This window comes from Hippocampus bargibanti, linkage group LG08 (assembly GCF_051943395.1).
Source record: "Hippocampus bargibanti isolate YZ-2025 linkage group LG08, ASM5194339v1, whole genome shotgun sequence".
Taxonomy (NCBI): domain Eukaryota; kingdom Metazoa; phylum Chordata; class Actinopteri; order Syngnathiformes; family Syngnathidae; genus Hippocampus; species Hippocampus bargibanti.
The window spans coordinates 1196740-1485097 of record NC_142741.1 but is presented as its reverse complement, the minus strand read 5'-3'; the positions used below and the strand labels follow the sequence as shown (position 1 = coordinate 1485097).

General features: G+C 38.9%; 13 protein-coding genes and 1 long non-coding RNA gene across 30 annotated transcripts in view; 6 read left to right on the top strand and 8 right to left on the bottom strand.

Moving 5' to 3' along the window:
- Nucleotides 1-29403, bottom strand: part of kcnj3a (potassium inwardly rectifying channel subfamily J member 3a) — a 52292-nt gene extending 22889 nt beyond the window's left edge. Inside the window, exons 1-8 of one of the 5 annotated variants that reach the window (XM_089002520.1) lie at nt 29314-29403; nt 28010-28108; nt 27777-27911; nt 11529-11812; nt 9229-9420; nt 8772-8833; nt 724-829; nt 71-603 (exon numbers count right to left, since the gene is read on the bottom strand). The gene's annotated coding sequence lies outside the window, so the exon portion shown is untranslated. Of the gene's footprint in view, nt 1-70; nt 604-723; nt 1081-8771; nt 9079-9228; nt 9421-11528; nt 11813-27776; nt 27912-28009; nt 28109-29313 lie in introns of those variants that run through there. The other 4 variants (XM_089002519.1, XM_089002521.1, XM_089002518.1 and 1 more) reach the window with 4 other exon arrangements.
- Nucleotides 29404-30130: 727 nt separating this feature from the next.
- On the bottom strand, nt 30131-32406 carry gdf3 (growth differentiation factor 3). The gene is made up of 2 exons (XM_089002758.1): nt 32095-32406; nt 30131-31195 (listed from the first exon to the last, which is right to left on the bottom strand). The coding sequence occupies exons 1-2, from the start codon at nt 32357-32359 to the stop codon at nt 30360-30362; spliced, it is 1101 nt and encodes a 366-aa protein (XP_088858884.1). The 5' UTR covers nt 32360-32406; the 3' UTR covers nt 30131-30359.
- A 16673-nt stretch (nt 32407-49079) lies between these two features.
- LOC148894245 (uncharacterized) lies at nt 49080-61505 on the top strand. Its single transcript, XR_016115871.1, has 2 exons — nt 49080-49315; nt 61140-61505. It is a non-coding gene; the product is annotated as an uncharacterized LOC148894245 (long non-coding RNA).
- Nucleotides 61506-66555: 5050 nt separating this feature from the next.
- Nucleotides 66556-69991, top strand: LOC148894244 (SPRY domain-containing protein 7-like). Its single transcript, XM_089002551.1, has 5 exons — nt 66556-66699; nt 67634-67750; nt 67905-68071; nt 68654-68756; nt 69127-69991. The coding sequence occupies exons 1-5, from the start codon at nt 66594-66596 to the stop codon at nt 69222-69224; spliced, it is 591 nt and encodes a 196-aa protein (XP_088858677.1). The 5' UTR covers nt 66556-66593; the 3' UTR covers nt 69225-69991.
- Nucleotides 69992-71240: 1249 nt separating this feature from the next.
- On the top strand, nt 71241-90816 carry kpna3 (karyopherin alpha 3 (importin alpha 4)). Its single transcript, XM_089002552.1, has 17 exons — nt 71241-71459; nt 76620-76664; nt 77666-77755; nt 78190-78219; nt 78957-79009; nt 79096-79191; nt 80351-80436; nt 80755-80841; nt 81596-81765; nt 81886-81930; nt 83178-83309; nt 83395-83523; nt 84686-84790; nt 84981-85052; nt 85820-85982; nt 86049-86143; nt 87506-90816. Exons 1-17 carry the CDS (start codon nt 71391-71393, stop codon nt 87602-87604), a joined length of 1566 nt encoding a protein of 521 aa, XP_088858678.1. The 5' UTR covers nt 71241-71390; the 3' UTR covers nt 87605-90816.
- A 2387-nt stretch (nt 90817-93203) lies between these two features.
- Nucleotides 93204-101726, top strand: LOC148894242 (RCC1 and BTB domain-containing protein 1-like). Of its 2 annotated transcripts, none has more exons than XM_089003075.1 (12): nt 93204-93360; nt 94318-94489; nt 95523-95673; nt 95750-95916; nt 96898-97056; nt 97124-97231; nt 97301-97443; nt 98805-98995; nt 99146-99272; nt 100241-100392; nt 101123-101253; nt 101327-101726. In XM_089003075.1, exons 2-12 carry the CDS (start codon nt 94364-94366, stop codon nt 101465-101467), a joined length of 1596 nt encoding a protein of 531 aa, XP_088859201.1. In that variant the 5' UTR covers nt 93204-93360; nt 94318-94363; the 3' UTR covers nt 101468-101726. The 2 variants fall into 2 exon arrangements, with proteins under 2 accessions (XP_088859201.1, XP_088859200.1); XM_089003074.1 differs by having other exon boundaries at nt 94305-94489.
- A 12506-nt stretch (nt 101727-114232) lies between these two features.
- On the bottom strand, nt 114233-146020 carry LOC148894241 (guanine nucleotide exchange factor DBS-like). Of its 4 annotated transcripts, none has more exons than XM_089002691.1 (33): nt 145584-145813; nt 136821-136904; nt 135962-136076; nt 133242-133332; nt 131606-131725; nt 131410-131526; nt 129660-129809; nt 129455-129579; nt 128492-128606; nt 128292-128411; nt 127258-127449; nt 126981-127172; nt 125994-126153; nt 125816-125874; nt 125644-125729; nt 125438-125504; nt 124969-125084; nt 123952-124021; nt 123803-123895; nt 123648-123740; nt 123450-123575; nt 121904-122125; nt 121721-121813; nt 120725-120803; nt 119633-119705; nt 119456-119568; nt 119175-119264; nt 117848-117907; nt 117639-117704; nt 116332-116441; nt 115752-115864; nt 115563-115666; nt 114233-114993 (listed from the first exon to the last, which is right to left on the bottom strand). In XM_089002691.1, exons 1-33 carry the CDS (start codon nt 145660-145662, stop codon nt 114914-114916), a joined length of 3573 nt encoding a protein of 1190 aa, XP_088858817.1. In that variant the 5' UTR covers nt 145663-145813; the 3' UTR covers nt 114233-114913. The 4 variants fall into 4 exon arrangements, with proteins under 4 accessions (XP_088858817.1, XP_088858816.1, XP_088858818.1 ...); XM_089002690.1 differs by lacking the exon at nt 145584-145813 and adding an exon at nt 139093-139399; XM_089002692.1 differs by lacking the exons at nt 117848-117907; nt 145584-145813 and adding an exon at nt 139093-139399.
- Nucleotides 146021-147033: 1013 nt separating this feature from the next.
- znf148 (zinc finger protein 148) lies at nt 147034-250629 on the bottom strand. 5 transcript variants are annotated; one of them, XM_089002107.1, is made up of 13 exons: nt 207514-207684; nt 207027-207144; nt 200382-201196; nt 196625-196763; nt 195815-195922; nt 186636-186744; nt 161205-161517; nt 156616-156957; nt 156107-156232; nt 155072-155195; nt 154910-154993; nt 154663-154781; nt 147034-153994 (listed from the first exon to the last, which is right to left on the bottom strand). In XM_089002107.1, exons 7-13 carry the CDS (start codon nt 161436-161438, stop codon nt 152450-152452), a joined length of 2574 nt encoding a protein of 857 aa, XP_088858233.1. In that variant the 5' UTR covers nt 161439-161517; nt 186636-186744; nt 195815-195922; nt 196625-196763; nt 200382-201196; nt 207027-207144; nt 207514-207684; the 3' UTR covers nt 147034-152449. The 5 variants fall into 5 exon arrangements, with proteins under 5 accessions (XP_088858233.1, XP_088858235.1, XP_088858236.1 ...); XM_089002109.1 differs by lacking the exon at nt 196625-196763; XM_089002110.1 differs by lacking the exons at nt 196625-196763; nt 200382-201196.
- LOC148894240 (polyprenol dehydrogenase-like) lies at nt 170663-186987 on the top strand. The gene is made up of 6 exons (XM_089002149.1): nt 170663-170720; nt 171314-171421; nt 172821-172889; nt 180529-180736; nt 181728-181937; nt 184845-186987. Exons 1-6 carry the CDS (start codon nt 170663-170665, stop codon nt 184957-184959), a joined length of 768 nt encoding a protein of 255 aa, XP_088858275.1. The 3' UTR covers nt 184960-186987.
- On the bottom strand, nt 207947-221955 carry asmt (acetylserotonin O-methyltransferase). The gene is made up of 8 exons (XM_089002769.1): nt 221711-221955; nt 220975-221149; nt 220012-220141; nt 218813-218881; nt 216113-216231; nt 212260-212400; nt 210757-210879; nt 207947-210361 (listed from the first exon to the last, which is right to left on the bottom strand). Exons 1-8 carry the CDS (start codon nt 221816-221818, stop codon nt 210144-210146), a joined length of 1083 nt encoding a protein of 360 aa, XP_088858895.1. The 5' UTR covers nt 221819-221955; the 3' UTR covers nt 207947-210143.
- On the bottom strand, nt 222091-228535 carry akap17a (A-kinase anchoring protein 17A). 3 transcript variants are annotated; one of them, XM_089002768.1, is made up of 9 exons: nt 228371-228535; nt 228111-228161; nt 227647-227812; nt 227464-227556; nt 227132-227350; nt 226785-226997; nt 225702-225850; nt 225374-225614; nt 222091-224908 (listed from the first exon to the last, which is right to left on the bottom strand). In XM_089002768.1, exons 2-9 carry the CDS (start codon nt 228140-228142, stop codon nt 224111-224113), a joined length of 1911 nt encoding a protein of 636 aa, XP_088858894.1. In that variant the 5' UTR covers nt 228143-228161; nt 228371-228535; the 3' UTR covers nt 222091-224110. The 3 variants fall into 3 exon arrangements, with proteins under 3 accessions (XP_088858894.1, XP_088858892.1, XP_088858893.1); XM_089002766.1 differs by having other exon boundaries at nt 222092-224908; nt 227464-227812; XM_089002767.1 differs by lacking the exon at nt 228111-228161 and having other exon boundaries at nt 222093-224908; nt 227464-227812.
- sowahca (sosondowah ankyrin repeat domain family Ca) lies at nt 229874-236418 on the bottom strand. Its single transcript, XM_089002590.1, has 4 exons — nt 235934-236418; nt 235189-235547; nt 233447-233836; nt 229874-232493 (listed from the first exon to the last, which is right to left on the bottom strand). Exons 1-4 carry the CDS (start codon nt 236274-236276, stop codon nt 232050-232052), a joined length of 1536 nt encoding a protein of 511 aa, XP_088858716.1. The 5' UTR covers nt 236277-236418; the 3' UTR covers nt 229874-232049.
- Nucleotides 236915-246811, top strand: septin10 (septin 10). 2 transcript variants are annotated; one of them, XM_089002698.1, is made up of 10 exons: nt 236915-237073; nt 237737-237851; nt 239068-239263; nt 239331-239517; nt 241774-241935; nt 242018-242114; nt 243110-243278; nt 243353-243485; nt 244471-244649; nt 245670-246811. In XM_089002698.1, the coding sequence occupies exons 1-10, from the start codon at nt 237044-237046 to the stop codon at nt 245683-245685; spliced, it is 1284 nt and encodes a 427-aa protein (XP_088858824.1). In that variant the 5' UTR covers nt 236915-237043; the 3' UTR covers nt 245686-246811. The 2 variants fall into 2 exon arrangements, with proteins under 2 accessions (XP_088858824.1, XP_088858825.1); XM_089002699.1 differs by lacking the exon at nt 245670-246811 and having other exon boundaries at nt 244471-244653.
- sh3rf3 (SH3 domain containing ring finger 3) lies at nt 248990-288151 on the bottom strand. Of its 2 annotated transcripts, none has more exons than XM_089002114.1 (10): nt 287412-288151; nt 268265-268540; nt 263637-263732; nt 262903-263214; nt 261734-261849; nt 258933-259103; nt 256570-256814; nt 254865-255193; nt 250811-251145; nt 248990-249821 (listed from the first exon to the last, which is right to left on the bottom strand). In XM_089002114.1, exons 1-10 carry the CDS (start codon nt 287799-287801, stop codon nt 249653-249655), a joined length of 2439 nt encoding a protein of 812 aa, XP_088858240.1. In that variant the 5' UTR covers nt 287802-288151; the 3' UTR covers nt 248990-249652. The 2 variants fall into 2 exon arrangements, with proteins under 2 accessions (XP_088858240.1, XP_088858239.1); XM_089002113.1 differs by having other exon boundaries at nt 250811-251142; nt 287412-287940.
- Between the last annotated feature and the right edge of the window lie 207 nt (nt 288152-288358).

Below are 288358 nucleotides of genomic sequence, written 5' to 3'. Positions count from 1 at the left end.
GTGCAAGTATCAAGAAAGGTATATTAAAGGAGAGAAAGAAAGAGAAAAAAAAGTACGCCGCCTCACTTGCCTTCTGCTCACACCGTCCTTTTTCTCCACGCACGACTCCCGCTGCGCCCCACAGCCATGAAATAATCAGCAGGGCGCGTGTACTTGTACAAGCCAGCCCAAGGAAGCCATACGAGACACCAAAAGGAGAAAGGAGAAAATGGAGGGGGGTGGGGGGGGGGGGGAAACAACAAAATAAAAACAACGGGGCTAATGTGTCCACTTTGTCATCACGGGACAAAAAGCTCCACAATCCAAATCCAAGCGTATCAATTTCCAGGCTTTGAGATGCTTCGGCGCTCAATATCTTTCGTCCCTTTTTAAGCAGTTCCGCTTTGGAGTGAGTCAAATGAAGGGATCCAAATGGTTGTTAGTCCACTTTTACTCTTTTTTTTTTTTTTTTTTAAATTTTTATTCTCCGCTTTGTGTGTGAAACGGCGAGCGGAGCTTCATGATTGCCGTCCTCCTCCTACCTCCTGCTTCTTTTCCATCTGACTTCCCCGCGAGAGGCTCCTGCGCATTCGCGCACGCTGCCGGTGATGCGTTCACTTGCTTCTGGCGAGGCGGCACAATGACAGGCGGCGAGAAAGGGGGCGGGGGAGGAAAGAAAAAAAAAAACGCAGTCACGAGGAATCGGGTGTGATTCGGCGTTTAGTGTTAATCAAGTGAGATTACCGGTAACGGGGTGAGGAGATGTTTTGGCTTTTTGGTAGATGAGGGCGGATCTGCGGGGTGGAGGGCTGCGCAGTTGTGGGAGTGAGCTCAGTGTGTTTCACTTCCCCTGTTGAAGGAAAAAAAGAAAACCAAACAAACTGCTCAGTTCCTATAATTTACTACTATGAATACTACTAATTTTAGTTTTTTTTTACTTTGTTACTTCCGGGTTGAGTGAACGCTGGCACGTGCGGCTGCCGCTGCTCACCCGTAGAAAAAATATGCGGTGACTGTAAAGTGTCCTTGAGAGTTTTGAAAGGCGCTTATAAATGAAATGTATTATTATTATTATATACTACTACTACTACTACTACTGATAATAATAATAATAATAATAATAATAATAATAATAATAATAATAATAATAATAATAATGCCACTACTACTACTAATAATAATAATAATTATTATTATAATACTATGAATGCTACTAATACTAATACTACTCATACTAATACTGTTACTTCCGGGTTGAGTGAACGCTGGCGGGTGTGGCTGCCGCTACTCACCCGCAGAAAAAAAATATCCTGTGACTGTAAAGTGACCTTGAGAGTTTTGAAAGGCGCTTAGAAATGTAATGTATTATTATTATATTATTATTATTATATTATATACTACGACTACTACTACTACTACTAACAATAATACTAATACTACGACTACTAATAATAATTCTACTCCTAATACAAATACAAATATTAATACTAATACTACTAATAATACCAATACTACTACTACTAATAATAATAAGAATAATACTAATATGAAGACTGTTACTTCCGTGTTGAGTGAACGCTGGCGCGTGTGGCTGCCGCTGCTCACCCGCACAAAAAAATATCCTGTGACTGTAATGTGACCTTGAGAGTTTTGAAAGGCGCTTAGAAATGAAATGTATTATTATGATTATAATTTGCTGAGAAGTAAAAATAATACTAATCAGCATATTATTCCCTATTTTTGACACACGTGGGCCGTTTTAACTCTTAACCCGCAGGCCGTATGTTTGCCACCCCTACACTAGAACGTCTACGGTAGTAGTTACCGTCATCTCCGGTTACAAACGCATCCTGTTTACAGCTGCTATTGGGTCACCTGTCCGAAACAAGCTCGAATAATGACCCCTCGGGCCCTCCTTCTCCAATCCCATGGGAGCGTGCACGGCCATTATTCCATTAAGCTTTCACGCAAGGTCCCGGTAGAGCACTTTGAGCGAAAGGCAGCTGACAAAAAAAAATAAAAATACTCGACAAGATCTCTGGAGACAAGGTGCCAAATGCAACAGTGACAAAGGCAAACAGGCCGCCGCGCTAAAAGTGGACTTTGGATCAATTCACACCAACAAATCTTCAAGCTTAAACATGGAGGGGCGAAGTTATCTCTGCGCTACAACGGGGATGCTCATAACTCGCCACTGACTTCAATCACATCCAAACAAATTGTTTAATTTCATTCGCTTTAACTCATTCACTGCCAGACGATGTGCAAAAATGTGTCCACTCCAGTGCCAGGGTTTTTGTCATTTTCAATCAAATTCCAGGACCCACAGAATATTGTGATTTAGGACGACATAAATATTCAATTCTCCACTGTGAGACTAATAAAGGCATATCCAATCCAATCCAATCCAAACCTGATAGAGATTAGACAAAATAAAAAGTTAGCATATTTAAAAGTGTCATGCTGTAATATGCTTAGTCAACATGTGTTACTCGAATACACAATTGAAGCACAGACAACCTGGGGTCAATCTGAGGTCAACAGACACAGCAAGTTAAACAGTCATCTTCATCTAAGAGATCTGGCCTTGGACAGAATTTAGGACTTGGGAAACTCAGTTATCACCGAAGCAATTTACGACTTGAAACGCCTTCACAGGAAGAGCTCATTAGCCAGGTTACAAATTTATCAGTTCATGGAAGAGACAATGTTTTATTGCCCAGAGGTGTGGTATTCTAATCAAGAAAACTATGTTTTACTAATGTATCACTTTAATTTGCATATACTCTGAATAAATAGCTTGGCAGAGGGCTGCAGAATTCAAGCGTCTGTCATGAATGGCTGCGTCTCCTGCCGGCAGTAAAGACAATCTTTCTGGGTTCGAGTCTTTGTCCACAGTGTCCGATCGAACATCTCTGACAAAACCTTCTTTCATCAGAAAAAAAAGTTAATTCCTAAATTACATGGGTCTGGAGTTATTTGAGGTTGAAATGGGGGCAGCTGTACTAAATACAATGCAATACATACATATTGTTTTAAAAACCCAGCGTAACAAACCTTAGACTCTCTTCTTCAGAAAAAAATGAGTTAATTCCTAAGTTGTATGGATCTATTATTAAAATACAATACATATTGGTTTATATAGCGCTTTAACAACAGCTGAAGGTGAAACAAAGCGCTAACATAGACAAAAGGGAAATAATGCCACCTTGTGGAAAAGAAATAAACATTGCCAGAGGCTATGGCCAGTGCTTTATCTGCACCCCTTAAAAGAAAAAAACTATTAAAAACCCGAAAAAAATTCAGGAATGGCGCTCCACGTCACACTTTTCAATTCCCGAATAAATTCGAGAATGGCAGCGAATGAGTTAAATGGGACAAGCATGCGTTGAAAGACACAATCCATATTTCAATTTCGCCCTGTCAAAGACAAAAATCCAGATTTGGGTGCGATATCACACGACAGTGTTTTGGCAGCGTTGCTCTTTTGCAAACATCATTATCATCAATACATCAATGACGACGACCGCTTAGATAGTCAACAAGAAAGCAGTTGCTATGGCGATATAAGGGTAAAGAAAAAAAGCCATTCTAGTCTCATTAGATTATGAAATCAATAAACAATCAAAGTGACTTACAGACAAGGGCGGGGGTGTGGGGGGAGATGGGGGGGTCTTTGCTCGAATGAGAAAATGAGCTACCGGTGCGTCTTGGCGTTGTTTATTTTGTTAAATGTCATTCCCGATAGGTTGATTTTTCTGCCTATTTTTAAAACAATATTTGGATCGGTCGTGTGGCGATCGATAGCCAGACAAATCTTCCTATTACTGCTGATTTATTTATTTTTAATCTACAGTGATACCTCGGTTTACGAACCCCTTGGCTTACGAACTTTTCGGTTTACGAACGTTACATTTATGAAAATTTTACTTTGTCATACAAACTATTTTTTGGGATACACACAGAGCGCCACAATGAGTGATGTGTCGTTGGTGAACGAGCCTGTTCTCCTAACAAGAAAATGGCAGCCGACTGTTTTTGTCCTCCATTCCCCGCCCCCAGTCTTCGGTTAAAGCCGCATGATTGGTCAAGAACGCAGCATTGAGGGGAGGTGGTTTAAACATTAAAGAGACAGGCAGACGACAAAGAGAGTGATGAAATGGATAGAAAACAGTGAAATTTGGACTCGTTTCAACTTTGATAGTTCAAAAGTAGAGTGTGGACTGAAAGGTTAAAATATCCCATCAATCAGGCTCCACAAATAACCCGCACAAGCCACCTGTACACTTGATGCAAAAAGCTATCAACCCCTAAACAGAACACAACTGATGAGGAACACAACTGATGAGGAACTAGGTAAAATGATGGCAGAGAAAGCACCGACAAGGGATCATTCCTTAAGATGGTGAAAGAAGAAGGCTGCGTTCCTCATCAAGTGTTTAAAGCTGATGAAAGCGGCCACTCCATTCCATCAAGCCATCAACGACCATCACAAAGGTCAATAAAATGAGTTTATTATATAGTACAGTTTATTTCTTTAATTATAATACCATAGCACATTTATTATACATGAAATAAGGTGTAGTTTTAAGGCTTATAAAATTAGAAAGTAGAAAATTATGTTTTATAGGGACCTGGGAACGGATTATTCTCATTTTAATGGTTTCCTATGGGAAATTAATTTTTGGGATACACGCTTTTCGCCTTACACACTTTGTCTGGGAACCAATTACATTCGTAAGCCAAGGTATCACTGTATTTTCTAGTCTGAAACCAAAACAATCCAAATGGGGAGTTTGGAGAGCCAGATAAATGATAGCGTGGTAGGTTTGTGGAAAATGTTGATGCACTTTTTCCAGACAGCAGGTCATGCTAATTGCCAGGTGAATGTTACAGTCCAGCGCAACGTTTTTCTATAATGAGTTGCGAAGGGGAGGAGAGGGTCATCCGGCAAGCATTGTGGAGGGGGTGGGGGTCACGGGGGTGGCGGTCTACACATATTTGCGCAGCAAAAAATAGGGCTATTAGTCTGGACTGGCCAACGGGCAGTCTGCGCTATCAGTTCTGCGCTAGGCTCATTCCATGTGACTTGCAACTAATTGTCTTATCCGATGTGAACACTGCTGTGAAGAATGCAATTAGTGCAAGCGGACAGACGGTCAACGGCGCAATCTCGCAACTATGCGATCATAATAACAATCCCGATAAATATTATTTTTGGTTCATTCTTTTGACCTGATATACAATGTTAAGAATGACAACAATCCATAAATTCGAGAAGGAAATGGCAACTGAGAAGTTTGGGTTCACATGTCTGATTTGAAGAGTGCAAAATACATATTTTTCAAGTTCGAAAGGAGATTTTTATAATAAAAAAAAAAAAAGAATGTTATAATAATGTGACTCGGGCAAAAGTGAAAAGGTGTCATCCAAATATATTGCTTGAGCAAACAAATGTTCGGAGAAACTGGTCGGTAACAGCCGGTTTTATTGATATTTTAAATGACCTAATAATCTAAAAATGTGCATATTCAACCACATATTCAAACACATACACACACACATGTGTGTATATATATATATACAGTAAAGTCTCATTATATCGATATTCAAGGGAGTCCGAAAAAATATCGATATAACCGGGACTATCGATATATCCGATATCGATATAACGAGACTTTACTATATATATATATATATATATATATATATATATATATATATATATATACTGTACACACAGTGATACCTTGGCTTACGAAATTAATTGGTTCCCAGAAAGTGTGTGTAAGGCGAAAAGTGTGTATTCCAAACATTAATTTCCAACAGGAGACCATTAAAAAGAAAATAATCCGTTCCCAGGTCCCCATAAAACATACATTTCTAATTTTCTAAGCCTTAAACCTATACACAACATACCTTATTTCATGTATAATAAATGTTCTATGGTATTGTAATTAAAGAAATAAACTGTACTTTATAATAAAGTCGTTTTATTTACCTTTGTGATGGTTGTTGATGGCTTGATGGAATGGAGTGGCCGGTTTCATCAGCATTAAACACTTGATGAGGAACGTAGCCTTCTTCTTTCCACCATCTTGAGGAAAGATTCCTTGTAAGCTTTGGCAGCTTTATCGTCATAACTGGCTGCCTCACCATGACGAATGACACTACGAATCCATGTACGGCGCTTAAAGTTCTCGAAACATCCGTAGCTAGCCTAGAAATCATCTATGGATGCCGAACTTCCAGGTCGCCTCTTGACGATATCCGAGTGAAGTTGCAGTGCTTTCGCTGCGATAATTTTACCTCGTTTACCTAGTACCTAATAATGGTGTGCTTTAACACGTTATTGGTAAACAAGACATTTTAATGATTATTGATTGAGTTGCTCTATCTATGCCGGCAACATATACTGACTGGGAGAACCAGTAAATGGACATATGAAGCGGCTGTGATGGAAAAAAATAGCTCAACTACAAATTTAACTGAGGGTTAAAAAAAAAAAAAGACATGAAATGATTGGACGTCAAAAAAGAAATAAATAGCAACGTGGCTTTTGAGGCAAAGCACTTCTTGGCCCATTATTGATTATGAAACAATTACGGCTGAAAGCAAAAAGGCCCCGCAATCCAATCATTGCTTTTTGTCACCAAATGGAGATGCTTATAAGGGCCACATTCAGCCTCCAAATCAACAACACGAAGCACGTAGCAGAAAATGCTACGTGGGCTTGGCGCGGATCCTTGAGGAACGCCCGAATATTGTCAACAAGAACCCAAAGCATCGATGCAACCCCAAAAACAATTAGTTGCAAGATGTTGGCGGCGGAGCGAAAAGGGGAGGGAAAAAAAAGCCGCTGAGTGTTTGATTACACCCCCCCCCCCAACCGCCTCATCACATAATGGTAATCACTTAGTGGATGCATCCTATTCTATTGCAGCTGCATGCTATACAATCAAGCGCATCAAAGATGATTGTTGAGACGGGTACAAAAATGTACGGTGAGTCAAGGCACAAAATGGATGAAATGGGGCTCGGCACTGTAAATTGTCATTGGTTGCTGATAGAGATTAGACAGAATAAGAAGTTATCATATTTCATGTTGTTATATGCTTAGCCAACATGTGTGACTCAAATACACAATTGAAGCACAGACAACCTGGGGTCAATCAGGTCAACAGACACAGCAAGTTTACAGCACAGAATTTAGTACTTGGGATACTCCTTTATCACCGAAGCAATTTACGACTTGAAACTCCTTCACAGGAAGAGCTCATTAGCCAGTAACAAGAAAGCATCTTCTCCGTATCTGATTCCATTGTTTAGATTCTGGAGCAAGGCAGTTTGTGACATGGCGTGACATCATGAACAAGGCGGCAGGATTGTGTTAATATCCACAGTTCCGAGCTCATTTTGTGGCAGTTTTGGGCCACTTTAAGTCAGTTTTATCGGTGTTTTGCATTTGACTAAAAATATCAGCCTATGTGCTTTGGGTATTTTAGATGCTATAAAACGTTTTTCTGATGTCAGTTAGGAAAAAAAATGGCGTCGGTTATCCTTTAAGCCCTCGTTCCACGAGACAAATCCAATGAGGTCGTTAGCTGTTGACGTTCTAAAATCGCAGAAGCTATACACCCCCTTCCCTTTTCAAATATGAGCTTTATATAACAGAGAAGCGCTAAGTCACCACGGTGAGGACGCCGGGATCATGTTTCACCCTGGCGAGAGCCAAACTCAATCCAAGATAAGACCTCCATTAGGGCTATTATTTCAAAAGGATGGCACTCTTAATGGACTCCCCCGGTTCAGACCACGGAGCCGCTCTATCTTATCCTGGAAGGCCTAGTTAACCAGCCCGGTTGGGTTTTTGCTTCCTACGGGGTGTGAGGCTGTTTGAAGCCGCAACAAGAGCAAGCGCCTGTCGGAGAGAGGTGAGGCACGGATGTGCTGTCAGCTCTGCGGCCAACTATTAATAGTTGCGCAGTAGCGCCCGCTTTGTAAAGTGGAAGAGGTTATTCGCGTGATGGGGAAAGAGTCAAAATGCGGCCTACTTTTCAAAGAAACAAAAGCGCTCAACGTTGGGGTACCATTCGAAAAAAGCAATTACAGTGATACCTCGGTTTGCAAACCCCTTGGCTTACGAACTTTTCGGTTTACGAACAAGTTTTACCTTGGCTCCACACATAACCTGCACAAGCAATCTGTACACCTGATGCAAAAATCTATCAACCCAGCTAAACAGAACGCAATTGATGAGGAACTAGGTAAAATGATGGCAGAGAAAGCACCTACAAGGGATCATTCCTCAAGATGGTGAAAGAAGAAGGCTACGTTCCTCATCAAGTATTTAATGCTGATGAAACCGGCCACTCCATTCCATCAAGCCATCAACGACCATCACAAAGGTCAATAAAACCACTTTATTATACAGTACAGTTTATTTCTTTAATTATAATACCATAGCACATTTATTATGAATAAAATAAGGTATATTTTGTGTAGTTTTAAGGCGTAGAAAATTAGAAAATTATGTTTTATGGGGACCTGGGAACGGATTATACTCATTTTAATGGTTTCCTATAGGAAATGAATTTTTGGGATAGACACTTTTCATCTTACACACTCTCTCTGGGAACCAATTAAGTTCGTACGCCACGGTATCACTGTATTTTCCAGTCTGACACCAAAACAATCCAAATTGAGAGTTTGGAGAGCCATATAAATGATTGTGTCGTAGGTTTGTGGGAAATATTTGAATTTTAGTTTGAAATGGAGGTTGAAATATTTACCTGCAGCAGGTTGATTCTCTTCTTCACTGTCCACTTGGTCCCCTTCTTCTTGATCAATGTTCCTAGTACAGTTAGAGAGTCCCACTGACACCTTTTCTTTGAATTATCAGGAGTTAACATGGCTGAAGTTTTATACAACCGCACACGATATCACCATTGTACTAAAATGCAAAGACTTTCATTCATCAAAAGTGAAAATGAAACGCATAAGCTACATATATCAATATACCTTTCTTGATATTTGCATTTTTTACAGTTTTTTTTATGAAACGGTTTTGCACATTTACAGTATACAGTTGACATTTTTATTTCACTATGCTTAGAATATCTTGTTTTCTATCCTTTCACCCCCCTCCCCTCCAACCACATCCCCTTTCAAATTGCTGCTGTCGACTGCAAATTTCCCCATTGTGGGACGAATAAAGGTTTTCTGATTCTGATGTATACTTATACTCACAGTAATCCTCTGACACAATGACTCCAGAACCAATTCACCACATCAACCTTCCAAGTGGAGATACTTGAAGTGAGGCAATGAGATGCCCCTCCCCCCTGACATCTCCTTCCCTTCAGTCCTCCAAGGCCACAAACTGACGGCTGAACTCACCCCCTCAAGCGCTGTCGCACTTCCAGCTTGCACATTCGACACCTGCACATCACAGTCACTCACACACACACACACACACACACACACACACACACACAAAAAACACCTCGCTTACTTCCACACAAATCCTGAAATAAATCATTTTATATCACATTAACAATATACCATGCCCTATTTTTTTTGCAAAAAAACAACAAAATGATACAACACAATATGACTGATTATGCTTTCTCCTTTTATTTTGAAGTGACTTTCAACAGGGACCCAATCCAGATCCATGCATCCAATGGTGTTTCCATATATATTTTTTAATTAAATATCTAGTTACATATTAAACAAATCGCCACGGTGGGGTGAGGTTCAATTTGGATCGTTCGTACAACAGAGTTCTTAGGCAACATAGGCTTAGTTATGCTGATGAGGTGATACCAGCGCAAATGGGGCAATCAGGACAGTTGCGGACCTCATACTCAGGCAGGACAATATAAGTAATCAGTCAGGACAATAGAAGTACTCAGTGTTCCTGCAGGGAGTAGTCCTCTGCTCCCCCCAAACTGAGAGCAGGGACCAATCATGGGCACTGCCACGTCTGGACAGTAGGGAGAAGCTTTGGCCACATCAAATCAAACATTGTTAATAATAATAATAATAATAATAATAATAATAATAATAATAATAAATTTCATTGGACGCAGTTTTGCTCCGGATGACAAACAACATCATGGCAGCTGTGTGGCCTAAGATTGATTGATAAGTGGAAGCTTTGGCCACATCAAATCAAACATTGTTAATAAATAATAATAATAATAATAATAATAATTCATATCACTTTGTCGCAGTTTTGCTCCGGATGACAAATAATAGGCGACATGCGCGTGGAAAAAGGACACGATAGAATCTTTTCTCTCGTCTTTGTTATATCGTCTTGTCGCTCGGTTCTAATCCACACTCACACTGACACTCGTGTTCACCTGGTGCGGCAAGGTCGACTGGCAGGTGTCCCTGAAAGCTTTCAGCTGCCACGACACCTGCCAGACTATTCCAGTTCCGTTTTTTTTTTTTTTGCTAAACCCGTCCTGTACTTGTTTTTTTTCCCCTCCGCTTTAACCCCTCACTGTATGTCTGCCATTTTTTGTAGCTTAGAGGGGGGGGGGGGGCATGCCTGATCGGACCTGTCATGAACTCACTCGCTTCCATTCCTGAATTTATTTGATAATTGAAAAGCATGATGTGGAGTGGCATTCCTGAATAAAGCACTAGTCAGACCTCTGGCAATGTTCATACAATAGCCTGCTTAAGCAACACAGGTTATGCAACATTCGTAATGCTGGTGAGGTGATACCGGTGGGAGTGGGGCAAATAGGCCAGTCGTTAGTCAGGAATGTAGGAACAATCAGTGGGGCCACAGGGAGTGGTCCTCTGCTCCCCCCAACCTGAGCGTATCATAGCTGTGTCCGGCGCCGCCATGTCTGGACATTAGGGATATATAAATAGGGCCGATACGACCAGTCAGACTTTAGTTCGCTGACGAAGCCTCTTGGATAGGAGGCGAAACGTCCGAAACCTTCAAAAAGTACAGATGACGGCTGAAGAAACCTTCTCATCGATGGACCACTCCTGTACGACTGAGAGCTTACACAGAATTACCTTTGTGATGGCCGTTGATGGCTTGATGGAATGGAGTGGTCGGTTTCATCAGCATTAAACTGTTGATGAGGAACGTAGCCTTCTTCTTTCACCATCTTGAGGAGTGATCCCTTGTAGGTGCTTTCTCTGCCATAATTTTACCTAGTTCCTCATCAACTGTGTTCTGTTTAGCTGGGTTGATAGCTTTTTGCATCAAGTGCGGGTTATTTGTGGAGCCTGATTGAATGGAATTTTGACCTTGCAGTCTACACCTTTGATAGTTCAAAGGCAGAGTCATTTAAATTTTCATAAATTTAACATTTGTAAACCGAACAATTCGTAAGTCAAGGGGTTCGTAAACCGAGGTATCACTGTATTTATGTATTTTTATTATTTTTGTTTTGTCAGTGTTTGCCTCGCAACGACGCAGTGCTTTGCCTACCGGCATTTATACACCGAGCCGCAAATTTAATGAGCAGTTCAGCATCTTATTATGTCACCACCAAGGGCAGCAGCTCTCGAACCTGAAGTGATCTGGAGATGGAAAATCCTCCAGAGTTCAAGGTGACCTGGTACGACGGAAGGGGAGTTGTCCTCTCGAAATGATGTCGATGACGAAGACGATTAGCAAAGCGGCGTAAAGGCTGATGGCGAGACGGCGGAGGAATCAGAGACTCAGGGTCATGTTGCGTAGCAGCCATTGCTGCGAGCGGCTTCCGTTGCAATCCCTCAGAGTGGGGACCATCTTGTCCTCCTCCAAGGGCATGTCCAAACATTGGTTGCTGTTCACATGCAGCACGGTGAGTCTCTGGAGAAACAAGTAAATTTAGCCCGCTTATCAATATTTAACTCATTCACTGCTGTTTTTCTACTTCTTTCTTTCCTTTCATAACTCTGCTGCTGTGACATGTAAATTTCTCCACTGCGAGACGAATAAAAGTACAGTGAGACCTCAACTTACAAACACCTTTCATCTTACAAACGTCAAATTTATGAAAATGAAACCTTATAATAAGCACTATTTTCATAATACACACCCACCACAGCTGGCGGAGTGATCTTCGGCGGAAGCACACGACCGAACAGCACCAGAGGTTAAGTTACCAACAGTCCTTATGGAAGGTGACTCTCCTTCCATTACAGTCCTCATGTAATGTGCCTCTCTTTCTAAACAGCAATTCCCTTTGACCTGCAACGCCATTCCATCAAGCCATATATGACCATCACAAATGTAAATAAAGTGACTTTATGATACAATGCAGTGTAAAAGTTGAAAAGTATATTTTATGGAAACCCGGGAACGGATTATTTCCATTTTAATGGTTTCCTATGGGAACATGTTTTTTAAGATACACACTTTTCGCCTTACACACTCTCTCTGGGAACCAATTAAGTTCGCAAGTTGAGGTCTCACTGTACATCCAATCCAATTTATTGGAGAATTGATAATTTGGCATAGAGCGCCATTCGGGTTTATTTTTTTTTCATACTTGGGTGACGATAAAGCGTTGGCCATGGCCTCTGGCAGTGTTTTTCCCTTCCGCGAAGGGGTAGCATTAGCCTTTTTTCCATGTTAGCGCTTTGTTCCAGCTGTTGTTAAAGCGCTATATAAACCAATGTGTATGTATTACATTGTATATTGGACAGCCACCCCCATTTCAAGCTTATATAACTCCAGACCCATATAACTTAGGAATTAACTGTTTTTTCTGATAAAACAAGAGTGTCTAAGGTTTCTAACGCTATATTGAATGTTTATGTAGTCCTAAAACTCAATATACAGTGGTTCCTGGAATTCGAGTGACAATGACAAAAACCCTGGCACTGGAGTGGAGACATTTTGTACATGTCTGGCAATAAATGGGTGTCTTTGTGTTGTCATATTATTTATTTGCTATTTTAATTTTTTTACTTTAAGAGAGAGTGGCTGCCTTTACAGCAGCTTCTGTATTTTGTTTATTATTATTATTATTATTATTATTATTATTATATTTAATTATTTATTCTTATTTTTTTCATTTGTCCGCCACGTCTGGACAGTAGGGATATGTATAAGGCCAGCAAAAGATTTTAGTTCGCTGACGAAGCTTCTTAGATAAGAAGCAAAACGTCCGACACCTTAAAAGAAGTACAGATGATGGCTGATGAAGAAACCTTTTCATCGATGGACCACTCCTGTACGACCGAGAGCTTAGACAGACGTTTGTTTTTTTTTTTTTTTTTTTTACAAACTCCGATCTTGACTCTTCATTCCAAGCAATGCCGCCGCCGTGGCTTTGATATTGTCATTAAAGTGAAATTGTGTTTGAACCGTCGGGAGATAATGTGCACACAGAGACACTTGGGCTATGTTTGCACTTGGGTCATAAAGCACAAGAGCCCCAACCTTGGCTACCCGGGATAAAAAAGAAGAAGAAGAACACACACACACACACACACACACGATGAAAGTTGGCAGGATGGAGCTTTTTAACAGCGTGTCTTTTGTTCAAACGGAGGAAGAAAGAGAGCAGGTGTTGTTCAACATCACGCCGCTTTCAAAATGGCTACCCCACCACCTCCTCCTCCCTTAGAAACTCGAAAATCACTCAGTCCAACGCATATCCCATTTAACTCATTCACTGCCATTCACAAATTTATTCGGTTTTTTTTTTTTTTGGGTGCCGATAAAGGGCTGGCCATGACATCTGGCAATTTTTTTCCCTTCCACAAGGGGGCAACATTTGCCTTTTGTCCATGTTAGCACTTTGTTACAGCTCCAGCTGTTGTTAAAGCGCTGTATACAATGTAATGCATTGTATTTTGGACAGCTGCCCCCATTTCAAGCTCATATAACTTGGGAATTAACTCAGTGGGGTGAAACACAGAAAAAAATATCCTGTGACTGTAAAGTGACCTTTAGAGTTTTGAAAGGCGCTTATAAATAAAATGTATTATTTATTATTATTATTATTATTATCTATTTGCTATCTATCTATCTAGCTGGCTATCTAGCTAGCTATTTATCTAGCTATCTATTAGCTATACAGGTGTCTAGCGAGCTATCTAGTTAACTTGCTATTAGCTATCTATTAGCTAGCTAGTTATCTAGCTTTCTATGTATTTGAATTACTTCCGGGTTGAGTGAACGCTGGCGCGTGTGACTGCCGCTGCTCACCCACGGAAAAAAATAGCCTGTGACTGTAAAGTGACCTTGAGAGTTTTGAATGGCGCTTATAAAAAAAATGTATTTATTATCATCTATCTATCTAGCTAGCTAGCTAGCTAGCTATCCATTAGCTATAAAGCTATTTAGCTAGCTATTTCTTAGCTTTCTATCTATTTGAATTATTATTATTATTATTATTATTATTATTATTATTATTATTATTATTATTATGGTACAACAGCGAAAAGCAATTCAGGCCATCAAACAGCAGGTTTACTTCACCACTGATTGTGAAACACACTAGCAGCCATTGGGAGATCTTTGCCCATATTTATCCAGCCTGGACAACAACAACAGAAACGATGAAATTGCTCTTTCCATCTTTCCAGTTTCATTTAACAGCGCAACAAAACATCATTCACACTGGCGCTAACACAGCAGGGGGTAAACGGAGCCGGGAGAGGCACCTGGTCGGAAAGACAAAAAAAAAAATGCTGCATGTAAATGAGCAAATAGACTAAATGTGCTTGTTGGGTTTTATAACATGCACACGGCGGCGTACAGTGTGCACAGCTGCCAACGAGCCAACTCCAACAAAAGGCGCGCTTGAAAATGAAGGATCACTTCAAAAGAACTTGCAAAACAATGGTCAGCCGGCCCTCTTTTCAATCAAGCTCGCGCACGCAAACAATAATGAGCTAAAAATAAACACGCCCTCCACCGACGCGGCCGAGCGAATTTATCAACGTTCAATATTTATGATGGGAAAACAAATGTCAAACGGCATCTAATTTGGGCGCCGAGAACCAACAGTGAACATGTGGCTGCCGCTGCTCACCCACAGAAAAAAACTGATCCTGTGACTGTAAAGTGACCTTGAGAGTTTTGAAAGGCGCTTTCAAATTAAATGTATTATCATTTATTATGATAATAGCATAATCTGTAACAAGATTTTTGCGTTAGTTTTGCTGCTAACGAGTAACAAAAAAAAACTCAGAAATAAAATATTTACACTCAAAATTCTTTTCAATAGTGATTGCAAAAAAATAAAATAAATAAATAAGTGGATAAATAAATAGATAGATGAATAAATATGTTAATGAATGAATGAATGGCAAAATAAAATTAAATAAATAAGTGGATGAATAAATAAATAAGTGGATAAATAGAGACATAAATAAACAAATACATCAATACATACACAAATAAAATGAATAAATAAACAAATCAATCAATAAATAAATAAATAAATAAATAAATAACCACAAAACCTTCCGTTACGGACCACAAATTTTTATTTTAAAAGCTTTTTTTTTGTATTTTAATCATAGCTTTCTTCGCCAAAGAACACCAATGTCGGAGCCGTTGCGAGTTAACGTGTTGGTGATGCGAATCTGCACTCGACTGGGGTTAATTGGAAGGACCGGCGTGTCATTGAAATGCCATTTGGAAATAATTGTATGCACTGAACTGTTGGATGGAAGCCCCCCCCCCCCCTTTGCAAGTCGCAGACCTTCCAGGGATGAGGTTGTCTTCATATCTACGAGCTTGGGAAATCCCTCCCTTGATTTATGTATTAATATATCTTAATAATGACTTTTACCCACATAAAAAGAAGCTTGCGGATGGATGGATATATCATTGCATTTCCTGTTAACTGCTACATGGTATGTACCCTGGTTACAATACAAACAACATCCGACTTACGGACCGAGTTCCATTTCCGACCAAACGGTCGTAAGTCAAAATGGTCGTAAGTTGAAATCTATTCAAAATGTTGAATAGAGACTCGGAGGCTATATGACTCGCAAACACCCCCCTTTTGGTGCCATCGCGCGGTCGATTGCTGTGTGTGTGTGTGAGATGCTGGCTGGCGGGCCAAAATTGTTGTACGCGTTGCCGGCCTGCTAGCGCGTTGCGGTGCCAGGCGTAGAATTTTAATTTTAAAAAATAGGCCTTGGAGGTCATGGTCGTAAGTATGGGCGGTCGTAAATCGAGCCGGTCGTAAGTCAGATGATACCTGTATATGGAATGCAAATCTGGCGTTGGAAGCTAAATTAAAAAAGAGGATTATGGATATTTCACGTTTTAAGACTCGCGCTGAATATTCAGGAAGTCTTGTTTTTGAGTTGATGACCATGCCTGACGTGACGTCACTGAAGGAACGCCCCTGACCGAGAAAGCGACACACAATGCATTTTGGGTACTTTGTTTGGTCTGAAAACTTCATGTTGATCCATATTCGACACAATATCTGGTTTGATCAAGTCCTCCCTCCCCACGGTGTGCAAAATATCAACATTCTAGTGGGATTTCTTCCATCTTTCTCCATTTTGTTTTTGTTTTGTTGGACGGCACGCTGTGAGACTTTTCCCATCAAGGTTAGCCAACGCCGCTCGGTCCGAATATCCGATGGCGCGCATCCAAAACATTCTTGCTTTTGTTCCCTCATCTGTTTTGTATTCAAAGGCCCGCGCCGACCTTGATGAGCGGACTCGTTTATGATCTTTACTGAGGTCATACGTCTGTCTCCAAGTCAACAACAAATAAATGGATTACAGTATGATTTAATATGGAAGAAGGCGGCGGGAGGAGGAGGAGGAGGGACGCAGACAATTTGTCCTTTCAGGACAACCGACGTCACGGGACAAGTTGTGTCCTTAGACTCTCTTCTTTTATCAGAAAAAAAGAGTTAATTCCTAATTTATATGGGTGTGGAGTTATCTGAGGTTGAAATGGGGGGCGGTTGTACTAAATACAATGCAATACATACATATTTGTTTGAAAAACCCAGCATAACAAACCTTAGACTCTCTTCTTCAGGTAAAAATGAGTTAATTCCTAAGTTATATGGATCTTGAGTTATCTTTTTTTTTTTTTTTTTTTTTTTTTTTTTTTTTTTTTTTTTTTTTTTTTTTTTTTTTTTTTTTTTTTTTTTTTTTTTTTTTTTTTTTTTTTTTTTTTTTTTTTTTTTTTTTTTTTTTTTTTTTTTTTTTTTTTTTTTTTTTTTTTTTTTTTTTTTTTTTTTTTTTTTTTTTTTTTTTTTTTTTTTTTTTTTTTTTTTTTTTTTTTTTTTTTTTTTTTTTTTTTTTTTTTTTTTTTTTTTTTTTTTTTTTTTTTTTTTTTTTTTTTTTTTTTTTTTTTTTTTTTTTTTTTTTTTTTTTTTTTTTTTTTTTTTTTTTTTTTTTTTTTTTTTTTTTTTTTTTTTTTTTTTTTTTTTTTTTTTTTTTTTTTTTTTTTTTTTTTTTTTTTTTTTTTTTTTTTTTTTTTTTTTTTTTTTTTTTTTTTTTTTTTTTTTTTTTTTTTTTTTTTTTTTTTTTTTTTTTTTTTTTTTTTTTTTTTTTTTTTTTTTTTTTTTTTTTTTTTTTTTTTTTTTTTTTTTTTTTTTTTTTTTTTTTTTTTTTTTTTTTTTTTTTTTTTTTTTTTTTTTTTTTTTTTTTTTTTTTTTTTTTTTTTTTTTTTTTTTTTTTTTTTTTTTTTTTTTTTTTTTTTTTTTTTTTTTTTTTTTTTTTTTTTTTTTTTTTTTTTTTTTTTTTTTTTTTTTTTTTTTTTTTTTTTTTTTTTTTTTTTTTTTTTTTTTTTTTTTTTTTTTTTTTTTTTTTTTTTTTTTTTTTTTTTTTTTTTTTTTTTTTTTTTTTTTTTTTTTTTTTTTTTTTTTTTTTTTTTTTTTTTTTTTTTTTTTTTTTTTTTTTTTTTTTTTTTTTTTTTTTTTTTTTTTTTTTTTTTTTTTTTTTTTTTTTTTTTTTTTTTTTTTTTTTTTTTTTTTTTTTTTTTTTTTTTTTTTTTTTTTTTTTTTTTTTTTTTTTTTTTTTTTTTTTTTTTTTTTTTTTTTTTTTTTTTTTTTTTTTTTTTTTTTTTTTTTTTTTTTTTTTTTTTTTTTTTTTTTTTTTTTTTTTTTTTTTTTTTTTTTTTTTTTTTTTTTTTTTTTTTTTTTTTTTTTTTTTTTTTTTTTTTTTTTTTTTTTTTTTTTTTTTTTTTTTTTTTTTTTTTTTTTTTTTTTTTTTTTTTTTTTTTTTTTTTTTTTTTTTTTTTTTTTTTTTTTTTTTTTTTTTTTTTTTTTTTTTTTTTTTTTTTTTTTTTTTTTTTTTTTTTTTTTTTTTTTTTTTTTTTTTTTTTTTTTTTTTTTTTTTTTTTTTTTTTTTTTTTTTTTTTTTTTTTTTTTTTTTTTTTTTTTTTTTTTTTTTTTTTTTTTTTTTTTTTTTTTTTTTTTTTTTTTTTTTTTTTTTTTTTTTTTTTTTTTTTTTTTTTTTTTTTTTTTTTTTTTTTTTTTTTTTTTTTTTTTTTTTTTTTTTTTTTTTTTTTTTTTTTTTTTTTTTTTTTTTTTTTTTTTTTTTTTTTTTTTTTTTTTTTTTTTTTTTTTTTTTTTTTTTTTTTTTTTTTTTTTTTTTTTTTTTTTTTTTTTTTTTTTTTTTTTTTTTTTTTTTTTTTTTTTTTTTTTTTTTTTTTTTTTTTTTTTTTTTTTTTTTTTTTTTTTTTTTTTTTTTTTTTTTTTTTTTTTTTTTTTTTTTTTTTTTTTTTTTTTTTTTTTTTTTTTTTTTTTTTTTTTTTTTTTTTTTTTTTTTTTTTTTTTTTTTTTTTTTTTTTTTTTTTTTTTTTTTTTTTTTTTTTTTTTTTTTTTTTTTTTTTTTTTTTTTTTTTTTTTTTTTTTTTTTTTTTTTTTTTTTTTTTTTTTTTTTTTTTTTTTTTTTTTTTTTTTTTTTTTTTTTTTTTTTTTTTTTTTTTTTTTTTTTTTTTTTTTTTTTTTTTTTTTTTTTTTTTTTTTTTTTTTTTTTTTTTTTTTTTTTTTTTTTTTTTTTTTTTTTTTTTTTTTTTTTTTTTTTTTTTTTTTTTTTTTTTTTTTTTTTTTTTTTTTTTTTTTTTTTTTTTTTTTTTTTTTTTTTTTTTTTTTTTTTTTTTTTTTTTTTTTTTTTTTTTTTTTTTTTTTTTTTTTTTTTTTTTTTTTTTTTTTTTTTTTTTTTTTTTTTTTTTTTTTTTTTTTTTTTTTTTTTTTTTTTTTTTTTTTTTTTTTTTTTTTTTTTTTTTTTTTTTTTTTTTTTTTTTTTTTTTTTTTTTTTTTTTTTTTTTTTTTTTTTTTTTTTTTTTTTTTTTTTTTTTTTTTTTTTTTTTTTTTTTTTTTTTTTTTTTTTTTTTTTTTTTTTTTTTTTTTTTTTTTTTTTTTTTTTTTTTTTTTTTTTTTTTTTTTTTTTTTTTTTTTTTTTTTTTTTTTTTTTTTTTTTTTTTTTTTTTTTTTTTTTTTTTTTTTTTTTTTTTTTTTTTTTTTTTTTTTTTTTTTTTTTTTTTTTTTTTTTTTTTTTTTTTTTTTTTTTTTTTTTTTTTTTTTTTTTTTTTTTTTTTTTTTTTTTTTTTTTTTTTTTTTTTTTTTTTTTTTTTTTTTTTTTTTTTTTTTTTTTTTTTTTTTTTTTTTTTTTTTTTTTTTTTTTTTTTTTTTTTTTTTTTTTTTTTTTTTTTTTTTTTTTTTTTTTTTTTTTTTTTTTTTTTTTTTTTTTTTTTTTTTTTTTTTTTTTTTTTTTTTTTTTTTTTTTTTTTTTTTTTTTTTTTTTTTTTTTTTTTTTTTTTTTTTTTTTTTTTTTTTTTTTTTTTTTTTTTTTTTTTTTTTTTTTTTTTTTTTTTTTTTTTTTTTTTTTTTTTTTTTTTTTTTTTTTTTTTTTTTTTTTTTTTTTTTTTTTTTTTTTTTTTTTTTTTTTTTTTTTTTTTTTTTTTTTTTTTTTTTTTTTTTTTTTTTTTTTTTTTTTTTTTTTTTTTTTTTTTTTTTTTTTTTTTTTTTTTTTTTTTTTTTTTTTTTTTTTTTTTTTTTTTTTTTTTTTTTTTTTTTTTTTTTTTTTTTTTTTTTTTTTTTTTTTTTTTTTTTTTTTTTTTTTTTTTTTTTTTTTTTTTTTTTTTTTTTTTTTTTTTTTTTTTTTTTTTTTTTTTTTTTTTTTTTTTTTTTTTTTTTTTTTTTTTTTTTTTTTTTTTTTTTTTTTTTTTTTTTTTTTTTTTTTTTTTTTTTTTTTTTTTTTTTTTTTTTTTTTTTTTTTTTTTTTTTTTTTTTTTTTTTTTTTTTTTTTTTTTTTTTTTTTTTTTTTTTTTTTTTTTTTTTTTTTTTTTTTTTTTTTTTTTTTTTTTTTTTTTTTTTTTTTTTTTTTTTTTTTTTTTTTTTTTTTTTTTTTTTTTTTTTTTTTTTTTTTTTTTTTTTTTTTTTTTTTTTTTTTTTTTTTTTTTTTTTTTTTTTTTTTTTTTTTTTTTTTTTTTTTTTTTTTTTTTTTTTTTTTTTTTTTTTTTTTTTTTTTTTTTTTTTTTTTTTTTTTTTTTTTTTTTTTTTTTTTTTTTTTTTTTTTTTTTTTTTTTTTTTTTTTTTTTTTTTTTTTTTTTTTTTTTTTTTTTTTTTTTTTTTTTTTTTTTTTTTTTTTTTTTTTTTTTTTTTTTTTTTTTTTTTTTTTTTTTTTTTTTTTTTTTTTTTTTTTTTTTTTTTTTTTTTTTTTTTTTTTTTTTTTTTTTTTTTTTTTTTTTTTTTTTTTTTTTTTTTTTTTTTTTTTTTTTTTTTTTTTTTTTTTTTTTTTTTTTTTTTTTTTTTTTTTTTTTTTTTTTTTTTTTTTTTTTTTTTTTTTTTTTTTTTTTTTTTTTTTTTTTTTTTTTTTTTTTTTTTTTTTTTTTTTTTTTTTTTTTTTTTTTTTTTTTTTTTTTTTTTTTTTTTTTTTTTTTTTTTTTTTTTTTTTTTTTTTTTTTTTTTTTTTTTTTTTTTTTTTTTTTTTTTTTTTTTTTTTTTTTTTTTTTTTTTTTTTTTTTTTTTTTTTTTTTTTTTTTTTTTTTTTTTTTTTTTTTTTTTTTTTTTTTTTTTTTTTTTTTTTTTTTTTTTTTTTTTTTTTTTTTTTTTTTTTTTTTTTTTTTTTTTTTTTTTTTTTTTTTTTTTTTTTTTTTTTTTTTTTTTTTTTTTTTTTTTTTTTTTTTTTTTTTTTTTTTTTTTTTTTTTTTTTTTTTTTTTTTTTTTTTTTTTTTTTTTTTTTTTTTTTTTTTTTTTTTTTTTTTTTTTTTTTTTTTTTTTTTTTTTTTTTTTTTTTTTTTTTTTTTTTTTTTTTTTTTTTTTTTTTTTTTTTTTTTTTTTTTTTTTTTTTTTTTTTTTTTTTTTTTTTTTTTTTTTTTTTTTTTTTTTTTTTTTTTTTTTTTTTTTTTTTTTTTTTTTTTTTTTTTTTTTTTTTTTTTTTTTTTTTTTTTTTTTTTTTTTTTTTTTTTTTTTTTTTTTTTTTTTTTTTTTTTTTTTTTTTTTTTTTTTTTTTTTTTTTTTTTTTTTTTTTTTTTTTTTTTTTTTTTTTTTTTTTTTTTTTTTTTTTTTTTTTTTTTTTTTTTTTTTTTTTTTTTTTTTTTTTTTTTTTTTTTTTTTTTTTTTTTTTTTTTTTTTTTTTTTTTTTTTTTTTTTTTTTTTTTTTTTTTTTTTTTTTTTTTTTTTTTTTTTTTTTTTTTTTTTTTTTTTTTTTTTTTTTTTTTTTTTTTTTTTTTTTTTTTTTTTTTTTTTTTTTTTTTTTTTTTTTTTTTTTTTTTTTTTTTTTTTTTTTTTTTTTTTTTTTTTTTTTTTTTTTTTTTTTTTTTTTTTTTTTTTTTTTTTTTTTTTTTTTTTTTTTTTTTTTTTTTTTTTTTTTTTTTTTTTTTTTTTTTTTTTTTTTTTTTTTTTTTTTTTTTTTTTTTTTTTTTTTTTTTTTTTTTTTTTTTTTTTTTTTTTTTTTTTTTTTTTTTTTTTTTTTTTTTTTTTTTTTTTTTTTTTTTTTTTTTTTTTTTTTTTTTTTTTTTTTTTTTTTTTTTTTTTTTTTTTTTTTTTTTTTTTTTTTTTTTTTTTTTTTTTTTTTTTTTTTTTTTTTTTTTTTTTTTTTTTTTTTTTTTTTTTTTTTTTTTTTTTTTTTTTTTTTTTTTTTTTTTTTTTTTTTTTTTTTTTTTTTTTTTTTTTTTTTTTTTTTTTTTTTTTTTTTTTTTTTTTTTTTTTTTTTTTTTTTTTTTTTTTTTTTTTTTTTTTTTTTTTTTTTTTTTTTTTTTTTTTTTTTTTTTTTTTTTTTTTTTTTTTTTTTTTTTTTTTTTTTTTTTTTTTTTTTTTTTTTTTTTTTTTTTTTTTTTTTTTTTTTTTTTTTTTTTTTTTTTTTTTTTTTTTTTTTTTTTTTTTTTTTTTTTTTTTTTTTTTTTTTTTTTTTTTTTTTTTTTTTTTTTTTTTTTTTTTTTTTTTTTTTTTTTTTTTTTTTTTTTTTTTTTTTTTTTTTTTTTTTTTTTTTTTTTTTTTTTTTTTTTTTTTTTTTTTTTTTTTTTTTTTTTTTTTTTTTTTTTTTTTTTTTTTTTTTTTTTTTTTTTTTTTTTTTTTTTTTTTTTTTTTTTTTTTTTTTTTTTTTTTTTTTTTTTTTTTTTTTTTTTTTTTTTTTTTTTTTTTTTTTTTTTTTTTTTTTTTTTTTTTTTTTTTTTTTTTTTTTTTTTTTTTTTTTTTTTTTTTTTTTTTTTTTTTTTTTTTTTTTTTTTTTTTTTTTTTTTTTTTTTTTTTTTTTTTTTTTTTTTTTTTTTTTTTTTTTTTTTTTTTTTTTTTTTTTTTTTTTTTTTTTTTTTTTTTTTTTTTTTTTTTTTTTTTTTTTTTTTTTTTTTTTTTTTTTTTTTTTTTTTTTTTTTTTTTTTTTTTTTTTTTTTTTTTTTTTTTTTTTTTTTTTTTTTTTTTTTTTTTTTTTTTTTTTTTTTTTTTTTTTTTTTTTTTTTTTTTTTTTTTTTTTTTTTTTTTTTTTTTTTTTTTTTTTTTTTTTTTTTTTTTTTTTTTTTTTTTTTTTTTTTTTTTTTTTTTTTTTTTTTTTTTTTTTTTTTTTTTTTTTTTTTTTTTTTTTTTTTTTTTTTTTTTTTTTTTTTTTTTTTTTTTTTTTTTTTTTTTTTTTTTTTTTTTTTTTTTTTTTTTTTTTTTTTTTTTTTTTTTTTTTTTTTTTTTTTTTTTTTTTTTTTTTTTTTTTTTTTTTTTTTTTTTTTTTTTTTTTTTTTTTTTTTTTTTTTTTTTTTTTTTTTTTTTTTTTTTTTTTTTTTTTTTTTTTTTTTTTTTTTTTTTTTTTTTTTTTTTTTTTTTTTTTTTTTTTTTTTTTTTTTTTTTTTTTTTTTTTTTTTTTTTTTTTTTTTTTTTTTTTTTTTTTTTTTTTTTTTTTTTTTTTTTTTTTTTTTTTTTTTTTTTTTTTTTTTTTTTTTTTTTTTTTTTTTTTTTTTTTTTTTTTTTTTTTTTTTTTTTTTTTTTTTTTTTTTTTTTTTTTTTTTTTTTTTTTTTTTTTTTTTTTTTTTTTTTTTTTTTTTTTTTTTTTTTTTTTTTTTTTTTTTTTTTTTTTTTTTTTTTTTTTTTTTTTTTTTTTTTTTTTTTTTTTTTTTTTTTTTTTTTTTTTTTTTTTTTTTTTTTTTTTTTTTTTTTTTTTTTTTTTTTTTTTTTTTTTTTTTTTTTTTTTTTTTTTTTTTTTTTTTTTTTTTTTTTTTTTTTTTTTTTTTTTTTTTTTTTTTTTTTTTTTTTTTTTTTTTTTTTTTTTTTTTTTTTTTTTTTTTTTTTTTTTTTTTTTTTTTTTTTTTTTTTTTTTTTTTTTTTTTTTTTTTTTTTTTTTTTTTTTTTTTTTTTTTTTTTTTTTTTTTTTTTTTTTTTTTTTTTTTTTTTTTTTTTTTTTTTTTTTTTTTTTTTTTTTTTTTTTTTTTTTTTTTTTTTTTTTTTTTTTTTTTTTTTTTTTTTTTTTTTTTTTTTTTTTTTTTTTTTTTTTTTTTTTTTTTTTTTTTTTTTTTTTTTTTTTTTTTTTTTTTTTTTTTTTTTTTTTTTTTTTTTTTTTTTTTTTTTTTTTTTTTTTTTTTTTTTTTTTTTTTTTTTTTTTTTTTTTTTTTTTTTTTTTTTTTTTTTTTTTTTTTTTTTTTTTTTTTTTTTTTTTTTTTTTTTTTTTTTTTTTTTTTTTTTTTTTTTTTTTTTTTTTTTTTTTTTTTTTTTTTTTTTTTTTTTTTTTTTTTTTTTTTTTTTTTTTTTTTTTTTTTTTTTTTTTTTTTTTTTTTTTTTTTTTTTTTTTTTTTTTTTTTTTTTTTTTTTTTTTTTTTTTTTTTTTTTTTTTTTTTTTTTTTTTTTTTTTTTTTTTTTTTTTTTTTTTTTTTTTTTTTTTTTTTTTTTTTTTTTTTTTTTTTTTTTTTTTTTTTTTTTTTTTTTTTTTTTTTTTTTTTTTTTTTTTTTTTTTTTTTTTTTTTTTTTTTTTTTTTTTTTTTTTTTTTTTTTTTTTTTTTTTTTTTTTTTTTTTTTTTTTTTTTTTTTTTTTTTTTTTTTTTTTTTTTTTTTTTTTTTTTTTTTTTTTTTTTTTTTTTTTTTTTTTTTTTTTTTTTTTTTTTTTTTTTTTTTTTTTTTTTTTTTTTTTTTTTTTTTTTTTTTTTTTTTTTTTTTTTTTTTTTTTTTTTTTTTTTTTTTTTTTTTTTTTTTTTTTTTTTTTTTTTTTTTTTTTTTTTTTTTTTTTTTTTTTTTTTTTTTTTTTTTTTTTTTTTTTTTTTTTTTTTTTTTTTTTTTTTTTTTTTTTTTTTTTTTTTTTTTTTTTTTTTTTTTTTTTTTTTTTTTTTTTTTTTTTTTTTTTTTTTTTTTTTTTTTTTTTTTTTTTTTTTTTTTTTTTTTTTTTTTTTTTTTTTTTTTTTTTTTTTTTTTTTTTTTTTTTTTTTTTTTTTTTTTTTTTTTTTTTTTTTTTTTTTTTTTTTTTTTTTTTTTTTTTTTTTTTTTTTTTTTTTTTTTTTTTTTTTTTTTTTTTTTTTTTTTTTTTTTTTTTTTTTTTTTTTTTTTTTTTTTTTTTTTTTTTTTTTTTTTTTTTTTTTTTTTTTTTTTTTTTTTTTTTTTTTTTTTTTTTTTTTTTTTTTTTTTTTTTTTTTTTTTTTTTTTTTTTTTTTTTTTTTTTTTTTTTTTTTTTTTTTTTTTTTTTTTTTTTTTTTTTTTTTTTTTTTTTTTTTTTTTTTTTTTTTTTTTTTTTTTTTTTTTTTTTTTTTTTTTTTTTTTTTTTTTTTTTTTTTTTTTTTTTTTTTTTTTTTTTTTTTTTTTTTTTTTTTTTTTTTTTTTTTTTTTTTTTTTTTTTTTTTTTTTTTTTTTTTTTTTTTTTTTTTTTTTTTTTTTTTTTTTTTTTTTTTTTTTTTTTTTTTTTTTTTTTTTTTTTTTTTTTTTTTTTTTTTTTTTTTTTTTTTTTTTTTTTTTTTTTTTTTTTTTTTTTTTTTTTTTTTTTTTTTTTTTTTTTTTTTTTTTTTTTTTTTTTTTTTTTTTTTTTTTTTTTTTTTTTTTTTTTTTTTTTTTTTTTTTTTTTTTTTTTTTTTTTTTTTTTTTTTTTTTTTTTTTTTTTTTTTTTTTTTTTTTTTTTTTTTTTTTTTTTTTTTTTTTTTTTTTTTTTTTTTTTTTTTTTTTTTTTTTTTTTTTTTTTTTTTTTTTTTTTTTTTTTTTTTTTTTTTTTTTTTTTTTTTTTTTTTTTTTTTTTTTTTTTTTTTTTTTTTTTTTTTTTTTTTTTTTTTTTTTTTTTTTTTTTTTTTTTTTTTTTTTTTTTTTTTTTTTTTTTTTTTTTTTTTTTTTTTTTTTTTTTTTTTTTTTTTTTTTTTTTTTTTTTTTTTTTTTTTTTTTTTTTTTTTTTTTTTTTTTTTTTTTTTTTTTTTTTTTTTTTTTTTTTTTTTTTTTTTTTTTTTTTTTTTTTTTTTTTTTTTTTTTTTTTTTTTTTTTTTTTTTTTTTTTTTTTTTTTTTTTTTTTTTTTTTTTTTTTTTTTTTTTTTTTTTTTTTTTTTTTTTTTTTTTTTTTTTTTTTTTTTTTTTTTTTTTTTTTTTTTTTTTTTTTTTTTTTTTTTTTTTTTTTTTTTTTTTTTTTTTTTTTTTTTTTTTTTTTTTTTTTTTTTTTTTTTTTTTTTTTTTTTTTTTTTTTTTTTTTTTTTTTTTTTTTTTTTTTTTTTTTTTTTTTTTTTTTTTTTTTTTTTTTTTTTTTTTTTTTTTTTTTTTTTTTTTTTTTTTTTTTTTTTTTTTTTTTTTTTTTTTTTTTTTTTTTTTTTTTTTTTTTTTTTTTTTTTTTTTTTTTTTTTTTTTTTTTTTTTTTTTTTTTTTTTTTTTTTTTTTTTTTTTTTTTTTTTTTTTTTTTTTTTTTTTTTTTTTTTTTTTTTTTTTTTTTTTTTTTTTTTTTTTTTTTTTTTTTTTTTTTTTTTTTTTTTTTTTTTTTTTTTTTTTTTTTTTTTTTTTTTTTTTTTTTTTTTTTTTTTTTTTTTTTTTTTTTTTTTTTTTTTTTTTTTTTTTTTTTTTTTTTTTTTTTTTTTTTTTTTTTTTTTTTTTTTTTTTTTTTTTTTTTTTTTTTTTTTTTTTTTTTTTTTTTTTTTTTTTTTTTTTTTTTTTTTTTTTTTTTTTTTTTTTTTTTTTTTTTTTTTTTTTTTTTTTTTTTTTTTTTTTTTTTTTTTTTTTTTTTTTTTTTTTTTTTTTTTTTTTTTTTTTTTTTTTTTTTTTTTTTTTTTTTTTTTTTTTTTTTTTTTTTTTTTTTTTTTTTTTTTTTTTTTTTTTTTTTTTTTTTTTTTTTTTTTTTTTTTTTTTTTTTTTTTTTTTTTTTTTTTTTTTTTTTTTTTTTTTTTTTTTTTTTTTTTTTTTTTTTTTTTTTTTTTTTTTTTTTTTTTTTTTTTTTTTTTTTTTTTTTTTTTTTTTTTTTTTTTTTTTTTTTTTTTTTTTTTTTTTTTTTTTTTTTTTTTTTTTTTTTTTTTTTTTTTTTTTTTTTTTTTTTTTTTTTTTTTTTTTTTTTTTTTTTTTTTTTTTTTTTTTTTTTTTTTTTTTTTTTTTTTTTTTTTTTTTTTTTTTTTTTTTTTTTTTTTTTTTTTTTTTTTTTTTTTTTTTTTTTTTTTTTTTTTTTTTTTTTTTTTTTTTTTTTTTTTTTTTTTTTTTTTTTTTTTTTTTTTTTTTTTTTTTTTTTTTTTTTTTTTTTTTTTTTTTTTTTTTTTTTTTTTTTTTTTTTTTTTTTTTTTTTTTTTTTTTTTTTTTTTTTTTTTTTTTTTTTTTTTTTTTTTTTTTTTTTTTTTTTTTTTTTTTTTTTTTTTTTTTTTTTTTTTTTTTTTTTTTTTTTTTTTTTTTTTTTTTTTTTTTTTTTTTTTTTTTTTTTTTTTTTTTTTTTTTTTTTTTTTTTTTTTTTTTTTTTTTTTTTTTTTTTTTTTTTTTTTTTTTTTTTTTTTTTTTTTTTTTTTTTTTTTTTTTTTTTTTTTTTTTTTTTTTTTTTTTTTTTTTTTTTTTTTTTTTTTTTTTTTTTTTTTTTTTTTTTTTTTTTTTTTTTTTTTTTTTTTTTTTTTTTTTTTTTTTTTTTTTTTTTTTTTTTTTTTTTTTTTTTTTTTTTTTTTTTTTTTTTTTTTTTTTTTTTTTTTTTTTTTTTTTTTTTTTTTTTTTTTTTTTTTTTTTTTTTTTTTTTTTTTTTTTAAATGGAATTCATTGTGAAATGGCGTCATACCGCTTGAACTAAACTCATTAACTGTCAAATCCAGTGCCAGGGTTTTTGTCATTTTCACTCGAGTTAAAGCCGACTTTTCACCTTACACACTGTCTGGGAAGCAATTAAGTTCGTAAGCCAAGGTATCACTGCACTAATATTTTTCTAATTAACATTTAGCACCACCTAGTGGCCACTTCCTCAAACTAATCCTATTTTCATGTCAGTCATAAATTTCTTACCTCGGCATCATATTGATTGCCCCTCATGTGGTGACACTTGAGCATGACGACAGGCCCGTTGAGGCGAGATACGTCCAAGCAGAGGTCGTCCTTACGAATTTCTTTGTCCGCCGTGTATGAGAACACCTGTTAACACTCAAAAAAAGCAGCGGAAGAGTCACTTTCATTTGTTTTTGCACGTGTGTTTTCATCACTGCTCACTAAAGCTGTGGAAAAGGTCCTCTCCAACTCACCTGGTTGCCACCCATGCCGTGGCAGTCGAAGAAGCCAACGTTCTCATTTTCCTTTCTTCCCATATTATCTACGCATTGATTGGTCTCAACGTTCCTGATCTGTAAACGCAGTCACAAAATGAGTCATTTGTGACACTTGACACATCGAACTTGCATCTAAAAATCGCATTTGTTCTGCATTGGACGCACTGTGCACAATGAAAAAGAAGAGAAAAGTCCACTGACTGGGATCATTTTAAGCAGATCTCTCCTAGAAAAAAGGTAAATATACTGTATGAAATAATAATAATATAATATTACATTTCATTTATAAGCGCCTTTCAAAACTCTCAAGGTCACTTTATAGTCACAGGATAAGTTTTTCCATGGGTGAGCAGCGGCAGCCACACGCGCCAGCGTTCACTCAACCTCATAAGTAACCCAAATAGATAGAAAGCGAGCTAGCTAGCCAATAGATAGCTCTTCACAAGCTCAACAGTTGCGTGGAGGAAAAAGTTCTGCTTGGCCGACATGGTCAACGAGATCAACCGGGCCAACGGCAAAGTAAGAAATAGGCGTCCAAATTAGTGATGGGAATTCCGGCTCTTTTCTTTTGGCTCGGCTCACTAAAAAGATCCGGCTCTTTTGGCTCCCAAATGGCTCCTCAGTCTGTTTGTTTTTTTTTTTTTGCTTAAATTAACTAACGAGCAAAAATCATGTCAATCATCAATTATGTGAAAAACGAATTACTCATGTAAAAAATACACTACATCAAATATTTTTTTATATGGCTTGATTTATATGTGCACAGAGAGCATCCTCCATTTGGGAGCCATAAGAGCCAGATCTTTTTAGTGAGCCGAGCCAAAAGGACCGGCCCTCCAAAAAAGAGCTGGAATTCCCATCACTAAGACATACATACTACTGTTTTTTTTTTTTAATGGCGGCCATGATAAATTGTATAAGGAGCAATACTGTCACCTAGTGGCCCTTTACGAGTATTGCTGGTATTAACTCACTCCCGCGGACGTTTCCATTCGTCCTTACAATTTCACCAGAGCAAATTACATTGCAAATCAATTTGGATGAAAGCCGCGAAAGCTACTCTTTTTTTTTATTTTAGTCCCCAGGCTTTCACATTTCAGAAAAAGAGAACGTTTCCTCTCTCTTTCTCAATCTGCATCGCATGTCGAGCATGATGAAGAGTCTCTTTTGATCGCAAAATCACCAGCGCGGCGCAGGGACCAAACTCACACACATATTCACACACAATATTCTCACATCATTCCCCACACACACACACACAGATTTAGATGCACAATTACCTCGGAAGAAGTCGTCAGTGGTTGCTTGGACTGCTAATGAACAAATCCTCCCGTGTGGTGTGAAAAGCAGACGAAGAAGAAGAAGAAGCAGACGAAGAAGAAGAAGAATTTATTATTTTACAGTAAAATAATAATACCCGTCAACCTTTGCTAATAGCTGCCCTTATAAATGATTACAATTCCCGTATAAAAGTTGAAGTTAGCCGTACCTTATTTGAAATTAAAAAAATACGCTAACAAGCGGAAATGCAAGCTGCCTACCGCGCATGCGCACGTTATGCTTTCATTAATACGACCGTATAATAATAATAATACATTACATTTATATAACATCGAAAGTATAAAAAGTATGTACGATTTAGGATTACTTTTGCTGGTTTGCTGTGATCGGTGGCAACATTGTCGTTGGCTACCAGCAGTTTTGACGAACTGGATTTGAGCCAAAATAATTGTTGTAAGATTGGTCCAGGTTTTTTTTCCCCGTATAAAAGTTGTAGTACGCCGTACATTATTTGAAATTAATACAAAATACCTTTACAATACGGTGAAAATGTATAAATTGACAGGTAAATAACTGAATGCAATTCGAAATGTCAATTCCTATCGTGTCCACTAGATGGAGACAAATTCAATCTTATTTTGGAACAGGACATCTTTGTTGATTCAGCAAAATAACCACTGACTCGGTAGAAATTCCAGATAACGGATTTGGATGTAAATTCGTGTCACGTTTTCACAGCACAAAATAAACCTAGATGTATTTTTAAAGGGCACAGTTCGACAAACAAATGAACAATGCGTATTGTATCAAAATCCATTTATTAGGGAGGATGGGAGAACTAGTTTGAACAAAAAAACGATACAAAATGCTTTATTTCGCAATATATCCGACTTTAAAAATAATCAGGAAAAATATAACCCAATTTTCCTGCCTGTTGTCTACTCGACAATTCACATTTTTGATTCAAAACTTTATTTGCCTCATTTAAAAATTGTCAGGGCTGCGCAGCCTGGGAGTGAGTAGGTGGCGCAGAATGGATCTTCAATCATCTGCAACCGCATTCATCCACCACCATGTCTTGGTAGTGGCGCAGGACTACGTTGTCGTTGTTGTCATAATACAGCATGGAGATTGGCGAAAAGCGGACGGGCACGCAGCAGGGTTGAGGGGTGCTTCCCGGATCCAGCGAATGAACCAAAGTCTGTAGGATGGCGTGGTTGGTGCTGTTCAAACTGTCACTGAGTGGGAAGGGGCACTCACCGTGGCAATAGTTTGCCATATAACCCTGCGGTGCGATGATCCAATTCTGCCAGCCGACGTCCTTGAAGTCCACATAAAGCCTGCGAGCCTTGCAAATGTTGCTGGGGGAAACAGGGGGAAGGTCGCGGGCAGAGGTGCTCCTCCGTTTCCGGGAACGGCACTGCTGCGGGTGGAGCGACACCGCCACCAGCGAGGCCTGCACAGATGGCGCTAACCAGAACTGATCCGGGTCAGCATGAAGAGGCCGGAGTTCCAAAAGCAGACCATAATTGTGCGCTGGGTCTCTCCAGGACTCGGCCAGCGATGTGATGTCTAAGGTGACCGACACCCCCCCAAGGCCAAACTGGACTGACTGGGACAGCAGAAGGCGGCGGTTGGCCCGAGGGTTGGCACCTTTCAGCGTGGGCCGGACTATTTTATACAGAACGGCAGTGAATGTGGGACCGCGTCGCAGGAGGGCTGCCATGCTAGCAGAGCCTCCGGGCCTGGATCTCCACAGGAAGTGGATGTGCAACTGAGCCAGAGATAAGACCTCCAAGGACTCCAAGGCCGCAAGATTGAAAAAGAGATGCTGGTCCACACAGCCTAGGCATGGTACACCAGAACCGGGAACAACATTGCCTAAACGCACAACAACAACAAAAACACAAATTGACACTTTCAAACACAGGAATGGACACAGACAGTCAAACATGGGTGGACAGACGCATGTACGTTATAGACATGTGTTATTCACATTACTTCACCCACATACAAAAACAGTCAAACAAATACCTGTGTGCTCACATAAAGTAATCCCTTACTACTTCGCAGTAGCAGTTGATGACAAGATGGTCAGAGCTGTCGATTTCAGTCATTATGTTGAGGGGATACATCTTTGCTCAAAAGAAAAGAACATTATCAACAATCACCTATCACAATGTTCCTCACCGGTACTAAATCATCAATCCGAGCCTTCTACAGGACCCTAGACGCGTTCTGAAACTTAACTTGTACAGTAGTGTACCTGTAAATAGTATTTTGTACTGTACTACAAACATTTACTGAGCTTCTTTGTGCATGTCCTGTACTGGGTTCCACTAAATTTGGCCTTATAAATATTTGTCTGTACTCACGCACTCTTAAATTTACCAATTCATGTCGGGTTTGCTACATCGCGGATTTTCATCTATCGCACGTGGTCCCTGTCCGCAATATCGTGATAAACGAGGGATTACTGTGATGGCACAGATCTGCGTGTAGAAAAAAACCAAGGCCACACACATAAATAGACATGTATACGCACACACAAAAAACGGAGACATGCACGTGTGCACACATGCACATTCACACAGAGACACACAAACGCAGGTATACATATTTAGCAAATTACAAACAGACAAACAGATACACGTGGGTATTTACGATTACACATACGGAAACAAACACGTACATTCAAACGCACTTTCACACACGGATACAAAGGCATATTTTGTGGAGCCACACGCCTCGTCCTATGGCTTTAATTGCCACTACAGTACCTTGGTCTTGCACATAGCGAATGATGTTGCCACGGACGCCATACTCGGGCACCATGCACGGTTCGTCTTCGTCGACCTGGGCACGCTGCGACCTCGAGAACATCTTCCAGAGGGCCTTTGGGACGTCTTGGCGCGGAGATCGGGACCTCGGGCCGCCATCGTGGGCCGACGGGGGCTCGGAGAGGCCAAGGGCGCTGAGCAGGAGCCGCTCCGAGGGGGCAGACTGCACGCCAACCAGGACGGAAAGGAGCAGGAGGGCCAGCATGTTGTTCTTCGCCCAGACGACTTCTTGGCAGCAGCGCCCCGGGTGTTTGATTTATACGGCGCGACCTCCCGGAGTGATTGATAAGAGGGCACGGGGAAGGGGGCGGGGAAGCTCTTTGTGTGCTTAACTTTTTTTTATCGGTTCTTCAGACTCAGCTTTAGAGAACGAACAAAAATTACATGACTAAGGTCATTACAGATCAGCTCTGTTTTGGGCATATGTCTCTGAGCCCAAGAGCCACACTTGATTTTTAAAACATTGTTTAACCGTGCAACACAGCAGTGCTTATGCAAATAAAGTTGGGGGGGGGGGGGGGCAGTGAAATACCGGAAATGGGCTATCACCAAACAATTGTCACTTTTCTATGCGTTTCTGACAGTCTGGGTGCAAAGTCGAGTATGCAAGAGAAAGAAAGAAAGAGAAGACGTTGAGTGTAAGTCATACTCAGTCTTAAGTCACTAAAGTTTTACTACTTGACAAAACTTGTCCTTCGTGATGTGCTCGCATGCAAGCGAACAAATTACATATAGTATCCGTAAAGTGTCTTAACATGGCGGATGGCACCGTGCTTAGATAAAGTTTTTAAATTTCAACAAAAACATGATCAGCCTGTTATTGTTACGCACACAAGGGATTCGCTTTGTGAAACTTTGTTTTATTCAACGTTAAAAACGAACAAAATCAAGCGACCGTAAAAGTCCGTGTTGAAACTACAGTAATTCATAAAAGGCGCTTCGCTCCCAGCAACCGCCATTTCGTCACGGTAGGGGGGGGTAGAAATCGCCAGTTTCGGCTTTATGACATTTCTTTTTCCGTTTTTGATAACTTTGAATAATGTTCATTTTAATGTGGTTTAAGTATGTGTTTTACATCAATTCATTTCGATAAAATTGCAAAAAAGTACACAATCTAGTCGTTGCCGCATTCCCCCCTCTGTCATAAAGTGGTATATGCAGGCGTGACGTCAGGTTTCATGTAGTTCTTCCACACAGACGCTAGAGGTCACCAAAGTCCATCGACAAACATTTGGCCCACGTGATAGAAAACAGTGAAATGTCATATTTTATTGAATGTTATAACTTTTAGGTGTCAATGTTTTTGGGGACGTTTCTCTTCGTGGCTCTGTCAATTCAGAATGGTCAATCACCAGAATGTAAATTAATCTCTTATCTGAACCATTTTGTTCTTGTCATAGCTTGATTTGACATATTCCAGTGTCTTCCGACAGTTGGCAGAGTACACTCTGAACTGGTTGTAAGTCAAACGGAAATCACACGTAGACAAAGTGTCACGCTCAGAATCACATTCAAATCAAGTTCGACCAAGAAATGGCCTTGTACGTTCTTTTGTCATGAAATTCAGGGCAGTTTTGCTAATTGTCAATAGAGGGCAGGGCATTAACACGACTGTTATGACTTTTGATCATCTTATGGGTGCTTACGCTCTCATTCATCCCAGGAGATGACTGTTAGTTCCCGGTTGGTTTTCTGTGGATCAAATGAGTCACTTGTTTTTTTCTTCTCTTCCTCATCTTCTCCCAGCTGCTCCATTCATTTGTTTCAGTGTGTGCTCCACTGAGGATGCGTAGGTTGCATGTTGTGTGTTTTCCTGCCTAATAGATGACTGCAAGCTGTGTCACGCCTTTTATATAATCCTGCGGGGGTCCTTTGGACTGTTTTAGCTTCATAGGGCTTCTCTTGCGCCATAGGTCGGGCCTACACAAAGTTCTACATTAATACACCATATCTTCAGAATCAGAATCATCTTTATTGCCAAGTACTGTATGTATTTGTAAAATCACTTCAAATGACTTCTACTGAGCGTATATTATAAAGATTCCACTGCATATAGCTATATTTTACGTTTTAAGACTCGCGCTGATTATTCAGGAAGTCTTGTTTTCGAATTGATGACGATGCCTGAAGTGACGTCACTGAAGGAACGCCCCTGACTGAGAAAGTGACACACAATGCATTTTGGGTACTTTGTTTGGTCTGAAAACTTTGTGTTGATTCGTGTTGATGGCGAAATAGAAGGAAAACACACAAATAACGCGATGGTGAATCGTTGTGTGTTGCACCAAGACTACTATTTGATACTAGTTGAGACAAATTCCCAGCAGACAAATCAGCCCATTTCCAACGGAGCTTGGGCGCCATCTTGTGCATTTTCTGGGACGCTACATTGGAGTCCGGACGGCTCGAATTGATACGTAAGGACTTCTTGAATCGATTGCAAACATGTTATGCTTTCCTCTTCAGAACTATTTGAATCATATTCATAACTGGAGGCGTAACAAGAAAGCATCTTCTCCCAATCTGAAGCCATTGTTTTGTTTCTAGAGCAAGGCAAGACGTCCTGGCGTGACGTAAAGAACAAGGGGGTGGGACCTTCTGAAACTTGCCATTTCCGGCGTCATCTTGAAGTAGTTTTGGGACACTTTTCCTTTTTATTGGTGTTTTGCATTTGACTAAAAATATCAGCCTGCGTGTTTTGGGTATTTTAGATGCTATAAAACGTTTTTCTGATGTCAGTTAGGAAACAAACAAAATGGTGTCGGTTGTCCTTTAAAGTCCAATGCTGAGGTGCATGTGATAGGCTTAAAAAGACATCCCTGCACTGAAAACAGATGTAGAGTGAATTCCCATTGGCAGCCGAGGCCTTTGAGTCATCAGCTGGGATTCCCTTCCTCGCACTTCCAAATATGGGTGGGATTGTGAGCAAGCGGCAGGCAGAATGTACAAAGCAGAGTGGAACCCCCGGGTGATGTCAGAGTATTGGAACAGCATTCCACGCCGCTGACTGGAAATGCAGCGGCGAGGAATGTCGGGAATGCAAAACTCTGTCATGCCATTCGCTCAGTTGGAAGAGGTTGCGCTTCATGTTTGCAGACACCCGCGTTTAGTTTTTTTTCCCGCAATCGCTCTTGGGAGACCCTTCTTCCCGAAAATCTTGAATCCACACACCCCTTTAGACATCAACCCGAAAGTGGTGACTCCAAATTCCCAGCATCAGTTGCTCCGTGGGTGGCCTGGTTCAGACGAATGCTATTTCCTTTACGCTAGTGTCTGATGCCAATACTCCACTCACCTTTTCCTTTTTTTTTTTTTGCTGGCCTGATCAGGATTTGGGAATTGATGGCAAATCATTTCAGAATCAGAATCAGAAAACCTTTAAAGAACAACCGACGCCTTCGGACAAGTTGTGTCCATAATTTGTAAAATGGCTTCAAATGACTTCTACTGAGCGTATTTTACAAAGATTCCACCACGTAACTACAGACGCATATAATTTAGGAATTAACTTTTTTCCAGACCCAAGAAGAGAGTCCAAAGTTTCTAACCATATATTGAATGGTTATGTAGTTCTACAACTCAATATTCTGTAGGTCCTACAATTTGAGTGACAGTGACAAAAACCCTGGCACTGGAGTGGACACATTTTTACACATCATCTGGCAGTGAATTAAAAAATCTGCAACTTGACACAACCCCCTTTTTCTTTGGGTACTGCATCTCCATTGAAAAGGTAGGAGCGACTCTGCCTCAGATGCGCTTACCCCCTTTGTATCAATAAAAGCTGCAAAAGGAGCCACATGAGGCTTGGGTGACATCATAAACATTTTGGCTAGCATCGATCGCTAGGTGGCTAACGTTTGCAAAAAAGGCTTGCGGTACGTTAGAGCCCATGAAGCAAATTCAGCATGTTTTTAACCCGATATCCTACGGCTGAAGAGAAACCTCTGCAACATGTCAAGGGCGTCGTGTCCTGTGTCCTATCTTTCATCACACCGGCCTTTCCTTTTCCGTTCCGCTTTATTATGCACCACTGAGTAGAGACCCTCACCCCCCCCCCTCCCCAATACTGTGTCTACGAGCCTAATTATTGTTTACCAAGATCAATCTCCCCTTTCCTCGCTGCCTCCCTACTCTTACTCTAGGCTCGTACCGACCATAGATGATGCAGTAATTATATCTGTCCGACTGTCGGTTGGCCGCAGACGTCTTTGCGAGTTTCTCTGCTCGGGGGGAGAAATTAGAGACTGCTCAGCACATGTATAGGGCTGTAATTAGAAATAAGGACTTTTGTGTATGAAACGTGTTTATATGTTTGTTTAAGAGACAGTTTATCTCTATCTCTGATCTGTAAGGTTCCGTCAAGGTGGGAAACTTTCAGCAGAAGTTGTTAGGCACTACGGAAAGTATGTGATTTAAGCGGTAGGTCTTCCAGGACATGATATTGACGGTATCAGCGTCTCACCCTTTAGATCGGGTGACTGACAGACTGTTGACACACATGTTGAGCTGTGATTCTGACTGTTTTAACCTCCTCTGGAAGCAGTCCAGAGCTTGTCGGACGTCTAGTCTACAAATGATAGAGTCCAATCATCTGTAAAACTCATCACAAACCCATAGAGAGTCTGACGAGACTATCTAAAACAAGGGTGTCAGACTCATTTTATTGTCGCGGGCCACGTTGTAGTTACGATTTTCCATCGGGGGGGTGTTATGAATTTGGGGAAACCATATGATTGTTTAATGCCCTCCACATATTATATCTAGAGCGGACGACAAATTCATGAACTTGACGTGCTTTGTTTACTTTTTCTACTTTTTCTTACCATTCGCGTGGAACAATCTGGATTTTATCCTGGTCAATAAAATCTTTAATCAGAAATTGCTAACTGGCACGCCATCCATCACAGAGCTGAGAGAAAGGTAGAGAGATGGAGATTCGTCAGCAAACATTTACCTTAGTCTCCAAGAATGGATACACTAAACATGAAAAAAGATAAACAAATACATAAATAAAGGAACACTTAAAACATTAAATAAGTAGATAAATAAACACATTAATAAATACAAAAACAGACAAATATATATATATATATATATATATATATATATATATATATATATATATATATATATATATATATATATATATATAACTGAATGAATTAATTAATAAATACATGAGTAGATAAATACAGATATAAATAAAATAAATAAATAGATACATAAATGAATGAATCAAGTAATTCATAAATACATCAACAGATAAATAAATGTACATAAATAAATTAATGAATCGATGAATAAATGAATTAATAAATACATGCACAGAAAAATAAACGTCTCTTAATGAATAAAATAATTACATTGATAAGTAAATGAATGAATACATTAATAAATACAAAAAACAGGTAAATAAATGTATAAATAAATACATAGAGAAATAAATGAATCAATAGTGTAAATACATAAATAAATTAATTAATTAAAAATAATGAATGGGGTCGCCATCCAGGTGTAGTCACCATTTGAACAAGGCAGATCAAACGAAAAAAAAAATATATTAAAAACAATCATACAATGAGCGCACACAATCAGAAAATAACTAAATGAGATGGTCTGATCTCGAGACGCGTCTGCATTTTGTCCTTGGCTTTTCCAAAGGCAAACGGTCTTGTCGCAAATTGTCCTATATTTAGGTGGAGGGGAGGGTAAGCCCGTCTGCGAATCTGCTCATGTGATGTCATCACTATGAGACACTGGTGTGATATCATGACGGTGAGGTAATGGCAGGAGGGGGTTGCAAGTTTATGACTTTGGCACACGGTTAGTTTGACTTCTGCAGACTGCAAGTTTTTTTTTTTTTTTTTTTTTAATGAGAATAGATGATCTGCTTCAAGCGATTCGTGTGTGTGAATGAGAGAACACATGTTCAAGCAGAGGCATTGATGGATGACACGAAGTGATTCAAATCACATATACAGGTATGGTCAAAGGACCAATGTATTATCTGTCAGGTCTTGCACCCGTGCTTGAAACTGGGGTTTAACATGGCCTCAATTATTTGTTGGGCCAGAGTCTGGCAACAATGACGTCAGTTGGTAGTAGGCGGTGGGCGGGGTTATCATGACGGTTACATATGTCGAGAAATGAGTCACTGGACGCATGAAAGGTTTGCACAAAGTGCTTGTGTGGTGAACTTGGTCACAATTGTGTCCCACCAGATGGACAGTTGGTTGGAGGGTGGATGCTAGGCTAAGTCTAAGCTAACTATGTGGATTGGATTTGCCTTTATTGGTCTCACTGTGGAGAAATTTACATTTTACTGCAGAAAAGTGATGAAAGCACGATGAAATGAAACAGTGAAATTTGGACTGGTTTCAACTTTGATAGTTCAAAGCCAGAGTGTAGACTGCAAGGTTAAAATATCCCATCAATCAGGCTCCACAAATAACCCCCACAAGCCATCTGTACACTTGATGCAAAAAGCTATCAATCCAACTAAACAGAACACAACTTGTGAGGAACTAGGTAAGATTATCGCAGAGAAAGCACCTGCAAGGTATCATTTGTGGTAGGTACTTCCTTAATTTAAAAAATCCTTTATACTTTGCAACAATGTTTTTTTTTAATTTCGTCGTCTTATTGTGTTTCAAGTTGTGAAAAATGGGGCAGGCAACTTTATGGGTGGGCAGGCAACTTTTCAGAGTTCCGCTAACTTTTTGTCATGAGTTTCCGACACTACTAATAATACCTTTACATATTATCAAGGTGATATTCATATACAGGTAAACAAAACTGTCGAAAAAGACACGATCAAACAAGAGCAAAAATACACATACTAATTAAAGCACGAAAACAGGCTTGTGATTGGCTGTCGTGCAGAGTATGCTAATTGCCAAACGAACGTTCGTTTGGCAATTTGCATTTGCCTGCTTCGTGCTTCGGACTATACCGTGACTGTAAAGTGTACTTGAAAGTTTTGAAAGCCGCTTAGAAAGAGGAGTCCACGTGGCTTGTAGCGGTTTGCTTGTAGCTTTTGCTTTATTGAATGAAACAAACGTTTGATTTGAAAATAATCGTTTTTTTATTGTTATTTTTCTTGAAGAAGTTGTCGGCCACCCGGGCTGTGACGTTTTGAAAGTTGTATGCCCGATGTAAAAGTTGTACCCTCCGGGCAGACGTTATTTCAAACACTGTTATTAGCTTGTAATATTTTAATGTTGTAACGGTACCTAACACCTGTCACACACCGGTAAATGGGACAACCTGAATGGCCGCTTTCGAAATGATCACGCCGTCATCCCTCCACTAATAATGAGCGGCTGAGCTGTTGTCATTTAGGAAACTGCATATTGAAGCGAAAATGTGATCTCACCAGCTAGCCTCACATGTGCCAAAGTCACCCTGAAAAAAAAAAATGACATCATAGACAATGATGTCATCCCATCATTCCAGACCCTCTGCCATTCCCGCTTAAACGCTTTTAGGCTTGAATACACGTACACACACACACACACACACAAGACGCTGGAGTAGTGATATAAACAAGACAAATATACAACAGATGCGATAAGGATCTCATTTGCCCTCAGAACAAATAAAACAAGCAAGTCTCTCTCCCAAACACACACATACACACGCCACGTCGAAGTAAATACGTCCAATAGTGCGCTTGTAAACACTGTGACAGAAGCCAGGCCGCAGTTTCTCCTATTAGACCATGCCAGGGAAACATGTAACGTTCAATTAGAAGTGAAATATAATCATATTCAACTTATTTTAAAAGTAGCTCACCGTGTTAATTTTTCTGTGGTTTAAAGTACGCAGGTTTTAATCAGTAAGCGTTTCTCTGAAAGCATGGCCATATGTGTTGACGAAGTCTTGTCGGCCATTAAAAAAAAGGGAGTACTGCTATAAAAACACTGACATCTGGAAGTATAATGTAGGAAGTATCATCAGAACTAAACGAGGTTAACAGATTGTACTTTTAAATGTTTCATGAAAAATGTGTCAGGTTGCAAGAATTTATTTGTGTGATTATAAAGGGAATGGAAACGTTACGGGATCAAAGGAATGATATTACAACCTCTTTCTTGATGAAATTGTAAAATCAAGACATGTTACCAGTTCTAATAATTGAGTTGTAACATAAAAAAGTGCAAATTGTTTGAGAGTCAAAGTTGTGCAATTTGAAAAAAAAGTTGATAGATACTGATGGATGGATAGATAGTACTGTAGATACTGTAGATAGATAGGTAGATAGATACTGTCGATAGGTAGGTAGATACTGTTGATAGGTAGATAGATAGATAGATAGATACCTTTCGATAGATAGGTAGGTGGGTAGGTAGATGGATAGGTGGATAGATAGATAGATAGATGGATCGATACTGTCGATAAAGAGATACTGTCGATAGATAGCTAGGTAGGTAGGTAGGTGGATAGATGGATAAGTGGATAGATAGGTAGATGGATAGATACTGTCAATAGGTAGCTGGATAGATACTGTCGATAGATACTGTCGATAGAGACTGTCGATAGAGAGATACTGTCGATAGATAGGTACTGTCGATAGATAGCTAGGTAGGTAGGTAGGTGGATAGATAGGTAGCTGGATAGATACTGTCGATAGAGAGATGCTGTCGATAGATAGCTAGGTACTGACGATAAATAAATAAATAGCCAAACCAATAAATAATGCTTCCTGTATGGTGTACAAGGACCTATACCCAGCGCATACATAACTACACCTTATTTTCAGTGTGTAGAAGTGCAGACATTTTGTTCATGTACCCCCCGTACCCTCCTTATGCCCCAACAATCTGGATAATCACTGTTTTTTTTTGCGGATGAGCTTCTCTGGTCATCTAAATGTATTCCCCCTCGCCTCCCACCTCCTCTGGAGGGGAGAGCAGGTGGAAATGACAGGGGTCCTGCCTTGCATTCATTGGGCAGATGGGTGAACTCCATGACCAATGCTGCAAAGCTCAACGGCACATATTGACATCCCCCAACTCTGCGCAGCATCCGCCGTGAAAACCTGGAATCATGCCTCAAGATTTTCAGACTTTCAAAATGTCATTTAGGACCATCGTCCCAGTAAACAGTACCAAACTTATTGTTCCCAGACAGTGTGTAGCGAAAAGTGTGTATCTAAAATAATTTCCCATAGTCATTTTATTGACTAATTTTCTAATTTTGTAAGCCTTAAAACTACACAAAAGATACCTTATTTTATGTATAATAAGTGTGCTATGGTATTATAATTAAAGAAATAAACTGTACTATGTAATAAAGTCATTTTATTGAGCTTTGTGATGGTCGTTGATGGCTTGATGGAATGGAGTAGCCGGTTTCATCAGCGTTAAACACTTGATGAGGAACGCAGCCTTCTTCTTTCTCCATCTTGAGTGAATGATCCCTTGTAGGTGCTTTCTCTGCTATCATTTTACCTTGTTCCTCATCAATTGTGTTCTGTTTAGATGGTCTGATAGCTTTTTGCATCAAGTGTACAGATGGCTTGTGCGGTTATTTGTGGAGCCTGATTGATGGGAATTTTAACCTTGCAGTCGACACTCTGCCTTTGAACTATCAAAGTTGAAACGAGTCCAAATGTCACTGTTTTCTATCCATTTTGTCACTCTCTCTCTGTCGTCTGCCTGTGTCTTTATTGTTTAAACAACCTCCCCTCACTGCTGCGTTCCTGACCAATCACGTGGCTTTGACTGACGACTGGGGGCGGGGAATAGAGGACCAAAACAAGCCAGCTGCCATTTTCTTGTTAGGAGAACGGGCTCGTTCGCGAACGACACATCACTCATTGTGTGCAGCTCTGTGTGTATCCCGAAAAATAGTTCGTATGCCAAGGTAAAATGTTCTTAAATGTAAAGTTCATAAACCGAAGAGTTCGTAAGCCAAGGGGTTAGTAAACCGAGGTATCACTGCATCTACGCCTGCCTGTCTTTCATTTTGCCGATCCTCATGTCACTTAGGCCCGGATCCTCAACCCAGATGACATCATCAAATGCCGGAGTGCCAAGTGTGTACGCCATAAAGCCCCGAGCATGTTTCAGGAGTGAGGGAGGACCTCTGCTGCGTTGAGACGAGAGGGTGAGGAAGACCTTTCTACTAAATTAGTCATGACACAAATGTAATGGTGATGCCGGGCAGTGCTCTTCAACGGGTTGCTCTCAATGAAATTGGATCACCCCACAAAAACAAAAACAAACAAATGAAAAATAAAATCACTTGATGATGCTCTTAACTCATTCACTGCCATTCCCGAATGTAAAATGCTGGCAGTCAATGTATCTAGCTGGCTAGCTAGCTAGCTAGCTAGCTATTACCTAGCTAACTAGCTATCTATTAGCCATTTCCGAATGTAAAACGCTGGCAGTCAATGTATCTAGCTGGCTAGCTAGCTATCTAGCTATTAGCTATCGATTACCTAGCTAACTAGCTATCTATTAGCCATTTCCGAATGTAAAACGCTGGCAGTGAATGTATCTAGCTAGCTAGCTATCTATTAGCATTGCCGAATGTAAAACGCTGGCAGTGAATGTATCTAGCTGGCTCTCTAGCTAGCTATCTATTAGCTATCTATTATTATTATTATTATTATTATTATTATTATTATTATTATAAAAAAGACCTTGACAAACCACTTTTTGAAAGCCTAATTTGCCTATCGTAATTCGACACTAGACAGACTAGCGCCTCGCAAATAGAAGCATGTTAAACAACGTCCCGGTTTGAATCTTAATGACAGTGTGTGCTTTGTGGTCGTATGGTTTCCACCGGCGTTGTGTAATTAGATTAACATGTACCCTCTGTACCACCACCCAAACCCGCCTCTCGTAGTCTTTCACCACACCTCTTTTGTGTGTGTGTGTGTGTTTGTCTGACTAGTCTTGTGAGGACCACTAACATTTTATACCATACATAGTGAGGACATTTTTGACAAGGAATGGTCCTCACAAGTTTTTCATTCTAAAGGCTTCTAGAGGGTCTATATATGCATCTGTTAAAGTTTCAGAAAGGTCCTCTTAAATTCACCCAAAATGATTTTTTTGGTGTGTATTTTCATTTCACTTGGATACACACATTTTTTACTCACTGTGTTTGTTTATGTGTAGGTGTGTGCGTGGTTACTGAGAGGAAAAAGTTCATACCACAAAAAGTAAAATGATATTTTAACCAAATTCACTACAGCGGTGAGGACTTTGAATGCAGCCATTCAGAAACCTCACTCCTGCTGTTATTTCAGTTTCAAGTCCACTTTTTATTTCTTTGTTTTTAAAGTAGTTCAAGTGGGAAATGGGGTGACATTTAGTCTTCAAATGTAACACTGGGTCTTCTCTAAACTTATCAGCAACGGTGCTCCTCACTCCTTATCTGGAGTTATCCGGACCCCACAAAACCATTGAAACAGGAAGGTGTGTGTGTGTGTGTGTGTGTGTGTGTGTGTGTGTGTGTGTGTGTGTGTGTGTGTGTGTGTGTGTGTGTGTGTGTGTGTGTGTGTGTGTGTGTGTGTGTGTGTGTGTGTGTGTGTGTGTGTGTCGTCTCAATCCAAGTACTTGTGCTAACAAGGCAGTTTGGCTTGTGGTATCACGGGTGTGTGTCAAACAGAACCTTCCCTCTCAAGGAAGGTGGGAGGGGGGCAGTGTGTGTGTGTGTGTGTGTGTGTGTGTGTGTGTGTGTGTGTGTGTGTGTGTGTGTGTGTGTGTGTGTGTGTGTGTGTGTGTGTGTGTGTGTGTGTGTGTGTGTGTGTGTGTGTGTGCCATGGTGATGTCATCTACAATGACATCATCCCACGGAATGGAGCCAAGAGACCTGATGGTTGAGCATCCTCCAGTGAGTAAAGGAAGGGAGGTGGGGAGTGGGGCAATAAAGGGAATGAATGGTTAGAAAAGGTGACTTTTAACGGCGGATTTTCCCGCTCTTTTGTTCGCTAGACAGGCCGGTTTGCCCTGTTTGTTCTTTTGACAAGCGTACTTATTCCATTTGGCGCTGGCATTTCCTAAGGGAAGTACGCTAGAGTGCAAGAGAATCAATAGCGGCGGCTCTCGGCGCAATACATCATGAAGTCCTATCACATGATCCGCCTCACACGTAGGCAGACGCCATGGCGTGAATTTTGTATGCGACAGGCGTGGTTGGCGGAGTTTAAAGGACAACAGACACTATTTTTTTTTCCTAACTGACATCAGAAAAAACGTTTTGTAGCATCTAAAATAGCCAAAACACGCAGGATGATATTTTTAGTCAAATGAAAAACACCAATAAAAATTAATTCGTCTCCCAAAATTACTTCAAAATGACCTCAGAAAGTTTCAGTTTCAGAAGGTCCCGCCCCCTTTTTCTTGACTACTACTACTACATACATTTCATTTCTAAGCGCCTTTCAAAACTCTCAAGGTCACTTTACAGTCACAGGATAAGTTTTTCTGCGGATGAGCAGCGGCAGCCACATGCGCCAGCGTTCACTCAACCCGGAAGTAACTCAAATACACAGAAAGTGAGCTAGCTAGCTAATAGATAGCTAATAGATAACTAGCTAGATAGGTAGATAGCTGTTACGCTAAGGTCGTCATGCCTTGCTCTAGAATCAAAACAATGGCTTCAGATTGGGAAAAGATGCTTTCTTGTTACTCATCCAGTTATGAATATGATTCAAATAGTTCTGAAGAGGAAAGCATAAATGTTTGCAATCGATTAAAAAAGTCTTTCCGGGTCATTTTGAGGCGTCAGGACTGATGTGTAGCACCCAGAACATGCACAAGATGGCGCCCAAACTCCGTTGGAAATGGGTTGATTTGTCTGCTGGGAATTTGTGTCAACTAGTATCAAATAGTAGTCTTGGTGCAACACACAACGATTCACCATCACATTCTTTATGTAGTTTTCCTTGTAATTTCGCCATTGACGCGGTGTTCTCGAATGAAAAAAAGTACCCAAAATGCATTGTGTGTCGCTTTCTCAATCAGGGGCGTTCCTTCAGTGACGTAGGGTGAGGACTCGTCAGCAACTCGAAAAAAAGACTTCCTGAATATTCAGCGCGAGTCTTAAAAGGTAAAATATAGCTATATGCGGTGGAATCTTTGTAAAATACGCTCAGTAGAAGTCATTTGAAGCCATTTTACAAATTATGGAAACAACTTGTCCGGAGGCGTCGGTTGTCCTTTAAGGGGCCTCGCTCAAGCGTCCGAAACGGAAAAGAAAAATATCAAGATGGTTGTGGATTTTGGTTGTCAGTATAGGAACACCCTGCATGCTTCCATTATTGTCCACTTGGCTGTGCTGTGCTCCACACTGTGCTGCCGCCATTTTCTCCCCCCTCTTTTCACCTCTTAGGGAGATGTTTAGTTCATTTCACTCAACATACGTTTATTTTCCGTAAACAGACAGAATGTGTCTTTTTTTTTATTTTTAACCAGGGTGATTCAGTGTTTCTTATCGCCATGTTGCATGACCGTCAGTGTCAAACTGACTCAACAATAAAAATAGAGAAGCATTGCAGTGTGGGACACAAGGAAGTAATGATCAAAGATAGGAAGGGAATGAGGGAGGAATCATGTGTCGGTGTTGCAGATTAAATTTATGCCCAGCGTGTTCATATGAACATAGACAAATTCATTAAAAAAAAATCTAAATAAAATCAAAACAAAGTATCAAATAAATTCAAATGGAGTATATAATTAACAATGATATAATAATATATAAATAACTCATTCACTGCCATACACAAATGTATCCAGGAATTGAAAATATGACATAGAGCGTAATTCCCGAATTTGCTCAGGTTTTTTTTTTTTTCATGCTTGGGTGCCAATAAAGGGCTGGTCAGACCTCTGGCAATGTGTTTTTTCCCCCTTCCACGAGGGGGCAGCATTTGTCTTTTTTCCCATGTTAGCACTTTGCTCCAGTTGCTGTTAAAGCGCTATATAAACCAATATGTATGGATTGCATTGTATTTTGTACAGACATTTGTACATTTTAAGTTCAGATAACTCCAGACCCATAGAATTTAGGAATTGAATGTTTATGTAGTCCTAAAACATTTCCAACGGAGCTTGTGCGCCATCTTGTGCATTTTCTAAGCGCTACATTGGAGTCCAGACGGCTCGAATTGATACGGAAGGACTTCTTTAATCGATTGCAAACATTTATGCTTTCCACTTCAGAACTATTTGAATCATATTCATAACTGGATGAGTAACAAGAAAGCATATTCTCCGAATCTGAACTCTCTGAAGCCATTGTTTTGATTCTGGAGCAAGGCAGTTTGTGAAGGAGTTTCCTGATGTGACATCACTAATTGGGGGCGGGACTTTCTGAATCCAGTTTTGAGCTTATTAATGGCAGTTTTGGGACACTTGAAGTCATTTTTATTGGTGTTTTGCATTTGACTAAAAATATCAGCCTGCGGATATTTTAGATACTATAAAATGTTTTTCTGATGTCATTTAGGAAACAAAAAAAAAATGGTGTCGGTTGTCCTTGAAAGGTTCGAGAGCATACCGAATACGTTTTTTTTTTTTTTTTTTTTTGAAAAATCGACTCTGCTGACGAAAAGAGGCTGCTCTGGTGCATGTTAGGTTTCATTGTGGGACCAGGCAGTTATCACAAGACCATGTGGAGAGCGAGCCATAAGTGCCTTGTAAATGCGGGCCTCTTTTTGTGCATATACTATTGTGCAGTGAGTGAGCAATGCATGTGTTGTCAGCTTATCCGCTTGATGTGCGACGGTAACGTGTGATGTAAGATAGCGCCACGCATTCATTTTGTTTCCTTCAATACAATCTCCTCCGCTTTCCATTTTGACCCTGGTGTTAAGTGTTCAATCGAACTCCAATGGTTTGCAGAGCTTGCGTTTCTGAATTGGAAACATGAAAATATAGCTTTTTTTTTAAAGGACAACCTCCGGACAAGTTGTGTCCATAATTTGTAAAATGGCTTCAAATGATTTCTACGGAGCGTACAAGACAAAGATTTCACCGCATATAGCTATATTTTAAGACTCGCGCTGAATATTCCGGAAGTCTTGTTTTTGGAGTTGGTGACGAGCACTCACCCTACGTCACTGAAGGAACGCCCCTGACCGAAAAAAGGAAACATTGTAGCAGTCCTTCCATCACGTCAATGCATTTTGCTGTACTTTGGTCTGAAAACTTTGTGTTGCACCAAAAAGACGCAGAAGAGGGCGACAAAGCTCCATGTAAGGAATTAATCAGCCTGATTAATTCCTGACACGGCTTTGTAGCCATTTTCTGCCTTTTTTGGGTGCGACATTTCCTCTTCCTTTCATAACTTTGCTGCTGTGTTACTTCCGGGTAGAGTGAACACTGGCGCGAATGGCTGCCGCTGCTCACGCGCACACAAAAAATCCTGTGACTTTAAAGTGTCCTTGAGAGTTTTGAAAGGCGCTGAGAAATTAAATGTATTATTATTATTATTATTATTATTATTATTAAACTCAATATTCTGTAGGCTATGGAATTTAAAGGACAACCGACACCATTTTTTTGTTTCCTAGCTGACATCAGAAAAACGTTTTATAGCATCTAAAATGCCCAAAACAAATTCCCAGCAGACAAATCGGCCCATTTCCAACGGAGCTTGAGTGCCATCTTATGCATTTTTTGGGACGCTACATTTGAGTCCTGATGGCTCGAATTGATACGCAAGTACTTCTTTAATTGATTGCAAACATTTATGCTTTCCCCTTCAGAACTATTTGAATCATATTCTTTACTGGATGAGTAACAAGAAAGCATCTTCTCCGAATCTGAACTCTCTGAAGCCATTGTTTTCATTCTGGAGCAAGGCAAAGATGTCTTGGCGTGATGACACGAACAAGGGGGGCGGGACCTTCTGAAACTTGCAATTTCCGGGGCCATTTTGTAGTACTTTTAGGACACTTTAACTCATTTTTATTGGTGTTTTTCATTTGACTAAAAATATCAGCCTTAGGTATCAGTAATATCCGTTTTGGCTATTTTAGATGCTATAAAACGTTTTTCTGATGTCGGTTGGCAAACAAAAAAAATGGTGTCGGTTGTCCTTTAATCGTTTCTTTCTAGACGTGCTCAATGAAAATCACGTCTTCGTTATTCATCGCAATCTTATGTTTGCATCGTAATTGATGCTGTGTTAGTGCACCACAATAGGCATCGGAAGACTTGAGTTTTATGTCTTGATGGCAAGTGACCTCAGTGACTCCAGCAACTTCCTGACGCAACGCTACTAGAAGACTATATGGACGAGGGAAGGGGGTTTAAGGGGGGTCGGGCGTCTCAACGTTTTATCCGATGAACTCACATGATCCTATTTATGCTTTATAAGCCGCCTCTGTTCACCTTGTGCGGATGTCAGTGTGCGTGTATAGAGAATCCCGGAAATACGCGTTTGTTATTGTATCCTGAGTGACGCTTCAAATTAGAATTGTCCCAATGAAACTAAAGTGCAGATAACAAAAGTTGTTTGACGAGTAGGGGTGGGGGGTCATGAATGCAACACCGACGAAAATTAGGAAATGCATTTTTTTCCCGTCTTTTGACTTCTCCATGTGAGAACGCCTCGTTTAGGGAAGTGAAGGCAACGCGTTTCATGGGAATGTGCATCCTACTATTATTATTTTATCAGTCCTAAAGTTTTGTTGGAGTAACCCAAATTGGCTACGGTGTTGCGTTCAGTGTCAGTTACCGCGCAAACCGGCACCTTGCCCTTCGTATTTCCACGCATGCGCACAACGTTCGTTGAAATGATAAAGGTAAGGTGTTGCGTTCATGTGTACTCGTGTTGTTTTCTTTTTTCGTGTGCTTCTTACACGCAGGCAAAAGCTAGGGAGGGGAGGTGTCACCGTCGTCCCCCCCCACCCCCAGCATCATCACCCCCTCCCTCCTCTTCCTCCTCCACCCCCACCCTCCTCTCTCTTTTTTTCGCAATATTGACGCAAGGCAAAATAGTGGAACAAAAGAAACAACTTCCTCGAAGCTTTTGCTGAAGCTGCACTTGGCCGTCAGTCAGCAAAATGGCAGCGTGTTGTCAACTCAACTTGCCGGGTAGAAGGCGGTGAGCGGTCGGCGGTGGTTTGGAGGGTGTCACCCCAGCAGAGAAGAGGCAAAGATGCGGACCGACTACTCCAACCAAAGCTTGAGTAAGTCATATTCATATTATTGTTGTTAAACGGAACTTTTTCAAGTGTCGATTTGAGGATGAAGTCGATGACAACTACGCGCATAGAATGACAACTTGCATCGTTTTTTTAATAACAATTTCGCATTTATTTCATTTCATTTTTTATATCAATTGGTTTCGCACCACACACAACAGCGAATGAGTGTCCAAACAAGTTGCGCTACTAGTTAAACTGCAGTTGTTTTCGTTTGTTATTGTCAGTCCCGCCAAGCAGCATTCGCCGGCTCACAAACGGTCACCGTCGCGAGCTTGAACATCGACACGCGACAAAACGAGGCTTTTTTAAAAAAATGATTTCCCCCCCACATTGTTCGTGATTCAAAACTTTACGGTGCCAGTCGGTAAGTACGTCGTGTCGGTGCTTTCGCGAACAAAGAAAGGGGCTTTGCGAGTAGTCGGCGACGCGGAGCGTCGGTGGAAGGGAGAGGAGCACTAGAGCGGGGCTGTTTACAATAATAACACGGCTGAGGTGACGTCACTGGATTGACAGACGCCACGACCAATAGCGGTACTCGATAGCTAACGGCAACACGCTATATTTGGAAATGGGGTTACATCATCCAGGTACTGCTTTGGCAAATAGAGGGAGGGACTTCCGCAGCGGCTCTCAATTTGTCGTCCGGGAAAAAAAGACAATGAATGGATCATTAGATGAATGTTTTTCAAGCTTTTTTTTGAGTCAGGGCACGTTTTTTTACATTGGAAAAAATAGCGACACACCACTAACCCAAAAATGTTATAAGATGACACGGAATAGTATATTTAATTACACTATAATGTCTCCATTTATTTATATTCAGTCAGTGTGAAACCTGGGCCTGTTTATATAAACACAAGGGCCTTCATCCGAGTCAGAATCTTCTTATACAGAGCCTAATTCGGAGTTTGCAGTTGCCCTTTTTAAAAACTTCTCCATGACTGTCACCACCACCTCTCACGTGTATCAAGTCTCTCATAGGAACGAGGCAATCAGTTACGTGTTGCCCCACGGACCAATATTAAATTACCCTCCCAGTCTCGACAGCACGGACGGACACCAGACACACATATATTTGCAGAAAATGATAAATAAATGTTTTGTAACATTTTTAAATAAAAAAAGTGACATTTGATGATTTCTCACGGCACACCTGACGATCTCTAACGGTACATTAGTGTCTAATCATTAGATTGTTCACACTGAGGGGGCGAATTACTGCATTGAAAAAAATTTTAAGTAGTGTATCATTTTAAAAGCATTTTACAATTACTGGAAATGTCCCAATTCGAGTAATCAATATTTTATCAGCATTAACAAAGGAAGTGTGAAATTCAATGCACTTTTCTTTTAAACCAGAAAGTGTCATTATGATGTCAGTATTGTACATAAGTGTAAAAAAGATCAATTAATATATAATTAACAATTTATATTCTCCAAAATGACAAGAATCTGTTGTTCTGTAATATTTGAACAAGGCGCAGCATGTGACTTGCGTTGAGTCGCACCCTGACTTGACGCTAGGCTGTGTATTCGTCACGAGATACAATGAAAGCAGCTTTTTGTTTCACTGATTATTTATTTATTTATTTATTTCCAATATGTGGTTGACTTAACCCCCCCCCCCCCTCCTCCTCTACACCCCCCCTCCCACCCATAGGCCCACCTTGCGGCCATCTTACTTAAAAGAGGTCAAAAGCCCATGTAGTATGTTCAGACTGACCTGCTCGCGACTATTAGCCATTGATGAATGTATGTCCCACAAGTGTGCAGGCTGTACCTCACCAAAGCGGGGGGGGGGGGTCATAGCACGGCCCGCTTTAACCTCCCAGACAACCCCACCTCCACTAGACACACACACACACACACACACACACACACACACACACACACACACACACACACACACACACACACACACATTCCTGTTTCATGGTTTTGTGAAGTCCGGATAACTCTAGATAAGGAGTGAGGACCACTCTTGCTGATAAGTTTAGAAAAGACCCAGTGTTAAAAGTGTGTGTATCCCAGTAAAATGAAAATACACACACACAAAAATCATTTTGGGTGAATTTGTGAGGACCTCTATGAAACTTTAACAGATGCAAATATAGACCCTCTCGAAGCCTTTAGAATGAAAAACTTGTGAAGATTGGCCAAAAGGTCCTCACTTGTCACAAATGTCCTCACTTGCGGTATAAAATCTTAGTGGTCCTCACAAGACTAGTCATACACACACACACACACATACACGCTGGCCTGCTGACAGGAGCACAAGGGGGCAGCTGCTACAGATGTCTCAGAGAATTAGGCGGAGGGGAGGGGGAGCCTCGTAGACATCAATGGAGAGTCTCACTAAAGTCCTCAGCGGGGCTCTTTGTGTCCTCTAAAGACCTAAAAAAGGGTGTATAGCTGCGCTAATGTGTTGCTCATTTGCGGTGAATAATTAGCAGTGTTGCCACAAGTGGGCCGGCCGACTGGCTTTTGAGCCACGGCACGCCAGGAGAAATTCCACGAGAAACCGTAAAAAAAAAAAAAAAAAGTGGCGGCAAACGTTAGCTGTTTCGTCATGATTGAGAAAGAAATTTCCTCGAGAGGAACCATTAGCTAACATTCATTTCTTCGGGAATTAAAAATATGACGTAGAGCGCGATTCCCGAATGTGTTCATATTTTGTTTTTTCATGCTTGGGTGCTGATAAAGCGCTGGCCGTGGCGTCTGACAATTGTTTTTTTCTTTTCCACAAGTTGGCAGCAGTTTGCTGTTTTCCATGTGAACACTTTGTTACAGCTTCAGCTGTTTTAAAGCGCTATATGTATCGCATTGTATTTTGTACAGTTGCCCGCATTTCAAGCTCAGATAAGTCCAGACCGATATAATTTAGGAATTAACTCATTTTTCGGATGAAAGAAGGCCGTCTAAATTTTCTTACGTTGCATTGAATGTTTATGTATTCCTAAAACTCAATATTCTGTGTCCATCGTGCAACTTGAGTGAAAATGACAAAAACCCTGGCACTTGAGTGGACACAATTTTGCATATCGTCTGGTAGTGAATGAGTTAACTGGCTCAAGAAGCATGTTTTTTTTTTTTACGTGGAACTTAACAAGCGAGCAAGAAGACACCATGTAAACTTCGTACAGGAAGTCCCCATATGAAAAAGTGTATGTGTATGTGTGTATTTCATGAAAAAAAACTGAAGTACAAAAAATGAAGTACCCCCCAAAAATGTTTTTTGTCATTGTCACTTGAATTCCATGACCCACAGAATATTGCCTTTTAGGACTACAGAAAGATTCAATACAGTGTTAGAAACCTTGGACTCTCTTCTTTAATTTTCGTTAATTCCTAAATTATACGGGTCTGGAGTTATATGAGCTTGAAATGAGGGTGGCTGTCCAAAATACAATGCAAAACATACATATTGGTTTATATAGCGCTTTAACAACTGCTGAAGCTGGAACATAGCACTAAAATGGAAGAAAGTGACATGCTGCCCCCTTGTGGAGAAGAAGAAACATTGCCAGAGGCCATCTTCATCGCTTTAATGGCACCCAAGCATGAAAAAAAAAATCCTAACAAATTCGTGAATGGCGCTCTCTACGTCATATTTTAAATTCCCGAATAAATTTGTGAATGGCAGTGAACGAGTCAATATTAAAAAAAAAGCATAAAAGTGCGACACCCGAACACACAAGTCAAACTTATGACACAAATGTCATTATATGCAACTCAGAATTTCCCTTTGCATGATGACTTTGTGGCTCGACGCCACAGTCAAAACACAATACACTGGCTCCTTTCAGGCTCACTCTGAGTCGGAGACAAGGAACACGGGTGATGCGTTTTTGTCGATGTTGTTGTTTGTGCCGGCAAAATACAGTGATACCTCGGTTTACGAACCACTTTGGCTTACAAACTTTTCGGTTTACGAACGTTACATTTCTTAAATTTTTTACCTTGGCATACCAACTATTTTTCGGGATACACACGGAGCGCCACAATGAGTGATGCGTCGTTCGCGAACGAGCCCGTTCTCCTAACATGAATATGGCAGCCGACTTGTTTTGTCCTCTATTCCCCGCCCCCGGTCTTCGGTTAAAGCCACGTGATTGGTCAATAACGCAGCAGTGAGCGGGTGGTAGGGGGTTTAAACATTGAAAGAGGCAGGCACAGATAGAGAGTGATAAAATGGATAGAAAACAGTGACTTTTGGACTCGTTTCAACTTTGAAAGCAGAGTGTAGACTGCAAGGTTAAAATATTCCATCAATCAGGCTCCACAAATAACCCGCACAAGCCACCTGTACACTTGATGCAAAAAGCTATCAACCCCTAAACAGAACACAACTGATGAGGAACACAATTGATGAGGAACAAGGTAAAATTATGGCAGAGAAAGCACCGACAAGGGATCATTCCTCAAGATGATGAAAGAAGAAGGTTACGTTCCTCATCAAGTGTTTCATGCTGATGAAAGCGGCCACTCCATTCCAACAAACCATCAACAACCATCACAAAGTTCAATAAAATGACTTTATTATACTGTACAGGTTATTTCTTTAATTATAAAACCATACCACATTTATGATACATAAAATAAGGTATACAGTATTTTGTGTAGTTTTACGGCTTAGAAAATTAGAAAGTAGAAAATTATGTTTTATGGGGACCTGGGAACGGATTATTCTCATTTTAATGGTTTCCTATGGGAAATTACTTTTTGGGATACACACTTTTCGCCTTACACACTCTGTCTGGGAACCATTTAAGTTCGTAAGCCAAAGTATTACTGTAGCAGCAATGGATAAAGCACGCCGTCTCGAGTAGCAGTAGTAGGTTTGTGTAGTGGCATGTGACTTGTGTTTTGGTGAGTCATAAGGATCTCCTGCCCTAATGGAAGGCGGTGTGCACTCATGTGATGCTGACACAATGCGCGACCGATTGTGTGGCAGTCGTGTTCGCTCTGCTTGGTTGACTGTCAGGGCACCCGCGACCTCTAGGTTCTTTTACGTTTTGGTTGGACTGGATTTTTATGTGGCTGCCGCTGCCCACCCACAAAAAAAACTGATCCTGTGACTGTAAAGTGACATGGAGAGTTTTTGAAGGCGCTTAGAAATGAAATTGATTATTGTTATTATTATTATTATTATTAGCTTTCTATCAGCTAGCCAGCTATCTATCTATTAGCTATCTATCTATTAGCTAGCTAGGTTGGGGGGAGCAGAGGACTACTCCCCACGGCTACACTGATTACTTCTATTGTCCTGCCTGAGTATGAGGTCTACGACTGGCCTGATTGCCCCATTTGATCTGGTATCACCTCATCAGCATAACTAAGCCTATGTTGCCCCAAGAAGTCGGTTGTAGGAACGAGCCAAGTTGAACCTCATCCCATCATGGCGATTTAGTGAATGGTTTTGCTGTTTTACGAAAATAGCTTCTTTTACTCTCCTTTCAAACCATCTATTTTCTAGGATTTTAACCTCATTGTCATCAAATGAGTGGTTGCTAGCTTTTAGGTGCATATGTACTGCAGATTTGGCACTTGTAGTTTTGGCCAACAGTTTTTTTGCGTTTCTGGCATTACCTGGTGCTTTAAACGGGTTGTCAGATACATATGCAGAACACTTCCTATCCACCTTAAATTCGGTCGGTTGTAGGAATGAGCCAAATTGAACCTCGCCCCACCATGGCGATTTAGTGAAGGGTTTTGCGGTTTTATGAAAATAGCTTCTTTAATAGTAATTCAAGTGAAAAAAAATGTGGATTTGATTATGTGACGCCAGGCGCATGTAATGTAGAGCACGTGTTTATCTATCTGCGTGTGTGTATCGTCGTACTTCCGTATGCTGTTTTCTGCTAGCTCATCGCTGCCTCTCCACATGCCTGTTTAACAACACGGAGCTCCTCCTTGCTGACTTCCTGTGCGTGCTGAGTTTATCTGTAAACAATTGTCTGCCCCACCCCCACCCCCCGCCCACCTCATCATCCTATTCTTCATACTACAACAAAATACACACATATACACACATTATGGGTAACCTATTACTTCTTGTCTGGTTTTATAATTCCAGTTTTATTTCTGGTTTAACTTATTCACTGCCATTCCCGGATGTATTTGGGTTTTATTTTTCCTTACGAGGAGTACTAGATAGCGAATAGATAGCTAATAGCCAGCGAATAGATAGCTAAGCCCATGGCTTTATTGCTTCAACTTTTCAAGTTTTATTAAACATGATGCACTTTGTGAGCATGAGACTCATATCAATAAATAGAGTAAATAGATCAATCAAATCAATCGCTCAAAAAAAATCACAATTAAAGCCAACTAACTGACCAAAATTATGCTTTTTTTTCAACCCGGAATAACTCAAATAGATAGAAAGCAAGCTAGCTAGCTAATAAATAGCTTATAGATCGCAAGCTAGCTAGATAGCTAATATGTTTCCTGATTCAAATAGCTAGCTAGCTAGCTAGCTATATAGATTGGCCGTCTATTTTCTAAGCCCCGCCCACCATCACATCCCCACGTGAAAAGACAGGGGGTGCTGGGCAGGGCTCCGTGATCCACCGAAACTGCAACAACCGCGAAGTAGCGAGGGATCACTGTAAGGGCATTTCCATACGTTTCAAAAGGAAAAGATGACTTGTGCTCTCCCACTGTAGTCTGTATAAACAAAACAAAAAAGCGCCATCTTGTGGTCACTGGATCTTTATGCCCTTAGTCTCTGTATGTTCATTTTTTTCCCAGTGATAATTTCCCTTTGTTAATTATTGACGTTAACAAGAGATAAAGAAAAGTGGTGCCACGAGTGGTGGGTCGGTGTCTTTTCTCCCTTTTCTTTTGTTTAGTTAGTCGAATTGCAGTTTTTTACTCAAAATAAAACGTCAGTGGCTATGGTCCTGTGTATGGACACGCATTTATTTGGATTCGTGCATAAATCGTTCGGGCTCATGAAGGGTTAATATATTTGGTCTCTCTCGCTGTCTCTCGGTGTCTCTCTCTCACTCTCTCTCTCTCTCTCTCTCTCTCTCTCTCTCTCTCTCTCACCCCCTCCCTCGCGCTTCAGCTGGTTGGCCTGCAGAGTACGTTGAAAGATGACCAATCAGCGACGAGCGCTGCCGCCCGCCGCCAGCCAATAGGAGGGCCGGCAGCCTCTGTCGAATTTGAATGAGGACAGTATCTTTCGGCGCCATTTTCGAGTGAGCGGCGGTCGCTCGAGCAGCTGCTGTGTTTTCCATGCTGCGGACGTAAAGAAACGGAGAATACACACAACACTAACCCTTCTCTTGGCATCTTGGATGGACGATAAAATAGTTTTTTTGACATGGCAAAGAGGAGAAGATGGAGAATACAGAAGGAGAGAAAGGTATTTGGCACGGCCCGACGTTTTAATGTTGACGGAGAAGGGTGGGGGGTGTTGGAACCTAGAGAGCAACCGCGCTGGACGAGACGTTAGTCTTTTTTGGGCCAATACTAGCTCGTTAGCTTAGTATATTAGCATCCACCGGAGGGGGTGTGAGGGGCGGGGCTGGAACCCGCAAAACACAGCGCTCTATTTTCCACCGTTTTTTTTTTCATCTGCGAATTGCGGGTGTGGTTGCGTGTATTCGGCGGGGAGGTGTAGAGTATTCGTGAAAGTTTTAAATCAAAAGTTAGGCCAATCCCCCCCCAATGTTTCTCTCTTTTTTTGGGATTCAATTTGAGCGGGAGGTGCAAGCAGCTGCCAGACTCGCTCGCACGGAGCTGCGCAGTGTCAACAAACGCACCCGGAAACCTCAGCTCACTTTTAGGAGGGAAAACGCACAACCGCAAACTGAGACAACTTAAAGTATCATTTCTTTTCAAATACCCCACCGCCCTTAATATAACATTTTTAATGCGTCAGAAATGTGATTTTAAATTTCATTCTGATAGTCCGAATGTGTTGTTGCAACAATCGGTGACCAACCGATGGCTCGAGGGCCCATACACGGCCCACCGAGCATACATTTAATCAAGAAACACTTTAATTTGTTGAATTAATTTTAGAGCTGTTTGATTAGATGTGTAATTTATTTGTTAGAAAATAATTCAGGGTTCAAAAAAAAAACGAAACCATAAGGGGGAAAACATTTTTTTGTATCTCGGTGAAGATTTGTTTTCAAATAATATCGCAACAGTCTCTTATATGAATTTTGATTTTAAAATACGAATAATAATACATTTTATTTATAATACCTCGGTTTACGAACCCCTTGGCTTACAAACTTCTTGGTTTACGAATGTTAAATGTATGAAAATTTTACCTTGGCGTTCGAACTTTCTTCGTACACGGGGTTGCCTCAATGAGTGATGCGTTGTTCGCGAACGAGCCTGTTTTTCTAACAACAAAATGGCAGCCGACTGTTTTTGTCCTCTGTTCCCCGCCCCCAGTCTTCGGTTAAAGCCGCGTGATTGGTCAAGAACGCACCAGTGAGGGGAGGTGGTTTAAACATTAAAGAGACAGGCAGACGACAGAGAGAGAGAGAGCGATAACATGGATAGAAAACAGTGAAATTTGGACTTGTTTCAACTATGATAGTTCAAAGGGAGTGTGTAGACTGCAAGGTTAAAATATCCCATCAATCAGGCTCCACCAACAACCCGCACGAGCCCGTTCAGCTTTATGCAATCTACATGTACAGTACACATTCAAATATTTTTGTATTTCTCTCCAAGTGCTTTATTTGTTCATCCAAATGGCTTCTAACAATTGCGTTTAAAACTCCCTGACATCCACTCAAGCATTCACAGTAAAATAAAATAAAAATAAATAATTTGTCCACAATGAAACCGAGTAATTGGCTGCTGTGTAAATGTCACTTGGATGCCGTAAACATCTTCTAGTAATTCTAATTATATGCCCACACCCTCCTTTTTTTACCGTCCTTCCTATCAGCAGTCATTTTAGTTTTTTTTCTGGCATAAATGAGCTCATATTCATTCTGTTTATGCGAGATGCTTTTTTTTTTTTTTAATCTGGTGCTAATCTTTTTTTTATATTTAATCATTTGTTGAATAGCAGAATGGGCCAGATTAAATACTCCGGTGTGGCCTTTATGGCCCTGTAGATTTTTGTTTGTGTCCCTGCGTCGAAACCAAGATCGGTTTAACATTGTTACGTCATTGTAGGGCTTCCTGTCTTTTTATGGCATTTGAATAGATTCGGTGGTTGGTATTATCAGTCTACACAGAAAATAGTTATGGCATAATATTTTGCTTCTGTGTAAATTTAAAACATTTTTTTTGTGAGGTGTATTCTATAATGTACTGAAAATGACTCGTCATGTCATTTTTAATGCATATTTTGAAACACACATTGAATATCATGCGCAGCAAATGAATCTGATCCAGAATCAGTCGCCATCGTAGACTTGTATTAACTTTGCACAGACGTTTTATCTTAATTCCTCAGCGTCATACAAGGGCCAATTCATTTGTCCCAAGTTCAAACTGTCACCACTGTAAAAAAAATGAAAGGGAGCGGATGTTTTAGCATTTACTATAACGTAGAACTACCGACTCTTTGATGACACGTATTATGTATATGTATTCATAATAATTATAATAATAATACATGACATTTTAAGCGCCTTTCAAAGGTGTCAAGGACACTTTACAGACACACAAAATAAATAAAATACAATCACAAATAGAATACAATAAATAAAATACAATTATAAATAGAAACAAGAGAACTACATAGAAAATGCAATTTTAAAGGACAACCGACGTCACTTTTTTGTTTCCTAACTGACATCAGAAAAACGTTTCATAGCATCTAAAATACCCAAAACACACAGTATGATATTTTTATCCAAATGCAAAACAATAAAAATGACTTCAAGTGTCCAAAATCTGCAAAAAAATTGAACTGTGAATCTGGCATTTGCAGAAAGTCCCACCCCAAACTTCAGATTCTGAGAATATGCTTTCTTGTTACACATCCAGTTATGAATATGATTCAAATAGTTCTGAAGAGGAAAGCATACATGTTTGCAATCAATTAAATAATTTATTCCGTGCCATTTTGAGGCAACATTGGGGGAAATGGATCACCAAAAAAGAGGCAGAAAATGGCGACCGAGCTCCTGTGAGGAATTTCTCAGCCCGTTTCCACAGGCTGATAAATTCCTTATATGGAGCTTGGTCGCCCTCTTCTGGCTCTTTTTGGTGCAACGTGACGGTTTCAGACCAAACAAGCACAGAAAAATGCATTGACGTGATGGAAGGACTGCTACAATGTGTCCTTTTTTCGGTCAGGGGCGTTCCTTTAGTGACGTCACCTACGGGCTCGTCACCAAGTCAAAAACAAGACTTCAGGAATATTCAGCGCGAGTGAAATACGCTCAGTAGAAGTCATTTGAAGCCATTTTACAAATTATGGACCCAACTTGTCCGGAGACGTCGGTTGTCCTTTAAATAGGTGGGTTTACTCAAATATACTTGCTGAAAATGGGTAGTCACATTAATTCCCTTCTGTGGTTTAATTTATGTATTTATTTATTTGCATTTTCCTCTTTTGACCATCACTTTGCAGAAGAAAATAACCCTCGTCGGGGGGGGGGGGGGGTCACTTTTGAAGTTACTCTTAAGCTGATGATTGTTTGACCTTCAAATTTTATTTGGCTTTTGGGTGTGTCTCCATGTAAATAGATGATAATTATTCTTGTAGTTAAACGACTATTATAACTGTGGCCTTAGTATTCCGGTTTGGCTACCTGTTCTGTCATTTATTATTATTTTATTTAACAAGACTCTTTGTCGAGCGTCGTCAGTCGTTGTGCCATTTTAGACCGTGTGACAATCTGTGACTCATCACTCTTGTCTTTTTTCTCCCCTGATTCCCTCCAGCAAAATGGACTCCCACCTCCCCCCTACACCGCAAACCCCTCAATTATCAGTGCGTCTTGTCTTCTTCCCTGTCTTCCACGCTCGCATATGTACCCTCTCCTCCCCCCCTTTAACCTTCAAAGAACAACCGACTTCTCCGGACAAGTTGTGTCCATAATTTGTAAAATGGCTTCAAATGACTTCTACTGAGCGTTTTTTAATACGATTCCACCACATATAGCTATATTTTACATTTTAAGATTCGCGCTGAATCTTGTTTTTGAGTTGGTGCCGAGTCCGTACGTGACGTCACTGAAGGAACGCCCCTGACTGAAAAAAGGACACATTGTATCCATCACGTCAATGCATTTTGCTGTGCTTGTTTGGTCTGAAACAGTCACGTTGCACCAAAAAGAGCCAGAAGAGGGCGACCAAGCTCCATGTAAGGAATTAATCAGCCTGTGGAAACGGGCTGATTAATTGTGTGTGTGTGTGTGTGTGTGTGTGTGTGTGTGTGTGTGTGTGTGTGTGTGTGTGTGTGTGTGTGTGTGTGTGTGTGTGTGTGTGTGTGTGTGTGTGTGTGTGTGTACGTATGTGTGTGTATACGTATGTATGTGTGTATACATATGTGTGTGCGTGTATAATTCAAAACCTTTGTTCCTTTCATATTAGACAAGGCTATGTCCTTAATAAATGAAGCTCCTTCACCTCATTTCAACATAGTTATTTGACATAGGATGACATCAAAACGATCTTGTGCTTTTGTTATACTTGTCATTGACAAAAGTGGCCACCAGGTGACTATTTCTACAAATAAATAACAGAAAGGGCGCTTAGAAATTAGCCACGGCCGAGTTATGAATATACAACGTGAATTCACGACGCTATCCCGCGTTTAAATGCTGCCCGTTTCTCACTAACGTCCTTTTTGCCAATTTGTGTTTTTCAGGCTTCCACATCCGATGAGAAGACGAGCAAAGTCATCCATCCAGCGGCGAAATGACCTGTTGTGGCAGTGCCGTAGCAGCACGGAATGGTTTGTGGGTTACACTGAGATGCAGGCCATACCGTGCTGCCACAGTGAAGCCCGACCCGCTCTTCCCAACGCCCGCCATCCCATAATTTTACTTGTTAGCGTATCGTCATCGTCATCTCAGGTCACTTGACTGTAGCAGCACGTAAATATTGGAGTGGATTCTCTCAGCCCAAACCTCCAGTATTGATCGTGCTGCTGAAGCAAAGATGACCAAACGCATCCAAACAAAAAAAAAAAGATGTCTTTTTGTTACCGTCAATAAACATGCTGCAAAAATTAGATTTTATTTTCCTGTTTTGTCTTCCGGGTTGAGAGAGTAGCGCGAGTGGCTGCCGCTGCTCACCCACAGAAAAACTGATACTGTGACTGTATAGTAGTGACGGGAATCCCTGCTCTTTTCAGGGAGTCGGTTCTTTTGCCAGCTAGCTAGCTTTCTATCTATTTGAGTTACTTCCGGGTTGAGTGAACGCTGGCGCGTGTGGCTGCCGCTGCTCACCAACCGAAAAACTTAGCCTGTGACTGTAAAGTGACCTTGAGAGTTTTGAAAGGCACTTATAAATGAAATGAATTATTATTATTATTATTATTATTATTATTATTATTATTATTCATGAGTGGCTCCTTAGTTGTTTTTTTTTTTGTTGCTTAAATTAATTAGCTAGCAAAATCATGTCAAATTATGTGAAAAATGAATTACTCATGTAAATAAAATACACAATATCAAATATTTTTATTGATATGTGCACAGAGAGCATCCACTAACTTTCATTTTCTCTGTGGTTACTCTGGTCTGATGATCAGCTGTCACTCATTTACTTTTCATATTAATAATGCTATCATACCAACGAGTAAAAATATAATTGAATAATAATGTCACGAACAAGGGGGCGGGACCTTCTGGAACTGGCCATTTCCGGGTTCATTTTGAAGTACTTTTGGGACACTTTAACTCATTTTTATTGGTGTTTTGCATTTGACCAAAAATATCAGCCTGCGTGTTTTGGCTATTTTAGATGCTATAAAACGTTTTTCTGATGTCAGTTAGGAAACAAAAAAAAAAGGTGTCGGTTGTCCTTTAATATATACAGTACAATACATATTACTTCTATAGCCCTTTAACAACAGCTGAAACTAATAAAGCGCTTAACATGGACAGCTATCATATACAACCACAAAGATAAAGCAGTCACAAGGATAGTAGAAAGATCAAGACATGAGTCAAGAAGTTCTGCCGTCGAAAGTGGCCATTTTTTAAAATGATCTGACGGGGAACTGTTGCCTTAACTTGCAATTTACAAATATTCATAATACGTCGTAAAGAGCTTTTGAGTATTGATTGTTTTTTTCTTCGTCGATTTATTGATCGATGGAGTTGATAAAAAACCTAAAATGCCCCCCAGTCAGCGAAAATGTCCCCCTTATCTACTCTTGAACTATCTAAACGTTCTATTTTCGCATTATTATGCAGAGCTTGTCTGGGATTGAGTTTTTTTAATGCTTTTTACACTTTTTATGATTTTTATTTCACGCTCGTTAAGTACATTGATTCATTTTAAGTGTTCGCCATTTTTCTTTTTCATTACGTGACGTCTTTTTGCCGCATTCGGCTTTCCTCTTTTTTTTATTAACCAGACGTCAAACATTTTGTTTTTTGAACCAAAATAAGAAGATTAATAATTAAGATAACCATTTTTTTTTCGTGTGGATGACCACAAGCAACGAATTGCGCGTGTTTTTAATGCATTTTTCAGCTCAACGGGCCTCACGTTTTGGCCTTTAACAAAAATAATTTATAAAATTGCTCGTAGCTGAGATTTTTTCTTCTTCAGGATTTCATCTAAATTAGGTAGGTCTGCATACATATTTTTTTGGTGTGTTAATGTCATTTTAAACGTCGCGTACTTTAAAATACATCGCGATTATAATGTGCAATTTAAGATATTGCATTACCGTTAAAAAACACATTTTTAAGAAAGAAACAAGATACGTGCTAACTACATGTATTGCAAAACGTTATTTCAGATGATAAATCACAGTATACGGAGATTCGTAATGAGTTTTTTTTTCAGTGGTGGGGGGTTAAATGCGCCGTAATGCGTGCATTTTATCATTTAAATAGTGATCTTATCTGTAAAAAAAAAGTTTATTTAAAAGATTAATATTTATATTAAATAGATTTGACGTGTTTTTAGGGACACAATGGCAAACTGTTAATATGCATTGTTGTGTGTGTTTTGATCGTTAGAGACCAGCTAAAATATGACATGCGTGTATTTTCAAGCTATAATTGCATATTTATATAGTATATAGTTTTGTGTCTGGGAGTTACTGCTGACATCACGTAACTCGAGTTAAATATAAAATCTAGCGTTAGATAACATAAATTGCTGATATTTTTGTCGTCGTCAAGCCCCCCCCCTCTCCACACACACACACACACACACACACACACACACACACACACACACACACACACACACACACACACACACACACACATAAAAGGTCAAGCCCTTCAAAATAATGCACGACAAAATAGACCAGCTAATTTTTCATCACTTGTAATATTTTTCCTCTTTATAAATAAATGACACATCTTCTTTTTGAAGAAAGCTGCCATTTTTCTGCTTTAACGCCTTTTTTTCCTGAATATTTCAAGCAGGCCTTGTTATGAAACAACCTTAAAGAGACCTGACAGGATAAAGACAGGTTTTAATCAAATGTGGATTTAATTCAAACAAGTATAGGAAACGATGGTCTGTTTTTATTTGGAAAAACCTTTCAGAAAATGAGATATTTAACAAGGTTGTGTATATATGGGATTAATATACCCATTTTACTACACCCGCAGGCTGCAGAAATTAAAGGTGATCCGGAAGAAGAAATGATATTCCCTTGTCTCAAATCAACGCAGTCTGTGAAATTGCCCACGACCTGCGTGGACGCCCCAGCCTTCTCTTCCGCCTTCTTCGCCTTCAGGGCCGCTAATGTTTAACATCGCGGAATGCATCGGCCAGCCCTTCGGAAGACATGTTGAGTAGTGGACCCCGCACGCCCGTCTTGGGCGCCATTTTGAGCCGGGTGTTTTTCCCCACGACGCCGGGTTGTTGGCGCCGTTATACGGGCTCTCCCGGAGTGGGTCGGGGGTGTCCAGCCAGGAGAGTTTCGAGGCACTTCCGACAGAGAACCTGGCGTGGGGTCCTCCAAGAGTCCACAGCAATATCGGGCACGTCAATTCCTCTTCCAGCTACTCAATGTCGGGCTCCTGTCAACACACAAATCGAGGAAGGGAGAAAAAAAACGGCGTCTCGTCGAAGCATCCTCGCAATACATTTGCATGGCGTGACATGTCACCTCCTCGGGGACGATGTCGAACACCACGTAACATTAGTTCAAAATGAAAGTTTGATATATCAAAAATAGATTCATATGAACCGAAAATGACGTCGAGTCCCGAAAAGTATCGCCGTCAACGGTGAACGGACGCTCGCTGTCACGAAGCCCGCCTCGGTCTCACATGTGACACATTCAGCTGGCGCATGAGTGATGTGGCGTTCGCGAACGACCCGGTTCTTAGAGGTGAACTAAGAGAGTCGGCTCCCATTAAGGAGCCGGGAATGGGAGCCGATTATTTTGTCCTCTATTCCTCGCCCCCAGTGTTCGGTTAAAGCCGCACGTGATTGGTCTATATCCGTGGTAGAGGAGGGAGGGGAAAATTACAGAAACACGGAGGAATGAGAAGAACGCGGGGGGGGGGGGGGGGTTAAGGTAGACAGGTGGACAAATGGTATTACATTATGCTGTTATTATTATTCAATTATTATATTTTTTACTAGTTAGCATGATATCATTATTAATATGAAAATCAAATTAGTGACAGCTGATCATCAGACCAGAGTAACCAACCAGAAGAGCCAGATATTGTAAGTGAGCCAAGCCAAAAGAACCGGCTCTCTGGAAGGAGCCGGAATTCCCATCACTATGGCGCATAGTAACAAGCGGGGTAAAAAAAACGACCCGCTCAATTACCAGCAGCTGGGAAGACGTTGTTGCCAAGCAGACTTCATCAACCTACTTCCGGGTTCAAGTTCAACCCCCTCAACGCCGGAATTGGTGAAAAATAATACAATTTAACAAAGTCGTCGACAGTAAAATAATGAGTAAACACAATAAGGCTAATGTGTAGATGTTGTGTGCAGCAACTCATTATTTTTGACTAACATTCACATGCAATTAGAACCATTTTGCGTTTTTACCGATTAAGATTTTAGTTGATGGTCTCTATGTGACGTAGAGGGGCGGTAAGTGCTGTTGTCATGCAAAACACCATAGCGTGGAAAAAACGGTCAACTTGGTTTTAAGCCTGCTTGTGAGTCGCGCACACTTTCACGCTGTCCTACTTCTGTCATTCCGTGTGTGTTAATGTGCTACATCGTGATTAAATATGCAAATTAACCTAACAATACTTCGAGGCTCACCTGTGACAATATTGCATACATTCTGATTTAAAGGACAACCGACGCCCCCTGACAAGTTGTGTCCATAATTTGTAAAATCACTTTCAAATGACTTCTACTGAGCGTATTTTACAACGATTCCACGGCATTTAGCTATATTTTACCTTTAAAGACTCACGCTGAATATTCAGGAAGTGTTGTTTTTGAGTTGGTAACGAATCCTCACATGACGTCACTGAAGGAACGCCCCTGACCGAAAAAAAGGACACATTGTAGCAGTCCTTCCATCACGTCAATGCATTTTGCTCTACTTCTTTGGTCTGAAAACTTCGTGTTGCACCAAAAAGAGGCAGAAGATGGCGACAAAGCTCCGTGTAAGGAATTAATCGGCCTGTGGAAATGGGCTGATTAACACACAGAGAACCATTCATTCTTAAGTAATTTCTGTACCCTCTTTGTTACATGAAGCAGTTCTAGATGAAAGAGGATGATGTCGGTTGTCCTTGAAAGCCCTTTTGTTTCCCCTGTAACCATTTGTATATGACAGTCCATATCCATGGTATATCTATTGTGCAAGTTCTGCTATTTGGCACAGAGAATAATTCCCATTTCATCAATCTTAGTAATCTATATCTGCACATAACTTCTAGACTTATTTTGTATTCCACTCGTGATTATGTAACAGGGATATCCAATTGTCACGTGTGTTGACCCTGATTTTTTTTCTCCCTTCTTCCCTTGTTTCCATGCCATCAGGAGCAACCGTCTGTCGTTGGCACCGTGATTGGATGGGCGCTAAGTTGATGTCATTCTGGTATCCGCCTCTGGGTGTCGCTGTAGTTTAAAAAGGCTTCAAGTAGAGTACGTATTATTTCCGGAAGTGGTGGTGTTGTGCGTTCTTTGCTGGAAGATGGCGGCGATGTTTACGTGTTGCCTAAACTGCTGCGGAGATGGAGGATCGGGACATATCCAACTTAAAGAAATGCCCAATCTTCAGTTAGACACTCATCGCATGGGTAAATTATATTTTCCTTTACCTTGTGGAGTTATATAAAGACGTTTTAATCATGAAATTTGTTTCGTGTGCGTTTTGCTTTTCAGCTGTGGGCGAACTTGCGCCTAACTGCATTCTGTTCGTATTTGATGCTTTCACCGTTAAGTGTTGCATTCAATATTAAATTATCTATCCATCAGTTATCTTATGCTACTTAAAGGACAACCGACACCGGACAAGTTGCGTCCATAATTTGTAAAATCACTTCAAATGACTTCTACTGATCGCATTTTACAAAGATTCCACCGCATGTTGCTATATTTTACGTTTTAAGACTCGCGTTGTGTGTCGCAGCCAATTGCCAGTTGACCCAAATTCCTAGCGGACAAATCAGCCCATTTCCAACGGAGCTTGTGCGCCATCTTGTGCATTTTCTGGCCGCTACATCGGAGTCCAGACGGCTCGAATTGATACGGAAGGACTTCTTTAATCAATTGCAAACATTTATGCTTTCCCCTTCAGAACTATTTGAATCATATTCATAACTGGATGAGTAACAAGAAAGCATCTTCTCCGAATATGAACTCTCTGGAGCTTTGTTTTGATTCTGGAGCAAGGCAGTTTGTGAAGAAGTATCCTGATGTGATGTCATAAACAAGGGGGCAGGACTTTCTGAATCTCCCCGGTTCCGAGCTCATTTTGTGGCAGTTTTGGGACACTTTAAGTCATTTTTATTGGTGTTTTGCATTTGACTAAAAATATCAGCCTGCGTGTTTTGGCTATTTTAGATGCTATAAAATGTTTTTCTGACGTCAGTTAGGACACTAAAAAAATGATGTCGGTTGTCCTTTAACCATCACGTAAGGTCACGGAAGTGCTGGATTCTTTCGTAGCTGACTCTTTAATTTTGCATTTGTTTCATTGCTTTTCAAATGACTGCCTTTTTTGTAACCCAGGCACAGATGTTGTCATAGTGAAGAGTGGCCATAGGATATGCGGCACAGGGGCGTGCCTGGCCAACGCTCCTCTCCACCAGAATAAAAGTTATTTTGAGTTCAAAATCCAGTCCACCGGTAAGTCCTTACCTGCTAATGTCAGTCATTTTTTTCTCCTTCTTGTGGAACCTTTGAGGTTAACCATAATCCTTTCATCCCTTCTGGTCATTCTAATGATTCCTTATGTACGACCAATTCAAACATTGTTTTCACAATGTATATGTGTGAAAAGGTGTGTGGGGAGTCGGTGTGGCCACGCAGAAAGTCAATCTCAATCAAGTGCCTTTAGGCCGAGACTCCAACAGCCTCGTCCTGAGACATGACGGTTGTGTGGTCTACAACGGCGAAGAGAAGAACCGCCTGCCTGCCAACAATCTCCCTCAGGAGGGCGACATTGTGGTGAGTGCCCTTTTGGAATTAGTTTTGTGGGTCACTGCAAATATTACCAGAAATTAAAATGTCATCATTTTCATACATTTCATTAGTAAACCTGCAAACCCCACACACAACGAACTAACCTACGTAAATGTATTTATAGAATAAGGTATATTTTGTGTAGTTTTGAGGCTTAGAAATTTAGAAAATTATGTTTTATGGGGACCTAGGAACGGATTATTCTCATTTTAATGGTTTCCTATGTGAGATTAATTTTTGGGATACACACTTTTCGCCTTACACACTCTGTCTGATAACAAATTAAGTTTGTAAGCTAAGGTATCACTGTATAAGGCAAGTGACCCTTTAACAACCAGCAGAGGGAGCCACAGTTTAAACATTAAAAAAATCGACAGCTTTTTTTTTGCAATAATCAGTGACTTAAAATATTTCCACCGGAGTTATTTGTTTTCTGCTAACTGTGGAAATGATAACGGAATGTCTTATATGAATTCAGCTTCCTTTGATCATGACACTTAGTATCTTTTGCTGCCTTCACAAACGCTATCTAATGGCTAAAAATCACCACCATCCATCAATCCGCAGGGCATCACATATGATCATGTGGAGATGAACTTGTTTCTGAATGGAAAGAACATGCATTGTCCTGCATCGGGCATACGAGGCACTGTTCACCCCGTTGTTTATGGTAAGTGCTTTTGTTATGAATGACATATTTAATTCTTTTCTGTTCACATTCTAGATTGAATTACCGATGTGAAATATTTGTCAAATACGTTTCAATTATTTCATAAACATTTTTCACCATGAAAAAATGTTTTTTTTTTCAGTAGTTGCACTCACAAAATTGGCTCCTCTCTCTCCCGGCAAATTGGCGTTTTCGTGTTTATTATGTTTGTCAAAGTCATCATAAGTGCCTCGCACGCTGTGTCCAATAAAGGACAGTAATTTCATATGTGCTGTATGTCATGCATATTAGCATATTTGACAATAAAGCTGACTTTGAATTATTAATGTGATTTCTCACTGTTTTTTTTTTTGTTTGTTTGCCAATCTAGTGGACGACAGCGCCATCTTAGACTGCCAGTTTAGTGACTTCTACCACACGCCTCCACAAGGATTTGAGAAAATTCTCTTTGAACAACAAATCTTCTAAACCAGCGCCTTTCTTATCGTTGTCATTGTCGCTCTGACATACTGTCTCAGTCATATACGGTATCATGTTTTCATTGTGATCGGCTAATTTGGCCAATCACTCCCAAATGATCTTATGAGTGTCCACAAAGAATGTGGATTTGTTAGGTTTTTCCATGTGTACAAAAACTATTAATTATGGTGAGAATAATCCATTCTGGATCCCCCAAAAATGGTTGCTTCCAGGATCGAAAAAAAATATTTTTCCCCACCCGTATGTTCTTGAATGTGTAGTGGTTTAAAGACGCCCGCACTGACATGTAATTATATTTATTTTATTCACAGATCAAACGATCGAGTCCTTTTTGTTTTTATTTTTTTATTTTTTTTTTTGGATTGATTAATTTTGTTATTGCCTGAGTCCATAAGATTCATCATTCAAACTGGGAGTGGAGCAATTTGTCTTGGTCACTTTGTTTTGAAACTGACAAAAAAAAAACGTACATAGTGATATTGGAATTGTAAATCCTTAATACAAACACCTTCTTAATCCCTGCTCCTTATATATACATCTTCAAATAATGTGTTGTATTTATTCTTAATTACGAATATATTAATTGATGGCGCCGCTTGGCTCTGAAAATGACATTCTGTGTGTTTCATATCAATTACTGTACGTACTTGTCTTTGCACTAACCATGTGATTGTACAAGCAAATCCAAATACTGTTGAATAATTAAACATGCATGTCTGCAGGAATCTTTATTCCTCATTTTATTTTATTTTATTTTAATAAGTCTCCAAACTGGACCGTCCCACTAAGTGTTTTTTTCGTGTTCTTGTTTTAAGTGAGTAAACTAGCTAGCTATTAGCTATAGAGCGATCTAGGTGGCTAGCAAGCTATCTAGCTATCTATCTATTAGCTGGCTAGTTAGCTTTCTATCTAATAACTTCCGGGTTGAGTGAACGCTGGCGCGTGTGGCTGCCGCTGCTCACCCACAGAAAAGCTTACCTGTGACTGTAAAGTGACCTTGAGAGTTTTGAAAGGCGCTTAGAAATTAAATGTATGATTATTAATAATTAATATTTTGCTTATTCAATGCCTGCAGAGCATGAATAATATGTGTGGATATATTAAAAAAAAAACACCCAAAAGCATCTAGATATGAATGAATGAAATATTAAATATTTTGTTCTTTATATAGTGGAATCCGATGACAACAAAATCACTCAAATTATCAATGGAAATCAAATTTATCAACGCAAAGAGTGCTGGATTTGGAATTATATTCAAAATAAAAGTGAAAAAAACAAGTCAAAATAAGGCATGAGAACGTTTAATAAAAAAAAAATCAAAGTGCACGTTGACCTGCTGCCACTGAGGCAAATACACACAGTAGCTGGCTATCTAGCTAGCTATCTATTGGCTAACTAGCTGGCTATCTCATGTATATCTAGCTGCCTAGCTAGCTACCTAGCTAGCTGGGTGGCTGGCTATCTAACTAGCTGGCTAGTTGGGTAGCTGGCTATCTGACTAGCTAGCTGGTAGATAGCGGGCTGTCTCTTGGCTATCTGGCTAGCTTTCTATCTATTTGAGTTATTCCGGGTTGAGTAAATGCTGCCGTGTGTGGCTGCCGCTGCTCACCCACAGAAAAAAAACTCATCCCGTGACTGTAAAGTGACCTTGAGAGTTTTGAAAGGCGCTTATAAATGAACGGTATTATCATTATTATTAAAAGGTAAATTATTAAAATTGAATGTGTATAGTGATCCTTTGCTATTTCGCACTTTGATTATCGCACTCTTGAGGCGTTGCATTTTTTTTTTTTTTTTTTTTTGCAAAGTACTGTTTTCAATGAAAAAAAATGCCGAATAACTCATATTTTGTAAATATATTTTTTAATCACCCACTGAATTTGTCCAATAATGTTATTTCTTTTTACATGGTAGCGTTTGAAAGCATCGAGGCGTTAAACTAACCCCTCCCACTTCCGCCCTGTCACTCGTTACGTCACCACCCGCCCTGCACCCTGGAAGCCCGGCAGCAGCAGCAGCAGCAGCAGGAGCATCAGCAGGACACGAGCTGCGGTTCCTGAGCCTCATCTCTCAAGGAGGAGATCCCACCAACCGGAGTAACAGAAGACAACTCCCCACCCATCCCAGCTTCTACGCTAAAACGCACACAGCCATGGCAGACAACGCCGGCTTGGAAAACCACCGCATCAAGAGCTTTAAGAACAAGGGGCGCGATGTCGAGGTGAGCCGGCGAACCCGTGCGACGACTTCATGGGTCATTTGGGTCGTTTATTTTTTGTATTTTTTGAGCCGTTCTCTTTGGGCCTCGCTCTGTGGAGAATGACGGGCAGGACATGAACGAAGAGCAACAGAAGCTGCAGTAGAAGTAGCTAAAGTAGCAGAAACAACAGCAACAGCAATGGCAGCAGCCTGGCCCCGGCTACAACTCCAAGCTAGCTAATCTCTGCTAACATGTGGAGTTCGCTGTCAAAAGTCATCCCACTTGGAGAGTTTTACGCCATTACACCGATGAGGATGATCGTTATCGAGTTGCTAGTGTTGATACTGAGTGGAAATAGCGACATATTTAGATGTATTTGAGCAAATGTTTGCTTTTGGCGATATGGGTAGCTGTCAGTGGCGGCTAACGCTGCTGGCTAGGAGGCTGGACACCGGCGGCTCGGTCGAAGGGCGGGCCTGGGCCGGTGTAATGTTCTTAAAACTCGCCTCGTTTACTTCTAAATCGCTCGATTTTCTAACATTTAATCGGAATGCGTGTATATATTACACGTAGGAGCTGGTCGAGTTGCAAAAATCCTATTGGACAAAATCCTAAAGCTCGTTTTGAGTTAGCCAGGTGAGCTAGCTAAAGGCTCGGGATTAAGCATTAATCACATGTTGTGACGCTACGGTTACATTCACACTCATGTTTTTTTAGATTACGTATGATAATATACCAATAATAAATAGCGAATATTACAAATAACACATAAATATATGATAACAATTTCGAAGATACATAAGTGGATTTCGAAGGTATTGTAACTCCTGGATGTAACATTCTTGTGGGACAAATATTAAGAACATGCCAAGTTAATGGCGGTTTCTAGTTTAGGGTGCGACCATATTTTTGGTGTATCGGATTTACACTTTTATTGTCCTTCATTCAAAGTATTTTAAAAACAACCATATATAATACTACAGAAGAAAATAAAACACAATAGTAATAATAATGAAGTCAAAATAATTACAGAAAAGTAAAGTTCCAAGTTTACAAAATACTGGTAAAGACCCAATAAGCGTTTACAGATGGCATTCAGGAGATGTTTGATTTAGAGCACAAACATGCATTAAAAATCAGTAAGAGATAAGAAAAAAAAACAATCTTGTAATATAAAATTTAAGAATAAAATTACATACACAAGTCTCGCGATTTGGTCGAGAGACTCCCGATTTTGGCCACAAAACTCACTTTATAAAGTACAGACATTTGTGAGGTGAAACAAAAGAAAATATCATTTTTATATACTAATTCAATGTATAAATAAACAAAGAAAGCATTTTTGTGTTTTATTTACTTCTGATTTACACTTTTGTAACACTCACATTTCAAGTACGAATATCTCTCATGTATGCAATTATCTACAATCAACCTTTTTCCTCCAGGTTCGTATTTTGTTGGAAGAGTAAAAAAAACGTAACATAACTCAACATGTATTGACATTGAGTGATAAGAAATGCAATACTTATTGTGATACACCTTTTCACTGTCAAACCAAGTTCTATACACATAAATAAGTGTAGCACATTTGGGGAATATTTGTACTTCATTAAATTAGTAAGAGAAGCAAAATATGTGACATAATGGCACTTCAGAGTAATATTGTATTTACAGTGGCAAATAAAACAAAAAAAAAAACGTGCGCGAGGATCGTCTGAATACAAATTTACATCATATTCGGCAGATACTTACAAAACAATGAGATTTTCAAATATTAACTGCATACACACTTTAGGGTTTCTAGTAGGATACACAATAATGAATATGATATATCAAAATGTAAATATCTATGAGGAAATGGTACCGTTTCTTCCTGATCTATTAGTAATCCTGAGATAATACTTGCGCAGGATAGCATATACAAAACTAGCCTTCAGTGAGGCGAGGACTGGCAGTTCAACGTCCACTCGGTGCTTGTTTTGAACGTGTTTGGAAGTCGGGTGGAACGAGCACATGGCCGCTCTGACAGATGGACTTTGCCAACGCATTCTTGATGCTATTTCAGGCATCTTGGATGTGTAGCTTCTCCGTAGCAGCATGTTTGCTTGCACCTTTTGTTCCTATGTTTTGAGGAACTTTAAAAAAAAAAGAGAGTTCTTTCGATGACGAGGTTTCTTCAGCCGTCATCTGTACTTCTTTGAAGGTGTCGGACGTTTCGCTTCTTATCCAAGAAGCTTCGTCAGTTTGACTTTAGTTTGCTGACAAAGCTTTTTGGATAAGAAGCGAAACGTCCGACACCTTCAAAGAAGTACAGATGATGGCTGAAGAAACCTTTTCATCGATGGACCACTCCTGTATGACTGAGAGCTTACACAGATAGTTCCTCTTAATTTTGTCTTTTTAGAATTGTAACATTTAGACAGATCAACCGAATTAAAGGGATGACTCAGGTTAGGGCCAGATAAAATAGTAAGATGATATCTATTTATAATAATAATAATAATAATACGTTACATTTTAAGCGCCTTTCAAAGCTCTCAAGGACAATTTAGAGTCACAGAAAAGCATTGGTACTATAATAAATAACATACAATCACAAATAGAATGCAATCAATAAAATGCAGTTATAAATAGAAACAAGAGAAAGAGCTACACGAAAAATGCGATTTTAAATAGTAAGGAGAATCGATGTTACGAATGTTGAATATTTATTTATTTACACATAGGCTTATCTGACCTAAACTTTTACATGATTATTCAGAGATAGCAATATATACATACCATATGTTCCGGTGTATAAAGCGCACCCAAACGCCTTGATTTTCTTCAAAAGATTACCCTGTTCCTTATACGCAGGTGCGCCTGTATACGTGAAGTCATATGTCAAGAAAAAAATGTATATATTTAGATAATAGTGTAAGTCATCAAACAAATAAAAATAAAGTCATGGTAGTTTTTTTGATGTTTTTTTAAGCTCTGCTAGAAACTATTGTTGTGCGACTGGAAGTTTGGCTGACGCGTATAATAATGGCTGAACTATGCCCCTTTTGCCCTTCTAGATCCGGACGTGATGACAAATGTGTGTTGCTTTATTAAAATGTACATTTCATGGTTTTTTTCTTGCCTTAAACTGCCGTTGGTATCAAATTTGCTCATATGCTACCTAGCTATCTATTAGCTATCTGGCTAGCAGGGGGAATATCTCGCTAGCTATCCATTAGGTGTCTGGCTATCTAGCTACGACTCGGAATCGACTCCCAATTGATACTGAAATGACACCAAATTGACCTAAAACGACTCAGAATCAATGCCAAATCGACTCAGAATTGACTCTGAATCAACTACAAATTTATACTGAATTGACACCAAATTGACTCTAAATCGACTCAGAATCAACACCAAATCGACTCCGAATTGATACTGAATTGACTCAAAATTGACTCTGAATCAACTCCAAAATGATACTGAATTGACACCGAATCGACTCTGAATCGACTCAGAATCAACACCAAATCGACTCCGAATAGATACTGAATTGACTCAAAATTTACTATGAATCGACTCCAAATTGATACTGAATTGACACCGAATTGACTCTTAATCGACTCCGAAGTGATACTGAATTGACTCAAAATTTACTCTGAAATGACTCCAAATTGTGTTGTCATATTAAATATTTATTATTCTATATATTTTTACTTTGTTACTTCCGGCTGGCCACACGCGCCCGGAAAAAATAGCTAGCAGGCTAATTGATAGCTAGCTAGATAGTTGAACCAAAGACGTTGCAGAATCAAGCTGAATGCTATTATAATAATGTGAAATTATGTTTTATTTCAATTTTATGTTAAATTGACAGATTTTGAGCAAACTACCGTATTTTCCGGACTATAAAGCGCACCCGAAAACCTTCATTTTCTTCAAAAGATGACCCAGCGCCTTATATGCCGGCGCGCCTTATATATGGAAAATACAGTAATTGAATAAGATCCGTGGTCGGAATATTGATGAGTTGTTTACATTTTATCCCCCGTAAACAATTAATTGACTCTCATTCTGCATTGGTTTGTGGTTAAACACCTCAATTGCCCGCCTTTAACTTCCACAAGGGGCACATTATGCAAGCGGCTATTTGGGAAAGCAACATGAACCCTATGAAAGAGTCACAAGATCCCAAACGGTAACCGCCAATAGATGCACAAATAGAGCAATTACTCCCAACTCGTCTCTCTTCTCTTCTGTTCTATAAAGAGTTCTCACGTGTTTGGTTCAAGGGCCTCTCAGCGATAAATTGAATTGATGACTCAGAAGAATCCTCAAACTATACTGTTCGGCTCTACGTTCGCCATAAAAATATTTGAAGCATTTCTCAGCCGCAATATTTAACGACGCCAAATTGTTTTAAATGTATGTAAAATTGTGGTTTATTCATGACAGCTATCTTTGTTCATCTATACGTCTGTGTAAGCTCTGTCGTACGGGAGTGGTCCATCGATGAGAAGATTTTCTTCAGCCGTCATCTGTACTTCTTTGAAGGTGTCGGATGTTTCGCTTCTTATCTAAGAGGCTTCGTCAGCTAACTAAAATCTTTTGCTGGTAGTTTTGGCCCTATATATATATATATATATATATATACTGTCCAGACGTGGCGTTGCCAGACTCTTCTATGATTGGTCCCTGCTCTCAGGTTGGGGGTAGCAGAGGACTACTCCCTGCGGGTCCACTGATTACTTCTATTGTCCTGACTGACGACTGGCCTGATTGGCCAATTTGTCCTGGTATCACCTTATCAGCATAACTAAGCCTATGTTGCCTAAGAAATCGGTTGTCGGAACGATCCAAATTGAACCTCACCCCACCATAGCGATTTAGTGAAGGGTTTTGCTGTTTTATGAAAATAGCTTCTTTTACTCCCCTTTCAAACTATCTATTTTCTTTCGCTAAGATTTTAACCTCATTGTCGTCAAATGAGTGGTTGCTAGCTTTTAGGTGCATATGTACTGGAGATTTGGCACTCATAGTTTTGGCCAACACCTGGTTAGTTTTTTTTTTTTTTGTGTTTCTGGTTAAACGGGTTGTCAGATACATATGCAGAGCACTTCCTATCCACTTTAAAGTCACTTCAAGTTAATTTTTTTTCACCCCTGCTCCTCCTAAACCTTTTTCCCCCTTTCATTACAGACTATGCGAAGGCATCGGAATGAGGTGACGGTGGAGCTGAGAAAGGTGAGACACACACACACACACACACACACACACACATGAATGACCAAAGAAGGTAAAGATGTCAATATCTGCATGTTCACAGCATGTTCGCACTTAAAGGACAACCGACACCTCGGGACAAGTTGTGTTCATAATTTGTAAAATCACCTTAAGTGACTTCTACGGAGCGCATTTTACAAATATTTAGCTATATTTTACGTTTTTAGACTCGCGCTGAATATTCAGGAAGTCTTGTTATCGAGTTGATGAAGTGACGTCACGGAGGGAACGCCCCTGACCGAGAAAGCGACACGCAATGCATTTTGGGCTCTTCAGAACTATTTGAATCATATTCATAACTGGATGAGTAACAAGAAAGCATCTTCTCCGAATCTGAAGCCATTGTTTTGATTCTACAACAAGGCAAGACGTCTTGGTGTGACGTCACCAACAAGGGGGCGCGACCATCTGTAACTCACCATTTCTGGGATCATTTTGAAGTAGTTTTGGGACTTTGACTAAAAATATCAGCCTGTGTGTTTTGGCTATTTTAGATGCTATAAAACATTTTTCTGCTGTCAGTTAGGAAACAAAAAAATGGTGTCGGTTGTCCTTTAAACGTAACTTATAACGGGCAATAAGCCGCAACGTTAAAGCGCCACGGGCGAGCTGTGCTGTGGTGGTCTGGCATCTGGCACATTCCACCGAGCCTGATCGGGTCAGGAGCAAAACTGTGCAGTGGGCTGATTAGTCATCACTGACGCACAGCGGCGTGATGCTGGCGAATGTAGGCCAAGGGAATCTCCTCCTACCAATTTTGTGTGTGTGTGTGTGTGTGTACATTGACAGTCAGCGTGTGTTGCTTTAAATGCAGGCTCATATTTTTGCAACTTCCAATAGGGATGCCTCGTGTACCCCAAAAGGAAAAAACATATTTAGGGATAGCCTGTGTTTTCATTATGGCTTTAAAAAATAAAAGATGAATTCCGCCTTTCCATGACTTGTTCTACTCCCTTCTCCAGAACAAACGAGACGAACACCTACTGAAGAAAAGAAACGTCCCACAGGAGGAGAGTCTGGAGGACTCTGACGTGGACTCGGATTTCAAAGGGGTAAAAACCATCAACTGATATCGGTGATATGGAATTCATTGTTGGCGAGTTGCCTCGCAAAGTTGTTGTTGATTCCGAGTTTGCCCGTTTACTAACGATGACCATGAAAGCGCGTGACATTTTTATAGCCCATCCAAAAAAAAGAGGAAAAGGAGTTAATAACATTTCATACCACATTACAAATAAAAATGATGCCCAATCGGGGCAGGGAAAAACATTGCCAGAGGTCTGACCGAAGCTTGAAACGCACACCCAAGAAAAAACAAAATCCGAAGAAATTCGGGAACGGCGCTTCATGTCATGTTTTTCAATTCCCGAATAAATTCAGGAATGGCAGTGAATGAGTTCATAGCGAGTGTATGTAACACTGCTTTAACACCACACTGCTCTAATATATATATTTTTTTGTCCCCCTCTCCCTTTTTATTTTTCAGCAAAATGTGACGCTTGATGCCATCTTACAGGTAAAGTACACCCGACTTTAAAGGACAACCGACACCGTTTTTTTTGTTTCCTAACTGACATCAGTTTTATGGCATCCAAACAAACACGTAGGTTGATATTTTTAGTCAAATGCAAAACACCAATAACAATGACTTAAAGTGCCCCAAAACTGCCACAAAATAAGCGTGGAACTGGGCAGATTCAGAAAGTCCCGCCCCCTTGTTCGTGACATCATGCCAAGATACTCCTTCACAAACTGCCTTGTTCCAGAATCAAAACAATGGCTTCAGAAAGTTCAGATTTGGAAAACTATCCTTTCTTGTTCCTCATCCAGTTATGAATATGATTCAAATAGTTCTGAAGAGGAAAACATAAATGTTTGCAATCGATTCAAGAAGTCCTCCCGTATCAATTCGAGTCATCTAGACTCCAGTGTAGCGCCCAGAAAATGCACAAGATGGCGCACAAGCACTGTTGTTAATTGGTTGATTTGTCCGATGGGAATTTGTGTCAACTTACACCTTCTTTATGTGTGTTACCGCAATTGAATGCGACACACAATGATTCACCATCGCGTTATTTATGTCGTTTTCCTTCTAATTTCGCGATCAACACAGTGTTTTCAGATGAAAAAAAATGTTTTTACGAATTATGGATGCCACTAGTCCGCAGGTGTCGGTTATCCTTTAATCGCAACTGTACACGTGCGAAGCCCTGAGCTTTCAGTGACGTTGCTTTTCTTTCGTCTCACCTTCAGAACGCCACCAGTGACAATGCTGTCATCCAGCTCAGCGCCGTCCAGGCGGCGAGGTGACAAACTCTCTCACGCATAGATGTAGGAATGCATGTTGTGATCCAAGTTCATTTTTAACACCGTCGTGTTTCTCGTTTGTCAGGAAATTGCTCTCCAGCGACAGGAACCCCCCCATCGATGACTTGATCAAATCCGGCATCCTGCCCATTTTAGTTAATTGCCTGGAAAGAGATGACAAGTGAGTTTTGATAACGTTCACTCAATTTTAGCTTTTACCGTACAGTAATACCTTGGCTTACGAACTTAATTGCTTCCCAGACAGTGTGTAAGGCGAAAAGTGTGTATCCCAAAAATTTATTTCCCATCAAAAATCATTAAAATGAGAATAATCCGTTCCCAGGGCCCCATAAAACATAATTTTCTAATTTCCTAAGCCTTAAAATTACACAAAATAGACCTTATTTTATGTATAATAAATGTGTTATGGTATTATAATTAAAGAAATAAACTACTGTATAATAAAGTCATTTATTGACCTTTGTGATGGTTGTTGATGGCTTGATGGAATGGAGCGGCCGATTTCATCAGCATTCAACACTTGATGAGGAACGTAGCCTTCTTCTTTCACCATCTTGAGGAATGATCCCTTGTAGGTGCTTTCTCTGCAATAATTTTACCTAGTTCCTCATCAATTGTGTTCTGTTTAGCTGGGTTGATAGCTTTTTGCATCAAGTGTACAGATGGCTTGTGTGGGTTATTTGTGGAGCCTGATTGAAGGGAATTTTAACCTTGCAGTCTACACTATGCCTTTGAACTATCAAAGTTGAGAAGCAAGTCCAAATGTCACTGTTTTCTATCCATTTTCTCACTCTCTCTCTGTCGTCTCCCTGTCTCTTTAATGTTTAAACCATCTCCCCTCACTGCTGCGTTCTTGACCAATCACGCGGCTTTAACCGACGACTGGGTGTGGGGAATAGAGGACCAAAACAAGCCAGCTGCCATTTTAGTTTGTATGCCAAGGTAAAATGTTCATAAATTTAACCTTCGTAAACCGAAAAGTTCGTAAGCCAAGAGTTTCGTGAACCGAGTTAGCACTGTATATGTGAGTGGTGAGGGAAACACGGCGGCCATTTTGGTAGGGTCAAGCCAAATATAACAGCATTCCTGCTTCTCGGAGCTCCAAAATTCCCAGGACCTCGTGTACGCTGTTGCTGAACGGATGAATTTGCTGGACTGGAGGAATTTGGAGTGGGGGGGGTGTCATGTTACCCCGTTGCTGTTATTTTAGTCGATGCAAGGATTGCTTGTTTGCATATCACAACACTTTTGGCACCCTACTCTGCTTTTTGTCTCTGTCTCCCTCCTTTTACTGTAACTCTTTTCTCCATGTCCCACAGCCCCTCTCTTCAATTCGAGGCAGCTTGGGCCCTGACAAACATTGCCTCCGGGACGTCAGCGCAGACTCAAGCTGTGGTTAAATCTAGTAAGTTGACCCCCAAGCCACCCCTCCGTGTGTTCCCCATCTATTTGTGTTTGCCCGCAGACTACCCGGCAAGCTTACATTTTGTATTTTACACATGTTTATATTGTAGAATTTGTTCAACAAGAACCTCTTTGCATTAAAGTCACAAGAAGACACTGCCGTAGACAATATATGCGGTCGCACACACCTAATAATAAATAAATAGCCTGGTGGATTTCTGTGCTTTTATCTCGTGTTTGTGTTTTTCTTCTTTTTATTTTGGCCGCTGTGAGATGAAAGCTAATTTTTTTTTGTCATGCGTGTCATGTTTATTTTCAGATGCAGTACCGTTATTCTTGCGACTGCTCCGCTCTCATCATCAGAACGTATGTGAACAAGCTGTTTGGGCCCTGGGGAACATTATAGGTCAGTGGATTTATTGCACGTGCAAAAAATTAAGAGTTTTTGACTAGTATTTATCTGTCTGTCTAGCTATCCACTCTATCTACTCCAGCTAGCTAGCAAGCTATCTAGCTACCGTATCTAGCTATCTACTGTATCTAGCTAGCTATCTGCTGTATCTACCTATATACTGTAGCTAGCTAGCTAGCGAGCTACCTCGCTGGCTATCTACTGTATCTAGCTGGCTAGCTACTGTATCTAGATAGCTAGCTACTGCATCTAGCTTGCTCGCTATCTACTGTATCTAGTTAGCTGTCTACTGTATCTAGCTGTATATAGATAGCTATCTACTGTATCTAGCTAGCTTTCTACTGTATCGAGATAGATAGCTATCTGCTGTAGCTACCTCGCTAGCTAGCTACTGTATATACCTATATACTGTATCTAGCTAGCTATCTACTGTATCGACCTCACTAGCTACATACTGTAGCTAGATATCTACTGTATCTAGATAGCTATCTACTGTATCTAGTTAGCTAGCTATCTACTGTATCTAGCTAGCATCATTTAATACTTATTTTGTATTACACATTCACATTTCAAAACTATTTGTAGGTCATCGTGTTTATGTAGCACATTTTTCATACTTTGTGCAAACTTTTTGAATGAGTGTATCAAGTGCAAAAGTTCTTAAAAGTGCCTTCTTATATCACAAATAGCGCTACGGCATCGTTTTGTCGTTGTTTGAACTTGACATTGAGTGACCTTCACCACCCAGGTGATGGGCCACAATGCCGGGACTATGTCATCTCCTTGGGCGTGGTCAAACCGCTGCTGTCTTTCATTGACCCGTCCATCCCCATCACCTTTCTGCGCAACGTCACGTGGGTCATCGTCAACCTCTGCCGCAATAAGGACCCGCCCCCTCCCATGGAGACGGTGCAAGAGGTAAAAAAGAAACAAACTTGAGTCTGCCATCTTGAACAGCGACGTCTTCTTTTGCTGTGACGATTCCTTCATCGAGCCAACGCCTAACTTGCTTTTCTTTCTCTCCCCCGTCCCACATAGATTTTGCCTGCCCTCTGTGTGCTGATCCATCACACAGATATAAATGTAAGTATTAAGCAAAGTGTGCTTACATTCCAACGTCCCGATAATAATAATAATAATAATCCATTTAATTTCTCTGCGTCTTTCAAAACTCTCACGGTCACTTTACAGTCACAGAATCGGTTTTTCTGCCGTTGAGAAGCTCAAATAGATAGAAAGCTAGCTAACAGATGGCTAATAGATAGCCAGCTAGACAGTTGGCTAACTAGCTAGATAGCCATATAGCTTATAAATACCCAGCTTCATAGCTAGCTAGCCAGATAGCTAATAATAATAATAATAATCAGAATCAGAATAATAATAATAATAATAATAATACATTTCATTTCTAAGCGCCTTTCAAAACTGTCAAGATAGCAAATGGATAGCAAATAGATAGCCAGCTAGGTTGCTAGCTAATAGATAGCAAATATATTGCCAGCTAGGTAGCTAGCTAATAGATAGAAAATGACGAGCAAATAGTTAGCCAGCGACACAGATAGCTACTAAAAAGCAAATCTATAGCAAAATGGTAGCTAGTTAATAGATAGCAAATGGATAGCAAATTTATATCACATGACCTGAAATACAATTTTTCTGCCATATGAGCTCTCATTGGGATGTTTTTTCTTCATTTATTTTTCCAGAAATCACAATGCATGCTTTTTTTTTTTAACGATTTATTTGCTTGCTCACGCACCCGAAATTTGCAAATTTGTATTTTTATTTATGTTTGTTTATTTATAATATTAATACATTTCATTTATCATCGCCTTTCAAAACTCTCAAGGTCACTTTACAGTCACATGATGGTTTTTTTTTTTTTTTTTTTTTTTTTTTTTTTTTTTTTTTTTTTTTTTTTTTTTTTTGTGGATAAGCAGTGGCACCCACACGCGCCAGCGTTCACTCAACCCAGAATAACTCAAATAGATAGAAAGCTAGCTAGCTAATAGATAGCTAATCAATATCGAGCTAGATAGGCTGACACAGAGCGCCTCTGCGGTATTGAAAGCACTTTATACCGTCATTTACCTTCTGATGATCTAACATCAGGAGCGGGCGATTCAGTATTTTGCTCAAGGACACTACAACCAGGGATTAAAACCCCCAACCTCTGAGTACGAAGTTATCTCTCTCTCACAATGAAAACGTCACTCGAACATCTGAATGAATGCTAACTGAAGCAGCGTTTCTGCGGGTGTTTTTCATGTATTTGTGATTGATTGATGGACCTTATCCCAGTTGCTAAATTTTTGATGTTGTGCATTTAGATTCTGGTTGACACAGTTTGGGCTTTGTCCTACCTAACGGACGGTGGAAACGAGCAGATCCAGATGGTCATCGACTCGGGTGTGGTTCCACTTCTTGTGCCTCTCCTCAGCCACCAGGAAGTGAAAGTGCAGGTGAGACTCTGGACTCGGATGAGCAAATAAATCTCCCTGATAACGTCATTGATAAATATCGCCCTTGTTTTATCCCAACACGTAGACGGCGGCTCTGCGAGCAGTTGGAAACATCGTCACCGGCACTGACGAGCAGACGCAAGTTGTTCTCAACTGCGAAGTCTTGAGATATTTCCCAAATTTGCTCACACACCCGAAAGAAAAAATCAACAAGGTACCACAAGCACCCACACCAGATGTGCTTTTTATACTCATTGTTAACGTGTCGTTCATTGTAGTTGTTTGAATACAAATTTCCAGATGCTAAATTAAAATCTGTTATAATTAATTTATTCGCTGCCATTCCCGAATGTATTTGGGTATTGAAAAGTATGACGTGGAGCGCCGTTCCCGAATTTGTTCGGGTTTTGTTTTGTCATGATTGGGTGCTAATAAAGCGCTGGCCAGAGCTCTGGCCAAGTTATTGCCCCTTCCACAAGGGGACAGCATTTCCCATGTTAGCGCTTTCTTCCAGCTTCAGCTTTATAAACAAAATGTATGTATTGGATTGTATTTTGGACAGCCGCCTTCATTTTCTATCCATTAGCTAGCTAGCTAGCTAATACCTCTCTAGCTGACTGGCTGTAAGCTGTCTAGCTGGCAAGCTGTTGGCTATCTCCCTATCTATCAGCTATTTATTTGCTATCCATTAGCTAGATAGCTCTTAGCTGTCTAGCTGTTGGCTATCTGGCTATCCATTAGCTCTTTATTTGCGATCCATTAGCTAGCTAGCTCTTAGCTGTCTATCTGACTGGCTATAAGCTGTCTGGATGGCAAGCTCTTGGCTATCTATTTGCTATTCGTTTGCTATCCATTAGCTAGCTAGCTTTCTATCTATTTGAGTTACTTCGGGGTTGAGTGAACGTCGGCGCATGTGGCTGCCGCTGCTCACCCACAGAAAAACTATCCTGTGACTGTAAAGTGACCTTGAAAGTTTTGAAAGGCGCTTATAAATGAAATGTCTTCTTCTTCTTCTTCTTCTTCTTCTTCTTCTTCTTCTTCTTCTTCTTCTTCTTCTTATTATTATTATTATTATTATTATTATTATTATTATTATTATTATTATTATTTCAAGCTCATATAACTCCAGACGCATATAATTTAGGAAATAACTTTTTTTTCTGATGAAACAAGTGAGTCTAAGGTTTCATACACTGCAGTGAATGTTTGTCGTCCTAAAACTCAATATTTTCCGGGTCTTGGAATTTGAGTGACAATGACAAAAACCCTGGCACTGGAGTGGACACATTTTTGCACATTGTCTGGCAGTGAATGAGTTAAAACTCTTTCTCTTTAACCCTTTAATTTTTTTTGTATTTATTTCTTGTGATTTGTAGGAAGCTGTGTGGTTCCTGTCCAACATTACAGCCGGAAACCAGCAACAGGTCCAAGCTGTGATTGATGCTGAACTCATCCCAATGATCATTGACCAACTGGCTAAGGTTTTTTATTTGTTTTATTTTTCCTATTACAAATTCCTTCATAAGATGGTCCAAAAGATTTCTATATCGTACCGATAGCCCTGCCCCCTCTGTCAAGTGGGCCTGGGACCTTTTTGACATCAATAAAGGGTATTTTTTGCTGTCAATAGATAAATTTATGCATCAAAAGTGACCTCTTGCATTTCTGCAGGGGGACTTTGGCACTCAGAAGGAGGCAGCGTGGGCCATCAGCAACCTCACCATCAGTGGAAGGAAAGACCAGGTGAGCTCTTTTCTCATCACCATGTCATCGTGGAAGGAAATACTCCTCTACTTACGAACATTCAAGTTACCAACAATGGTACATATGAACATTTGTGCGGGTATGTTGAAAAATGTTCGCACAGAGATGCTGTAAGTTAGATTTTGGATTCTGAAGTTCAACTTTATTTCATTTATCTTATCACGCACATGTACACACTTTGTGTGTGTGTGTGTGTGTGTGTTGTCTCTCCCTCTCAATTACATTCAGTATGTAGTATTACATGTTGTACATGTACATATAATAATAATGATGGTGATGATGACAATAATGATGGTGATGATGACAATAATGATAATAATAATAAACATTTTTGCGGGTATGTCGAAAAATGTTGGTTAGATTTTGTATTGTGAAGTTAAACTTCATTTTATTTATTTTATTACGTACATGTACATACTGTGTATCTCTCGCTTACATATGTACAATTCTCTGCAGTTGTACATGTACATATCTTCATAGAGCATATATTCTATTAAATGTTTATTTTTCAATACAAATCAATACAGTTTACTGATACAAACCTTAAACATACTTATATAACCCTTAAACATACATTCCTTACAAAATATAGCACCTTATAAAGTCACCTTCCTTAGGACCGTTCGGAATGCATCTCGTTCATAAGTTGGGGAGTGTCTGTAACAGGTTTTTTTTGCCAGACCTTGCAGCTCTTGTAAGCAACTTGAGGTGTCATTCTTCATACGGCTGTGGTGTGTTTGTGGTAGGTGGAGTACCTGGTGGAGAAAAACGTCATCCCCCCGTTCTGTAACCTGATGCTGGTGAAGGACCCCCAAGTCGTGCAGGTTGTCCTTGACGGCCTCAAGAACATTCTCATCATGGCGGGCGAGGAAGCCAGCAGCATCGCCGAGATCATCGAGGAATGCGGGGGTGCGTGGGGTGGCATTGTTTTACGTTTTCCTTGCGCTATTTTTCACTTATATCTCTCTATTTTAGGGTTGGAGAAGATTGAAAACTTGCAGCAACATGAAAACGAGGATATCTACAAACTGGCCTTTGAGATTATTGATCAGTACTTTTCAGGAGATGACGTAAGTTCACGCCAAGCCGTCGGAATCCACAGACGCAAACTGGATCTGATCCGTGTTTCTGACGCGCCGCTCAATACGCCAGCGGCATAAAATCCATGATATAATGCAAGGGTGTCAACCTGTTATGAATTATGGGAAGCCATCCCCTCCACATATTACATAAAGAGCGCACAACAAATTAATGAAAAAAAATAGTTGTCAAATTTGAAGGAAAAATAATGACTTATTGTGGTTTACATGGAACAATTTGAAAATTTGGTTTGGACTTGAAATTTCACAGTTTGATTGGCCGAACAAATATGTGGCGGGCAAGATTTGGCCCCCGGGCCTTGACTTTGACACCTGTCACATAATGTTTAGCTCGCCAGTGAATGAATGAAATTTATACACCTTTATAGTCCACTTTACTTTTTATTCCCTTTTTCTTTCTCTGATCAATGATCACAATTGCATCGTTGCTCCTAACGAAATGAAAATAATAGTAATAATAATAATAATAATCATTGGATTGGATTGGATTTGCCTTTATTAGTCTCGCAGTGGAGAAATTTACATTTCACAGCAGCAAAATGATGAAAGGAATGAAAGTAGAAAAACAAAACTAATAATAATAATACATTTCATTCATAAGCGCCTTTCAAAACTCTCAAGGACATAGCAATTTTTCTGCGGGTGAGCAGCGGCAGCCAGGCGCGTCACACAACACAAAAGCTCCACCAAAACGAACAAAAAAATATCTGACTTACTAAATATGTAAAAATAAATAAATACATGCAAAAGAAGGACATGTTTTTAAATACAAAACAAAAATGAAAAAAAGACAACTATTTGCATGAAAAAGATTTGATTAAAATATATAAAAACAGCTTAAAAAATGCAAAATGCGAAAACATTTTTAAGTGTGACTGAGCAAATTGTTCAATGTGTCCTCATGTACAAAATACTTTTTAACTACAGATATCAGAGTTTAAAATGTATTATTATTATGATTATTATTATTATTAGTAGTAGTAGTAGTAGTATTGTTTTAGTTTTATTATTATTATTGTTATTATTATTATTAATCACGAGGGTGAAGAAGCTGTTTAAATGTCTGCTAGATTTTATGCGCAAGGATCAGTACGTGAGGGAAGTAGCTGGAAAAGGTGGTGTGCATGGTGTGGAGGGTCCAGTTGGATTTTCCGCACTTAACAAATTTCCCCAATCTGAGACTCTCAAATCACACTACTTTTTTCAATACTACCCCAACATAAAAAGTATTATTTTGTGACAAGTGTAAACCAGAATTTTAGCCAATAAACCCCCCCCGCCCACCCTTCACATGGAAGTTCATCATGACATTTCCCTCTCCTCTTTTTTCAGATCGACGAAGATTCCACCTTGATCCCAGAGAGCACTCAAGGAGGAACCTTCAACTTTGACCCCGCTTCCAACATGCAAACAAAGGAGTTTAATTTCTAAGGAGAAAAAAAACAACAACAACAACAAAAACCAGGATGTTTGCTTCAACCAGCTGCACGGGTACTCTTTAATCTCCCTCCACTCCCTTCCTTTCTTCTCAAACCTGATATGGAAGGAAAAAAATGACTTTGATATGGATACATATTCAAAATGGCCACTGAGAGATGTACAGTATGCCCCTCCACCATCACCACATCTGCACTGTGGAGATTTTTGTTACCCCTCACCACTATTTTGCCCCCCCACCCTGCTGCATCACAACAATTTTTGCTTTGACATATCGCAGGAAACACCACGGACTAAATGTACACTAGCACATTTTTGTTAGTAGTCTTACGCTCTCACACACTCTTTCACACACACACACACATATTTGGAATATTAGTGTGCATACTTCAATTTGGAATCCATCATATCACACACAAATGTTGCGGATTTTGTGTTTTGTCCCCACGTTATCTTCCGTCACCCCCCCTGACTGACCCCCAAGTACCACCCCCTTCCCCGCTAACACCATTCTCCTCTTCACTAAGGGTGAAAGGGCTCAAACGGTGGCAGAAAGACTTGACATGACTTTATGATGTCACATCTTTTTTTTACGTGACCTCAATTGAATTATTCAAAACTGCCATTTTTTTTATTTCTTCCTGTTAACGACATGCTGGGAAGGATTTGGCAGAGGAAGGAAAAAGAGGTCATTGGGAATTGCAGAGACTTTCAGTGTCCACGGTAGCGTACCCCCCACCCTCACCCACCACACACCCCACCATACTGCTGGACGTCCTTTTCGCTCATGATTCCCCTTTAATGTGAAATGTATTAAGTTGGGGGAGGTGACGCTAACACCAAAATTTGCTCAAAGCGACCTGAATTTAATCGTGTGCGTGTTTAAAACATTTTTTTCCCCCTCAGTTTTATCTCATGGTGTAATTTTACTTCTAGTTGGAGCTTCCGATTGAATTTTGTTTGGAGCTACACCGTGTTTCAGTTTTATGAGTAGGACGGAGCGTTCGGACCATCGAGTAAAAAAAAAAGAAAATATTTGAAGAGAATGTCACAAGAAATGGGAGTTAAAAGAGAAACAAAAAAAAAAAACTGCCAGAAAATTAAGGTTTCCCCAATTCAGTGAAAATGTTATGCGGAAAAAGTTAAGCTTTCTACTAGTAAATTTTTCTTTGTCGTAGCTTTTAGTGTTGCAAGTTTTTTTTCTTGTATGATGACAATATTTTTTTTGTTTTTTAATTTTAATTTTATTTTTTTTTAATTCATGAGAAAAAAGAATTTTGTATTTTTTTGTAGTTTTTTTAGTTTTTACTTTTTTAGTTTTTTTGTTTTTTTTTTCATAATAGTTATTTTTATTTTGTATTTTTTATTTCTTTGTTGTTGTTTTTTTTAATTTTTTTTTTAATTCATGAGAAAAAAGAGAGCAACAATCCATGTCACTTTTTGCTTAATGTGACGACTTAAAGTTAATAATGAGAGGAATAAGTAAAACGTAGGCAATATTGTTTCGTTAAAAGAAACCATTTGATTAAATATATAATTTGCAAAAATGTTATGCAGGGAAAAAGAAATTGTTTTTCGTAATCCAACTTTTTACTGTATTTTTTTTTTTTTACATTAAAACTGAAAACTGTTATTTCGATGTTTTTTTTCCGTGTAACATTTGTGTCAAAACAATAATTTGATCGTATTGGAAAAGAAAAAAAAATGGCTTGAAGCCTGAATGTAATTTTGGTATGTTAGAGTGGGCCAAGTGTTGCAACAAAAAACAACGTCGCAATCGGGGGTGGGGCTGTAATGTCTTTGCTACAAAAAAAAATTGTGAAAAACTCGCAATATAACAACATATCTCCAGTGTTATTTCCCCGCGCAGCAGTCGAGGTTTTTCAAAGAAAAGTGTCATTTATCCGCGGCTGTTCAGAAAATAACAGCTTATTGCTCATTATATTTTGACTCACTCACAACCGTGACTTCATTTTTTGGAAGACTATTTTGTTTCTCTTAAAGGACAACCGACACCTCCGGACAAGTTGTGTCCATAATTTGTAAAATGGCTTGAAATGACTTCTACTGAGCGTATTTTACAAAGATTCCACCGCATATAGCTATATTTTACCTTTTAAGACTTGCGCTGAATATTCAGGAAGTTTTGTTTTCGAGTTTGTGACGATTCCTCACGTGACATCACTGAAGGAATGCCCCCTGACCGAGAAAGCAACACACGATGCATTTTGGGTACTTTGTTTGGTCTGAAAACTTCGTGTTGATGGCGAAATTAGAAGGAAAACACAAATAACGCGATGGTGAATTGTGTGTTGCACCAAGACTACTATTTGATACTAGTTGACACAAATTCCCAGCAGGCAAATCAGCCCATTTCCAACGCAGCTTGGGCGCCATCTTGTGCATTTTCTGGGACGCTACATTGGAGTCCACATGCCTTAAAATGACACGGAAGGACTTCTTGAATCGATTGCAAACATTTATGCTTTCCTCTTCAGAACTATTTGAATCATATTCATAACTGGATGAGTAACAAGAAAGCATCTTCTCCCAATCTGAAGCCATTGTTTTGATTCTAGAGCAAGGCGAAGATGTCCTGGCGTGACATCACGAACAAGGGGGCGGGACCTTCTGAAACTCACCATCTCCGAGGTCATTTTGAAGTAGTTTTAGGACACATTAATTCATTTTATTGGTGTTTTCCATTTGACTGAAAATATCAGCCTGCGTGTTTTGGGTATTTTAGATGCGATAAAACGTTTTTCTGATGTCAGGAAACAAAAAAAATGGTGTCGGTTCTCCTTTAATTTACAATACATATTGACTTATGTAGCGCTTTAACAACAGTTGAAACGAACAAAGGCACACCTTCACCGATCTTCATCACAAGACCTCACGTACTTGATTTGAACAGTTGTATTAAAAAATGTGATGTGTATCTCTCCCTGAATATAAATATCTTATATGGACATGAAGCCTGTAAAAAGCTACCGCCGCTAACGCGTTGTTGAATGGATGACAACAATGAGGACTTCGTTGTCTCCAAATGGCAGCCGAAGCAGTTTTTTTTTCTTCTCTCTTGTTGAAGCAATATTTCTTTTTTTTGTTATTATATTTGACTTGCATCTGTATTGTCATGTTGGTTAGTAATAATTGAAAGCGTTTTTTTTCCCCTTTTTTTGTAGTGGTGTCGGGGTGATGTGCTTTCTCTCTTCCCCCCCCCCCCCCCCCCCCCCCCCCCCCCCCAGACTTTAAAGGACAACCGACATCTCCGGACAAGTTGTGTCCATAATTTGTCAAATGGCTTCAAATGACTTGTACTGAGCGTATTTGACGAAGATTCCACCGCATCTAGCTATAATTTACGTTTTATGACTCGCACTGAATATTCCGGAAGTGTTGTTTTTGAGTTGGTGACGAGTCCGTACGTTACGTCACAGAAGGAACGCCCCTGACCGAAAAAAAGCACACATTGTAGCAGTCCTTCCATTGCGTCAATGCATTTTGCTGGACTTGTTTGGTCTGAAAACTTCGTGTTGCATCAAAAAGAGGCAGAAGAGGGCGAGAAAGCTCCGTGTAAGGAATTAATCAGCCTGTGGAAACGGGCTGATTAATTCCTTACACGGAGCTTTGTCGCCATTTTCTGCCTGTTTTTGGTGCTGCATTTCCCGCCCCCAGATACCTCAAAATGGCACAGAATAAATTATTTAATCGATTGAAAACTTTCCTCTTTAGAACTATTTGAATCATATTCATAAGAGGATTAGTAACAAGAAAGCATCTTTTCCGAATCTGAAGCCATTGTTTTGATTCTCCAGCAAGGCAAGACATCTTGCGGTGACGCCACGAACAAGGGGGCGGGACCTTCTGAAACTGGCCACTTCAGGGTTTCTTTTTTTTTTTTTTTTTGCAGATTTTGGACACTTTAAGTCATTTTTATTGATGTTTTGCATTTGACTAAAAATATTCTACTGCGTGTTTTGGGTATTTTAGATGCTATAAAACGTTTTTCTGATGTCAGTCGGAAAACAAAAAAGTGATTGTCGGTTGTCCTTTAAATGCTCCTCTGCTCAGCTGCTAACTACTGAGGATGCGAGCTCGGAGGTTGCTAGTTGTTTATAACGGAACAAAATTGTAGAACGAGGGTGTACAGAAATCCACTAGCAGACTAGACCGAGCCACTTTAAAGATTCACAATTATTATTTTTTTTGGTCTTGTACCCGCATTTGGATACAAGCTTATGTTTGTTGCAAGATTTTTACTTGCTCTTGAAAGAAAAAAAAAGTTGTTTTAAAATGAATACTTAGAAGAAAAAAAGCAACAGACAGCGTTTTGGCCTCTGATTGTTTCTATCTTTTTATAAATTTTAGATTGAACTCTTCTTCTCTCTTTAAGGTGGCTCAGTGATGCTTTCGACTCTTGTGCATATTAAAGACAAATATGAGTTGGGGAAAAAAACTGTCACGGTGCCTTTTATTTATATATGTTTTTAGTCCTTTTGTTGTTTGTTTCTTACTAACGTATGGGGAGATTCAAACAAATAGGCTGCTCTAAAAAAATTATCGCTCATTATAAATCCTGAAAAAAATACGGAAAGTGGTCTGATTAAGTTTGTATTGCAAGTTTTAAAATACAGTGATACCTGAGTTTACGAACCCCTTGACTTACGAACTTTTCGGTTTACGAACGTTGCATTTATGAAAACTACCTTGGCATACAAACTATTTTTCGGGATACGCACGGAGCTGCCACAATGAGTGATGTGTCGTTCGCGAACGAGCCCGTTCTAACAAGAAAATGCTATCAACCCAGCTAAACAGAAGACAATTGATGAGGAACTAGGTAAAATTATTGCAGAGAAAGCACCTACACAAAGGATCATTCCTCAAGATGGTGAAAGAAGAAGGTTACGTTACTCATCAAGTGTTTAATGCTGGGGAAAGTGGCCACTCCATTCCATCAAGCCATTAACGACCATCACAAAGGTAAATAAAATGACTTTATTGTACAGTACAGTTTATTTCTTTCATCATAATACTATAGCACATTTATTATCCATAAAATAAGGTATATTTTGTGTAGTTTTAAGGTTTAAAAAAAGTAAAAAAAATTGTTTTGTGTGGACCTGAGAACGCATCATTCTCGTTTTAATGGTTTCCTATGGGAAATTAATTTTTGGGATACACACTTTTCGCCTTACACACTCTGTCTGGGAACCAATTAAAATCAAGTTCCCACTGTATCCATTTTTTTTGTTTTGAAAGGCGCTTATAAATGGAATGTATTATTATTAATTATTATAAATCCCGTTTCAATCCAAACACTCCAGCTCTATCATCGATTAGTTTGCCTGTGCCATCGTAATCCCTGTGAATTGTATTTTATTTTTTATAGTACCTATGCTTGTCTGTGACTGTAAAGTGTCCTTGAGAGCTTTGGAATGTGCTTAAAATGAAATGTATTATTATTATTATTATTTATTAGTAGTAGTATTCTAAATCCCGTTTCAAACCAAACACCCCTGCTCTGTGCTCGATTAGTTTGCCTGTGCCATCGTGTTACTTCCGGAAACATGCGTCTGCTCTGCGCAAACTCAGTTTAGTTGCCAATTGGACTCACTGGTAGCTTATCGATTCTGCTCGACTGTTGCAAACATGAGTGACTAACAGCCACATCGTATCTTCGGGTGCCATGTTGAAGGTAATAATCACATCGGCTTCCCCCAAGCCCACGCGCGCATTTGCAACAGGTGAGTTTTTTTTTGGACGAAAACAAGTTATTTGTATTCGTTGTCTGCGAGGAAGCTAACTCGCTTAGCCGCCACTTTCCAAACGGACTGAATCGAGCAACTACTCGTTTGGTATGCGGCTGTTTTTTTGTTTTCCCCCTGCAGCCGCTTTGCTGAGTTGTGTGTTTGTAACAATTGCCACCATTCGTTTGCAACCCCCCCCCCGCAGAAATGTAGAGGAAAAAAAATCACATTCCAAAATCTCACCGCTTCTGTTTAGCAACGACTAACTGCTAATCGTGTTCATCGAATAAGTCTATGTGGGAGCGTGTTGTGAACGCTTATTTTATGTGACATTTTCCAATAAAGATTCATCACACAGTTTCTCATACCATATTAAAGTGAATTTAAATAGCTTTCAAATGATGTATAGATTATTGTTCTATGACAAATAATAAGGAAATCATGGCATTTTTAAAGTTCGAAATATGAGGGGATTTTCTGCCAGTTAAAACAATGAAAATCTGTGACCGCGTTCTTTATGACAGTTTAAACTATCATAACTTTCTTAATTTTTGGCAGAAGTACCATTGGAAAGCTTTTGAAATTCTAAACAAGAACAAATATCAATCAAAATATAAATGAGCAAATATCAACGATCGAATGCAGGCAGATATTCGTCAGAAATCAAAAATGGCTGTCACTGAATACTAGGAAATAAAATTGCGAGTTCTCGAAATATATATGCTAATGCTTCTTTTCTGGTCCAGGCCCTCCCTATATTTTGCAATGCCGTGTTGCATATTTTGAATACATCTTACAAATCTAAATATACTAGAAAAAAGTAGTCAGATGGATTTAGTTGTTAACCTCTAACCCAAATTTGATCTGCAGGTCACATGCTCAGCCAATTCCCTTCTGTGTGCTCATCTCTGCATCGTTGTTTGTTGTAAAAATACTGCCAGATCTTGTTTTCAGGACAGCCAGCCTCCACCTGACCACCTGACCGACGCACAAGGACAAAATGGTGGACGTGGCAAAATGGCCCATCTTCAGTGTGATGGCGCCCCAAGACCTGGCCTGCATCTGGAAAGCATGCGTTTTTGGCGCGGCCGCCAATGAGGCTATCTTTATCACCAATGAAAACGAGGTGTGTGTGTGTGTGTGTGTATACATTGTAAACACAAAACAAAGAGAGTTAATACTTACAGATGCTCCCCAACTTACAAACGAGGTACGTTCCGAACGGTCGTTTGTAAGGTGAATTTGTTCGTTACTTCAGTGCTATCTTTTGTATGGAATGTATGTTTAAGGCTTATATAAGTAACATGTATTGGTTTGTTTCTACATGGACATAATAAGTTAAATGAAGTTTAACTTGACAATACAAAATGTAACTTACAGCATCTCTGTTCCGAACGGTCGTTCGTAAGGTGAATTTGTTCGTAAGTTGTTTCAGTGCTATATTTTGTATGGAATTTACGTTTAAGGGTTATATAAGTATGTTCAAGGTTTATATAAGTATGTTTAAGGCTTGTATAAGTGATTGGTTTGTACTGAAAAATAAAATAATAATACATTTCATTTATAAGCGCCTTTCAAAACTCTCAAGGAAACTTTACAGTCACAGGATATTTTTCTCTTCGGGTGAGCAGCGGCAGCCACACGCGCCAGCGTTCACTCAAGTCGGAAGTTACATAACTTTTCATAAAATGTATGCTCTATAAAAATGTGTACATGTACAACTGGAGAGAATACTACATATGTTACTACAAAAATGTTCATATGTACCGTTGTTCGTAACTTGAATGTTCATAAGTAGGGGAGCGTCTGTATATTTAAGCCACCTACACGTACGTCATTTCAGAATGATCTGCTACCTTCATGCTAACATATAAGGGACAACGCCATTGACATGCTAATGGTTAGCATTGATGATTGCAGTTTTGGAACTGCGTACGCAATGGATATTGAAACAGAACTGTTGGAGCAACACTTGTAGACTGACAATTTGAAGGCAGTAACGAGCGTGTTTTGTTTTTTACCGGTGAGACGGCAGCCGCGGCATCTGTAAAGATGATATTTAAGAATTAAAGAGGAAATAAAAAATGAAATGCGATGATTAAAAACGCCGGTTGAGTTGCGGTCATCTCATTTCGTTTGATTGGCTGCGTTTGGTCCAGGTGTACGCGATTGGCCTCAACTCCAGCACCTGCCTGGGCACGGGGGACAACCTGAGCACAGTCGTCCCCAAGAAGCTGGACTTCCTGAGCGGCAGGAAGGTGATCGGCGTGAGTTACGGCAGCGGGCCGCACGTCCTGCTGGCCACCGCCGGTCGGTATCGCCAAACGCCGGCCCGCCAAAAATGGCCTCTTTGATGGTTTTCACGGCGACTCTTTTGCGCTTTCAGACGGCGAGCTGTTTGCTTGGGGGCACAACGGCTACAGCCAGCTGGGGAATGGCACTACCAACCAAGGGCTGACGCCCATCCTGGTGTCGGAAAACCTGCTCAAGGGGAAAGTGACGCAGGTGGCGTGCGGCTCGCATCACTCCATGGCGCTCACCCAATCGGGAGAGGTACTCACTACAACTCGTGCAAAGCGAGACGTCAGCTGGACCAAATATGTCCTTCTTTCATTTTCTAACTTCCTTCCTTCCTTCCATTTCTTTCTTCTTTCCATGCTTTCTTCAATTCATTTCTTCCATTCCTTTCTTTCTTTCTTCCTCCCTACTTTCCTTCCTTTTTTTCTATTCCTTCCATTCCTCCCTTCCTTCAATTTCTTTCTTCTTCCATTCCTTCCTTCTATATCTTTTTTCCATCCTTCATTTCTTCCCTCCTTCCTTCCCCCTTACTTCTATTTCTTTCTTCCTCCCTACTTTTCTTTCTTCCTTCCATTTCTTCATCCCTTTCTTCTTTCTTTCCTTCCTTCGTACCTTCCTTTCTTCCTCCCTTCTTTATTTACTTCCTTCCTTTCTTCATTTTTTTCCATTCATCCTTCCTTCCTTCCATTTTTTCCTTCCTTTCTTCCTCCCTTCTTTATTTCCTTCCTTCCTTCCTTCCATTTTTCCTTCCTTCCTTCCTTCTCTTCCATTTCTTTTTTACTTGTTTCCTTCCTTCTTCCTCCATTCCTTCTTTCCCTTCCTTCCTTTCTTCCTCCCTTCTTTATTTACTTCCTTCCATTTTTCCTTCCTTCCTTCTCTTCCATTTCTTTTTTACTTGTTTCCTTCCTTCTTCCTCCATTCCTTCTTTCCCTTCCTTCCTTTCTTCCTCCCTTCTTTATTTACTTCCTTCCATTTTCCCTTCCTTCCTTCTCTTCCATTTCTTTTGTACTTCTTTCCTTCCTTCTTCCTCCATTCCTTCTTTCCCTTCCTTCCTTCCTTCCTTCCTTCCTTCCTACAATTTCTTCCATTTCTTTTTTACTTCTTTCCTTCCTTTCTTCCTCCATTCCTTCTTTCCTTCCTTCCCTTCCATTTTTTTCCTTCCTTCCTTCCTTCTTCCTCAATTCCTTCTTTCCCTTCCTTCCTTCCTTTCTTCCCTCCTCGCTTCCCTGGCGTCAGGTATACGCCTGGGGCTACAACAGCTGCGGGCAGGTGGGCTCGGGTTCCACGGCGACTCAGCCTGAGCCGCGTCGCGTTTCCAGCGGCCTCCAGAGCAAGTTTGCGGTGGGCATCGCGTGCGGCCACACGTCGTCGGCGGCGCTGGCGGACGACGGCCAGGTGAGCCCCGAGGCAACCGTACGATCTTCCTTCCCCGGCGGGACGTCGTTCCCTCCCTTTTGCGCAGGTGTACGCCTGGGGCTACAACGGCAACGGTCAGCTGGGACTGGGCAATAACGGCAACCAGCTGGCTCCGTCTCGAATCCTCGCTTTGCAGGCTTTGTGTGTGCAGCAGGTGAGGGCTCGCTTACTAAAAGGGAGCGCGCCTCGCCCATGCCTAACGTTATTATTATCTCCCTTCCAGATCGTATGCGGGTACGCGCACGCGTTAGCGCTGACGGACGAGGGCATCCTGTACGCTTGGGGCGCCAACACGTACGGCCAACTGGGCACGGGCAACAAGAGCAACCAGCTGAGCCCCGTGCGGATCATGAGCGACAAGGGAAGGTGCGACAAAATCCGAAAATTGAAGTCGGACGTGACTTCAACATAATCTTCTTGATTTGAATACCACGCCCCTGGACGTCCCGAGCACCAACATCCAGCAACCAACAGAACGTAGACATTTTTAATGGGTTGTCTTTCCATGACCTGATAGATTTGTAACCTGGCGAATGAGCTCTTCCTGTTTACCAAGTCCTAAATTAGTCCAAGGAGTACTTTTGCTATTATGGGAGCAAAAAAGACCCCACCACGGGCTACTGTTAAGCCGAAGAGGACGCAAAAGAAAAGAAGAAGAAGAAGATCATTGAAAAACGCCAACGAGGTGTGCGTTTGTGTAACTTAGCGTCCCAGTACTAGTACGCTAAGTCAACCATCGCTACGTGTGGTGTTTCTGTGTTGTCTAAGCAACCTTCTCAGGCAATAGAAGAGGTTGAAAAACTTCTGTTGATTTGGATTAATCAAAAGCAGCTAGCAGGGGACAGTGTGAGGCAGGGTATTATCGCCGAGAAAGCACAGCAACGTTTTTCTGATGTCATTTAGGAAGCAAAACGACATCATCGACCATCACGAAGATCAATAAAACGACTTTATTATACAGTACAGTTTATTACTTTCACTACAATCCAATAGCACATTTATTTTACATAAAATAACGACTATTTTGTGTAGTTTTAAGGCTTATTTTGTAGAACATTATATTTTATGGGGACCTGGGAACGGATTATTCTCATTTTAATGGTTTCTTATGGGAAATGACGGTTCGGCAGACAAACTTTTTGCCTTATACACACTTTCTGGGAACCAATTAAGTTCGTAAGCTGGGGTATCACTGTACAGTGATACTTTGGGTCACGAACTTAATTGGCTCCCAGACAGAGTGTGTAAGGCGAAAAGTGTGTATCCCAAAAATTAATTCCCCATAGGAAACCATTAAAATGAGAATAATCCGTTCCCAGGTCCCCATGAAACGTAATTTTCTACTAAATAAGCCTTAAAACGACACAAAATATACCTTATTTTATGTATAATAAATGTGCTATTTTATTATAATTAAAGAAATAAACTGAACTGTATAATGCCGGCTGCCATTTTCTTGTTAGGAGAACGGGCTCGTTCGAGAATGACACGTCACTCATTGTGGCAGCTCCGTGTGTATCCCGAAAAATAGTTTGTATGCCAAGGTAAAATGTTCATAAATGTAACATTCGTAAACCAAAAAGTTTGTAAGCCAAGAGGTTCGTAAACCGAGGGATCACTGTATCTTGAAGTCATGGTGACCAAATAACCCAGCGCCCCGGGGGTCGCCGACCTCTGCCTTCCGCTAATAGACACAAAAACAACACCGGCTTTTGTTTTCTGTGCAGGATCGTGGAGGTGGCCGCCTGTCACTCCACGCACACGTCGGCCGCCAAGATGCAGAACGGCCGAGTGTACATGTGGGGTCAGTGCAGGGGTCAGTCCATCGCGTTGCCCCACCTCACGCGCTTCACTTGCACCGATGACGTTTTTGCATGCTTTGCTACGCCCCCGGTGATGTGGAGGCTTCTGTCCATCGGTGAGATAGATACTCGATGAAACGGAAATGTCAACATTCATACGCAATTTCAGTCGCCGCCATGGAAGAAAATGTGCTTCTATGGAAGAAAACGGCCTTCTGAAATCCAAGAAGCGCTTTCGGGATGACGTCTTCTGATGTTTTTTGCAGAGTTTGACGACTTTCTGACGGTGGCTCAGTCCCTCAAGAAGGAATTTGACAACCCCGAGACGGCCGACCTCAAATTCTGCGTGGAGGGCAAATACATCCACGTCCACAAAGCCGTTCTTAAAATCAGGTCAGACTTCCCTTCAAGGTATTCAGTCAAGCTTTGAATTAAAGGACAACCGACACCGCCGGACAAGTTGCGTCCATCATTTGTAAAATCACTTCTACTGAGCGTATTTGACAAAGATTCCACCGCATATTTTCCCTTTTAAGACTCACGCTGAATATTCAGGAAGTCTTGTTTTCCAGTTGATGCCGATGCTCTATGTGACGTCACAGAGGGAACGCCCCTGACCGAGAAAGCGACACACAATGCATTTTGGGTACTTTTTTTCCCATCTGAAAACAGTGTTGATGGCGAAATTAGAAGGAAAACTACATAAATAACGTGATGGCGAATCGTTGTGTGTTGCAGCCAATTGCGGTAACACGCATAAAGAAGGTGTAAATTGACACAAATTCCCAGCAGACAAATCAGCCCATTTCCAACGGAGCTTGGGCGCCATCTTGTGCATTTTCTGGGACGCTACATTGGAGTCCAGATGGCTCGAATTGATACGGAAGGACTTCTTGAATCGATTGCAAACATTGATGCTTTCCTCTTCGGAACTATTTGAATCAATATTCATAACTGGATGAGTAACCAGAAAGCATTTTCTCCCAATCTGAACTCTCTGAAGCCATTGTTTTGATTCTGGAGCAAGGCAGTTTGTGAAGGAGTTTCCTTACGTGACGTCATGAACAAGGGGGCGGGACTTTCTGAATCTCGCCACTTCCGAGCTCATTTTGTGGCAGTTTTGGGACACTTGAAGTCATTTTTATTGGTGTTTTGCATTTGAGTAAAAATATCATCCTGTGTTTTTGGGGTATTTTAGATGCGATCAAACGTTTTTCTGATGTCAGTTAGGGAACAAAAAAATGGTGTCAGTTGTCCTTTAACTTCCTACAGATTTTGAACTTGCGATTTTTTGTTGTTGTTGTAACACGCATTTGATTTGCAAATTCAAGCATTCTGTGATTTGCCCTTTTGTGTTCCAGGTGTGAACACTTCCGCTCCATGTTCCAGTCGCACTGGAACGAAGATCTGAAGGAAGTGATCGAAATCGACCAGTTCTCCTTCCCGGTTTATCGTTCCTTTCTGGAGTTCCTCTACACGGATAACGTTGAGCTGCCACCGGAGGACGCTATCGGTGAGAAACGCCAAAAAAAAACAACGCAGATGGAAACTGCACTCGGTCCTTTCTAGTCTAACCATGCCCCCCTATTACTCTATTTAGAATTGAATTTTATTTTTAATTGTATTTTATACAATATTTGTTTCCGTTTGTCAGAATTCCTTATGAGAGAAGACTTGTGAGAGTCTAGCTAGCTACGTAGCTGTCTATTTGCTAACTATTAGCTGTCTAGCTAGCTATCATTTAGCTATCTATCTGGCTAGGTAGCTATCTATTAACGACTGTATCTATTAGCTGGCGAGCTATCTTTCTGTCTGAGTTACTTTGGGGTTGAGTGAAAGCTGGTGCGTGTGGCTACCGCTGCTCACCCACAGAAAAACTGATCCTGTGACTGTAAAGTGACCTTGCTAGTTTTGAAAGGCGCTTAGAAATGAAATGTATTATTATTATTTATAGTATCTATGCTTGTCTGTAAAGTGTCCTTGTTTGTTTGCTAGCTATCAATTAGCTATGTAGCTAGCTCGCTAGCTATCTAGTGAGCTATCTATTATATATCTGGCTGGCTTGCAAGCTAGCTATTAGCTGGCGAGTTAGCTTTCTATGAGTGGGTTGAGTGAACGCTGGCGCCTGTGGCTGCCTCTGCTAACCCACAGAGAAAAAAAATCCTGTGACTGTAAAGAGAGAGTTTTGAAAGGCGCTTCGACATGAAATGTATGATTATGAAAGTGAAATATTGGCTGCGCAGGACTTTTGGACTTGGCCACGTCGTACTGCGAGAAGCGCCTGAAGCGTCTTTGCCAGCATCTCATCAAAAGCGGCATCACGGTGGAAAACGCCTTCACGTTGCTGTCGGCCGCCGTTCGCTACGACGCCGAGGTTTGCCCCTTTTGACCTTGCGTTGACCTTCACGCCGTTGATTGAAATTGTGCTTGGATTGTTGGCTCCTCAGGATCTGGAGGAATTCTGCTTCAAGTTTTGCGTCAACCATCTGACGCGAGTGACGCAGACGGATGCTTTCGGACAGATTGACGGCCATTTACTCAAGGATTTTATGTGTCGAGCCGGCCAATGCGGCGCCTTCAAGAATTGATCTGGAAATGGTGCATTCAGGAACATCGATTGATTCACGAAACATATACAAGGAAATTTTAGGCACTTAAAGGACAACCGACACCATTTTTTTTTTGTTTGCTAACTGACATCAGAAAAACGTTTTGTAGCATCTAAAATAGCCAAAACACGCAGGATGATAGTTTTAGTCAAATGCAAAACACCAATAAAAATGACTTAAAGTGTCCCAAAACTGCCACAAAATGGAAGTCCCGCCCCCTTGTTCGTGACGTCACTATTGGTCACAAACTGCCTTGCTCCAGAATCAAAACTATGGCTTCAGAGAGTTCAGATTCGGAGACGATGCTCTCTGAAGCCATTTGTTTTGATTCTGGAGCAAGGCAGTTTGTGACCAATAGTGACGTCACGAACAAGGGGGCGGGACTTTCTGAATCTCGCCATTTCTGAGCATATTTTGTGGCAGTTTTGGCATACTTTGTTATTGGTGTTTTGCATTTGACTAAAAATATCAGCCTGCGGCTATTTTAGATGCTATAAAAAGTTATTCTGATGTCATTTAGGAAACAAAAAAATGGTGTCGGTTGTCCTTTAACTCTGCAGTTTTGTGGCCAAGTGTGTCAAAAGCGAGTGACATTTTGGAACGACACTGTAATGACGTTTTTTTTTTTTTTTTTAAATTTCACAATGGGCTTCAGTGATACAGACTAAAATCTGGAAATATCCAGCGAACAATAAATTTCATGTGAGGACCAACAAACAGTGAGTAGCGCTGATTTGGTTGCCATGTCAACTCCTCAGCAAAGACATGACTTGTTGCATCGCCGCCAGTGATTTTTTCACCGTCACTTCTTTCTGCTCCAACTCTGTCGAAAGCACAAAAGGTGACATTCACACCTGAAGCGATGATGATATTGAGAAATATTAATTCGCCCCAAAAAACAAAAACATGTTTGTGAGGAAAATAGTCGTAAAACTGAAAGTTACAAAAAGTTCCCAATCAGACCTGTTAGCTGTTTTCTCAGCAGTTCTGTCATTTTGCCTGAGGCCATCATCACTTGGAATGCCATCGTGAATTCTAGAGAAAACAGCAATGAGTATAATAATAATTATTATTATTATTATCATTATTATTACCATTATTATTATTATTATCATCATTTATATAATTATTATTACAATTATTATCATTACTATTATTACCATTATGATTATTATTTATTTGTATTTTATTATTATTTTTATAATTATTTTATTATTTTTTTTTTTAAATGATGATTATTATCATTATATCATCATTATTATTATTTTATTATTTATTATTTTTATTATTATTTTCATTATGATTATTATCATATCATCATTATATCATTATCATTATTAGTATTGTTATTTTTATTGTTATTTGTATTATTATTATTATTATTATTATTATAATTTTTCGGGAGGGTCTCAAGGAGACGAGTCAATCACCTTTTTGGGTGGCCTGCCCGTTTTGAATCCTCAGCGAGACGTCCTTCATGTGTGTGAGGTAATCGTTAAAGATGGCGTCCGTGCATCCCGCCGTGTTGCAATGGCGCCAGAAGGTCGCCGCGTCCATCTTGTGTTCTGTTTTCATCAATGTCACTTGTGGTTAGTTTAGGGATTCATTTGCGGATATTGGCAAAAATATTGAGCTCTGTGGCTACGTTGGTGGCAAAGAAAGAAATTGCATGCAATTTTTTTGGGCTAAAAATGCCTTACTATACGTGGTCGTTTTTTTTCGGCCAAAAATGCCTTACTATACATGGTCATTTTTTTGCCTAAAAATGCCTTACTATACATGGTCGTTTTTTTCTGCGAAAAAACGCCTTACTATACATGGTCGTTTTTTTTGGCGAAAAAACGCCTTACAATACATGGTCGTTTTTTTCGGCTAAAAATGCCTTACTATACATGGTCGTTTTTTTCGGCCAAAAATGCCTTACTATACATGGTCATTTTTTTGCCTAAAAATGCCTTACTATACATGGTCGTTTTTTTCGGCCAAAAACGCCTTACTATACATGGTCGTTTTTTTCGGCTAAAAATGCCTTACTATACATGGTCGTTTTTTTCGGCCAAAAATGCCTTACTATACATGGTCGTTTTTTTCGGCTAAAAATGCCTTACTATACATGGTCGTTTTTTTCGGCCAAAAATACCTTACTATACATGGTCGTTTTTTTCGGCTAAAAATGCCTTACTATACATGGTCGTTTTTTTCTGCAAAAAAATGCCTTACTATACATGATCATTTTTTTTCTGCGAAAAATGCCTTACTATACATGGTCGTTTTTTTTTCGGCCAAAAATGCCTTACTATACATGGTCATTTTTTTGCCTAAAAATGCCTTACTATACATGGTCGTTTTTTTTCGGCCAAAAATGCCTTACTATACATGGTCGTTTTTTTCGGCCAAAAATGCCTTACTATACATGGTCGTTTTTTTCGGCTAAAAACGCCTTACTATACATGGTCGTTTTTTTCGGCTAAAAATGCCTTACTATACATGGTCATTTTTTTGCCTAAAAATGCCTTACTATACATGGTCGTTTTTTTCGGCCAAAAACGCCTTACTATACATGGTCGTTTTTTTCGGCTAAAAATGCCTTACTATACATGGTCGTTTTTTTCGGCCAAAAATGCCTTTCTATACATGGTCGTTTTTTTCGGCTAAAAATGCCTTACTATACATGGTCGTTTTTTTCGGCCAAAAATACCTTACTATACATGGTCGTTTTTTTCGGCTAAAAATGCCTTACTATACATGGTCGTTTTTTTCTGCAAAAAAATGCCTTACTATACATGATCATTTTTTTCTGCGAAAAATGCCTTACTATACATGGTCGTTTTTTTTTCGGCCAAAAATGCCTTACTATACATGGTCATTTTTTTGCCTAAAAATGCCTTACTATACATGGTCGTTTTTTTCGGCCAAAAATGCCTTACTATACATGGTCGTTTTTTTCGGCCAAAAATGCCTTACTATACATGGTCGTTTTTTTCGGCTAAAAACGCCTTACTATACATGGTCGTTTTTTTCGGCAAAAAATGCCTTACTATACATGGTCATTTTTTTGCCTAAAAATGCCTTACTATACATGGTCGTTTTTTTCGGCCAAAAATGCCTTACTATACATGGTCGTTTTTTTCGGCCAAAAATGCCTTACTATACATGGTCGTTTTTTTCGGCTAAAAATGCCTTACTATACATGGTCGTTTTTTTCTGCAAAAAAATGCCTTACTATACATGGTCGTTTTTTTCTGTGAAAAAACGCCTTACTATACATGGTCGTTTTTTTCGGGCAAAAATGCCTTACTATACATGGTCGTTTTTTTCGGCTAAAAACGCCTTACTATACATGGTCGTTTTTTTCGGCCAAAAATGCCTTACTATACATGGTCGTTCTTTTCTGCAAAAAAATGCCTTACTATACATGGTCGTTTTTTTCTGCGAAAAAACGCCTTACTATACATGGTCGTTTTTTTCTGCGAAAAAACGCCTTACTATACATGGTCGTTTTTTTCGGCCAAAAATGCCTTACTATACATGGTCGTTTTTTTCGGCCAAAAATGCCTTAGTATACATGGTCGTTTTTTTCTGCAAAAAAATGCCTTACTATACATGGTCGTTTTTTTCGGCTAAAAATGCCTTACTATACATGGTCGTTTTTTTCTGCAAAAAAATGCCTTACTATACATGGTCGTTTTTTTCTGCGAAAAAAGGCCTTACTATACATGGTCGTTTTTTTCGGGCAAAAATGCCTTACTATACATGGTCCTTTTTTTCGGGCAAAAATGCCTTACTATACATGGTCGTTTTTTTCGGCTAAAAATGCCTTACTATACATGGTCGTTTTTTTCGGCTAAAAATGCCTTAGTATACATGGTCGTTTTTTTCGGCCAAAAATGCCTTACTATACATGGTCGTTTATTTCGGCTAAAAATGCCTTACTATACATGGTCGTTTTTTTCTGCAAAAAAATGCCTTACTATACATGGTCGTTTTTTTCTGCGAAAAAACGCCTTACTATACATGGTCGTTTTTTTCGGCCAAAAACGCCTTACTATACATGGTCGTTTTTTTCGGCCAAAAACGCCTAACTATACATGGTCGTTTTTTTTCGGCCAAAAATGCCTTACTATACATGGTCGTTTTTTTTCTGCGAAAAAACGCCTTACTATACATGATCGTTTTTTTTCGGCCAAAAATGCCTTACGATACATGGTCATTTTTTTCGGCCAAAAGTGCCTTACTATACATGGTCGTTTTTTTCGGCTAAAAATGCCTTACTATACATGGTCGTTTTTTTCGGCTAAAAATGCCTTACTATACATGGTCGTTTTTTTCGGCCAAAAATGCCTTACTATACATGGTCGTTTTTTTCGGCCAAAAATGCCTTACTATACATGGTCGTTTTTTTCTGCAAAAAAATGCCTTACTATACATGGTCGTTTTTTTCTGCGAAAAAACGCCTTACTATACATGGTCGTTTTTTTCTGCGAAAAAACGCCTTACTATACATGGTCGTTTTTTTCGGCCAAAAATGCCTTACTATACATGGTCGTTTTTTTCGGCCAAAAATGCCTTACTATACATGGTCGTTTTTTTCGGCTAAAAATGCCTTACTATACATGGTCGTTTTTTTCGGCTAAAAATGCCTTAGTATACATGGTCGTTTTTTTCGGCCAAAAATGCCTTACTATACATGGTCATTTTTTTTCGGCTAAAAATGCCTTACTATACATGGTCGTTTTTTTTCGGCCAAAAGTGCCTTACTATACATGGTCGTTTTTTTCGGCCAAAAATGCCTTACTATACATGGTCGTTTTTTTCGGGCAAAAATGCCTTACTATACATGGTCGTTTTTTTCGGCTAAAAATGCCATACTATACATGGTCGTTTTTTTCGGCTAAAAATGCCTTACTATACATGGTCGTTTTTTTCTGCGAAAAAACTCCTTACTATACATGGTCGTTTTTTTCGGCCAAAAATGCCTTACTATACATGGTCGTTTTTTTCGGCCAAAAATGCCTTACTATACATGGTCGTTTTTTTCGGCTAAAAATGCCTTACTATACATGGTCGTTTTTTTCGGCTAAAAATGCCTTAGTATACATGGTCGTTTTTTTCTGCGAAAAAACGCCTTACTATACATGGTCGTTTTTTTCGGCCAAAAATGCCTTACTATACATGGTCGTTTTTTTCGGCCAAAAATGCCTTACTATACATGGTCGTTTTTTTCGGCTAAAAATGCCTTACTATACATGGTCGTTTTTTTCGGCTAAAAATGCCTTAGTATACATGGTCGTTTTTTTCTGCGAAAAAACGCCTGACTATACATGGTCGTTTTTTTCGGCCAAAAATGCCTTACTATACATGGTCGTTTTTTTCGGGCAAAAATGCCTTACTATACATGGTCGTTTTTTTTCGGCCAAAAATGCCTTACTATACATGGTCGTTTTTTTCGGCTAAAAATGCCTTACTATACATGGTCGTTTTTTTCGGCTAAAAACGCCTTACTATACATGGTCGTTTTTTTCGGCTAAAAATGCCTTACTATACATGGTCGTTTTTTTCGGCTAAAAATGCCTTACTATACATGGTCGTTTTTTTTCGGCCAAAAATGCCTTAATATACATGGTCGTTTTTTTCGGCCAAAAATGCCTTACTATACATGGTCGTTTTTTTCGGCTAAAAATGCCTTACTATACATGGTCGTTTTTTTCGGCTAAAAATGCCTTACTATACATGGTCGTTTTTTTCTGCAAAAAAACGCCTTACTATACATGGTCGTTTTTTTCGGCTAAAAATGCCTTACTATACATGGTCGTTTTTTTTCGGCTAAAAACTTATAGTTACACAATGGGTGAATTTGTAAAATCCCTCATGGAGACGCCTGGGATTGAACCAGGAACATCATACATGCAAATCATGCACTCTTACACTGAGCTACTTCCCCATTTAGGGAAATACAAAACTTCTTAGTATGCATGGTACTCTGTTTTTCGTGCCAAAAACAGCTTACAATAAATGGACTTTTTTTTCGGCCAAAAATACCTTATTATACATGATCATTTTTTTCTGCGAAAAATGCCTTATTATACATGGTCGTTTTTTTTCTGCGAAAAAATGCCTTACTATACATGGTCGTTTTTTTCGGCTAAAAAACGCCTTACTATACATGGTCGTTTTTTTCGGCCAAAAATGCCTTACTATACATGGTCATTTTTTTGCCTAAAAATGCCTTACTATACATGGTCGTTTTTTTCGGCCAAAAATGCCTTACTATACATGGTCGTTTTTTTCGGCCAAAAACGCCTTACGATACATGGTCGTTTTTTTCGGCCAAAAATGCCTTACTATACATGGTCGTTTTTTTTCGGCCAAAAATGCCTTACTATACATGGTCGTTTTTTTCGGCTAAAAATGCCATACTATACATGGTCGTTTTTTTTCTGCGAAAAAACGCCTTACTATACATGATCGTTTTTTTCAGCCAAAAATGCCTTACTATACATGGTCGTTTTTTTCGGCCAAAATGCCTTACTATACATGGTCGTTTTTTTCGTCTAAAAATGCCTTACTATACATGGTCGTTTTTTTCGGCTAAAAATGCCATACTATACATGGTCGTTTTTTTCGGCTAAAAAACGCCTTACTATACATGGTCATTTTTTTGCCTAAAAATGCCTTACTATACATGGTCGTTTTTTTCGGCCAAAAACGCCTTACTATACATGGTCGTTTTTTTCGGCTAAAAATGCCATACTATACATGGTCGTTTTTTTCGGCTAAAAATGCCTTACTATACATGGTGGGTTTTTTTTTGCGAAAAAACGCCTTACTATACATGGTCGTTTTTTTCGGCTAAAAATGCCTTACTATACATGGTGGGTTTTTTTTGCGAAAAAACGCCTTACTATACATGGTCGTTTTTTTTTGCGAAAAAACGCCTTACTATACATGGTCGTTTTTTTTTCGGCTAAAAATGCCTTACTATACATGGTCGTTTTTTTCTGCGAAAAAACGCCTTACTATACATGGTCGTTTTTTTCGGCCAAAAATGCCTTACTATACATGGTCGGTTTTTTCGGCCAAAAACGCCTTACTATACATGGTCGTTTTTTCGGCCAAAAACGCCTTATGATACATGGTCGTTTTTTTTCGGCCAAAAATGCCTTACTATACATGGTCATTTTTTTGCCTAAAAACGCCTTACTATACATGGTCGTTTTTTTCGGCCAAAAATGCCTTACTATACATGGTCATTTTTTTGCCTAAAAATGCCTTACTATACATGGTCATTTTTTTCGGCCAAAAACGCCTTACTATACATGGTCGGTTTTTTCGGCCAAAAACGCCTTACTATACATGGTCGTTTTTTCGGCCAAAAACGCCTTATGATACATGGTCGTTTTTTTTTCGGCCAAAAATGCCTTACTATACATGGTCATTTTTTTTGCCTAAAAACGCCTTACTATACATGGTCGTTTTTTTTCGGCCAAAAATGCCTTACTATACATGGTCATTTTTTTGCCTAAAAATGCCTAACTATACATGGTCGTTTTTTTCGGCCAAAAATGTCTTACTATACATGGTCGTTTTTTTCGGCCAAAAATGCCTTACTATACATGGTCGTTTTTTTCGGCAAAAAATGCCTTACTATACATGGTCGTTTTTTTTCGGCCAAAAACGCCTTACTATACATGGTCGTTTTTTTTCGGCTAAAAATGCCATACTATACATGGTCGTTTTTTTCGGCTAAAAAACGCCTTACTATACATGGTCATTTTTTTGCCTAAAAATGCCTTACTGTACATGGTCGTTTTTTTCTGCGAAAAAACGCCTTACTATACATGGTAGTTTTTTTCGGCCAAAAATGCCTTACTATACATGGTCATTTTTTTCGGCTAAAAAACGCCTTACTATACATGGTCGTTTTTTTCGGCCAAAAATGCCTTACTATACATGGTCGTTTTTTTCGGCCAAAAACGCCTTACTATACATGGTCGTTTTTTTCGGCCAAAAACGCCTAACTATACATGGTCGTTTTTTTTCGGCCAAAAATGCCTTACTATACATGGTCGTTTTTTTTCTGCGAAAAAACGCCTTACTATACATGATCGTTTTTTTTCGGCCAAAAATGCCTTACGATACATGGTCATTTTTTTCGGCCAAAAGTGCCTTACTATACATGGTCGTTTTTTTCGGCTAAAAATGGCTTACTATACATGGTCGTTTTTTTCGGCCAAAAATGCCTTACTATACATGGTGGTTTTTTTCTGCGAAAAAATGCCTTACTATACATGGTCGTTTTTTTTCGGCTAAAAATGCCTTACTATACATGGTCGTTTTTTTCGGCCAAAAATGCCTTACTATACATGGTCGTTTTTTTCTGCGAAAAAATGCCTTACTATACATGGTCGTTTTTTTCGGCTAAAAATGCCTTACTATACATGGTCGTTTTTTTCGGCTAAAAATGCCTTACGATACATGGTCGTTTTTTTCGGCTAAAAATGCCTTACTATACATGGTCGTTTTTTTCGGCTAAAAATGCCTTACGATACATGGTCGTTTTTTTCAGCTAAAAATGCCTTACTATACATGGTCGTTTTTTTTCGGCTAAAACCCCCTTACTATACATGCTCGGTAATATTTTAATCACTCTCTCTCATGACGTTTATTTGTCATGAGAGAGTCAAATGAAGGCGCAATGGAACAAATGAAGCCTCATGAGGCTTCGGTCCAGAAATGAACCATTTGAATGGAAAGCCTCATTGCTTCATGATTACATCACTAGTTCATCGCGTCAATTCTCTACCTTGGTCTCGCTCAACTTTTCCTCTGTTGGGGAATGCCATACAGGCCAGGGTCTTCTCAGGATGTGGCGGAATTTGGCATTTGGAATCCTGAGGGGGAACATCTGGATTAGAACGGGGAGTGCCAAATTTTGCAAGCCATCTTCCTGAGTGTGACTAGCAATCACGAAAAAACAAACTTAAAAGGGGAGGGGTGCGATTGTTACCCATGTCCGTGCCTCAACGTGCTTGTGAAAACAAAATAAACTCAAATTTGTGTTTGTTCAATATTGTCAACTCACATCCAGATTACCTTTAGGCAAATTATTTCCTCAAATTTCCAGAGGACTGTTCATAAATATTTGATAATCTGAAATTCTGGGAAAATCCAGTCTACTTATGGCACTGAAAATTGGTTGATGAAGGAAAAACTAAGAAAAAAAAAACGGCCGTCACGTCGATAAATATCATCTTGAAATGAAAATTAATAAATAACTTACGTGCTGTGGCTTTAAATTGAAACTTTCATCTAAATCGGTGTCCTCAATCGGGGCTAAAATATGAGAGGGCGGCTCATCATCTGTTGAAGGATGAAAAAAAGCATTAATCAGAGGACACAAAACACCACGGAACTGCAAATACAGTGATACCTCGGCGTACCAACGCTTTAGCTAACCAACTTTTCGCCTTACGAACGGTAAATTCTCAAGAATATAATATAAAAAACAAAAGTGAAATGGTGAGAAAATGGAATAGAAAACAGTGAAATTTGGACTCGTTTCAACTTTACTGATACTTCCAAAGGCGTTCCAAAAGAGTGTAGACTGCAAGGTTAAAATATCCCATCAATCAGGCTCCACAAATAACCCGCACAAGCCATCTGTACACTTGATGCAAAAAGCTATCAACCTAGCTAAACAGAACACAATTGATGAGGAACAAGGTAAAATGACGGCAGAGAAAGCACCTACAAGGGATCACTCCTCAAGATGGTGAAAGAAGAAGGTTACGTTCCTCATCAAGTGTTTAATGCTGATGAAAGCGGCCACTCCATTCCATCAAGCCATCAACGACCATCACAAAGGTTGATAAAATGACTTTTTTATACTGTACAGTTTATTTATTTAACTACAATACCATAGCATATTTATTATACATAAAATATGGTATACTGTGTGTAGTTTTAAGGCGTATTTAGTTGAAAATGATGTTTTATGGGGACCTGGGAACGGATTATTTTTATTTTAATTGTTTCCTATGGAAAATTAATGTTTGGAATACACACTTTTCGGCAAACACAACATAAAAAAGGAAAAAGCGACAACCTGAATTTGAGCGATGTGCCAAAATCTTCTTTTCTTCCGAGGACAGGTTGGCGTGCCTGCAACACACAAATGTGACAACAATGCAGAAAACAAGTCATCTTTTACATCATATCAGGTTGAATTTCAATTAAAAAAAAATAATTTGAAAGCTATTTAAAGGACAACCGACGCCTCCAGACACAAGTTGTGTCCATAATTTGTAAAATGGCTTCAAATGACTTCTACTGAGCATATTTGACAAAGATTCCACCTCATATAGCTATATTTTACATTTTAAGACTCGCGCTGAATATTCAGGAATCTTATTTTTGAGTTGATGACGATGCCTGACGTGACGTCACGGAGGAAACGCCCCTGACCGAGAAAGCGACACACAATGCATTTTGGGTACTTTGTTTGGTCTGAAAAATTCTTGTTGACTGTCGATCTGTGTTGATGGCGAAATTAGAAGGAAAACACATAAATAACGCGATGGTGAAGACTACTATTTGATAGTAGTTGACACAAATTCCCAGCAGACAAATCAGCCCATTTCCAACGGCGCTTGGGCGCCATCTTGTGCATTTTCTGGGACGCTACATTGGAGTCCTGATGGCTCGAATTGATACGGAAGGACTTCTTTAATCGATTGCAAACATTGATGCTTTCCTCTTCAGAACTATTTGAATCATATTCATAACTGAATGAGCAACAAGAAATTGTTGTCACATCCCTAATTATTAGAGAGAGAGAAGAGACAGAGAGAGATAGAGACACCTAGAGACACTATGTACTGTACAGGTACGTAATAAGACAACAAAAATAAAGTTAACTTACGTTTGTAAGGTGTAGTCGCTCTTCTCTTGCATTTCCTTCCAAAAAAGACTGCTTTCGTCGACATTAAAGACCTGCTCGGCCGAATAGCCACCGTCCTCGATGATCTTCAACACCCGTTCGGCAGCCTCTTTCTCCGCAGATGATACTTCTCCAGACACGACCACGTGGTGGAGATTCGCCCTTTTCTTGAAACGAGAAAACCACCCGTGGCTTGCAGAAAAGGTTTCTTCTGCAGCACTTTCCCCAGCCCGAGCTTTAGCATCCTCAAAGATAAATTTGGCCTGCTCCTGAATGAGCGTCAGAGTCAGAGGAATACCCAGCTGCTGTTGCTCCAGGAGCCAAATGGTGAGAAGTTTCTCCGTCTCTTCTAAGATTTTCCCTCTTTTCTTGCTTATGATCGTCGATTGCATTAGCACGTCACCTTTCACGTGTTCCAGGATGCGATCTTTTTGTTTATAAATGGTACTGACGGTCGAACGCTTCAAGTTGTATTCTCGAGCAACGTTCCCTGTTCTCTCGCCCGCTTCAATCTTCTTTATGATTCCCACTTTAACTTCAAATGAAATGGCTTTCCTCTTCTTTACACTTCGCCCCTCATTAGAAGCCTTTCGCTTTTCACCAGCCATACTGACAAATATGGTTGCACGATGTATTTAACAATAAAAAAGATACGTTTACAAACTCGGACACTGCGACAAAATGCTACGGTCAAGCCAGTCTCCACTGGCAAAATCGAAGTCGAGTGAGCCGTCACCTAGAGTGACAGCACTGCGCATTACGGTAATTTGTGGGCCGGTTAGCGACGTGGGGCACCTTCAAAATATAAGCGACAACGAGTGCAGTGGTTTGGATGAAAATAAACAAAAAATGTGTAAAACAAGCGGCTTCTTGGTTCACACTCTTAATCTGGTCGAGGGATTACGATCACTTTTCCATTTCGAGGGTTTTTTTTTTAATTTACGAAAAGTAACATGTCACAAACCATGCCAACTACTTTTTCTATCGACACTTGAGAACGCTTCTTGGCACTGTTCTAAGAGTTCTTATTCTTCCTGGGTCAAAGTTATTCTTACCCGACAGCCAATAAGACGTTTGTTTTACATATTTTTTTGTTTATTTTCATCCAAAACCACTGCCGGGCATGCACTCGGTCTATCGTTTTTATTTTGAAGGTGGCCCACGACGCTCGCAAACTACCGTAATGCACAGTGTAGTTAATCGAAGTGGCGTCTCACTTCAATTTTACGAGTGGAGGCTGGCTTGACCGCAGTCATAAACATGGGCAGAGGAAACCGGATGCGGGTTAAATGCTGGGCGAACTATCACAGCGCCCACGCCGGTAGTAGCGGCGGAAAGAAGCACTACAGCGCAACACAAAATTTAACTGTCCGAACATTTTTCGACATACCCGCGAAAACGTCTGTATGTACTATTGTTCGTAACTCGAATATTCGTAAGTAGGGTCTGTATTCGATTCTAAAATATTCAATAACAGCAGAAGTAGCGAACAACTAGTGTTTGTCTCCCTTTTTTAGTCATTTTTTAAGTTTCTTGGATGAGCTTGTGTGTTTTTACATGTTGGCCAATAAACCTGATGATAACGAAAGCTATCCGTGCCATTAATTTTATATCATTATAAATAGAATTGCCATAAATATATACAATTTCTACCATGATATGATTTTGAAGCCACATGATCCAAAATTGATACATTTCACAAAATACAATTTATGGTAGAATGTGATTAAAAAAGCAGCATTGCAACCCCATAAACCATTGTACTGACACAAATATCCTATAACATTTTTTTTCTTATTTATCATCTTTTATTTTGAAATATTTATCCTCACACAATATCAACAAAACACGAGTTAAGAATCAAGTTTTCTCTTTACACATATATATATATATATATTTAAAAAGTCACAGGGCAGTGACATCATCATAAATAATGTACAATATAGCAGCTCCAATAATAAATATCTCATGACAGGCATTAATAAACAATATCTACAGAGCATGAAATAAATACATTAGCACTATACAAGTCAAGTCACGTTTATCCACATTTTCATTGTGTAGACTGTGGTGAACCAAATGGATGATGAAAAATATTCTCGTGACAAAGGACAAAGTAGTAGAAAAAATAAGATATTAGAAGGAAAAGTGACCATTTTTGGTTGCATTTCTGAAAAATAAATCTAAACGGTGTAATAAAGCAATTTAACATGTGCTCTCACAGTGGAATTAGGTTCTGTGTGATTCTGTGCATTTACTGAGATCAGTCCTGCTGGCCCGTTAACATCCATAACATCATCTGGACATACAGGAACACCGTACCGTACCTCATCAAAATAAACTATGTTCTTTCTTCCTGTTTGGTGCTTTTAGGTGGATGATTGAAGAAAAAAAATGCTGGTTTTAACGGTATATATGGACAATTACAGAACAGCGACGAGACGTTTAGGATGGAGAGATCCACACCAGGGAGAATGCTGGCTAGCTCAGGATTTGACGTCTGTGAAAGGCGTGCAGGTTTCGCTGCAACTGGAGGATGTACTGAGGTGTCCTGACCCGCTGCCTTCTGTTTCAAAACGCCCACAAAAAGAGAAATTGGAAGGTCTTAAACTGAAAATATTTGACCAAAATGATCTTAGGTGTGATGGGATTTTGTAGTTTACAAGGAATGTTGTAGAAGTCAGTTTATACAGACATTCCCCAAGTTACGACCGAGATACATTCTGAATAGTCGTTCGTAAGGTGAATTTGTTCTTAAGTTGCTTCAGTGCTATATTTTGTATAGAATGTATATTTAAAGGACAACCGAAACATTTTTTTTTCTTTCCTGACATCAGAAAAACATTTTATAGCATCTAAAATAGCCAAAACACGCAGGCTGATATTTGTAGTCAAATGCAAAACACCAATAAAAATGACATAAAGTGTCCCAAAACTGCCACACAATGAGCTCGGAACTGGGGAGATTCAGAAAGTCCCGCCCTGCATTTTCCGACATACCCGCAAAAATGTCCGTATGTACCGTAAGTTACATATGTTCATAAGTAGGGGAGCGTCTGTATCTCACTGATGTGTATGAAACAGTTAGCCAAGAAGTCCTTGTCATTTTCAAGGGAGTCCATCTGTATTGAGTACCTGAGCTGGTGAGCGACTGGCACGACTTGGACTTTGCGATCAGGCTAACCAAATTCGCAGTGGCCATCCAGCCCTCTGTGGAGGTGTTCAGGTTGCGCACTAACCTACAACAAAAATACACATGAATCTTGATCTGTTTTTTGAATATAATAATTGGATAGTTCGTGATAAATAACAACTATGGCTTACCACTGTCCATTCTCCCCCTCCTTCACCAGCTCGACAACATCTCCGAGTTTCACCGCAACGTCTTCAGTGGAACCTTTCTCGTAGTCGCCCGTTGCCGTGTATTTACCCGTGTACTATTAACAAAAAAATATGATTGTTGTGGCATGGTGTCAAAGTCAAGGGTTGGGGGCCAAATCTGGCCCGCCACATCATTTTATTCGGCCCGCGGAAGCAAATCAAACTTTTATGATGCTTGCTAAAGTCCGAACCAAAATGTCAAATTGTCCCATGTAAAACAATACAGACGCTCCCCAACTTACAAACGAGATACATTCCGAACGCTCGTTCGTAAGTTGAATTTGTTTGTAAGTTGCTTCAGTGCTGTATTTTGTATGGAATGTATGTTCAAGCCTTATATAAGTATATTTAACGTTTATATAAGTATGTTTGAGGCTTGTATAAGTAACCTGTATTGGTTTGTACTGAAAAATAAAAATGTAATAAATTATATGCTCTATAAAGACGTGTACAACTGGAGAAAATACTACGTTACTACAAAAATGAGATATTGATATAAACATGAAAACCGCGCCAGACTCACCAGCTTCTTGGCGCCGTCATCCTCCGGGTCAGATTTGAGAGGATCCTCACCGCTGGAGTAACCTTCGTTCTCCTCTGACGCGTCCATTGAGAGCGAGGCCTTGTTCCAACCTGAGGTGAGAGAATGCTAACCGTTAGCATGTGAAAGGTCTTGTTTCCTTATGTTAGCTTTAAGGTAGCAGATCATTCTGAATGCAATGGTGTTAATTGGTCGATTAAATATCAGAATCAGAATCATCTTTATTGGCCAAGTATGTCGAACTATCAGAGATATGACACTGAGGACAGAGACTCGGAACCAGAAAGATTGTCCTTACTGCTGGCAGGAAACGTAGTCATCTATGACATACGTCTGAATTCTGCGCCCCTCTGCCAAGCTATTTATTGAAAGTATATGCAAATTAAAGTGATACATTAGTAAAACATAGTTTTCTTGATGAGAATACCACACCTCTGGACGTTCTGAGCACCAACAGATGTAAGCAATAAAACATTGTCTCTTCCATGAACTGATAAATTTATAACCTGGCTAATGAGCTCTTCCTGTGAAGGAGTTTCAAGTCGTAAATTGCTTCGGTGATAAAGGAGTTTCCCAAGTCCTAAATTCTATGAAGATGCCAGTTTAAATTGCTGTCAGTTGACCCGATTGACCCCACCCAGGTTGCCCGTGCTACACTTGTGTATTGAGTCACAAGTGTTGACTAAGCATACAACAGCATGAAACTTTTAAATATGATAACTTCTTCTTCTCTAATCTCTATCAAGCACACAAATGGAATTTGTCTCCGGTAGAACAGGCTGCACTAGTATCATCATAAAAAAAAAGAAAAAAGGCACTATACAGTTATATGACTTGGGGGGAAGAAGCTGTTTAAATGTCTGCTGGATTTGGATCGGTAGCGCCTGCCTGAGGAGAGTCGCTGGAAAAGGTGGTGGGCAGGATGCAGAGGGTCCAGTAGCATTTTTACCTCGGGCGGTGCCAATGATTTTTTTTCCCGCCGTCCTAAGTGTCCGCTGAAGTGGGATTTTGTCCATTTTTGCGGCGGCCCCGGACAAAGTGACATCCCTCACTAGTTATTAATTCATTTGCCTATTTTGAATACATCCACGTTTGATATTTTACCAACGGGCAAAAGTCCTTTGATGCCAAAAGTGGTGCAGGTCAAGTGATATGAGAGGAAACTGACACCTTCAAGGAAGTGATATTCCAGCGGCCGTCTGTACCTCTCAATTTGGTTCTTGCATCTGAGAAAAGACAACCGATGGCCATTCACCGCCGTGAATGGACGCGTAGATATTGGAAGTTACCTTGAAAGCCGAACGGCGTGGGGTCACTCTGACGCTTCGTCTTGCGATCTGGGCTGGTCGGGGATCCTGAAAATAGCCCAAATGGAGTTGGTGTGTTAAGAGCTATTTGCTATCAATCAATCAATTGTGATTGAACCATCAAAGTGTCACATTTGCTGGAAGGGAGGTGGGGGATTGACGCCGCTAGTGCTACTGCTACTGCGCAATACCTGGACATGGCAAAATGGTGAGGGGCAAGGTGAAACTTTTGTCATCCGTGCTAGGAGGCTCTGCGGAGGTAAGCATGGTAAGCAATGGACCTCACAATGAACCAGGGTGATAATCTGCTATTTGAATTATTTTGCCTTGAATATTTTTATTGGATTCGTAATCAAATATATGGAGGAAGTGTGCCAGTATATGCCGCAGCTGTCACGTTTAGCTTTTTTGCTGAATTGTCTATACATTTAACTCATTCACTGCCAGACGATGTGCAAAAATGTGTCTACTCCGGTGCCAGGGTTTTTGTCATTTTCATTCGAATTGCAGCACCCACAGAATGTTGAGTTTTAGGACTACATAAACATTCCATGCAGCGTAAGAAACATTAGAGTCCTTATTTTATCAGAAGAAAAGAGTTAATTCCTAAATTATATGGGTCTGAATTTATATGAGCTTGAAATGAGGGCAGCTGTCCAAAATACAATGCAATACATACATATTGGTTTATATAGCGCTTTAACAACAGCTGAAGCTATTTGGGGATCTATTTATTTATTTACATTTATCTATCTATTTATTTGGAGGTCTATGCATTTATTATCTGTTTGTTTATTAATTTATTTATGTATTATTTATCTATCTATTTATTTGGGCATCTGTTCATTTATTTAGTTTATTTATCTATTTATTTTTGTTCTAACAATTTATTTATTTACTTATTATTTATCTATTTATTCAGAGCTCTATTTATTTCTTTATCTGTTTTATTTATTTATTTATGTATCTATTTATTTGGGGATCTATTTATTTATGTATTTATTTATTTATCTGTTTATTTATTTATTTATATGTTTACTTATTTACTTATTTATTTATTTGGCTATCTATTTATTTATTTATCTCTGTTTATTTGTTATTTACCTATTTGGGGATCTATTTATTTATCGGTTTATTTACTTATTTATCTATCTATATTTTGGGGGGTCTATTCATTTAGTTTTTATTTATTTATGTATTTATTTATTTAGGGATCTATTTATTTCTTGATCTGTTTTTTTTAATATTTATTTACTTATTATTTATCTATCAATTTATTTGGAGAAACCGTAGTTGTCTTATGCATTTGATGGCTTTGGGATATTTTTATATCCCAGAGCAATGATATAGAAATACACATTTCAATACAGCAATTGGATACAAAAAAAGTATTTGCCACAATTCCTCAAAACGAGTGACTGGCCCCGATGAAGTAAAATATCAAACTGAATGTCAAATTTGGCACAACAGGCGTGATGATCTGACGTGATGGCACAAAATGACCTCCAGTTAGTTTACCTTTCTGAGCTTTGAGGTTACTGAAGCCCTGTAAAGTAAAGCGCTTTTTAGCCGCAGCGCTTCTGTCTGAGGTAGGGCTTGTAGCTCTCTCTTCCGACCCGCAGGAAATGCAAGAGGAACAGGCAGACGATTAAAAAAAAAAACAACAACAAAAACATCGAGGTAAGTTCCAAGACACTCAAAGGAAGGAAACGTGAGGAAGGGGGACGTGAATCAAACAAAAGGTGCGGGATCAAAAGTGCAATTGGCATGTTTGAAAAAAAAGAAGCCCAAATGGTTACCTTTTCCTGCTGACTTTGGCGAAGGAGAGGAATTGGCGTCAAAGCTGCTGTGTGTGTGTTCCATTTTCCTCTCGTCTCCCTTCTTCAAACTCCTTTGTCGCATCTTCAATGGACTGTCGATGGACACAGGTCAAGAATGTGACTTTTTCATCTAGAGTAAAATTGTAACACACATACCTTAAATTCTCTGGTGCTCCTGCCACTGGGGGACATTGGATCCCCTGATCTGGCGCCCTCTGCTGACTTGCTTCTGAACAAGACAAGAAGAAACACTTGCATTCCTATTTATTTTTAAAGGACAACCGACACATTTTTGTTTGTTTCCTAACTGACATCAGAAAAGCCTTTTATAGCATCTAAAATAGCCAAAACACGCAGGCTGATATTTTGAGTCAAATGCAAAACGCCAATAAAAATGACTTCAAGTGTGCTAAAACTGCAAAAAAAATTGAGCTGCGAATTGTGCATTTTCGGAAAGTCCCGCCCCCAGTTCGTGATGTCATGCCAAGACGTCTTGCCTTGCTCGAGAATCAAAACAATGGCTTCAGATTGGGAGAAGATGCTTTCTTGTGACTCATCCAGTTATGAATATGATTCAAATAGTTCTGAAGAGGAAAGCATACATGTTTGCAATCGATTCAAGGAGTCCTCCTATATCAATTCGAGCCGTCAATGACAGCAATGTAGCGTCCCAGAAAATGCAGAAGATGGCGCCCAAGCTCCGTTGGAAATGGGCTGATTTGTCCGCTGGGAATTTGTGTCAAATAGTCTTCGCCATCGCGTTATTTATGTGTTTTCCTTCTAATTTTGCCATCAACACGGATCAACACAAAGTTTTAAGACCAAATAAAGTACCGCAAAATGCATAAACATGCTAATTTCGCAATTAACATGGTGTTTTCAGGCGAAAAAAAAGTACCCAAAATGCATTGTGTGTCGCTTTCTCGGTCAAGGGCGTTCCTTCAGTGACGTCACGTCAGGCATCGTCCCCAACTCAAAAACAAGACTTACGGAATATTCAGCGAGAGTCTTAAAAGGTAAAATATAGCTATAGGCGGTGGAATCTTTGTCAAATACGCTCAGTAGAAGTCATTTGAAGTCATTTTACAAATTATGGACACAACGTGTCCGGAGGCGGAGAAGTTTGCGTCACGGAATGTCTTCATAACATCAATATATTACTCATGACAGATAAATAACACAGGATGGGATAATAATTCACAACAATTGGCGCACCCCAAGTTGTCATGCAAGCTAATCTTTGTTCACCTCTGCATGCTTCGAGTTGTGTTGTCAAAACTTTCCTGATCTCCTTCACCCACGTTGTTTTCACTTCAGCTGTTGGTGCCTGAAATTGGAAGAGCAACACGCAACAACAGATTAACTTTTTTCCCTTTTTAATAATACATTTCATTAAAAGCGCCTTTCAAAACTCTCAAGGACACTTTTGCTATTTATTACCCATGAAAGCTCTTACAAATAGCTCACTAAATAGAAGATAAATAAATCGATAGATGCTAGCGAGCTAGATATCTATTTATCAGAATCAGAAAGACAGAATCAGACAACATTTCTTCGTCCCAAATTTTGCATTATTTAGCTAGATAGATAGCTATTTAGCTAGCTATCTTCTAAATAGAAGATAAAAAAATAAATATAGTAAATAAATAAACAGATAAACAAAAAAAATAGCTAGCTAGATAGATAGATAGCTACTTCATTTATTTATTTATCTGTTTATTTAGTGTTTTTATTTATGTTCTATTTATCTAGTGATCTAGCTATATAGCTATTCAGCTAGCTAGATAGATAAATTGTAGCCCTTTTATTTATTTGTTTATCTGTTTATTTATTTACTGTATTTATATATTTATCTTCTATTTATTTACTTATGGTCTTCTATTTATTTAGTTAGCTAGCAATATAGCTATTTAGCTAGCTATATAGACATTTTGTAGCCATTGTATTTATTTATCTGTTTATTTATTTGTTTATCTGTTTATTTATTTACTGTATTTATATATTTATCTTCTATTTATTTATTTATGTTCTTCTATTTATTTAGTTAGCTATATAGCTATTTAGCTAGTTAGATAGATAAATTGCAGCCATTTTATTTATTAATCTGTTTATATATTTGTTTATCAGTTTATTTATTTCCTGTATTTATATATTTATCTTCTATTTATTAAGTTAGCTATTTATACGTGCTAGCTAGACGGACGGACGGATGGACGGATGGAAAGATAAATAGCTAGATCATACCTGCACAATGTAGACCTCTTCTCTGGAGTTACACCAGATTTCAAACTTCTTGTTGTCCCCTTTGGCATTTTCAGTAATACCCACAGCATTCATCTATCAAGTGAAATTTCAAATCATGTATTTAAAAAAAATAAAAATAAAATAAAAAAAGAAGGAATACATCCAAAATCGAGAGGCGCTCACGCTGAGTGACTGCTTGAAGCTATAGGAAGGCGCTTTCTCGTAACCCTCCCCGCTTTCCTCCCTCCGTTTACAGAAGAGCAGGGCCTTCTCATGCAAGAAGATGTGTCTCTGCATGGGCTTAAAGCGAGCCAGGTCCTTCACCTTAGCGTGACCTTTCTTATGTTCCGTCCACACGCTGAACGAGCCCTGCATTAACAGCTTGCCCAAATCGCTCAGGTTGCCCTGGTACAAAGCAAAGATACTGCAAAATTAGAATTGAGCATCAAAAGACAACAGACACCTCCGGACAAGTTGCGTCCATCATTTGTAAAATCACTTCAAATGACTTCTACTGAGCGAGTTTTACAAAGATTCCATCGCATATTGCTACAGTTTACGTTTTAAGACTCGCGCTGAATATTCAGGAAGACTTGTTTTCCAGTTGATGACGATGCCCTAAGTCAGGGGTGTCAAAGTCATTTTTTGCCGCGGGCCACATTGTAGTTATGGTTTCCTCTCGAGGGCCGTTATGAATTTGGGGAACCCATTACAATGTTTAAATCCCTTCAAATATTACATATAGAGCACACAGCAAATTAATGAATAACTCGTTTTCAAATCTGAAGTCAAGAATAATGACTTTTATTGTGGTTGACATCCAAAAATATAAAATTTTGGCTCAGATTTTAGCAATCGTCATGGAATTTAACAAGTTGATTTGCTTTCGCGGGCCGAAAAAAATGATGTGGCGGGCCGGATTTGGCCCGCGGGCCTTGACTTTGACACCTGTGCCCTAAGTGACATCACGGAGGGAACGCCCCTGACCGAAAAAGCGACACACAATGCATTTTGGGTACTTTTTTTCGTCTGAAAACACCTTCGTGTTGATGGCGAAATTAGAAGGAAAACTACATAAATAACACGACGGTGAATCGTATGTTGCACCAAGACTACTATTTGATACTAGTTGACACAAATTCCCAGCAGACAAATCAGCCCATTTCCAACGGAGATCGGGTGCCATCTTGTGCATTTTCCGGGACGCTACATTGGAGTTCAGACGGCTCGAATTGATACGGAAGGACTTCTTTAATCGATTGCAAACATGTATGCTTTCCTCTTCAGAACTATTTGAATCATATTCATAAGTGGATGAGTAACAAGAAAGCATCTACTCCGAATCTGAAGCCATTGTTTTGATTCTAGAGCAAGGCGAAGACGTCCTGGCGTGACATCACGAACAAGGGGGCGGGACCTTCTGAAACTCGCCATTTCCGGGGTCATTTTGAAGTATTTTGGGACACTTTAACTCATTTTTATTGGTGTTTTTCATTTGACTAAAAATATCAGCCTGTTTTGGCTAATTTTGATGCTAGCAAACGTTTTTCTGATGTCAGTTAGGAAACAAAAAAATGGTGTCGGTTGTCCTTTAAGACTTTCTAAATAAAGGCCAGATACCACACAGATGTGAAAAGCTAAATAAAATAGAGGAAACCATCAAGAAGGAAAAATAACAATAATGGTGGACAGTGAGTATTTTGGTCTTTTTTTTTTTATAGCAGCCCACCTCATATCCTGTAATGGCGATGAGGTGCATGGAGTCATTGACAGCCTTCAGTATGCCCAAGATGGCCGTCAGAGCCTCTTGAAGGTCATCTGTGCCCTCACAACCCTTGCTGTACTTTAGCATCTCCTGAAATAAGTTTAAAAAAAACTAATTTTAGCCAAAACAATCCTAGATGACAAAAAAAAACCACTTGTTTACCTTCAACAGCAGTTGGTATTTGGTAATCCTCTGCACAGGCTTCAACAAATAGGAATCCAAGCCAAGTTTGTGCTCCAGTTTTTTCTGACACTCCTGGTGAAGATTGTAAACAGTCAGGAGATCAAACACTCAAGTAAAGAATTAACAAACGTTACCTGGAAGAAGATCGAGTCTGAGCATTGCCTCCAGAGACTTTCGGAGCGAGGCTTGTTGTGACAGTACTTTTCGTAGATCTGCAAGTCTGTCATCTAAGAAGAGAAGTCGGGTGAATACAAGACACTCAAGACTGACTTTATTTGCTTACCCTTTCCAGGAAACATCTCCCAACGAGCTCTGGACAGTCCGCGTAGAGCTCTAACTCCCGAAGAAACGTCCTGGAAAACAAAGATGGCGGACTATTGATGAAGCTTATGTTTATAGTTTTGCTTATGATTGATATTTGGGGTCTGTTTTTAAGTATGGTGATACCTTGGCTTACGAACTTAATTGGTTCCCAGACAGAGTGTGTAAGGTGAAAAGTGTGTATCCCAAAAATTAATTTCCCATAGGAAACCATTAAAATGAGAATAATCCATTCCTAGGTCCTCATAAAACATAATTTTCTACTTTCTAATTTTCTACGCCTTTAAACTACATAATTATACTGTAGCTTATTTGATGTATGATAAATGCGCTATGGTATTATAATTAAAGAAATAAACTACTATATAATAAAGTCATTTTATTGACCTTTGTGATGAGCATTAAACACTTGATGAGGAACATAGTAGCCTTCTTCTTTCACCATCTTGAGGAATGATCCCTTGTAGGTGCTTTCTCTGCCATCATTTTACCTTGTTCCTCATCAATTGTGTTCTGTTTAGCTGGGTTGATAGCTTTTTTCATCAAGTGTACAGATGGCTCGTGCGGGTTATTTCATGTGCGGGTTATTTCATGTGGCTTCAACGTTGAAAGTAGTCCAAAGACTGGGGTCACTTTAATATTTAACCCCCCGCCCACCTTACTGGGTTCTTGAATAGAGGAAAAAAAAAACAGTTGGCTGCCATTTTGTTGTTAGGAGAACGGGCTCGTTCGCGAACGAAAAAAAATAGTTCGTAGTCCAAGGTAAAATTTGCATAAATGTAACGTTCGTAAACCGAAAAGTTTGTAAGCCAAGGGGTTCGTAAACCGAGGTATCACTGTATTATGGAGCACAAGGAAAACTCTGAAAAGCAAATACCCCATTTTCAAATTTTGAGTTATTTTCGGGCAAATTCAATATGAACAGAAAATCAAATAGGGGCGGGGCTTCTAGTTAGCAGCTAGACAGTGCTCTTTTCACCTCTTGTGGAAGTGGTAGATTTCTGGCATGTTGCCAAACAAAACCTCCTTTTTGTTCTGCAAATGGGGAGGGATGAGGTGCGCCATGGCTGCGTTATCCATCTCAGAGGCATAACCCTTCAATAAAAAAAATAAAATAAAATAAGTAAAGTTAATACATCGCTGAAAAGGTTTCTTCCGCCATCATCTGTACTTCTTTGAAGGTGTCAGACGTTTCGCTCCTCATCCGAAAAGCTTCGTCAGCGAACAAAAAAATTCTGCTGGTTTACTTTACCAGCTTTACCAGCACAATTTTTAGTTCGCTGACGAAGCTTTTCGGATGAGGAGCGAAACGTCTGACACCTTCAAAGAAGTACAGATGACGGCGGAAGAAACCTTTTCAGCGATGGATCACTCCTGTTTGACTTCATACAGATTGCGACACATAAAATGCTGCATATGTCTAAGGTGTGGTGGGGTTAAATCCGAACCTGTAGGACACACAGCAGCTCCTCCACATAAGCCCTCTCCGTTTCCAGCAACTCGTTCATGACGTGCCTGCAAGTAGTCAAAGTTACAATCCAAATATGACCCGAAAGTTAAGAAACGTCACCGCCCTGGATTTTTATTTTTATTTTAATATTGTTCTCCTAAACAAACTAGTGACCAAATATCCTTCCAAAATCTCATCCCTCACCTTCTGAGCACCGCCAGGTTCTCCTCCTCCTCCGACAAAGAGCCGTGTCTCTGTTTACCCTCTCCGTTCCGCATTTGCTTCTCTCCCTTGAGTAGAGAAATCAAAGTAGTAAGAGTGACATCAACACGGTCTTTCCAGATAAAAAAAAAAAATGACAACTTCTTTCACCCACTTTGTCAGAAGTTTCATTGTTTCCTTCAGAGTGGCTTCGATCCAGTTTACCTCGGTGGGCTGAGGTGAGAAATGAAAAATAGAATGATAACGGAAACAAGTCAGGGTGATTTTGGTAAAAAAAAGGACATGCTATCATGATTTTTTTTTATTTTTTATTTTAACGTGTTACGACTGACCAGGTGAATTAAGAGGAGATTTGATGAAGGCTTCAGGTCTGGGTGCGACCGGCTGCACTGGCCTGGTCTGCTTGGCTGCCAGTTTGTTAAGGCTGACCCTTCTTTTGTCAAACATCTCCTGCATTGACGCCTGCTTTTGAAACACCTTTTCCACTTGGTCCTGTTCAGAAACGATAAGTGTCAATGCTCGAACAACGGTTGCCCAAACCGGTTCTTAATGGACAACCGACACCATTTTTTAGTATCTAAAATAGCCAAAACACGCAGGCTGATATTTTTAGTCAAATTCAAAACACCAATAAAAATGACAAAAAAAAAGACAAAATGAGCTTGGAACTGGGCTGATTCAGAAAGTCCCGCCCCCTTGTTTGTGACGTCACTCTTGGTCACACACTGCCTTGCTCCAGAATCGAAACAATGGCTTCAGATTCGGAGAAGATGCTTTCTTGTTAATCATCCATTCATGAATACAATTCAAATAGTTCTGAAGAGGAAAACATACATGTTTGCAATCGATGAAAGAAGTCCTTCTGTATCAATTCGAGCCGTCTGGACTCCAATGTAGCGCCCAGAAAATTCACAAGATGGCGCACAAGCTCCATTGGAAATGGGCTGATTTGTCCGCTGGGAATTTGTGTAAATGTACACCTTCTTTATGCGCGTTACCGCAATTGGCTGCGACACGCAACGATTCACCATCGCATTATTTATGTCGTTTTCTTCTAATTTCGCCATCAACACAATGTTTTCAGACCAAACAAGGTACCCAAAATGCATTGTGTGTCGCTTTCTCGGTCAGGGGCGTTCCCTCCGTGACGTCACTTAGGGCATCGTCATGAACTGACTTCCTGAATATTCAGCGCGAGTCTTAAAACGTAAAATATAGCGATGTAAAATGCGCTCAGTAGAAGTCATTTGAAATGATTTTACAAATTATGGACGCAACCAGTCCGGAGGTGTCGGTTGTCCTTTAAATGCAAGAAGTACCCTGAGGTGCTGGTCCAGCACGGCCTCATAAACCGTCCAGATGCTATTCAAGTCCGACAGTCGATCCTGGCTCGCGTCCGCTAGAAATCCCTCCAACTCCTGCAGAGCTGATTCAGCTCCTTCATGTGATTGACACTTGTCCACGGGCTGAGAGGCCAGCAGGTAAATGCCATCATCGCACCACTTTGAAGCCTGGAAATGACGGGGAGATGATTAAAAGAACACGTGAAACTTATCCGGATGTGTGTGTTACACAAGGACGCCAAGTGTTGCTCACTCTCTCCAAGTAGCGATGAAGTTCTCGGGCTTTGAGGAGCAGCTCTTTTTTGGCCTTCAAGTTGTCACTCAGTTCCTGGCAGAGAGCTCGGAGCTCGTTGCTTTTGGGTACAATGGCATCCTGAGCGTAGTGAGCCTTCTGAATGAGGTCATCGCCTTCGCCGGCCAAAGCCAACGCTCTGTCCAATGCCTCCTGTGGAACGCCAACACATAGCTTGTCAACGGTTTATCCAGCGCAGGTGCCATTGATCAGTCAAGTTATTTTGTGATTAACAATTGACGAACCGTGCAGTTTCCCATTGGCAAGTACACAGTCGAATAAAGGAATATGTCAATAAAAAGGGGGACAAATATGACATATTATTAGGTTTAAAATACTGCATTCTTCAAAAAAAATTTATTTATTTATTTATTCATGTATTTATTCATGTATTTAAATAATTGTATTTAACTATTGTATTTATTATTGTATTTATGTATTTATTTATGTATGTATCAATTTTATTATTTATTATTTTATTACATTTAATGTTGATATTTTATTATTTATAATAATAGAATTTATTTCTCAGTGCCTTTCAATGATTCAGGATTCAGTAATCATTTAGCATTTAGCATTTAGCATTTATCATGTATCATTTATCATTTATTATTTATTGTTTGCCATTTATTATTCATCATTCACAATTCACGATTCACAATTTATAATTTATAATTTATAATGTATTATGTATTATTTATTATTTGTCATTTATCATTTATCATTGATTATTTAATATTTATCGTTTGTCATTTATCATTGATTATTTATTATTATTTGTATTTATTTTTTACTGTCTGCCTCAATTAGTACCCAAACGGGTGTGGGATGCACCAAAATTGAAAACAGATCATATTACAGACTGTATTCCACACGAGCAATTATATTTTAAAAATGGTGTAAATGGAGTGCAATGAATATAGCGTTTTATTTAGCATCACAGTGCCAAAACCTCCTCAGTACTCATATTTATCTTCAGTGTCTTCCTCACTTACGCAAACTCTCTCCTCATAAGCGGTGAGATCATCGAGGACGTGATCAGCGTGGACGTGGCTGATCCTCATCTCAGCGAAGGCGCTTAGTTTCTCAGACAGTCGATCGAGCACAAGTCTCACCTGCGATATCAAAAAAACACGTTAAAAATGAGGACGTAACGAGAAACGTAAGCGTCGCCAGTCGATTGGATTCGGCGAACCTCTTTGTAGTCATCCTCAAAGTGACGCAGCTGGAGACATTGCTCCAGTTTGGCACGATGCTTCCCCCAGAATTCATCAAACGCTCTTTCGGTCTCATCCAATTGGGACAGCAGTCTAGTCGAAGGCAAAAAAAAGGAGATGATGGTGGAAAAAAAAACTCAGCTGGAACGCTGACTTCAGTGTTCCAAGAGCCAAATGCCAGTTGACATGTCATGGGGCCAAAATAAAAACTCAGTAAATGCATTGACGTGATGGAAGGACTGCTACTATGTGTCCTTTTTTCGGTCAGGGGCGTTCCTTCAGTGACGTAACGTTACACATCCAGTTATGAATTTGATTCAAATAGTTCTGAAGAGGAAAGCGTACATGTTTGCAATCGATTAAAGAATTTATTCTGTGTCATTTTGAAGTATCTGGGGAGGGGGTAAATGTAGCACCCAAAAAGAGACAGAAAATGGCCACCGAGCTGTTGTGAGTAATGAATCAGCCCGTTTCCACAGGCTGATAAATTCCTTCCGCGGCTTTTGGGTGTAACACGAAGTTTTCATACCAAACAAGTACAGCAAAATACATTGACGTGATGGAAGGACTGCTACAATGTGTTTTTTTTTCGGTCAGGGGCGTTCCTTCAGTGACGTCACGTACAGACTCGTCACCAACTCAAAATCAAGACTTCCGGAACATTCAGCGCCAGTCTTAAAAGGTAAAATATATCTATATGCGGTGGAATCTTTATCAAATACACTCAGTAGAAGTCATTTGAAGCCATTTTACAAATTATGGACACAACTTCGGTTGTCCTTCAAGCTTCAGCAATGACAAGATTGCTGTCCTTCCAAAACGGTGACAAAACTAAAACACTCATCATCCACTAATCGGCAACACCTCTGGTTGTGGTATGATCCATTAAAGGAAATTTATCAAAGAAATTCTACCATTTAAAAAAGTCATTTTAAAGCCACCTCTGCACTGTTGCTAGGTTCTCCAGTTCATCCTGGTTCATGTTGTGGTCGGGATTGTGCTTCAGGGGTTCATTGATACTTTCCAACAGCCTCCTGCCTTGGCTCATCGCCGCTTGCAGATCATCCTTGACAAATAAAAATAAAGATAATAAACAATTCTGTTGTTCATAAACAAGTGGAGCTAAATTTAGCAGTAAAGACTTACCTTCATCTGGTCTTTCTTGCAGCTGTGTGCGGTGAGGAGGAGGTTGGTTGCCTGAGTTTCATTGGGGAGTTCTGTTTCAGCCAATTCAGTGCCAAACGATTGCAAAGCCTGGGCCATTTTCTTCACCATCAATGCAAAGCCCTCAATTGCCTGCCATCACAAAAAAAAAAAAAAACAACAAGATGTTTGAGCTCCCCGCCAACACACGGGGGGAATTTCAACGGTAATGAGAAAAAGATCACGGCTCTTGTTGCTCCTCAACTCAGAGGACAAGGTGAGTACACAGAGGGGAATTTATGTCAGACGGTGCCATCTCAGTCTATTTGGAACGGGCCAAGATGTAATTCGCATGACTGTGGAATAGAATTATTTCAAAAAAAAAATGCATGGATCTTATTTTCCCGTGTGTAAGGCACACCCAAAAGATGTAATTTTCTTCAAAAGATGAGCCTGCGCCTTATACGCTGGTGTGCCTTATATGTCAAGTCAAATTGAGCAAAGAGTAGTGCACGGCACATGCTGGCATAGAGAAAACAGCCGGTGTCTCGTTTTGGTTATCTCTTAAAATTACTTTGTTAGGCTGAGATTTTTTTTCTCGATTTTGGCATCATTTTTGAAATGGAAAATTTGGCGTTTTTATTTTTTTGCTTTTTTTTAAAAATGTCGTTTCTAATAAATAAATACATTTCAGTATTTGGCACAATGATTAGAAATGGAAAATTTGGCGGTTTTATTTTTTTGCTTTTTTAAAAAATGTCGTTTCTAATAAATAAATACAGTTCAGTATTTGGCACAATGATTAGAAATGGAAAATTTGGTGCTTTAATTTTTTTGCTTTTTTTAAATGTAGTTTTTACAAACTAACTAAACAAACAAAAACAAACAAAAACAAACAAATCACAAATAAATAAAACAAATAAATACATAAATAAATATAATAAATATATAATAAGTACATGAATTTCCCCATTTGGCACAATGATTAGAAATTGAAAATGTGGCGTTTTTTGCTTTTTTTCTAATTTAGTATATTAAACAAAAAATCAATACATTAATAAATTAATGAATTAACAGCTAATCCTAATTTGCAGTTTTTTTGCTTTTTGTAATTTAGTTTTAAATAAAAAAAAAATAAACAAACAAATATATAAATGAATTAATAAATACATAAATAAATAAATACCCATATTCGGCGCAATGATTAGAAATGGAAAATGTGGTGTTTTTTGCTTTTTTTCTATAATTTAGTTTCTCCAAAAATTACATAAATACATAAATACATTTCCATATTTGGCACAATGTTTAGAAATGGAAAATTTTCTGTTTTTTTTAAGTGTCTCAAAAAAATAAAGATATTAATAAATTAAGAATTAATCATAGTTTGGCGATTTTTGTAATTCAGTTTCTCAAAGAAATATTTGACGTCAAAAAAAGGAAAATGATGGCGACATCCACGTTTTAAAATATATAATTCCTTGAAAGTGCGCTTTATAATACGGTGTGCCTTATATGATAATAATAATAATAATAATAATAATAATAATAATAATAATAATAATAATAATGATACATTTCATTTATAAGCGCCTTTCAAAACTCTCAAGGTCACTTCACAGTCACAGGATAAGTTTTTCATGTGGCTGAGCAGCGGCAGCCACATGCGCCAGCGTTCCCTCAACCCAAAAGTAACTGAAATAGATAGAAAATTAGCTATGTGGCTAATAGATAGTGCGTAAAATACGATACATACGGTGCGGTGAGCGATCCACTTGTGATGACAGTACGCCTGCGTTCCTCCAAGGTCCTGGCTCAGCTGTGTGTGGTCAATGTAGGTGTGAAGCTCATTCACCGAGCTCAGCATGATCACCTGGAACACAACCACACACAAAACCATCAGTACATGTTTTTTTACGATAGGGCAAAATTAATGAAGGGGGATAACGTACAGGCACTTTCATTTTGAAGTCATCCTTGTTGAACTTAAAGAGGATGTCAGAAAGCGTGCGTTGGAGGAGAGTGGTGGGCCTCAAGACCAGAACCAGCTGGAGGTTTCCAGGGAATGCTCCCTAAGGGATGATAGAGGACAATAATAATAATAATAATAATACATTTCATTGATAAGCCCCTTTCAAAACTCTCAAGGTCATTTTACAATCACAGGATAGGTTTTCCTATGGGTGAGCAGCGGCAGCCACATGCGCCAGCATTTACTCAACCCAAAAGTAACTGAAATAGATCGAAAGTTAGCTAGCTGGCTAACAATATTAATAAACGAGCTGCATCCAAAAAATGGAATGCTTCATTTCCAATTCTGATTGGAGGGCCACAACATTGAAAGCAACGTTGTTATTTCTCAACAGTAACATACATCACATGAGACGAGGCGTTATCGTAGAAAACAGGAAGCGGGTCATCTCCAGCCGTGTAGAACAGATAAAAGCTGATTTCATTCAAAACAAGCAAACGTCCTCCATCAGTGTCTCGTTAGAGCGCTTTTAGGTGGCAAATAATCACATCCTGTTTCAACTTTTATTTTATAGCCCACACCCACCTCAGTATAAAATTGCTTTAATCGATTTGAAGATAAAAACATTCATAGCGAAATATTTTGGGAGTGGCTAAGAGGAGATTTAGCTGGAAAAGGGGCGGGGCGGGGCGGGGGGAGGCGTCACCGAGCCTCCATTAAAGCTTTTACTATAAGGATGATGTCACTTTTTGATAGAGTCGCTCTTCAAAGACATCATTGAAATTCATCATCCAGGGTTGTTAAATCAGAGGAACTGAAAACAGAAGGAAACAAGATAACTCATTCACTTACATTCACAATTTGCTTGGATTTTGTTTATGTTTGGGTGCCGCTAAAGTGCTGGCCATGGCCTCTGGCTCCGGTTAGTACGATACCTGGTTATTACGATGATGCCCTTTTCATCTCCCGCCAGCCAATTTGGTCTGCTTATATCGATACAAACGCAGCTTAAACTGAATCGATATTTGCTTAAGGATTTCTATACAGTACCACCGTTAGCGATATCTGTATTGGAAACACCGTTGGTCACGTGACTAGCTTTCGTGTAGTAGAGCTCACATCTTTCATTACTGCTGCAATTATTATTATTATTATTATTATTATTATTATTATTATTATTATTATTATTATTATTATTATTATTATGACTATTATTATTACTATTATTATTATTACTATTATTATGATTACTATTATTATTATTACTATTATTACTATTATTAGTATTATTACTACTATAACTACTATTACAACTATTACTTTTATTACTATTATTATTATTATACATTTCTTTTCTAAGCGCCTTTCAAAACCCTCAAGGTCACTTTACAGTCAAAGGATCGTTTTTTCTGCGGGTGAGCAGCGGCAGCCACATGCGCCAGCATTCACTCAACCCGGAAGTAACTCAAATAGATAGAAAGCTAGCTTGCTATTATTACTATTACTACTATTACTACCATTACGACTATTACTACTATTACTATTAGTAGTAGTAGTAGTAGTAGTAGTAGTAGTAGTATTGACAAAACAGAAGCCACCAAGCCGATTGAACTCACCGCAATCCGAAGCAAGGTCCCTTTGACGGCGGCCCATCGGTCCTGCCGACGATCGATGACGAGTATGAAGCCCACGTCCGCGGACGGCAAACTGGCACGCGCAAAGTGAGCAGAAATCCATTCAGTCAAAAACATACATTCCAAAAATACTTTCCATGAAAAATCCACAAAAAAAAGCCACAAGTGCACAGTTATCCTTTATGAGACCGGAGATGAAACCACGTTGTGTTATTGTGACGCTCGTCTTATCTTCTCAGCCAGGGTTGCATCCCCCACCCTCCACCATGGGTGGCCTCTCTGCCCGGCACCTTATAAAGTCACACGCATCCTACTCCCGTGCCATGAAGAGGGGGGAAAAAACAGCAAGATAAATCCTCAAATAAATCTGCTCATTGCCGTCAACAGTCGTATTAATGTCCAGCTACACTGATGCGGTCGCGCCGGATTGGTCGCACAGGTACAAGTCTGGAAGCCAGCGTGTAAACACAGGTTCATGTGTTCATCCTAAGCCCCGCCTCCCACATCCAACAGCTATCCCGTAAAGTGATGGGGGGGGCTGTTGGAATGGGAGGCAATCCCAAAGGGACTCGCTCTCATAGCCACAGGGCTGAGTTTTAACAGACATGAGGACGAAAAGGGGGGATGGGCGGCTCAACAAGAGGCCCACCCCCCCTTGTAAACAAGGCTTTATATCCAACCAGTCATTAAATTCTCTTTCAGTTGTAAACGCACACTGGCGTCTACAAATATATTCTTTCCACACAGAAAAACAAACAAAACAAACCATAGCAAAATGCTAGTTATGTAAAAAAATGCAACATATATCCACATATTATTTTTTTTTTAATCAAGCACATTGAATTGGTGAATCATGGTGTTAAGTTGAATACATTAAAGGACAACCGACATCTTTTTTTTTTGTTTCCTAACTGACATCAGAAAAACGTTTTATAGAATCTAAAATACCTAAAACACGCAGGCTGAAAAATGACTTCAAGTGTCCCAAAAATGACCCCGGAAATGGCGAGTTTCAGAAGGTCCCGCCCCCTTGTTCGTGACGTCACGCAAGGACGTCTTGCCTTGCTCTAGAATCAAAACAATGGCTTCAGAGAGTTCAGATTGGGAGAAAATGCTTTCTTGTTACTCATCCAGTTATGAATATGATTCCAATAGTTCTGAAGAGGAAAGCATAAATGTTTGCAATCGATTCAAGAAGTTCTCCCATGTCAATTCGACCGGTCTGGACTCCAATGTAGCGCCCCGAAAATGCGCAAGATTGCGCTCAAACGCCGTTGGAAATGGTCTGGATTGTCTGCTGGGAATTTGTGTCAACTAGTATCAAATAGTAGACTTGGTGCAACACACGATTTACTATCGCGTTAATTATGTGTTTTTCTTCTAATTTCGCCATCAACACTTTTTTTTTTGTCCTCTATAAATGTTGCTGCTACATGTGTATTAAAAAATGTATCTGAGGGCTTTCCTAATTACTGTAACATGTGCGCTCATTTCCAGGCCTCAAAAGCGTTTGGCATTGTGGTAAACATTAAACTTGCAGACTTTTCCTAATGGAATGGAATTACTGAGTTGTGGTGTTGGAACAGAAAATGGCTCATGCAGGGTTTGTTTTACGTGCCAGTTTTTCAGGAACTTTAGCTACAAGTGTGCAATAAACAATGGAAAATTTGAATATGCGCCATGGAACAAGTTGAAGTGTGTTTACTAAGTTTAAAATGTCTTATTTCATCTGTGCTGTATGTCATGCATATTAGCATATTTGACAATAAAGCTGACTTTGACTTTGACTTATCCTGTAGCATATTTGCAATTTTGACATGTGATCACGCTACAATTTTCAATCTACAGTAATACCTCATCTTACGAACTTAATTGGTTCCCAGAAAGTGTGAGTAAGGTGAAAAGTTCGTCTTCCAAACATTTATTTCCCATAAGAAACCATTAAAAATGAGAATAATCCGTTTCCAGGTCCCCATAAAACGCAATTTTCAACTAAATAAGCCTTAGAACTACACAAAATACACCTTATTTTATGTATAATGTCCTTGAGAGTTTTGAAAGGTGCTTAGAAATTGTTGTTTTATTTACTTTTGTGATGGTCGTTGATGTAGTTGTCTCTTGATGATATCCGAGTGAAGTTGCCGTGCTTTCTCTGCGATAATACCCTCACTCACAATGTCCCCTGCTTTTCGTTAATCTAAATCAACAGTTTTTCAACCTCTTCTATCGCCTGACATCGTTGCTTAGACAACACAGAAACAACACCCTTAGCCACACGTAGCAATGGTCGAATTAGCATGATGCTACTGGGACGCTAAGTCACACAAACGCACACCTCGTTGGTGTTTTTTGAGGATCTCCTCCTTCTGCTCGACCGTAATTGTCTTTTGTGTCCTCTTCGGTTTCACACTAGCCTGCGGTGGGGTCTTTTTCGGTACCATAATAGCAAAAGTACTCCACTCGATAACAAACCACGTCTGCACTCAAAGTATATTCTCGCGAATTTAATGTTTGTAAGGCATAGTTTGTAAAGTAAACCGTTTGTAAGCTGAGGTATCACTGTATTTTTTTTAATCGATTCTCATACTTTTTCCACAGTATATTTTTTATATTAAAAAAAAACACGAAATGAAATGATATATTATACATGCACGAATCAAGTCACTTTAATGAAAGTAATGAAAGTGGGATAGTGAACTCACCTGGGAACACTTGTTAGGTAGGTGAGCACATTGTGAAATTCCCTATCCGTGATTTCGCCGAAGGATGGGAATTCCGGGAACACAATGATGGGGCTGCCGTTGTCCCCTCTGCCGCCTGAGCAAAAGCAAAAACATGCCATTTTTATTTGCCATGTTGCCTTGTCAGCGCTTGTGGCCGGAATATCAATCCGTCGCCTTGCCCGTTTCTTCCCATCGCCACGGTAACAGCAAGCGTCAGGTCATGGTCCTAATAAGGTTATTAAAATGGTTCCCGACACCGCCGCCGCCTCAAGGTTACCAAAAAAATGCATTGAAAAGGCTCGCAAGTACCGTATTTTCCGGTGTATAAGGCGCACCCAAAAGCCTTGATTGTCTTCAAAAGATGACCCTGCGCCTTATATGTGAAGTTATATTGAGCCATAAAAGGTTGGTTCCCAGACAGAGTGTGTAAGGCGAAAAGTGTGTATCCCAAAAATTAATTTCCCATTGGAAACCATTAAAATGAGAATAATCCGTTCCCAAGTCCCCATAAAACATAATTTTCTAAGCCTTAAAACTGTACAAAATATACCTTATTTTATGTGAAATAAATGTGCTATGGTATTATAATGAAAGAAATAAACTGTACTATATAATAAAGTTATTTTATTTACCTTTGTGATGGTTGTTGATGGATCATCACCATCATTACCATCATCACCATTATCACTATTATCACTATTATCAATAGTATTACTATTATCACCATTATCATCATTATCACTATTATCACTATATTATCATTATTATTATTATTATTATTATTATTATTATTATTATAAAAAGTGAAAGAGCACTCAATGAGTAACGAATGAGTCACCTGAAAGAAAAGCAAACTGCCTCCTAAGTTCAGTAGTGATGTCAGCAGCACGGAGGGGACTGCTGTCCAATTGCATGATCTCATCTGGAGGAAAAAAAGAAAATAAAAAAAAAAGAAATACAATGAAACAATGAAGAATATAATCATTTTTCTTTCCTTGACGTTTGTCTACCGTTATAAAAACAACCTACTGCCTTCTACTAGGAGAAAGTAACAGTTATTGATAAAGAACATTTGAGGAACGGCTCCCATATCAGTGTTTGTCTATATTGTAACCTCAGGCGAGGGTGTTGCGAACAAAGCATCAGCGGATATGGAATGGAGACCAGACAAATGGCCACGGCTCTGATGTTTGAAACTTGTTGTAAAGCAGTCACGGATGACAATGGCCACTTGTTGCCCGAGGTAACATGTGGGGGATGCTCATGGGTTCAGCGCATATAGCTCACATGCAGTCAGACAACCGCACCTCAGCTCCCGGCGATTCCCACACGTTAAATCCAAACCCACATGGCTTTTGTTTTGTCGAAAAAAATATACATATATCACTGTCTTAAAGGACAACCGACATCACTTTTTTTGTTACCTAACTGACATCAGATAAACGTTTTATAGCATCTAAAATACCCAAAACACACAGTATGATATTTTTATTCAAATGCAAAAGTGTCCAAAATCTGCAAAAAGAATGAACCCGGAAGTGGCCAGTTTCAGAAGGTCCCGCCCCCTTCTTCGTGGTGTCACCCCAAGACATCTTGCCTAGCCCGAGAATCAAAACAATGGCTTCAGATTCGGAGAAGATGCTTTCTTGTTACACATCCAGTTATGAATATGATTCAAATAGTTCTGAAGACGAAAGCATACATGTTTGCAATCGATTAAAGAATTTATTCCGTGCCATTTTTAGGTATCTGGGGGCGGGAAATGTAGCACCAAAAAGAGGCAGAAAATGGCGACAAAGCTCCGTGTAAGGAATTAATCAACCTGTTTCCGCAGGCTGATTAATTCCTTACATGGAGCTTTTTCGCCCTCTTCTGCCTCTTTTTGGTGCTACATGAAGTTTTAACACCAAAAAAAGTAGACTGCTACAATGTGTCCTTTTCTCGGTCAGGGGCGTTCCTTCAGTGACGTAACGTGAGGACTCGTTACCAACTCAAAAACAAGACTTCCGGAATATTCAGCGCAAATCTTAAAACGTAAAATATTGCTATATGCGGTGGAATCTTTGTAAAATACGCTCAAAACAAGTCATTTGAAGCCATTTTACAAATTATGGACACAACTTGTCCAGGGACGTCGGTTGTCACACAGCCGATTGGCTCCTTTTGAAATGAGGTCATTCCCGATAATGCATAAATAACATCTGTGGGGGAAGAGCAGCCCTTCTTCCCCGACTGTCTCTCTGTGCCGTTTCAAGAATAAATAATCTTTTGTTCATACTGCTGATTGACTATTTAGACCAATTCAAGCGAAGAACATGAACCAGGAGAAGAACAACAACTTTGATCCAACACACGCATACACACCAGCTGCTGTTTGAAGGGACTAAGGTTCTTTAACTGGCTTAGCGGCGGGGGGAGATTAGCATCTCGATCATGTTTATCAGAGGGGGGGGGGCGACAAGTCAAACGTGAGTGGATCACAGTCGCACACCTGGACGACCTGCCACTAGTGACACACTTAAATGACAACCGACGTCTCCGGACAAGTTGTGTCCATAATTTGTAAAATGGCTTCAAATGACTTCTACTGAGCGTATTTTAATAAGATTCCACCGCATATAGCTATATTTTACGTTTTAAGACTCGCGCTGAATATTCAGGAGGTCTTGTTTTTGAGTTGGTGACGAGTCCGTACGTGACGTCACTAAAGGACCGCCCCTGACTGTAAGAAAGACGCATTGTATTGTATGCATTGTACGTCAATGTATTTTGCTGTACTTGTTTGGTCTGGGGACCTCGTGTTGCACCCAAAAGCTGCCAGAAGAGGGTGTCCAAGCTCCATATAAGGAATTTATCAGCCTGTGGAAACAGAGGTGGCCACAGGAGGTCGCCATTTTGTGCCTTTTTTTCGGTGAGACATTTCCCCTCAATGTTGCCTCATAATGGCACGGAATAAATTCTTTAATCGATTGCAAACATGTATGCTTTCCTCTTCAGAACTATTTGAATCATATTCATAACTGGATGTGTAACAAGAATGCATATTCTCCGAAGCGGTGAGTGTGACGTAGGGACAACACGACAAGGTGAAGAAAACATCAGGCACCTACCACATAACCAGTGACAGTAGTGGGAAAATCTGGAGTATTTTTCAACCTCCTCCAGGGAGATGTATACATGATCCCAGCTCTCCCGCCGTGCAGGCTGCAAACACACCTGCATGGAGCAATCGCGACGCTCCAATTTTAGATGATTTGGCTGTCTTCTCGCCTCTTTGTGTAATCTTTGTCCTGACTCAAACTCCATCTTACAGTCTTCCTTTTGCCGTTTCTCCTTATAAGTACAATTTGTCATGACAAGTCCATCCCATTTCTCTTTCTCCTCAAGCGCAACCAAGTCCATCCTCTCCTCTCCCACAATACTCGTCAGCAGTCCAAAAACTAGATTCCAAGTCAACTCTTGGGGTGCTGCTCTCGTTCCAGTCATACCAACAGGTAGCCTCTCTTTCGTACGCCCTCCCTAGCCATTGTCGGAGTATTCAAAGCACCAAACAATAACTGTACGGACCTCCCCGTTTTAACCTCAGGTTACCTTCCTCATAGCAAAACAAAAGCTACCTTGTACCGCTGAAACCCTCCCTTCCGCCCAAATAACTGCTATCTGGGTACCTCTTCCATCCATAAGGACAATTAGCTAACCACGCCCAGCTCAGTAAGCTCACAGACAATTTACTCACTAGCCACAATATGAGTGAACGGATCTCAAAAAGATTTAAAATAGCATAATGGAGAAGTTACATTGGAATTGTGATGAAGTAACAGAGTCAGGTGGTCAGTGTACACAGTTTCGCATCAAGGGGGATGTGAAACGACAAAGCCTCCATTTTGACAAGCCCGTTTAAACACAGTTTGAATTCCCCTTTTAACCAGTGACAGACTGGGACCATTCAAACCCTTTTTTACATCACTCAAAAGATTCCTTTATGACCAACTCTAAGAGAGTCCTAATTCGGAAGGCGTCCTCAAAGAGCAGCACTGTTACTCGACGGGTAATTTACAATTAAAGCTCAGTGACTCGTGTGGGAAAGATACAACGCGATCTAAAATGAGTTTGAACAAGACTCATTTAGTACATTGAAATGATGTGTATTTGCGCATGAATGTGTGTCAGTCGATTGGCGGGTTTTGTTTGCCCAGCGAACCCCCTGAATGTGTCAGCACCAAAGTAAAAGCACCAAAGCTAACAACGAGACGGTCACCAAAGTGCTTAAACCACAGGTTTGTGATGGTCAAAGATTCATTACAAGGTGATAAAGAGATTAAGTTAAGATTGGACACCGAGACACACTTTTCGGCTCCTAAATTGCATTGTGGGTTAAAAAAAAAGGCTACAGTACGACAGTTGTATACATTATACTGTATGTGAAAACCAGTCTTGTGATTTAGCCTTGAGAAATGTTTTCATATTTGCATTTCAGCCTCGAAAATTGTTGTGTTTGTCTTTTTCGATTGGATTGGATTATCCTTTATCAGTCTCGCGGTGGAGAATTTTACATTTCACAGCAGCAAAGTGATGAAAGGAAGAGTTAAGGAAAAGAAGAAGTAGAAAAACAAAATTCAGGAGCTGCTGTAAAGGCAGCCACTCTCGCGGCGCCACCTTGAAGTCAAATAATGTGACACAACACAAAAGACACAGACAGTATTCAATCTTAAACTCTTTCTGCACCCTCTTTGTTGTATGAAGCAGTTCCAGATGAAAGAGGAGAGGATCAAAGCGTCCTTTTCCCCAGCGGATCAGGGACGTCGCGGTGAAATGTGCACGTCTGCTACAATCTAATTTTTGAAAGCAAACACGAAGCTGTAGCATCCATTGACAAAAAGAAATTGCCTCACATCTCCTGTCCCATGTAAATCCGCTTCAATTCCAAGCCGCGACACTTCCACATATGCATACGTCGCCCCAGAGCTGTCCAGCGTTTTAGTAGTTAGATTCAACAGGTGCGGTCGTATTTTATATTTCCAGTCTCTGGAAGTCTGTATTTACACAAACAATGGCACTGCCATGTTTAGGGTGTAGTTTTGTGCTAGCTTACGGTTGTCAGGTAAGCCGTTTTGGTCACAACAATGAGAGCGTTAAAACTACCAGATCACTCCCAATGGTCGCATACTCGAGATTTAGGTTGTTTATGTACATTGAGGCTTGTGTTAACTTGATACAATTTGAACTTTAAGTACTGTATACTGTAATTATAAACTCTGCTAATTAGCATTGTATAGATGAGTCATCCGTTTATGCATTCATTTTCAGATCCATTCCTCCACACCAAGGCCGAATCGGGCTGACTTTGGGAAGTCGTAGGGGTACACCCTGAACTGGTTGTTAGCCAATCACAGGGTACACATAGACAAACCAAAACGCAGACTCACACCAAGGCACATTTGTGAGTGTTTCCCCCTCACCCCAAGCATCAAATATTTCCTATCGATAGTACAAAAAAAAAACAAACACAAAATGTCATCCCACCTCACAACACTTGTTTGAAAATTAAGAGAGTGTTATTGTCCCGAGGAGAGACCAATGCTAAACATTTAAGGATGACCTTGATCGGGAAAATAGCAGCATTGGAAACTACAGCTGATCAAAGTAGAGCAAAAGTACGAGTTGAAAACGTCAGCGTTTCTTTCACTCACGTCGTCGCTTAAGGGTAACCATCGGAATCGCGTTCTCCCATTTCCAAGTATTCCTCTTGGCTTTCCTCACCATTCTTTCCTCCCTTTGCCTTGCATGGACCACGGGAGGTCTCAAAGTGGAAACACTGAGCTCGGTGGAACACCAGAGCTTCCACCCCCCCCACCTCGCCTCGCCTTCGAAGCAGCTGCCGTGCTCGCGGCGAACAGCAAATGAGGGCAATAAGCGCCGTGCAGCCGTTCAGATTTGTATGCTGGTAGCGTTTGTTGATACAAGAACGTGTACCCAACCACACACACACACACACACACACACACACACACACACACACACACACACACACACACACACACACACACACACACACACACACACACACACACACACACACACACACACACACACACACACACAGCTCCATACAAAGACACAGTGTGTGATAAAAAGGAAGCCAACATAAGGAATACAAGCATGAAGTTGACAGGACACCCGCAGTGTGGGTCAGTTTACAAAGACGAAGCTGGTCTGCAAATGTGCAGTTCTAATAATAATAATAATAATAATAATTACAATCCGCAAAGCAGCATGTGACATTCAAACACGGCTAGAAAAGCATCGAGCTCCTCACACTTCTATAAATTCACTCAAAGACACAGAGTCATTCATTCTTCAGCACTTTCTGTACCCTCTTTGTGACATGAAGCAGTTATAGATGAAAGAGGAGAGGATCAAAGTGTCCTTTTCAGCAGTGGATCAGGGACGCATAGTCATACTTACAAACTAAGTACCGTATTTTCCGGACTATAAGGCGCACCCTTCAATGAATGACATGGTTAAAAAAGTTTTCCATGAAAAAGGCGTACCACATTAGAAGGCGCTAAAGCCACTACGGTGGCTTTACGTTATGCACCCATAAAACCACATGTTGTGAAAGTAAAGGCTCAGGGGCCAAATGTGGCCCGCCATATCATTTTATTCGGCCCGCGAAAGCAAATCAAATTCTATGATGCTTGCTAAAGTTTTAACCAACATTTCAAATTGACATTGCCAATAGACAGTTAATATATACCCAGGCAACCAGCTAGCTAGCTGGATAGATAGCTAACAGATAGCCAGCCAGCTAGCTATCTATAATAATAATAATACTTTTTTTCTTGATGAAGTTGTCGGCCACCCGGGCCGAGACGTCTTGAAAGTTGTACGCCCCGGTCTTCCGGGCAGACGTTATTTCAAACACTGCAAACGGCGATCAAAATATCCCTTCTTGTTTGGCACTTTTCGGCACGTTCCTAATCACAAAGTCAAGTGACAACTGGCACTCAAGTACATCATGAAACATGTTATTTTCCTAACGAAAATAACCAGTAAGAATTTAGTTTGCTGACGAAGTTTCTTGGATAAGAAGCAAAACGTCCGACACCTTCAAAGAAGTACAGATGACAGCTGAAGAAACCTTTTCATCGATGGACCGCTCCTATACGACTGAGAGCTTACACAGACGTTTTCCTAAAGAAAGAAACTAACCCAGACCACAACCAAACACTAAGAATCACCAATCCACAAAAAAAAAACAAGGTCTCTCTTACCATCCCACTCTCTCCAAGAATTCTTACGGCTGGCCGGACTGAAAGAGAAAGAAGAACCCAAACCCGAGATGTCCAAATTCTGGATCAGAAGACTGATCCGGTTCACGATGCGGTAGGACGCCTCGCCGCCCTCCCGCAAGAACTCATGCAGAGACATTTAAATGATTGTTTCCAAGTCACATGCAAATTTCCAGAAGCCGGTTTGGAAAAGGTTCAATTCCGGGATGATATCGGATCAGATTGACGGGTATGCATCGTCTCGCAAATCTGGCGGATTCTACAGCGGATCCACATCAGGACGGTGACTTTACGAAATGCTGACAGGTGGAAACAGTTGAGTGACCGCATTGAACGCCTGCATACGGTCACGCTACAGGCAAGAATAGACGTTGCAGCGCTACACTCCGCCTCGCAAGTTTACCTACTGACAGTCGCCTAGATTTCCCCTGCTGGGAGAAGCCGGCAGCCGGTGGAGCACAAATCCCCTTCTGTTGCTGGAGCTAATTATATTCTTCCACCCTTCGACTAATCTGTACCTCCAATTTACGTATTTCCACTACTCAACAACCAAGACCTTAAAAAAGAAAAAAAAAAGACAGTGAAAGTTTAACAACATGCACATTTGCTATGTTTATGCCGTTGTGTGAACCAATATTTGCCCAGGAAGTGGAAACATGCAAAATTGGACATTGTTTGTTGTGTGCGAATGTGCTAGTGGTGTACGCGGCTAGCGCTAATACAACACACCGCCAAGGTTCTGACATATTAAACATAATTAAAAGTAAAATCTTAAAATGTTTACAATTCAGAATTTAGGCCGTAATTTTCTGTCTCAAATGCTTAGAAGTTAGCATGAAAAGTGAACGCTGCCTTTTTGCCGATATTACTTCCAAATTGCAGCTGTGCTAATTGAAATTGTGTGTTTTTTTGGGGGGCTGAAAAAAAGGCATTCTATTGAATAATGTACACCAGTGGCGAGCCGTGCATGTCAACCCTAGGCCTTCAGTAGTGCTATGTCTCAATTCAATCCATAGCTGCGAGTGTGGTGTCATATTACTAAACGTTCACTAGAGGGTGCCGTTAGCCAGGAAAGAACTTGTGACTTGAAGAAATAGTGTCATTGAGCTAGCTACCTAGCTATCTATTTAATTGCTATCCATTTGCTATCTATTAGCTCGCTAGCTAGCAAGCTGGCTATATATTTGCTATCAATTTGCTATCTATTTGATTTCTATTAGCTGGCTGGCTAGCCTAGCTAGCTATGTAGCTGGCTATCTATTAGTTATATGGCTATCTAGCTAGTTAGCTAACTGTCTAGCTGGCTAGCTATTAGCTATATGTTAGCTACCTTTCTATCTATTTGAGTTACTTCCGGGATGAGTCAACGCTAGTACGTGTGGCTGCCGCTGCTTACCCATAGAAAAACTTATCCCGTGACTGTAAAGTGAGCTGGAGAGTTTTGAAAGTTGTTTATCAATGAAATGTATTAGTATTGTTAAACTGTTTGAATTTTTACTATGAAACCATGAGTAAAACATGACAAGGTGACACAAAACAATGACCCGACACTGTAAGGTCGTGCCGGGAGTCCTTTTAACTGCCACTGATGAAAACCACCAACACCTGTACAGCTGCAGGCGGGGCTCAACAGCGCCACCCATTGGTCGCAAACTGAATATGTAACCCTATTGCCCTATTTTGCACCCAGTGCCAGTTTAGCTGTGCGCGTGAGTAACGTTTGTTTTTCGTAGTTTCGTTTTTATTATTCGAGCAGATAACCTTCCACGATTGTTTGATTTTGTTGACGTATTAAAAATTATATCAGGAGCATTAAATTCTAGCAGATAAGAGCAATTTTATCACTTGGAAGCATATATTGGCTATAAATAATGATACAAAAATAATTAATTACACATAGTAAACTACAATATCTCACAAATGTCATGATAAAAACAGAAAATAATACATTAAATGAAAATTTATCTCTATTAATAAGCATCTGACAATGAAATGATAGAAAAATTGTGGATGCAAGACAAAATTAGTTCGTTTAACGCACACAATGATTGAACTACTTTAATTATTATTAAGACATCAAATTAAGAATCAAATCACCAAACTGAATTTCAGATTGTAACGACAGATCTCAGCATGCGCCATTGCTTTCCTCCTCGAGGTAATAAAATGTGGGTCATTTGTGATAATGACCATTTATGATCTCATTTTTTTAAAAAAATGCTTTGTTTCACCTTTGCAGGTTTCAATTTTAACCTAGCAGGCAGGAGAATGCTCTTGTATATGTATGGGCGTGTGTCGCCGAGGCCCACCTATACTCCTGGTGACCGTCTTCAGCCTCTCCAAAAGGTCCCCCACGTCCATCTCCTCCGTTTTCATCCACAGGATCATCCTCCAAAGGGGCAGCGGGAGACCAGCAGCCCAGCAAGGAGAAGCTTTCCTGGGGAGAAGAGACAGCTTGCCTGCTTTTACCAAACGGCTCCTTGGAGAGAGTGATGCGGTGGCGTTTTTGGGGGATGGTGATGGGATGGGGATGCGGGGGAATCAGAAGGGTCTAACCACTGATGTGTTTCCTGTGAGCGGTCTTGTATGAAACATGGATGCCCAGAGTGTATGTCACGGGTGATGACGTAGGCCTCGGATACTTGAGCGATGCTAACGTCGCGTCACACTGCACTTGCTGTCGGGACACGTCCTCAATTTGGGTGGGGAATGGAAGGATGGAGGGAGATGATTGGGAGGAGCTGAAGCAGGATGACGATGCGGGCTTGTCTGCAAATCGGTGATGCTGCAAACCTGTGAAGACAATGGTTGGGGGAGGAGAAGCACAGGTCCGCTGTAGTCTCACACGCAACTGTGATTTAGTAGTGACATCGAGTGTCCAAAACGTGTAATTGCATCTTTACATCAACTAACCAAAAAACACCGATACTAATAACGATACGCTGTTAACATATGAAGGCTTAATTGAAAAAAAAAATGATAGCTTAGTTGATACAATTTAGATATTTACATTTCACTCATTTTGTCGATAAATCGAGTGTTGTTCAATGCCAATACATTGACGAAACAATGGTCCCAAACTAAACTAAATCGTCTTAAAGGCAGCTAATTGATAAAGTACGTACGTACAAGAGCACAGAACTTTTTCTTGCGATGTATTTAAGAGATGCTTTTCGTCGTTTTTGTTGTATAATTCGGACGCATTTAGTTTGCATGCGATTGCAATTCATTCGATTGCATCGAAAAGTCAATACCTTTTGTCGCGTTATAATGACGTCAGGTAAAAATCGGGAAATTGTGTTTATTTTAGGTAAATGGAAATCGGTTTGAAACGTTACGTTTCGATAAACGGTTTTAGATTAAACAGTTAGTGTAAATTTTGAAAATAATCCAGCAATTTTTTTTGTATTGAAAATGGGCGGAGTACAGCCACATTTTGGCAGGTACAGAGAATGATATTTAATTCATAAAAAAAAAAAAAAAGTCAAAACTTCATACCAAGCAAAATGACATTACAATGCTCTGTTCCGGGTTGAGTGAACGCTGGCCCGTTTGGCTGCCGCTACTCACCCGCAGAAAAAAAATATCCTGTGACTGTAAAGTGTCATTGAGAGTTTTGAAAGGTGTTTGTGTGTGTGTGTGTGTATACGTGTGTGTATACGCGTGTGCGTGTGTGTGAAATCTAATTTGGTGCAAGGGGAATCTCCAGATGACACTCGAAAGCAAAACACTTAAAATCAAAACCCCCCAAAATTCCAATCAATTTTTTGGGAAGCATTTTATTCATATGGACATGACACAACACTGGAGAACAACTTAAATCAGATTGTTTACAAATCATCATATATTGTAAAATTCTCACTGTATTCTGGGTTAATTGACTGAAATGAATCCTCTACAATTAAAGCGTCACTCCACACGCCAAAACAAGTTCACAACTTTTGCCCATGCAAATAAACATTGATGATTTACTAATTATCACAGTGAAACCTAAATTAGGGAGGAATTTGCGATTCACATTGAAATAAGGCGACACAAACCACGTGTACACAGACAACTGAGTGTATAGTGAGTGCATATGATATATAATACCATACATATCAGTGTCTTAAATTTCATGGTTAAAAAAAAATAGTATGTATTTATATAGATTTTTTTGTCATTTAAAAAGACATAATCCAGATGTTTTTTTTTTATACAGAACCGGTAGTTTTCGCTAGCTTATAAAAGGACACTTGAGGCCAAAAAATGGAGGTGGGAGTGGGGTGGCATAATGTTGCCCTTTTAACAATCACATTATTTGCTTGGGAGAATTACAATTGCATTTCATTGATCTTTTTTTTTTTTTTTTTTTTAATCCAGGACAAGAATTGTTCATCTCCGCTGTGCTTAAAAGTTCCGAAAGGCCATTTACAATCAGAAAAACGTCACGCAGGTTTTAATGCTTTGTCTTTTACCGGGAAGAGAGTGTAGACCAGGGGTGTCAAACTCATTTCAGATGGTGGGTGGGCCACATATGACAAGCTAATATTAGCTTTGACAGTTACATTTAATCTTTTAACAATTTTAAACAGAATTAAATATTTTAAACGTACTATTTTAATGTTTATCTTGAGCAATATTTAATATGGCCAAATAAATGTATCTATCTCCTTCAAAACACACCAAGCACAAAAAAGACTGCCGTTTTCTTCTACGTTAATCGAAACAGTACCACTCTGCCCTCTAGTGGACAATCCTTGAATCGCATCTCATTAAAAATAGCAATTCCTATTCGTTTTTGCATTTTTTATTGATATTATTATTATAAATTGTATTTCTAAGCGCCTTTCAAAACTCTCAAGGTCACTTTAAAGTCACAGGATGGGTTTTTCTGTGGGTGAGCAGCGGCAGTCACACGCGCCAGCGTTCACTCAACCCGGGAGTAACTCAAATAGATAGAAAGCTAGCTAGCTGAGAGATAGCTAATTTTAAACTATCTTGGGGGCCTGATCAAAACTTCTTGTAGGCCGGTTCCGGCCCGCGGGCCGTATGTTTGACACCCCTGGTGTAGACTAAAAGCCACCAATATGTCCAATCCCGACTGCATTAAATTACAAGAATGAGAAATGAAATTCATCTTCAAACCATCATCAACGCACTGTACACAAAAGACGGCCTCTTATACAACTGATTACATCCTTTATATACACAAATCTCAAAAGGAAAAAAAAAATGATTTGTTGTAAAACCTAAATCAATGTTGCAAAATAGTCTTGCACAAGTCATCTCTATAGCAACGCATAACTATAAGGGTACTCAGCACAGGCAAAAATATTTCACAATGTATTTACAGGATATATTTGTATAAAAGGGAATGTTAAAAATGGGGGGAAATAAAAGATTTAATGATTGTTGTTGATGCCGTCTGTCCCTGATTGTCAATGGAACTTAAAGGACAACCGACACCATTTTTGTTTTGTTTCCTGACATCAGAAAAACGTTTGATAGCATCAAAATTAGCCAAAACACGCAGGCTGATGTTTTTAGTCAAATGAAATACACCAATAAAAATGACTTAAAGTGTCCCAAAATGACCAGGTTTCAGTTTCAGAAGGTCCCGCCCCCTTGTTCGTGACGTCACGCCAAGACGTCCTGCCTTGCTCTAGAATCAAAACAATGGCTTCAGATTGGGAGAAGATGCTTTCTTGTTACTCATCCAGTTATGAATATGATTCAAATAGTTCTGAAGAGGAAAGCATAAATGTTTGCAATCGATTAAAGAAGTCCTTCCGTCTCATTTTGAGGCATCTGGACTCCAATGTAGCGTCCCGGAAAATGCATAAAATGGCGCCCAAGGTCCGTTGGAAATGGCCTGATTTGTCTGCTGGGAATTAGTGTCAACTAGTATCAATTAGTAGTCTTGGTGCAACACACAACGATTCACCATCGCGTTATTTATGTTTTTTCCTTCTAATTTCGCCATCAACACAAAGTTTTCAGACCAAAAAAGTACCCAAAATGCATTGTGTGTCGCTTTCTCGGCCAGGGGCGTTCCTTCTGTGACGTCACTTTGGCCATCGTCATCAACTCAAAAATAAGACTTCCTGAATATTCAGCATAAAATATAGCGAGCTATATGCCGTGTAATCTTATTAAAATACGCTCAGTAGAAGTCATTTGAAGCCATTTTACAAATTATGGACACAACTTGTCCGGAGGTGTCGGTTGTCCTTTAATATGATGGCAAAAAAGGTCAGTGTTTCACACCCTGATGCGTCACTCTGCAACTTGTCAATAACTTTTTTGAGGAAAAAAAAAAATCACTCAAATCATTTGATTTCAAATCATATTTTTCAGCAAAGCTGGGTCGAAATAGACTTGCGTGTGTTCAAATATCATGATTCTATTCATTCCGCCTACATATACTTTGCCTCGTTCTAACGTATGACCTCAACATAAGTTTTCCATAACATGGTTTGTTCCCACAAATATGAGGATTATCTCCATTTTTAATATTTGATGATACTTCACAAAAAAAAAGTGTTCTTTTTGAGAGGATTTTTTTTTGTTGTCACGGTGATAGAAAGTACTACATTCTTTTTGTAGTGAAAAATGTGCAAATTGTGCAGAAAGTCAAGCACAATCCTTTTAAGTGATTTCACTACAAATTTCGTTTAGGAAGAGTGGGCAACCCACAGGACATCAAATTCATGTGGGAGTGCGGGACTTTAGTTAGATACATCCTTGTGATTGGTATAAACACACACAAAAAAAATGTTTTAATGTGAAATTTAACCCCGCCCACCCAAAAAAATTATAATAATCAAAATCTGATTGAATACCAAATCCTTCAGTCCCTCAGTGCACACCACCAGGCATGCATTTCAAACAACATTAAAGTGGCAAAAATAAAGAATTAGCGCGACAAAGTTGTCATCTCAGGAGGCAACGAGTGAGCAGTTAAACATTAAAAAAATAAAATAAAAAAAACATTATCTTCACTGTTTCATACATGATCAATCAACTAGGTGAGATCGCACACAAGAAAACAAGACGGTTTGAAGTATGTGCGAGCAAAAAAGTGACACAAAATATAAACAAGTATACCAATATGGCATAAAATTACTATCTCGTATTAAAATGGGGAATTAAAAAACGTTCTAGTTTAAAAGTGGCATAATATCGCGTTAGTGGAAGTCAAGCAGTTAAATCCATTTGTCCATCTTTGGGGGAGTGACCACTTTTTAGCTAGTTGCCGTCGACTAAATATGACATCACAGGTGTGCTCAGGTAACAACCAATCAGGACAGAGCAATTTTCCGGAAGCTGAGTCATGATTGGTTGTCGCTTGGCAAAGCTGTGGTGTCATTTTTCAGTCGGCAGCCATTAGTGATGGGAATTCCGGTTCTTTTCAGAGAGCCGGTTCTTTTGGATCGGCTCACTAAAAAGATCCGGCTCTTATGGCTCCCAAACGGCTACGCAGTTTGTGTTTTTATTGCTTAAATTAACGACCAAAATTAATGTAAAATTATGTGAAAAACTAATTACTCATGTAAAAAAATACATGAGCACAGAGTTAGTGGATGCTAACTTTCACTTTCCCTGCGGTTACTGTGGTCTGATGATCAGCTGTCACTAATTTGTTTTTCATATTAATAATGCTATCCTACCAACTAGTAAAAAATCTAATAATTGAATAACAGCATAATGTGATCACATTTGTCCACCTGTCTACCCTAACGTCCCCCCCTTCTCCTTACTGCTGCATGTGTCTGTAATTCTCCCTTCCCTCCTCTACCATGGATATCGACCAATCACGTGCGGCTTTAACCGAAGACTGGGGGCGGGGAATAGAGGACAAAAAAAGTCGACTCCCATTTCCGGCTCCTTGTTAGGAACCGGCTCTCTTCGTTCACTTCAGAGATCCGGCTCGTTCGCGAATGACACATCACTCGTGGCCATTTTGGATAGACAAGCGGATTGGATTGTTTTAATACATATTCCACCAACGCAATATTAATATTAATCAGAATGCTGTGTTTAGATGAGCGGGGCTGCATTTAACATGAAAATATAAAGACATTTTGCGGGTTGACATTCCTTTTCAGCTTTCAGCTGTTTGTTAAAGGACAACCGACACTATTTTTTTTGTTTCCTAACTGACATCAAAAAAACTTTTTTAGCATCTAAAATAGCCAAAAAACGTAGGCTGATACTTTTAGTCAAATGCAAAACAGCAATAAAAATGACTTCAAGTGTCCCAAAACGACTTCAAAATGACCTCGGAAATGGCGAGTTACAGAAGGTCCCGCCCCCTTGTTCGCGACGTCACGCCAGGACGTCTTGCCTTGCTCGAGAATCAAAACAATGGCTTCAGATTGGGAGAAGATGCTTTCTTGTTACTCATCCACTGATGAATATGATTCAAATAGTTCTGAAGAGGAAAGCATAAATGTTTGCAATCGATTAAAGAAGTCCTTCCGTCTCATTTTGAGGCATCAGGACTCCAATGTAGCGTCCCGGAAAATGCACAAAATGGCGCCCAAGGTCCGTTGGAAATGGCCTGATTTGTCTGCTGGGAATTTGTGTCAACTAGTATCAATTAGTGGTCTTGGTGCAACACACAACGATTCACCATCGCGTTATTTATGTTTTTTCCTTCTAATTTTGCCATCAACACGAAGTTTTCAGACCAAACAAAGTACCCAAAATGCATTGTGTGTCGCTTTCTCAGTCAGGGGCGTTCCCTCCGCGACGTCACATCAGGCATCGTCATCAACTGGAAAACAAGACTTCCTGAATATTCAGCGCTAGTCTTAAAAGGTAAAATATAGCTAGCTATATGCGGTGGAATCTTTGTCAAATACGCTCAGTAGAAGTCATTTGAAGTGATTTTACAAATTATGGACGCAACTTGTCCGCAGGCGTCGGTTGTCCTTTATAGCGCTATTTAAATCAATATGTACTGCATTGTATTGTAATGTATTTGAATCTCTCAATGCTAATTAAAACGTGTTTTTAAACGTAGTGCCAATTGTACCATCATAAAAGCTGCATTAAAACAATTGTTTTCTTCTTCTTCACGTTTTACCAAAAAGAACGCAGACAAATGCAATGAGATGTGCTTTGGTGAAATGGGATAAAGTGCTCATGTAGGAATCACACCTCGCTGTTTTTTTTTTTTTCTCCGCCCTCAACCAAAGGTTTCACTCGATGAAACGTCAGGCGACGAGTTCAAAGGGGACCTGGTCTCAGTGACTCGAACTAAAGAGAACTCTGAGAAGTCCGTGTTGTGCCCCCGGAGACTTACTTGTCCGTTGGTCGTCGTAAACTGTGACGAAGAACCAGATCTGGAGGTCTGGAAGTGAGACTTGAAGTTAGCATCCAAGGCGCTAATCTGAAACGTCTGCAGTATCGTTTGCGGAGAGGACTTTTTGGGAGGTGACCCCTGTTCAAGGAAGTCCTCGTCCGTGGAAGGGGGAGTGGTTTCATCGCTTGAAAAGGAAAACGAATGCTGAGAATCCCCCACCAGAAGTCCAAAGTGAGGTTTCTCCAGAGTGGATCTCAACGGGGAACCGGTCCCCGATTTGAAGCGACTCGGCGACGGGAACTGTTTCTCGGTGGAGAACAACGGCTGCCCGGCTAAGGTTGGGTTTTCCGTCACCAGGCTGAGGCTCTGGCTGGTCAGGTAGCTGTCGTTCTGACTGGTCCTCTCCAAAGCTTGCTGGAGGAACTTGGAATATTCTTGCAGGAGACTGGCCTTCTCCGTCGGCGGTTGAGCCTGAGCGCCGGAAGCGCCGAGGCTCTCCGAGGGACCGGCGTCCGAAACATCGGAGGAATTAATGGAGATGCTGGAGGTCACCTCCGTATCGGCGACGCTGAAGGAAATCTCCGACTGTCCGTTAGCTTTGTTGGAGTAATGGTCCAAAAGAGTCTGAAGAACCTCATCCGGCAACACGTTGCGCTCGTGAATGGTCTTAATCTCCGCGTTCATAGGCTGCGGTTCCAAAACGGTCGTTTCGTCCACGACGGCCGTTGGAGCCACGGCGGGTTGAGACGAGGTGGCGCCGGTGTTCAGGTTGTTAGCCGCTTGAAGGTAACGTTTCTTCTTGAGGAACTGCACGGCGTCGTCGTAGTTGGTGCTACTGGTCGCCGGCTTGGCTGGAGTTTCCGCGGCGTTGCTAACGTCGTCTAAAAGGCTTTGCTTGTCCACGATTTCAAAAGTATAATGAGTGACTTTGTTGTTTTCGTCAAATGACGACAGCGTAGCTAAGCAAGGAGCTTGCTGGCCGGATTGTTTGAACCTTCTTTTCGACACCTTCTTCAGGACCAGTTTCGGAGGCGCTGGCTGCTCCTGGTCATCTCCGTGTTGGGCCGTGGTTTCTTCCGGAAGTTCTACAGAGTAGTCCCCCATCACATATTCGTGTTTGACTTTCGTGGCAAAAATAGGCAGACTTTCGCTTTTGGTGAGTTTCTCTTCTTCTTTCACGGCGGCGGCGGTGGTGGCGGCGAACACCTCCGCCTGGCCGGCGGCGGACGAACCAGAACGCTCAGATTTGTCTGCGCACTTTTGTCGCTTCTTTTTGGGTAAGGCGCACTCTTTGGTGAGAAAGGGGCTTAAGGCGTCTGTCGCGTCGTGCGGCGCTGCGCTTTTTTTGGCCGCCTTGTGGCTCTTTCGCTCCCGGTTTTCGTGGCACATCCTGCGGTGCTTCAAGACACGGTCGGTTCGGGAGAAGTACTGCGGATGATGGGAAAAGAAAAATGCTTTTCACATTTATTTTATTTTTTGTTTGTTTCAGTGACGACCTGATGGAGAATAAAAAGTTATCATATTTAAAAGTTTCACGCTGTTATATGCTTAGTCAACATGTGTGACTCCAATACACAATTGAAGCACAGACAACCTGGGGTCAATCTGGGGTCAACAGACACAGCTTGTTAAATTGTCATCTTCATCTAGGAGATCTGGCCTTGGACAGAATTTAGGACTTGGGGAAACTCCTTTATCACAGAAGCAATTTACGACTTGAAACTCCTACAAAGGAAGAGCTCATTAGCCAGGTTACAAATTTATCAGTTCATGGAAGAGACAATGTTTTATTGCTTACAGCTGTGCCCGCTCAGAACGTACCAGGGGCGTGGTATTCTAATCAAGAAAACTATGTTTTACTAATGTATCACTTAAATTTGCATAGACTCTCAATAAATAGCTTGGCAGAGGGCTGCAGAATTCAGGGGTCTGTCATGAATGACTGCGTCTCCTGCCGGCAGTATAGACGATCTTTCTGGGTTCGAGTCTTTGTCCACAGTGTCCGATCGAACATCTCTGGCACGGCCCCATGATAACGTTAACGGAAGTTTTGGACGGATAAAAGCTCGACACGAAAGTAGCCGCAAAAAAGTAACCTGGTGACAGTAGTCGCATTGGTAGGGCTTCTCTCCACTGTGTGTCCGCTTGTGTCTCTCCATGTGATACTTTTGGATGAACTTCATACCGCACTCATCGCAGCGGAAAGGCTTCTCACCTATAAGTATCAACACAAAAGATTTATATTAATACATAAATACACATATATATATAAATCAATAAATAAAGAGAGAGACAGAGAGAGAGACAGCATCCAAGAAATAATTTGTGTGTGGAAACACTCACCAGTGTGTATTTTCTCATGTCTCTGGAGAAGATATTTTTGAATGAAGCGCATGTCGCACTGGCTGCACTCAAATGGTTTCTCGCCTGCAATATCAAAAACATGCTCATATAAAATCTATTATTTGATATAATCGATGATGTTATTTGATTTTTTTTACGTACCTGTGTGAATATAGACGTGCCTCTGCAGATGATAGTTGGTTCGAAATGCCGCATTACAGTGAATACAAACATGGCACTTGGGGCTTTGGATGTCAAATGAACCATCCTCGTTGATGCTTAGAATCTAAAAAAAAAACATGCAAAAAGGAACCATTTTTATGATATGTACGTACCTCGGTTTACGAACCCCTTGGCTTACGAACTTTTCGGTTTACGAACGTTACATTTATGAAATTTTAACCTTGGCATACAAACTATTTTTCGGGATACACACGGAGCTGCCACAATGAGTGATGTGTCGTTCGCGAACGAGCTCGTTCTCCTGACAAGAAAATGGCAGCCGGCTTGTTTATGTCCTCTATTCCCCGCCCCCAGTCGCCGGTTAAAGCCACGTGATTGGTCAAGAACGCAGCAGTGAGGGGAAGTGCTCGTGGACTCGTTTCAACTTTATTGATAGTTCAAAGGCAGAGTGTAGACTGCAAGGTTAAATTCCCATCAACCAGGCTCCACAAACAACCCGCACAAGCCATCTGTACACTTGATGCAAAAAGCTATCAACCCAGCTAAACAGAACACAATTGATGAGGAACAAGGTAAAATGATGGCAGAGAAATCACCGACAAGGGATCATTCCTCAAGATGGTGAAAGAAGAAGGCTACTACAGTACAATGCTGATGAAAGCGGCCACTCAGTCTATCAAGCCATCAACGACCATCACAAAGGTCAATAAAATGACTTTATTATACAGTACCGTTTATTTCTTTCATTATAATACCATAGCAGATTTATTATACATACAATAATGTATATTTTGTGTAGATTTAAGGCATAGAAAATTAGAAAATGATGTTTTATGTAGACCTGGGAACGGATTATTCTCATTTTAATGGTGTCCTATGGGAAATTTATTTTTGGGATACACACTTTTCGCCTTACACACTCTGTCTGGGAACCAACTAAGTTTATAAGCTAAGGTATCACTGTACTTGCTCAACGGATGGATGGAGGTCACTTTTTTTTGTCCTGGGAGTTACCTTTGCCGGCGATCGCTGTTTCCTTTTCTTCTTTTTGGGACACACGATCAAATCCTTGACTGCTTTTTTGTCCTTCTTCATCGGCAGTGGCTGCTCGCTCACTTTTAATTCTTGCTTAATGCTCAGCTGGATCAGAAATGAAGAGAAAGAGAAAGAGAGAGAGATATTTTCAAGATGGACATTTCAAGAAAAAAAATATGGACATTGTTTCCTGGTTAATGGCACCCTCTAGTGGAGTAGTAGTAAATCACACCACATTTTTTTCAGTCTGGATTAATTCAGACATAGCACTACTGAAGGCCTTGCGATGAAATTTGCGCCCCACCACTGCATTCGACTCACTTGTCATGAAATTTGTAAGAGATGGCGTCACATGGTGATGAATGTGAATATTTTTTAGAAACCGGCACCGGCTCTAGAATCAAATCTCCCACAATAAACCATCTCATTATTTTAGCATTTTAAGCAAATATAAGAGTGGCCATCAACTTTAGCTGGCATAAACTCACAGGCAAACAGGGCAATTTATGGGTGAGCTTCAGCGGGAAATGCACTCCCACTTCTCCTCCTTCTTCATCACCTCCGCCACTGTTTTTGGACATCTCCTGCATCATCAGCTGCTCAGGTGGAACCAGATCGTGAGTTACCAGCGAGCTCACGGTCAAGTTTTCATCTTCGTCCTCATCGTCATCGTCTTCCGCCAACAACGGGTGATTTGCCAGAGATCGTTCGCCCAACGTCATCACCAGGCCGACTCTCCTTCCGCTGTCTACGACGGCGCCGCCGCCGCACTTAAACAGCATGCCGTCCAACTTGTCCTCAGTGTTCATCGTACATAGAGTAGTTCCAGACTGTGAGGAAAAACAGCCATGAGGTCACCACGTGTTGTCATAAAAGTCTAATATTTGCACTGTAGATAACTTGTGAATAATCCATTCATTCTCCATACCACTTGTCCTCATAATGGTGAGCCAAGCCAAAATAAGGGTTGAAGCAAGCGGATGGTCAGTGCCCAGATTCAAACACAGAAACCCAAAAACAGCCCTGGCAGATGGTCTGACCACTACTTAAAGGACAACCGATATCACTTTTTTGTTTCCTAACTGACATCAGAAAAAATGTTTCATAGCATCTAAAATACCCAAAACACATAGTATATTTTTAGTTAAATGCAAAACACTAATAAAAATGACTTAAAGTGTCTAAAAACTACTTTAATTTGAAACCGGAAGTAGCCAGTTTCAGAAGGTCCCACCCCCTTGTTCGTGTTGTCACGCCAAGACGTCTTGCCTTGCTCGAGAATCAAAATAATGGCTCCGTGGAAATTGTCCCCTGGGAAGTTTTTTCAGCGAATATCAAATAGAAGTCTTGGTGCAACACACAAGGGTTCACCATCGCATTATTTATGTGTTTTCCTTCTCATTTCGCCATCAACACGGATCAACACCAAGTTTTCAGACCAAACAAAGTACCGGAAAATGCATTAACGCCATAAAACGACTGCTACAATGTGTCCTTTCTCGGTCAGGGGTGTTCCTTCCGTGATGTGACGTGAGGACTCGTCACCAACTCAAAAACAAGACTTCCGGAATATTCAGCGCGAGTCTTAAAACGTAAAATATAGCTATATGCGGTGGAATCTTTGTAAAATACACTCAGTAGAAGTCATTTGAAGCCATTTTACAAATTATGGACACAACTTGTCCTGAGGCGTCGGTTGTCCTTTAAGTTAGACGAAAATGTTGACCCCAAATGTGTAAATTCTCAAACCAGTCGGAACTCGAGGAACAGGTTGTGTTGTCTACAGTTTGGAATTCCATACCAGGATGAAGATATGCTTCTTTTCGGTGAAAATTGTGTATTTTATTCCGACCGTTCTTTAAAAATACAACACGTGCCACCACAGTATTGCATAAAAAATACAAACCCACTGTTATGATTTAAGTAAAACATTGATTATTCCGTACGAGTGCGTAATTACATATTTGCAAATGTGCTGACGACACATCTTGGTCAGACACTGTAATTTAAACATTCCGCTTGTTTTAACGTTTGTAAAAGTATACATAAACAAGTTGCGAGCAACCAATGTTTGCTTGTTGACCTCATGGACGATTTTTCCTGGAGGTTTGCAGAGTAAAGGCTGAAAGGGGTCACCGAAAGACAGATGGAAACACGGCAGCTATTTGTTTGCAAGCGTTTCCAGCTTATTTTGTTAATGTAAAGTGGGTTCGTTCGGCTGAACTGCTTGGCTACATGGTTCGTTAGCTTATGCTTGTCAAGGTACTAAAATGTAGAACGTCTCAGCGGAAACACTCAGGGATATTTCAAAATTGGAGTTTTCTTACGGCTGGCAATGAGAACTAAAACTGGTTATTTCACAAATATTCAATTCAATATTACACTACACCGAGCAATTAATGTCAATTATTTTTTAATGGAACTCCGTATCCGTATTTCTAGAAATCAGATTCACATATGATTTTTATTTTGAAGGACGAACTGACAAAACTAAAAAATTGACGCTAGCAGCAAGGCCTGCTCAATGTTGGCTAGCTGCTAGCAAGTTACAGCTGGTTTAATGTCAACCGTGTTTACATGCACTTGTGTCGTTGATTTACATGCAAACATTAACCACGGAAGTTAACATATTTATAACGGCCGATTAAAAGCCCTGGTTCGCATTACTGACAACGTCCGTCGAGAGGTGCGCTTCACTGTAGAGCTCGTAGCACCTTGCGTTTCCTAGCTCACTTCGCTCAATAGGCCCCATATACACAAGTCGCCTTAGAAAAACTCGATAACTTGCTAGCTCGCTCAAGCTCACACGAGACCGCAAATCTCAGTTGACACATGGAATAATACTAAAACTCTTTTCTTACCTGCAACTCGCTCTTTAAGCCCGTTTAACTGTCATAATTGCCTTGCGAGACTAGTGTACTCAGTGTGCGGAATAATCAAATCGCTCACGTTTCACGGACACTAGAACGTGTGGATTTGTCGCCTCCTGGCGGCCAGAATGCGGTAGCGCGTACGACAATGTGATTGTAATTACATCTGTTGCTCTTTTTAATTCGACACTTATAATTACTCACTTGGTCGTGTGATTAATTTGTTCGTTGGACACTAAAACAGCAATAAATTCTTTTAATTACTATTCCTGTGTGTGTATTTATGCTACATGATCATGGATATCGTTTAATTTGTGATGGGTTTATTTACAAACTGCACTGGGTTAACAAAAACGTTCACAGGCTGTGCGCATATAGCTAAAATCTTAATTCCACTATGTTTAATTGTATTGCATGATACATATTTTTAATCGAGCCATCCATCTATTTTATAATTGTTTATATATGTATACACAATGATCCCAGGCATGCTGGCGCCTATCCCAGCATTCTTAGTAGTAGGCAGGGGACACCCTGAACTGGTTACCAGCCAATCGCACAGGTGTTTTTAATTTTGTTTGGATGGAGAGATTATTAACTGCCAGACAGGTGCAAAAATGTGTCGACTCCAATGCCAGGGTTTTTGTCATTGTCACTCGAATTGCAGGGCCCACAGAATATTGAGTTTTAGGACTACATAAATATTCAGTGTAGTGTAAAAAAAAAAGTGATTCTCCTCTTTCATCCGAAAAAAAAAGAGTTAATTCCTAAATTAAATTGGTCTGGAGTTATATGACCTTGAAATGAGGGAGGCAATACATACATTGGTTTATATTGCGCTTTAACAACAGCTGAAGCTGGAACAAAGTGCTAACATGGACAAAAGCGAAATGCTGCCCCCTTGTGGAAGTGGAAAAAACATTACCAGAGGCCATGGCCAGAGCTTTATCAGCACCCAAAAGGGAAAAAAAGAACACATTTGGGAATGGCGCTCTACGTCATATTTTAATTTCCCGAATAAATTTGTGGATGGCAGTGAATGAGTTAATATTATGTGGGGAATGCAATTTTGAGACCATCAATAACACCGAAACAATTAAACTGTATAGAGTGATACCTCAGTTTACGAACTTTATTGGTTCCCAGAAAGTGTGTAAGGCAAAAAGTTTGTCTTCCAAATCTTTATTTCCCATAAGAAACCATTAAAATGAGAATAATCTGTTCCCAGGTCCCCATAAAACATAATTTTCAATTTAATAAGCCTTAAAACGACACAGAATATATCTTATTTTATGTATAATAAAAGTGCTATTGTATTGTAATTAAATAAATAAACTGTACCGTATAATAAAGTCGTTTTTATGACCTTTGTGACGGTCGTTGATGTAGTCGCTTCTTGATGATACCCGAGTGAAGTTGCCGTGCTTTCTTAGCGATAATACCCTCACTCACACTGTCCCCTGCTAGCTCCTTTTCGTTAATCCAAATCAACAGAATGTTTTCAACCTCTTCTATTGCCTGAGACCGTTGCTTAGACAACACACAAAGACCCATAGCCACACGTAGCAATGATCGACTTAGCATACTGCTACTGGGACGCCAAGTTGGGTGTTTTTCGAGGATCTCCTTTTTCTGCTCGACCGTAATTTTCTTTTCTTTGGCTGGCTGCGCTGGGGTCTTTTTCGGTCCCATAATAGCAAAAGTACTCCACTCGATAACAAACCACGTCTGCATCGAAAGAAAGAGGGTGACAAAAACTAGTTAGCCAACGGTTCGTCTGCTGAAGACAAGTTCATCAACCAAGATTATATTCTCGCGAATTAAATGTTTAAAAGTTTGTGAGCTAAAGCGTTCGTAAACTGAGGTGTGACTGCATTTAGTTTGTGTGACGGCGTGAGGGGTCACAATCGAACCAAAAAAAAAAACCGTTCCATCTCCAATTTGGTGCAATGCAGTCGGACGCAACTCCAATGTGATGATGACTGAGCCAACGCATTTTGGCGCACACAACACAATCAACCTGTTAGAGAGCCCCCCCCCCCCAATTTGGAGAAGTAACTTAGCTTTTTGGTGCTCCGCGTCTCATCTCGCGGGGGGGGAAGACAGCCCACCCACTCGTCACTCATCACCGTTACCCCCCCCCCCCCCCTCTCCCACCACCAGCACCACCCCTCTTGTGCCGCCTTTAGTGAGGGGAAGCCCCTTACCACGCTTGACTCGCTGAGCGGCTCTCCTTGCATCGCTCGTGCACACCCGTTCGTGCACTCCGTTCTCCTCAACAGTTGCCAGCAGACCGAAGACGGAAAAAAGGGGACGCGGAGAGCATAGCAAGCTCCTGCGCACAACCCCGACCGGCTTTCTGCTCCTGACATGCAGTCGCTCATCTCTCCGGTGACCAAGGCCATCTTAGTGGCACTCTTCATCTTCGCCATCCTCCTCATCCTCTACGTGATCCTTTGGTACATTTGCAGGGACGTGGATTGCGATCACGGCATCTGAGGATTTTATTTAAAGCAAAATCTGAAAGAAGAAGAAGAAGAAGAAGAGAGTCTGACAAATGGAGGAGCGTGGGGTCACCGTGTGATTTTTTTTTTTTTTTTTTTTAAGTTACGCGTCAACATGCGGGCACTACCTTTGCCCCCCTTAAATTACACCTTTTCTAACTTGAGCGCGGCACCCAGCGCCTAATCAATGATGAGATTGATTCTCGTCAATGCTGAACGGTGGAAAAGGTGTCATCGGGAAGGCACGTCCAGGCGGGCTCGGGTCGCGCGTTGACCGCCAGTGACATTGCGGTAAAGCAAGCATGGCAGTCTCTTAAGGTCAGGAATCGACAATGTTTGCCTTGGCTTTTTTTATTTAGTTTATGTCATTTAATCTTAGTAATTTGTTTGTTTATTCATTTATTTAATCATTTATTTATTTATTTATTTATTTATTTATTTATTTATTTATTCATTTATTTATTTATTCCTACCTTTGTGTATCTATTTATGTATTTATTTATACGTTTATTTATCCATTAATTTATCAATTCATTTATCCATTTATTTATGTGTTTATTTATGTATTTCGTTATACCAACATTATTTATTTATTGTTTATTTTTGTGTTTAGTTATTTATGTATTTATGTACATGTATGTATGTATTTATTTATTTATTTATTTATTTATTTATTTATTTATTTCTACCTTTGTGTATCTATTTATTTATGTATTTATTTACGCACTTATTTATGCATTTATTTATCCATTTATTTACGAATCCATTTATTTATGATTATTTATGTATTGTTTATGAATGTGTTTAGTTATTTGTGTATTTATGTATGTATTTTTGTATTTATATTAATTTATCCATTTATTTGTCCATGTATTTATTTGTGTATTTATGTTTTTAATTAATTATTTTTTTTTTCATTTGTGTTTATTTATTTCGTTATCTATTTATTTACCCATTTATTTATTTGTCTGTGTACTTATTTATTTAGTGGCTGTCGCTGCTCACCTGCAGAAAAAATATCCAGTGACTGTAAAGTATCCTTGAGTTTTGAAAGGCGCTTATAAATTAAATGTATTTATGTATTTATGTATTTATTTATTTATTAATTTATTTATTTATGTGTTTATATATATATATATATATATATATATATATATATATATATATATATATATATATATATATATATATATATATATTTGTGTATGTATTTACTATCTATATTAATTAATTATTTTTATTTATTTATTTATTTATTTATTTATTTATTTGTGTTGATATATTTATTTGTGTATTTATTTATGTAGTGATCTATTTATCCATGTATTCATCCAATTATTTATTTATACGTTTATTTATCCAGTTATGTATCCATTTCTTTACCCGTTTATGTATCTATTTATGTGTGTATTTATTTATGTATTTATTGATTTATTTATGGGCTGCAGCGTTAGTTCATCTGGTTCTGCATTGGAGGTTCGCACATGGGCAAAATGATATCCGATCTCCCGACATTATCTACATTGGCTTCCCTTTTTTGGTAATATTTTTTTTTTTTTTTTTTTTTTTTTTTTTTTCCAAAACAGCTTCATAATATATCCATATTATGAATATTGAGATTATCATGCAATCAATTCCCCTTGACTTGAAAAATTGCTTGTTTCCATTTCATCAATCCTCCACTACACGGTGTATTATTTCCACTGCGGCCACATTGGACCCACGGTGCCAGGATGTGTGCTGTCACATGACCCATAAAGCTATTTAATGGTGATCGGGGGGTGGGGGGTGTGAAATAAGGGGTGATTGGTATTCTCAAATCTTTCTCCAGACCCCCCCCCCCCCCCCTCCTCAAATCCAGATACTTTGTCCATTTGCATATATTCCAAAATGGAGAACGTGAAGGACACGTCAAGGACAAACTGCTTCTTATAACAGGAATCATCGCATGCTTTTACAAACTGAGAGTTCATTTCAAATGTCATCTCCGAGATATGATATTAGACGCGGATGAAAAGATGGCAAAGTGATAGAAGCTGCCGGAAGATTTGACACCTGTCTAAGATGGGGGGGGTGGGGGGGGGGTCTCCTCATCATTATTCTCGCTTTAAACAGCAGAAAGGTTGTTTAGCCGTAGAACAGCTCCCAACTCAAGAGTGAAGTGAATATTTGAATATTTGCTATGTAGCTAGCTAGCTAACAAGCTAGCTGTCTATTGGCTAGCTGGCTATCCAGCTATCTATTAGCTATATCAAAGGATCAGCGGTTCGTCACCAAATGAGTAGAGTCACAAGTAACCTATCTATGGTACTCCTTAACTGTCACTCAGACGCACACACAGAGACAAAATGTCGTGCGTAAAATAACAGGCCTGATTCTCCCGGTCCCAGCATGTCTGATGGCGGAAAAATACAGCGAGGACAAGAAGGTGTGTGGCGACAATCTGTTTGTTATTAACACTGACACGCTTTGTCTTGGTCGCTCTGCTCGACTGTGGCGTAACAAACAAGAAATACACTGTGTGTGTCTTTGTGTTGTGTGTGTTTCCGTGTGTGTGGGTCCGTTCGTGTGCGTGTGTGTGTGCTTGTGTGTGTATATCTGTGTGTCGGTGTGTTTTTGTGTTGTGCGTTTCTTTGCGTGTGTGGGTCTGTTTGCGCACGTGTGTGTTTGTATGCTTTTGTGTAAATATGTGTGTGTGTGTGTGGGTCTGTTTGTGTGTATATCTGTGTGCGTGTTTGTGTGCATATCTGTGTGTTTTAGTGTGTATGTGTGTGTTTGGGTGTGTGTGTGCATATCTGTGTGTTTTAGTGTGTCTGTGTGTGCATGTATGTGTATATCTGTGTGTTGAGTGTATGTTTGTGTGTGTGGGTGCATGTTTGTGTGTTTGTGTGTGTTTTGTGTGTGTGTTTGTGTTGTGTGTTTTTGTGTGTGTGGGTCTATTTGTGTGTGTGTGTTTGTGTGCTTGTGTGTATATATCTGTGTCTGTGTGTGTGTGTGTTTGTGAATGTGTATATCTGTTGGTCTGTGTGTTGAGTGTGTGTTTGTGTGTGTGTCTGTGTGTGTTTTAGTGTGTATGTGTGTCTGTGTGTGTGTTTGTGAATGTGTATATCTGTTGGCCTGTGTGTTGAGTGTGTGTTTGTGTTTGTGTGCGTGCGTGTTTGTGTGCTTATGTGTGCATGTATGTGTTTGTGTGTGCTTGTCTATGTGTATATCTGTGTGTCTGTGTGTCGAGTGTGTGTTTGCGTGCATGTGTGTGTGTGTGTGTGTGCTTATACTCTCTTCTTTCATCAGAAAAAAAAGTACATCCACAAGTTATATGGCTCTGGAGTTATCTGAGCTTGAAATGGAGGCGGCTATACAAAAGGCAAATGCTGCCCTCGCGTGGAAGGGAAATAATATTGCCAGAGGTCTGACCGGCGCTTTATCGCCGACCTGCAAGAAAAAAAAAAAACTACAAAATAAGAGTCCCCAACTACAAAATAAGAGTTTGTGGCTGCCAGAAAACCTCAACAATGATACACCTTGATCGAGGCAGGTTCAATCACGATTGAAGTCATAAAATATGAAAGATTGAAAATGAATTATTGAAGCTGCAGGAAGTTCCTATTCTGCCCGTGTAAGACACACACAAAAGGGGGGAAGGGGACGTGTCTTTTTTAAACAAAGCCCTGCACTGATGTAGTCTTTGCCGGTTCAATATGAAGACAACCTTGGCAAATGCGGACGTGATTGTTTCCCCATCAACAAATGTCAGCTGTCTCAAGTGAGACAAGCAAGACATTCAAATACTTGCACGGCTTGGCGTCATCAGTCCACTCTTGTCACGCTGACATGTCCCTTGATGAAAAGACCGATCACCTATTCCAAAAAACATTTGGTCAACACCACAATAAACCGTCAGCTTGCTAAATGAATCGTGTTGCTAGGCGACGGTTCGCCAGCTTCTGCGTATTTGTTAGCCCGACAAAATTCAAGCCTACATCCTAGCGGCGAATGTTTGCGAAATGTCCTTACGCGGTGGAAAAGGCTAATAGTTGCTAACCGTCACAACGCTGCGCCAAACGCTCGCTAACCGTCTCCGTGTCATTCGCTAACACATACATGCTATGTTTAAGAAATCACTTCATCAGCATAACTAAGCCTATAGTTGCCTAAGCAGTCTGATACCAGGGCAAATTGGGCAATCAGGCAAGTCGGCAGTCAGGACAATAGAAGTAATCAGTGGAGACGCAGGGATTAGTCCTCTGCTCCCCCCAACCTGAGAGCAGGGACCAATCATCGTTGAGAACGGCACCGCCTCGTCTGGACAGTAGAGATATAAATATATATAGGGCCTTTCTATCTTTTTGAGTTATTCTGGTTTGAGTGAACGCCGGCGTGTGTGCCTGCCACGGCTCACCCACAGAAAAACTGATCCTGTGACTGCAAAGTGACCTTGAGAGTTTTGAAAGACGCTTATAAATGACACGTATTATTATTCCCTAGCTAGCTATATATTTGGTATCTATTAGCAAGCTGGCTAGCTATTTATCTAGCCAGCTATCTATTAGTAATCTATTAGCTAGCTGGCTAGCTAACTTTCTATCTTTTTGAGTTATTCTGTGTTGAGTGAACGCTAGCGTGTGTAGCTGCCGCTGCTCACCCACAGAAAAACTTATCCTGTGATGTAAAGTGACCTTGAGAGTTTTGAAAGGCGCTTAGAAATGAAATGTCTTCTTCTTAGTCTTCTTCCTGTTCTTCTGGTTCTTCTTGTTGTTCTTTTTCCTGTTCTTCTTCTAGTTCTCCTTGTTCTTCTTCTTGTTCTTCTTCTTGTTCTTCTTGTTTTTGTTCTCCTTCCTGTTCTTCTTGTTTTTCTAGTTCTTCTTGTTTTTGTTCTTCTTCCTGTTCTTCCTGTTCTTGTAGTTCTTCTTGTTCTTCTAGTTCTTCTTGTTCTTCTTCTTGTTATTCTAGTTTTTGTTCTTCTTCTTCTTCTTCTTCTTTTTCCTGTTCTTCTCCTTGTTCTTCTTCTTCTTCTTCTAGTTTTTGTTCTTCTTCCTGTTCTTCTTGTTTTTCTAGTTCTTCTTGTTTTTGTTCTTCTTCCTGTTCTTCCTGTTCTTGTAGTTCTTCTTGTTCTTCTAGTTCTTCTTGTTCTTCTTCTTGTTCTTCTAGTTTTTGTTCTTCTTCCTGTTCTTCTTCTTCTTCTTCTTCTTCTTTTTCCTGTTCTTCTCCTTGTTCTTCTTCTTCTTCTTCTAGTTTTTGTTCTTCTTCCTGTTCTTCCTGTTCTTCTAGTTCTTCTTGTTCTTCTTCTAGTTCTTCTTCTTGTTCTTCTTTTTCTTCTTCTTCTTCTTCTTACGATTAATCGTTAGCTTCATTCCGCTAACAAACAAACATAGCCACAAAGTGTGATTAAAGACTACAATCTGTCCGGTCGATCATTGCGTCCTCAACTGTGTCTTTTTGTGGGTGGTAAGAGGCGGAGAAGGCCGTGTCCCTTTTCTCTTAACGTCACCAATATGTCATCGCCCTCTACTCAAATTGGCTCGGCGCAAGATAGTTGTCCTGAAGCACGCACACCTCAAAGCCATAAAAATAGATTGCGAGTGACTCAGCCGTTATGTAAAGTCCATCTTCGATGTTGGGGGGTGGGGGGGGGGTGCTTCGGGAGCTTTATGTCAGTTTAGCTGGATGCCACCGGAGTTGAGGTGACACATGTCTTCTGTGTTCGACTTTCGGCACACAAAGACACATAAAGAACACACAAAGAACACACAAGTGCTTCCTTCCTTCATTTTTCACTTTCAAGTCGGCATTCCCGAGTGCCTGCTTCCCGACGGAATAACATGTGATGCACTCGGCATGATAGAATCCCCTTCAGGCTCAACTGCTACATGATTAGCATTTTAGAACTCACCGGGAGGGAAACACCACTTCACCGATAAATCACATCTGACAGCCCTTTGGCCAGGTAGCCAGTTGAATATACAGTAATACCTTGGCTTACGAACTTAATTGGTTCGCAGATAGAGTGTGTAAGGCGAAGTGTGTATCCCAAAAATTAATTTCCTATAGGAAACCATTATAATGAGAGTAATCCGTTCCCAGGTCCTCATAAAACATAATTTTCTACTTTCTAATTTTCTAAATATATATTTATAATATTTCAAAATATACATTATTGTATGTATAATAAATGTGCTATGGTATTATAATTAAAGAAATAAACTGTACTAAATATAAAGTCGTTTTATTGACCTTTGTGATGGTTGTTGATGGCTTGATGGAATGGAGTGGCCGGTTTCATCAGCATCAAACACTTGATGAGGAACGTAGCTTCCTTCTTTCACCATCTTGGAATGATCCCTTGTAGGTGCTTTCTCTGCGATCATTTTACCTTGTTCTTCATCAATTGTGTTCTGTTTAGCTGGTAGATAGCTTCTATCTATCTAGTTAGCTAGCTATCTAGTTAGCTATTTAGCTAGCTAGAAAATACTTCAAGAGTTCAGTCACCGGCTTTCAAAAGCATGACGATACAGTCCTTTCTTTCCAGCAGTTGTATTGCTAGCTCTGACTTGCTAGCCGCACACAGCAGCAAAGAGCCATCCCCACTCGCAAAACACATTGATAAGCACCTGTTGCTAGAAAAGACGCCGTCACGCTTTGCCCCTCTTTGTGCTTCTTCAGACTGTAAATGATCGCAATCCCTGTGGAGGTCTCTGCGTGCTCACATGTGCTGTCTCGTTAGCGTCTGAGCTGTGAGTCCTTCCCACGAGAGTCTGACTTTGTCCCCAGGAGGAACGGCCATAAAGGAAGCTATCTTATAATTCCCTTTTTTCTGCACGACTAACACGAAAACATTTAATAAAATATATGCTCGATAAAGATATGTCCATGTGCAACTGGCTACCTAGCTAATCATCTATTTACTATCTATTAGCTTTCTGGCTGGCTAGCTAGTGATATATTTGCTATCTATTAGCTATCTGGTTAACAAGCTATCTAGCTAGCTATCTTAGTTATGTAATATCTAGCTATTTATTAGGTGTCAGGTTAGCTAGCTGGCTATCTAGCTAGCTATCGATTAGCTAGCTAGCTAACAAGCTAGCTGTCTATTGGCTAGCTGGCTATCTATTAGCTATATATTAGCTATGTGTTATTTAGCTAGCTAGCTTTCTATCTATTTGAGTTATTCCGGGTTGAGTGAACGCTGGCGCGTGTGGCTGCCGCTGCTCACCCACAGAAAAACTTATCCTGTGACTATAAAGTGACCTTGAGAGTTTTGAAAGGCGCTTATAAATGATATGTATTATTATTATTATTATTATTATTATAAACGAAAAGAGAGTAAGAGTGTGTGGAAAGGGTTTTCTCCACTGAATGTTCTGAACTCCTATTTTGATGCTGGTGTCATACAACGCAGAATCGTCCACAGCTACACTTCCCAGTTTTCAATTCAATCAATTCATTAAATTCAATCAATTCATCAACTGATTCCTATGCCTTACGAAAGAAAACAAGAGCCATTTTTGTTTTGGAACTCACATAAACAAACAGTCATCATCATACCCGGCGAATGCTAATAGCCGCCTTGATTTATGAAGGGAGACAAGTCGTATTTTGGAGCCAGTTCTGTGGATGTCATCCAAAAACAACCACAATATTAATAATAATAAAAAAAAGATGAGGTGACTTGTTGGAGCTATTTTGATGCGGTTCACATATTGTTTACATCACACGCCCTCCTGTCATGTCCTATTTCCCGTATGCCTTCGAGTGTGTGTGTATGGGGTATACGGAGAGCTGTCTTCCTGACATCCCATCATCCCAAATAATCATCCCACAGTCATGCGTGAGATGCAATTTCCTTTAAACAATAGCAGGCTGGCTCGCCTCACTGACCCTCAACCTCTCAGGCTGCGAGAGAACAAAGTCTCTCTCATACACACACATCCACTCATCTCACATTAACAGCAACACATGTGGAGGCAAGGATGAGCGTTTTGTCCAAGTCCAGTGGCGCTAACACAATCTCTTGTCGCCAATATTTATACGGACCACGTGGTCAATATAGTTAAGGTAGCAAAGTCGAGGTCCGGGGGCCATATCTGGCCCTTCACTTCATTTTTTTTCGGTCCGCGAAGGCAATACAAGCATGTCAAGTGACATAAAGTCTGAACTAAAATGAAAATGTGTCCTTTATAAACCACAAAACAGTCATTATTGTTTTTACTTCAAATTTGAAAAGTAGTTATTCATCAATTTATTGCGAGTGCTACATGTAATATCTGGAGGCATTAAACATTCTAATGGCTTCCCCAAATTCATAACTTTCATAACTTTGCTGCTGTGAAATGTAAATTTGTCCACTGCGAGACGAAAAAAGGCAAATCAAATCCAATCTAATCAAATAACAGCCACCCCGAGAGGAAACAGTAACTACAATGTGGCACTACAAAGCGCTGGTCAGACCTCTGGCAATGTTTTTCCCTTCCAGCAACATTTCCCTTTTTTCCATGTTAGCGCTTTGTTCCAGCTTCAGCTGTTGTTAAAGCACACTACTAATCAATATGTAGTGTATTTTGTACATCTGCCCCCATTTCAAACTCAGATAACTCCAGATACATATTATTTAGGAATTAACTGTTTCTTTCTGATGAAAGAAGAGAGTTTAAGGTTTCTTAGGCTGAATTGAATGTTTATGTAGTCTGAAAACTCAATATTCTGTGGGTTCTGCAATTTGAGTGAAAATGACAAAAACCCTGGCACTGGAGTGGTCACAATTTTAGAACATTGTCTGGCAATGACTGAGTTAATAATCCAGAGATTATCCTTAAGAGAAATGTTTGAAGAGTTTTGGCTGGCCCACTTTGAGTGGCGTGATAATTCAGATGGCACGCCAATCACAAAGCAGCCCGGCAATGGCTCGTCTGTTCACATTTGTGCTAATGCCGCGCCGGAATTCATTTGCTTCAAATTCTTCCCGATGACTGTAATGATGCTCTTATTCTGTCTCCATTTTGCGCCAAGCGCTCTGTCCTCCAGTGTGGCTGGCGGCGCCTCGGTCCAAATTTAACATTCATGACTCCAACACTGACTATTTCAATTCCTCAGAGATTTTTTTAGCAGCGTGTCAACATACTTGAATTGTTTGTAAATAATTCGGGCGACGTTGTTATGGCGGTGGGATGGGAAAAATGAAGGCCATGAAGACCATGCTGTGCCATGGAGAAACTGTTGACCAGGGTGAAATATGGGGTGGTATATATGGAGTTATAAAACTGATATGGCGGTATGAATGACATTAAAGAACAACCGACGTCTCCGGACAAGTTGTGTCCATAATTTGGCTTCAAATGACTTCTACTGAGCGTATTTTACAAAGATTCCACCGCATATAGCTATATTTTACCTTTTAAGACTCGCGCTGAATATTCAGGAAGTCTTGTTTTTGAGTTGGTGACGAGTCCTCACCCTACGTCACTGAAGGAACGCCCCTGACCAAAAAAAAAGGACACATTGTAGCAGTCCTTCAATCACGTCAATGCATTTTGCTGTACTTTGGTCTGAAAACGTCACGTAGGACCAAAAAGAGGCAGAAGAGGGCGACAAAGCTCCATGTAAGGAATTAATCATGACCCGAATGAGGAAGTGCACTACAAAATATATAATATATTTCAAAAATAATATACAAAAATATATATGGATGAATATTTTAACAACCACAAATTATTGCCTCATATTTAACGCCTTTGAACGGTTCTAAAACGTACATCAACGTCTCCCTTATCTCACAACGTTCCATCTGATAACCGCGTGTCCTCTTTTGCCTCTGCCAGCGATGCCCCGACAAGATGGCAAGGTTGCCATAGTGACGGGAGGAGGAAGGGGAATCGGCTATGAGGTCGCCCGCCACATGGCCAAATTGCGGGCACGTGTTATCATAAGTACGGTATGATATTGTAATAATAATAATAATATATTCCACTTTGCCGGCGTGTAAATAGTATGACGAAAGCAGATAACCACTTAAGCATACAATAGACAGAGCGCTATCAGATATTGGGGGGCGGACACTCGCCATCATTTACTGATCATAGTCATTCGAAATCTGCCACAATAGCAGTAAATCATAACCCGAGGAGTGATTTTTCAACAATCATCATATCTTTTATGATTAGTAAAAGACACGATTTAATTTTAAATCCAAAAACAGCAGTATGTAAAGTGGTAGTACGGGTTGGGGGTGGAGTCATAAAACGGTATGCGTGAGATGGTGGCAGTCACATTTGGACTCGTTTCAACTTTGATAGTTCCAAAGCAGAGTGTAGACTGCAAGGTTAAAATACCCCATCAATCAGACTCCACAAATAACCCGCACAAGCCGTCTGTACACTTGATGCAAAAAGCTATCAACCCAGCTAAAGAGAACACAATTGATGAGGAACTAGATAAAATTATAACAGAGAAAGCACCTACAAGGGATCATTCCTCAAGATGGTGAAAGAAGAAGGCTACATTCCTCATCAAGTGTTTAATGATGATGCTCATGTATTTTGTTTTTCTACTTTCATCACTTTGCTGCTGTGAAATGTAAATTTCTCCACTGTGAGACTAATAAAGGCATATCCAATCCAATCCAAAGCGGCCACTCCATTCCGTCAAGCCATCAACGACCATCACAAAGGTCAATCAAATCACTTTATTATACAGTACAGTTTATTTCTTTAATTATAATACCATAGGACATTTATTATACATAAAATAAGTTATATTTTCTGTAGTTTTAATAATAATAATAATATATTTAAGTTATACGTGCCTTTCAAAACTCCCAAGGACACTTTACAGTCACCTTTAAAGCTTAGAAAATTAGAAAGTAGATAATGATATTTTATGGGGACCTGGGAACGGATTACTCTCATTTTAATGGTTTCCTATGGGAAATTAATTTTGGGGATACACGCTTTTCGCCTTACACACTCTGTCTAGGAACCAATTAAATTCGTCAACCAAGGTATCACTGTATTTATATTCTGATGTCATCCTCAACATCCGCCGCACTATTCCCCCGATCCTCACCCAAGCAGCATTAGGAAGTGTTAACGCCGCCAGTGGAGTTATTGCATTCATAATTAATAGCTTGCCAGCGACAGGAAGTCCCAGGTTGCTTTCAACAGGCTGTCATTCATTCTCAAGAACATGAAAAAAAAAAGCGGTGCCGTGACACGTCGCCTGTCATTTGACGAATCAAGAAATTCGAATTAGATGTTAAAATGAGCAGAAATTGATATGTAATATTTTAACATGTTTTTGATTCATTCGCTTTTGTCCTTTTGTTGCTAGGTTGCAAGGACGAACAACAAGGTCTGGCAGTCGTCGGAAAGATCCATCAAGAGTACAACGAGGCTAAAGGTGAATCCACACGCGTGTCCGTGAATAGTAACATGAGCACTTAAAGGACCGTTTCCCAGCGATGGTGGCATGATACGAATTTGTTGACGGAGGGGACGAGACATGAGGGTGAAATGGGAATAGCGAGTACAATACAATACAATAGCACATTTATTATGACAAAAAAACAGTATAGTTTGTCCTTTAAGATGAAATGTATCACGAGTAATTGTTAAGTCACATTATATGTGTAATATACGTACATGAAGAGGACTCAGTCAGTTCGGAAACCAAAAAATGGTGTCGGTTGTTGAATGCTGATGTCGACCTAAAACTTAATATTCTGTAGGTCCTAGAATTTGAGTGAAAATGACAAAAACCCTGGCACTGGAGTGGACACATTTTTCACAAGGTCTGGCAGTGGATGAGTTCATCATTATTTATACATGAAAGAGTTGACGTTCCAAAGACAACGAAAGTACACATTTCTCACTGAACAGTGCTTAGGCAGAGACCTAACTTACTTACGTACGTACGTACGTACGCACATACTCACTTTATAGGCGGATGTGAGCTATTTTCCTTTTTAATCCCAAGTTTTTGGTTTGAGGCGGATTGTGTAACTTTCAAGTGCAGCGTGACTAAAATTAGTGGACATCCAGAGTTGCCTGTGGCGAGCATGCATAAATACCTTGTTTCTATCTGTGTCTCGCCTGTCTTGCGTGTGTGCGTGTGTTTGAATAATTTAATAGAAAATGCTTTGCAGCTCAGTATTTTTTTTTTTTATGAGGGCCAGACCCATGTGACCCAAAGGTCATACAAGGTCATTTATTGAAAAGCTTCAGGGATGAGCAACCAACCACGCTCCTGGAAGGGCTTTATATTGCATGTTTCGGGCTATTTCCTCCTCCTGAACGCCATATTCTAACAATCAGCTCATCCTGATCATAATATGCTAATATGCTAACACGGCTGACTTTCAAAAAGGTTGGTGACATCCAATATGGATTGCTTTCCATCCAATCACAATGGAACATAGCAAAAGGCAACCAGAAGTCCAAAATGGAGCCCGAGTAGGCATTTTGTTGTTGTTTTGGTATTTTCTTTAGAATGGCGATGGATTGTTTTTCAGCGTTTTTGGCCACCACATTCATCAAAGAGGAGACTGCTGAGCGGTTGCGCCTTTTCGGCAGCAGCACGAATATGCCAGCACTGTTTTTGATTTGGAGAATGGGAGAAATGTCGGTGTTATTTAACTGTCATCGCTGGACAGCGCTTTTGCGCTTGTAATTGTCAGCATTTTCACAGTCCCGCTTTGTTCAGCGGAAAGGTCGGTGCTGTTGGAAAGTCAGCGCGGAGCGCCGATGTGGAACTGCCGCGGCTTGGAATTGACGCGGATTTACTGACTCATAGCAGCAAATGCTCGTTTGGTGTCTAGTCAGGCATCGCTCGTAGAAACAAGCAAATATGAGTTGCTCATATCATTACAAGAGCCGCTTGATGTCAGAAACAAAAGTCCTGATGGCGCACAAGTTTCGAGACTTCTGATTCTATAGTTGGCTGGCTATCTATTGGCTGTCTATTAGCTAGCTAGCTGGCTGGCTATCTATTAGCTATCCAATGGCTAGCTATCTAGTTGGCTGGCTATCTATTGGCTATTAGCTAGCTGGCTGGCTATCTATTAGCTAGCTAGCTAGTTTTTTTTTTATTTATTTGAGTTCTTCCCGGTTGAGTGAATGCTGGCTCTGCTGACACTTGAAGTCATTTTTATTGATGTTTTGCATTTGACTAAAAATATCAGCCTGTGTGTTTTGGGTATTTTAGATGCTGTAAAACGTTTTTCTGATGTCAGTTAGGAAACAAAAAAAAAGGTGTCGGTTGTCCTTTAAAAAGATGAAGGATCATTCTTTCATCAGACTGATTGAATGAAGGCCGATATATTTGGTGCAAATATGAGCAAGTGTGCCAAAGGGAGTTTGGACAGAGACGTTCAATGTGTGCCTCCACACATACTAATGGGAATCCATTACTGGCTCATTCAACCACAAACATAACACACATTTTCATCCAGTGCACAAGCATCTGGCAGCAGTCCAACCCCCCCCGTGTCCCTCATGCATCAGCGCCTGCCAATTACAAAAAAGAAGTGATCAATCTCGCCGTCGACTCGTTTTGAGGAAATCGACGTCAATGACAACGGCCACATGGCTGCTGTTGCTTAGCTTGACAGCCATCGACGCGCCAGCCAACTGCTCTTCAGCTGCTCTTGCTCCCGTGCCAGCTAAGGCAGCTGGTGAGGGAATTGGGGCGGGGGGGTGATTAACTCATTCACTGTCATTCACAAATGTTTTCGGGAAGTGCTGATAAAGCGCTGGTCATACCTCTGACAATGTTTTTTTTCTTTTTCACAAGGGGACAGCATTTTTCCATGTTAGCGCTTTGCTCCAGCATCAGCTGTTGTTAAACCACTATATAAACCAATATGAATGTATTGCATTGTATTTAGGACGGCCGCCCCCATTTCAAGCTCATATAACTCCAGACACATATAATTTAGAAATTAACTCTTTTTGTCTGATGAAAGAAGAATGTTTCTTACTTTGCATTGAATGTTTATGTCGTCCTAAAACTCAATATTCTGTGGGTCCTGGAATTCAAGTGACAATGACAAAAACCCTGGCACCGGGGTGGACACATTTTTGCACACGTCTGGCACTGAATGAGTTAAATGGGTCTGGAGTTATTTGAGCTTCAAATGGGGGCGGCTGTATAAAATACAATATAAAACATACATATTGATTTATATATTAATAATAATAATAATAATAATAATACATTTCATTTATAAGTGCCTTTCAAAACTCTCAAGGTCACTTTACAGTCACTGCATCAGTTTTTCTGCGGGTGAGCAGCGGCAGCCACACACGCCAGCGTTCACTCTACCCGGGCGTAACTAAGATAGAAATCTAGCTAGCTATCCAATCGATAGCCAACAGATACCTAGCTAGATAGCCAGCCAGCTAGATAGTGAATAGATAGCTAGCTAGATATCAAGCCAGACAGAGCTAATAGATAGCAAATAGCTAGCAAATGCTCATTAATAATCAGGCTACGAGCTGAATGTTGAAAGCATATGGCGCTTTAATAAAAGCTGAAGCTGCAACAAAGCGCAAACGCGGTCAAAACGCAAATGCTGCCCCCTCGTGGAAGGAAAAAAAAACATTGCCAGAGGTCTGACCGGCACTTTTTTTAAACAAAAAAAAATGGTGTCGGTTGTCCTTTAATGCATAATTTTTTTTTTTCTTCTTCATGTGAGATCAGCAGCAGGACAAACGTGACGTGTTTAGCGACAGCAGATTCTTCAAATAAGCTTTCAATGTAATCCAGCTTAATCATATTTGCTGCAGCCACCAACCGCGGGGGCACAAGATGCCTTTTGAAGCCCGGTGGATTTATGCTCAGTGACGACGGCGCGGATGTCCATCATACCCCGTCTACCGTCGATCTGCGCAAAGTTATTTCCGAGACGTTTGACGGGTGCACAAAGATGAAAGCCTCAAATTGAACTCCAATAAGATATTGCTGCAAGCCAACATTCATATTAATTACCTGCTGTTCAGCGGGTAGATTACTCCGGATATGTCCGGGTATTCCTTGCAGGTTGTGTCAAAAGTGGAACGGCTGAGCTTGTAAAAACAAGTTTTTAATTCAAGGTTGCTGTCCGTCAATGAAGACTTGAAAATTGACTCTGGTGCTTCAAAAATATTTTTTTTTTATTTGATCCTTGATGTGTTTTGGGAACATTAATAGTGTGTAAAACTGCTTGAAATGGCCAGTTGAAAGATTTCATCAAATAGGCAGAATCGAAGTTATCATATTTAAAAGGTTCATGCCGCCGAACACAAGGCCCACAATGGAAGCACAGAAAATCTGGGGTCAATCTGAGGTGAACAGACACAGCCTGTTAAATTGTCATCTTCATGTAGGCGATCTGGCCTAGAACTAATTTAGGACTTGGTAAAGTCCTTCTTAGGAAGACGTCATTAGCCAGGTTACAAATCTATCAGTTCATGGAAAGGACAACCAATTAAAATGTCTATGTTCTCTTGTTTATAGTTGTTGGTGCTTGGGATGTCCAGGGACGTGGTATTTAAATCAAGAAGACGATGTTTTACTAATGTATCACTTAAATTTGCATATACTCTCAATAAATAACTTGGCAGAGGGCTGCAGAAGTTGGGCGTCAGTCATGAATGGCTGCGTCCCCTGTCGCGGCTTGGAATCGAAGCGGATTTATGTGGGACAGGAGATGTGAGGCAATCTCTTTTCGTCAATGGATGCTACAGCTGCGTGTTTGCTTTCAACATTTAGCATGTAGTAGACGTGCACATTCCACCATAACGTCCCCGATCCACTGCTGAAAAGGACGCTTTGATCCTCTCCTGTTTCATCTAGAACTGCTTCATGTCACAAAAAGGGTACAGAAATTGCTGAAGAATGAATGTGAATGACATTCTGTGTCTTTGTGTTGTCATATTGTTATGAAGTTGTTTTTTTTACTTTGTTACTTCTGGGTTGAGTGAACGCTGGCGCGTGTGGCTGCCACTGCTCACCCGCAGAAAAAATATCCTGTGACTGCGGTAAAATTGAAAAAAAAAAAAACTCAGATGTACTATTTTGGAGACTGGCTCACAGACGGATGAGCTTATCTTGGAGAGACATCGGTATGATGTTGTTATCTGCTACATCCCTGATTGTCTTGCTTTGCCAATTCCAATTTGGAAATGTGGAGAACTTTTACTTTTTAGTTTGATTAGATCAGGGATGATTTGATCATGCCGATATCGCATTTGAGCTTGTCCATCATACTAATCCAATGTAATATATCAAGGCAGATGAAAAAAAAAATAAAGCATTTTAATTTTTGGACTGACTTCAAATGTAGCACACGTTTGCGTCAAGGTGACATTGATCTTTAAAGGACAACCGACACCTTTTTTTTGGTTTCCTAACTGGCATCAGAAAAACGTTTGATAGCATCTAAAATAGCCAAAACACGCAGTATGATATTTTTAGTCAAATACAAAACACCAATAAAAATGACTTCAAGTGTCCCAAAACTACTTCAAAATGACCTCCGAAAGTTTCAGAAGGTCCCGCCCCTTTGTTCGTGACGTCACGCAAGGACGTCTTGCCTTGCTGGAGAATCAAAACAATGGCTTCAGATTCGGAGAAGATGCTTTCATGTTACTCATCCAGTTATGAATAGGATTCAAATAGTTCTGAAGAGGAAAGCATACATGTTTGCAATCGATTAAAGGAGTCCAACCATGGTGGACGTTCTTTACATATAACAGCAATTAATTGAAATAAATCACTTCACATTGAACTCTTTAAAAAAACAGTCACTGTCTCTTGGTTGAATGTCACAATTTTCGTGGGGAAAAAAAAAAATCACCATTTCAGAAAATGTGGGGTGCTATTTTAGTTAATGACATGTCATAAGCTAATTTGCTGTTCCTAATTGATCCTCTAGATAGCAGCAATTAGCACACGCAGGTAACAGCGCTATTGCCCAATGTATTCATTCGGGTATTTTAGACGCTAGAAAATGTTTTTCTGATGTCAGTTAGGAAACAAAAAATGGTGTCGGTTGTCCTTTAAGTACAGTAAAGTCTCGTTATATCGATATTCAAGGGAGTCCGAAAAAATAGCGATATAACCGGGACTATCGATATATCCGATATCGATATAACGAGACTTTACTGTATCTTCATGTCACAAGTTATTTCCTGGCCAATGCCACCTTCTAGTGGACGTGCAGGAATGTAACATACATAGCAGACAGACATAGCACTACTGAAGGCCTAGACGTGACATGCATGGCCCGCCACTGCATGTACTGTCCAGTCTTGTTTTTTTTGCCCAGACTTGAATAGACCCGTATGCTGACGCCCCCTGACCCCTAAGTCACTCCGTATCAATCCTTCAAGCCCATCTAATAGCGTGTCAAACTGTCATCGGAACACGTCTTGGATTTTCACGTAAAGCGGCCATGTGCCGCCGCCGCCGCTATAAGCCGCCCGTGTTGTGGCATGCGATGCCGCCGAGGCGCCTGTAAAGAGATGATTAAAACTTCTTTGATGTCTTACCAGCGAAATGCTTTGCGGAAATAATCCGTTTGCGATGCTTCTCATGTATGTGCCTCGCTTTCTTTCTGTCTGTCTGTCTGTCTGTCCGTGTGTGAGTTTTCTCTCACTTTTTTTGTTTTTTAACTGACATCAGAAAAACGTTTGATAGCATCTAAAATAGCCAAAACACGCAGGCTGATATTTTTATTCAAATACAAAACACCAATAAAAATGATTCGGAGAATATGCTTTCTTTTTACACCTCCAGTTATGAATAGGATTCAAGTAGTTCTGAAGAGGAAAGCATACATGTTTGCAATCGATTAAAGAATTATATGTGCCATTTTGAGGCAACATTGGGGGAAAATCTCACACCCCCCAAAAAAAAGAGGCACAAAATGGCGACCTCCAGTGGCCACCTGCGCTTCCACAGGCTGATAAATTCCTTATATGGAGCTTGGATGCCCTCTTCTGGCGGCTTTTGGGTGCAACACGGTTCTCAGACCAAACATGTACAGCAAAATACATTGACGTGATGGAAGGACGCTACAAATGCAATTTTTTTTATGATGATACTAGTGCAGGAAGGCTCGAACAAAGGAAGATTGTCTTTTACTGCCGGCAGGGGACGCAGCCATTCATGACAGACGCCCAATTTCTGCAGCCTTCTGCCAAGTTATTTATTGAGAGTATATGCAAATTTAAGTGATACATTAATAGTTTAACAGGCGGTGTCTGTTCACCTCAGATTGACCCCAGATTGTCTGTGCTTCCATTGTGGGCCTTGTGTTCGGCGGCATGAACCTTTTAAATGTGATAACTTCGATTCTGTCTATTCTTTATCAACCGTTCAACCCTCTGCCAAGCTATTTATTGAGAGTTTCTGCAAATTTAAGTGATACATTAGTAAAACATAGTTTACTTGATTTGAATACCACGTCCCTGGACATCCCGAGCACAGACAACAGAACATAGACATTTTAATTGGTTGTCCTTTCCATGAACTGATAGATTTGTAATCTGGCTAATGGCCTCTTCCCGTGAAGGAGAAGTTGTAAATTAGACCAAGGCCAGATCTTCTACATGAAGATAACAGTTTAACAGGCGGTGTCTGTTCACCTCAGATTGACTCCAGATGTTGTGCTTCCATTGTGGGCCTTCTAAGCATGAAACTTTTAAATATGATAATTTCTATTCTGTTTATTCTCTATCACATATCTTGTAGTAAAATTGCTCAAGTGTTATTATTTTCTTTGTAAAAGGGACTAAATTGACGACGCCCCGATATTCAAACGCACCAAATATTTTGTCCCACGAGTGGGCGTTTTTATCAATCTATAAATTTGTAACGTGGGAGGGGGGAAAAAAGGAGAACATAACGCCGTTATGGTGGAGGAAGCATGCTTTCCATTAACGTGCATTAATGATCCAATCACAATTTGAATATCAGACTTTTTCAGTTCAGCTTCGTTAAAGCCCCTGAAGGGAAATGGAACCACTAATTGCATGTGTGGGTGTTTTGTGCATAGCGGGTGTCATGCTAGTTCCCGAGGCTCGTACCAAGAATGGATTTGAAGTGCACTTTGGCGTGAACTATCTGGGCCGTTTCCTGTTAACCTGGCTGATATTGGACACGTTGAAGCTCAGCGGCAAATCTGGCAACTTCTCACGGGTGGTCAATGTCTCCTCCTCTGCGCACCGAAACGGCCAGATCCGGATCCATGACTTGAATTGCAGGTATTTATTTATTCATGTACTGTCTGTATGTATGTATTGCATGTATGTATCTACTACATGTATGTATGTACTGCATGCATGTATGTACTGCATTTATTTATTTATGCGTTATTTTATTCTCTCTGTTTTGTGTTTATTTATGTATGTTTGTTTGTGTATTTATTTATTTGTACAAGTATTCATTTACGTATTTATTTATGTGTGTTTAATTATTTGTGTGTTTACCTACCTGTTTATTTATCTATCAATTGTGTGTTTATCTATTTATGTATTTGTTTATTCGTTTGTTTTTATTTTGTTATTATTTTATTTTTTATTAGTTTGTATTTATTTTATCTGTGTATTTAATTGTCTGTTGATCTATCAGTTTTGTGTATTTTTTGTTTATTTATCTGTGTATTTGTTTATATATTTATTTATTTAAACGTGTTTATTTATTAATTTATTTATTCAGTGGTACATGTATTTATTTGTTTAGTTGTCTGTTTATCTACCTGTTTATTTATTTGTGTATTTATTTATTTAGTTAGTTAATTTAGTCAGGTGTTTATGTATTTATGTTTTTATTTATCTATGTATTTAATTGTCTGTTGATCTATCAGTTTTGTGTATTGTTTGTTTATTTATCTGTGTGTTTATTTGTTTGTATATTTATTTATACGTGTTTATTTATTACTTTATTTATTCAGTTGTACATGTATTTCTTTGTTTATTTGTCTGTTTATCTACCTGTTTATTTATCTTTTAATTTATTTAGATATTTATGTATGTACGTATTTATGTAATTGTCTGTTTCTCTAACAGTTTATTTATTGATGTGTTTATTTATCCGCGTGTTTATTTGTTTGTATATTTATTTATTTTTATATTTATTTGGACAGGTGTTTATTTATTTATTTATTTACGTTAGCATCCCTCAGGCCTGCGCCGCTAGCACGTCAAATCCAAAAAGAGACACGTGTAAATATGGGACCTTGTTCTCCCTCTGCAGACAGTGCTACTCAGCCCACGCGGCTTATTGTGACAGTAAGCTGGCGCAGCTCTTATTTAGCTCCCACCTCCACCGGGAGCTGCAACAGGAAGGATTTTCCAATCCGCTCCTGCGCTGTGGATCCTGGCATGGTGGACACGTCTCTCTACCGCCACCTCTGGACGCCCCTGCGCCTCGCACATGGTCTTGTGTCCCGTTTGCTTTTTCAGGGTAGGCAACTACTCAACCCATATGATAAAATCAAATTACAGTGACATCTCGGTTTACGAACCCCTTGCCTTAAGAACCTTTCGGTTTACGAACGTTAAATTTATGAACATTTGACCTTGGCATACAAACTATTTTTCGGGATACACACGGAGCTGCCACAATGAGTGATGTGTCATTCGCTAACAAGAAAATGGCAGCCGGCTTGTTTTGGTCCTCTATTCCCCGCCCCCAGTCGTCGGTTAAAGCCACGTGATTGGTCAAGAACGCAGCAGTGAGGGGAGGTGGTTTAAACATTAAATAAACAGGCAGACGACAGAGTAAGAAAATGGATCGAAAACAGTGAAATTTGGAATTGTTTCAACTTTGATAGTTCAAAGGCAGAGTGTAGACTGCAAGGTTAAAATTCCCATTAATCAGACTCCACAAATAACCCGCACGAACCATCCGTACACTTGATACAAAAAGCTATCAACCCATCTAAACTGAATACAATTGATGAGGAACTAGGTAAAATTATGGCAGAGAAAGCACCTACAAGGGATCATTCCTCAAGCTGGTGAAAGTAGAAGGCTACGTTCCTTAACAAGTGTTTAATGCTGATGAAACCGGCCTGCATTCCATCAAGCCATCAACGACCATCACAAAGGTTAATAAAACCACGTTATTATACAGTGCAGTTTATTTCTTTAATTATAATACCATAGCACACTTATTATACATAAAATAAGGTGTATTTTGTGTAGTTTTAAGGCTTAGAAAATTAGAAAATGATGTTTTATGGGGACCTGGGAACGGATTATTCTCATTTGAATGGTTTCCTATGTGAAATAAATTTTTGGGATACACACTTTTTGCTTTACACACTCTGTCTGGCAACCAATTAAGTTCGTAAGCCAAGGTATCACCGTAATTTCCAGATGCATTCCAGGTTTAGTAAGTAAAAACGTGCGACATCAAAGAAAAAAGTAAAAATCTCGGTAAGGCCGTTGGTTCACTGCAAGCCGTTCACTTTGCGTTAAATTTGAGAAGGGCCCTCGCGTTAGCTTGAAGCATGAGGCCACGGGCTGCTGTTACTGTTGGCAGGATTTAATGTAAGGAGACTCGTGTGCGTGTTTGAACTCAAACTGCAATCGTCACAAGGACTTGCCTGTGAGCACAACCTTTGGGAGCACATTAATCACAAACACACACACACACACACACACACACACAAGCCAGTTGTTAACACGAAGACACGCGGACACCATTCGCGGGAACATCGCGAGGCGCAAACAGATTTTCTAGCTCGTCGCAACCTCTTAACATCTGAAAACGTGAAGATTTACGAGGATGCGTTCAAAGAAGCCGCCGTTTTATTTGTCAATCCGCCAACGAAGCCCAAGAAAAGTCCCAGCTGGGGTCGTTTACATGCCCACACCATTAAAACTAAATAGAGAGTGAGATGTACGAGCAAATAAAATAATTGTTTACTATACGCAGCAGCTGAAGCAAGGAAGTCATTGCACGGCTGTCTGAAATGTTTATCTCGGTGTAATGTAAGATCCACTTCAAAGTTAAAGTCAAAATTCAAAGTCAGCTTTCTTGTTAAATATGCTAATATGCATGACATACAGCACACATGAAATTACTGTCTTCTCGGACCCAGCGTGCAATCAGAATCAGAAATATCTTTATTGCCAAGTATGTAGAACACACAAGGAATTTGTTTCCGGCACTTAGAATGACTTTAACAAACATAATAAACACGAAAATGCCAATGTGTCTTCATTTGAATTATTGCATTAACTGCTTTTGTCATGCGTGCGGAGAGTTGTACGCCGCATACCACAAATATGAATTATTAGCTGCCCTAAAATTAACGAATTCACTGCCAGATGTGCAAAAATGCGTCCAAAAGTAACGACTTTAACAAACATAATAAACACGAAAATGACAATTTGACTTCATTTGAATTATTGCATTAACTGTTTGTCATGTGTGCGGAGAGTTGTACCCCACATATAGGAAATATTAGCTGGCCTAAAATTAATGAATTCACTGCCAGACCATGTGCAAAAATGTGTCCACTCCAGTGCCAGGGTTTTTGTCATTTTCACTCAAATTGCAGGACTACATATACATTCAAACAGCGTTAGAAACCTTAGACTCTCTTCTTTCATTAGAACAAAAAAGAGCTAATTCCTAAATTCTATGGAGGTATCTGAGCTTGAAATGGGGGCGGCTGTACAAAATACAATCCAATACATACATATTGGATTAGCCTTCATTAGTCTCGTCGTGGAGAAATTTACATTTCACCACAGCAAAGTGATGAAAGGAAGAGGAAAGGAAGAAGTAGAAAAACAAAACTCTTGCGGCGCCATTTTCCCAGCCGCTACATTGGAGTCCAGACGGCTCGAATTGATACGGAAGGACTTCTTGAATCGATTGCAAACATTTATGCTTTCCTCTTCAGAACTATTTGAATCATATTCATAACTGGATGAGTAACAAGAAAGCATCTTCTCCCAATCTGAACTCTCTGAAGCCATTGTTTTGATTCTGGAGCAAGGCAGTGTGTGACCAATAGTGACGTCACAAACAAGGGGGCGGGACTTTCTGAATCTCCCCAGTTCCGAGCGCATTTTGTGGCAGTTTTGGGACACTTTAAGTCACTTTTATTGGCGTTTTGCATTTGACTAAAAATATCAGCCTGCGTGTTTTGGGTATTTTAGATGCTATAAAACGTTTTTCTGATGTTAGGAAACGAAAAAAATTGTAGCGATTGTCCTTTAAATGTTAGTTATAAACGTAATCGCCATCGAGCACCTTCAAAATAAAACGTCTCACAATCAGTCATTGTGACGCACTTTTGAAGCACAAGCACCTCTAAGGTATTTATTTACAGTACATCTTTGCATTCCACAGACTCCTACAGAGGGTGCCGCCACAGACTTATACGCCTCTCTGTCACCGATACTGGAGGGCGAGCGCGGAGGAGGCTACTGGGCCAACGGACGTAGGGATGCGACCACGCCGCTGACATTTGACCCTTTGGGAAACTAGCCACAGGCTTCTGCTTCCACAGTAACTGAAATTGCATCGTGCCAATCACATTCTTTCATTGTTGCCATTTCTGAGACTATGATTGGTCGTATTTTTTTCTCCGCTCCCGCCAAAGAAGGGCTAAAAGTGAATGGAAGACTTTTTTTTCCCCCCACGCGTTGTGAGCTAGCGAACAGTGCATATCCATTCCAGGCCATCGTCGTCAGTCTGTGGTGGAGAAGCTACGACATCTGCCTTAACAGCGCTCGCTCTCCTGGTCAATGAGGAGGTTGATGAACTTTACCCCCACAGTTTTGCATCTCAATAATGTGATTTGGAGCAAAAAAACGTATAATATAGAAAGTCCATTTTGCCATATGGTTCTAAATGTCAAAGCGTAGCGCACATTCTGGATTTTTGCTAAGCGCGTTGGAGGCGTCAAGTGATGTCATCGCCGAGTTTGAACACATCAGTGATTCTTGGGTCATCATGTGATGAGACCCATTTTTCTGGCAGCACTTTGCTTATTAGTGTTTTTCTCGTCTTGTAATAAGCGCTTCGGAGTCTTCACGTTGTCCATTTTTAGTGTTTTGCTGTGTTTAAAAAAACAAAAACTACAACTCTTAAAAATCCAACAAAAGACTAACGGCAACTTACATCATTTCCCATTTGCATTGAAGCAGTGTTGTTTTTTTGGTCAACGGTGACATTGACTGCTTTTTCTTTCATGACCACAACAAAATGGCGACGAGCTAAATAAACATGGTTCTTTGACGTTAAAATGATGACACAAGACAGGACGAAAATGCTTCGAAATTCTATTCTCAGATGTTCTAAATTGAGTCCTCTTAATGTATATGACACATATAATGTGACTTAACAATTACTTGTGATACATTTCATCTTACAGGACAACCGATATCATTTTTTTGGTTTCCTAACTGACATCAGAAAAATGTTTTATAACATCTAAAATAGCCAAAACACGCAGGCTGATATTTTTAGTCAAATGTAAAAGACCAATAAAAATGACTTAAAGTGTCCCTAAACTGCCACAAAATGAGCTCGAAACTGAGGAGATTCGGATTCAGTGACGTCACGAACAAGGGGGCGGCCCTTGTTCGTGACGTCACGCATTGCTTGAGAATCAAAACTTCAGAGAGTTCAGATTGGGAAAAGATCCTTTCTCGTTACTCATCCAGTTATGAATATGATTCAAGCCACACGCGCCAGCGTTCACTCAACCCCGAAGTAACTCAAATAGATAGCAAGCTAGCTAGCTCGCGAATAGTTAGCTAATAGGTAGCAAATAGATAGCCAATAGCCAGCGAATAGATAGCTATTAGCTAGTGAATAAGTAAAGTAAGTGACACAAACAGGATAAAACACATCGGGTGTTGAATTTCAAAAACCCAAAATGAAAAATAGCAGCAAGCGGTCAAGTCGATGGTTTATGATCATTTGATCCTAATCGTCCGCGATCGTTTCATAAACAAACCGGAGAAGCTCTTTGTGGACTTCTTCTGATTGACCTGGAGTTACATTTATATTAAATGTTCCCGGTTCAAGTGGTGGAAAACATAATTGTGTATATGTATAGGAAAAGAAAATTGAATACAAGGCGCTACAAGATGAACCTAATCCTTCTTCTGCAGACATTTTAGTGTCTCCTACCTCCTCGTTTTCTCTCCTTTGCTGTCCAATTTGATGCACATGATGTTTGCGCGCTTTCCTCCGCAAATCCATTGTCAACATTCAGTCCATCTGGGCCCCTGTTGATTTCCTGTAAAAAAAAAAGGGCATACAAAAGGTTTATTTTTGAACACGATTCCTCTTTTCTGCTTTTTGTTGTTGTTGATGTTGTTGTTGCCTCGTAAAAGCAAATCTCTCCTCGACTTGTGTAATTGTGACTTTTCCATTTGGAAATTAACTCGTTCAAAACTGTGAAACTGTCTTGTCCTGTGCGTTGATGTAACTCTTGGCGGCTGTGCCTGTATCTCTATAAAAAGGGAGCCTATCTTTTCTTTTTATTATTAATAATATAATAATTATAATAATACTATTATTATTATTATTATTATTATTATCTTATTTTATTATTATTATTTATTATTATGATGATGATGTTTATTTTTATTTATTTTTTAATTATTTAATGATTTTTATTTGTATTTTTATTTTTACCATTTCATTTTTACTATTTTATTATTATTTATTATTATTATTTATTATTATTTGTATTATGATTTAATTTTAAGCAGATTCTTTACTTACAGACAGTGTAGGTGTTCAAATATGAGACATGTTTCGGCGACTACTTCCGCCTTCCACTTTCTATTCTATTACTATTACTATTACTATTACTATTATTCTATTACTATTCTTGTATGATGATTATTATTATGATCATTATTATTACGATTATTTTATTTTATTGTATTTTATTTTCATCATTATTTTTATTATTACTTTATTATTTTATTCTTAAATTTACTATTATTATTATTATTATGATTACCATTATTTTTATTATTATTATGATTATTTTATTGTCATCATTATTTTTATTATTATTATTTATTTTATTTTATTTGAATCATTCTCATTATTATTAGGTCAATTCAATTGTTGTGACATTCCAGCAGTAGGCCGCCACCTTTTTTTCTATGATCCAAAGCCTCTCAATAAACATATCATGGTGTCACTCTTCCTCTCTCCGTTCTTGACAACGCGTGCGAGAGAGAAACTTGTCAGTCTGATGACACACGGCGTGAGACGCCGAGCCCTGAGGCACAGTCTGAACTTCAACGCCAGATCACCACACATTCAGGCTCTCATTTGCTATAAGCGCGCCGGAGTGAGCTCTTTCCTCCTCTTTAAAGGACAACCGACACCATTTTTTTGTTTGCCAACTGACATCAGGAAAACGTTTCATAGCATCTAAAATAGCCAAAACACGCAGGCTGATATTTTTAGTCAAATGCAAAATGACGTAAAGTGTCCCAAAACTGCCACAAAATGAGCTCGGAACTGGTGAGATTCAGAAAGTCCCGCCCCTTTGTTCGTGACGTCACGCCAGGATACTCCTTCGCAAACTGCCATGCTCCAGAATCAAAACAATGGCTTCAGATTCGGAGAATATGCTTTCTTGTTACTCATCCAGTTCTGAATATGATTCAAATAGTTCTGAAGTGGAAAGCGACACACAATGCATTTTGGGTACTTTTTTCGTCCAAACACACAGTGTTGATCACGAAATTAAAAGGAAAACGACACAAATAACGCCATGGTGAATCGTTGTGTGTTGCAACCAATTGCGGTAACACGCCTAAAGTAAGTTGTCATGTAAGTTGACACAAATTCCCAGCGGACAATCGATTGATCGATTGCAAACATTAAAGCATCTTCTCCGAATCTGAACTCTCTGAAGCCATTGTTTTGATTCTGGAGCAAGGCAGTGTATGACCAATCGTGTTGTCATGAACAAGGGGGCGGGACCAGCTAATTACGGTAAGACGCATAAAGAAGGTGTAAGTTGACACAAATTCCCATTGGACAAATCAGCCCATTTTCAACGGAACTTGTGCGCCACCTTGTGCATTTTCTGTGACGCTACATTGGAGTCCAGATGCCTCAAAATGACACGGAAGGACTTCTTTAATCGATTGCAAACATTTATGCTTTCCTCTTCGGAACTATTTGAATCATATGAATAACAAGAAAGCATCTTCTCCGAATCTGAAGCCATTGTTTTGATTGACTAGCAATGCAAGACGTCTTGGCGTAATATCACGAATAAGGGGGCGGGAACTTCTGAAACTCACCATTTATTGCTGTTTTGCATTTGACTAAAAATATCAGCCTGCGTGTTTTGGCTATTTTAGATGCTACAAAACGTTTTTCTGATGTCAGTTAGAAAACAAAAAAAAAATGGTGTCGGTTGTCCTTTGAAAGCAACATCTAAAGTATACTGCTTCTAATGTAATACAAGAATAAGGTTTTCGTTTTTCGCACTTAGCTTGAATAAAGTACTCTTAACTAATGGCATTTTCTCATAGTTGGGATGCCTTGACGGCTTCAACCGTGTCTCTTCTCCTACTGACACATGAGTTACAACTTCCTCCAGAAAAGCCACGCGACTCCTCTGAACGCTCACTACAAGAAAATAACCTTGAAATATCAAACACCTTGAGCACATAAATCAAATGACTCCATAGTCGTTACCCTTTAAGCGGGAATGAGACGATGACAAGGGTGACTGCCAGCTAGCTCTTCTTCAAGGACAATGTTAGCGCCACACCTGATTAGGCAGTAGCGCAGACACCAACAGTCGTGTTTGACATCAACTTGCACCAAAAAAAAAAAAAAAAAAAGACGCCGACTCATCATGGCGCTCAAAAATGACGGGTCGCTAACATTCTGGCACATTCTATGCCTTCTCGTTAGAATGAGGTGGCTTGTCCATTAGCTCGTTGAAATAATTTGACGACACATCCTGTGTGTGTGTGTGTGTATTCTTAATTGACTGTCATCAGAGGTCATTCAAGCAGGAAATAGAAAGGGGGAGCGAGAACGGAGCCACTGGAAACGATCGTCTCTATTCATGTCGCTGTAATTGATGATCACATACTCGGGATACTTTTCTAGAACAATGGAGTGTAATTGACAAAGCGCTATAAACACACTTAATGACTCCTTGTGCATATGTTAAACAGCGCCGGTGGTGAGTCAGAGGTGAGGAAGTGGCTAATAAGAGTCATTTATGGAAGCAAATGTTGCCCCTAATCAACTCGTTTTGTTGTCGTGTATTGTTTGCATATAGTACAGTGATACCTCGGTTTACGAAGCCATTGGCTTACGAACGTTTCGGTTTAGGAACGCTAAATTTAGGCACATTTTACCTTGGCATACAAACTATTTTTCGGGATACACACAGAGTGCCACAATAAGTGATGTGTTGTTCGCCAAAGAGCCCGTTCTCCTAAAAGAAAATGGCAGCCGGCTTGTTTTGTCCTCTATTCCCCGCCCCAGTCGTCGGTTAAAGCCACGTGATTGGTCAAGAATGCAGCAGTGAGGAGAGGTGCTTTGAACATTAAAGAGACAGGCAGACGACAGAGAGATAGTGAGAAAATGGAGAGAAAACAGTGACATTTGGACTAGTTTCAACTTTGATAGATAGTTCAAAGGCAAAGTGTAGACTGAAAGGTTAAAATATCCCATCAATCAGGCACCACATATAACCCGCACAAGCTTTCTGTACATGATGCAAAAAGCTATCAACCCAGCTAAACAGAGCACAATTGATGAGGAACATGGTAAAATTATCGTATAGAAAGCACCTACTAAGGGATCATTCCTCAAGATGGTGAAAGAAGAAGGCTACGTTCCTCATCAAGTGTTTTATGCTGATGAAACCGGCCACTCCATTCTATCAAGTCATCAACGACCATCACAAAGGTAAATAAAATGACGTTATTATACAGTGCAGTTTATTTCTTTAATTATAATACCACATCACATTTATTATACATAAAATAAAGTATATTTTGTGTAGCTTTAAGGCTTAGTAAATTAGAAAATTACGTTTTATGGGGACCTGGGAACGGATTATTCTCATTTTAATGGTTTTCTATGGGAAATATATTTTTGGGATACACACTTTTCACCTTACACACTCTTTCTGGGAACCAATTAAGTTCGTAAGCCAAGGTACCACTGTATTAGCTTATTAGTATGTGCTAGTTTTGTAGCAAACCCAACCCCCGCTCTCCACAGTGTGGTTTGCGGCGTCCATTGTGGGTGTGCGTTTGCAGTAAAAGGAAAAGCAATGACACATTCTCTCCCGAAAAATAATTGGTTTTAGACCACAGTGGTGATCTGTTATTTAGGTCATGTTGTTATAAGGCGCCTTAGGCTGAAGGTGAGTTTTTTTTTTTTTTTTTTTTTTTTTTTTTTTGGGGGGGGGGGGGCGTGGGTGAGGGGATCGTTTCATCCATCCCTCCATCAAGATTGTTGACAAGGTCCATGTATCATTTAGCCCTGAACTGACAGGTCTTTGCTACAAACCACTGCTGCCAACAAGATTAATGGCTGCCTTAATCTAGCACTTAGAAAATGCCAATATGAAGACTGGAGGGCACACTGAGCGGCTTGGGATAAGAGGGACTCATTTGTTTGGTATCAGCGTTCACCTTTGTAGGGCCTTTTGTTCGATCCCTTCTTTCCATGTTAGCGCTTTGTTCCAGCTTCAGTAGTTGTTCGAGCGCTATATAAAGCAATATGTGTGTGTTGTAGATCCCCTCCCAACAGTTCTGGTCAAATCCTGCTTGCCATCTCTCCTTCCATTTATTTCAGCCATTATTCACTCCTCGCTATGCTCAGGAATCGTCCCGGTGCCCCTCAAAATGGCGGCTGTCAAACCAATTCTTAAAAAGCCCGGATCTGATCCCAATGACTTCAAGAAGCCACGCCCCATTTCTCACCTTCCTTTTATTTCCAAAATCTTCGAAAAAGTTGTGTCCTCGCAGCTACACACTCACCTCTGGGAAATTGGCTCAATAGTTGGTGTCAAAACTACAAACCTTGGAATTTTCCTAAAATGGCGGCCTTACTGTTCCAATTGTGTTCAAGTTGGATCGTTCCCACAACCGACTTCTTAGGCAACATAGGCTCAGTTATGGTGATTAGGTTATACCAGGACAAATGGGGCAATCAGGCCAGTCGGAGACCCCATACTTCGGCAGGACAATAGAAATAATCAATGTAGCCGCAGGGACCAATCATAGCAGAGTCTGGCACCGCAACGTCTAGGCAGTAGGGATATACATAGGGCCGAAACTACCAGCAAAGATTTTAGTTCGCTGACGAAGCCTCTCGGATAAGAAGCGAAAGATCCGACACCTTCAAATTTGTACAGATGACGGCTGAAGAAACCTTTTCATCGATGGACCACTCCTGTACGACTGAGAGCTTACACAGACGTGTTCCAATTGTGTGTTCTAAAAATCAGTGTTTGTTGTTCACTTTTTAGGAATCTTTTCGTATTAGAGAACGAGAGGCAAACATGTCACACACATTTCCATACACTCATAGAGATGTACTATATCGCAAGCGAAGGGATTTACTGTCTAAAAATGTCCAATTGGGAGGCGAAGGAGGGGGGTGGGGATAAGGAATGAGAAGATTTGTGGAAATGTAAAAAGACAGGCAAGAGAGAGTGAGAAAGGAAAGGGGGTGGATGGATACACTCCGTTCCTTACGATGAAGAGCAATGAGGGGAGACAAGGAAAAAAGAAACCATCAGAGGGAACAAAAAAGTCATACGGCTGCAGACAAAATCAAATTAAGGAGCGAATACAAAATCATCCGGCTTTTCTGTAAGCAAGATGTATGTATTTGTGCGATGACAGCAACCACCCAGTAAAGCAAATAATTCACTTAAAGTCCACCGAGAAAGGGACACTTTCCATTTTGCGAGGGCTCATCAAAATACACACACAAGGGCACACACAGACACACACAAAAACGGCCCCATCTGAAAAGCGGATGGCGCTAGCTTTCTAGCTAGCTAGGTCACAGAGTCTACTTGACGTTTGGATGAAAAGGACTAAAAGCTGGCGAGCAAGCTATCTATCTGTATATCTGTTAGCTCATGAGTACTTTACGTTTGGATGAAAAGGACTAAAAGCTAGCTAGCTTTCTAGCTGGCTGGCAAGCTATTTATCTGTATATCTGTTAGCTATGTAGCTGGCTAGCTTTCTAGCTAACTAGGTCACTGAGTCTACTTGACGTTTGGATGAAAAGGACTAAAAGCTAGCAAGCTTTCTAGCTGGCTGGCGAGCTATATATGTGTATATCTGTTAGCTATGTAGCTGGATAGCTTTCTAGCTAACTAGGTCACCGAGACTACTTGACGTTTTGATGCTTTCAAGCTGGCTGGCAAGCTATCTATCTGTATATTTGCTATCTATTCGCTATCTAACTAGATAGCCGGCTATCTAGATAGCTATCTACTTGCTATCTAACAAGCTATCTATCGATTAGTTATCTATTAGCTAGCTAGCTAACTTTCTATCCATTTGAGTTATTCCGGGTGGCTGCCGCTGCTCACCCACAGAAAAACTGATCCTGTGACTGTAGAGTGACCTTGAGAGTTTTGAAAGGCGCTTAGAAATGAAATGTATTATTATTATTATTATTATTATATTTGTTAGCTTTGTAGCTGGCTAGCTTTCTAGCTAGCTAGGTCACAGAGTCTACTTGACGTTTGGATGAAAAGGACTAAAAGCTAGCTAGCTATTTGCTATTTATTAGCTGGAAGGAAAATGGAGAGGTGGGAGAGCTACAGAGGACAAACGCCAAATCGAGTGGGTAGAGATCCACATCTGCAGGCGAGACGAGGAAAGGGGAGAAAAAGGAGGAGGATGATACAGCGGAGAAAAAGAGGAGGGTAAGCATTGCGTCACATCTGCAGTGGAGAAGCGCCTGACGCCATCAAACGCCTGCTGAATGACAATCTTCTCTCCTCGCTGCTCTCAGGTGGCAGACTTACTCGGGCTTCTTCTTTTTTTCTTTCTCTCTTTTGTGGCAGAAAAGCACTTTGGCTTCAATGTCCTTGTCTGTCCTTGAAAGTCACAAGCAGCAAGTTCACAATACTGTCTTCTCTGGATTGTATTGTATTGTATTCTCGAAAACATACACATGAAAAAATGTGACGCATTGATAGATCATACAGTGATACCTTGGCTTCCGAACTTAATTGGTTCCCAGAGTGTGTAAGGCAAAAAGTGTGTATCTCAAAAATTTATTTCCCATAGGGAACCATTAAAATGAGAATAATCCGTTCCCAGGTCACCATAAAACATCATTTTCTACTTTCTAATATTCAATTTTAAGCCTTAAAACTGAACAAAATATCGCTTATTTTACATGTAATAAATGTGCTATGGTATTACAATTTTTAAAAACTGTACTATATAATAAAGTCATTTTATTGACCTTTGTAATGGTCGTTGGCTTGATGTAATGGAGTGGCCGGTTTCATCAGCATTAACCACTTGATGAAGAACGTAGCCTCCTTTTTCACCATCTTGAGGAATGATCCCTTGTAGGTGCTTTCTCTGCTCTCATTTTACCTTGTTCCTCATCAATTGTGTTCTGTTTAGCTGGGTGGATAATTATTTGCATCAAGTGCACTGATGGCTTGTGTGGGTTATTTGTGGAGCCTGATTGATGGGATATTTTAACCTTGCAGTCTACACTCTGCTTTTGAACTATCAAAGTTGAAATGAGTCCAAATTCCATTGTTTTCTATCCATTTTGTCATCTGCCTGTCTCTAATGTTTAAACCACCTCCACTCACTGTTGCGTTCTTGACCAATCGTGGTTTAACGTGGCTTTAACCGATGACTGGGGGCGGGGAATAGAGGACCAAAAAGAGCCGGCTGCCATTTTCTTGTTAGAAGAATGGGCTCGTTCGCAAACGACACATCACTCATTGTGGCAGCTCCGTGTGTATCCCAAAAAATAGTTCGTATGCCAAGGTAAGTTCTTCATAAATGTAACGTTCGTAAACCGAAAAGTTCGTAAGCCAAGGGGTTCGTAAACCGAGAATTCACTGTACGAGAAAGCGTGGCTATTTCTCAAGTCCTAACGCCACAAGTGAGGCCACAGCTGCTAATCCGCCGCTTGAGTCAACCCTGCCTGCTTTCCTGGAACTACGTGAAATGTCTAAACAGCTACTGGTGAGTGAAAAGGCAATAAATGAGCATGAACATTACCAAGCGCCCTGTTGTGTCTAGCGGGCATCGTTAGCTCGCCGGTGTGACATTTTCGAAAATCAGTTGTTGGACGTCAGTCCCGCGCTTGAAGGCAAATCAATGTCGGCCGCGTTGGCTATTAGGGCCAAGATACGTTTCGCCTAAATGCCACAAAGAAGAAGTGATCGCTGTTAGCCATTGGTGGCCCTATCGATAACAGCGTCGCCAAAACGTCAAGTCAAAATCAATTTTGTAAATTAAATCCATTCATCGGAGGGTTTTTTAAATTTAATTTAAATGTACAGGCAATGTTTTACAACAGTTCTCTCATATAACGAGACTTTGAGAGTTTTGAAAGGCGCTTAGAAATAAAATTATTATTATTAAAAATATGTTTTGTTCTATTAGCTTTCTAGCTGAGTGGCTAGCTATCTAGCTAGCTATCTATTACCAATATTGCAACCAGGCTAGCTATCTATTAGCTATCTAGCTAGCTCTCTATTAGCTATATTGCAATCAGGCTATCTATTATTTATCTATTATCTATCTATTAGCTATCTAGCTGACTGGCTAGCTATCTAGTTATCTATAAACTATATCGCAATCTAGCTCGTTCTCTATTAGCTATATAGCAATCTGGATAGCTATATTTTACCTATTATATATATATATATATCTATTAGTTATCTAGCTGACTGGCTAGCTATCTAGCTAGCTAATATCCACCTGCGTGTTTTGGGTATTTTAGATGCTATAAAACGTTTTTCTGATGTCAATTAGGAAACCAAAAAAATGGTGTCGGTTGTCCTTTAAATGATCAGCTCCTCCGCAAACTTTTAGTGCCTTTTTTGTGTCTTCTTAACAACTCTCACTGTATTATTTCAAATGCAGAATTAATGTAACAGATGAAAATTCAGAGACTGCAGTCTTGTTATTGTTAAAAAATGGCCACTAATCACCTTGCATTACGTGTGTAATTGATTGGCCCACCGCTGCGTGTCATGAATCCAAATAGCGACATTATAGCAGGTTTATATTTATGAATGTTGCTATCAAGTCAACAGCCTACTTTTCTATTTTCAAATCGAATCCTACCTGCTTCCTTTCCAATTCCGCTTCCAACGGATCAAAGCGCCTTCAGGTCAAACCACGCAATCGTTTGATTGGTTGCTTGTCCAAGGCCTCTCAAAGTTGTCTCACCACCTGTGGTGTCGGGCAGGAGGAGGTCAAATAAAAAAATAGCCATCTGTCATATCAACAGCTTGGTTATAATTCAGCATGGGGTGTAAATCACTAAAGCCCTCCGTGCCAGTCATTTTCCGTCAAGTGTCAGACATGCAATCAGTGGACGCTGCGAGAATCACTTGCGCACTCCACGCTGGTTTCGTCTCGGAGAAGATGAATCGTTTCTGCTTGGGGTTTGTGATCGGAAACCAAAAAAGGGCGGCGCCTTGTTAGCCGAGCTTTCGTTCCAGTGGCCGTTTCAAGATAAACATCATGATTTGGATTTTTATCATAAATAATAATACATTTCGTTTATAAGCGCCTTTCGGAACTCTCAAGATCACTTTACATTCACAGGATAAGTTTCTTCATGGCTGAGCAGCGGCAGCCACTCAACCCAGAAGTAACTGAAATAGATAGAAAGCTAACTAGATAGCTAATAGATACATAATAGCTAGCCAGATTGCTATATAGCTAATAGAGAGCTAGCCAGATTGCGACATAGCTAATGGATAGCTAGCTAGCCAGCCAGCTATATAGCTAATGGATAGCTAATAGATACCTAGCCAGATTGCAATATAGCTAATAGACAGCTAGCTGAATTGTCTATTGATAATAGACAGCTAGCTAGATAGCTATATAGCTAATAGATAACTAGCTAGATAGCTAGCCAAAACTCACTTTCCACTTTCCTGGCTTGAGATCACACGCTATCTCCTTGCTCTCATCCCTCCCTCTTGATCATTCTTCCACTCCCTAATCTCGTCAATCTCTCTATGGATTATTCCTGTCGTCCCTCCATTGGCCGCAGAGAAAGCACCTACAAGGGATCATTCCTCAAGATGGTGAAAGAAGAAGGCTACGTTCCTCATCAACAGTTTCATGCTGATGAAAGCGGCCACTCCATTTCATCAAGCCATGAACGACCATCACAAAGGTCAATAAAACCACTTTATTATACAGTACAGTTTATTCCTTTAATTATAATACCAAAGCACATTTATTATACATGAAATAAGGTATATTTTGTGTAGTTTTAAGGCTTCAAAAATTACAAAATGATGTTTTATGGGGACCTGGGAACGGATTATTCTCATTTTAATGGTTTCCTATGGGAAATTAATTTTTGGGATACACACTTTGTCTGGGAACCAATTAAATTTGTAAGCCAAGGTATCACTGTACTTGACAATAACTTTTACATTTTTCTCCAACAACTCAACCAAGTATGTGTGTTTTCAAAATCCATCCTTTCTTACCGCTCCATCACTCCCAAAACTGTATTTTTAAACTTCTTTTGCCTTTCATGAATTTACCTGTCAGTCAACAATGAACTTTTTTTTACCCTGTTTGAGTGTGTGTGTGTGTGTGTGTGTGTTAGAACAGGCAGCTTTGCTCGCTACTTTTCGCACATTTCATGTTCTTGGGTGCCTGTCACTACTTTTGAGCTTTTCTAATCCAACCCTTGTCTCTCTTGCTTCCTGTGTAAGCAGTCCTGTCGTGCTATAATGAGGCATATTGGCATGACAGAGTCTCGGGGAAGGTCACGTTAAATGAAGGCATTAGAGAAGGAAAGAAGAAGTGAGTCACATGACTGTGAGCTCCTAATCACAAATCAGAATAAATCTGCGCTAAATTAGCATAGCAAGGAGGCGGGAGAGGAATCAGCAGACGTGACCGAGAGGAATATTTTGCATCACGCCAATCAATCCGTTATCGCTCAAGTCATTGACGATATTGGACTGCGTTAGTGAAAGAAAGGCTACAATGACATTTTTTTTTGTGATTGCCATCAGGAACGTAATTCAAAACGTTACTTTGATGTCACAAAAATTCAAATATTCGAGAATTGAAAAGCATGACGTGGATGTCGTTTTCAAATGTGTTCGGTTTTTGGTTTTTCTTGCGGGGGAGTGGCGATAAAGCGTTGGTCAGACCTCTGGCAATGTTTTTTTTCCCTTCCACAAGGCGGCAGAATGTTCCATTTGCTAATTTTTGCACATTGTCTGGCAGTGAATGAGTTAAATATCCTTTTTTTGGGCCTTTGCGTGAATTGAAGCCTTTCCTGGTTTAAATTGTGAAAATTAGCTTTAGAACCAATTTGGGATTTATCTTAAACACTTGAATTGCCTGAAAATGTGGTGAACTATGCTAGCAAACACTGCTAGCAAACAACAATGAAGAAGTACAAGAGTTTCTCATGTACAGTATGCTAGTTCTGCGGCTGTTAGCGAGTAATGAGACTGATTTTACAAGAAAATAGACAGCGCTAGCGTAATGTCGATGATAGCTTAAACTGTACATAAAATCTTGAACTGTGCGGCGCTAATGCACAACGACAGGCTAAACTTTAGATTAGCATGTAAATTCATTGACTGTATTTTCCAAATTACGGCCGAATAATTCTAATGTGCTTTAGGATGGCACACGTTGACTTCAAACTGTCTGACATTAGTTGTGTTTGGCTCTCCGATGTCACAACAGTTAGCGAAGTGGGGGCAGGGGCGACGTAACCTCGACAAAGAGGCCGTTAGAGCGCAAACAATAAAATTGCCGTTGATTTGAGTGTTTGTTGAGACGTCGTCGCGTCGAGATGGCTCTCTGCGTGAGGAGCTCTTTCAGAGGCAGTTGAGTGGCGCTCACCTTTTGACACAGCGCATTTCGTTTAAAGGACAAACAACACCATTTTTTTTTTTTTTGGTTTCCTAACTGACATCAGACAAATGTTTGATAGCATCTAAAATAGCCAAAACACGCAGGATGATATTTTTTGTCAAATGCAAAACAACAATAAAAATGATTTAAATTTGCCCAAAACTGCCATTAATAAGCTCAAAACTGGAGAGATTCAGAAAGTCCCGCCCCCTTTTTCGTGACGTCACACCACTGCCTTGCTCCAGAATCAAAACAATGGCTTCAGAGAGTTCAGATTGGGAGAAGACGCTTTCTTGTTACTCATCCAGTTATGAATATGATTCAAATAGTTCTGAAGAGGAAAGCATCCATGTTTGCCATCGATTAAAGAATTTATTTGTGCCATTTTGAGGCAACATTGGGGGGAAATCTCTCACCCAAAAAAAGAGGCACAAACTGGCGACTTCCTGTGGCCACCTCCATTTCCACAGGCTGATAAATTCCTTATATGGAGCTTGGACACCCTCTTCTGGCGGCTTTTGGGTGCAACATGAGGTCCCCACACCAAACAAGTACAGCAAAATACATTGACGTGATGGAAGGACCGCTACAATGCATCTTTTTTTACGGTCAGGGGTGGTCCTTTAGTGACGTCACATACTGACTCATCACCAAATCAAAAATAAGACTTCATGAATATTCAGCGCGAGTCTTAAAACGTAAAATATAGCTATATGCGGCGGAATCTTTGTGAAATACGCTCAGTAGAAGTCATTTGAAGTGATTTCACGAATTATGGACGAAACTGGTCTGAAGGTGTCGGTTGTCCTTTAAGCGCTTCAATTCGCACAAATGTTTAGTCTGTGTTGCCACACCATCCCCGTTGTGGTTTTCCCCCCCCCCGTCAAAGAATACAATTGAGATTTAAGATCATCGAGAGTTAGCGGGGGCAGCGCTACATTAGCAGTCTCCTTCCAGCTGCGGAATCAATGTCGGCTAGCACAGCTGCCACTCAGCTATCGGGGGCCATGCTGATAAATCCATGCGGGGAAGCTGTAATAAGAGTTAATGGGACGAGGGGGCCTAACTGCAATCGTTGTGATTAATGTGGAGACAAAGTCCCCCTTTGGACCAGCCAAGCATTCACCTTTTGTTCCCTTTAACAAAAAGGTCCGAAATAGAATCTGTGGAGCAAACCTGGTGCGTCACCGGCGGCCATTTTGTTGTTGTTGTCTTTCTTTCATTCATTCAAGAATCGGATTTGTTTTGAATATCGTGCGCTGAGGTCAAGTCGACATATTAATATAACATAAATAATGCATCTCGGACAGTGACGTTTAGTGACAGGCAGAACAATTCACTCATTCACAACCAAACCGTGCGTTCCCTTGATGCACTTCAAGTACAGTGAGACCTCAACTTACGAACTTAATTGGTTCCCAGACAGTGTGTAAGGCGGAAAGTGTGTATCTCAAAAAAAAATTCCCATAGGAAACCATTAAAATGGGAATAATCCGTTCCCGGGTTTCCATAAAATATACTTTTCAACTAAATAAGCCTTAAAACTACACATAACATACCTCATTCTATGTATAATAAATGTGCTATTGTATTGTAATGAAAGAAATGCACTGCATTGTATCATAAAGTCACTTTAGTTACATTTGTGATGGTCATTGATGGCTTGATGGAATGGCATTGGAGGTCGAAGGTCAAAGGGAATTGCTGTTTGGAAAGAGAGGCACATTACATGAGGACTGTAATTAAAGAAATAAACTGTGCTATAAAATAAAGTTTTATTTACCTTTTTGAAGGTCGTTGATGGCTTATGGAAGGAGAGTCACATTCCATAAGGACTGTTGGTGCTGTTCGGTCGTGTGCTTCCGCCGAAGATCACTCCGCCAGCCGTGGTGGGTGTGTATTATGAAAATAGTGCTTATTATAAGGTTACATTTTCAGAAATTTGACGTTTGCAAGACAAAAAGTTTGTAAGATAAGGTGTTTGTAAGTTGAGGTCTCACTGTATGCTCGAATCTGACAAAAATCATAACAAAAGTCATTTCAGACAACAACAAAATCTCGTTTTTGTCCATCTGCATGCCCCAAATCACCGCCCACATCAAATTGATCCTTCGGGGAAAGCCATCATGATATCTGTTTATAGCGATTAGCGTAATAATGGCCACTCCGTTGCACAAAAATGGGAGGCTGACAGGCTGAATGAATGGCGGGGGTGTCGCTAACGGGACCGATCAAGTGTTGCCTTGTGACAATGCGTGCATGTTGGGGGTGGTCTCATTTATTTCCATAAATCTTCAAATGAGGCATAGCAAAGATTAAGTGACAAAAAATGGGAAATTGTCTTTCTCTTCGGGCAGAATTTCAGTTTATTGTCACCAAAGTAACAAAACGTATAAAAGGTGTGATAAACATGAGCTTACCAAGTGCCTCACCCGCGGCAAAATGTGGACATTCTTTTGTATGGATGACAGCGCTTGGATGCCAACCAATTCTTCAGCACTTTCTGTACCCTCTGTGTGACATGAAGCAGTTCTAGAAAGCGTCCTTTTCACCAGTGGATCAGGGACGTCATGGTGGAATGTGCACGTCGACTACAAGCTAAATGTTGAAAGCAAACACGCATCTGTAGTATCGATTGACGGAAAGAGATTGTCTCACATCTCCTGTATATTGTACAGTCGCCCCCCATTTCAAGCTCAGATAACTCCAGATCCATATAACTTAGGAATTAACTATTTTTTTTCTTTTCCACAAGGGGCAACATTTCACTTTTTTTCCATTTTAGCCATTTGTTACAGTTTCAGCTGTTGTTAAAGCGCTATATAAACCAATATGTACGTATTGTATTTTGTACAGCCGCCCCCATTTCAACCTCAGATAACTCCAGACTCATAACTTAGGAATTAACTCATTTTTACTTTTCCACAAGGTGGCAACATTTCACTTTTTTCCATTTTAGCCCTTTGTTACAGTTTCAGCTGTTGTTAAAGCCCCATATAAACCAATATGTACGTATTGTATTTTGTACAGCCGCCCCCATTTCAACCTCAGATAACTCCAGACTCATAACTTAGGAATTAACTCATTTTTACTTTTCCACAAGGTGGCAACATTTCACTTTTTTTCCATTTTAGCCCTTTGTTACAGTTTCAGCTGTTGTTAAAGCCCCATATAAACCAATATGTACGTATTGTATTTTGTACAGCCGCCCCCATTTCAAGCTCAGATAACTCCAGACCCATATAACTTGGGAATTAACTCATTTTTTTTACGATTAAAGAAGAGAGAATAAGGCTTCTAACGCTGAATTGGATGCTTATGTCATTCTAATACTCAACATTCTTGGTTGAAAATGACAAAAACCCTGGCACTGGAGTGGACACCTTTTTGCACATCGTCTGGCAGTGAATGAGTTAAGAATCATCTTTCACTCCAGGACGTAGGGCCAAATACAAGAAAAGGCTCCTCATTATCAATCATAACAGGTTCTCCTCAACGTTGATGTTTTTTTTGTGTCGCTGCGTCTGTTTTTGGCAGCAAAAAAATCCAAAGAGGAAGTTTGCGGCAGAGAAAAACAAACCGAGAGATTCTGCTTTCAGAAGCAACTCAGCAGAGCGCCCCTCCATGCGTGACTCATAAACGCTATTTTTTCTTTCAAATGCTAATGAACTGAAGATTATACAGCGTGAAGAGCGAGCTCGAGCAAGGAAGAGGGAGCTTGATGCTAAAAGCAGAGAGAGAGAGACACTCAGTGTTCCTCTCTGTATCTCGTCTATTTTTCCGCAGACAGTCACGCTTTCCCACTGAACGTATGAGATAGTTGTCAACTAATCTTAACCCGCTTTCGTATTTATGACTCAGAGGGGTGAGAAAAAAAAAAAGGAGTCCGGATTGGGTCGCCCCCCCCCCTCCTTCTCTGTGGTGCAGTGGGAGATGGCTAAAACAAGGTTAAAGAGAAGGTCAAACACGGATGGACTCACTTAAAGGACAACCGACACCTTTTTTTGTTTCCTAACTGACATCATAAAAACATTTTATAGCATCTAAAATACCCAAAACATGCAGGTTGATATTTTTAGGTAAATGAAAAACACCAATAAAAATGATTTCAAGTGCCACAAAATTAGCTCGGAACTGGGTAGATTTAGAAAGTCCCGCCCCCTTCTTCGTGACGTCACGCCAGGATACTCCTTCACAAACTGCCTTGCTCCAGAATCAAAACAATGGCTTCAGATTCGGAGAAGATGCTTTCTTATTACTCATCCAGTTATGAATATTGATTCAAATAGTTCTGAAGAGGAAAGCATACATGTTTGCAATCGATTAAAAGAATTCCTTCCGTATCAATTAGAGCCATCCAGACTCTAATGTGGCGCCCAGAAAATGCACCAGATGGCGCACAAGCTCTGTTGGAAATTGGTTGATTTGTCCGCTAGTATCAAATAGTAGTCTCTGTGCAACACAACAATTCACCATTGCGTTATGTTTTTTTTCCTTCTAATTTCGCCACCAACACGAAGTTTTCAGACCAAACAAAGTACCCAAAATGCATTGTGTGTCGCTTTCTCGCTCAGGGGCGTTCCTTCCGTGACGTCACATCAGGCATCGTCACCAACTGGAAAACAAGACTTCCTGAATATTCAGCGTAAGTCTTAAAACGTAAAATGTAGCTATCTGCGGTGGAATCTTTGTCAAATACACTCAGTAGAAGTCATTTTACAAATTATGGACGCGACTTATCCGGATGTGTCGGTTGTCCTTTAATTTCCTGTCCTTAATCTACTGTCATTCCTGCCCTGCGAGAAGACATATTCCCACAAGGTAAAGTCATTTATTTGTTCAAGCGGAATCCTTGAAATTTCGAGCAGAAGGCGATGGATGGACTGATGTTTTCTATTCATCTTCTTCCATTTTCTACTTTGACCCTGTTTTTCTTATTGTGGATAGATTTTCTTTCACTCCCCCCCCCAAAAAAAAAACCCCCCATAGTCCATTTAAAAGCTTCCCACTCTTCGCTTTCCATCAGTTCACTCACCCACTATAGAATTCCCTGACTTGCACCGTTCCCTCGTATTTTTCCATCTGCCGCTTTGTGCTGCGCTGAAGGTCATTTGAGTGTTCGTGGGGGGGGGGGGGGGGGGGGGGGGGGGGGGGGGCGTAACTGTTGTTCCGGAAAACAGCGGGAAGACGGATGCAAGAATGATAAGAACGAAAAACGGGAAAGGCAGACGCTGATAAGTTTATCGGCATGCTGAGGAGGACGCCATCTTCTCACGCATGTTACTGGCTCAAATGTTTTTTCATTTGATCATTCATCGATGCGAGATTAACTCATTCGTTGCCAGACGATGTAGTTAAAAATGGGTCTACTCCTGTGCCAGGGTTTTTGTCATTGTCACACAAATTGCAGGAAGCACCAATTCGGTGTAAAAAGCCTTCTTCTCTCTTCTTTCACCGGTAAAAAAAAATGAGTTAATTCCTAAGTTATATGGGTCTGGAGTTATCTGAGCTTGAAATGGGGGCGGCTGTATGAAATACAATACATACATATTGGTTTATATAGCGCTTTAACAACAGCTGAAACTGTAACCAGGGGCCAAAATGGAAAAATTCAGCGTAAGAAACCTTGCACTCTCTTCTTTAATCAGAAAAAAGTTAATTCCTAAATGATATGGGTCTAGAGTTATCTGAGCTTGAAATGGGGGCGGCTGTCCAAAACACAATACAAATATGTTGGTTTATGTAGCGCTTTAACAACAGCTAAAACTGTAACAAAGGGCTAAAATGGAAAAAAGTGACATGTTGCACCCTTGTGGAAAATACAAAACATTTCCATGGGTCATGGCCAGCGCTTTATCGGCACCCAAGCATGAAAAAAACCAAAACCCAAACAAATTCGCGACTGGCAGTAAATGAGTTAGTTGTTCGCAATTGCTTTTTTTTAAAACTCATTTATTCGGTAATTGAAAAGCATGACGTGGAGCGCCATTCCCGCATTTGTTCGTGTTTTGCTTTTTCTTGCAGGGGGTGCTAATAAAGCGCTGGTCAGACCTCTGGCAATGTTTCCACAAGGGGGTCAGCATCTGCCTTTTGTCCATGTTAGCGCTCGAACATCACTCATTGTGGCACTCTGTGTGTGTATATCCCGAAGAATAGGTCGTATGCCAAGGTAAAATTTTCATAAATTTAACGTTCGTAAACCGAAAAGTTCGTAAACCGAAAAGTTCGTAAACCGAGGTATCACTGTACAACCAAACGACAATGTGAAATCCGCCCTTGTCCGTTTTCCAATCATTCCAAACACCTTGTGGGCTTTGCACGGCTCCTTGCGGTACACCCCGTGGGGTGACATTGGCATTTACGTCATAATGAAATATGAATATGTTCATACGCTCCGATGTGTTTTTTTTTTTTTTCCTCCGGAATAAACGTTGATCTTTGAAAAAGGCCAGATGCTCCTGTGAGTAAAAACCTCCAACGAATGAATCATCGCCCCCATTAAGGTTGATGTCGTTGACCGCCTTCACGCAAAGCTGTTTTATTTGCAGCTGTCGCGTCGCAAACGGGCGATAACTCAATGGCCGTCTATGAATTACGCATGATTTAGGTACGACGCAATCCGCTGAGGTGTGAACTTCGTTAACACACGATCGTAATTATGTCACGGCCATGAGAAAAAAAAATGGGGCAAACCTAAACTCATGATGACGTAAATTAGCGGGATAATTTACGTATTTCTGACATGACTGCTGGATTAATGCTGATTAAAAAAATATACAGGAAGTCACAACAATGTACATTTGTCTCACTCTTTTTAGACCCAAGGGAAGCAGACTAGCGAAAACGATCAACAGGATGCTAACGACGACCATATATAGTGAGCTCCTTAACGCGATGGTGAATCGTTGTGTGTTGCACCAAGACTACTATTTGATACTAGTTGACACAAATCCCCAGCGGACAAATCAGCCCATTTGCAACGGAGCTTGGGTGCCATCTTGTGCATTTTCTGGGACGCTACATTGGAGTCCAGACGCCTCAAAATGAGACGGAAGGACTTCTCTAATCGATTGCAAACATTGATGCTTTCCTCTTCAGAACTATTTCAATCATATTCATAACTGGATGAGTAACAAGAAAGCATATTCTCTGAATCTGAAGCCATTGTTTTGATTCTAGAGCAAGGCGAAGACGTCCTGGCGTGACGTCACGAACAAGGGGGCGGGACCTTGTGAAACTTGCCATTTCCGGGTTCATTTTGAAGTAGTTTTGGGACACTTTAACAATTTTTTATTGGACTAAAACTATCAGCCTGCGTGTTTTGGGTATTTTAGATGCTATCAAACGTTTTTCTGATGTCAGTTAGGAAGCAAAAAATGGCGTTGGTTGTCCTTTAAATCTAGCAAATTTGTGTCTTTAAATCTACCAAATTTGCAAGTACGAATTTAGCAAATTTGTGACTTTAAATCTAGCAAATCTGCAAGTATGAATCAAGCAAAATTGTGACTTTAAATCGAGCAAAATTGTGACTTTAAATCTAGCAAATTTGTGACTTTAAATCTAGCAAATTTGTGACTTTAAATCTAGCAAAATTGCAAGTTTGAAACTGGCAAATTTGCGCCTTTTTTTCTCCGAATAATACCCCATCGCTAAAAAAAAATATACATTTCAACCTGGCCCTAATGCTCTTCTGTAACATACATATTCGCTAAATGACAAGATTTATTTTCCCCACCTTTCCCCCTTTATTAGTGCAGAGGCCTTTTTTTTTTTTTAGTAAACACAATTTAGATGTCACCTTCAGTGTGGCTGCTCGCACACGCGCACGCTTGCCTTCCGCTGCAGCTACTCGTTAGCGGCATCAATGTTGTGAAAAATCACTTTAATAAAGAGAAGCAGTTGGCTGGATTTATTCCTGAGGGCATGCCTAACGGTTGTTCATGACCTCAAACCTTGTACTTGCTCTCTTTGTTGTGTTGTGTTGTGGTTTTTTTTTTGGGGGGGGGGGGGTTGAGGGGCGTTTGTGAGAGGAGACTTGACAACATTTTGGCTGAAATATGTCTGCTGGTCACACACACCCTCCTGGTGTTTTTTTTTTTTTTACAGGGGGGAGGGAGAGACACAGAGAGAGAGAGAGAGAGAGAGAGAGAGAGAGAGAGAGAGAGAGAGAGAGAGAGAGAGAGAGAGAGAGAGAGAGAGAGAGAGAGAGAGAGAGAGAGAGAGAGACAGAGAGAGAAGTAGAGATAGAGAAATGGAGATCGAGAAAAGTAAAGACCAATCACGTGCGGCTTTAACCGAAGATCGGGGGCAGGGAAGAGTGGACAAAAAAAGGTGGCTCCCATTTCTGGCTCTTTGTTAGGAAACGGCTCACTTAAGAGCCGGCTTTAAGAACCGGATCGTTCGCGAACGACACATCACCCGTCCTTACCTTCGGTGGTTTTTCAGTATTTGGAGCTAGTCTAGTCTGGAGTAGTCTAGCGAGTGGGCAGACATCATTGTCCTTCACTTCAATACGGTTGTCACAAGGCCATGAATTATGGAAGCGTCTGAAAGTGACAAAAGCACATCTTACAGCAATGACACTTTTATTTATTGAGTTTTGTAATCTGTGTGTATGTGTGCGCGGTTGTGTAGAAGGTCATGTCAGAGTAATAAAAAAGGACACCGAGCACCTTCACCGTCACACCACACCGGTTTTCTCTTGTGTTGTAATGAAGATGGTTGATTTCCATTTAAACAGCATTGAAACAATAACGGGAAGGGCTGAGGGCTGTCCCACAACATGAGTGACATTTTGCCCCCAAACAATCTCAATATGATGCTAAGACAAACTGTCAAGTTATACTTTGGTAACACTAGTATGGAGTCAAGGGCTTTCAACGCTGTTTCAAATACTTTCAAAAGCATTAACTTACGTTTCCAACTTGATTGAAGTCGATGTGTTTCTTTCCAATAGTCTATTTGCTTCGTTATTGGCTGCTCATATCACATACTTGGCTTGTTCTTTTCCCTTCAGGGGTCGCCACGGCGAATCCGTGTCCTCCATCTTCAGAGGTTAAAATCGCGTGCTTTTACCGCGGTTGGATTTTTTTTTTTTTTGTCCAATCAAATTTCAGCTTCTTTTGTCCAATTGGGTTCCAGCTTCTTTTGTCCAATCACATTACAGTTTTTATATGTTGTGTGATTGTAATGTTCTTCCGGTCTTCGGTAATGTTGACTTGATGGCGTCGATTTCACACCCAATATTAAAATGGAAGCTTTTTTTTAATTTTATTTTTTCACATACATTTCAAGTATAATAATAATAATTATAATAATAATATATAAGCGCCTTTCAAAACCCTCACGATTTGGTCAGGAGACTCCCGATTTTGACCACAATTCTCACTTTACAAAGCAACTACAGAGAGTTCATTTGTAAGGTGAAACAAAAGAAAATGTAAAAAAATTACATACATTTTTATACGAATTGAATGTGTAAATAAACAATGAAAGCAATTTTGACTTTTATTTACTTCTAATGTATACTTTTGTAATGCTCACATTATTTTAACGTGTCTGACAGGTTAAAAAGTACCTTATTTAGTATTTTGGTTACAGGTAAAGCATATATATATCTGGCTCTTTATTAGCTGCATGGCTATCATGTAGTTAGTGAGCTAGCTGTCTAGCTGGCTATCTATTAGCTATGTGTTGGCTGGCTGGCTTTCTATCTATTTGAGTTACTTCTGGGTTGAGTAAACGCTGGCGCATTTGGCTGCCGCTGCACACCCGCATTAAATCCGATCCTGGGACTGTAAAGTGACCTTGAGAGTTTTGAAAGGCGCTTAGAAATTAAATGTATTATTATTATTATATAAATATATATGACGACGCCCGCCGTATGTTGTTGTTTTTTTTAATCATGCACAGTTGTGACGATTTCTACATTTTACAACTAAAAAATGAAGATCATATTTGCTGCATTTTTGGCCCGCAAGTCACAAAATCCATCTGACTTTGAAGAGTGCACACAAGGCGGGATCATTGACAAAGCGGGAATATGATTGATATTTGCTCAGCGCGTGCGTGTCACCACAACTGTTTTTTATTCTCAGCCAAGTGACAGAATGATGTCAACAAAATGACACGCGATCCTATTGTCAAAGTCAAGAAAATTACCTTTGTGGCGTATCTCGCCAGCACAAAAAATTCTGTCACTCGCTAGGATGAAAAGTGCGACCCAATGAATGTATTCATGCATGAAAAGAGATCTCAAATGTAAGCATTTTGTTGAGGGGGGGCTGGGGGGGGGTCTTACACTGATTCGAATCAACATTCACAGTTGATTGTTGAAAGGCATCCCTGTTCTGTAGTCAGTCGACTGCAAATTCCGACCTCTTCTTCTTCTTCTTTCTCACGATAATTATGAATTAATCAGACCTCCGAGCGACGCAAATGAGGCGTGATGTCAAATCCGCCAGGGCAGCTTTACAAAGAGTCAACGTAATGAGCAAGAGTGAACTTCTGAGGCTGGCGACACTTTGACCTGTGTAGAGACTCACCGATGGAACAAATTGACACCAAGGAATGCATAAATTATGTCTGCATATATATATATATATATATATATATATACATATACAGTGATATATTGGCTTACAAACTTAATTGGTTCCCGGATAGAGTGTATAAGGTGAAAAGTGTGTATCCCAAAAATTAATTTCCCATAGGAAATCATTGAAATGAGAATAATCCGTTCCCAGGTCCCCATAAAACATCATTTTACCTTGTTCCTCATCAATTGTGTTCTGTTTAGCTGGGTTGATAGCTTTTCGCATCAATAATAATAATAATGATTCCATTTATGAGCGCCTTTCAAAACTCCCAAGGTCACTTTTTTTCAAGTTTTTCTGTTGGTGAGCAGCAGCAGCCAAACGCGCCAGCATTCACTCAACCCGGAAGTAACTAGCTATCTACTGGCTAGCTTGCCAGTAGATAGCAAATAGCTAGCTAGATAGATAGCTAAACAGCCAGCCAAGTGTACAGACGGCTTGTGCGGGTTGTTTGTGGAACCTGATTGATGGGATATTTTAACCTTGCAGTCTACACTCTGCCTTTGAACTATCAAAGTTGAAACTCTCTCTCTGTCGTCTGCCTGTCTCTTTAATGTTTAAACCACCACCCCCTCACTGCTACGTTCTTGACCAATCACGTGGCTTTAACCGAAGACTGGGGGCGGGGAATAGAGGACAAAAACAGTCGGCTGCCATTTTGTTGTGAGAACAGGCTCGTTCGCGACTGACACATCACTCATTGAGGCAGCTCTGTGTGTATCCCAAAAAATAGTTCGTATGCCAAGGTAAAATGTTCATAAAAGTAACGTTCGTAAACCAAAAAGTTCGTAAGCCAAGGGGTTCGTAAACCGAGGTATCACTGTATTTATATTTCCTCTTCCTTTCATAACTTTGCTGTCGTGAAATGTAAATTTCTCCACGGCGAGACTAATCCAATCCAATCCAATATTTCTTTTCAACAATGATTGTTTCATTTTTTTTAACAAATCTTATTTTTCTTTAAAGCCCAAAACCGCATCATAGATTTTGCCAGTGAGACGATACTGGATGTCGGTGAAGCCAGCGGCAGCCAGCAGGGCGCTGTACTGGGCCCCCGTTCTTTCTCGGCCCTCCGTCTGCACCAGCATGTTCAGGGAATAAAGTTGCGCTGTGAGTGGGCCCGAGCCATCTTGGTAAAGCAAAGCCTCCACTAGCAATACGGCGCCTCCTGTAGGAAAACGTAAGAATAGCAGGTGTGTTTGTGACTGGAAAACGTGTTTATTCTCTCTCTCTCTCTCTATTTCATTTCTAAGCGCCTTTCAAAACTCTCAAGGTCACTTTACAGTCACAGGATCAGTTTTCCGCGGGTGAGCAGCGGCAGCCACATGCGCCAGCATTCACTCAAACCGGAAGTAACTCAAATAAATAGATAGAAAGCTAGCTAGCTAGCTAATACATAGCTGATAGCTAGCCAGACAGCTAGCTAGATATCCAGGCAGCTAATGGATAGATAGCTAGCGAGATGGCCACCCAGCTAGCTAATAGATAGCACAAAGCTAGCTAGGTATCAAATGAGCAAAACTGATAACAACGGCAGTTTAAGGCAATCTTCTATTGACCAACCTGGTTTGCAGGCTTTGTGTACTCGAATGAGAAGTTCTACACAACGTTCGTCTGTCCAGTCGTGGAGGATCCTGGCGAGGATATAAAGGTCCGCCTCTGGCAAGGGATCTTTGAAGAAATCCCCTAAATGGACAAACACGTGTGTGGGGGGGTCATTATTTTGTGATATTTTATTCTGTGTGACTGTCAGTCGGACACTGCGAACAAAGGCTCGAACACAGGAAGATTGTCTTTTACTGCCGGCAGGGGATGTAGCCATCCATGACCGACGCCCAACTCCTGCAGCGCTCCGCCAAGCTATTTATTGAGACTATATGCAAATTTAAGTGATACATTGGTAAAACATAGTCTTCTTGATTTGAATATCACACCCCTGGACGTCCCAAGCACCAACAAATATAAAACAACAGAACATAGACATTTTAATTGGTTGTCCTTTCCATGAACTGATAGATTTGTAACTTGGCGAATGAGCTATCCCTGTGAAGGAGTTTACCAAGTCCTAAATTAGTCCAAGGCCAGATCTCCTACATGAAGATGACAGTTTAAAAGGTGCTTCCATTGTGGGCCATCTAAGAATTATACATTTAAATGACAACCGACACCTTTGGACAAGTTGCGTCCATAATTTGTAAAATCACTTTAAATGACTTCTACTGAGCGTATTTTATAAAAATTACACGGCATATAAGTATATTTTACGTTTTACGACTCGCACTGAATATTCATGAAGTCTTGTTTTTGAGTTGATGACGATGGCCTAAGTGACGTCACGGAGGGAACGCCCCTGACCGAGGCAGCGACACACAATGCATTTTGGGTACTTTCTTTGGTCTGAAAACTTCGTGTTGATGGCGAAATTAGAAGGAAAACACATAAATAACGCGATGGTGAATCGTTGTATGTTGCACCAAGACTACTATTTGATACTGGTTGACACAAATTCCCAGCAGACAAATCAGCCCATTTCCAACGGAGCTTGGGCGCCATCTTGTGCATTTTCTGGGACGCTACATTGGAGTCCAGATGGCTCGAATTGATACGGGAGGACTTCTTTAATCGATTGCAAACATGTATGCTTTCCTCTTCAGAACTATTTGAATCATATGCATAAGTGGATGAGTAACAAGAAAGCATCTTCTCCCAATCTGAAGCCATTGTTTTGATTCTCGAGCAAGGAAAGGACGTCTTGGCGTGACGTCACGAACATGGGGGCGGGACCTTCAGAAACTAGGCATCTATGGAGTCATTTTGAAGTAGTTTTAGGACACTTTAACTCATTTTTATTGGTGTTTTGCATTTCACTAAAAATATCAGCCTGCGTGTTTTGGCTATTTTAGATGCTGTAAAACGTTTTTCTGATGTCAGTTAGGAAACCAAAAAAATTGTGTCGGTTGTCCTTGAATGCAAGTTATTAGGCAACATGTGTGACCGCATGCGATGCTGCATCCATTCAACTAGAAACTTTTTTTTTTTTGCTCCCCAAAGTGAAAATGAAGTTACCTTCAATGAAGCTTATCTTGTGGTCAGCCTCTTTGACAAAATGTTCCCTGGATGTCTGCACCACCTTGGGGAGGTCAAAGATCATCACTGCGCACTCCGGGTAGGCCGACGTGCACTGCCTGGCTAATGCTCCGCTGCAGCCTTGGGAGCGAAGGCGAGCACACAGAATTACTTTTGAGTCACTGCGCCACGAAGACACACAATCGTCATTAAAATACGAGGAAATCACTCCCAAAACGGACAAATGAAGTCAGCGAAGCGAAGCAGATGCTCGCAGGTATTATTATTTATTAGCGCGTGATTTGTATTCGGTTGTGTGGCGCAGCCTTTAGGGACACGGTTCAGCTAACAGTCATGCTAATAAAAGCAGAGCAAATGGAAATGAATTGAGAGTGACAGACAGATGGATGCTTCGTACGTAAACAAAGGACGAACAAACGGGAAGGCTCAAGAAGCCTCCGTTTGCATCGAGCTGCCCATTTGCTTACACTGCGCAAAAACAGCGGGGAAAAGGCACCTGAACGCACCGCGGCCCTGGCGAGGAGAAAGCGGAGCAGAAAATGGATGAAGGGATGGATAGTGCTAGCGTAGCGCGCTATCCGCGAATTTGTTCGCCTTTTGGTTTTTCAGTCGAGCTAGCTATCAAGATATCTATTTGCTATCTGTTAGTTATCTATTAGCTAGCTATTTCAGTGGAGCTAGCTATCAAGTTACCTATTTGCTACCTATAGTTATCTATTAGCTAGCTATTAGCTGGCTAATAGCGGTCTAGATGGCTGAATGACTATTGAGCTAACTAGCTATTAGCATTCTGGCTGGCTGGCTATCTTGCTAGCTATCTGCTGTGTTAGCTATCTATTGTATTGCTGATGTAATTAAACAAGTAAAGTATAGATTAAATGATGTACATCAAATATGTCTAAACAAGGAAATGAGAAATTCAACTATCAAGAACAAAGACGTTAAAAGCTGGCTGGCTGGCTATCTATGAGCTTGCTCCTAGGTTGGTGGCTAGATTTCTGACTATCTGGCTAGCTATCTAACTGGCTGGCTAGCTTTCTATCTATTTGAGTTACTTCCGAGTTGAGTGAACGCTGACGCGTGTGCCTGCCGCTGCTCACCCACAGAAAAACGTATCCTGTGACTGTGAAGTGACCTTGAGTGTTTTGAAAGGCGCTTATAAGTGGTCCATCGATGAAAAGGTTTCTTCAGCCATCATCTGTACTTCTTTGAAGGTGTCGGACGTTTCGTTTCTTATCCAAGAGGCTTCGTCAGCGAACTAAATCCTTTGCTGGAAGTTTTGGCCCTATATATATATATATATCCCTACTGTCCAGACGTGGCGGTGCCAGACTCTGCTATGATTGGTCCCTGCTCTCAGGTTGAGGGGAGCAGAGGACTACTCCCTGCGCCTACACCGATTACTTCTATTGTCCTGACTGATTACTTCTAGTGTCCTGCCTGAGTATGAGGTCTACGACTGGCCTGATTGCCCCATTTGCTGTGGTATCACCTCATCAGCATGACTAAGAGGTCTATTGTACGAACGATCCAAATTGAACCTCACCCCAACCATGGCCATTTAGTGAAGGATTTTGCTGTTTTATGAAAATAGCTTCTTTTACTCCCCTTTCAAACCATCTATTTTCTTCGCTAAGATTTTAACCTCATTGTCGTCAACTGAGTGGTTGCTGGCTTTTATTTATGTATTGATTAATTTTCCTGAAGTCTGTTGATGCTCACACAATCATGTTAAAGGTGCACACTAAAATAGCACACGGGGTATTATGAGGCCAGAGAGTGGGGCTGTTTTATTTTAAAATAAACCTCAATTTGAACGAGAGGGTCGGGGAATTGTGGATAAATTAGGGACAGAAAAGCAGTGAGATGGAAAACAGGATCAAAAGATCTCATTTTGACAAAATGACAACCACGCAAGCGCATGTGCGTGTTGGGGTCTTTTGTTTTTCTATTGCCTAGTACAACCGAGGCTACCTAGGCTAAAAAAAAAAATATGAAAGGGCAACAAAAGGGAGGGAGTAAAACCAAGCTCAACATATGAGACCCAAACCGTCCTGGATGAGTCACTTTGTTTAATGACCTCCTTTTATGTGAGCTTTGTGACTCTTACTCTGCACCTTATTGCTTGTTTTCATAAATGACTCACAAACTCCTCCCTCTGAAATAGGGTCTGGGGGTCGTAAGTGTCACGATCTGGTTGGCGACCAACGGGTGGCTCTGATGGCCCCGCCCTCAGTTGCACAGGTGTTGGTTGTCCTCATCAGTGGCAGTTAAAAGGACTCCCGGCACGAGGTCATTGCATTGTACCCCAGTGTATTGTATTGCACTGTATGTGTTTGTTACACCCTGTCAGGTTTGTTTCCTCTTGGCAGATTTTTACATATGGTTTTCTTTGATACTTTGTACTTTTCTGTTCAGATGACTTTGATGTTTTAGATTTTGTTCCTGCTGACTTTATTTGAATACAATTTGTCAAATACATCCTATATTGAATATACAGTACAATAAACGTCCCAAAAAAATCAGGGAACAACCCTACCACCCAAATATAACATTTTAAAATGTTGACATATGCATCCAATCCAACCTCATACTTATTATTAGTTATTACATCATCGACGAGAGCTGCGACCAGTGGCTTCAACATTTCATCTCAGCCTACTTGGCACCAAATCGGACAGCCGGACAGCCTGAGGGGCTAAGCAGCAGGTGTTTGCAGACGTAACAGATGTTGGGTGAGAAACGAAGACTTAATGGGGCACCGTGGTCACGCCCTCCGTACCCTTGCTGTCTATTATGCATTGATCGAGGCACACCATTATGATGCATCCTCCCCTGACGCATAAATATGAACATGCAGAGGAAGGATGTCCTTCTCAGTGCACTCGTGGGTGCATTTTTACTCTTTCAGTGAGTTTACAGCGCCCCCTAGTGGCTAGTTCCGATATCACATGAAAATTTTGTCTCTTGTCTTTAAAGGATAACCGACACCATTATTTTTTGGGTTTCCTAGCTCACTTCAGAAAAAACGTTTTATAGCATCTAAAATACCCAAAACACGCAGACTGATATTTTTAGTCAAATGCAAAACACCAATAAAAATGACTCCAAAACTGCCACAAAATGCCAAAAAACGACTTCAAATTGAAACCGGAAGTGGCCAGTTTCAGAAGGTCACGCCCCCTTGTTCGTGATGTCACGCCAAGACGTCTTGCCTTGCTGGAGAATCAAAACAATGGCTTCAGATTCGGAGAAGATGCTTTCTTGTTACTCATATGATTCAACTAGTTCTGAAGAGGAAAGCATAAATGTTTGCAATCGATTAAAGAAGTCCTCCCGTATCAATTCGAGCTGTCTGGACACCAATGTAGCGCCCAGAAAATGCACAAGATGGCGCATAAGCTCCATTGGAAATGGGCTGATTTGCCTGCTGGGAATTTGTGGCAACTAGTATCAAATAGTAGTCTTGCAACACACAATTCACCATCGTGTTATTTATGTTTTTTTTCCTTCTAATTTCGCCATCAACACGAAGTTTTCAGACCAAACAAAGTACCCAAAATGCATTGTGTGTCGCTTTTTCGGTCAGGACTCGTCACCAACTCAAAAGCAAGACTTCTGGAGGGCAAGTCTTAAAACGTAAAATATGGCTATATGCGGTGGAATCTTATTAAAATAAGCTCAGTAGAAGTCATTTTACAAATTATGGACACAACTTGTCCGGAGGTGTCGGTTGTCCTTTAACACATACCGATAACGGCCTGAAATATTAATCGCCGCCGAATGCCGAGAAAATGAACGCAGATGAACAAAAAACACACAGACGCTTTACCTCCGAGGTCACATATGACCTTGAAAGGCGAAAGGTCAAAGGCCGCCAGCACATCCCGACCACAGATGTTCCATACGGAATTCATGAGCTGCATGAATTTCACCATCTCCTCGTCGGATCTAAAAGAGGGCAAATGCAAAACCGCTGTTATTGACTGTCTCCATCGTTCGCTGTTGTTTTGATGCGTCGCTACAATTGCGGAAAACTACCAGCGTACGGCGACACGCTGTGTGTACTCGGGAGAAACAGGCTGCTGCAACATAGAAGAGCCTGTGGTGAGTGCTGCTCTTCGGAGAAATCTCCACTTCATCACCCAGCACTTTATCAAGCCACAGGGCACACACACACACACACACACACACACACACACACACACACACACACACACACACACACACACACACACACATTCCTGTTTCGTTGGTTTTGTACGGTCCGGGGAACTCCAGATAAGGAGTGAGGACCCCCGTTGCTGATAAGTTTACAGAACTAGTGTTACATTTGAACATTAAAGGACAACCGATGTCTCCGGACAAGTTGTGTCCATAATTTGTAAAATGGCTTCAAATGACTTCTACTGAGCGTATTTTAATAAGATTCCACCGCATGTAGCTATATTTTACGTTTTAAGACTCGCACTGAATATTCAGGAAGTCTTGTTTTTGTACGTACGAGTCCGTACGTGACGTCACTGAAGGAACGCAACCTGACCGAAAAAAAGACACATTGTAGCAGTCCTTCCATCACGTCAATGTATTTTGCTGTACTTGTTTGGTCTGAAAACTTCGTGTTGCACCAAAAAGAGGCAGAAGAGGGCGACAAAGCTCCATATAAGGAATTTATCAGCCGGTAGAAACGCAATACACTGTCATGTCTACAAGAGGTCGCCATTTTGTGCGTCTTTTTTGGTGATCCATTTCCCCCCAATGTTGCCTCAAAATGGCACGGAATAAATTCTTTAATCGATTGCAAACATTGATGCTTTCCTCTTCAGAACTATTTGAATCAATATGCATAACTGCATGAGTAATAAGAAAACATTCTCTGAATCTGAAGCCATTGTTTTGATTCTCCAGCAATGCAAAACGTCTTGGTGTGATGTCATGAACTGGGGGCGGGACTTTCTGAAAATGCCCAATTCGCAGTCCAATTTTTTGGACACTTGAAGTCATTTTTATTGGTGTTTTGCATTTGACAAAAAATGTCATACTGCGTGTTTTGGCTATTTTAGATGCTATAAACCGTTTTTCTGGTGTCAGTTAAAAAACAAAAAAAAATGACGTCGGTTGTCCTTTAAATGGCAAGGACTAAACAAGTGTGTGAGTCATGCAAGGCAGCTTTTGAATCATTTCTGTTGCTGCTCCAAGAAAGCCCTCCATGACTTCCGTGCTAGCTTCCCATGTGCTAATTTCCTCTCCTTTCGTACACTCGGGGGAAATCAGCTGAGGACAAACAACCGCCGCTCCTCATTTGGCCGTTGTGAGCAGGAGTTGATGGTTAGTTTTCTATCAATTAGCGCTGAATTATAAATTGACCTATTCCGAGAATGGGCCACATTGTTGTCGCCACGTTTGGAAAATACTTAGATGGAGTTTGGATTTTTTTTTTACGGTAGTGGAATCATCAGATGCTTCATATTTTGTTTTGCAATTTGAAAATTGCATTATGCAACATAATACAGTGATACCTCGGTTTACGAACCCCTTAGCTTAATAACTTTTCGGTTTCCGAATGTTACATTGATGAAAAGTTTCCTTTGGCATACAAACTATTTTTCGGGATACACACGGAGCGCCACGATGAGTGATTTGTCGTTCACGAACGAGCCTGTTCTTCTAACAACAAAATGGCAGCTGACTTTTTTTTTGGTCCTCTATTCCCCACCCCCAGTTTTCGGTTAAAGCCACGTGATTGGACAAGAACGCAGCAGTGAGGGGAGGTGCTTTAAACATTAAAGAGACAGGCAGACGACAGAGAGTGAGAAAATGGAGAGAAAACAGTGACATTTGGACTCGTTTCAACTTTGATAGTCCAAGGGCAGAGTGTAGACTGCAAGGTTAAAATATCCCATCATCCAGGCTCCACAAATAACCCGCACAAGCCATCTGTACTTGATGCAAAAAGCTATTAACCCAGCTAAAGAGAACACAATTGATGAGGAACAAGGTAAAATGATGGCAGAGAAAGCACCTACAAGGGATCATTCCTCAAGATGGTGAAAGAAGAAGTTCCTCATCAAGTGTTGAATGCTGATGAAAGCGGCCACTCCATTCCATCAAGCCATCAACGACCATCACAAAGGTCAATAAAACAACTTTATGATACAGTAGTTTATTTATTTAATTATTATACCATAGCACATTTATTATACTTAAAATAAGGTATATTTTGTGTAGTTTTAAGGCTTAGAAATTTAGAAAATTATGTTTTACGGGGACCTGGGAACGGATTATTCTCATTTTAATGGTTTCCTATGGGAAATTATTTTTTGGGATACACACTTTTTACCTTACACACTCTGTCTGGGAACCAATTAAGTTCGTAAGCCAAGGTATCATTGTACAATTTGCAAATTGATCTTGAAGGTAAAGAATTGTTCCCACCAATTCAATTTCTGAGGATGACGCAGATGACCACGAAACGTGTACAATTCGTTATTTTGCATTTATATGCAAACTAACGAAAAGGTGAACGTCTTACCTGTAGAGAGCCTGGAACAAGTCTTTGGAGTTGACGCCAAAGGCTTTCTCATATTGATTACTCCCTTCCCTGCGACATACAAAAAAAACATTTTTTTTTGTAAACTATTCTTTTTTTTTATGTGTGCATAATTGGTTGAATTCAAATGAGTGAAAGTGTCAAAAGCAAGCAAAGAAGCCACTGTGGGGGGGAAAAAACCATTTACACCTTCCTACAGTATGGAAAAATGTGTATTTAAGTATCCTAATCTGCAACACTTTCATTACAAATTAATTTTGAATTCTACTTCTTCATCCTTCTTAATTCATTCACTGGCATTCACAAATGTATTCCATAATTGAAAATATGACGAAGAGCGAATTAGTTCGGGTTTTGTTTTTCCTTGCGTAGGTGCCGATAAAGTGCTGGCTAGACCTCTGGTAAATTTGTTTTTGCCTTCCGCAAGGGGGCAGCATTTCCCTTTTTCCATGTTAGCGCTATGTTCCAGCTTCAGCTGTTGTTAAAGCACTATATAAATCAATACGTATGTATTGTATTTTGTACATCTGCCCCCATTTCAAGCTCATATAACTCCAGACCCATATAATTTAGGAATTAACTGATTTTTTTTCTGATGAAAGAAGAGTCTAACATTTCTTATGCTGTATTGAATGCTTATGTAGTCCTAAAACTCAATCTTCTGTGGGTCCTGGAATTCGAGTGATAATGACAAAAACCCTGGCACTGCAGTGCACACATTTTTGGACATTGTCCGGCAGTGAATGAGTGAAAGTGAATCATTAGGAAGAGGACGGAAAATAAATCTGGAGATATTTGGAGTCAAGGTAGAAAACACGGGTGGATTAATTCCTTACACGGAGCTTTGTCGCCATCTTCTGCCTCTTTTTGGTGCTACATGAAGCTTTCAGACCAAAAAAAGTACAGCAAAATGCATTGACGTGATGGAAGGACTGCTACAACGTGTCTTTTTTTCGGTCAGAGGCGTTCCTTCAGTGACGTCACGTAGGGACTCGTCACCAACTCAAAAACGAGACTTCCGGAATATTCAGCGTGAGTCTTAAAAGGTAAAATATAGCTATATGCGGTGGAATCTTTGTCAAATACGCTCAGTAGAAGTCATTTGAAGGCATTTTACAAATTATGGACACAACTTGTCTGGGGACGTCAGTTGTCCTTAAATGCCACGAGGTGTCACTAACCTGACAGCATCAGTCAGGTAATGCCAGCAGAGGTAGATTGTTCTGGAACTGTACTGGATGGAGTGGTAGAGCGTTGCAGGACCAGAACGAGTCAAGTAGAGGCTAGCTTCCTCTGTGTTGCTGTAAGAGACTAAAAAAAAAAGACATTTGAACTCTTAACAAAACTCCGAACAACATGTAATGCCAGAAATAAAATAAAAATGAGAAAATTAGCTAGCTCCCTTGACTGAATATGTATAAAAAGGGAGTCTCCCGATCAAATCGTGACACTTAACACCTGCAAACATTAATTGTCGGTGAAAGTTTGAGGATATGGTCATAGATGTGAACAGGAATTGATCTGACAATTTGAGTAACAGGCTGTCAGAGATGTTCGATCGGACACTGTGGACGAAGGCTCGGTCGGACCCAGAAAGATTGTCTTTACTGCCGGCAGGAGACGCAGCCATTCATTACAGACGTTTGAATTCTGCAGCCCTCTGCCAAGCTATTTATTGAGTCTATGCAAATTTAAGTCATACATTAGTAAAACATAGTTTTCTTGATTAGAATACCACGCCCCTGGTACGTTCTGAGCGGGCACAGTTGTAAGCAATAAAACATTGTCTCTTCCATGAACTGATAAATTTGTAACCTGGCTAATGAGCTCTTCCTGTGAAGGAGTTTCAAGTCCTAAATTCTTTCTAACGAAGGAGTTAACCAAGTACTAAATTCTGTCCATTGTCAGATCTCCTAGATGAAGATGACAGTTCAACAAGCTGTGTGTGTTGACCTCAGATTGACCCCAGGTTGTCTGTGCTTCAATTGTGTATACGAGTCACACATGTTGACTAAGCATATAACAGCGTGAAACTTTTAAATATGATAACATCTTATTCTCCATCACAGGCTCACAGGTAAAAAAAAATACAAAATACAGACGCTGTCCAAGATCCGTGTGCATGGCCCAACACGTTTGTTTACCTTGTCCATTTTGCTGGTGTGTCTCAAGCAGCTGAAGGCCGCAACAGGCCGCCAGCAGCCTCTGGGTGCCATCCAGACTGGCCCCAACTGCCTGGCTGACATCCTCAGCAGTCAAAGGCCGTCCTGCTGCCAACAACACGTCGAATACGCCCAGCTCGCAGGCAGTGAATAATGTCTGTCTCAGAGGAGAAGAAAAGGTGATGGTTGGGGTCAACGGAGCATCAATAGTGGGGAGCAATGGACGCCATGTTGCCCTACAAAATAAAATGACATTTTAAATAAGTGGGTTTTGAGATGGGACGACAATCGATGTTATGAAACTAAAACCCTACCTGTTGAAAAATAACAGAGTTTGAATTACATGTAGTACAAAAACTTTCACCTCGGAATATTAACTTGCATATGAGTCGTAAAAATGTGTTGGTGAGTAGTTGTTTTGGTCATGTATTTCATTAATCAAAAGTGAAATTGAAGTAGCTAACTTTTATAGATTCAATCAACATAAACGGATATACAGTAAAGTCTCGTTATATCGATATTCAAGGGAGTCCGAAAAAATATCGATATAACCGGGACTATCGATATATCCGACCCTGTTTGCATGTAATTTTCTCCATGCGTGCATAGAAATAGTATCGATATAACCGGGACTATCGATATATCCGATATCGATATAACGAGACTTTACTGTATTTCAAAAGTACACTTCCTATATCAATCTGTTAGTGTGGGCTACCTTAGAGACAAGAAAACCTTCTATATAATCCAGTATCTTTCTGGGATATCTTCCGGCAGCAGGCGAAGAAGCCTCAGGTGAGTCCATCACATGCCGACAACCTGCCATGGACCAGAAATGCTTCCTGCCCCTTTGTCCTATGAAAAAAAATACTATGTTCCCTGCAAGATGTCTGACAAGTTAAGACAAAGACAAATGAAACACAACACAAAGTTCTCGTCGAGCAGTGGGATAAAGTGATTAGAAGCCGGTAAACCAGATTAGTGCAGGGCCAGCGGACCATAAAACAAAACACACTGCAGCCTTGTTCACTGTCACTCACACTCCAATTGAGATGCTCACTGAAGACATATATTTATTTGTGTAACCTTTTAGGTAAATGATAGAGATGAGACAGAATAAGAAGTTATCAAGTTTCATGCTTAGCTGGCCAACCAAACAAAAAACGCAGATGGCGTGAGGTCAATCTAAATTTTACAGACGCAGCAAGTTAAACTGTCATCTTCATCTAGGCTATCTGGCCTTGTACAGAATTTAGGACTTGGGGAGTCATTTTCGACTTCACAGGAAGAACTCATTAGCCAGGTTACAAATTGATGGAAGAGACAATGTTTTATTGCTTACGGCTAATCAAGAAAACTATGTTTTACTAATGTATCACTTAAATTTGCATCTACTCTCAATAAATAGCTTGGCAGAGGGCTGTGGAATTTGGGCGTCTGTCATGAATGACTACGTTCCCTGCCAGCAGTAAAAGACAATCTTTCTGGGTGCGAAATTTCGTCCACAGTGTCCGATCGAACATCGCTGACAGTAAACCTTCACCTACAACTAATCCAACACGTTGGGATGAATTAACCTGAATGCAAGGTACACACAAAAACAAACAAAGCCTGGAAGTTTTATTTTAAACTTTGTCATGAAAAATCTTCCTGGCTGCACAGTACTTTGATTTGACTAATCCAAAACCTCTTAAATCCCTTGCAATTTTATCAAGAGCCACCACGTCCAGCGTTATAACAGTCCTATTGTTCTGGAAACTGGGCCTGCTTGTTTTAATCAGCTTGAGAACTCTTTCTTCTAAGCTTTCATCTCAAAAGTCGGTCACACTAAAAGAACAAGAAAGCATTCATACAATCAGAAAGTCTTAAAATAAAAGAAAAAATGCCTTTAGAGAAATAAAGACGCGTTCCAACCATTTTAAGAAAGCATTCCATTGATTGTAAATAAATCCTGAGTTTTGTTGGATTGCTTCAAGACAAACTTAAACAACCCAAAAACATTTTTTGAGGCAACCAAAACTTGGTTTCAAGTGGTCAGGAGTTCACATTTGTGATGATACATTTCTTCCAACAAGACTTCAGTTGCAGCAGAAGGGGTCAAAGTTCACGGGGGCTAATCCGAAACTTAAAAACCTATTGCGAGAATTTCATCTATTTTTTTGAGTCTGCTTGATATGTTGCATTGATTTTTCCATGATCTCATCCACTGCAAGCCATTTGATAAGAATTTTGACAATTTTAACATTGTGTTCAATGTTAATATTGACACCAAATTTACCAAATTAAAGTATAGCACCTCTTCTTTCAACAGTAAAAAATGGTAGAACAAATGGTAGGTTGCACAAAATGGAGACAGCCACCTGTCCCAATGTACAAACACACTGATATCGATTTGAGAATGGGGCAACACTGCCCTCTACTGGCGGAGGTGCATTAGGCGAGTTGTTTGCCAGTTTGAAATTTATAATCGAGGAACATCAGACGTAGCAGTATCAAATGAGCGTGGAATGGATGGCTAACAATGTCTAAATACATTGATGTCGATTTGAGAACAGGGTGACACTGCCATCTACTGGCGGAGGTGCATTAGGCGAGTTGTTAGCGAGTTTGAAATTTATAGTCGAGGAACATCACACGTAGCGATGTCAAGTGAGCGTGCAATGGATGGCTAACAATGCAAATACTGATGTTGATTTGAGAACGGGGCAACACTGCCATCTACTGGCGGAGGTGCATTAGGTGAGTTGTTTGCGAGTTCGAAATTTATAGTCGAGGAACATCAGACGTAGCCAATGCAGTATCAAGTGAGCGTGGAATTGATGGCTAACAATGTGTAAATCCACTGACCTCGATTTGAGAATGGGGCAACACTGCCATCTACTGGCAGAGGTGCATTAGGTGAGTTGTTTGCCAGTTTGAAATTTCTCGTCGAGGAACATCAGACGTAGCGGTGTCAAGGTGAGCGTGGACGGGATGGCTAACAACGTCCAAATACACTTGAGTCGCCATTAGCGCGAAAAACAATGCTGAAGCTATTTGCGTGTCTTTGAAATGTCCTCTTTCGATTTACGAAAGTCAAAACGAAGAAAGCGGCTGCGACGCGTCAAAAGAAGCGTGATCATCTCCTGGAGTGACTCCTGTCTCGACTGTAGCTTCGCCGCCCGTGACGATTCCTGCTGCTCCTGGAGTCGTCGTCTCTGCTGTATCGGCGGTGACTGTTCCTGCGGCTCCTCCCCCTGCTGTAGCTCCGCCCTCTGCTGCTCCTGCTCCTGTCCCGGCTGGAGCTTGTGCCTCTGCTCCAGTGGCTGTGGCTGCGTCTCCTGTCGCGGCGAGGGCTGTCGCTCCTCCTGGAGGTCCTGAGGTTGCTGCCGCTCCCGCTCTTTCTCCTTCTGCCGCTACTGGAATGGCGCCTCCTGGAGCCGTGGTGGTGCTCCTTGGTGTGCTGGTTCCTCTCCTCCTCTTTCCTCCTCTCATCCTTAGTCTTCTTCACATCCTCGACCACCTTGCTCAATTTTGTCCCTTTACTCTTTCCAGATGTTTCAGAAGGTTTGGAGATGGGTTTCTCTTTGCCCTCTGCTGCCTTCAATCCATTTACCGGACCCAGAGTCAGCACGGACGTACCTTCACTGCCAGGATCTGGAAGCTCCTTGCTACTTCCGGAGTCCACCTGCTCCTTCTCGCAGTTCTTCTTCAGCATGTTGGAGAGCAACTTGTCCCTCAGTTCCTTCTCCCGCCGTTGGAGGTCCAAGGCCCGTTCCTTCTCCAGTTCCACCTTGAGGAGCTCCTCCTGTTGCTTACGCCGGCAGGCCTCCTGCTGCTCGCGACGCACCCGTTCCTCCTCCTGCCGTGCCTTCTCCTGCTTTTCCTGCTCTTCGCGTTCGGCGCGCTCCTTCTCCCGTTGCTGCTGCTTGAGCATCTGGGATGGAAGGAGAAGTTTGGTATGTAACTAAGACAAACTGACCAAACCACACAGCGCCACGGTGGCTGGCGGACTAGTTTTCCACACCCACTTTCTTTGAGTGCAGACGTGGCTTGTTATCGAGTGGAGTACTTTTGCTATTATGAGGGCAACTACCTCAACGACCAATCCAAAGGTAAATAAAATGACTTTATTATACAGTAGAGTTTATTTCTTTAATTACCATACAATAGCACATTTATTATACGTAAAATAAGGTGTATTTTGTATAGTTTTAAGGCTTATTTAGTAGAAAATTGTGTTTTATGGGGACCGAGAAACAGATTAGTCTCATTTTTAATGGTTTCCTATGGGAAATTGATGTTTGGAAGACACACTTTTCGCCTCACACACACTTTCTGGGAACCAATTATGTTCGTAAGCTGAGGTATGACTGTAGATAAAAGGTTCCTCAAGCGGTACCTTGGCTCTTGTCAGCAACTCAGCGATGAGCCGGATCGATTCCAGGTTGCGCTGGACCAACAGAAGCCTCCGTTCCTCCATGGCGATCTTCATCTGAAGCTTCTTTTGTTCCTCTTCCTGCTGCTTCCTCATCCTCTTCATGTTCCTCCTCTCTTCTCGCTCCTGCAGCTTTTGCTCACGCTTGCGTTGCTTCTCCTCCTTCTTCCGCTCACGCTCTTCTTCTTCTTGTTCTTTCTGTTTCCTGGAGAAGAAGAGCCCGGTTTGGTTAATATCCGCTGGAATAGGAACACACTTTCTTATGGTGTTGACTCTGAAATGGGCTTCGTACCTCTCCTGCTCTTTACGTCGTTCTTCTTCTTCTTTCTCCCGCTTCTTCTGTTCTTCTCGCTGCTTCTCTAACTCCTGCAGCTTGAGCCTCTCAAGGTTTCGCTTTTTCACAGCGGATTCGCCGAGATGCTTTGTGGTGTCAAACGTCACCTGGAGAGAATACACAAACCAAAATCATGGATCTGTACAAGTTTAAAGAACAACCGACACCTCCGGACAAGGTGCGCCCATAATTTCTAAAATCACTTCAAATGACTTCTACTGAGCGCATTTAACAAAGATTCCACCGGGAAAAAAGATATATTTTATGTTTTAAGACTCGCGCTGAATATTCAGGAAGTCTTGTTTTCGAGTTGATGACGATGCCCGAAGTGACGTCACGGAGGGAACGCCCCTGACCGAGAAAGCGACACAATGCATTTTGTGCACTTTTTTTTGGGTCTGAAAACACGGTGTTGACGGCGGAATTAGAAGGAAAATGACATAAATAACGCGATGGTGAATCGTTGTGTGTCGCAGCGTATTGCGGTAACACGCATAAAGAAGGTGTAAGTTGACACAAATTCCCAGTGGACAAATAAGCCCATTTTCAACAGAGCTTGTGCGCCATCTTGTGCATTTTCTGGGCGCTACATTGGAGTAAAGACGGCTCCAATTCATACGGAAGGACTTCTTGAATCGATTACAAACATTTATGCTTTCCTCTTCAGAACTATTTGAATCATATTCATAACTGGATGAGGAACAAGAAAGCATCTTCTCCGAATTCGAACTCTCTGAAGCCATTGTTTTGATTCTGGAGCAAGGCAGTTTGTGAAGGAGTATCCTGGTGTGACATCACGAAGAAAGGGGCGGGACTTTCTGAATCTGCCCAGTTTCGAACTCATTTAGTGGCAGTTTTGGGACACTTTTAAGTCATTTTTATTGATGTTTTACATTTGACTAAAAATATCAGCCTGCGTGTTTTGGCTATTTTAGATGCTATAAAAGGTTTTTATGATATCTGTTAGGAAACAAAAAAAATGGTGTCGGTTGTCCTTGAAGGATTCGGTGGCGTCAAGCAGGACGGTGACAATGAGCGTACCTTGATGTTGCAGGCCACTGCCTTTCCATCATCTCCTTTCAGCATCAACTTCATTCCGCGCATGGTGTCCATGGCCTTAGTGAAGCCGCAGTACTCGTGATACTGCACGTAAGCCTCAAAGTTCAGATGGCCTCCGAAACTAAATGTATTAAAGTTTTTATCCAGCATCTCTTCGCGATACGGATCCAGCATTGGGATGTCCACGTTGCGCACCTGAAACGACAAAATACCGTCCAATCAGAAGCAATTAAAATAGATTTTCTCTTATAATCTCTAAAAAACACTCAAGCAAGAGCGCAATTTTGTGTCGTAGCGATTTTGCAGAGAAGCCACAAAATAACATTTACCTTCCCAAAGGCCTCAAAGACAGCGATGAGGACCTCCTCACATGGACGGTCGGGAGAACCGCTTTGTTTCTGGCTGAACCAGCGGCAAGGCAAACCTTCCAGGTGAATCGTATCCGGCCGCTCACCAGGAAGAGTTTCGTTCATGTCTTTGGCATCTCGAAAAAACGAATCCCAGTCGTGTCTTGTTGGGAAGTCCACTTTGTTTTCCACTGCACGAACCTGCGAGGGCGAAAAATTAAAGTATATATCTTTCAAACTGTTTCCAGATTCATTTTAGCTCAGTAAAAGAATTAATCAGTCCTCAAAAAATGTCCTTTTGGAGGCTTACTTACTTTCAGTACATCAGTAAATCCACTCAGTTTGATGCTCTTCCCATCCAGGCGACTCAACAGACTCTTCACAACTGTTTTATTCTCCACTTCTCCCTCAAAACGAATAAAGTCCATTGTGCTTTTGGAGACTCGCAGAACCGAGAACTGGTCAGGTACCACCATGGCTTTTACTCTCTCCATTACCTCCCAGTTGGAGATGCTTTTTCCAGGCAGTTTGAGCTGCGGAAGCGTCACACTGATGGTCATTTTGGCGATGGGCTTTAAGTACATGTTGTGCTCGGCAGAGAGGCACACCGCCTCTGTGGTGTCATGTACAATGGTGGTCATTGCGGTAGACAGCATTTGAAACCTGGTGGAGGTTTGAGAAGACTGTTATTATTATTATAAAGGACTGAATGGTGCTCAGAATCCACAATACTAAAAATTAGCACACTATTTTTTTAGGCAAAGCGTTATTCAGTGAACGTGCCACAAACTGCAATTCTGTTTTGGAAAGGCATAAAAATGTTACATTGTAAATGATGAATGAGAGGTGCGAGTAGCTAAGATGACTGTATTTTGCGTGATCCAGACGTTCTCGGCATGTACAAGCTCCATTAGAAATGTTCCAAAATCTATATTTCTTCTTCAATTGAAAAAAATCATACCCAGGTGATGATTTGAAAGTCGGGAAAACCATGAGAAGCGATTTCCAAAGCCTGAGGATCATAAGATCGAATAAATAATGTTTTGGGTGTCGGAAATGTTACGGGCAATATTGATATAAATTGATATACAATATTGAATAATTGCGGAAATGTTTCAATTCGACGATATTAGCGGCTATGCTGCTTACAGCGAGGTATCAAGTACATGTTAGTTACAGGCTAACCTTGTTAGCATTGATAGTTCCTTGACTCGCACTTACCTTAAAACACCGCGCGCTTAATATGAACGAAGCTCATACAACTTCTCTTGGGAAAAAAATACATCTAACTATAGGACATCTGTCAATTTCTCGATAAAATACAAAAAAAAAATAGTTTTGAGAACAGCCAACGACCCGCGATAGAAAACGAACACGAGAAGCCACTTCCGCAACATATCAACTTTGACCTGAGAATGGACCAAGAAGTATCGCGCACCAACCTCTGCTTGTTTAGAACAGCGACATCATAAGGACATCTGGCAGTATTACAGATTATTTTGACGAATACGAAGATTGCCATCAACGATCTTATATGATTATTGTAGAATACAAAAATACATTCAATTATTATTACATAATTATTAGTAGTATTATATTTGGATTGGATTTGTCTTTATTATTCTCTCAGTGGAGAAATTTACACTACACAAAAAGTAGAAAAACAAAATACAGCACTTGCTGTAAAGGCAGCCACTCTTGCGACGCCATCTTGAAGTCAAACAACAACAACAACAAAAACGAAATAACAAATAACGTGACACAACACAAAAGACAAAGTAATTCAATCTTAAGTATTTTCTGGCCCATCTTTGTTGTATGAAGCAGTTCTAGATGAAAGAGGAGATGATCAAAGTGTCTTTTTCACCAGTGGATCCGGGACGTCATGGGGAAATGTGTACGTCTGCTACAAGCTAAATGTTGAAAGCAAACACAGAGCTGTAGCATCCATTGACGAAAAGAGACTGTCTCACATCTCTTGTCCTTTACTTATAGATTTGCAGATGATATTTTAGTTATGATCAAGATTATAAATATTGCAAAAAATATGTATGCATTTCTTGATTGATATGCCTTGTTTAGAAGCCAATAAAATTATTCATCCTAATACATTATTTCTTCCAAAAATCTAATATTCAGATGATGGTATCGAAAAGGGTTGAATTTTCAGTTGAATTAACATTCCTGATAGAGATGATGGTACAATTCCATCAATACGATTGACCAAATATGGCCTTTGGGAACTAAATGTGAGCTCGATTGAATATGGATTAGTGGAATGAGAGCACCGATTGGCACCCATTCCCTGAATAGATGGCGGAGAAATTTACATAACAGGCACTGTTTATGTAGGTCAGGAGCTGCAGTCAGACATCTTTGCTCTCACTCAAATCAGCAGTCATACAAAAAGCCGCCTAAAACAATGAGAAACGCAATGCAGTGAGTGATTCATTTACACCAACTGATCCAAGACGTTAAAATACTAAAAAAAAAAGTGCCATGTGAGGCATCGCAGCAATATACTGTGGACTCAACATGATGACTTTGCATGTTTTAAAGCCTCATTTAACATGCATGACACGTGCATGTTAAATGCGGTGAACAGGTGCGCATCAATGCGGATACAATAGTGAAAGCAATGTTGAACAGCTGCGACTATGGTGTGATTATCAAATTGCAGATCATCAAATTCCCATCCCTGTAAACACGAGGCAATAATACGATACTAAACATTGCTTTATTTCACATAAAAGGTTTGGACAAATACGAATAATCAACTTGGATATTACGCAATGGTAAATTGACAGTATTTATGTAAAGAGTGTCTCCCACACTCCATGCAGGTAAAAAATGATGTCATAGCACAGATTTTTACTTTACAACATGAAGTATAAAATACAAAATGGAGTCAGTCGTGCTATAAATGCCATCGGATCATTTTAAGAAAGGGTCACGTTCATCAAACAAGGACTTCAACTAATCACATTCTAATTTAAATGATCTATTCACTTCGAACAAAGACCAATCTATTAACACGTGTACATGTGAAGCGACACCATCTTAAAAAAAAAACAACCAAAAAGCATTCCAGTGTGTTGAATGTGACTGTTCTGGTTGGATTGCATATTTACCAATGCGTGCTACGTGAAGTTGTCAAGGTCCCTGAACTCATCGTGTTGTGTTCACTGACATTTAAAGAGGCACAACAGCATGAAATAATGGATAGAATCTGTCAACGTTGACAATTACACGCTTGGAATGAATATACTTGACCTTGGAGCAGAAATATGACAATTATAAGCAGATTTGATAATAAAAAAAGGCTCCACACCCCCCACATATAAACTAGATACCACATACAAGGCAACAGTGAAAAACATCACCCAATTTAGTGAAGAACAGAGAAATAAAATTTAGTTCATAATTGCTAAGTGTGACTATTAAAGAATTGAGGTCATGTTTGTCATTTAAGAATATTGAAAGTGACTAAGTGCAAAGAGAACAAACGTAGCTTGGATGTCAAACAATTGTCAATACAGTCATTAAAAATAAAAATACAAATAAAAAAGGAGGAAAAACAATTATTTTTAGTTGACCTGTGCAGTATAAAAAAACATTTTAATGAGTGCGTTTCCACCAATGTGAAATTATAAATTTCCCTTTCTGTCTACCCACACACACAAAAAAAATTATAAAAATCAAGGATGTAATCATTGTCCGTCTAAAATACAAAACAAAATTAAAAAAATGGTACCGAACTAAATTAGTCCCTCTTTGACAAATTGAAAAAATAAAGAACAAAAAATCAACTTCAGTGGAACGATAAACGTAGCGGAGTGTGGATGTCGCATAATTGTCAATACAGTAATTTAAAAAAAAAATGAATCAATCCATTTTTAGCTGAACTGTGCAATAGAAAAAAAATGATGAGTGCTTTACCACCAATGTGAAATTCCTAATTTCCCTTTCCGTCCTCCCACAAAAAAAATTAAATAAATGATGCAATAATTGTCTGTCTTAAATGTGAAATTACAAACTTCCCTTTCCGTCCACCCACAAAAACAAACAAACAAAAAAATAAATAAATGATGCAATAATTGTCCGTCTAAAATGTGAAATTACAAACCTCCCTTGCTATCCACCCACAAAAAAATAAACCAAAAAACAATAAATGATGCAATATTATTATTATTATTATTATTATTATTATTATTGTCCGTGTAAAATGTGAAATTACAAACTTCCCTTTCTGTCCAGCCACAAAAAAAATAATAATAAAAATAACGATGCAATAATGGTCTGTCTAAATTGTGAAATTACAAACTTCGCTTTCTGTCCACCCACAAAACAAACATTAAAAAAATTAACGATGCAATAATTGTCTGTCGAAAATGTGAAATTACAAACTTGCCTTGCTATCCACCCAAAAAAAAAAACAACCAAAAAACAATAAATGGTGCAATATTATTATTATTATTATCATTATTATTATTGTCCGTCTAAAATGTGAAATTACAAACTTCCCTTGCTATCCACCCACAAAAAAATAAACCAAAAAACAATAAATGATGCATCATTATTATTATTATTGTCCGTCTAAAATGTGAAATTACAAACTTCCTTTCCTGTCCACCCAAAAAAAAAATATATATATATATATAATAATTAACGATGCAATCACTGTCAGTCTAAAATAAATAACGTGTAGTAAAAAAATAACACTGAGAAACGCCATAGAAATAAATGAGAAGCATTGAATAAAAATCTACTTCAGTCATTGTGAAAAAAAAAGGGGATTGTGAGTTTAAAAGGTTGTCCGTAAAATACACAACGTCGCCGCGAAAAACTCCTTTCAGGTCACTTTTCATGAATGGACGTGCTTCTTCTTCAGCCACCTACGTCACCCAAACAGATTGGAGAGCGGCCGCGTTGGCTGCGAGCGACTGGCAAGCTCATCTCGCCTGGCCACTTCCCCCGTCTCCCTAAAGGAGGCGCTATGTATAATCTGCGCCCTGCGTCGCCCCCGCTGCAGCCGAGCGTTCAACCTGCTCAAGGACGACTTCCCAAACACGCCCCCCTTGGTCCTGCCGTTGGCCAACGCTTGGTCGGAGGTTCCCGCCGACTGGTTGAGGAAGCGCAGCGGGTTCAGGCTTCCCTGGAGCATTTTGGCCAACCTCCAACGTCCGCTGCCGACGCGTTCGTCATCGGGCTCGTCGGCCGCGGGCGACGTGACCAGTCGTTGCTCGCGCAGGTTTGGCGCGGGGAGGTACTGGAGGGCTCGTCGGCCGCTGTAATCCCTCACGTCGGGGTCCGCCTCCCAGTCCGAAAGCAGCACGCGCATCACCTGACCACGCGCAAGGACAATCGGCATGCAGTTAACTCATTCGCCGCCGGACAATGTGTAAAGAAATGGGTTCACTCCAGTGCCAGGGTTTTTGTCATTTTCAACCAAGAATATTGACTTTTAAAGGACAACCGACGTCTCCGGACAACTTGTGTCCATCATTTGTAAAATGGCTTCAAATGACTTCTACTGGGCGTATTTTAATAAGATTTCACCGCATATAGATATATTTTAAGACTGGCGCTGAATATTCCGGAAGTCTTGTTTTTGAGTTGGTGACGAGTCCTCACGTGACGTCACTGAAGGAACGCCCCTGACCGAAAAAAGGACACATTGTAGCAGTCCTTCCATCACGTCAATGGATTTTGCTGTACTTGTTTGGTCTGAAAACTTTGTGTTGCACCAAAAAGAGGCAGAAGAGGGCGACAAAGCTCCGTGTAAGGAATTAATCAGCCTGTGAAAACGGGCTGATTTATTCCTTACTTTGTCGCCATTTTCTGCCTCTTTTTTGATGCTACGTTTCCCGCCCCCAATAAACCTCAAAATGGCACGGAATAAATTCTTTAATCGATTGCAAACATGTATGCTTTCCTCTTCAGAACTATTTGAATCATATTCATAAGTGGATGAGTAACAAGAAAGCATCTTCTCCCAATCTGAAGCCATTGTTTTGATTCGTGACGTCACGAACAAGGGGGCGGGACCTTCTGAAACTGGCCACTTCCGGGTTCATTTTTTTGTTGTTGCAGATTTTGGACACTTTAAGTCACTTTTACTGGTGTTTTGCAAACTAAAAATATCAGCCTGCGTGTTTTGGCTATTTTAGATGCTATAAAACGTTTTTTCTGATGTCAGCTAGGAAACAAAAAAAGTGATGTCGGTTGTCCGTTTAAACAGGTTGACGTGTTGATATTCACACGAGCATGATGCTGTTTAAATCTTCTTCATCTTACCCGAGTGTGTCCATGCATGGCTGCCAGGTGTAGCGGCGTATAGCCAGCAGCGGACTTGACGTTGACGTTTACGGCCACGCCGTTGTCCTTAGCGAACATTAGCAGCCGGCAGAGCAGCTCGGCTTTGCCCTGCTTGGCGGCCCAATGGAGGCACGTGAAGCCGGTGACAAAGTCTTTCTTGGCGACCAGGCCGGCCTCCGCGGCCAGGAGGGGCCGCAGGCTCTCCCACAAGCCGTCCGAGGCGCACAGCATCCACTCGTGCTCCATCGGGTCAAGGGTCACGGACGGGCAGTCCTCATCGGTGGCCGAGGAGAGGAGAGACGTCGAATCGCCGTCGCTTCTCATCGAGTCTCGGAGACGCGGACCTCGATTGATGAGAGACCGTCGGACCTGTGGAGGAAGAAACGTATAGTCTGGATCGAGATTACACCGAAAACAAGTTATCATATTGAAAGGTTTCGTGCCGCCGAACGCAAGGTTCACAATAGAATCACAGAAAACCTGGGGTCAATCTGAGGTGAACAGACACAGCCCGTTAAACTGTCATCTTCATCATAACAATCATAATAAGAATAATATATTTCATTTCTAAGCGCCTTTCAAAACTCTCAAGGTCACTTTACAGTCACAGGATCAGTTTTCCTGCGGGTGAGCAGCGGCAGGCACACGCGCCAGTGTTCACTCAACCCAGAAGTAACTCAAATAGATAGAAAGCTAGATAGCTAACAGATAGCTAATAGATAACCAGCTAGACAGTTAGCTAACTAGCTACATAGCCATATAGCTAATGTAGCTAGCTAGCCAGGCAGCTAATAGATAGCAAATGGATAGCAAATAGACAGCCAGCTAGACGGTTATCTAACTAGCTAGAGAGCCATATAGCTAATGTAGCTAGCTAGCCAGGTAGCTAATAGATAGCAAATGAATAGCAAATAGACAGCCAGCTAGACAGTTAGCTAACTAGCTAGATAGCCATCTATCTAATGTAGCTAGCTATCCAGATAGCTAATAGATAGCAAATAAATAGCAAATGGATAGCAAATAGACAGCCAGCTAGGTAGCTCGATAATAGATAGGAAATAGATAGCAAATGAATAGCAAATAGATAGATAGCTAGATAGCAAATGGATTTCCAGCTAGATAGCTAGCTAGATAGCATAGTTAAATCCTCTTTGGTCCATTTTGAGCTCATTAAATCCACGGCCATGTTTGAATCACTTTTACACGAAAAGGACAGTTTAACAGGCTATGTCTGTTCACCAGATTCACCCCAGATTTTCTGTGCGTCCATTGTGGGCCTTCTAAAAATGAAACGTTTAAATATTTGTGTAGGAGATCTGGCCTTGGACAGAATTTAGGTCTTGGGAAACTCCTGTATCACATGAGTAATTTACGACTTGAAACTCCTTCACAGGAAGAGCTCATTAGCCAGTTCATGGAAAGGACAACCCATTAAAATGTCTATGTTCTGTTGTTTTATAGTTGTTGGTGCTTGGGACGTCCAGGGGTGTGATATTCAAATCAAGAAGACTATGTTTTACCAATGTATCACTTAAATTTGCATAGACTCTCAATAAATAGCTTGGCAGAGGGCTGCAGAAGTTGGGCGTCGGTCATGAATGGCTACGTCCCCTGCCGGCAGTCAAAGACAATGTGCTTGAGCCTTTATTCGCAATGTCCGATCAAAAATCTCGGACAACCAAAGACTTTTGCGGAACGAACATGGACATTGTGAGACTCACCTGAGGAGAACAATTCATCATCAGCTCAATAAAGTTCCTGCGGCTCCCTTTGGGTGTATTCATCTCAAGACTGTGTTCGAGGCCTTCAATGGTGCTATCCTCAGACAGGCAGCTTGTCAAAAACGCCCGATGGGACCCTTTGGACACCCTACGGGCCCCTCGGACAACTTGGTTTTGGGACGTGGCGGGGTGGTCCGGTTCCGGGACCCCGATCACCGGGGCGGACTCGCGCCGTCTCCTCTCCCTTAGTTTTACCTCCCCGGTTCCGATAAAAGTGGGAGGAGTCTTGATCTCTTTGGACTGGGCGAGGTCTGGCTGCTTGACGTCATCCATATCGCAGGAAGGTGGACTAGAAGCACCTATGAGAATTGTGAACGTGTTTTTGTCCACTTATTACGACTTAAACTAGCATGCACCTCAGAATCAGAATCATCTTTGTTGGTATATAGAAGAAGTGTATAGAACACAAGGAATTTGTCTCTGGTAATAATATATAAGGCACGCAGAATAGAAGCTAAAATAGTGATTGCGGTTGTGATATGCATCCGCTAGATGTTAGCATAAAGCTTCATCTTGTCTCCTTTCGAGTGGTGAAAAGTAGCACCAGGTGGGCTGCGCAGAGTCAATCATACTTTCACGATATTGAACGTGATTTCAAAAGTCTACAAACAGTTCTTCGCATGCCAAAAGAAACGCAATAAGATCAAGTGACGAGATGATAGCAGTTAGTTCGAGCAACGCTCACCTGTTCGCCGTTTGTCGTCAACGTCGCCGCTGACGGGATTGTTGTTGTCCGCCGTTCCGTGCACGTCGCCGTTGCACTCGGTGGCGTGCTCGTGGCTGTCCCCGTCCACGCGCGTCACAGAGCGCGCGCTCCTATCCTCGTTCAAACGCACGTATTTCACGCCGCTTTCCACTTCCACGACACCGAGTCGATCCACGACGCTTTTCAAAGCCTCCTCTTCTTTCAACGGGTCACTCGCGCCATCCCACATTGTCGCGAAGTGATCGATCAGCTCCATCTGTTGGACTCGCCCTCCTTTCCCAATTAGGAACTGCTGCACGGCCTGAAGCGCCATCATTTTCATTACAAATACTAACTAAATGATTCACGTGACACCAAAAACGTGTGGAAATTAGTCCGCTGTCATTTTGCGGTGGTTGACAGGCGATGACAGCATCCCTACAGGAGCTTCCTTCTTTCTTCCATCGTGGGATGATCAGTTTCAAGCCGTGACCGATAGGGGGCGCGCATCGCCATTAATCTCCTTCGTCATCGTGTTACGTTACCGCACTCCACGTACATTTGTTTTTAAGTATTGTGGGGAAAAATACTTTTGACTTTCAAAAAATAAGGAGTAAAATTAATGATTCATTATTTTTCTTCTTTGTTTGCATCCAAGATGAAAGTGTGCAAGTATGTAATACACAAAACAACTGCGGGTTTGTCTGCAGAGTTAACAAATTCTCCACACTTCGGGTACTTAAATGCAGCACGATGTCGGAATGTTCCAAATCGAAAAAAGGTTACTCTTTTAAACATCGGCTTGATAAAGCAATATGTCGTGCGTATTAATGTTCTAACTTGGTATTTTTTGAAAAAAACTATGTTACATAAATGGAAAACTTAAAGTGTACCTCCAACGAGATCGCATTTTATTTCGAATCACAAAGATTTCATTCATTCATTTGAGACATAATCATCTCCTCTTCAACTTGGTCTAGTCTATCCGTGGTGAGGCGGTCCCATTCAGGAATCTTGTGGGGGGGCAAAAGAAAAGAATTAGAGTTTAAATAAGTTTTGTTCTCCTGTGTCTGGTACTTTTTGGGGAATTCTACATTCCATCGAAAAGACATGTCTTCTTCCGATGTTGCACTGCAACCGGTTTGTATTGATCTCTTTATTGTTCTCGGTAATAACATAGTCGAGAAGGGAGTGTCTGAGGATACAATGAAGTAAGCTAGTCGTTCGTACAACTCGCGCAACTTCTATCGTAAGCATATCAAGTAACGTTCCCTTGGACACAACATGGTTTGTTTACAGAAATCAAATGTCTGTTCAAGCCAAATGTAAACTTTTCCAGTTCTTTACTCATCGGCTTAGAAAGATCTATTAAACAGAGGGGCGTTAGCTGTCTGAAAGACGTAATCACGTCATCCAACTGACTGCCTAGAAGTTTGGGAGACGTTGGCATTTGGACTTGCACTCACCCGGAAACCTTAAACGTTTTTAAAGTCATTTATAACACGTATATGGTTTCATCTTTGCCTGCTAACAATAGATATGTGATCAAATGATACAGCATAGTTGCACTAAACTAAATAAGATTATCATGACGTGTTTCACTTTTGTGGTAATAAACGTGTTGCAATAGAATAGAATACATGTACCTGCAGTGTTGTGTATTGGAAGCTCTTGGACAATCACAGAATACAGTATTATGGCACGTTTGTATGTATGAATAAATAGTTCTTTAATCTTTGGTGTGTATTTTATTTCGTTTTGAAGTGTTGTGTTTTTGAATTTTGTGATGTGTGTTTTATTTAGGATAAGGGAGTCCGTCCCCTCTCTTTGGCAGGCCACGTTGGTTTTGACAGCCTCCCAGATCAATTGGTCAACAAATCCACCGATCAGGGATTCTGCTTCAACATCCTCTGCATTGGTATGCTGCTTGACAATCATACATAATAAAAAAACAACAACAATGTTAACACAAATAAAGTCGCATTAACTCATTCACGTGCAAAAATGTGTCCACTCCAGTGCCTTCAGTGCAGCGTAAGAAACTTTAACTATGTTTTTTCATCAGAAAAAAAAGAGTTAATTCCTAAATTATATGGGTTTGGAGTTATATAATAAGAATAATAATGCATTTAATTTATAAGCGCCTTTCAAAACTCTCAAGGACACTTTACAGTCACATAATTTTTTTTGTGCGGGCGAGCAGCGGCAGCCATTCGCGCCAGCGTTCACTCCACCTGGAAGTAACACAGCAGCAGGTAGCTAGGTAGCTGGCTAGGTATCTAGGTAGCTCGCTAGCTAGATACATAATAAATAAATACATAAACAAATAAATAAAATACACAGATCAATAAAGAAATAGATAGGTAGCTATATGACCTTGAAATGAGGGCGGTTGTCCAAAATATAATGCAATACATACATATTGGTTTAGATCGCGCTTTAACATCAGTTGAAGCTGCGACAAAGCGCTACCATGGAAAAAAGGGAAATGCTGCCCCCTCGTGGAAGGGAAAAAGCATTACTGGAGGGCTGACCAGCGCTTTATCGGCAGTCCCAGCAAGAAAAAAAAAACGAACAAATTGGGGAATGGCGCTCTACGTCATATTTTCACTTCCCGCATACATTCGGGAATGGCAGCGTGCACAGTGGCAAAAATAATAATAATAATCATAATCATAATAATAATAAATTTCATTTTAAGTGCCTTTCAAAGCTCTGAAGGACACGTTACGTTACAGTCACAGACAAGCATAGGTACAATAATAAATAAAATACAATCACAAATAGAATACAATAAATAAAATAGAGCAGCTGAAAGCCCTGTCCCCCATCGTGCTGACATGGGTGGGGGGGGGGCATACAGGGGTGGAGGGAGGAAAAGGATCTGAGGGAACAAGAGGGAATAGAAATAATAATAAACTATGGACCTCTTCATAAATCCGCTACATCTTTCAAAGTTTCTGCCTTTGATGCTAGCTATTTTCCTTGTGTAAAATGAAGCATTGCTGAAGGAAAAACAAGTCAAAATGTTTTGACAACGGCACGTGAAGAAAAACACATTCAGGGGTGGAAAAAAAAAGAAAGCAGTTTTACTGCTTATCTTCTTTTGAAATATGATCCTGATCTGTCTTCAGGTGAAACTGGTATCGGCAAGTCCACCCTGATGGACACTCTGTTCAACACCAACTTTGAAAACTTTGAGTCGTCCCATTTTGAACCTGAGGTGCAGCTCCGGGCTCAAACCTACGACCTGCAGGAGAGTCACGTGCGACTGCGCCTCACCGTAGTCAACACGGTGGGATTCGGAGACCAAATGAACAAACAAGAGAGGTCGGTCCCAGCCGAGGCGTGTGATTTACGACCGTCACCGCTAACCCATCGTCCGTCTGTCTTCTAGCTATCAGCCCGTGGTGGACTATATCGACAGGCAATTTGAGAGTTACCTTCAGGAGGAACTCAAAATCAGGCGTTCCCTTTTCAACTACCACGACTCGCGGGTCCACGCTTGTCTTTATTTCATCTCTCCGTCGGGACACTCCCTTAAGTCCCTGGACCTGGTCACCATGAAGAAACTGGACAGCAAGGTAAGTAGGTGGTCAGTTGGCAGTCATTGGCCATTGAATCGAATTACAGGTGACTTACGACCACGCCCGCCTCCCTCCGTGGCGTCCGAATCAGGTCGTTTGCAAGTCATTTAGCATCGAGTTTCTATTCAACATTTAGAATGGGTTTTGACTTACGACCATTTTGACTTACGACCGTTTGGTCGGAGCGGAACTAAGTCGGATATTACCTGTATTGCCCCCATGTTTAAAGGACACCATTTTTTTGGTTCCGAACTGACATTAGAAAAAATGTTTTATAGCATCTAAAATAGCCAAAACACGCAGGCTGATATTTTTAGTCAAATGCAAAACACCAATAAAAATGACTTCAAGTGTCCCAAAACTGCCACAAAATGAGCTCAGAACTGGGCACATTATGGAAGTCCCGCCCCCTTGTTCGTGACATCACGCCAGGATACTTCACAAACTGCCTTGCTCCAGAATAAAAACAATGGCTTCAGAGAGTTCAGATTCGGAGAAGATGCTTTCTTGTTCCTCATCCAGTTATCAATATGATTCAAATAGTTCTGAGGAGGAAAGCATATATGTTTGCCATTGATTCAAGAAGTCCTTCCGTATCAGTTCGAGCCGTCTGGACTCCAATGTAGCACCCAGAAAATGCACAAGATGGCGCCCACCCTCCATTGGAAATGGGCTGATTTGTCTGCTGGGAATTTGTGTCAACTAGTATCAAATAGTAGTCTTGGTGACACACACAACCATTCACCATGGCGTTATTTATGTGTTTTCCTTCTAATTTTGCCATCAAAACGACGTTTTCAGACCAAACAAAGTACCCAAAATGCATTGTGTGTCGCTTTCTCGGTCAGGGGCGTTCCCTCCGTGACGTCACTTAGGGCATCGTCATCAACTCGAAAACAAGACTTCCTGATTATTCAGCGCGAGTCTTAAAACGTAAAGTATAGCTATATGCAGTGGAATCTTTGTGAAATGCGCTCAGTAGAAGTCATTTGAAGTGATTTTACAAATTATGGACACAAGTTGTCCGGAGGTGTCGGTTGTCCTTTAAAACCGTCATCAAATCAGGTGGTCGCAACCTTTCCCATGCTCTCTTGTGTGTCACTGCCAGGAAGTGCCAGCAAACCCAGAATTAGCGTGTGAAGAGTCGCGCACGCTAAAAAGCGCTGGAATGTCGCTACACAGGCACAAGCACACGCTCCAACTGTCCTTTTGTGTCGTTGTACAGACAGATAGGCGGAGAGAGAAACATTTGTCCGCCGCCAACACACTTTTTTTCCTTTTTTTGGTGGTTGTTGTGTAGGGGCTGAATCTGGCATTGAAGCTCGAGCAGGAAAAACATTCCAGTTTTTGACATGCGCCCGTGCGCAGACAGTCAGGAATGCGGTGGTGGTTCGGAAAGCAAAGTGGGCTGAGCCACAAGAAAAAAAAAAAAACATCGGAACTTATCTGTGATGTTGACTGAAATTTCTTCTTCTTTCTTCTCTTCTCTTTAACTCATTCACTGCCAGACAACGTGCAAAAAATAAGTCTACTCCAGTGCCAGTTTTTTTTTGTCATTTTCACTCAAATTGCAAGACCTTAAAAAACCTTAAAATCTCTTCTTTCATCGTTAAAAAACAGTTAATTCCTAAGTTATTAGGATCTGGAGTTATCTGAGATTGAAATAGGGGCGGCTATACAAAATACAATACATATTGATTCATAAAGCGCTTTAACAACAGCTGAAGCTGTAACAAATAGTGGTGTGTCATTCACGAACAAACCGGCTCTTAGAGCTGGCTCTTGGAAGTGACCGACTTGAGCAGGCTCTTAATAGAGAGTTGCTTATTGGACCCGATTCCTCCTCCCCTTCAGTTAAAGTCGGACGTGATTGGTCAAAATATGTGGTAGGAGACACCCAATGACACACATGAATAGAAATAAAGAGACTCTCTTCTTTCATCAGAAAAAAATGAGGTAATTCCTAAGTTATATGGGTCTGGAGTTATCTGAGATTGAAACGGGGGCAGCTGTACAAAATACCATTTATATGGAGCTTTAACAACAACTGAAATGACAAAGGAGTCATTTGGGAGCCAAAAGAACCGGTTCTTCAAAACGAGCCGTAATCCCCATCACTAGTCACAAAGCGCTAACATGGACAAAAGGCAAATGCTGCCCCCTTGTGGAAGGGGGGAAAAAAAACAATTGCCAGAGGTCTGACCAGCGCTTTATCGGCACCCGAGGGCCTTGACTTTGACACCTGTGGCCTAGGTGAACATCATCCCCGTCATCGCCAAAGCAGACACCATCAGTAAGAGCGAGCTGCACAAGTTCAAGATCAAAATCATGAGCGAGTTGGTGAGCAACGGCGTCCAGATCTACCAGTTCCCATTGGACGACGAGGCCGTCGCCAAGGTCAACACGACCATGAATGTTAGTTAAGCGCTCGTCTGATCGCCTCCTCCATCGGCCTTGTGCGCTCTTTTATTTATTTGTATATTTATTTGCTGTGTAGGGCCATCTGCCTTTTGCCGTGGTGGGCAGCACGGAAGAAGTAGCCGTGGGCAACAAGATGGTGAAGGCTCGTCAGTACCCATGGGGGGTCGTCCAAGGTGGGTGATGACGTGATTCACAATTGCGCAAGGGGAAGGGAGGAAAGGGGTATTCCTTGCTTTTCAACACGTTGTATTTTCTACCTTGACTCCTAATATCTCCAGATTTATTTTCCATCCTCTCCCTGATGATTCACTTTCACTCATTCACTGCCAGGCGATGTGCAAAAGTGTGTCCACGCCAATGCGTGCCAGGGTTGTTGTCATTTTCATTTAAATTGCAGGACCCACCGAATATTGACTTTTAGGACTACAGAAACATTGAATTCAGCATTAAAAAAAACCTTCTTTCAACCTCTTCTTTCATCAGAAAAAAAGTTAATTCCTAAGTTATATGGGTCTGGAGTAATCTGAGCTTGAAATGGGGGCGGCTGTACAAAGTACAATACAATACATTCATAATGATTTATATAACTATTTAACAATAGCTGAAGCTGCAACAAAGTGCCAACGTGGACAAAAGAGAAATGCTGCCCCCTCGTGGAAGGGAAAAACATTGCCAGAGGTCTGACCAGTGCTTTATCGGAAAAAACAAAACCTGAATAAAATCGGGAATGGCGCTCCACGTCACACTTTTCTATTCTCGAATAAATTCGGGAATGGCAGCGAATGAGTTAATTTAACCTCATATTTTCATTTATTATTATTATCATAATTATAATGATATATATTTATATAAATTATATATATAATTTCATAAATAATCAGGCCAATGCCCTTTCCAATATATTTCAAAAGAGTGCTTTGACCCCATGTTGGGATCCAGTAACTATGTTGATGTGAGGTGAGGAGCTTTTCTGTAGACAGCCGGTTGTCCTGTCCAATCGAAAAGTTAAACTCGGCCGCCATTTTGTGGCGGCGTCGCTAGAAAATTCAGTGAACCACGCCCCGTATTAACTGACGGAAAATGGCTGGCGTCCCGCAAGGATCCGCCGCGTGACCCCTGCGTATGCGCAAATAGCCTGTCCGCCATCCCATAATACCACCCTCCGCAGTGGAGAACGAGAGCCATTGCGATTTTGTCAAGCTACGGGAGATGCTAATCTGCGTCAACATGGAGGACCTGAGGGAGCAGACGCATACGCGCCACTACGAGCTGTACCGGCGCTGCAAACTGGAGGAAATGGGCTTCAAGGACACCGACCCGGAGTGCAAACCCGTCAGGTGAGCGCCGCGTCGTCACGGCTCAATAAAGGGGACAGGTGCGCGATAACGACCGTATCTGCGTGTCCTCGCAGTCTGCAGCAGACCTACGAAGCCAAGCGTCAGGAGTTCCTGGTGGAGCTGCAGAGGAGAGAGGACGAGATGAGGCAGATGTTTGTGCAGAGGGTTAAGGAGAAGGAGGCGGAGCTTAAAGACGCAGAGAGAGAGGTGACAAACCGCTGCGATGTGTGTTGATTCTTCAGTTTGTGTTCCAAATACAGTGATACCTCGGTTTACGAAGCCCTTGGCCTACTAACTTTTCGGTTCACGAACGTTAATTTTATGAACATTTTACCTTGGCATACAAACTATTTTTCGGGATACACACGGAGCGCCACCATGAGTGATGTGTCGTTGGCGAACGAGCCCGTTCTCCTAACAAGAAAATGGCAGCCGGCTGTTTTTGTCCTCTATTACCCGCCCGCAGTCTTCGGTTAAAGCCACGTCATTGGTCAAGAACGCAGCAGTGAGGGGAGGTGGTTTAACCATTAAAGACACAGGCAGACGACACAGAGAGAGTGAGAAAACGGATTTCAACTTTGCTAGTTCAAAGGTAGAGTGTAGACTGCAAGGTTAAAATATCCCATCAATCAGCCTCCACAAATAACCCGCACAAGCCATCTGTACACTTGATGCAAAAAGCTATCAACCCAGCTAAACAAAACACAATTGATGAGGAACAAGGTAAAATGATGGCAGAGAAAGCACCGACAAGGGATCATTCCTCAAGATGGTGAAAGAAGAAGCCTACGACCATCACATCACGAATTTATTATACAGTACAGATTATTTCTTTAATTATAATAGCATAGCACATTTATTATACATAAAATAAAGTATATTTTGTGTACGTTTAAGGCTCATTTAGTAGAAAATTATGTTTTATGGGGACCTGGGAACGGATTATTCTCATTTTAATGATTTCATATGGGAAATTAATTTTTGAGATACACACTTTTCGCCTTACACACTCTGTCTGGGAACCAATTAAGTTGGTAAGCCGCAATATCACTGTAGATGATTTTTTTTCAGTAAAGAAAAAATATGAATTGATTTTGTTTTCCAGGAAACCAGAAGTGCTAAAATGCTAAGTCAAACAAAAATTGGGTTAAAAATAAATCCACCTGCTGTCCTCCCCCCCTCCGCGTTGCAGTTGCAAAGCCGCTTTGAGCAGCTGAAGCGCCTCCACGCCGAGGAGAAATCAGCTTTGGAGGAGAAGCGGCGCCTCCTGGAGGAAGACCAGAGCTCCTTCGGCAAGAGGCGCGCCGCTGCTCAGTTGCTCCAAGCTCAGAGCCTCACCGCCAACGGCAAGAAGGACAAAGATCGTAAAAAGTAAGGGGAAAAAACATTCATTCTTAAATTTTGTGTCCTTTCAAATTCCCGAGACTGCCACTAGATGTACCGCTTGGTTTACAAACCTTTCGGTTTACGAACGTTAAATTTATGAACAGTTTACCTTGGCATACAAACTATTTTTCGGGATACACACGGAGCGCCACAATGAGTGATGTGTCGTTCGCAAACGAGCACTTTCTCCTAACAAGGAAATGGCAGATGACTTTTTTTGTCCTCTATTACCCACCCGCAGTCTTCGGTTAAAGCCACGTCATTGGTCAAGAACGCAGCAGTGAGGGGAGGTGCTTTAAACATTAAAGAGACAGCCAGACGACAGAGAGTGAGAAAATGGATAGAAAACAGTGAAATTTGGACTCGTTTCAACTTTGATAGTAGACTGCAAGGTTAAAATTCCCTTCAATCAGGCTCCACAAATAACTCACACAAGCCATCTGCAAAAAGCGATCAAGCTAGCTAAACAGACCACAATTGATGAGGAACAAGGTAAAATGATGGCAGAGAAAGCGCCTACAAGGGATCATTCCTCAAGATGGTGACAGAAGAAAGCTACGTTCCTCATCAAGTGTTTAATGCTGATGAAAGCGCCCACTTCATTCCATCAAGCCATCAACGACCATCACAAAGGTCAATAAAACCACTTTATTATACAGTAGTTTATTTCTTTAATTATAATACCATAACACATTTATTATACATAAACTAAGGTATATTTTGTGTCGTTTTAAGGCTTAGAAAATTGTAAAATTATGTTTTATGGGGACCTGGGAACGGATTATCGTTATTTTAATGGTTTCCTATGGGGAATTATTTTTTGGGATACACACTTCGCCTTACACACACTGTCCGGGAACCAATTAAGTTCGTAAGCCAAGGTATCACTGTGTGTATGTATATATATATATATAAAACGGTATATGTGCGTGTGCACCCCGCCCCCTCACCCTTTTTCTCATTTGTCATTCTCATCCCTGCTTTCTGATTCTGATTCTAAACCAGTTCTGGCTTCATGTGATGAATTGAGGAACGGAAACTCCAGTGTGACCAGCGACATCATTCCCAAAATTTTTGCCGGCCAGTCTCAAACACTAACCTGAAGCTTCCCACCACCATCATCATCATCATCATCATCATCATCATCATCATCATCATCATCAGCAACACGTTTTAATCGCCAAAGATAAGACAGTCCGTTCTTATGTGTACACATTTATTCTGAAATCTAATGTGTGGGTTTTTACGCGTTTCTTTTTGTTCATGTATTTTTTTAATAGAACTACATGATACCTCCTTATGTTGCTTTTTAAGCTCTCCGCGGTTTCCGTGGCTCCCGTTTGTTCACTTTTGGGCTTCATAACGGACCTCACCTCCAATGGTTTCAATTGCGCAATTGGTTTTGTTTCAATATCTATTTGCTATCTAACTAGCTAGCTGGCTACCTAGCTAGATATCTATTCGCTATCTAACTAGCTAGCTGGCTACCTAGATAGCTACCTAGATAGCTATCTAACAAGCTAGCTAGCTAGCTATTAGTTAGCTAGCTAACTTTCTATCTATTTGAGTTTTTCCAGGTTGAGTGAACGCTGGCGCATGTGGCTGCCACGGCTAACCCGCAGAAAAACTGATCCTGTAACTGTAAAGTGACCTTGAGTTTTGAAAGGCGCTTAGAAATGAAATGTATTATTATTAATTGTACATTCGCGTTTGTGATATTGTAGATAGATAGATAGATAGATAGATAGATAGATAGATAGATAGATAGATAGATAGATAGATAGATAGATAGATTGATGGCTACCTAGCTAGATTGATGGCTAGCTAGCTAGCGCAGGCGGAATGGCCGCAGAGAACAAAGAGGCATTTGTACGACCTTTGTCATTCATCCTAAAAAATTAAGTCCTCGTCATCTTTTGCTCTGGTTCGATTTTTCTTGATCAATCTGTCAATAGTTTTTCAGAAGGCGACCATCACCTCCATAATTTTTTTACACATCTGTTACACGTGCCTTATATGTGTCCAGCTGAAGAAAAGAAAAAAAAAACAGTTCTTGTACACGCAGCGAAACACGCGAATGCCTGATGGAGGGAACCTTTTTGTTTTTGAACTACACGCGTATTTATGAAATAAACAGTGTTACTCAGGAGGCTTGTTGTTTTTTTCTTCGTTGAATAGAAATGACAAACTGATTCTAAACAGGATGGATAGCTGGCTAGCTCAGTAGATAGCCAGATCGCTGGTTCGCAAGCTAGCTAGCTGGATGGATGGATAGATAGCTAGATAAATAGATGGCTAGCTATTTAGATAGATGGCTTGATAGCTAGCTAGATAGATAGATATAATACTCAAAATACAATCTTTCAATCTTCAGATAGCTAGCGAGTTAGATGGATAGCTAGCTAAATAGATAGAGGGCTAGATAGCTAGATAGATAGATGGCGAGCTAGATAGATAGATGGCTAGCTGGCTAGCTGGTGATCTAGATAGATGATGGATAGATAGATAGATAGATAGATAGAGCTAGATAGATAGATAGATAGATAGATAGATAGATAGATAGATAGATAGATAGATAGATAGATAGATAGATAGATAGATAGATAGATAGATAGCTAGCTTGCTAGGTAGATATAATACTCAAAATACAATCTTTAGACACATTTATAGCCAAAGAAAATTACATGCCGCCACCTGGTGGTAAAAACAATCCAATTCCATAAAAGTGTCCATAAAAATATGTTTACTGTATATATATTTTTTTTAAATCAATAGGCATTTATTGCAAAAAAAATCCACTTGACATGAAAAAAAAACCCCAATCAATTCAATCACGGGTCATCAGTACAAGACGATGCATCATGATCACATGGCCAGTGCCGAGCATGACTTCAATGGCACCAAAAGGCCTAGAAATAGTCTGCACAATATAGAATTCCATACTTTTTTTTGTTGCTCTTTTTAACTTTACCGTTTGCTGTACACAAAAGAGAGACCTGATGAGCGTCCATGCCGGTTTTTTGTTTGTTTTTAATGTGTAAGCGCTACATACCGATGCCTCCCCTGATATCCACTCATTCTCTCTCACACATACACACACTCACAAATACACACAGTGAGTTTTTTCTGTGCTTCAATCTCAGAAAAGGAGACGAAGGGGGAAGTAGGTAGATCGTGTGGCAGATGTAAACTAGCTTGGATTGACTCTCATGATGTAAAAAAAAAAAAGCATAAAGCAGACTGTACACTCGCTTAAAGGACAACCGACACCATTTTGTTGTTTCCTAACTGACATCAGAAAAACGTTTTATAGCATCTAAAATTTGTGTCAACTAGTATCAAATAGTAGTCTTGGTGCAACACACAACCATTCACCATACATACACCATACATATTTATGTATTTTCCTTCTAATTTCGCCATCAACACGAAGTTTTCAGACCAAACAAAGTACCCAAAATGCATTGTGTGTCGTTTTCCTCGGTCAGGGGCGTTCCCTCCGTGACGTCACGTAGGGCATCGTCATCAACTGGAAAACAAGACTTCCTAAATATTCAGCGCAAGTCTTAAAAAAGTCTTTTTTTTCCCGGTGGAATCTTTATAAAATACGCTCAATTGAAGTCATTTGAAGTGATTTTACAAATTCTGGACGCAACTTGTCCACAGGTGTCGGTTGTCCTTTAAGACTTGTACCCCCAAAAAAATGACAAATATCATCAAGATTCAGTTCGCAAAGCTTTCGAAACAGGTCGAATTTGCGAGTTCTGCAAAATAATTGATGAGAATCACAAATATTTGAAATGTCAACGAGTGCAAAATCTCATCTTTGCGTCCATTAAACACAAAATTCTAAACAAAAAACTTTACACTACAAATGAATCATCCCAAGTGTTTTTATATAAATATTTTTTTTTTTACATTCAGCAAGCCGTTTTTTTTTCGCACGTGAATCCACCGTGTGTATGGGGGCGGGGGAAAGGTGAAAAATATTAAATAGAACATTTTCAGATTCAATAAATATCAAAATGAATGATGAAATTACTTTTTTTAAATACAAACAAATCCAGTGACAAATCACAACTTGGGACAACACAAATATCAATCTGAACATTTAGAATTAAACAAACAAACACAAAGAGAGAAAATCAATGCTTGCACGCATTAAGCGTAAGATCTGACGATTAAACGCGATTAATCAGCGATTAACCGGTGAATAATCGTCGATTAATCGACGATTAATCGGCGATTAATCGGCGAATAATCGTCAATTAATCACCGATTAATCGGCAGATAATCGGCGAATAATCGTCGATTAATTAAAAAAAGGTGTGCTTATTGCCACAAACACGATCAACCCGGTCTAGGTCTTTGCAAAAGAAAGAACTCACCAGAGAAAAGTTCTGAGGTCGTAGTTTGAAGCCGAGCCGAGCCGAGCTGAGCTGATGCTTGTTGTGCTGGTGGATGACACCTGGGAAGCTTTTCTTTGTGTGCTTTTCCAGAAAGACTTCTGAAGATGTCGTCTTGTGCTACAGCCTTTTCCTTTGTAAAAATCTCCACAGGAAAAATGTTGCCACTGAAAAACTTAAATTATTATTATTTTTTTGTTGATGAGAAGTCAGTTGTAGGAACCATCCAAATCGAACCTCACCCCACCATGGCGATTTAGTGATGGGGTTTGCCGTTTTATGAAAATAGCTTCTTTTACTTCCCTTTCACCGCCACATCTGGACAGTAGGGATATATATAAGGCTGAAACTACCAGCAAAAGATTTTAGTTCGCTGACGAAGCCTCTTGGATAAGAAGCGAAACGTCCGACACCTTCAAATTTGTACAGATGACGGCTGAAGAAACCTTTTCATCGATGGACCACTCCTGTACGACTGAGAGCTTACACAGACATATTTTTTTGTTGTTGTAACAATTCCTTAAGGCAGATTGGAAACTCCCAATATCAAGCCGAGTCATTCTGTGCTTCTTCTTTTTATTTTTAAAAGCTCTCCACAAAGCTTCCAGGAAACAAGCCAGTCTGTCCTGTCCTTTGCAGGGTTCCTTTGTACCAGCCGTCGTCTCGCTTTTTGTGGACGAACACAACGTCTCCTTGGCGAAGTTCGATTTCCGCCTCACTCTGAGGTGGGTAAGGAACAACCACGCGGTACCTGGACGGAACGTGAAGAAGATGGATGAGACATTTTTGTTTTTGGTCACTAATTTTCATCTGCAGTGGACTGATGCGGAGCATGTGTCAGATTGTGAGGCCAGACAGCCCGTGATTGAGGTGTTGATGCAAAAATAAATACATGAATATATAAATAAATAAGTACAGTGATACCTCGGTTTACGAACCCCTCGGCTTACGAACTTTTCGGCTTACGAACATTAAATTTATGAATATTTTACCTTGGCATACAAACTATTTTTCGGGATACACACAGAGCGCCACAATGAGTGATGTGTCGTTCGCGAACGAGACCGTTCTCATAACAAGAAAATGGCAGCCGACTGTTTTTGTCCTCTATTCCCCGCCCACAGTCTTCGGTTAAAGCCACGTGATTGGTCAAGCACGCAGCAGTGAGGGGAGCTGCTTGAAACATTAAAGAGACAGGCAGACGACATTGAGAAAATGGATAGAAAACAATGGAATTTGGACTCATTTCAACTTTGATAGTTCAATTCAACCCAGCTAAACAGACCACAATTGATGAGGAACAAGGTAAAATGATGGCAGAGAAAGCACCTCCAAGGGATCATTCCTCAAGATGGTGAAAGAAGAAGGCTACGTTCCTCATCAAGTGTTTCATGCTGATGAAAGCGGCCACTCTATTCCATCAAGCCATCAACAACCATCACAAAGGTCAATAAAATGACTTTATTATACAGTACAGTTTATTCCTTTAATTATAATACCACAGCACATTTATTATACATAAAATAAGGTATATTTTATGTTGTTTTAAGGCTTATTTAGTAGAAAAATATGTTTTATGGGGACGTGGGAACGGATTATTCTCATTTTAATGGTTTCCGATGGGAAATAATTTTTTGGGATACACACTTTTCGCCTTTGACACTCTGTCTGGGAACCAATTAAGTTCGTAAGCCAAGGTATCACAGTATGATGCCATTTTTGCTCAGTGAGTGCAGCTACCTCTCCCTGGAGAGCGGCTTGGGTTCGGGCCGGAGCACCATTAGCACGCCGCTGGCTCGGGTTGGTGGCGGCGACATGGGAAAGTTTGTATCCAAAGATCCCGATTTCCTGTGCAGAGGTTCTAGCCCCACAGCCCCCGCCATGTCGATCTCCACGGGACACGACCCGGCTCGCCCCTGAGAGACCATCGGACAAGAACCGGATCGGGCGTGGTGGTGGCGGTGAGGATGGTGGGGGAAGTCGGCGGGTAGCGGGGAGGCGGTTGGGGAGCGTGGTTTCTTCTTGGCCGCCGCCCCTGATAGGAGTTTTAACAAACCTCCGCCTTTTCTCTCCTTCTGGAAACAGACATGACACTTCAGCTGTTGTTAAAGCCGCGAGAGTGGCTGCCTTTACAGTTGCTCCTGTATTTTGTTTTCCTTCCCTCTTCCGTACATCAAATTGTTGCTGTGGACTGCAAATGTCTCCATTGTGGGACGAATAAAGGTTTTCTGATTTTGATTCAAAGATGTGAACGTCTCCAGTGTGAGACTAACAAATGCTAATCTAACATAATCTAATGTAATCTAATCTGATCTAAAGAGCCATATAAATCAATTGTATATTGTAATGTATGATGACCAGTGTTTTTATTTTTATTTGTATGATTATTTAAACACAAGCATAAGGGGCATCATATCATATAATCTGATTAATGATTGACAGAACAAAATGGTGCTAAATATAATAAGCAGCTTCATAAAAATCCAGCGAGACGCACAGTTGATATGTTTTGCCATTCAAATACAATACAATACAATACAGTACAATAAAATACAATACAATAAGATACGGTACGACACAATACAACACAACACAATACATTCTGATTTATATAGCGCTTCCACAACAGCAGAAGCTGGAACAAAGCGCTTAAATTCCACGCCCACAAGCATATAATTCATCTGATTACTAATTCAATTAAAAAAAAAACAGCCTTGTTTTGTCGAAATGTAACAACAGGAAATCAATATAAACGCGTTTTCACAAATTCAAACAGTTTTGCTTGTTTACTATTGGGTGAACTCAAAATGGCTGCCACAAGCAACATTTCACATTCGTTTTTTGTCCTTCACATTTTTAACCGATAAAACAATATCAAACACATTTATATGGTAAGGACCTGTAAATACTTCTACTTAAGAATAGTAACGCAGCTTTCACTCACGTTTTTAAATGGACGTGTGTTTAAAAAAAAGCTTTTCTTTGGCAGTTTTTGTGCGGCTGCTCTACTAACCACGAGGGGGCAGTGCAGACCAATTTAAAGCGTGCGTTAAAGCTGATAGCCTGAAGAAGCACGATTTATTATTATAATTATTCGTTTTGACATAAACAGAGATTGTAATTTTACACTAAAGGTTTAGTCACACAGCGGGAGAGTTGGATTTATCCATGGACCAGCTCACATTACAGATAACGACAAAAGAAAAAGCCACAGGCTTGCTAGAAACTCTGCCGTCCATGTCAGCGCCTTCAACTTAATTACTGAAGCGTTTGCTCACTCAACTCTCAACACTCTTTAAGTGCTTTTACAGTAAATTACTCCAAAGATGAATACAGAGTCTGACGGATCAAAAGGGGCTCGTTATCATGAACGTTTCGTCAACTCCGGGAGGACGAGCAAAAAAACACTTTGAAACACGTAAAACCAACCAGTCATTTCCGTTCGACGTCCACTTTGTAGTTATGGTTACCTTCACGATCGTCATGAATGTGAAGACATACAAATACAAATACACATACAAATACAAATACAAATACAAATACATACAAATGTGCGTACCCTCGCAAAAGCCGTCGTCGGTTGAGCAACAACGGCAATATTTTCATGATCAATGCAATCATGTCGAGGTCAAAGGTAAAAAAAGTTTGACAATAGCTTCAAATTTACTGGGAGATTTTTTTTTACCGTGAAAAAAAAAGAATGACAAGATGCATAAAAGTTGCATCATTCAAATTTGCTGTTGGCCCGTCCAAAAACGACATTTTTTTTCTCTCGCTCACTTTCAAAATACTTTTTCCTTGTCAACTTTTTCTCTATGACACTGACCATGCTAAATGCTAAAATAGATGCATGCTATCTATTAGTTGGCTAGCTTGTTAGCTGCATAATTTAAAACAGATTATTTTCTTACTGACAGTGCATTTTACAGGTCAGGTAATTGAACACCTAATATACACTGTCTGGAAGAAAAGAATCGGTTTTAAATTAGATAACAAGTAGACAGGATGAACTTAATACAACTTTTGTTACCTGGCTGTCTATTAGCTAGCTAGCTGGCTGGCTATCTGTTAGCTATCTAGTAGCTAGCTAGCTAGCTTTTTATTAGAGTTATTCCTGGTTGAGTGCTTACAAATGAAATGTATTATTATTATTAAATATCATCGCCTCATCGTGTTATTGTGAAGACGGCAAATTGATGGATAGCTTTTGAAATTAAACAGCAATGAAAATTGTTTGCTTGGGGAAAATAAGTGACCATTTTTGTACAGTTTGCTTCCAGTGGTCAGAAAGCTCATTGCATGTCATAAAATCAAATAGATTTTCCAGCCATTCACTAAAGCGCACTCTGACAAGCATCTTCTGTTCTGTAGGAGGAGGAGGAGGAGGATTCATTAATAAAAAAATAAAAATAAAAAATAAACAAGAGCCATCTTTGAGTGGAATGATATAAACAAACCCGCTGTTCTGCCATCACAAAGCTGTTTGTCAGCTAGCCGCAAAGTTAGATTAGCTGTCCGATACAGCGGAGCCAGCAGCGAAAACAAATGGAGTTTAGACAGATGCAGCGCTTTTCTCCAGCTATCTATCGCTCATTGCGACCGTGTCGCGATTTAACATCTCGACTTTCTTCGAGGCGGCGTTGGAGACAAAGAGTTCAATATGAGTGCCAAAGCGTGCGGGGGGGATTGAGTGAAACAGGTATAACCGGAGTGGGGGGGGGGGGCGTAGTAACACACATTGGAGCTTTGCGTCGTTTCAAACAATTCGGATGGGTTGTAGTTGTTCAAGTAGAAATTATTTAAAGGACAACCGACGCCATTTTTTTGTTTCCTAACTGACATCAGAAAAACGTTTGATAGCATCTAAAATAGCCAAAACACGCAGGCTGATATTTTTAGTCAAATGCAAAACACCAATAAAAATGACTTCAAGTGTCCCAAAACTGCTGCAAAATGAGCTCGGGAACTGCGCAGATTCAGAAAGTCCCGCCCCCTTGTTCGTGACGTCACACCACTGCCTTGCTCCAGAATCAAAACAATGGCTTCAGAGAGTTCAGAGATTTCTTGTTACTCATCCAGTTATGAATAGGATTCAAATAGTTCTGAAGAGGAAAGCATAAATGTTTGCAATCGATTAAAGAATTTATTTGTGCCATTTTGAGGCAACATTGGGGAGAAATATTTCACACAAAAAAAGAGGCACAAAATGGCGACCTCCTGTGGCCACCTCCGTTTCCACAGGCTGATAAATTCCTTATATGGAGCTTGGACGCCCTCTTCTGGCGGCTTTTGGGTGCAACACGAGGTCCCCAGACCAAACAAGTACAGCAAAATACATTGATGTGATGGAAGGACCGCTACAATGCGTCTTTTTTACGGTCATGGGGCGGTCCTTTAGTGACGTCACGTACAGACTCGTACGTACAAAAACAAGACTTCCTGAATATTCAGCGCGAGTCTTAAAAGGTAAAATATAGCTATATGCGGTAGAATCTTATTAAAATACGCTCAGTAGAAGTCATTTAAAGCCATTTTACAAATTATGGACACAACTTGTCCGGAGACGTCGGTTGTCCTTTAAGGCTTATATAAATATGTTTAAAGGACAACTGACACCATTTTTTTTGTTCCTATCTGACATCAGAACGTTTTATAGCATCTAAAATAAAAATGAGTTAAATAAAGCAAATGTTTGACTTGAAGAAGTTGTCGGCCACCCACCCGGCCTGAGACATTTTGTAAGTTGTACGCCCGACGAAAAAGTCGCTATTTCAAACACTGCTAACACGCTTACCTTTTCTGTTTTGGCGGCCAACGCGCAAGGCGCAGGCGCGTGAGACGGACCCGGTGAGGACGACGACTGCAGGGGGAGGCCCGCTTCCCCGTTGAGTAGCGCCGCCGACACGTTCGGAGGCGTCAGGCAGGACAACGGCGACGACAAGGGCAGGTGGGGCCGCGAGGCCGGCGACGACAGTGGCGAAGGCCCCAAACCGGGCCCCGGTGACGTCATGGAGAGCGGGCGACCCGATTGGCTGGAGCAACGTGAAGGGGAGGAGCTTTGAGAACGCAGAGTAGATATCGCCACCGCCGGTCGCTCTGGACTTCCGGCGGGTGAACTATGGACTGAAATAGAAACAAATATTAGATTATGTAATTTTCTGCATGAATACAAGTAACCACACGGACCTTTTCACTGACGGCAGGTCGCCATTCGTCCTCGTTAATTCCCAAAGGGAACATTTATCTCTGTCGTTCAGCGCTTTATAGACACTGTACCGTTAATCAGAAATAACACGCATCATAAAACCGGTGGGTGCTAACGTTATTAGCGCTGTAGTGTCGCAGCAAATCAATTCATTTACTGCCAGACGATGTGAAAATAGGTGTCCACTCCAGTGCCAGGGTTTTTGTCATTGTCACTTGAATTCCAGGACACACAGGATATTGAGTATTAGGACTACATAAAGACTCAATGCAGCGTAAGAAAGCTTAGACTCTCTTCTTTCATTAGAACAAAAGCGTTAATTCCTAAATCATAAGGGCCTGGAGTTATATGAGAATGAAATGAGGGCGGCTGTCCAAAAAACAATGCAATACATACATATTGGTTTATATAGCGCTTTAACGACTGCTTAAGCTGGAAAAAGAAGTAGCTAAAAGTATGGCCAGCGCTTTATCGGCACCCAAGCAAGACAAAACAAAACCCGATCTAATTCGGGAATGGCGCTCTATATCACATTTTCAATTCCCGAATACATTCGTGAATGGCAGTGAATGAGTTAATTCCTAAGTTATATGGGTCTGGAGTTATATAAGCATGAAATGAGGGCGGCTGTCCAAAATATGATGCAATTCATATATATTGGTTTATATAGCGCTTTAACAACTGCTTAAACTGGAACAAAGCGCTAACATGAAAAAAGGGGTAATAGTGCCCCCTTGTGGTGGTGAAAAAACATGCCAGAAGTCTGGCCAGTGCTTTATCGGCACCCAAGCAAGAAAAAACAAAACCGAACTAATTCGGGAATGGCGCTCTACATCCTATTTTCAATTCTCAAATTAATTTGTGAATGGCAGTGAATGAGTTAATTCCTAAGTTATATGTGTTTGAAGTTATATGAACAAGAAATGAGGGCGGCTGTCCAAAATATGATGCAATACATATATATTGGTTTATATAGCGCTTTAACGGCCGCCGAAGCTGGAACAAAGCGCTAACATGGAAAAAAGGCAAATGATGCCCCTTGTGGAAAGGAAAAATAAACATTGCCAGAGGTCTGACCGGCGCTTTATCGGCACCCAAGTAAGAAAAAAACAAAAAAACAAAACCTGAACTTATTCGGGAGTGCTGCTCTACGTCCTATTCTCAATTTCCAAATACATTTGTGAATGGCAGTGAATGAGTTAATTCCTAAGTTATATGGGTCTGGAGTTATATGAGCATGAAATGAGGGCGGCTGTCCTCCATACATCTTGCGAGCGCGCGTCGTGGCGCTTACCCAGCTGCATGGAAGTGCGCGTGGGGTTGCCTGAATGCTGACTGGAACGCAGGCAGTTCTTCAGCTGCGGAGACCAAGCGGGACTGACGCAGTTGACCGGCGGCGTGGAAGGACGCGACGAAGAGGGTCCCGGGGACCCCGGAGAAGAAGGATGGCAGATTTTACTACAACCGCCGCCAGATCCTCCTCCATTTCCGGGACTGGACAAACATGAACCTCGTGTCGCGCCGCCTCCAAATGTCGCCCTTGGAAAGACAAAGAGGAAAGTCAGTCAGTGCGGTTTTATTGCACAGCTAGCAAGCCGCCTAAGTCACAAAATGGATTTGTGACTTAGGCGGCTTGCTAGCTAGCATCTTGCTATCATTGTTGTTTCAGTTTGGATTTACTTCTTTACTCGTCTCGCAGTGGAAACATTTACACATTTGTATTGTTAACTATATATATATATATATATATAATTTTAAGTTTTCATGTATTTTCTAGTTTTATAAATACACGAATTAGCTAATTAAATAAATAATTCATTCATCATGCAATTAACTACTTAAGTCATTAATTATATAAATAAAAGTAAATGCACACTCGAATAAATAAGTAAATAAATAAATAAATAAATAAATAAATACATGGATAAATGAATAAATAAATCAATGCATAAATGGCTGCCACTGCTCATCCGCACAAGTGTCCTTGAGAGTTTTGAAAGGCGCTTAGAAATTAAATGTATTATTAAATAAATAAATAAATAAATAAATACACGGATAAATAAACAGATAAATGAATAAATAAATAAATAAACACATGCTTAAATGGCTGCCGCTGCTCACCCGCACAGAAAAAAATCTTATCCCGTGACTGTAAAGTGTCATTGAGAGTTTTGAAAGGCGCTTAGAAATTAAATGTATTATTATTAAATAAATAAATAAATAAATAAATAAATAAATAAATACATAAATAAATGGCTGCCATTGCTCGCCCGCACAAAAAAAAAAAGTTCTTATCCTGTGACTGTAAAGTGTCCTTGAGAGTTTTGAAAGGCGCTTAGAAATTAAATGTATTATTATTATTATTATTATTATTATTAAATAAATAAATAAGTAAATAAAATAAATAAATGTACAAACAAATAAATAAGTAAATAAATATATAAATGCGTGCATAAATGGAGTGAGGACTCTGAATGTATCCATTCAGAGTCCTCACTCCTGCATTTATTTCAGTTTCAAGTCCATGTTTTATTTCTTTATTTTTAAGAAGTCGAAGTGGGAAATGGGGTGACATTTAATGTTCAAATGTAACACTAGTTCTTCTCTAAACTTATGGTCCTCACTCCCTATCTGGAGTTATCCGGACCTGATGTGTGATGTCGGTTGTCCTTTAATATTTAGACTACACAAATAAAGAACTGAACCAGGAAGAACAAGATTTAATCCAACACCCCCCTGAAATCCCCCCTCTCATTTCGTTGACTCCTTTCCACTTGTTTATTTGTCCGCCCCAACCCGACCGCGCGTATGGTTTCATCATCTTCCCGCCTCCTTTTATGCCTCATTTTTGCCGTTTTTTTTCCCCGAGTCTTCATTATCTTTTCCCTCGCTTGTTTGTGTTGCTGTTATTCCGACGCTTCGCAATCTTTCGCCGCGTGCAGATGAGCCGAACAGCCGCTTGAAATAAGAAGCCCTCTCAAAGGAATGACGGCGGCCGTAAAAAATGAAGCGCTAATCAAGCGTGACCCCCGCCGTACTTTCCTTTTTAAATCTCATGCGCTTTCAACAACGTCGGGTAGTTGGCTTTGAATGCTAACAGGGGCCGTCATAACAATTTTACGATAATGATGATGCAGATGGTAATGAAATACAGTGATACCTCTGTTTACAACCATACTACGTTTCAGAAACCTGTTCGAAAACCGATTTGTTCAAAAACCAAAACAGCACTTTCCATTCAAATCAATGTAAAAAATCTTAATCCGTTCAGTCTAGAAAACAACTTTTTAACTATTTCACAGCATAAACCGGATAAAGACTTAATAGTAGAGCAGGTCATGTGTAAAATTCCATAAAAACAAACTGTAATGTTTTATTTTCACCAATTTTTAACATCAACATTAAGATCTGCATAAAAAGCTCTCTATCTGTGTGCCACGGGGCGTGTTGGCACATATCCCAGCTGTCTTTGGGCAACCACAGGGCAAACTATCTTTTCAAACCATCCTCTGCTTGCTTTAAAAAATCATACTATTTAGGAGATCTTAACCAAATGTGTCTGCATTTCTGCAAAAATTAAACAACAACAATATGAATGCGTCTGTCAGGACGCGCATGGTCGTCGAGTGATGAAAAGTGTGAATGTCTACGACTGACCTGGACACGGGGGTGACGTAGTTCCCCGGGAAGACGCCGGACGCGGCCGTTCTTAGCGAAGTGCCTTTGAACCATCCGTCCTGACACTTTTCTGTCACTCGGTACATCTCGCCCTTTCTAAGTTCAAGCTCGTCAGCTTTCTGCGGCTTGTAGGCGTAAAGCGCAAGGTAGCTGAGAAACAAAAGTAGAAGAAATAAATAAGGTGGGGAAGAGGAATGGCAACTACAACAAGATTACAATTACAAATGGATTGGACTTAACTCATTCACTGCCATTCATGAATATACTCGGGTTTTGTTCTTTTCTGCTGATAAAGCACTGGTCAGACCTCTGGATATGTTTTTCCCTTCCTCGAGGGGGCAACATTTGCGCTTTGGTACAGCTTTAGCTAGATAAATGAATATGTATAATAATAATAATAATAATACTCATAAAAAATAATAACAATAATACTCATAAATAATAATAATAATAATCATCATAATACTAATAATAATAAATAACTTATAAGTGCCTTTCAAAACTCAATGAAAGAGAGGATCAAAGCTTATTGTATTGCATTTTGTACAATAATAATAATAATAATAATAATAATAATCAGAAAAACCTTTATTTGTCCCACAATGGGGAAATTTGCAATATATAATATAATATAATATAATATAATAATCATCATCATCATCATCCTAATCATAATAATATTATTTAATTAATTTCATTTATAAGCGCCTTTCAAAACTCTCAAGGTCACTTTACAGTCACAGGATCAGTTTTTCTGTGGGTGAGCAGCGGCAGCAACATGCGCCAGCGTTCACTCAACCTGGAATAACTCAGATAGAAAGTTAGCTAGCTAACAGATAGCCAGCTAGATAGCTAATAGCTAGCATATAGATAGCAAATAGCATAGGTAGCCAGCTAGTTAGTTCGTTAGCAAATAGATATTAAATAGATATGTAGCAAGGTAGCCAGCTAGATAGCTAGCTAGATAGCCAGCTACCTTTGTTTATAATACATATAAATATGTTCATAATATATCGTAAAAGATGTAGAAGCGTATCTACTTCATATATAAACGAGCTTGAGTTGTTGTTGTTGTTCATGGTGATGGCAAACGATGAAACCGGAGGAAACCAGCTCTATATGCTGCCTGTGGGTTGCCATGGTAACAGACGTGTAGAGGGGATGGGGGGGAGTGGGTGGATGTATCGGATTCTGTCTTCCCATGGCAACAGGAATAGTTGCCAGGTCAAGATTGAAACGTCCACCTTCATCAGCAGTATCAATCCACTCGGGACGTGGCGAAGATTTGCATTTGGGGAGAAGCTTAAGCTACAGTTAAGCTACAGAAGAGGACTCGATATGGGAAGACGTGCCATTGTTGAAAAGGGCAGGGTTGATTAAATAACAAATTCAAGCACATTTAGCATGCTAACTCATTCCCCGCCAGGTGGTGTGCAAAAATGTGTGCACTCCAGTGCCATGGTTTTTGTCATTGTCACTTGAATTCCAAGACCCACAGAAGATTTAGTTTTAGGACGACATCAACGTTCAATGCAGCATAAGAAACTTGACATACTCTTCTTTTTTTCGAAAAAAAAAACAAAAATCCTTATTCCTAAATTATATGGCTCTGAAGTTATATGAGCTTGAAATGAGGGTGGCTGTCCAAAATACAATGCAATACATACATATTGGCTTATATAGCGCTTTAACAACAGCTGAAGCTGGAACAAAGCGCTATCATGGAAAAAAAGGAAATGCTGCCCCCTTGTGGAAGGAAAAAACATTGCCAGAGGTCTGACCGGCGCTTTATCGGTACCCTAGCAAGGAAAACCGAAACCAGAGTAGATTCGAGAATGGCGCTCTACTTTATATTGAATGAATGAGTCGATTTGAAATTGTACGTTTAAATTTAAATGTTAATTTTTGATTGTTATTCATTGTGTTATTTTTAATACATTTTTAATTTATTCTTAATTTATTTTTAATTAAATTTTAATCTATAATGTATCTTTAATTTATTTTGTTTCATTTTATTTTTAAATAATTTTGTAATAAGTTTTAAATAATTAAAAAAAAAAATAATTAAAAAAAAAACATTTTAAATAAATTTTAAATACATTTTAAATACATTTTATATAACATTTAAATTACGTTTAAATAAATGTTAAATAATTTCTAAATAATTGTTTAATAAATGTATGTGTTTATTTATTTGGCAGTCCAGTTCCAAATTGATGGCATGAATGTGAATGCTTTCCTTTTTTTGTTTCCAAATATAACAACTCCAAGGATACAAAGAAAATTGCCGTATTTTGAAACAGTGCTTTATACTTCATGTAACAAAGAGGGTACTTTGTATTGTCATATTATTTGTTATTTAATTTTTTACTTCAAGATGGCGCCGCGAGAGTGACTGCAGTCACTGTATTTTATTTTTCTACTTCTTTCTTTCCTTTCCTCTTCCTTTCATAACTTTGCTGCTGTGAAATGTAAATTTCTCCACTGAGAGACAAATAAAAGTACATCCAATCCAAAGGTCAAAGTGCGTTTTGGTATTTTTGTCTTTTAAAGTTGTTTGTTTGTTCACAATATCATGCCGGAGGAGTAGCGAGTTTGAGAAATAGTGGAACGAGGCCAATATCTCCAGGCGCAGTGGATGAAATGATTTTTGAATACTCGCAAAGAAAATGGCATCAAATGTGAACTTTAGTGCTCAGATGTCAATCAAGTGTTTGGAGAAATAAAACGCTAAAATTCAGCTTACAAAAGGGAAAAAAAAAGGATGGATGTTGACTCACATGTTGAGAGGCAGCTGCACTTTTGCATGGGCCAAAAGCTCGGAGGTGATTGATGCCACTTTTGGGGGCAGCATTACCCCTGTCGAAGAAGGGGAGGGACCTGGGGATGATGGATCCTGAAGGCGTGCAGAAAAACAAGTCAGCATTTTCAAGCTTTGAAGAAACAAAAAAAAGAAGATGCGTGCAATGCATCCTGGGTATTAACCAGAAGAGATGAAAAAAAAGTACAATTTGTAGGCAAACTCTAAGTAAACTGTAGGCGATAGCAAAAAAATAAAGCGGGCCGATTATTTGATTTAAATGGAACTGTTAGAGTTTATGATTGGGAAATATATCAGTGATGTTACAAGCTGCATTATTATTATTATTATTATTATAGTCTTCTTTTTTATTTATATTAATTATTATTATTATTATTATTACTATTATATTCTTCTTTTTTATTTATATTATCATTATTATTATATTCTCCTTCTTTTATTATTATTATTATTATTATGTTATTTATTGCATTCTATTTTGTGATTGTATTTTATTTATTATAGCACCTATGCTTGTCTGTGCTTGAGAGCTTTGAAAGGCGCTTAAAATATAATGCATTATTATTATTATTATTATTATTATTATATTACTCCATTCAATCAGGCCATCAACGACCATCACAAAGGTAAATAAAACGACTTTATTATAAAGTACTTTTTATTCCTTTAATTATAATACCATAGCACATTTATTATACATAAAATAAAGTATATTTTGTGTAGTTTTAAGGCTTAGAAAATTAGAAAGTAGAAATGTATGTTTTATGGGGACCTGGGAACAGATTATTCTCATTTTAATGGTTTCCTATGGGAAATTAATTTTTGGGATACACGCTTTTCGCCTTACACAATGTCTGGGAACCAATTAAGTTCGTAAGCCAAGGTATCACTGTAATAATAAAACATTTCATTTATAAGCACTTTTCAAAACTCTCAAGGACACTTTCCAGTGTCTAGGTGACTAATGCGGTGCGTCCGATGCATAAAACAATTTTAAAAAAAAGGCCATTTATTGAATGTGCGCCTTATACTCCGAACCCCCTTATACTTCCAGAAAATACGATCGATAAATAGGAGGTCCGCCTTGAGAAGACAATTGAGTGCTTGGGTACAGTGAGCGAGGCAAACCTGAATGCGTGCGGCGGCCCTGGGGTCAGACGAGCTGATGAGAACCGGATGCGAGATCTCCATACTGTGTCGGTTATTGAGTTGGGCCGCTCGCTGGCTGACGGACAGAGCTGAGAAGGAATGTCTCTTCTTGGCATTTTTCTTCCCTTCGCCTCGACGATGTCCGTTTCCATTGGAAGGCGAGGTACTGGGGGACGCACCGAGAGAACAAGAACCCAACGGGGACGGAACCGAGCTAGGACCCGCCACGTTGGGCGTAGTTGGCGGCGGCGGCTTGTCCATTTCCATCAGTTGCTTTGCTGTTTCGTTTAACTGAAGTGAGGAGAGAAGGAGAAAAGACGGTGGATACGTGGAGGATAAATAACAAAGTGAACCGAGGTTTTAAGCACCGGACATGAAGCCAATCCGAACCAATCCAGTTATAATCCGGTACATATTGTCCTGGGAAGAGATATCGGATTGTTTGGCAGCACTGGGATTTGGAGGATCTCCCAGTTTCTAATCTGTGTTGGTCATGAGTGTATAAGGTGAAAAGTGTGTATCCCAAAAATTAATTTCCCATAGGAAACCATTAAAATGAGAATAATGTGTTCCCAGGTCCCCATAAAACATCATTTACTATACTTTCTAAGGCTAAAAACTACACAAAATATACCGTATATTATATATAATAAAGGTGCTATGAAAAAATTGATGCTAGTGCATTTGTGTGTGTTTGGAGTCTCGAGGTTTACCTCCACGTAGAGAATGGGAAAGATACCAATCTTGTCGCCCAGCATGCCTTCAGCCCAGTTTTCATCCACCCTTCTTATTACCGTCAGGACTTCATCCTGAAGGGAACACACACATGCACAGAACACAAAAACTGTAGTACATTCCGGGTATTTGTCATTTTACAGTATCAAATCAATTAAAAAAAAATGTATGTCACTTCAAATCACTCAGAAAACACAGTTTGAGGGGTTTTAAGAATCATAGAGCTGCCTCAATGTTCACGAAAGAGCCTGTTCTTCTAACAACAAAATGGCAGCCGACTGTTTTTGTCCTCTATTCCCCGCCCCCAGTCTTCGGTTAAAGCCATGTGATTGGTCAAGAACGCAGCAGTGAGCGGAGGTGAATTAAACATTAAAGAGACAGGCAGACGACAGTGCGAGAGTTTAAGCTTTGATAGTTCAAAGGCAGAGCGTAGACTGTAAGGTTAAAATATCCTATCAATCATCTTCTACCCTCTGTACACTTGATGCAAAAAGCTATCAAGCCAGCTAAACAGAACACAATTGATGAGGAACTAGGTAAAATTATGGCAGAGAAAGCATCTACAAGGGATCATTCCTCAAGATGGTGAATGAAGAAGGCTACGTTCGTCATGTGAAACCGGCATTTCATCAAGCCATCAACGACCATCACAAAGGTCAATAAAACGACTTTATTATACAGGACAGTTTATTTCTTTAATTATAATACCATAGCACATTTATTATACATAAATAAGGTATATTTTGTGTAGTTTTAAGCCTTAGAAAGTATAGAAAATGATGTTTTGTGGGGACCTGGGAACGGATTATTTCACATTTTAGTAGTTTCCTATGGGAAAATATTTTTTGGGATACACAATTTTCGCCTTACGCACTCTGTCTGGAAAACAATGAAGTTCGTAAGCCAAGGTATCACTGTCTATTTTTTCCAAATTCCATTTGTCTCGCAAAGCAGCACTGCAGACATTTTTTTTTCGCAAAGGCATTTGACAGCATTTACGGAGAAATTACACGACATTTTTAGAGCAAAAGAACAATGTTGCTAACCGCAACCATGTGTTTTTTTTTTTTACATCATGCGACCGAGAGCATTGCAAACCACCTCATAGTTAATGCGTAGAATAAGTACATGCTTGTTTTTACAAGTTCGTTCTTTTTTGAGCACTCGCTATAGACCGGAGCCCTGTGTAAGTCGTGGTACATTTTGAGTTTGGTTAAAGGCGATATTTTTGGAAACATGAGGGGAACCGCCTGAAGACAAAGCTGTATTTTGGCGTGCATGTGTATGAAGGAATGCTCTTGGTCTGCGATGCTCATAGCAGAGTGCATTAGATGTTTTAGCTGATTCTGTGCTTAGAAAATTAGAAAGTAGAAAATTATGTTTTATGGGGACCTGGGAACGGATTATTCTCATTTTAATGGTTTCCTATGGGAAATTAATTTTTGGGATACACACTTTTCGCCTTACACACTCTGTCTGGGAACCAATTAAGTTCGTAAGCCAAGGTATCACTGTACACCAAAAAGTGGTCAGCCGTCAGGGCCTGCAAGGCCTTCTCTGCTGGCCTAAAATAAATCTAAATAAATTATTTCATTGCTTTTCCCCTGTTGTGCTGCTTCCAGATGTGTTTTCATATTTAAGCATTTAACCAATCACATTTCAGCCATCATTTGTTACCAGGAAGCCTTCACAATCACTTCTGAAGGCCCTGCAGCATAAAATAAGTGTCAATGAAACTGTTTCTTTAACCAATCAGAGTTGGCAATTCAGCCATGATTTGTTACCAAGGTCAGAAATCTATCTGGACGCATTCACACTTAATTCAGCGGGCCCTTTAGCTCCCAAGCTAGCAAAAAATAGCAAATAATATTGAAATTTTATAAGGTTATCATGAATCCACACGTTCATAGTAAAAATTCGAACAGTTTAATGACAATATTTCTTACGTTTCTTCAAGTCACAAGTTATTTTCTGCCCAACGACATCCTCTAGTGGACATGTAGTAAATCACAACACATTCGCAGCTGTGGAGTGATTCAGACGTAGCACTACTGCAGGCCTAGGAGTGAGATGCACCTTCCGCCACTGACTTCTTCTCAACGGCTCTCTGTAATATCCTCATAAACCGCAAAAGGGAATATAATGATTCCTATCATTTCACACAAACACACCCGCGACAGCCGCATTTTTTCTATCATCGCGTGGACCGTTGGGGCGGCAGTGATAATCTAATTCGGCTAAATGACTTTGTATTAGTCATGGTGAGTAATGACTTTTCCCACTGGGAAAACAATCACACACATACTGTGTTTTTGCATGGCGACACATATTCTGCGCACGGTAGGGGGGAAAAGGGGAATATACAACGCAATGTAGTCTATCTGTTGATTCACTTAAAGGACAACCATTTTTTTGTTCATCAGAAAAACGTTTTTTAGCATCTAAAATACCCAAAATACGCAGGCTGATATTTTTAGTCAAACGCAAAACACCAATAAAAATGTGAAGAAGCATAATGGATAAGAAGTGACACTGTCACGGTTTGCGAGGTGGTGATGGCAGTTGTGGATCCCAAAAAGCTGGATGGAGGGAGCAGCAGGTTGTATTAGAGAAATTGTATGAAAATAAAGTCAACAGGAACAAACTTCTAAAACGTTAAAATCATTTGAACAGAAAAATACAAAGTATCAAAAGAAAAACCAAGAGTAAAAGTCTGCACAATGCATACAAAGCATACAATGACCCGACGCCGAATGGTCATGCCGGGAGTCCTTTTGACCGTCACTGATTGGGAACGACCAGCACCTGCGAGGCAGCAGGCAGGGCTGACAGCGCCACCCGTTGGTCGCCAACCAGATCATGACAGAAACGTCCGACACCTTCAAAGAAGTACAGATGATGGCTGAAGACCACCTTTTCACCAATAAAAATGACTTCAAATGTCCCACAACTGCCACAAAATGAGCTCGGAACCGGGGAGATTCAGAAAGTCCCGCCCCCTTGTTCATGACGTCACGCCAGGATACTCCTTCACAAACTACCTTGCTCCAGAATCAAAACAATGGCTTCAGAGAGTTCAGATTGGGAGAAGATGCTTTCTTGTTACTCATCCAGTTATGAATAGGATTCAACTAGTTCTGAAGCGGAAAGCATAAATGTTTGCAATCAATTAAAAGAAGCCTCGTTCAGATGCACCTTTTGTCGCACTCTTGAAAACGTCCCAAACAAATTTGCTGAGGTTCAGATCAGGTGCGCTATGCTCCTCCATGAGTCGCTCAAGGCGGGGTCGATGGTGCCATTTTTTTTTTAGTTTAACGCTTTTCAGATCAATAACATCATATCATGTATTCTATGGAAACGCGTTGTGTCGTTCACTTTCCCAAAGGAGTCCCTGGAGTTCCGCGATCAATCGTTCTTAAAAAGCCAGCCGTTATCTCCATTCCCCCCCTCCCATAAAGTTGATTACCGCTTTCATTTTGATCACGCAGATGACACTGACCTGATATCCACAAGAGATGAGACACGCCGTATCGCACAAAGTATCAAAGTATCCCCAACAAAGCTTCCTGTAATTCTGGATGAAAGTGTCTTGTGGAAGAAAGTGTCCCGTGTTCCTTTAATGTGTACCTCTGACGAACATCTGACCCGCTGCTGAAATCAATGTCGGGAAGACAACGCGACAGATGGAAACTCCGGTCCAAACACGATCTTGATTACCGTATTTTCCAGTGTATAAGGCGCACCCAAAAGCAGTCTTTTTTTTTTTTCATGACCCTGCGTCTTATACGCAAAATGACAAAACCTAATAATAATCTTCTTCTCTTCCTTTCGGCTTTTCCCTTCAAATAATCATCATCATCATCATCATCATCATCATCATCATCATCACCACATAATAATAGTAATAGTCATCATCATCATCATAAAAAAAAAATAATAATAATAAAAATAATCACAATCATCATCATCATCACCACATAATAGTAATCATCATCAAATAATAATAATAATGATGATGACGACGACAATAATAATAATAAGAAGAAGAAAAAGAAGAATCACATAGTAAAAATAAAAAGAATCCCATAATAATAATAATAATAAGAATAATCATCATCATCACCACATAATAGTAATCATCATCACTATCATCATCAAATAATAATAATAATAATAATAATAAAAATAAAAACAATAAAAATATAACTAATCACATAAAAATAATAATAATAATTATTATTATTATAAAAATGATCACATCATAAAACTAAAAATAATCACATAATAATAATAATAATAAGAAGAAGAAGAAGAAGAAGAAGAAGAATACTAATACTAATACTAATACTAATACTAATACTAATGTTTTGACTTCAAAATGGCGCCACAAGAGTGGCTGCCTTTACAGTTTTTCTACTTCTTTCTTTCCTTTCCTCTACCTTTCATCACTTTCCTGCTGTGAAATGTAAATGTCTCCAGTGTCAGACGAATAAAGGCTAATATAGGCTCATCAAAACTAATCTAATGTTCATATATAATATAATATATCTAATATAACATCCATAATATATGAGCGAGTGTTTGTTTGTTTGTTTGTTTGTGTTACCTTGGTGAATGCGAGGCAGTCTTTATCCTGGTCTTTGTTTTTGACCTCAAAGTCATACAAGGCTTTTCCCTGAGGCGGAGTTTGGCTCAGCGGACGCAGCAGCTGGATGTAACTGGCGGGCAAGAACCCGTGGCAAGCGTTCAACTCCCCGTGATACCAGTTGTCGTCCACCTTGCGGCGCAGGATGATGATGTCACCCTTGGAGAACTGCAAATCGCCCGCTTCCTTGCCCTCGTAGGAGTAGAGCGCTTTACCGCAAGGTAGCGCCGGGATATTCTGAAAGGAGATTGGAAGACAAAATACCTTGTCAGACGGCACGATCCTTTTTTGATTGATCGACTGAAGAATTCCGCTGGAGGTGTGGAAGTGATTGTCCAGGCAATTGATGCAAAATGGAGCGGACGATTCAGATGCAACTCGCAGAAGGTACTTTCAATAGTCTATATATACTATATGGATTGTCTAATATATAATACAAATAATATATAGGAAAATATATAAAATAAAATAATAACATAAAAAAATAATAAAAAAATAAAAAAATAAAAAAATACAAAATACAAAATAATAAATAATAAATAATAAATAATAAATAATAAATAATAAATAAATACAAAATACAAAACTAAAAATCCAAAATACAAAATACAAAACTAAAAATCCAAAATTAAAAATTAAAAATTAAAAATGATGATTATTATTATTATTATTACTACTATATTATTTATTTTGTTTTTTTGGGGGACATTTTGACTTGGAGATGGCGCCGTGAAAGTGGTTGCCATTCCATCCTGTATTTTGTTTTTCTACTTCTTTCTTTCCTTTCCTCTTCCTTTCATAACGTTGCTGCTGTGAAATGTAAATGTCTCCACTGCGAGACTAACAAAGGCAAATCCAATCCAACCTAAATGATTTTCTTTTGCTTTTCATATTCTTTTCCATCGCTTCCGTACGAAACGTCCAGTGGGAGGACAGTATATAACGCAGGCGAACAATAGCGCAACAATGATTAACGCCAACAATCTCACGGTAAGCTTTTATTCATCCATTTACGAGAGTATGATAAATGGCCTCATCATTTCTTTACAAATGGGAAGTCGAAAGGAGTTGGAAATCAATGCGAGACAATTCGCGCAGTGTGAAAGGGGGAGGCGGAGGTTTTATTGTTTGGTGGGAACGGTGCCACTGAGACCAATAAGAGAACATTTGGCGAGAGGCGGCACTTCGCAGCCTCTTGACCCACTGAGAGCATCCGCCATTTGTTTCCTGCCGTTCATCTGCGAGCAGATGCGGTATTGATATAAAGTGTCGGATGATAGCGAGGTCGTGTCGCGTGTTGGGGAGTTGTTTAGCGATGAAGGTAAACAGTTAGCGGAAACGGGAAAATGACAGAGTGGAGTGAAGAGATCACACGGACGGACGGACACACTTGGGATGGTATTTTTCGGCGTATGTAAAATAATTTCATTTTATGAAAAAAAATGAACAGTGTTTCTTATATTACGGTGTGTTTTTATGTTTGGATGCGAGTTTGTCAGCTTGTTGTGTTTCATTTAGTGTCCTTTCATTTCACGTTCTCGATCTCGTCGCGTTAGGCCGTGGGACCAAGCGAAAAATAAATGCAATTAAATACAAAATTAAATTACAATTAAAAATTAAAAAGTAAAATAATAAATAAAATAGACAATAAACAAATAATACAAAATAGAAAAAACTACAATAAAAATAAACAGATAAAATATAAATAACAATGACGATAAAAATACAATAAAATTAAGATGAAGAATAAAACATTTACAATTTTAAATGTAACATTTTCAAATAAAAGTATTTTTTAAATAAAAATAAAAATAAAAATTAGAAGTTTAAATTTCTACATTTAACATTTTAAAATAAAAATAAAAATTTGAATAAAAATAAAACCTAAACTAAAAAATAAAATACAAATACAAATAAAAAAATGAAAAACAAAAACAAATAAAAACAATCAAACAAATAAATAAGAATAATCTACCACCACATAACAGATTATCTGGTAGTTTATGGTCGGAAAAATACAGTACTTGGATTTGCTGCCATCGGGGCAATGAGTTCATGTGTGTGTGTGTGTGTGTGTGTGTGTGTGTGTGTGTGCGTGCGTGGTTAATGAGAGGAAAAAGCTCATACCACAAAAAGTAAAAAAATATTTTAACCAAATTCACTACAGGGGTGAGGACTTTGAATGTACCCATTCAGAAACCTCACTCCTGCTGTTATTTCAGTTTTAAGTCCACTATTTATTTTTATTTTTTCAAGACGTTGAAGTGGGAAATGGGCTGACATTTAGTCTTCAAATGTAACACTAGGTCTTCTCTAAACTTATCAGCAACGGTGGTCCTCACTCCTTATCTGGAGTTATCCGGACCTCACAAAACCATTGAAACAGGAATGTGTGTGTGTGTGTGTGTGTGTGTGTGTGTGTGTGTGTGTGTGTGTGTGTGTGTGTGTGTGTGTGTGTGTGTGTGTGTGTGTGTGTGTGTGTGTGTGTGTGTGTGTGTGTGGAGGGAGGCGGGGTAATAGCGTAGTAAATCTGCCTAGGTCTTATTTTTTTTCTCAGTCAGCTGTGCGAGCAGCATGCTGTCATGCTGTGCCGTTTTATTGGAGCAGACACAACAGTCAGCGCTAGCCTCCCAAACGGTTACTCGCGGATATAAGATCAAATCATAAGAAGTGTATTGTTCAAAGAAATCCCATCAAAGTATTTGAGTTGCGCGCGAAATGTAAATACCGCGGCTATGAAGTAACAACGGCTCAGCGGGTGCGAATCGTTTACAGTGACATCAAGTACATGACGGATACAAACACACGACGGGATGACTGGCAGCCACTCGGTGCGCTATTGATTTACTTTCCATTTATAATTCAAGATACAACGCGCACCTTTGTTTAAGCGCCGCCGCTGCGTTAAACACACGAGCAGAAAGACAAAGAAGAAAAAGAAAAAAAGAAAAGTCTTGTGAAGTTAAAACTTAAGATGCGCATCAACGTACACCTTTCTAGCTAGCGGCTATTTCTTCTATGACTGCAGTTTATTGCCCTTTTTATTTTATCTACTACTCAACTCAAACTGCCAAGAGTTCTTAGCGGACTTTTTTTAATTTCCGATGTAGGAGAGACTATCATTTTTTGTATTTTTATAAGAGCGATAAACGAATTCACTCAATAGATCAAAGCTATTTTGCTCTTCGACTTGCCGTTGATATCAAAATGGCTACGGGGTCGCCTTGTACATATCATGACAACAAGTGAAGCCAATAGGCATTTTGTTATGACCATTCAATTAACACACGGATGCTAATTGTTAGCCAAGTTGCTAATAGAGTTTCCCACGCTACATTAGAGTCCTCATGGCTCGAATCGATACGCAAGTACTTCTTTAATCGATTGCAAACATGTATGCTTTCCTCTTCAGAACTATTTGAAACATATGAGTAACAAGAAAGCATCTTCTCCCAATCTGAAGCCATTGTTTTGATTCTAGAGCAAGGCGAAGACGTCTTGGTGTGACATCACGAACAAGGGGGCGGGACTTTCTGAAACTTGCCATTTCCGGGGTCATTTCGAAGTAGTTTTGGGACACTTTTTATTGGTTTTCATTTGACTAAAAATATCAGTCTGTGTGTTTTGGCTATTTTAGATGCTATAAAACGTTTTTCTGATGTCAGTTAGGAAACATAAAAATGGTGTTGGTTGTCCTTTAAGAAAAAAAAAGGAAGATACAAACAGGAGAGAGATAAAGATGGGGGCAGATGACGTTTCTAAGGGTGACAGATCGCCATGGATGTGTCCTTTCTATTTGGCCCCTCCCCTTTTCCGGAGCCTGTTACTGTGGCGACGAGGCGCGTTGAGTGACAGATGGCCGCTGAGGCGTGTCGGCAGTTGTTAAAAGTGCTTAATGTGTCAGTCACAGTAACAGACAATGAAAAAGCTTCAAGGAGACACCCACGGCCTCCGATAACTCGATGCTATCCATTCAAGGTTCGAAGGCGAATAAAGTATGCGAGATTTGGGAGAGGAATAAAAATATTCGCAGGATCTTTCTTGGAATATTACTCGGTTACGACAAAGAAAAACAAGAGACCTTCCGACCTTGAGTGTGATAGGCAGCATGGGACAATGACATTGACATATCATGCTAGATTACAAAGAAGTTTGGGGGAAAAAAGGGAAAGTAGATGACACTTTCATCAAATAAAACTTGACACAACGTATTCCCTGAACCAAAGTACAGCCGCGGAGCATAAATACATAAATAAAAAGAAATCTCTTAGCTAGCTAGCTTTCTATCTATTTAAGTTATTTCTGTGTTGAGTGAACGCTGGTGTGTGTGGCTGCCGCTGCTCACCCACAGAAAAACTTGTGTGTCTGTAAGGCGCTTATAAATGAAATGTATTATTATTATTAGTAGTAGCATTAATAACTGCTGTAGCCGAAAAGGCTTCACGCTAACGTAACAAGCTAGCGCACAATCAGGTGATGCTCACTGGCCTCAGACTAACTCGATTCGTGATGATGGATATTGATAATCATCTCACTCCCTTTTAATTCTCTGCCCTAAAATGGCTTTTCATCCTTCACTGAAATGGCAACGGTAAATATTTGCCACAAAAACCCCCCGACGTGACATTTAAAGTCTTACATGTATGACACATCTTGAATGGCCAAATAAACATGGCGCAAATGACGAAAAGCGATTGGAGAGGAAGAAGATGGGGAGGGAAGGTGGGCCATCTAAGGGAAAGTGTGATAAATGATCAGAGTCTGTGGCATTTTTACAGACGGCATTAAATGAGGCACGGCGACGTATAATCAATTGCCAAGTGTCAATCAATTGTAATGACATTTTTTTTCTGACCGAACAACAACATGCCTGAGGGTGTTTTAAGATTGCGTTCGGTGAAATGCTGCCCCCTTATGGAAAAGAAGAAAAAAAAAACATTGCCAGAGGCCATGGCCGGTGCTTTATCGGCACCCAAGGATGAACAAACAAAACCCGAACAATTTCAGGAATGGCGCTCTGTCAGGTTTTTAATTCCCAAATAAATTCATGAATGAATGGCAGTGAATGAGCTAAAATCAAGACTGAATCAAGGTATAAGACGCATTGGTGGAAGCTGTTGGAAATGGCCAATCAGCTGACATCCAGGTCAAATTTACATCTTCCCTCTAAATTTTGGAATTGCGACATTTTGGAATTTTGAAGATTCAGAATTTGGAAATTTAGGAATTTGGAAATGTTGTTATTTTGGAAATTTAGACATTTTGGAAGATTCCGAATTTAGAAATATTTAAATTTGGAAATTTTGTTATTTTGGAAATTTGGAAATATTGAAATTTGGAAATTTTGTTATTTTGGAAATTTTGAAATTTTGGAATTTGAACATTTTGGAATTTGAACATTTTGGAATAAGTACATTTTGGAAGTTCAACATTGGAAATATTGGACGTTGGAAATTTTTGAATTTGGAAATTTTGGAATTAAGGAAATTTTGGAAGTTGGAAAATTCAGAATTTGGAAATTTATGACTTTGGAAATTTCAGAACTTGGAAAATTCGGAATTTGGACATTTTGGAATTTGAACTTTTTGGAATTAAGGAAATTTTGGAAGTTGGAAATTTCGGAATTGGGAAATTTTGGAATTTGGAAAATTCAGAATTTGGAAATTTATGACTGGAAGTTTCAGAACTTGGAAAATTCGGAATTTGGACATTTTGGAATTTGAACTTTTTGGAATTTGGAAATTTTGGAAGTTGGATATATTGGAAGTTCGAAAGTTTTGAATTTGGAGATTTTGGAATTTGGACATTTTTGAATTTGGAAATTTCTGAATTCAAAAATGGAATTTTTCTCCATTTTAAGACTGCATCTTCCCTCCAACACCTTCTTCCCCTCAACGCATCCCCCACCTGGCATGTTTCCCATCTCACATCCCTTCGCTCCAGGGATTTTCTATTTTATCCCGCCACTCAATTTGTCACCGCCGCTTCAATTCATTTACAAACAGGTGAGATCAACGCTGAATAATAAACACTTTACAAACGACACAATGACTTCATTTTCATATTTCAAACATTTAGACGGGGGGGATTACTTTGTCCCCGGCTGTAAATGCCGATGCGACTGCGGGGGGGGGTGAGTGGATTAAGTGTCATTATTTACTTTGTCAACCTCGCGAAGGCGAAACGGCGACGTAAAACCAAGACACCGAACGAACAATCCAAAAGTAATGAAGCGGAGACAAACAGAGCAAATTGGATGGCGGCGAAATGCTCATCGGCTGCTTCGCTTACTGTATCAATCCCAAAAGGTCACACGTGGGGAAAATAAATTCACTCCAGTAGCTTGCCACTCGACATATATTGAAATTTAACCGCCGTTCCGGGAGATTTACGTCAACCACCACGTAGCACGGCGGATGTGTGAGAGAAGAAAACAGCTAAAAAAGTGCTTCATTATTTATCATTCAGATATATGATATCAAGAAACAAAAGAATCCTACTGGACCCTCCGCACCCTGCCCACCACCTTTTCCAGCTACTGCCCTCAAGCAGGCACTAAATCCAGCAGATATTTAATCAGCTTCTTCCCCTCAAGACATTAAAGGACAACCAACGTCTCCGGACAAGTTGTGTCCATAATTTTAATAAGATTCCACCGCATATAGCTATATTTTACCTTTTAAGACTCGCCCTGAATATTCCGGAAGTTTTATTTTTGAGTTGGTGACGAGTCCTGACGTGACGTCAGAAAAGGACCGCCTCCTGACCGTAAAAAAGACGCATTGTAGCGTCTTTCCATCACGTCAATGTATTTTGCTGTACTGTTTATTTTTTAAAAACCTTGTGTTACACCCAAAAACCGCCAGCAGAGGGAGTCCAAGCTCCATGGAAGGAATTTATCAGCCCGTGGTAACGGGCTGAATCATTCCTCACAGCTCGGTGGCCATTTTCTTGCCTCATTCCTCCCCACCCGTTTGCCTCAAAATGACACGGAATAAATTCTTGAATCGATTGCAAACATGTATGCTTTCCTCTTCAGAACTATTTGAATCATATTCATAACTGGATGTGTAACAAGAAAGCATATTCTCCGAATCTGAAGCCATTGTTTTGATTCTAGAGCAAGGCAAGACGTCTTGGCGTGATGTCACCAACTGGGGGCGATAACGAGAAAGGTGTCTGGAGACAAGGAGAGGGAACGATTAGCAACAAAGCAAATATTCATCAAATCCCTCCAGATGGTGCATTATTCATCACATAGGGATTTGAATTATATATGTCCCTCATTAAATATTGACTTTATTTGACTTTTCAAGAACAGCGGATGAGTCGTCGTATTACCGTGTGAGGGGGTGGGGGGGGCAGAAATGTGACATATACATATATATACATATATATATACATATATATATATATATATATATATATATATATATATTATATATATATATATATATATATATATATACACGTCACTTGATTTTGTGTTACACGCCGCTTTACGTGATGATCTTTGACGACGCCCGGATTGTTTGGCGACCGGATTCGCTTCAGGGTGGAAATAAGTACAAGGAAGGCAACGTAATCTCTTCTATAAATGGCGACACATGAGACCACACTCATGTCTGACAAACACTTTGGGATTTACAGCCAAGAAATATAAGCGGACCAAATGGAAATAAATTTGATAACCTGAGCTGAGAGCAAAATCTACCATTGTATTTATTTCCTTTTTTAGTTAGTTATTTTATTCTCCTTCATGTATTTATTTTTCTCCTTTATTTTTTTTTTGCCTTTATTTATTTATTAACTCATTTATTTATTTATTTATTCATTCCTTCATTTATTCATGTATTCATTTATTCATGTATGTATTCATGTCTTCATTTATTCATGTATTCAGTTATTCATGTATTCATGTATTCGTTTATTCATTCATGTATTCATTTATTTATTTATTCGTGTATTTATTTATTTATTTATTTATTTATTTATTCGTGTATTTATGTATTTATGTATTTATTTATTCTTGTATTTATTTATTCTTGTACTTGTACTATACTTATTTAATAATCCAATGACCAACAAATAAATTAACCGATTAGATAATGAATCATTAATTTATGTATTAATCTATTTATTTAATGCATTTTTTTTGCATTTTTTTTGCATTTTTGCATTTTTTTTGCGTTTTTATTTTTATATTTATGTAGTTATTAGTTTTGTTTATTTACTAGTTAATCAATCAAGTGACCAACAAATAAATTAATCGATTAGATAATTTATCAATTTATTGGTTAATTAATGAATCTATTTACAGTATGTATGTATTGTATGTATATATATGGGTGCATATTTATTTGCATATGCATTATTTATTTAATTATTCATTTATGTATTTATTGTGTGTGAATTATTCAGAAGGGTGGGATGTTTTTTTTTTCTATTTTGTCCATTGATGTTGAAATTAGACAAAAATAAATAGTGGATTTGTTTTCTCCCAAAATAGTTGGATTTGGTGGTGATGTGAAGCAGATTAACTGTGTGGATATGCATTTATGTGTGTATGTACGTGTGTGTGTGTGTGTGTGCGTGTGTGTATGTGTGTGAGCGCGCACGCCCACGTATCAGCTCTAATTCTCTTTTAAAGAAGATTAAACCGTTATTTTGGCAAACATCTTATTCAGAACTGATCCTTCCTTTTACACACAAACACACAAACACGTCGATATGCTGCACTGCGGGTGGGGGAAGTAGGCACGGTGAGAGGCAAAGTGGGAAATTGTCGAGTGGGGTGCAGTGGAGAAGGAAAAAAAAAAAAAGACTAGAAAACAAGAAACGGATTGCACTTGTGCCCCATGACAGAAAACACTTGAGTGTATTTGAAGGACAGAGAGAGGTACGAGTAACTCGTCTGCTGACTGCGGCGGCGACCCAAAGCAAAACTTAGTTTGTGATCAACGTCACCCTGGAGGATAGAACCAAAAAGCCAAGCAGGCTTCTCTCACAGCTGCCGTCAGCTGTTCCGCGGCCATGATATCAATAAGCAGCTGCGGCCCACTGATGACATTGATAACCCGCCCCCCCTCACCCGACAAGACTCGTTTTGTGACTTTCCATCATTGGAACAATTCGCTTGAAATTGAAATGGGAGGGATTTTGCTTCGTGGCTTTTTGTTTTGACTCATATCACTGACTTCAAGGACAACCCACGTCTCCGGACAAGTTGTGTCCATAATTTGTAAAGAATAATAAGTAATAATAATTTTCAAGCGTATTTGACAAAGATTCCAGTGCATATAGGCTATATTTTATGTTTTAAGATTCACGCTGAATATTCAGGAAGTCTTGTTTTCCTAGTTGGTGACGATTCCTGACGTGATGTCACGTCAGGAACGCCGCTGACCGAGAAAGCGACACACAATGCATTTTGGGTACTTTGTTTGGTCTGAAAACTTCGTGTTGATGGCGAAATTAGAAGGAAAACACATAAATAACGCGATGGTGAATCCATTTCCAACGGAGCTTTTGCGCCATCTTGTGCATTTTCTGGGACGCTACATTGCAGTCCAGATGCCTCAAAATGACGCGGAAGGACTTCTTTAATCGATTGCAAACATTTATGCTTTCCTCTTCGGAACTATTTGGAAGTCTTGTTTTCGAGTTAATGAAAGTGACCGAGAAAGCAACACACAATGCATTTTGGGTACTTTGTTTGGTCTGAAAACATTGCATTGATCCATGTTGATGGAGAAATTAGAAGGAAAACTACATAAATAATGCGATGATGAATCATTGTGTGTCGCAGCCAATTGCGGGTCCACCCTTTCCAAATGACTTACAGCTCTAAAAATGTTACTTCCGGGTCGAGTGAACGTTGGCGCGTGTGGCTGCCGCTGCTCACCCGCAGAAAAAATATCCTGTGACTATCAAGTATCCTTGAGAGTTTTGAAAGGCGCTTATAAATGAAATGCATTATTATTATTAAAAATAAGAGATGCACACGGTGGCTTTGTCAGCTTATACACACACACACTTTATAAAGTCATGTTTGAACCATGTCTTTTGGGGACTTCTGAAAAAAACGATTTTACACCTGAAATGGGGACCGAATTTCACTATATTTAGATTTATTTAAATAATTTACACACGGCACAGACATACACACGCACGCACACGCACACGCACACACACACACACACACACACACACACACACACACACACACACACACACAGCATTTAAGATATTTTACATTCACATTCTTTGTGTTCCAATGATATGAAGCATACTATGTCCAGACATGTACGGTAACCGCAATAGTATATATGTGCCAAACCCATAAAAGTGGGGAAGCTGGTATTGCGTGACACACACACACACACGCGCACACACACACGCACGCACACACGCACACACACACACACACACACGCATACACTCCATCTGCCCACAGTGGAGGTCAATCATAACCTCATTCGGGCGGAGAGAGACACATTCAGTGTCCTGCTGGGACACATTCACTTCACCTCTATGGGAACTAAACCAGTCAAAACCAGATTACACTGCACTGATATGAAAGTACAGCGAACTAAATCACCCTCATGGATCATGCGAATTGAAAACTGGATTATTAAAACTTGGATTATATTGACCGAGGCAACACAATGTGGTTTTCCAATTGAAAATTGTGTGGAATAAATGACTGAATGGGATCATGTTAAAGTGAGCCCACTGGGATAATCCATTTTAATAAATGAGAACATATGTCTGTATTGCGGCTAAACTGCAATTTAATCCAGTATCGTCTCCTGAATGGCTGTTTGACTGAATTCACTTGATGACTATGGTGGATTTTCACCAGTAAAATTTACTTTACTAAGTGTTTTTTTCATGTAATGGTATGACAAAATATTTCTAAACTCTCGTCGTATATTAAGCACAATAACGTTGCCCTGAGGCATGCATGTAGTTCAACATCCAACAGCTGACATCAGATTGGTCCTCAACCAGATGTAAACTACATCAAACTGAATCAACAAGCACTTGAAGGTGGAGCTGGAGGCTTATATAAATACAATGTAATAAAATATAAATATAATACTATAAAAATAAATATAATAATATAAAAATATAAAAAAGTATAAAAATGTAATATCAAATAAAATATAAATATAATAATATCAAAATATAATATCAAAATATAAAAATAAATATAAAATATAAAAATATAAAAATATAAAAAATACAAATACAAATATAATATAAAATATAATACAATCATGTGTAAATAAAATATAATAAAATACAATATAAAATATAAATGTATATACATATTTTTTTTGAATAAATATTTAATCAATAAATAAAAAATGGGATTTATTTCTGACGTAATGTGGAAAACTATACATATATATCTATTTCTATATATCTATTTCTATATATATATATATATATATATATATATATATATATATATATATATATATATATATATATATATATATATTTCCAAATTCCTGTTCTACATACTTGGCAATAAAGATGATTCTGATTCTGATATGCCATAAACAAATCTAACAGTTATGTATTTATGTACAGGTAACATTCGACTTGCGACCGAGTTCCGTTCCGACCAAACGGTCGTAAGACAAAATGGGCGCAAGTCAAAATCCATTTAAAATGTTGAATAGAGCCTCAGAGGGGAAATGACTCGCAATGACAACCCCCCCCCCCCCCCAAAATGTTAAAAATAGGGTCTGGATGTCATGGTCGTAAGTCGAGCCGGTCGTAAGTCGGATGTTACCTGTATTTATGTATTAATTAATTAATGCATGATTCTTTATGATTATTCGTTTATTCATTTCATTATTACATACCTATAGGTGAAATCATCACTTTATACTGAAAGATTCCATCCTAGTGGGATTATTCTAACATATTAGTTTGGACTGTTTTTCATCAAGACAGTGTTGCGAAATATCGCACTGAGATGACGGGTCAAACTGAGTCCTCACACAAACAAAATATCAATGCACGCGTGCACGTGCCTACACTCAGACATTGGAGTGACTCCAAATGACACACACGCACACACATACACAAGAAGACGCTGACCTGCACACATTTAGACTACTATCGGTCAAGCCCGGCTGTCCATTTATGGACCACAAATGAATAATGAAGCGGTCTCCGTTGGTGTGGGACAAAGCATGAAACTATGACACCCGTGTCGCTTTATGCGTGTACGGATGTTCTATTTTACGTACTACACACGCGTCATAAGATTCAATTATGACACACACGCAATCTTCATTCACCATTGACAACAACAGCACAAACATCTGCAGGGTTCAGAGCCATCTATTGTTACAGATTGCTCACTCGTCTTTGTGTGTGTGTGTGCGTGTGTGTGTGTGTGTGTGTGTGTGTGTGTGTGTGTGTGCAGCATATTTTTCAGTTGGACATAAGCGATTGTCTGTTTGCATGTATATTCTCTGCGGTTTCAGAGACGATGTACAGCTTGAGGCAAGGAATGTCGTCTGTCTGAGGAAAGGAATGTCAGTCAGCAGAATCGTTGTCGGTCAAGCAGAAGCAGACATTGAGATGGGTATCATTAGGGATTTTCTAGCCCAGATAACTGACGTCTTGCTATTTTATTTGGCCTGATGAGAACTGAATATACAGTAAAGTCTCGTTATATCGATAGTCCCGGTTATATCGATACTATTTCTATGCACGCACGGAGAAAATTACATGCAAACAGGGTCGGATATATCGATAGTCCCGGTTATATCGATATTTTTTCGGACTCCCTTGAATATCGATATAATGAGACTTTACTGTAGATACATATTATATACTGATTTATTTATCGATGAAGTGCAATAAGTAGTACAAACTGGGACATTGGTCAAGAGGGAAATGCGTACCGTATTTTTCGGTGTATAAGGCGTACTCACAACCCTCCGCACCCTGCCCACCACCTTTTCCAGCGACTGCAGTGGACACATTTTTATAATAATAATCCATTTCATTTCTAAGCGTCGTTCAAAACTCTCAAGGTCACTTTACAGTCACAGGGAATCGCAAATTCGACAATGTTACCAAAACAGCTTTACAAACAACAGCTTAACCTCGAATCACATCATGTTGTTAATCTACGTGGACAGACGCATCTAAGCAACTCCATCCGAGAAGCCGACTTTTCAGCATCAACCGCAGTCTTAACTGCGAGCGCGGAGCCGCTTTTCCAAAGCGGATTTTGCAGCAGTTCGAGCCATTGTGTGTTTCCTCCAATAGCCGCCGACATGGTTTCTGATCACAGCCATTTGTAAATCACTTTGATAGGACAGGTTCCTTTCTAGTCTCGCACAAAAAAAAACCCACACACAATGGATTTGAACGGAACAAAGATAACGAGCGCTGCGGCCGTTTGAGGGCCAACCGGGGAAGCTGCGCTAGAAAACTACAGTTGATAAGAACACCGAAATGGGGCTAATGTATGAAAAAAAAAACGTTTTTGCAGAGAAAAATAAGGGAAAAAGCCACGGCCGCGGGGTCTGACACTGTCCCAGTTTTACGACAGCGTCTATATCTCCTGTGGCTCTCCTGAACACTTCCACCCACTTGATTAATGCTGCCATCACAACTATCGCCAACTATCGTCTTTGAAGATCAGGAATAAAATGACGCCGAGCCATATACACAGCACGTACTTGAAGCCCACGGTCATATTTCAGGCTTGATTACATGAAACAAACTGCTCTGGGACTTGTGTGAGGCTTGCCACTGGGACACGACGGATATACCACGGCTTATTAGGGAGCTGGCGAATCAAATCAACCACGGAACGAAAGACTGTAGGAAGTTGATGTCTCTTCTTCAACCGGACAATTAAAGGACATCCGACATCTCCGGACAAGTTGTGTCCATGATTTGGCTTCAAATGACTTCTACTGAGCGTATTTTATACGAAGATTCCACCGCATATAGCTAGCTATATTTTACCTTTTAAGACTCGCGCTGAATATTCCGGATGTTTTTGAGTTGGTGACGAGTCCTCACGTTACGTCACTGAAGGAACGCCCCTGACCGAAAAAAGGACACATTGTAGCAGTCCTTCCATCACGTCAATGCATTTTGCTGTACTTTTTTTGGTCTGAAAACTTTGTGTAGCACCAAAAAGAGGCAGAAGATGGCGACAAAGCTCCGTGTAAGGAATTAATCAGCCTGCGGAAACGGGCTGATTAATTCCTTACACTGAGCTTTGTCGCCGTTTTCTGCCTCTTTTTTAGTGCTACATCCCCCCCTATTGCCTCAAAATGGCACAGAATAAATTGTTCAATCGATTGCAAACATGTATGCTTTCCTCTTCAGAACTATTTGAGTCATATTCATAACTGGATGAGTAACAAGAAAGCATCTTCTCCAAATCTGAAGCCATTCTCCAGCAAGGCAAAGACGTCTTGGGGTGACAACACGCTCAGTAGAAGTGATTTAAAAAAATTATGGACACAACTTGTCCGGAGGTGTCGGTTGTCCTTTAAAGAGAAGAGTATGCAAAGGATTAACCTAAAAGTTGCTTGCATTTTCTACAAAAATAAATTAATCAATAAAAAGGCAAGTTTGGGCATTCTAATAAGTTGTTTTCGAATGCATGACGTCCTCCTTGTGCCAGATCGACGCCTTGATGACCTGTGGTGTTTTAAATCGAGTTGGCGGAAGCCCAAAATGTGTTGGGACTTCAGCCAGCTGTCTGAGAACCCGTGAAGGGAATGAATAGCGCGTTGACGAGCCAAACGACCGCAACCAAGTCACTCTCGGAAAAGGCACAAGCGGCACTCAGACAACAACAAAAAAAAAAAAGATGGGAGGGATGAGGGCGAAAAGGAAAAAAAGAAGTGACACACGACAGTGATGCACAGTGGTGGCCAAGGATCTTTTAGTATTCAGACGACGACGCTCCTTTTGAGTCGGAGGACTGTCAACAGTGGGTTCTGTCCGAAGAATATGTTCACAGTTTACAGGATGACACAAATCATTGAAACAACTTGAAACTGACTTAAAGGACAACCGACACCTCCGGACATGTTGCATCCATAATTTTTTAAATCACTTCAAATGACTTCTACTGAGCGAAGTTGACAAAGATTCCACCGCATATAGCTATATTTTACATTTTAAAACTCACGCTGAATATTCAGTAAGTCTTGTTTTTGAGTTGGTGACGAGTCCTCACCCTACGTCACTGAAGGAACACCCCTGAGCGAGAAAGGACATACCTTGCATGTTGATCCGTGTTGATGGCGAAATTAGAAGGATACCATAACATAAATAACGCGATGGTGAATCCTTGTGTGTGTCTATTTGATATTCGCTGACAAAAATTGTAAAGAATTAACCAGCCTGTTTCCACGGAGATTTCCACGGAGCTTTGTCGCCATCTTCTGCCTCTTTTCGGTGCTACACCCACCCCCCCAGATGACACACATTCGGTGCTACATTTCCCCCCTCAAAATGAATAAATTCTTTAATCGATTGCAAACATGTATGCTTTCCTCTTCAGAACCATTTGAATCATATTTATAACTGGATGAGTAACAAGAAAGCATATTCTCCGAATCGGAAGCCATTGTTTTGATTCTCCAGCAAGGTTTCAAATCCCGATTTGGGATATCTAACTAACCTTTGACACAAGACTAGAAAAAAAAATACATAAAAAAACCACCCAGTCTCTTACTTACAACAGATTCACACAACAGCGATGCGAATTTGATTGCCACGCTGATCTGTCTATGTTGCCATGGCAACGGGACTCTGGTTGTTAAAGAAATACTTAATCACTTTGATAAACTGATGAACGTACCAAAAAAAAAATACTATAATTCTCTGAGGAGAAACTTCACCTATGTTCCCATCGTTTTAAGTGGGAATATAATTATGCAAATATATGTAAATATAGCCAAATACCACACGCATCAATTGATTCACGGAACATAAATAAATAGAGCCACGCCAAGGATGTTTTGCACACCCACCCAACATACCACTGACATACTTTAACGGCCATATCACAGCAGCGCTAATACATACACTGTACCTGTGACTCATCCTGATCCAGCAGTAGATTTTTTTCAAAGCGGAAAGACGATCGCAGCTGTACTATATCCATCAATGCTGTGGATCATAATGTCCCAAAATAACCTGGCTTGTTCTTAAGTGAACCCCTTAGCCCCTCTAAAATAAATGAAAAAAAGAAGAATTAACTCATTCACTGCTAGATGATATGCAAAAAGATGTCCATTTTTATGCCAGGGTTTTTGTCATTTTCACTCAAATTGCAGGACCAACAGAATATTGAGTTTTAGGACTACATAAACATTCAATGCAGTGTAAGAAACCTTAGACCCGCTTCTTTCATCAGAAAAAAATAATAATTCCTAAGTTATATGGGTCTGGAGTTATCTAAGCTTGAAATGGGGGCGGCTTTCCAAAATATAATACAATGGATGGATGGATGGATGGATGGATGGATGGATGGATGGATGGATGGATGGAACAGTTCGTGTATCATGAAAGGTCAAATGGCACCCTTAACTACTCCTACGTCATGACATGGAAAAAAGTGTACCCTCACAAGAACTGTCAAGACGTCTTTTCTTAGTTTTCATCGCCATATCAATCACACCGTTGAGCTCAAAAAAATTGCCCGTTGCACATCGAAAAAGACGTTTTCACGAGAACGGCGTTTCAGTGCACGGATTTCACCAAAAGTCTGACGCGATTTCATGTTTGACTCGAAATCCACTGAAAGAAATGGAACAGATGGTGTTTGCTCTTGATCATTGGAACCCATTCAAGAGTCTGATGAGGGCGGTCGTAGGAGTGCCGATACTCCAATTACGTTGAAAAATATCAATGATCATATTTAAATGCAAACACATCCGACGTGTTGATTCGTCTACTATACACACATAGAGATGCCATAAATGCTACTCAAAGAACTACCGGTCTGGCCGGTGACCACTGACATTTCACCCTCATTTTCACAACAACAATCGGTCTGCAAATGAGGAGCGGGGGTTGACCTTTAACCTATTGTCTGTGTGTGTACGTGTGAACTTGTTTGACTCCGGGTTGGAATTGATGAGATTCCATTCCCATACACCCCGTGGGAATCACAGTCAAGCTCCAAAGCTCGTTGAGGCTTCCGCACACGGTTTGCACACAAACACACACAGACAAACAAACAAAACAACGCACATTCCATATCAAGCGTTCAAGCGCCTTTGGCCACCATCTTGCCGACATCCATCAATCCATTACCTGTCCCACTTGCAGATCCGCACGGACACTAGCTTCAATTTGTTCGAAATGTCTCCCAGGTCAAAATTAAAATATATTACAGAGATAAAGTTAACATGGGAGAAGGTATTAGCCGGTGATGCGGTCATTAGCCTTTTGACATGGTGGCGTTGATTCAATTCGGCACGAAAGGAGAATCTGCCGTATTATTATTATCGTGGCACTTTTGTATTTTTATCATAAAAGATGACGCACAGGCTCTGTTGGAAATGGGCTGATTGGTCAGCTGGGAATTTGTGTTAACTTACACCTTCTTTATGCGTGTTACTGCAATTACAAAAACATTTGTGAGCAGCAGTATGGCTTCATGCCAAAAAACAGAGTATGACAGATGCAGTGTTTGCTTTTAGAATGCTAATAGTGAAGTACAGGGAACGGTAGAAGGAATTGCATTGTGTCTTTGTAGATCTGGATAAAAATCCAGATCTATTCCCAATCATCGCATCTGTCTCACCGACACACCTGCCAGTCGTCACGTCAACAGCCACACTCACCCCTGCGACATCAAGGCCAATCGAACTCAGAGTTGCGTCTCACACCAAAAGTCAGCAAATAGCTTTGCTTCCGATACGCGAGAGCAATCCCCAAGGTTCGGATTATTGAATGAATGGAAATGGGGTGTTAAGTGTGAGCGGAAATGTCACAAAAGGTTTGAATTGCATTTCATCGCCCAATGACCACTGGCTGCTTGCTCACTTCATCGCTCCGAATTACTCTGTTGCATCAATCAATGGCCATCTTGCAAGATAAGTCTGATTGGAAATAAAGAGCGTTTGAGTGCTTTTGCATCCTCCGTTTCTATTGGTCGCTGTTCATCGAATGTTAAAGTACACAGGAACATAGATAAATAAATACATAAATAAACAAATAAACGTTTGGTGAACTCATGTATACAGGTAAAATCTGAATTACCACCGAGATTTTATAATAAGTAATCAGAATAGCAATCAGACCTCTGTCTATTAGGGATATATATATATATATATATATATATATATATATATATATATATATATATATATATATATATATATATATATATATAGCCAGAGTTACTAGCACAACTTTAGTTCGCTGACGAAGCTCTTCGGATGAGGAGATGATGACTTAGAGCTTACACAGACATCAGCTGTGCGTTGTTTCAAAACAACACCTCAGATACATCGACAGGATTTGGTAACCCACCGCGGCCATCAAAGTGGATTTTTAAAGATCCATCAAGCACAGATTGCCATTCCAAAGTCCATTTTGATCAAGTGAAATCAAAAAAAGATACAGCGACACAAGAAAAACATCTCATGGACAACAACAGTCAGTCGATGAGTCATCTGCGGTACGATTGCACTGTTCACTTTAGTGCATCGCACTTCAATCTCTTGCTGCTTGGATGTAAACCAAGCATCTTGTTACCAGGTAAGTTTGCGATGCATCACTATCAGTGCACAGACTGTGATACAAGATGTGAAGATGTGAGCACACACAACTCCCCCCCCCCCCAAAAAAAAAAAGCACAGAACATTCAATGCATTATCATCTGTGTATCGCAACAAACTATCAAAATGTATAATCAGAACATCTTGAAAGAACATCCGCACACCGCATTCAATGTTTTCCTGCTGATGCACTGCAGTGACAGCACTGTTTTTGATCTTGTTATATCACAATGAAAACAAGTGCCAATGAAGTGTAAGATATGATTCATTCGAAAAGTGCAAGCAAAAAAAGTGAAGAGATAAGCTACCTTAACAGGAGAGCTCCGGGTAGCGACGGGCAGCTCTCTGGCGACGCTACCCGGGGGAGACGCCGATATCCCGGCTGCACAGCCCTGCAGCGAGCCCCCGGCCACCGGCTGCCTGCCGCCTCGCTGAGGCCGCCGTTTCATGCCGTCCAGGAGGCGAACGAGCAGGATGTTCGCCGGGAGGTCATCCACTCCGCAGTCCACCAGGATGCGACATTCGGGGCAACGGAGCTCGTTCCGGGAGCTGACGATGTTCTCCAGGCAGCGGCGGCAGAAGGTGTGCTGACACGGCAGCACCTTGGCCGTGGTGTCCAGGCGCTCCAGGCACACCGAGCACTCCAAGAGATCCAGCAACGACGAAGACTCGTCCATGTCGGCGGAGAGGGTGATCATCTGGGCTTCAGGCTCCGTGGAGACGCGGCGTTGTCGGCTGGTTCTCGTGGAGGAGGAAGCGACCGCGAGCACAGAACATTCTGGGAGGCGAGCAGACGGGAAGGAGTCGAGGGACGCCCGGCGAGCGTCGTCGAGCACTTTCCTCCCTCGGGTAGTCTCCAGTGTGTCTGGGTACCTTCCTCCTCCCCCCCGACCCCACACTTCGTCTCCGTGCGTGCTCGTCGGTGTCCCCCACGGGTGTGCAGAAAGCTCTGAGGTCACGCTCTCGTCGCTGTCGTCGCCCTCGTCGCCCTCGTCATCGTCACTTATCGCTATCGTGGCGCGTGCGCACAGACGAATTGATGAAGAACGTCGAGAGTAGACAACTTGTCAATCAAACACAAGATCCGGGACTAAGTATGGGACGAGTGAAGTCATCGCAACAAGGTGGTATATCATGAGTGTGTGATTGCAAAAAATGAATTCATAAAATTTTATTTACAAATAAAATAAAAAACAAGAAGCACCCTCCTTTTGTAATGTCTTTCTCCACACACCAATTTGGGCAAAACGGCAAA

Coding starts and splice junctions, on each gene's coding strand:
- gdf3 (XM_089002758.1), bottom strand. CDS start 32,359: ATGCTGGCCCTCCTGCTCCTTTCCGTCCTGGTTGGCGTGCAGTCTGCC. Junction 31,196..32,094: donor TCGCTATGTGCAAGACCAAG/GTACTGTAGTGG, acceptor TTGTGCGTTTAG/GCAATGTTGTTCCCGGTTCT.
- kpna3 (XM_089002552.1), top strand. CDS start 71,391: ATGGCAGACAACGCCGGCTTGGAAAACCACCGCATCAAGAGCTTTAAG. Junction 71,460..76,619: donor ACAAGGGGCGCGATGTCGAG/GTGAGCCGGCGA, acceptor CTTTCATTACAG/ACTATGCGAAGGCATCGGAA. Junction 80,842..81,595: donor GGCCCTGGGGAACATTATAG/GTCAGTGGATTT, acceptor TTCACCACCCAG/GTGATGGGCCACAATGCCGG.
- septin10 (XM_089002698.1), top strand. CDS start 237,044: ATGTCTTCTTCCGATGTTGCACTGCAACCG. Junction 242,115..243,109: donor CCCATGGGGGGTCGTCCAAG/GTGGGTGATGAC, acceptor CACCCTCCGCAG/TGGAGAACGAGAGCCATTGC. Junction 243,279..243,352: donor CCGGAGTGCAAACCCGTCAG/GTGAGCGCCGCG, acceptor GTGTCCTCGCAG/TCTGCAGCAGACCTACGAAG.
- znf148 (XM_089002111.1), bottom strand. CDS start 161,438: ATGAGGAGGATGGCGAAGATGAAGAGTGCCACTAAGATGGCCTTGGTC. Junction 156,233..156,615: donor ATAAATTGCCCTGTTTGCCT/GTGAGTTTATGC, acceptor TTTCTGATCCAG/CTGAGCATTAAGCAAGAATT. Junction 153,995..154,662: donor AATGCGACTACTGTCACCAG/GTTACTTTTTTG, acceptor CATCATCCGCAG/TACTTCTCCCGAACCGACCG.
- LOC148894240 (XM_089002149.1), top strand. CDS start 170,663: ATGGGAAAAATGAAGGCCATGAAGACCATGCTGTGCCATGGAGAAACT. Junction 170,721..171,313: donor TGGAGAAACTGTTGACCAGG/GTGAAATATGGG, acceptor TGCCTCTGCCAG/CGATGCCCCGACAAGATGGC. Junction 180,737..181,727: donor ATCCATGACTTGAATTGCAG/GTATTTATTTAT, acceptor CTCCCTCTGCAG/ACAGTGCTACTCAGCCCACG.
- sowahca (XM_089002590.1), bottom strand. CDS start 236,276: ATGAAAATGATGGCGCTTCAGGCCGTGCAGCAGTTCCTAATTGGGAAA. Junction 235,548..235,933: donor TGACGACAAACGGCGAACAG/GTGAGCGTTGCT, acceptor CAATTCTCATAG/GTGCTTCTAGTCCACCTTCC. Junction 232,494..233,446: donor CCATGCATGGACACACTCGG/GTAAGATGAAGA, acceptor GCGCGTGGTCAG/GTGATGCGCGTGCTGCTTTC.
- asmt (XM_089002769.1), bottom strand. CDS start 221,818: ATGGCAGGTTGTCGGCATGTGATGGACTCACCTGAGGCTTCTTCGCCT. Junction 221,150..221,710: donor AAGGTTTTCTTGTCTCTAAG/GTAGCCCACACT, acceptor CCTCTGAGACAG/ACATTATTCACTGCCTGCGA. Junction 210,880..212,259: donor CAAGATAAGCTTCATTGAAG/GTAACTTCATTT, acceptor TTGTCCATTTAG/GGGATTTCTTCAAAGATCCC.
- sh3rf3 (XM_089002114.1), bottom strand. CDS start 287,801: ATGATCACCCTCTCCGCCGACATGGACGAGTCTTCGTCGTTGCTGGAT. Junction 263,733..268,264: donor ACTGCCTCGCATTCACCAAG/GTAACACAAACA, acceptor TGTTCCCTTCAG/GATGAAGTCCTGACGGTAAT. Junction 259,104..261,733: donor GTGCAGCTGCCTCTCAACAT/GTGAGTCAACAT, acceptor TTTGTTTCTCAG/CTACCTTGCGCTTTACGCCT.
- akap17a (XM_089002766.1), bottom strand. CDS start 228,142: ATGGTTTTCCCGACTTTCAAATCATCACCTGG. Junction 227,351..227,463: donor GATTTACTGATGTACTGAAA/GTAAGTAAGCCT, acceptor TCGCCCTCGCAG/GTTCGTGCAGTGGAAAACAA. Junction 226,998..227,131: donor TCTTTGAGGCCTTTGGGAAG/GTAAATGTTATT, acceptor TTGTCGTTTCAG/GTGCGCAACGTGGACATCCC.
- LOC148894241 (XM_089002690.1), bottom strand. CDS start 139,384: ATGGACTTGGTTGCGCTTGAGGAGAAAGAGAAATGGGATGGACTTGTC. Junction 124,022..124,968: donor ATCTACCACTTCCACAAGAG/GTGAAAAGAGCA, acceptor TTTGTTTTCCAG/GACGTTTCTTCGGGAGTTAG. Junction 115,667..115,751: donor GAGGGGGAGAATGGACAGTG/GTAAGCCATAGT, acceptor TTTTTGTTGTAG/GTTAGTGCGCAACCTGAACA.
- LOC148894244 (XM_089002551.1), top strand. CDS start 66,594: ATGGCGGCGATGTTTACGTGTTGCCTAAACTGCTGCGGAGATGGAGGA. Junction 66,700..67,633: donor GTTAGACACTCATCGCATGG/GTAAATTATATT, acceptor TTTGTAACCCAG/GCACAGATGTTGTCATAGTG. Junction 68,072..68,653: donor CTCAGGAGGGCGACATTGTG/GTGAGTGCCCTT, acceptor ATCAATCCGCAG/GGCATCACATATGATCATGT.
- LOC148894242 (XM_089003075.1), top strand. CDS start 94,364: ATGGTGGACGTGGCAAAATGGCCCATCTTCAGTGTGATGGCGCCCCAA. Junction 97,232..97,300: donor AGGCTTTGTGTGTGCAGCAG/GTGAGGGCTCGC, acceptor TCTCCCTTCCAG/ATCGTATGCGGGTACGCGCA. Junction 101,254..101,326: donor CCGTTCGCTACGACGCCGAG/GTTTGCCCCTTT, acceptor TTGGCTCCTCAG/GATCTGGAGGAATTCTGCTT.